The sequence below is a fragment of the Cebidichthys violaceus genome, unplaced genomic scaffold, assembly GCF_023349555.1.
Source record: "Cebidichthys violaceus isolate CVI_PGR_0920_01 unplaced genomic scaffold, fCebVio1.0.p SCAF_91, whole genome shotgun sequence".
NCBI classification, from domain to species: domain Eukaryota; kingdom Metazoa; phylum Chordata; class Actinopteri; order Perciformes; family Stichaeidae; genus Cebidichthys; species Cebidichthys violaceus.
Genome location: NW_027176977.1, coordinates 68,075 through 316,949, shown reverse-complemented (window position 1 = coordinate 316,949; position 248,875 = coordinate 68,075). Strand labels below are relative to the sequence as shown.

The 248,875-nt window shown below is 40.1% G+C and overlaps 10 protein-coding genes across 20 annotated transcripts; 7 read left to right on the top strand and 3 right to left on the bottom strand.

The window, feature by feature from the left end:
* The first annotated feature begins 1,449 nt into the window (after positions 1-1,449).
* On the top strand, positions 1,450-17,018 carry LOC137867930 (ankyrin repeat and MYND domain-containing protein 2-like). Its single transcript, XM_068704424.1, has 10 exons — positions 1,450-1,516; positions 2,200-2,264; positions 4,767-4,905; positions 5,068-5,166; positions 5,724-5,884; positions 9,633-9,847; positions 13,106-13,250; positions 13,425-13,553; positions 13,635-13,758; positions 16,864-17,018. The coding sequence occupies exons 1-10, from the start codon at positions 1,450-1,452 to the stop codon at positions 17,016-17,018; spliced, it is 1,299 nt and encodes a 432-aa protein (XP_068560525.1).
* A 13,681-nt stretch (positions 17,019-30,699) lies between these two features.
* LOC137867922 (sclerostin domain-containing protein 1-like) lies at positions 30,700-33,644 on the bottom strand. Its single transcript, XM_068704398.1, has 2 exons — positions 33,449-33,644; positions 30,700-32,961 (listed from the first exon to the last, which is right to left on the bottom strand). The coding sequence occupies exons 1-2, from the start codon at positions 33,642-33,644 to the stop codon at positions 32,534-32,536; spliced, it is 624 nt and encodes a 207-aa protein (XP_068560499.1). The 3' UTR covers positions 30,700-32,533.
* Positions 33,645-42,236: 8,592 nt separating this feature from the next.
* On the top strand, positions 42,237-48,254 carry ssr2 (signal sequence receptor, beta). Of its 2 annotated transcripts, none has more exons than XM_068704421.1 (6): positions 42,237-42,324; positions 42,923-43,083; positions 45,723-45,821; positions 46,552-46,660; positions 46,776-46,853; positions 47,397-48,254. In XM_068704421.1, exons 2-6 carry the CDS (start codon positions 42,923-42,925, stop codon positions 47,505-47,507), a joined length of 558 nt encoding a protein of 185 aa, XP_068560522.1. In that variant the 5' UTR covers positions 42,237-42,324; the 3' UTR covers positions 47,508-48,254. The 2 variants fall into 2 exon arrangements, with proteins under 2 accessions (XP_068560522.1, XP_068560523.1); XM_068704422.1 differs by having other exon boundaries at positions 42,264-42,324; positions 42,920-43,083.
* A 3,897-nt stretch (positions 48,255-52,151) lies between these two features.
* Positions 52,152-68,885, top strand: si:dkey-240h12.4 (death-associated protein kinase 2). Of its 2 annotated transcripts, XR_011102192.1 has the most exons (13): positions 52,152-52,444; positions 56,179-56,320; positions 59,905-60,126; positions 60,501-60,639; positions 60,742-60,871; positions 61,075-61,123; positions 61,345-61,371; positions 61,625-61,777; positions 62,021-62,066; positions 62,159-62,248; positions 63,429-63,512; positions 66,329-67,335; positions 68,275-68,885. XR_011102192.1 is itself a non-coding variant. In XM_068704399.1 (12 exons), the coding sequence occupies exons 2-12, from the start codon at positions 56,259-56,261 to the stop codon at positions 66,407-66,409; spliced, it is 1,083 nt and encodes a 360-aa protein (XP_068560500.1). In that variant the 5' UTR covers positions 52,152-52,444; positions 56,179-56,258; the 3' UTR covers positions 66,410-67,879. The 2 variants fall into 2 exon arrangements, 1 of the variants encoding a protein (XP_068560500.1); XM_068704399.1 differs by lacking the exon at positions 68,275-68,885 and having other exon boundaries at positions 66,329-67,879.
* Positions 68,886-76,062: 7,177 nt separating this feature from the next.
* Positions 76,063-87,328, bottom strand: LOC137867918 (tropomyosin alpha-3 chain-like). Its single transcript, XM_068704395.1, has 10 exons — positions 87,140-87,328; positions 84,050-84,175; positions 82,357-82,490; positions 81,262-81,379; positions 80,878-80,948; positions 80,142-80,217; positions 79,456-79,518; positions 79,215-79,284; positions 77,155-77,233; positions 76,063-76,343 (listed from the first exon to the last, which is right to left on the bottom strand). The coding sequence occupies exons 1-10, from the start codon at positions 87,251-87,253 to the stop codon at positions 76,340-76,342; spliced, it is 855 nt and encodes a 284-aa protein (XP_068560496.1). The 5' UTR covers positions 87,254-87,328; the 3' UTR covers positions 76,063-76,339.
* Positions 87,329-97,414: 10,086 nt separating this feature from the next.
* Positions 97,415-154,474, bottom strand: arhgef2a (Rho guanine nucleotide exchange factor (GEF) 2a). Of its 4 annotated transcripts, none has more exons than XM_068704390.1 (22): positions 154,276-154,474; positions 144,163-144,325; positions 140,576-140,643; positions 139,727-139,790; positions 139,435-139,567; positions 138,290-138,399; positions 133,081-133,224; positions 132,638-132,888; positions 131,682-131,807; positions 126,680-126,797; positions 122,839-122,915; positions 120,266-120,437; positions 119,714-119,790; positions 119,368-119,540; positions 109,435-109,502; positions 107,239-107,427; positions 104,745-104,831; positions 104,161-104,210; positions 102,952-103,002; positions 102,321-102,647; positions 100,829-101,018; positions 97,415-99,838 (listed from the first exon to the last, which is right to left on the bottom strand). In XM_068704390.1, the coding sequence occupies exons 1-22, from the start codon at positions 154,336-154,338 to the stop codon at positions 99,810-99,812; spliced, it is 2,730 nt and encodes a 909-aa protein (XP_068560491.1). In that variant the 5' UTR covers positions 154,339-154,474; the 3' UTR covers positions 97,415-99,809. The 4 variants fall into 4 exon arrangements, with proteins under 4 accessions (XP_068560491.1, XP_068560493.1, XP_068560495.1 ...); XM_068704392.1 differs by having other exon boundaries at positions 100,859-101,018; XM_068704394.1 differs by having other exon boundaries at positions 100,911-101,018.
* Positions 154,475-160,049: 5,575 nt separating this feature from the next.
* Positions 160,050-170,569, top strand: thap7 (THAP domain containing 7). The gene is made up of 5 exons (XM_068704430.1): positions 160,050-160,123; positions 161,411-161,490; positions 165,763-165,900; positions 166,020-166,130; positions 167,393-170,569. The coding sequence occupies exons 2-5, from the start codon at positions 161,411-161,413 to the stop codon at positions 168,765-168,767; spliced, it is 1,704 nt and encodes a 567-aa protein (XP_068560531.1). The 5' UTR covers positions 160,050-160,123; the 3' UTR covers positions 168,768-170,569.
* A 1,477-nt stretch (positions 170,570-172,046) lies between these two features.
* On the top strand, positions 172,047-179,539 carry s100v2 (S100 calcium binding protein V2). The gene is made up of 3 exons (XM_068704420.1): positions 172,047-172,156; positions 176,116-176,247; positions 178,595-179,539. Exons 1-3 carry the CDS (start codon positions 172,148-172,150, stop codon positions 178,760-178,762), a joined length of 309 nt encoding a protein of 102 aa, XP_068560521.1. The 5' UTR covers positions 172,047-172,147; the 3' UTR covers positions 178,763-179,539.
* Positions 179,540-191,134: 11,595 nt separating this feature from the next.
* sema4ab (sema domain, immunoglobulin domain (Ig), transmembrane domain (TM) and short cytoplasmic domain, (semaphorin) 4Ab) lies at positions 191,135-224,980 on the top strand. 4 transcript variants are annotated; one of them, XM_068704387.1, is made up of 16 exons: positions 191,135-191,269; positions 193,508-193,576; positions 194,305-194,557; positions 195,218-195,378; positions 196,892-196,951; positions 197,242-197,340; positions 197,555-197,648; positions 198,599-198,721; positions 200,157-200,284; positions 200,842-201,023; positions 203,164-203,308; positions 205,869-206,058; positions 212,123-212,238; positions 218,060-218,223; positions 220,708-220,802; positions 223,045-224,980. In XM_068704387.1, exons 3-16 carry the CDS (start codon positions 194,461-194,463, stop codon positions 223,845-223,847), a joined length of 2,457 nt encoding a protein of 818 aa, XP_068560488.1. In that variant the 5' UTR covers positions 191,135-191,269; positions 193,508-193,576; positions 194,305-194,460; the 3' UTR covers positions 223,848-224,980. The 4 variants fall into 4 exon arrangements, with proteins under 4 accessions (XP_068560488.1, XP_068560489.1, XP_068560487.1 ...); XM_068704388.1 differs by lacking the exon at positions 193,508-193,576 and having other exon boundaries at positions 223,048-224,980; XM_068704386.1 differs by lacking the exon at positions 193,508-193,576.
* A 3,901-nt stretch (positions 224,981-228,881) lies between these two features.
* Positions 228,882-239,749, top strand: si:dkey-81h8.1 (uncharacterized protein LOC100034657 homolog). 3 transcript variants are annotated; one of them, XM_068704428.1, is made up of 9 exons: positions 228,882-229,246; positions 231,278-231,374; positions 231,866-231,979; positions 232,073-232,129; positions 232,767-232,904; positions 234,024-234,071; positions 234,313-234,426; positions 238,318-238,407; positions 239,447-239,749. In XM_068704428.1, exons 2-9 carry the CDS (start codon positions 231,279-231,281, stop codon positions 239,552-239,554), a joined length of 765 nt encoding a protein of 254 aa, XP_068560529.1. In that variant the 5' UTR covers positions 228,882-229,246; position 231,278; the 3' UTR covers positions 239,555-239,749. The 3 variants fall into 3 exon arrangements, with proteins under 3 accessions (XP_068560529.1, XP_068560528.1, XP_068560530.1); XM_068704427.1 differs by having other exon boundaries at positions 231,275-231,374; XM_068704429.1 differs by lacking the exon at positions 234,024-234,071 and having other exon boundaries at positions 231,275-231,374.
* Positions 239,750-248,875: the final 9,126 nt, after the last annotated feature.

The window sequence follows — 248,875 nt, the reverse complement described above, 5'->3', positions numbered from 1 at the left end:
GAAGACAAAATGACATAGAATCCCAGTGTTACTGTGGTCACTTATTTTAACTTGACACCTGTTCAGCATGTGACTCAGTGGTATCGAGCTCCAGAGCATCCAGGCCGCTGATTGGCTACAGAGAAGTACTGTTATTTCCTCTGGAAATCTTCCCCAAAGTGTCTGGATCAGTAGGATTAGCATGGGAGGCTAATTGTCCTGCAGTCAGTCAGTGAGCATTCAGCGCTGTGAGGAGATGCCTTATTTGTTTGGTGATGCATGCGAATCCTGCTGTCTCATGTTACTCTCACAGTTCATTCATGATTCATCAACGACCCAGTTGGCTTAAAGAGAACACGGTCGTTTCTGCATTACACCAAGACTCTTCTCAGTGCACACACACACACACACACACACACACACACACACACACACACACACACACACACACACACACACACACACACACACACACACACTGTAGTAATGTTGTAGTGTAGGGCAAGAATGTGGGGAACTATTATCTATTTATTGTTACTTGTTCACTCTTAAGTACTGGAGCTCCACAGGGGACGGTGCTGTCTCCCTTCTTTTTCACCGTGTTCACCACAGACTTGCAGCACAGCTCTGAGTCATGTGGGTGTGTAAGTGATGAAGAGAGCACTGGTGGTTGATCTTGTGGAGTGGGGCTGGAAGAAACCACCTGCTTCTGAACATGGCCTAGACCAGGGAGGTGGTGATGGACTTCAGAAGGAAGAGGACATTCCCAAAATGGATCGTGAATTCATTCGCCAATGGGCTCGAACGCTGGAATTATCTCTATGTAATGATTCATTATTTAATTAGGGTTTTCAATACGACAGTCTCCTACAGGGTGCTCATGTGTAAGCTGCTCACAACAGAGGTCTGTGTTACAATACATTTTAAGAATAGTAATAAAATATAAAAATACTGCCACTTTTCAAATTGCTTAACTTTTAGGAAATTACAGAGATTCACACAGAATACATTTGTATTAGCTCAAGTAGACCAATGAGATGAGGCTATACCCCTAAACTGACATATTTCATTTTTTTTAATTGTATCAGCAGGATGCAGCAACAAATCAATTTCCTTGGCAGACGTACCACCACTGCCTCCCACACATGATCATAGAAATCACATAGATTCAGAATCTATGAGTCTGGACTGAATGACACATTTAACACATTCAGGAGTCAGTCAGAGCCCAACTTTATGTATAGATGAAATCAATACAATATGGATTCCTTTGAGCATGTTTATAGTGCAGACAACAGGTGTCTCTCCCTTAGTTTGGTATAGTGGTACGTTCCAGGGATGGATCCATTCTTTGTTGTGTCCGAGCAGTTTCTCAGTCTACCCGTAGATTGTAACTGTCAGCTGGACCAAACTGCAGAGCAGGACAGAAGAGATCAGATCATTCAGACAGAACAGAGCTGATCAGAGAGGATGGCTGCTTCTCAGAAAGGAGATCTATCAGCATCTGAGCAGAAGATCCTGCAAGTTATTAGTGCTGGTAAGTTATTATTTATCAGTTATACGATTACACTTCTAGCTTCATTCACTCACTGTTCTTCTCACTTATTATAAACTTTTGAAAACTTTGTTTATGACAAATTTTGTGTATTAATGTTATTCCTTAACAGTGAAATTGTAGGCACTCACTTAAGATCATTTTGTAGCACAGTAAATTGTCCAAACATTGAAATTGCACTGTATTCAAATCAATATTTACCATATCATTTTAATGATATTACTGCGTGTGTAAAATCATGGTACTGTTATTGTATTTTATGGGGATGTCCTTTCTGAAAAAAAAAAAGTGTCCTGGTCATGAATATGTAATTTGACACTAATCATAAGGAAAATAGACACTGATGATGAATAAATAATTAACTAATGTCAAATAAAATTTTCTTTCATGGAAAAATGTTGTTTTCCTACCAGATTATATAGTTCTGGTAAGGACACAATGAAAATTCAGAATTCAGAATTTGCACCAATATATATATATATATATATATATATATATATATATTGATATGATAACAATCGTAATGTTGTATGGTGTAATGGATTGTAATGTATTGATGTTTGTTTTTGACACTCCTCTATTGTTGCTGTTGTTTCTTGCTCTAATGTCCTCACCTCAACGTCTCCACCAGGTGTGTTTTTACACTGATACCTTTTGGTCTGCAGGTGATGTACAGGAAGCTTCCCAGCTGCTTGCTAGCAAAGATGTACGAGTCAACTGTTTGGATGAGGTATGAATATAGAAAGGGAAAATTGTTTTAATGTTAGCAGTTAAAGTCATTTATAAACAGTAATTTGTGTTTGAACAAAAACAACAACAATTCAAAAGCTTTTTCTGGAGCTTTCAAAGTAAAAAAAAAAAGCAGTTCAGTTGAAATTGAACTTTCAGCCTCCACTAATAGATGTATTTATGTAAATCAGACTTGGTCAGATTGATCTTCATATTGAAAGGACCAGTCTACCCAAAACATCAATAGAGCATATTTCTCCCTCTATCAATGTCGACTCAATTGTCACTCCTGGCAAGGGTTGTACTGTAAATTTGCATTTGTGTATAATTTGTTTAGCATAATCTCCTATATGGAATTATTGAAAAGTCATTTGTTAACAACACATACATGCATAGTGTAAGTATTACAAATCCTACTGGACCCTTATCAAGTGACCCTGTGTGGGGCACCAGATCCAAGGTTGAGAAACTCTGCCACAACTCTTTTAGAAAATATATTTCTTTTAATGTAATATGGTGATACAGTGGTGCTCAATGGCAACTGGTTTGTGGTGCTCACAATTTTACAACATTACAGGAGACTCATGTTTCAAGATGTGTTTTACAAAATGATGGCACCATAAATCACTACATCCCCCTCCTGACCACCCACAATGCAACAGTTATGTCACTGTAGCATATGTTATCCATTGTGATGGAGACATATGGAGTTGACTCTTGAGAGGCAGACACAGCCCTCAAAGGTATTTGATAATAGCATCACGCCACTACATGTAGCTCACAGACTCCTTCAGAGTGCCGTCTGTCAGAATCAGATGTGGTGACAGAGACATCACTGCCCACACAGTCACCTTTTGTTTCAAGTGTTCTCTGTGTGTGATGTAAGGCATACACAGGGAATTCATATATTTAGCCAGAGATTCTGGAGGACAGGGGTGACGTGATGTAAGAGTTCTTGATGTACTTACTAATGTATTTACTGTTGCTGGTAACCTGCTGCTGGAACACAACTATCTCCCTAATCACTTTAATATGGAAATATTGTGAAATATAAAAATGGGCAACGATTCAAATTTGTAATCACGATTAATCACATTCTTATGCTCAAAATTCAATAATGAATTCAAAAGTAGTGTATTGCACATTTTTATTTTAAAAGTACTGCTATATGAACAAAAGTGCAATAACAATTGGTTTACAAACACTTTAAACAAATCAGGTTATTTTGAACAGCAGTATTCCCTTTACACAGTAGCAGTTAAAATACAGTTAAAAGGATTCTGATAATAAATATTCAGCCGGTGTTCACAACTTTATTTTCATGTGTGTAATAGATGCAATTTGAAATATACACCTTGAAAACTGCAAAGCTATCTACGTCATGTTTTTTCTTTTTCTTTTTTACGTTTGTTAAATTTTCAGCAGGATAACTAAATGATATGCTTATTATACATATTCCAAACAAAAACACTTTAAAAACTCTAAAAGAAAAGCAGGAAGAGACGCCACACAAACAACTGTTCACCGCTCGCTGCCAGGTTCTTGTGTTAAAAATGTCTGCTTAATAATAATAAAAAAAGAACTGCCTTAATGCGCTATAAAATAATTGTCAGCGTTAATTAATTAATGCGTTAACGCGATAATAACACGTTAACTTGCCCAGCCCTAATTATAATATTATTTATTCTCAACATCTTGGGATTTTTTGGGAAATGTTTTGAATGTGCAGAAGGTTTTGACCATGAGCTGAAATCTGAAACACAAATGAGCTTTTAAATTCCAGGAATAAATGAATTTATAATGAATGAATGTTTCATTGAGGTGAATAGGTGCCACATGCACCTTTAATGAGGTTAAAGACAATAACCTCAACACTTAGCCCCTGTCATCAATGTGTGAATGGGTGAATGATGACAAGTAGTGTGAAAGTGCTTTGAGTGGTCGGAAGTACAGTCCATTTACCATTTACCATTACGGTTGTCAATGTGCATAGTGACTGCCAGCTGGTCAGAGATGTTGAAGTTGAGGCAGTGGAGTTGATGTATTGTAAGACCAGTGGAGCAGACCAAATCCAAGTTCATGTGTTGTGTTAGGTTGAGGCATTGTAGCAGTTGCACAAATTCTGTGGCAGGTTTGCTGTTAGTGTCATAAATGTGGATATTAAAATCCCCCAGGAGGAGAACGAAAAGTGAATGACACATAGCTGGGTCAGAATGTGTGATGAGGGCCTTTTGAGTTTTCATGTTAACCGAAGGGAGGGGTGTTCAGCTGGTTGCAATCTGTAACCCCACCACTAGATACCCCGTAATCCTACACACTAATTACCAGCTCTGTAATATAAATGTTAATAATGTGTTTTCAGCTTGTTGCCCTACAAGTGATCAAACAAATCAGCTGATGCTGCTTTAAGTAAATGCTTCTTGCGTGCTTCTTTTTCCAGGTTCATCAGCATAAAATGAGCTAACTCCTCGTGTAATGTTGTCTCTCTCATTTGTTTCTTAAGTATGGTATGACTCCACTGATGCATGCAGCGTATAAGGGTCAGGCCGATATGTGTCGTCTGCTGCTGCAGTATGGGGCCGATGTCAACTGCAACCAGCATGAATATGGATACACTGCTCTCATGTTTGCTGGCCTGTCAGGTATAACTGTCACTCAGTTTTCCAGCATTTGTTGTACGGTTCTCTTGAAGTTCTGAAAAATCAAATTCTAGTTATATTGACGAACATCCATTGTCATTTTAGTCGAGAAAAATAATTGGTGTTGTATTTCTAAAATGAAAATCACTGATCCACCTCCTCCAGGGAAGACAGACATCACCTCCATGTTGCTGGATGCAGGAGCAGAGAAAAACCTGGTGAATTCTGTGGGTCGCACTGCTGCTCAGATGGCAGCGTTTGTAGGTGAGACAGGCTTAGACTGTGGCTACATCCACACTACTACATTTTCACACCGCTCACTAATCGCTCCAATAACAGCTGCTTCCTCCGCAAAAATGCAGACTTTAACTGAACAACAGCTGCTAGTAAAGACAACAAGGTCAGCAACACCTGTAATCAGTTGTCCATGTTGAATTAACCTGGTAGTCAATCGATAATCAATGTTTGTGATCTTCTGGGTAAGGGTCACGTGATAGGGGCGTGACGAATCAGGGAAGGACATGTCATGACTGCTAAGAACCAATCAAGTAGCGAACACGGGTGTGGGCGTCATCCGTTTTCGACCATCCACACGAATACGCAACTCCGGAGTTTTCAAACTTATCCTTCCTCGGGAGCGTTTTCAAACTCCTCCGTTTTCGGTGCTCGAAAACTCCGGCGTAGTGTGGACGCTCAGTGTAAACGTAGCAACACATATGCGTTTTCAAATGGAAACGGAGTAGTGTGGACATGGCCTGTGTTGCCAGTTAACTAGTGACTGCGACGGTGGTTACATCTTAACCTGTACGTTCTCCTTCCAGGCCAGCACGACTGTGTAACAGTGATTAACAATTTCTTCTCGCGGGAGAGGCTGGAGTATTACACAAGACCACAGGGGCTGGAGAGTGAGCCCAGGCTACCCCCCAGGCTGGCAGGACCCTTGCACAAGATCATCATGACCACCAACCTAAACCCGGTCAAGGTGAGGACTGCTAATGAGCTAAAACCTGCCCACTTATTCACAGGTTCACTGGCATGCGATTGCATATGTGAAAAGTTTGACCTGCAGCTGGCACTAGATGAAGCGTTAAGAGATCTCTAATGTCATTAGGATTCAGCATGAGGGAACCTTAAACATCCATAACTAATATTTCATGTCAATTCAGCCAATAGTTGTCAAGACATGGCCACTATAGGATAGGTGCATTTACAGCCCTACGTAATGCACAAATTGTGGTGGATGTGTCCCCTGGAGGAGCCGTCACTGTGACGTTGTGTTTGCAGTGCACTGCTTTGCAGACTGGCATGACAAGAAGGGTCCTGCAGTAGTGGAGCATGCTGCAGAACGCTGAACACAAACATGTAAATATGTAAATCGTTTAGCTCTACAGTGGCCCTGTTTTCAGCCGCAGGAGAAAGCTGTTTTCATTGATTGATCAGTATTATTTTGTAAATAGTTTACATTGTGTTCAATGTTTGCAGTGTGTTTTAGTGCTTGCTTGGTAGTATTGACCAAAATATAAAAACAGCAAAATATCCAATCAGTGGCTGTAACTCACAGAGCAAAATAAGTATTCACGCCAAACTTCCCTAAATACAACTTTTCACATTAAAAAAACTAAACTCGCCGTGTTGACTATGGAGTTATTCAACAAATTAAGTTTTACACAAGTATCTTTTTACAAAGCAATTTTTTGTATGCTCTCACAAAGGTGGTGCGTGATGGTGACTTGTCACTGCACAAGAAAGAAAGGGTAGGATTCCTTGAATCATGTGATGGATAACACTTAATAATGACAGAAAGAATAAGCTCAGAACTTGTGAAAAATATAAAACTATGTCCAGGCATTTCTTTTTCTAGTTAAGCTTTCAAGATCTCCAAAGGAAACCCTGCATGCCCGTTTTGTCAGCCTAACAACGTTGAAACCGAGAGCTAAAGCTGCTACAGCAAGAGCAGCAAGACTGCAGACTGCCGAGTGAGAAGCCCTCTGTTATTAGTAACCGATTAGACAGTATTAACTATTTCTTTGCCTTCAGCTTTACATGCTTATTCTGAATAGTGTGAACCAGATATCTCAACAGACTTAAGTTCTTCATGAGCAGGGTCTACACATATCTATGCTGTTCTTTCTGCATTATGGTTGTTTTCAGGCGGTTGTCATCCATCATTCGTAGCGATACCTACAATCAATAATGGTCAGTAGTTTGTAGATATCCAATGAAATCGTTTTGTATGTTATCCCCGTAATTATGATTCAGGACGTATAAAGATCGTCAAAGCCCACGCAGAGTAGGTGGATGTGTCCAACAAACCCCGGTCTTTCAGCCAGGAGACCACTGTTTGTCCTCAATGTGAGTTATTTTAACCCAAACGATGATCTTTTCCTAAACCTAACTAAGTAGGTTTGTTACCAAACCGAACTAAGTATATCTTTGTCTTAAACTAGACAAGTAGTTTTGTTGCTTAAATCTAACTAAAGCGTAGTTTATGGTCGCCAAAGCGAAAATGACGTAATCATGGCCTGTGCATGGTGCGCCAAAGCTCCGAAGCGTTTGGTTGGCACCTCTGAATTTGAACACATGTGACATTGTACGCAATCAGAGCTTTTCAGACATGACTGTCACAAAGAGTTGACTGATAAAATAACTATTAACATGTCTGGAGATTATTCAAAGATGGCCAATTTGAAATGTTTTAGAAACACAAGGTCATAAATGTCTACATTTGAGTAAATATTTTGCAGCCAAATCAAATTGTTTATAGGATATTCAACCGTTGTTTCTTTATAATACATGCAATACTTGACATCGTTCTTTACAGGGCTTGTATAAAGGAACTATAGTAATCCATGAGTATGAGATGAGTTTTCAGATAATTACAATCACTCTTCTCTTCTGCATTGTTGAGGTTGGTTTTTTGCTGGTTACACTTGTTATCTTTGTGATTCTTCACAGTTCATTTTGTTTGTACGCCATCTATCGTTTCGGAGAATAATGCAACAAACTGGGCATGAGCATAAATGCCTCCGTGCGGCTCGGAGCACATGTGCCGTTACTTAGTAGTCTATATTATCAACCCCAGTATCCCTTTGCGGTTTTGATGGTCAGGGAAAAATTGTGCTGAGGGGGCAGTCGATTCTTGGCTTGAGGTCCTTTTTGTCATTGGTCATTTTTGTGTGTGCTCGGTCCCACTGACAGCCCAAATTGAGCCGATATGTATCTCTCAACAGTTAGCAAGACGGTAACATCTTTTCACCCTTTTGGTGGTTGAATTCAGAGTTTCTTTTTTCAAAGTTTCTTTCTTTCAAAGTTGACTAGAAGCCGAACTTGAACAGGTTCGGAGCAGCTTGGGGATTCAGCTGAGATCTGGTAGGAGGCACATCTGCTATAGGCAACGGATCAAACTGAAGAGCGAAGAGCAGGAACTACAGAGGAGAAGAAAGAAGAGCTTCCCCTTGTTTTATAGTCTTCTGTCCAGGGGTTCTAGTGTCACTGGAGCGAAACTTTACCACTTCCAAAAAAATCTAACTTTCTTGTATTAATGGTCTTCAGCATTAATGGTTGAAAGATGGGCCTCCTCAGTAGCTGAAAGATACTAAACACATGATATCACCCACTGAATAAAACCTTATTTAATTAAATGAATGAAACCAGCTCATAGTGGTCTGTGTCAAAGGAATGTGCAAACGAGGAGGGGTAAAGCAGCATAGGCACACAGTCAGCACTGATCTTTCAGCTTGCATTTTGTCATATAAGCTATGATCAAGTTACTGGTCATATATATTCACATTCTCCTAATTTTGTTATCTCTGCAAAGAGTTTAAACACACAGGCTGTACCTATTCCAAAGACTGGTGTTTGGGAGACTTCTCTTTGTTGGGGAGATATGTGAGTGCCTGCTGTGGAAGGAAAAGCTCCTTGCCGGAAGATCGGCTAAGGTACCCAGGGAGAAGCTGGAGATCCCGTACAAAATCAGGAGGAAGTACCGTGGATGCAAAGCGGGTTACGTATTTGACAGTTTCGACGCATAGGCCCCCTCCCACCAACCCACCTACCCACCAACCCACCTACCCACCTACCCACCTACCCACCAACCCACCTACCCACCTACCCACCAACCCACCTACCCACCTACCCACCAACCCACCAACACACCTACCCACCTACCCACCAACCCACCAACACACCTACCCACCTACCCACCAACCTACCTACCCACCTACCCACCAACCCACCTACCCCTGCACTTCTCAACTCTTCCTGCAACCGCCCTCCACTGACTACATCCTTGGACTGAATAAGGATTCTGATTTATGGTGTATTGCTAATAATAGAGATTACATTCAGAGTGGTGCTTAGATAGGCCAGTGCTCTTTGAATTCCATTAAGGTCCATGTGACCAATGGATGGCAATATCTCAACAACTATTGGGTGAATTCCTGTTCCTCAGAGGATAGAGCCACCTGGTCCCCCTGGGGATCCCCTGACTTTTCTTCTTGCACCACCATGCAGTTGATATTTCATTTTTTTCAAATAAAATTCCATCTAGCCTGATAGAATGATATCTATTAGAAGGATTGCCATATAACTTGGTACACATATCCTTGGTGCCCAGAGGATGAATTCTTATGACTTTGGTGATTTGCTGATGAACTCTCTTCTTTATGTCTCAATCAGTGACATTATTTCTGCCCAGAAATGTTTATCTAACTAACTCTCCAATCTGTCAGATAGTCATGCTGGTGAAGGAGAACCCTGTGCTGGTCGATGTGGCAGCTCTGGAGAAGTGTTACCAGGTGATGGATATGCTGTGTGAGCAGTGTGTGAAGCAGCAAGACATGAATGAGATCCTTGCCATAAAGATGCACTACATCAGCTGTGTGCTGCAGAAATGCCTGGCCTTCCTGCAGAAACAAGATGACAAGCTGGATGCACTTGTCAAGAAGTGAGTGCAATGAGTCTGTCCTCTGAATATATAACCAGCAGCACTCCCAGCACTCATTTTACAGGGGGTTAGAGTAGGGTCCAGACCTGCTCTATATGAAATGTGTCATGAGATGACTTCTGTTGTGATTTGGTGCTATAAAACAAAAAATGGACTTGACTTGACTGGTAGATCAACATCAAGTTGCTCTCGTAATTGTGGTTAAATCAATCTGTGTTTTGTTATTAAAGGCCCATCCTTTTCTTCTGAACCATTTAAAATACTGTATAATAACATTATAGTGATAGTATAGTGTTTTCTTCGATTGCAATGATCACTGAACCCGCTTGAGTACAACCCAAGACCTTACTGTTTCAGGCGGGAAAGTAGAACAGCAAATGTTCAGTGTCTTTGACCATTCCAAGGCTTATGGCACACTTTTTTTATCCATGGAACTCTTTTTTTTGTCTTAACAAAAGGATCTATATTTTTATTATCTAGGCTTATTTTCCAGCAGCAAAAATCCCTGGATTACCTTTAACAGCATCAGAAAATGAATAACTCTGATGTTGTGTAGTATTATTGCATGTATTAAAGGGCCTGTTTGAATGCAACAGCAAGTTCCAGTGTTGGTTTAAGGTTTCGAGGTTAGGCAACCCTTTTGTTTGGTCATGTACAAATTAATCTTTATTAACAAATCCACAAAGTAAACTGACTAAACTGTCAGCAATGCCTGGAGTGAGCAGGTATGGATGCTGGGAAGGTTTAGCAGGACTATAGCCATTAGACAATGGAGTAGTTCTTTAGGCGAACAGAGCAAGGTTTGAGTCTAGAGCTTTCTTTTGCAGCCGTTTCACAGTCTGGACATGGCGCTCTGCTTCTCCATTGCTTCCTAGGGCTACTTGTGATGCGTCTGAATCATAGATTGTATCGATGGACAACGTGTCCACACTTCCTCCCACTGTACAGTGAAGTCAAAATATCCCAGATATGGGACCTGCCATCTTGTGCTTTTGACATCATTTGAAACCAGAGTCTGCGCAGTAGTGATTGGGAAGTGGAGCCACGGTATTGAGGTCCCACCCATACATCCGCCGGAACCACCTCCTTATTCATACAACTTATTAATCCACTACTCAGAAAACTGTACACTTGAACATACATCAGGGTGATGAGAACTACCTAAATTGACAGAAACTATCTTTTGGAAAAATGTATTTTGTGTACTTTGATTTTTTTGTTTGGTACATGTCCAATCCACAAACATGGAGGGGGCTTATAAGCTACACTGCAGCAAGCTACAAGGGAGCATTACGATGTTTTGGCTTCACTTTTGGAGAGCTGCCAAGAGGTTGTCAGTTTTCTCCACAAATCTCGAGTATCAGGTGTTGAGGGTGAACAAATCTGTACCTACTTTTTGACATTGTCTCTTCGGAAGCTCACTGGGCCCATACCAAGTACCGATCTATACGCATGTTAAACTAGCTATTATTAGCTGTCTGCCTCACTGTGTGGAAGAAACTGGGATCATTCTGTTATGTGTAAGGCAACATGCGATGTGTCTTAAACATAGCTCTCCGAACTTTGTTAAACAAAATGTAACAAATAAATACAAAGATTTAAGTTTACTGAATTGTTATTTATTAAATAATGGTATCCGATACCAGATCGACCCATTGTCACCAATACCGGATCCAGCTATTTGAGTCAGTATTGGACCGATCTCAGTATCAGTATCATTAAATGTTTTTTCCCAGTTCATTCTGTTGGCTTCTCAGTCTGGGCCACCCTACTGTTTCCTTGGCTTGCTTTCTACTCCTTATCATCCCCTGATTTCCCTCATGTAATACAAAGTTGCGCATATTTGCGAGAATGTCTGGCGCCTTTGAGCAACAATTCCCCATACACAGTGAGTACAGCTCAGCCAGTCTGCTTGATCAGGCCATCCTCTCAGGTAAAATGAGATGGCCTTAAACACTGTCCCCTTGCAGCTGTTCTCCAAGTTTTGCTTGTTGTGTTGAACTGGCAGGCAGACTATTCATTATCTCATTTAAGTAGATTAGGATTCTTCCATTAAAAAGAACCAAAAACTCTGTCTGAGTTCTTTAATCTTGTGCCCTGACTTACAGGTGCCCACGAGAGAGTGTCTGCAGTAAGCAGGGTTTGATCTCGGTATAGAAAATGGAGTAGCTGTACTGCATGAGGCTGACAATTTTTCAGCTGGTCAAAATCCTTTTGTTGTGCACAGATCCAAACCTACTGATTTTTCTTGGATCATAATTTCTGATTCTCTGCATACGTTCAAGCTCCACCTTAACTTTACCGAGTAAAGGTAGTGGCCCGGTGTTGCCATTGGACTTGTGATTAGCTAAAGCTTGATGGAGAGTGCATTCTGCATTCTGTTGAATAATCTTTTGTTGAAGAAAACTTCAGTCAGGTTCAAACTTAGGGAAAGAAAAATGGTGAATGAGGAGCATTCATGCAGCATGGAAAGAGACAGACACACAGACGCAGTATCTGCACCTCTCCACTTAGCAAGGGCAGATGTATACTAATACTAATACAAATACATGTCTGTATATCTTAAATTGAATTCCAGACATTTCTGAAAATGTACACTTCAATGTTGCTTGAGTCATACAATGCCCATCTTAAGATAAGATAAAACTTTAATCATCTCAAAGAAATTGTTGTACAGCATTTACAGTATAATGCTGGTAAGAGTGCAAATATATATATATATATATATATATATATATATATATATATATATATATATATATATATATATATAAAGGTGTGTATATAAGGTGCAAATTCAAACCTCTGGAACAAGAGATTCTGAAACAAATTCAGTTCCTGTCTGGGTGGTCATATTTGAGTGAGTTATGATTCAGACGGAATCTGATTTTTGACACAAATTGCTGCAATCAGAAACAAAGGGTGTTCGAGCCCTGTGATATCGTCCATGAACTGTGTCACAGCTACAGCTGATGCTGCACCTGCCGACGGTGTTGCTCTGTAAGTTTCATATTAACCTGCACGTTAGATTGTGAGATCTTGAGAAATTTGGGAAGCTTAATAAAGCACATGTCTAGAAGCCACCACAATCAGGAAGGTTCACCTTTTGGGACCCAAAATATCTACAAAAAATATTTTAGGAATCCAGCCACTAGGTACAATATACTGTTTGAATGGTCAGGAAAACTGGAATCATAGTTATATATAATATTCATGTTTCTGTCGTCCTTGACCTGCTTTTATCCTGCTGGCTCCCAGCCTGCTGAGGGGGAGAGACAGTGATGGCTTCCCACAGTACCAGGAGAAGTTCATTCGGGATTGTATCAAGAAGTTTCCTTATTGTGAGGCAACACTCCTACAGCAGCAGGTGAGGATCATTACACCAATAGAGATTGGAATTGCAGTATATTTAATATAATTTGTAGCAAAAGGCCTTTGTTTTTAAAGGATAAATGAGGAAGGGTGTTGTTGGAACAGTGGTTAATAGAAGTTGTTGATAGCAGGTTACTGAGTAATCATTTTCTTTTTAATCCCTGTTGTTGATATCACTTTAATATACCATTACATCTAATTTCAGGGCACTGACCCAACAGCGTTCTCAGTGTTGAACCAGGCTATAACAGGTCAGATGACGTTTGTAGATGCTGATTACTGTGCTACATGTGGGGAGAAGGGAGCAGAAAAGAGATGCTCCCTTTGTAAAGCAGTAAGTCAAAGTCTGTTGAAAGCCACCTTCTGTAATATAATTCAATCATGTCATCTAAATTACTTTTTGTTTGTCTTTAAGGTGACTTACTGCAGCCTGATGTGCCAAAAGCTCCACTGGTTCACCCACAAAAAGATGTGCAGGTGTATGCAGGAGCAGGATGCCGACCCGGAGATGGATACTCCAACGTTGAAAGAACTGAGAGGTGATGTAGAAGAATACATTGCTTAAGGAAACTTCCTCCAATTTGAAGAAAATAATCTTTACTTAAGGTTCAGAAGAATACAGATGTTTATGATGAGCATTTCACTCCGCGGCAGAGCAGTCATGACATTTCTTCTCCAGATTGACATTTAGAGCCAACACCAATGACAATGCAGTATCTCTGTCTGCCTTTAACTCACATGTAAGATCAAGATTTTTTTTCAAAGCCTATCTTCCTGGATGAGTAATTTAAAGAGTTGACACACAGTGACCTGTATGGAGATGAAAATAGCCAATTGTCTCAAGACGATGAAGACAAGTGATTAAAAGGTTGCTTCCACAGTGCTCATCTTCTTTATGTGCATTACAGTTATGTGCCGCACATCTTGTTCTTGAGGCCTATTGTTTGGGGATGACTGTGTGTTTCCCACTTCCTCTCACCCTTTGTGCATTGTATCCCAGTGCCTGTCAGGTACGTGGCAGACTGCAAGAGCAGAGAATGAAGTCACACTTCAACCATGCCTTTTAGTGCATGTTTGTGCATGAGAGCATGTGTTATTAAGGGAAACGCGGACTAGCAGCAAAGGTTACACAGGCTAGGAAGCACTGTGTAGCCAATAGATATAACTGTGGATTGATAGAGGACCAAAGGTAGCGTCGTGCTCAGGCCAGAGCTTGTTTTATTCTGACACACAATTGCAGATCAAAACATTTCTCAATTTATATAAACATGGTGTGACCAGGTTTGAAATGATTTCAAATCTATTCCACATTAACACAGATTCCAAAGTAATATAACTCAAAACTGTACTGTTCATACTTACCGTAGCTCACATATTAACACATACAGTCCTGCTAACATTTATTCACGGTAGCATAATAGACACAAATAATAGACAAAATCTTTGACAACATTCTCACACAATTGCGTTAAACAGCAGAGCTTAACAGTATGGCGCAACCACGATGTTAGATGTGTGAGACGTGTTAAACTAGCTTGAATGTCGTATCTTTCTCCAAACCATTTACTTACTGATGGCTGGCTAATACTCTCATGTAAAACACATTGTCTTATGCTACAGAAGGCTTATGTTAGTTACTTACACTTGCAAAACTACAGTGTAACACTGACGTTTTACAGACAGAACTAGATAGGCCGCACTACGACGTTTGTCGGAACAATTAGCTACAAATGAAGCTAACTTTATCACACATCTCCAAATCCTGTTCAAACATTACAAAACATGTACTACTGCATTCACATTAGATCGTAAACCAAGCTAAAGACAGAAAAACGAGTTTTGCAGTACCTGTGGATTGATAGAGAGAGGACCAATGTTAGCATCATGCTCAGGCCAGAGCTTGTTTTATTCTGATTTTATACACTTTTAGCAGCGTTTGCAAGCCGTGTGGATGCACTTGAAACCCTCTTATTTTACTCATCAAAGTGTGTTTCCAGGTATTGGAGTACTACTGCATTTAAAAAAATGTATAACTTATAAAGCCTTTGGTGTCTGTGAGCTGTGTGAAGACTGATTAATATCCTCAAGAGATGTCACTTGAGTGAACTTGAGTCAACGTTGGTTAGTTGTGAAGGCCACATGTTCAAAAATCTGAAAAATATGTATGGAGTTAGAAAGAAGTGAGCTTACCCTCTGTAGCTCCTTATCGCTGCTGCAAGCGAGAAGCTCCAGGCTACATTAGCCACAACTAGCGTAATCAGAATCAGAACCGTTTATTTGCACAAGGAATTTGACATGACGGGTGGTGCATAACATTAAACATTAAACAATTAATAACAATCAACACAGTGCAAAAACTAATTCAAATGTACAATAAAATATAAAAAGTGCACAAACAAACAGATAGCAGTACTATAAACAAGTAAAATGAAAGTGTAATGTAAAGTGTCGGGTGTATTTAAATAAAGAAACAGGGAAGGGATGTGCAAGGGAGTGTACTGGAAGGAAGGAAATTGTCCTGGGATGACAGAGTCAGTGGGGGTCCCGGGCTTTGTTGATGAGCCCCACTGCAGATGGGAAGAAACATGTGGCGTGAGGTCTTGGTCCTGATGGACAGGTGATAGGGGCAGGTATGGCTGCATTCCTCCAGAAATCCACAACCATCTCCACTGTCTTTAGAGCATTAAGCTCTAGCTTGTCCTGCAGCAGAGACGGGATGATGGTGTTGAAGTGCAGAGCTGAAGTCCACAAACAGGATCCTGGTGTTGGTTCCTGAGGAGTCCAGATGCTGAAGGATGAAGTGAAGGGCCATGTTGACTGCGTCGTCTACAGACCTGTTGGCTCTGTAGATGAACTGCAGGGGGTCCAGGAGTGTGTCAGTGAGGGTTTTTAGGTGGGACAGGACAAGGCGCTCAAAAGACTTCATGACCACAGAGGTCAGGGCGACGGGCCTGTGGTCGTTAAGTCCTGTGATCCTTGGTTTTTTGGGGACGGGGATGATGGTGGAGGCCAGAGGCATGGGCCCCTGCTGAGCTGGAGGAGGGGGACCTGGTGGTCTAGGGCTGGTTGATGGAGCCATGGGGGATGGGGTCAAGACTGTTCCATTGTCTTTCAAAGCAACAGTAGAACTCGTTCAGCTTGTCTGCCAGGCATAGGTATAAATTCCGGTGTCATCCAAGAGAACATTCAGTTTTCATCTTTTCGCTTAGCAGGTTAACTACTGTGGTAGCATTAGTTTAGATTAAGTTACTTTAAGCTCTTTGCTTGTAGCCTTGTGATCCCACCAATCTGATTATTCTCACTCCAAAGGCTGCGACAAGCTGTCCCTCTCCAGGGACAGAATGGTGTGTTAGCTGGTTGACTCTTAGTCTAGAAGTGGTGGACGCGCCGATCCTCGGTCATCACCGGTGTGATAAGGACCATCTTTTTCAGTAGACATCCAGTAGACATGAAATTGATTAACATTGCTTCAACAATAGTTAGCTGGTATTGATAGTGTATACATTGTTTTCTGTACTGCAAATGTAATGTTTTTACAGTTCTCTCGCTCAAGCTAATTTAGTGAGCCTTAGTGATGCTTCAACGCATGTGTTGGCACTGATGTACACAACCGACATAATTACTCTGTGTATGCTCCTGGTTAGATGATGAAAGCGACCTGGTAACGGAGACAGCCAACTTCCTTCAGGAGCTGTGTCTGCGGGCAGAGAAACAGGTGGCTGCTGCAGGAGGCTGCCCTGCAGAGCTCCTGACCTGTTCCTCCACCTCTGCTGAGGCACCTTCTTGCACCCAAGACTGAGGTGGGATAACCAGCCAAGGGTCCTGAACGAGGATAAGTCATCTCTTTTTGTGAATTTTCACATCATGGAGATGTGTGGCTGAACAGGAACCATGTCAGCAGGGTAAATCCTATTTGTATATATTTCACACCAAGCCGTGAAGTTCAAGATATTCAGCGACACAAAAGCTGCTCCAGAAAAGTGTACACACTGGCAGCTGCAAAATGGTAAAGGTACTTTCTAAATAAACACCAGCAAACACCCTGATTAGTCTGATTAGCAAATAAGAGAGGCATAAAGGGAAGTCCAAGCCTTTTGTCAGTGGGACAGTTGCTCTGTACTTTTACAGAGACCATTAGGACGATTCTGAACTTGACTCCACAACTTAATCACAAAAATCTACAATATATCATCTCAAAAATTAAGGAAGTGACCTATGGTTCATTGTGTAATGTTGTGATATTATCAGGGTTTTAGCTGAATTCCTCAAAATGATATGGATGAATTTGCACGTAGACCTTGGGAAAAGTTGGCCATAGGCCAAAAAAAGGGAATATTATGTTTGCATATCAACAGACATAAGAAGAGAAAAGTCCTAAATTTTTTGCCCAGTGAGGGTTTTGGAGAGCTAGCGGTGTGGTGCTATAATAAAAATAAAATAAAAATCTAATCAAACTTGAAGTGCAATTGGAACTGGTCGGTTTGAGTTGGGCCAGGGATCTTTATTGCATTGTCGTTGTAGTGTGTTGTCATTCCCACTCTCTGTCCTCTCACTTTTTGTGAAGTCTTTACTGTCTCTACACAGAAGAACATTAATAACGGACAATTCTACAAAACCCCAGATTCATATTTTTTCCAGGTTTTTCAAATGCTCACTATCAAAAATATCTGTTCATGTCATATATGATATGATTTCCGTTGGGGAACAATTTGATATATGTATATATAAATAAACTTTGGTTAAGGTGTAGTTAAGGTTAGGCAACAAAAACAACGACTGGTTGGAAAAAGATTGTGGTCTCTGTTAATAAAAAGGGAAATGTTAGTTGCAGTTATGTTATTCGCTGCACGCCTATCCATCACCTTGACCTTCACCCCCTTTACTTTACGCCTTACTTAATAAAGGACACGCTACGTCCTGGATTGGCACTGAATGTTGGCACTGGATGTAATTTGTGAGGTGTAGAATCATCCATGACCATAAACTAAAGAGTTTCAAGTTAGTTATAGTTCATGGAAGTTACCAAATTCTTATGGAATTGACATTTCTTGACCATTAGATTGCCTTGATGATATAATTATCAAAAATTATGATTAATTAATGATTTTGCAATGTTAACAAATACATGGTAACAATTTATATGAATAATGTACTGCACACAAACCTGGGTGGCCCTACAGTCCAGCCAGGTGGGACAGCTGCACCAGGCCATTAAGGTCAGTCATGTTTTACTGTTTACAACTTGCAAGTGCTTCTAAACCTCCAAAAGGAGATGTCCAAGGTCACACTTTTTTGGTCACTACCCAAAGCCAGGTTTGCCTTCCAGCAAAGCTCCCTCTTTATCACAGTGGTCTGGTACAAAGCCAGCATTACTGCTGAGGCTGCACCGAAACCCCTCTCCATCTAGCATTCCATTTTTCCCTCACAAGTGAACACGACCCTCAGATTCTTGAACTTCTTCGCTTGGGGCAGTGACTCACTCCCAGCTCGGAGGGCACAATCCACCATTTTCCAGCAGAGAACCATGGTCTCAAACTTGGAGGTACTCTCTTGTCCTGACAGCTTCACACTCAGCTGTGCATGCCCCAGTGCATGCTGAAGGTCACAGTTTGATGGAGCCAACAGAGCCACATCATCTGCAAAGAGCAGAGATGTAACTGTGAGGTCCCCAAACCGGACACTGAAAGTCCTTCTCCATAGTCTCACTGAACTCCTCCCACGCCCCATATTTTTACTAACTACAGCAGCTGCAACCCTTTTGGCCAACCGGTACCCTTTTGAACATGGCCCACTTGGATTTCCATGTACCTGTACTTGGATCCCTCGCTTGGATCGATGAAAAAATCCTCTGGAGGTTGGAGTTGAAGACCTCACCAACATGGCCCTCAGCCAATTGTTTCCCAGATCACCTTCACTTCATGATGAGGTTTACCAGGTCTGCACCGCAGCCTCCCCGGCCATCTGATCCAACTCACCACCAATTGGTGAGCAGTGGACAGCTCTATTGCTCTCTTCAACCAAGACATACGGCCACAGATCTAATAATACTACCACAAGTCAATCCTCTTTTTTCTGGTGCCAAGTATACTTATTAATTGCCCTATGCTCGAACATGGGGTTTGTTTTAGCCAATCTATGACTAGCACAGAAGTCCAACAACAAAGCACCACTTGGGTTCAGATCAGGCAGGCCGTTCCTCCCAATTAACCTCTTCCAGGTTTCTCCTTTGCTGCCCTTGTGAGCATTGAGGTCCCAGAGTAGAACTATAGAGTCCCCAGTCTGCACCCTTTATCAGGGTGACACAAGAGACTCCAGAGATAAGTACAAACCAAAACACAGAGGCGACCTTCTAGTTCCCTCGGTAAACTGCAACACGGCTACGCTCAGCCGGGTGCTCGTAAGTATCACCTCACCCGCCCAGCAGCTATCGCACTGGGCAATTCCTGAAGATGCTATAGTTAGTGCACGTAGTATTTAGACATGTGGGTTATCCCTACACTGCATTTCTGCATATATCACGAAGAATGAAGAGACTTTGCTTCACTGTGGTCAGAATACCAAACTATATATTGACAAGAGACTGGTTCAGTCACATCACAGAAAACACATTTCAGTTATGTATCTAAGATCAAGTACACCTTTGTACAAATGCAGTCATGAACTCAAACTGAAAATGATAGTGTTCATGAAAAAGATGATTTCAAGCTCTTTCTAGACCTTAACTGTAAAATGCAGTTGTGTCATGGAGGCAGTATTGCTTTGTGTGGTCTTGGAAAGGCTGAAATGTATAAAGTGACGCGCATTAAATTTTTCTATTAGATGTATGTGTTTTGTTGTTGTGTTGTTAACGTATCCACATCTATCTAGTAAAATAGCAGAATCGAAGAAGATAACAATACTCATGTAGTGGTGACTGCATGCTGGACCCATCATCTGCCTTGTATTTTAACATGAATAAAGTTTGCCTCCATCAGAGGGACTGGGTGAAGTTATTTCTACAGCTATATTGACATGCATACAGATATTCAAATCACAGACAACAAGTTTAAAAACTGCCTTTCTTGTAATTAATAACCCTTGAAGCTGCAATTTTCTCAACACACCACATCATTACATTGTTGGACAGAACCTTTGTGGTATTATATTTCATGTGTAATTGTATATGTGTATATGAGAGAGAGAGAGAGAGAGCAATAGATAGATATTAGACTTAAGTTCTTCAGGTGGACACAAACATGACTTAAAATGAATGCTAATGTTGCTCCGTGTCTGCTGGATGTGAAAATAGGCAACAGTTTGCTACCACGTTTGTTGTACAATATATAGTGAACATATATCCTGAATCGTCTAGCATTACCCCAGTGACAACACTAGATGGCAGCGTGTTCCTTCTCTGACGTTGAATAAGGTTTACTGTACTTAATTAGCAGTATCAACCTTGATGCTAATTGGTAGACAAAGCTTAGTCTACCAAAAGCTATATTCATAGGAAGAAAAATATTATTTTATCTTCCATTCAAGTCTCATTAATTTAATTTTTTTATATTGTTTATCCTTACTGGGATTTAAATGGAGTTATGGCCCCTGATTACAGATTAGTTTTAAAATATTCATTCAAGAAAGTTTTACTCAACCTTTGCTACTTTAACTTTTGTGCATTGACTAAATTTAACTGACAATCTAGATATTAACTATATGCCAGCTTGACGACAGATCTTCAACGTGATGCCAAAAGGGTTTCCAGAATAAAAAGACTTCTCAGCCCTTTAATTCTCACACATTAACATCCTTCGGCAATGCATTAGATTTCTATAGAGCTCAGCCTTCCTGACTGCATTGTCCTTCCATTGTCCACAGCTCTGCTCCCAGGGGAGCACACTGACCCCTGTCACTATGTTCAGAGGCACAAGCAGCAAGCATGGCTACTGTCACGCTGATTATCAATCATCCCCGTCCGCCAATTTTCAGCCTATTATTTGTGTGTCACACTCACTTTGGACTGCAACCAAGCATAAAAGCTTGATCTCAAATTTCCGGTTTCTGAAATGTGCAAATGTGCAAATGCTCTGTCAGATCAAATGACGTCTTTGAAGGCCCCCAAGGTTCTTTTTTTCCTCAGCTGCTCCTCATCCATACCTCCGCCTCTATGATGTGATGTGACAAACAGCTTTTTGGAGTAATTGGAGATCATTTTGAGAGCAAAAGAAGAAAAAAACACTCCCTACCTCTATGTAACCAACAATAATGACATGAGCTGGACACTTTTGGAGTGGATTTATTTTCAGTATCATCAAAGAGGAGACACGGAGAGTTGGAGTAAAGTCATTGTCAGAGAGCCCTGGGAAAGGCTTGTAAGAGGAGACCTTGGGTCTTAGGGGCAATGTTTCGGCAAGATGAAGGTGGAGAGGAGGCTTTGTCTGTCTACTGTATGATTTGGATAATGGTCGTACACATACATCATGATGATGAGCTCATCCACTCAGCTTTGGCTAGATGAGGGTCAGTGAAGAACATTAGGTAACACTTTCTATGACATATCTATAATGCATTATAAACATAATTGCAACACATTGTAAATTGCTTATAACACTGTATAATTATAGTTAAGCACTCATAAATATGTATAATGCTTTATAACACAAACCATTACTACATTATAAAGCATTTTATGATGGCTGAATTCAAGTATCATAATACTTGCTGGTCACTCACTGACATCTTTTTGCAATTTTTTAAATAATGTATAACAATCACTGTTATAATGCATTATGCAATTTCGGTTTAAAATGTTATTTGTATAGCCCATATCACAAATCACAAATGTGCCGAACAGGACTTTACTATCTGTACAGCATAAGACATCCTTTGTCGTTGGACCCTCACATCAGAAAAAGACAACCTCCCCATGAAACTCTTTAAGAGGAACAAATAAGGAAGAAACCTCAGAGAGAGCAGAAGAGGAGGATCCCTCTCGGGATGGACAGAAGTGTGATAGATGTCATGTGCACACAATGAACAACACAACATAACACAGTCAATCTATATGATATAAATTAATAATATAATGAGAGTAGTAACTGCAGTAGAATCACTGTTAATAACAGAAATAATAGAAAAAGTATTAGTACTAATAACAACAGCAGCAGTGGATGTAATACAATGATAATAAAAGCAGTAATAGTTATAGAAATATGAAATTATAATATGATCATAAGTTAAGTGGCCATGAAATTCCTGAGGTATAGGCAGATATTATACTTTACAAGCAGGTGATGGTTTAAGTGAAGTGTGGAAAACATATTATTAAATCTCTGCAAGGACAAAACACTGTAAAAACAGATTTTTGATGATGAACATCATGGACATTAACATTACCCTAATGTAATCTTTTTTCCAAAGACTCAATTGACTCAAGATAATACCAGAAGCAATGTCTACTTTACCTGTCGCTGTGTATAACAGGTCATTATTCGTTATCTTTTGAGGAACATTACATTAGTGAAATGTTGTGTCAACTGGAGTACCTGTACGGGGTGACCGTGGATAAGTGGAGAGCAGGGCTGCCTTTCAATCAGAGGGTCGGTGGCTCCTGCTCTACTAGTCTCATGTAAATGTGTCCTTGAGCAAGACACTTAACCCCAAAAATTGCTCCCGTAGCTGCGTCTACGGTAGATAGATACTGAATTGTAAGTCGCTTTGGATAAAAGCGTCTGCTAAATGACCGTAATGTAATGTAATGTAATGTACCTTAGCAGTAGAGGACCCTAATATTATTCTACCCCTACCTACCTATTTTTCCACTCCTCTCTGTTCTAGCACACCTGAACCAGCTCATGCTCACGCACTATACAACTGTGAGGGCTGCAGTTGAGTCAGGTCTGTCAGGTGTGTGCAAAACATAACACGATTAGTATGCCATTACAGATCAAGGTTATCTTTATTATTCCTGAGGGGCAATGTGTTGCATAGCCAGCAGTAACCACATAGTATTATATCAGCCTACACTACAGGATGTATTCTTCAGTTAAAGCAAACAATGAACACTTTGAGTAACTTATGGTCACATTATAATACATAATGTAAAAAGGTAATACAAATTATAATGCACTTGATAAAGCTTTATAATGATTGTTGTTATGAAGCATTATGAATATTAGTAGTGCTTCTAACTAACTACTTCTAAGTATAGTGATATTGGCAAATTATAATGCATTACAAAAAAACAACCTTGAACCAGAGCAAGAAACTGTATAAACACACTCTGAACATCCCATCCCATCAGAGTCATGGTCTGGATTTGTGAAACCAGCCCATGCTGTTGTTCTGAATCATTGAACCAAAGACGTTTGACGTGTATACTGAAAGAAAGTCTTGCTGTGTTTGTGATTACAGCCTTATAGTGAGGCTTTACTGTCAGTTGTCTGTTAAATCAAATTCCTGTCCTTCCTTTTCCGATGTTGATGATTGTAGTACTTTCATAGGCAATACATGCTTCAGCAATAACATTGAAAGATAACATTCCCATTCACAAACCTGTCAGACATCATGCTATTATATTTTCACTGAGGAGAAAAAGCATTTCTATGATACAGTTGAAAAGCTCTGTGAAGGGATTATTGCCATTTCTGTTCTTGTTTTGTTCATCTGTTTTAGTTCCCCAACTGTAATCTGAATCTGAGTCATATCATATTGTAGATATCATAGGAAAAAAATCATTAATAGACTTTGGCAATGAATGTCACATTGTCAGATGTTGTCATTACAACTAAATTAACAATCTGCAGAGTCATACAACACCACTGCTGCGATTGTGTTCAAATTGTATGCACTACAAACAGTTGAAGACTTTTAATACCCTTGCCACAATTAAAATTTATTCCAAATCAAGGAAAGGAAAAATCTAAGTTGCTATGAAAAACAATATCTGTATGCAACTGTTTTGTTTTTGTGCAAAGTACAAATAGTACCTACAAAAATAGTGAACCAAAAAATGATACTATTTCTTCTGCTTTCTTTCTCCTTTTGTGTTTCTTATTTCTGCTGCTTTAACAGCATTATAATTGGATCTAATAGAGAGGGAAGACATGTGATCCCTGTGTGGCTGTGAACCACAGTCTCTTTGTCTGCCGAAGGTTTCCTGAGTGTTGTGGTATGAGGCCATCCTTCACTAACGTCCTGTCTGAATGACAAACAGGTGTGTCTGCAGCAGAGAGATTAAACTCTCTTTGATTGTGTGAGTCTATTGACGGAAGAACACACATGTAGACAGAAATTCAGCAGCAGGCACCTTTCACAGCTTCAGGCCCCAGGACATTCAACAAAATGGACTTTTGTTTGACTCTATTTCGGTCTTTTTACTTGGTATGTTTGCAGAAGATGAATTTCGGCGGCTTTTGATGTGTGGCTCCCACCCTCTCTTTGATTAATACAATACCAAAATGCGTTTAAACTATATAAGAAAGGAAGATTAATACTTAAGGTGGAGGGGCTTTATAAGATATAGTGAGGCTGTAACCTAGCAGTGGCACAACACAATCTATTAATTGCTGCTTGTTCTGGCCTAGAACTGACTACTGGCTTCAGGAAACCCACTTGTGACTTTACATCTGTCAGTATCACTGACTGGGCTGTACTCCTCTTTTCAGATATGCGTAAACTCTACAGGTGGAACTGTGGGTTTATTGTATTCAGAGAATGACAGTGCTTTATAAATGTAAGACACCAAGGTTTGGCAGGATGTGAAGTCAGTTCAGATAAAGTATTTTTAACCCTGTCATTAAGTCCATTCATTGACATGTAATTATAGCCTAAAGCGGATGTTTTATGGCCCTGAAATAAGATAAGAGATGTGCTGAATGTGCTGCAAATTGGCAGCCAATCTCATGTTGACTGAGTAAGTCACATATGGTACCTGCTGGAGGGATCGGGGTCACACAGTTCAGTACCTTGCTAAAGAGTGCTTTGACAAAGGTAGAATGCCATTCAACCTTTATTCTTACCCATATTGTCCCAGTAACTAATTCATGGATCTGAACTACTACCTCTGACCATCTTACCAACATCTGACAGAGAAAGCTTCATCACATTGCATACAGAACTACACTTCTCATTCAATGGCCCTGTCATGGGTATGGACAGTAGAGGCAAGTCTCTATCAATATATTTATTTAATCTCCACATTGTGTTACCGTTGAGGCCTCTACAAAACTACCTGATTTGTACGTTTCAAACCTGGATCTCCATTCTGAACAACACTGTGTCTGCTGTGGAAACATTCAGGTTTTTGCGATCCACCATCTCTCCATTGTGATGTCTGCCCTACTGCCAAAAGACCCCGGGGCAGCCTTTTGCTTAGTATCTGAAGGTTTGTGTTTGATTAACGTTGTAATAAGTAGTTAATGTTGAGAACTGCGGCGGCTAATGTTGAAAGATGTAGTTAATGTTGTGAAACAGTGGTTGTTACCTTGTTACATGGGGTTAATGTTGTGAAACTGTGAGAGTTAATGTTGTAACACGTGGTTAATGTTGAGAAATGTGTCTGTTAACTATGTAACACGTGGTTAATGATTAGAAATGTGTCCGTTAACGCTGTAACACGTGGTTAACGATTAGAAATGTGTCTGTTAACTATGTAACACGTGGTTAATGATTAGAAATGTGTCCGTTAACGTTGTAACACGTGGTTAATGATTAGAAATGTGTCCGTTAACGTTGTAACACGTGGTTAATGATTAGAAATGTGGCCGTTAACGTTGTAACAAGTGGTTAACGATTAGAAATGTGTCCGTTAACGTTGTAACACGTGGTTAACGATTAGAAATGTGTCCGTTAACGTTGTAACACGCGGTTAACGATTAGAAATGTGTCCGTTAACGTTGTAACACGCGGTTAACGATTAGAAATGTGTCCGTTAACGTTGTAACACGTGGTTAACGATTAGAAATGTGTCCGTTAACGTTGTAACATGTGGTTAATGATTAGAAATGTGTCCGTTAACGTTGTAACACGTGGTTAACGATTAGAAATGTGTCCGTTAACTATGTAACACGTGGTTAATGATTAGAAATGTGTCCGTTAACGTTGTAACACGTGGTTAATGATTAGAAATGTGGCCGTTAACGTTGTAACAAGTGGTTAATGATTAGAAATGTGTCCATTAACTATGTAATACTTGGTTAATGATTAGACATGTGGTCGTTAACATTGTAACACGTGGTTAATGATTAGAAAATGTGTCCAGTAACGTTGTAACACGTGGTTAATGTTGTGAAACGAACTAACTATCTAACTAAACTACAAAACAGAAAATAAACAAAATGAATGAGTGAATAAAGAATATGAGGAAGATCTGATTGATGTCTATCAATTACATTCGTCGATTCACGTTTAACGATGAATTTAGTTTAGTGAGAATTTTAGAAGCACCAGGGAAGATTGTGAGGCACCTTCATATTAGTTTTGATTGGAATTTAATTTAGATATTTAGGTTTAAGATATTTCTATCTAACATTATTTTATTACCTGACATACATTTATAATGCTTAAGAACATGAAACTCATACATTTGGAATAGTTATAGTTGGTATAGTTTCACCTGACGGTTCTGATGGGCAGATGGAGGTAAAGCTGTATGCAGTAGCGGCTGTTACTCTGTGGACATCTGCATCTTGTTGGATGATAATAGTTTCTTGAATCGCATTCTTCCATCTCTCACTCTGTGGTGGTTGATTCGGCTAACTCAGGTGTCCTCGTCTCCATCTCTTTCTCTTTCTCAGTGGAATGTGGAATCATCTTATCACCCCTCTTTGAAGCTGTGGGGTTGTTAAGGCATCTTTGCCAGTTTCAAATTGTCTTTCAGAGTCTCTTGCTCTCAATAGTTACTGGAATAAATCTTCGGCAGGTTGGCGCAATGCAGGTCAGAGCTGCTTGACACATTAGATGGCACAGGATGGCCGTAGTCAAGGGGTCAGGAACACAAGGACAGAGAAGAGGTGGTACCGGCAGAACTGCGCAAGAGAGTTGTGAGGAATTTAAGTTTAGAAGTATATTAGTATGATTAAAAGCACACCTAAAGAAAGTATAAAATATCACATGTTCACAAAATATTCACTTATGGAATGTAAAATAGGTTTACAGTATATTTACTTGTAAAGGATAGTATAAGTGTAGCATATATTACTTACAAAAGTGTTAAACCACACAATCTTAATCAATTGAATGTATTAGACTAGAAGTATAGTAATTGACTGTTTAAAGTAGAGAGGGCAAGGAGAGGAAAGGCGAGAGTTTCAGAGTTTTTCATGACCATATATGGAGATGAGATGAGTCGGCGTGGAATCGGCGCCGCGGGAGACAGGACGATGGTCAAGCGGGGGTTGGATGGACGGAGCTTTTACGAGGAGGTGGACCAACGGACATTACCAGGATCATCATATGGACCAATAGAGAGCATTGTCTGAGGCCAGGAGGAGACAATTGAATTTTAGCCAGTCACTGAAGTTGTTACTAGATTTTGAATGTAAACCACTGACTTTCGGGTATAAAAGCATTGTTCGGAGTGAAACTGTTTAGTTCATGGCGATCTTCTTTTACTGTAAACTGGCGTATGTCGGCCGGTTGGGGGGGAGAGTGTTTGAACTCGGTTTCACAATTCCTAACTGTCGACAGTGTAATTCAGTTTGTAACTGTCTTTTAGCATTTGTGAATTATTAAATACTTTTTCATTGTTAGCCGGATCCAGCTGATTTTTCTTGCCGTGACTTTGTTGCTCAAACAACAATGAAAGAGCAAGAGGTCCGCGGCCTCCTGCAAGCAGAGGTCTCACTGCACCACACGTGCAGGATTTAAAGTTAGCGATCATATTTGTGGTATTTTAGAAACTAGGTGAAGGAAGATGCTTCGGCTCTTGCTTCTCAGGTCGGCTGGATTCTCAGCCGGTGGAGATGTTTCTGCTCACAGTCGGCCTTCGAGCCTGCAGACGGTCAGAACTGCCCGCTTCCCAGAGGGGGTTCAGAGGTCACCCTTCAGCATCAAAGTCCAGAGTCAGAGTTCAGTGTAGGAGAAGAAGAGAAGTGTCATCTTATGTCTCCTTGCTTTATTTTTTATGAGAAAGGGGTGTTCAATTTATATTAAACCATATAGTTTAATATAAATCACTGAATTAAAAACCTGATCAATTAAAGACAGAATGAATTAAACAATTACACAACATAGACAGACATTGTTATCATGACACAGAGAGACCTATTTAGATAGATATGTGTACCTTTATGCATAATGAATTAATGGATAGGATTAAACTCAACATTTCATCACAAATCAGTTTCCTGGGTGAGAGACACAAAGGACAGGGAGAAACGTCCCTCCCCCCATTTGGTGGTCTGAGCTGTTGTGGAGATAACAGTTGCATGCTGAAGCCAGTTTATATGGCAGGAAACGAAAAGAATTGTAAACAGTGTTCGTTATTGTCCTCAGGATGTAAATGTCTGAGTCATTCCGAAATTTATTTTCTCAATATTATTTAAGCTGCACGAATCCATGTTTTTCTACTAACATTTTATCAAATGCCTGTGTAATGTGAAAGCTTTTTAGTATCTGTTAGCTTTCGGCTCTCATCAACCTAGTCTCCAGCAGCAGGCAGATGTTTTCAGCCAGAAAGCTTAATAATCCCACTATATCCATCCCCAAAGTGCAGACAGGCATACGTAGAGACTCATTTAGTAGCTTTTTTCCTCAGGAGTTGGTGGAGACACAGCCAGACTCTTCCATTCATCAGGTGGACACAAACACCACTCCAAATAAATGCTCATGCTGCTCTTTGTCTGCTGGTGTAGGTAAATGTGAAAAATAGGCAACTGTTTGCTACATTAGCAATAACAACTTCATAAGTGAGTCAGTGCTGTAGTACCAGCGTGTTCAGCGTATGTGTGATTCTGTACACTGTATTTAAATGCTACTGCAAGAACAAGCTTTTTAAACTGTTTAAACTGCAATATAGTTTTAGCCACCATGTTGTGGGGTTTATATCCAATAATTCAATTTGAAATTCAGCAGAATGCATTAATTCAAAAGTATTTAGGTTTAGAAAATATAACTCCTTGGTTAGTAATTTCGATGGAATAAGGTGTCAAGAGTTACGAGAAGTACTTTGGCATTGCCTTCTGAAAGGGTAAGGTCATTGTTTTAATAGAACATCAGCCTGTGTGGACCAAGATTGAAGGATATTTTCCTACATCCCTTACTACTTCACGTCAAAACATATTTGGTCATTCGCATCTAATCCCATTCTTAGTCACTCAATGAAGATTTGGGAGTATGTTCATACATCTATGAGACAACTAATTTGCCTCTTCCCCAAAGCATCCATCATGTTCAACAGCACTGTACCGCTGAGCCCATTCCTCTAGGGTGTGGTCGCAGATGGGTATAAAAAGATCTATACCAAGAGGACACACTGATGAGAGAAGGTTATCAATTTCCAGCCACACACTTCCTTAGATATGTACAGGTATACATTTCACATTCCAGGCAGGAAGGCTCCCTGGATAGACCCAAGTACCCTAAGTAGTATTGGAGTCTTTATTGCTTCAGGACAATCTGAACAAAAATATCACAAAAATATAATGTATTATTGGACTACTCTAAGGCTTACACAATAGCACTGAAAGAGAAGTGGAAGGGGATCTGGAGATTCAGATAACAGATCTTCCCTCCCAAAGCTGTTACGGCTGCCAAAAGATGCATTACATCCCCATGGAATTACGAGGAACCCCCAGTACTTCTAAGCGGATTAATGAGGTAATTCATGTGCTCCTTTGCCCTCGGTCTCTTCATAGGACTTTGGATTCAGGGCTTACTTACTAACTACTTTATTGTCTTAAGTATTATTATTTCATCTTTCTTTGTATTGGGTGAAATGTTGGAGGACCTGTCCCTGTATCTATATGGGAGGGTGAATGGTGTGTATCTCTGTGTGAAACACAGGTTACAATACTAATCAACATGCCTCCTTTACTTTGTTCTTTCCTACAGGATATTATTGGGAGAAGATATCTATTCTTTGTCCTCTGCAGGTAAGACAAAGTAAACATCCTGTTGTCATCCAGTGAAGATAATTCTATTCACAGCTTTCAGGGTGAAAAAAAGAAACGGATACATGACACAATAAAGAGTCTTAACATGTTGCAGCAGCTGGAACAAGCCCCACTAGCCTGAGGGGAAGGTATCCCCTTCACAATAAAACGTGGAGTCTGTTGAAAGAGAGCCTCGTCACTGACTAATGCCTCTGTTGTTAGGGAGTTCCTGTTTGCTGTGAGCCTGGCACGCCTGCAGCAATATGTCACAAATACAACCTTGTTAACAATTTTCATTTATTCTTCATTTATTATTATCACTTATTTCAAATAATAACCAAAAATACAAAAAAAGAACTTCAACTGTTCTTTTACAAAAATAAATTACATACTATTCACTCTGAAAAAACCCATAGAACTTTACCCACATATTGTACATTCCAATATACTATCTAAGCATCATTCTATTGTATACATCTAACTTCACATTTACATTTTTTATGATGGTATATCATATATATGATATATCATGCTAACATGTTTTACAGGTCTTGCATCATAAATCTGTTGAGCATTTGATTACATAAAAGGTTATTTTTTTAGAAGATGCTCTACAGCAAAACTACCTACACAAACCAAAGCTCCTGATAAAATTATTACTACATTATTACCTTTACTGTTACCAAAGGCTTCATTAACGTTACATAGTGGATTTGGGCGGGACTTTGTGTGGTGGGGGGTGTATAATACACCCCCTGGTGGCCATGTTGGAGCACCACACTAAGAGTGTGTCCAAGTGCTTTTCTGGCGGCACTTTCAGACCAAATGTGTAAGAGCCATTAGTTTGAGCAGCACGAACAAAGCAGTTTAGTGGAATACTCCAGACCTATCTCCAGTTGAGATTTGAACTAATTTGCAAGAGCACATGTTTCCAAGAAAATGTAAGGCCACCCTTACATTTTTTTCGATAAACATAATGGGGAAATATTGTTAATTAACGTAAAACTGTTGATATTGAACATATGAATACATAATTACCATACTATATTTGCTACCAGAGCGCCAGGCCTGGGTCACATGCTGCATTTTTTACTGCATGGTTGAGCACTGCAGTGCCTATGAAACAGGGTTTTAATAGACTGTTGAAGTTACATCTACTCTAATGCCAACTTTTAAGGATGCGGAGGCAGTTTGCACCTGGCGTTGCTAAGCGACCATAGCCAGCTAACTGTATCTTTGACATCTATCTGATCTTCTTTCAGGCGTTGTTTTTAAGTGTGTATCAACAGATTTTCTGTGGAAAGCAGGGTTTTCACCTAGGAAATTCTGTCTCTGGACCATGAGGGCAGAGGATACTAAAATGGTCGTGTGAACTTTTAGCAGCGGCACGCATAGAATGAATCTAGGAGAAACAGTGGACAGGTCGTAAAGCTCTGGGTAGTCCTGCACTAAAATATATTTACAGAAGAAGAGATATCTATATAAGTTGTTCCTCGCTACATGACATTACGTGACAAGAACAGATGTTTTACTTGGCAAATATCAGATAAACACCTCCTCAGTACTGAACCAGAGACCGTTCAAATTCACTTGACTCACCAATGGACCATGCCAGGTAAAAGTTGATTCATGTCTAAGGAATAAGTCAGGATGTAGTTAACCTAGCTCAGCAGCTAGCCTGGCTCAGGACAAAGTGGGAAAAAAGAGTTGTTAAAACTCACTAATGAACGCATTTTGTAATCTGTATACAAATGTGTCTGGTGTCCTGCACTATAGTGGGTGAGATGTATACAGGCGGAAGGTTAATGTGTTACTCATCAAGAAATATTTCATTAACTCAAAACAACATTTTTACATTTGTGTTTGTATACAGATTAAACCAACACCATACAACATGTAGCTTACTCTCAGAGGTGTATGTGTATTTTATGATCTTTGCACAAAGCCAGGCTAGCTGTTTCCCCCTGCTTCCAGTCTTTATGCTAAGCTAGGCTAACCAGATTCTGACTCCAGATCATACTTAACACAGAAATGTGACTTATATCCGTCTGAATATCTCACTCTTTTTAAGTGTGACCTATTCCTCTTATTAAACCATGTTTAATCTTAAAACCTTTCTCTGAGTCACAATATTACGTTTGGAGACAAATCTACATTGTTGGCTTTTACCTCTGTCTGGCCTGGCTATTAAACATTTGGTTATGATGTACACACTTCTATTTCATCCATAAACTTCCTGATGTTAGTTGTCAGACTGTCTCCCGGCTCTCTCCTCAGGCTGTCCAGTCGTCCTCTGATTTTTCCCTTGTTTTCCTCTGTGGACAGGTGTGTCCTTGTGTCCTGAGTCATTCTGCTGTCTGGAGTAGCGCTTGCACTTGCAGGAGGTCACCACAGTTATCTTGTAGGTCCTAGCGCTGCCATCCTGGCACTGCAGCCGGATCCGCTGAGTCCTGGTCCGGTCAATGACGCAACGCCACTCCTGGGCATCGCGGCGGCTCCAGTACCTCCCGGTGTAACCCCCACCCCCGATCCAGTTGGGCAGCAGGTGGGCCGGCAGACACTCCCCAGCACACACTAGCTCCTTGATGGGGTTGACGCTAGTGCACTGGCCATCAGAGATGTACTTTGTGGACCTCAGCTCCCTGCAGCCCACCTGGCTCTGGTCTGGGCCTGAGAAATGAGATCTGAGTTAGATATATGTCGGCTCCTCTATCTGTTTACATTGTTACTGTTCAGATCTACTTCTTGGAAACAGAGGTGGCTACTCTAAACTCTGAGTCAGTTGGACTCTTGTCTAAATTGTAATTGTCATATAAAACAGGGGCACTCCACTGAGTGCAATTTACAATGAGAACTACTCAGCCTGTCTCTCAGCTTCGGGTCTAATGATATATGCTATGCATTATTTTTGGGGGAGTTTGGGGGAGTTGACTGGTAGACGTCAGGATACCTCAGCGCTAATCATATTTTGCAACTAGTGCACGTTAGGAAACCATATTTCCAAATACTCCTGCCCCTCATATCACCACACTACGAGAGAACAATCTATTGACTCAATCTGAAACGTTTGTGTCAAGCTTTAATGAGAAAGACAAAACAAAAGTTGAAACGATGTAAATATACTGTAAGTGCCCCGTGCGTAACCGATTGGACTCACCGTTACGCACAGGATCAGCCTGCCGTCTCCCGCCGTTCCTCGCCTGGTTCGTGTCTTCATTAACCGGCTCGTCTTGAGTATCGTGGACCAGCGGAATACTATCTGACTCTGTGCCGTCGTTCTGGACAGCTGAGCTGCTCCTGCTCAGCAGCAGCAGAAGCGCGAGGAGCTGGAGTCCGCTGGCAGCACGGGGCATGACTGCACCTGACTGATCTGAGAACGACTAACCTGCTGCAGCAGCTGCTGTGCTTTATATATCCTCCGCTGTATGAACAAGGCACACCCCCCGAACAACAGCCTGCACTGGAATCAGCGACTTCGGGATCCGGCCATCAGTAGCATTCAGGACGTAGACGGCCAGCAACTTCTCTCCAATAAAATGTAAATGCTGTTGATTCAAATGATATCAAGGGCACTTATAATCATCTTCAACTATTATTTTGAAAATAAACAAGATACAGCCTGTTCCCAAACATAATCTCATCCGTTTCCCAAATGATAATGTTACTTTCTCAGAAAAGAGAAAAAACTGTGTTTGTCCGCTGACTCCGTTTTCTCTCACACATTTATAAAAGAAATAAACACAGGAGGACATATTTTTCTGTCCTATTAATTGAATTAAATTTATTTTTCAATTCAATTTATTTTTGTCTAGCCCAAAAATTACAAATTACAAATTTGCCTCAGAGGGCTTTACAATCTGTACACATGTGACATCCTCTGTCCCGGGACCCTCACATCAGAACAGGAAACACTCCCCAAAACCCTTTAACAGGAGAAAAAAGAAAGAAACCTTAGAGAGAGCAACAGAGGAGGATCCTCTATCAGGATGGACAGAAGTGTGATAGATGTCATGTGGACAGAATGAGCAACATTACAGAGTTACAACTCATTCAATGCATATGACAGAACCATGACTGAGGCAAGACCATGGTCCAGTTATAACCAGGATCCAGGATCTTTTGTGCTTTTTCTGTAAGGAGAGAAAGCACAAAAACTCCTGTGAAGAAGCAAAGTCAGTAATGTGCGTTAATGGTATCGGTAATAGAAATACTAATGTGAGTAATAATACAAATGATATTAGCAATGGGAGTCAGCAGGGCCATGGTGGGAAGTAGGACCAGGGTCCAGATAAAACCACGATCCACGGAAACCTGTGAGGAGAGAAATCACAAAGACTCCGGGGAAGAAGCAACGTTAGTAATGAGCAATAATGGGACATGAATTCATACAGAAGGAGAGAGAGAAGAGGAGAGAGGAGCTCAGTGTATCCTAGTCTAGGCCTATAGCAGCTTATCTAGGGGCTGGTCCAAGGCAAACCTGAGCCAGCCCTAACTATAAACCTGAGTCAGCCCTAACTATAAACCTGAGTCAGCCCTAACTATAAACCTGAGCCAGCCCTAACTATAAACCTGAGTCAGCCCTAACTATAAACCTGAGTCAGCCCTAACTATAAACCTGAGTCAGCCCTAACTATAAACCTGAGCCAGCCCTAACTATAAACCTGAACCAGCCCTAACTATAAGCGTTGTCAAAAAGGTAAGTCTTCAGACTGAAACTGGAAGCTGGTTCCACAGAAGAGCAGCTTGATAACTGAAGGCTCTGGCTCCCTTCCTACTTTTTAAGACTCTAGAACAGGGGTGTCAAACTAATTTTCACTCTGGGCCATATCAGCATCATGGTCGCCCTATAATATAAATCCTTTTAATTTAGGGTTAAGAAACCTACATTACTCTATCAAAGATCAAATTTTTAAAGAAAATAACAAAGACAAATATCATCAAACACAAGTTATTACATTCACTTTGTTCAAAGCTATTTTTGTCCTCTCTCTGCATCACTAATGTCCCCGTCGTCATCCCATTCATGCAGCTACATCCAAGAGCTCCTCACTGACGGTCAGGTCTGCCTTCAGCCTCTTATAAACACTGATAGATGTATGATGCATCCATGTTGTCTGTGCTTTCATCAACAGCTAATGAAAAAGACAAGTCCTGCTCGTCTCTTCAGCTAGCTGTGTTGTTAGATTTCCTGCTAGTTCCTGAACTCGGTCTGCGATGGTGTTTCTTCACAAACTGACATTTGTAAAAGTCTGTATCTGGTCGGAGCTCACCTGCTCACATACCTTTAATCATGCACTGGGCTGTAACTTTTGTAAATATATTCTGCTGCGATTGCAGTGTGCCTTTTAATTCTTGGACAATTTTATGTTTTTCTTGGAGGCTAAATTTAGCTCCGTGTTTGGTGTCAAAATGCCGACGTAAATTGTATTCCTTCATCACCGACACTGCCTCATAGCACAGAGGACAGACCGGTTTTTCCTCCTTGAAGCACAAACATGTATTCACTTTCCCATCTTTCATAAAATGTTCTTCCCTCTGCATCAATTGTTCTCTTCGTGAACATTCTGGGATTATTTGTTGATCATTTTCAACTCAATCACTTGTTGGAAACCGCTATACGGGCTGATGTCTCCCCTGTCTACCTGTTGTGATATGTCTGCACCTCTGAAGGTAACTTAAGTGAGTGTCTATGTGTTGCCTACAGCGAGGGCAGTCCATCTCACAGTGCTCTGTTTGAAACTCAAACTTAGACTTTTTTTAATAAATGCTCATATACATGCAGGTCTATACATGAACTGTGACCTCTGCATTTAACCATCCTCATCATCAGGAGCAGTGGACAGTGACCTTCTGGTTAAAGGGTGACGCCCTGTTTCAGAAATCTGGACAGCAGGCTTTGAGGTAATTTTTTCACATTACTGTTTAGGAATCTGTGTTTCAATATCCTAGAAGAGACATTTTTGGTAATTAGGAGATGAATCTGCAGGACTATTTATTTCATGAGTGAGAAGGCTGCTACTGCTGTCATGCTGCTGATTGAACGGGAGACAGAAGAGAGGCAACATTTTAACTTGTAGATATCACCATTAAACTTCCCCACTTGATTACTTAATTAAGACAATTATTATTTGTATTACAAGTTTTATGAAATGTGATGTTTAAATAGGCAAATTAGGAATTATCTTATAAATATGTGCTACTTTGCATGGAGATCTTTGTGTATAACTCCATGAATCAGAAAATACTGTCAACAGCCATAAAAAAAAAAAAAAATTCTCTGTGTTTTAGTATTACAAAAATATTATCAATCAGGCTATGATATGACACACACACACACACACACACACACACACACACACACACACACACACACACACACACACACACACACACACACACACACACACACCTAGCACACAATGTGATGGTCTTTCAAGTGTCCTCTCGGTTCCCACATTGAGTTGCGTGAATAGGAGTTTCAGTAGAGGTTTATGTGGTTTGGGACGCCTCAGGTTCTGAGGGAGCATGCCTGGTGGAGACAGGTCGCTGGATGTCGCAATGGCGACATCCAGAGTAGAGAATGAGAGAAGTTTGTGGCATTGCTGTTGATGAGTTTGTCGTTGTCTATAGAGTCATTTTTTCTTGCTGCCTGATCTTTGGCAAAGTTCCTGCTGGCAGCGATTTTGGACTTCTTGGGATTCTCACAAGACAGCGAGGAGCTGAAGATAAATACTGTTGCATGTATCATGAGCCACACTGAGGTATGCCTTATTTTTTGAAAAAAACCTGTATCTACATATTGCCATAAAAACACTGTGACTGTACGCCTGTGTCTCTTTACTATAGGCTGAAGTGGTGGACCCTCATACTGGGGAGATTGTCCCTGTGGGGCCCTCAGGAGAGCTGATGATCAGAGGCAGCTGTGTGAAGCACGGATACTGGAACGATCCGGAGAAAACTAGAGAGGCTATCTCTCAAGACCGCTGGTACAGGACTGGGTAAGTTACTACATGTATGCTGAATGTTTGTCTAAAAGAGAAAAAAATCACATGTTACATGTTGTGTGATCTTTCTTCTACAAAGTGACACAGCCAGTCTAACCAGTTTGGGATACTGCCGCATTGAAGGACGCATAAAAGACTTGATCATCCGAGGAGAGGAGAACATCTATCCCGCTGAGATAGAGCACTTTCTCTTTACACATCCCAAAGTACAGGAGGTGCAGGTAAGACTCAGCACCACTGGAGGGCAGCAGAAGTCAGATTCATTGTCTCCAAGCAGGCGGCAGCAAAGACGCACCTTGAAGACATACTAGTCTATGTGTAGACAATTGTAGACATTATTTTTATTGTGCATTTCATGAGAATATATTTCATATTATAATAATAATAATGAAGTGAGATGTTAAATCTACATTCTGGGTGTGTCTGTTGGTGGTCAGGTGGTTGGAGTGAAAGATGAGAGGTTGGGTGAGCAGAATCCCAGGATTCTCAGTTTAAGATAATACATAAGTTACAAACTACTCCATATTGCAGGAGCAAATATGACAACGACTGCTCCGGAGTATGTGTAAGGTGTAAGCAGCATGTAGGCAACCTATGTGCATTTAATGTGGCTCTGTCCGGAAATTCACACATTTTGGGTTGAAATTGGTAACCAAGTAGCTAGCCTCCATAATACAGTGTCCTATTGAGCTCAATCCTCTACTAGGCCTAGACGCTGCCTCACCTGTATTAAACAGATATTAAAAAAAACTGTCTTCTATGGTATTGTGCACAGTTAACAATCTTACAGCATTGACTAGATGGCGCAAAACCATCTGTTTCAAACTGGCTTTATAATGTTCTACAATGAATCCCACTGGAAAGGCTCTCACATGTTCTCCACGGAGACATGAAGGGTTTTCTGTTTGGAACCCTCTTATGGATTTTATTGCAGAGGACTATGCCGAGGGGACGCTCGGGGAGCTAGGTTCACAATGTTTATTGGTATCTAGTTGTTATTGCAGGGTTAATATGGAGGATGATGATCTATGTTTGTTTTGACTTTTTTTTTTTTTTTTTTTATAAAAAGATTGAAAAAAAGGGGAAAAAAAAGGTTTAAAACCATTGAATTTGATTGTGGAAGAGGTGTTAAGCAATAATAAAAGATTATTGTAAAATATTTTCCTATTTTTATCTTAAAATCAATCAAAAGATAATTCTGCAATGAATACAATTCCAAAATAAATGTGAAACATCAGAATTTTTTCAAAATGACCATTCAGACTCACTTTGTCTTTTTGGAATAAAGCCTTGATTATTAATAATTATGAATTATTCTTACACCCTGCTGAAAAGCACAAACCAGTCACAGCGGAATCAGATAAACTGACATTGTGAGTAAGCAGCCACGGGAACTGATAACCATGATATATTATATTATATACCCGTTATATTACGAAAACCATTCCTTTACTGTTATCGGAATTTGATATTTTCACAAACAAATCAGTAGTTGCACATACGACCATTTCAGTCAATAGTTGACCGACAACATTGATATTATTTTTCTGTCATTTTTGTAGAGAATGTCATTATTCCAAATGTAATAACGATGCGGTGAGAAGTAACGAAACAAATAAATACAATAAAACATATATAAAATAGGCCTCCAATTTTGGAAAATACATAATTTGGGATAACATTCCACAAAGATGATGGGTTGTCATTGTCTAAGCCAATTCATTTTTAATTGTTTAGATTTTGTAAGTCCAGATAATTAAAAACCCCACATTGATTTAAACAACGTGTTGTCAGGGTTTAGGCAAAAAGGGTAGCAGGGGATGGACCCAAACGCAGAGAGACACGGGAGCAGAAGGATATATGACTGCGATTTTAATAAACAAACAAAAATGTCCAAAACAAACCATTAAATATCTCAGCAGAGCAGGTAACACAACAGAATAACCGACACTGAGACAGGGGAACACAGGGTTTAAGTACACTGGGGAGGTGCAGGTGATTAGACACAGGAGGATTCAATCAGGGGTAGAACAGACAATCACACAGGCGGGAAGACATATGAAGGCAGGAAGTGAAGTGAACAAGGGACACAAGAGGCAGGGGAATTCAAAATAAAACAGGAAACCAAGACTGTGACAGAACTCCCCCCTCAAGGGACGGATTCCAATCGTCCCAACAGTTTAGGAAGTCAAAAAGGGAGGGCGGAGGGTCTCATGGCATACTTGTATTTGAGAAAGAAAAAGGAAACAAACAAGGAAACTAAAATAAAACAAAAAGAGTGAGATCGTTTTTTATCGAACGATCACATCCTGGACTCTTATTATTGTTGAGATCTCCAATTGCATTCACGTCCTCAGGAGAATTGCTGTGGTCACAAGCTCCCCTGTACCTTTACAATGGTTAATTGAGTCTAGAAACCTTTTACTCAGGTTCTTCTAACAATTTTATAATAGATCCAATGTTTGCACCTTTAGCTTTTGATTTATACAAGTCATCCAATTTATTTTGTAATTCAGTATATTCACATCTCCCCCATCAGACAGGACCTCCTTTCTTTCTTTCTTTTCCTTTCCTTGGCTAGATCACCACCCTATTTACTGAGGAACCTCAGGAAATCTGCTTTGTTCCAAAATGTTTCGATTGTATCATTGATTTGCTGTTTGACCTGCACATGAAGAAAGAACTATTTAGTTTCTAAAAGGAGGCTTTTGGGCCTGGAGTGTGAATAGGTTATTAGTTAATGGAGTTTTACAGATTTTTACTGAAATGTTCTCGTTAATCAGGCACCATATAGTAACCAGTGGTAAATTCTAGATTGTCTTCCTTATTGGACCAGGTATAATGCTGTTTCCTGCTCAGTTTAAACCCTCCTCCCAGGACTCACCAATACTATGAGCCTTGAGTCTGAACTCAAATGAAGTAGCTAAAGAGAGGCTAGTGCATCACCTACTGGTGACCAACGGTTATGTCACCCGATCAGTAATGACCGTTACTTCATTATTCAAAAACAAAGCAGGTGCCATAGTCAACAGGGAACCACGGGTAAAGTGAAACCGAAATGACCCAAAATGAAAATAAATATTCTGGTAGGAGCTTAGAAAAGGGAATGTTTACTATGGATTAAATGATATCAACTGATATGAATTTATGTAAATAAGAACACTAGGTGTAATGTGTGTAATGTAATGTGGGTAAACCAGTAACATTGTCAGTACTGCTCCTCTTGTAGTTTCAACCTTCATAAAGCAGTGCTGTGTAAGGATGACACAATATATATAATATATAAAACCTTCTCGCCAACATGTTATTCACTGTGACCTGTTTACCATCAATGTGTGCGAAGGGTCCTCTGAAGCCCCCTCTCTGCCCCTCCTTCCTGGCCTGTTCAACACTTTGTTCCTGGCTCCCTTGGTCTCCTGGGTCTCCTGTCAGATCCTTTCCTTCAGCATAGTTGATGTTCTGCCATCCTTCCACATTTTGTCCCTGAGGGTTTGTGACAGCAACTTCCTCTCCAGAGCGAGGACTCAATCTGTGGGCGTAATCAACACGTCTCTCACTCGTGTCGTTGTTGTCTGTTCTCACTCGTAGCTCTGCTGGTGACTGAAGTCTCTGTCCTACTGGAGAGCAATCAATGTTTTGTTCCTTTAGAATTTGTGTGGACTTCACAATAGTTAAGAAATAATAAGAATAAACAATAATAAGAAAAGGAAAGTCCTCTGTTTTGTGTCCATCGTCCTCCTCAAACAGTGTCTTCAGACGTCCGCTCCGTAGGTCTGATAACTCCGCTGGACACGCCGCACACTTATCGCTCCAATAACAGCTGCTTCCTCCGTAATAATGCAGACTTTAACTGAACAACAGCTGTTAGTAAAGACAAGGTCAGCAACACCTGTAATCGTGTTGAATTAACCTGGTAGTCGATCGATAATCACGGCTGTTGTTGTTTATGATAATTCTCCTCGGTTTTCGGTGCTTTGAAAACTCCGGCGTAGTGTGGACGCTCAGTGCAAACGTAGTAAAACATGCGTTTTCAAATGGAACCGTAGTAGTGTGGACATGGCCTGAGGCTTTGACAAAAAATAACATGGAAATAAATAACTGATATTTTTATTTTATTTTTTGCACAGTGGATAATCTTTCAAAGGGAACACCTCTTATCTTGGAGTTTGAGGTGATACTGTCACTGAAAATAGCATTAAAATGTCAAGAATTGTCTTTATTCTTGTTCTATAATTTCATAATTACAACAAACTATAGTTTTTGTATATATAATATAACTATATATACAACTTTATAAGCTGTGATATCAAATAGTTTTTGCGGCTCCAGACAAATTATATTTGGTGGAAAATAGGGCAAAATGGCTCTTTGGATAGTGAAGGTTGCCGACCCCTGATCTGGTCAAACAAACGCCTAAATGAGGATATGCAGCAGCATTGGACGTCAATTTATTGTGGTGGGTGGTAACTTCATATGGTGAGAACAGTGACACGGCTGCAAGGCTGGTTATCATACCAACATATTAACTACATAACATTTAGGACTACACTTTTTCAAAAATGTTAGCTGGAGACAGCCACCCTGAGTGGTAGCCATATGTTGTCTGGCCAACAAAAAGCAAAACAAAAAGTGATTTTGCACAGCTGTATTCAAACAGTCGAGTAGATGAATACGTAGACTGTTCAGTCCGAGTAACACACTCCTGCCCTCTGTTACAACCGACACACCTCAGGTTGTAAAACGGGTGCAAGCATACAGATTATTTGCCTAGTTAATAGTAGCGAGCCTTTACAATGTGACAATATATGGTAACAATACAGTACACGTCCGGTGTACATTGAATGATTTCCACTTCAGTCAGAGGAAACAATACCGCTCCTAGGCACCAGGGGCGCTGCGCGGTCCGCCGCCCTCCTTAGTTCCCTTTCGGTACACGTCATGCAAACAGCAGCTTTAAGCTTCTGAGCATGCGCATCTTCAACTCCTCCTTCAATAACTGCGACTCGAAAGAGAAGCACAGGACGTAAAGGTCTGTTCCTCTTCTTTCTTTTATCTATACTAACTGACGTTTTAGAATCACATCTAAAATATTATTTTAGTTTACATAACCTAATGTAAACGTAGATAAAGAGCGCTGTTCTGTAGTGTAACGCTAACTCTGTCCCTGGAAGCTAGCGTTAACGTCATTATGTCTCTTGTTGTCCACGTAGGCGTCTGGAACAGGAACGTTAAACGTCAGTGTTCAGCACTCTGATTTGAAGACGAGCTTCAATCTTTATATTTTGACTAAATCTATCCACTAATGCTCTCAACTTTTTGAACAGAAGCGCCGCGTTGTTTGTAAAACTAGCTTTGAAGAATGGGTCGGGCTTTAGCTAACTGTTAGCCAGAAACACGTTTAATGGCATTCCATTTGTCGTGTTGTATTCCATAAGCGCATGCTAGTTGGTTTTACTGCTGGCTACGTTAGTCCGTGTTCAAAGGCAGCCTTCGTCTCTAGATAGCAACATGTATGTGGACACGAGAACTCTGGAGTCCTCCTACTTAAACCCCTCCTACTTAAACCCCCGTCTCTCTGGCAGTGAGTCCTATTTGAATTGTTTAATCTCTGCCTGTTTTCTCAGCAGATGATGAAGATGCTGCACGTGTGTTTGGTCCTGGCTCTGATCGGCCTGGGCTCAGGAGAAGAGGGAGCTCGTCTGCTGGCCTCGAAGTCCCTGCTGAACCGCTACGCTGTGGAGGGCCGTGATCTCACCCTGCAGTACAACGTCTACAACGTGGGCTCCAGGTCAGCACTGAGCACTCTCCCACAAAGCTGTCATTCAGAACGGCCTGTGAGCCGTCAGCCTCCTCTGACGGATCCACAAAGAGTTCAACTTGATGGGATATATTCAAATACACTTTTCATAGAAATTCAACACTACAACATGAAATCAACAAACAAAAAACCTCAAACAGTGTGGTGTGATTCATGAAATGGTTTTAATTAGCCAGCTATAGACCATACACTTCAAACAGGCCATAATAGAAGCATGAATATACACTATACCAGGAGTATTCAATTAAAATACAGAGAAAGAGAATTTCCTTATGCAAAGGTTGCGCTATGATTTAGTCCCATATATCTTAAGGTAGCCAACGGTTGTATTAACAACGGTTGTATGTATGTATCAACAACTGACTGTCAAATCAAATAAAGAAAGTTCAATTGAATAATATCTCAATAATATTTGAACTGGATGAATTATAAATAATACATTCTCTATTAATAAATAAATGTGCTAGATTAAACAAACATGCATAACAAAAAGCTTTTATTTTATGTGACTCTTAAAATAAAGTACTTCATTTTAGAAAAATTAATTTCACTGAATTGTCCTGCAGCTTAAAATTCATGTGTGAATTGACGTCAATCAGAAAAGCCACGATATATTATCTTCTAAAAAAGAGAATCTGTGTGCATGGACTTTATCTGTGGTTATTAAACCACTTGTTTCAGCTCTATTCTGTTAACATCATTGTTGTAAGTGAATTCATGTGTTAGGGTTCTGATTAGGGCTGCAACAACGAATCGATAAAATTTATTAAAATCGATTATTAAAAGCATTGGCAACGAATTTCATTATCGATTCGTTGTGTCGTGCGATAATTATGCCACTCAATAAGTCGTGGTGATGTTTGAGTAGAAAAAAAAGTTGAGTTGAGCGCAGAGCAGAGCAAAAAAGACCCGTAACGTTGTTCTGAAACACACGGCAGAGGAAGAGAAATCAGTACGACCTAAGTCATCCAAAGTGTGGGAGCATTTCACACTAAATAAATCGAAAAAGTGTATAAATTGCAAGATATGCAAAAGCAACATGGCACGGGAGAACCACGGTGATGATTCAGCACCTAAAATGTAAACATGTTGGAGTCCTTGATGAGGAGGAAGGGAGTTCAACAGCAGGTTAAGTCACTACAGAATCCTACTGTTGATCCGTTTGGAGGTGAGGGCCGTAGCGTCCCTCCAGTAGCTCTCCTGGTGCTGTTGTTTACTCGTTATCCAGCTTGACAAGCATGACAAGTTAGCGTTAGCTCGTTAATAACAGTAGTAAAGCAGGGGTGGTATAGTCTGCAAGACTAAAGACACGTTTTTATTCACTCGCCTTTTCCCCACCGATTCATCATTAAAATAATCGTTAGTTGCCGCCCTAGTTCTGATCATATTGAGCTCTTAGATTGTTTATTATCTGTGACTTCATTTCAGATGTGAGTGGGTACGTTTGCTTTGTCTCGTAGCGGCGCTTCACATTACCGCTTTTAATAATCGCCGTCTCTGAACACATGAGACATACTGGTTTTAAACTGAACACTTGAGACATACTGGTTTTAAACTGAAGACGTGAGACATACTGGTTTTAAACTGTGTGTGTGAGTGTGAGTGTGAGTGTGAGAGAGAGAGAGAGAGAGAGAGAGAGTGTGTGTGTGTGTGTGTGTGTGTGTGTGTGTGTGTGTTGCACTCGAGTCGAGGACAATGCTTATCAGAATACACATATTTGATTGGCCGGCTGCTTTAATACACAAAATCAAAGCGCAGGTTAGACATTATTGTGATGTTCCGGACCTTTGCGTGAGGAAGTTCTCTCTAACTGGACCTCGTTGAATCTGTATTGACTACCCTGGTCTGCGTAGTCTAATCCTGCTGACTTTAGCCATGACCGCACCAGGAAGAACTCCGCACCATCTTGTGGACTGAAAAAGCAACCGTTACCGAAAGGTTTCATTTGCATTTACAGTTAGGGATGTGACCATGTGAAATTTTTATATCACAATCATTGTCAGAGGATTTATTGCGGTTTCATTATTTAATGATATTAACCAATATCATTTAACGCTATTTTTTTTTTTAATCTGTAGTCTCTGAGCGGAGGCCACAAGAGCTGCACAGGTTACATACATTAAAGATCAGTTGTATCAAAACCTTCCACTGCAAGAGCAAAAACAGTGAGGAAATAACAGAAGAGCAGCTCAGCAACACATCAGCACCAGACGCATTCAGTGACTGCAGACCCTGACCGGCACCTCAGTGGTGAAGAATTCCTGATCCAGAGGCCGTTTAGCCCAAATGTTGTACAACTTTAACATGAGTCCCCTGCAGTGGAAATGCAAACACACTAACATTGCTTTTTAACTTTAAATTCTTCACAGAAGCTCTTGTTAAGCAGCTCTATAGCACTATACAAGTGCAGTCCATTTACCATTTACATGCTGTTAGAAACTCTCTCTGAGGCTGTGCTGCTAGCTTGTGAGTGAGCTACAATGAACCAATATTGGCCATAAACGGAAAGATTATGCTCGTCACTATATAAGTTAGGTATTTCATTTACGGATACATTTTGTAATTGTATTGCACTTAACCGAGTGTCCTCTCTGTGTCTGTCTCTACAGTGCTGCGCTGGAGGTGGAGCTGTCCGATGATTCTTTTCCCCCTGAAGACTTTGGAATCGTTTCAGGAATGTTGAATGTCAAATGGGACAGGATTGCACCGTATCCTTGAACCTAAATGTCTGGTGATGTTGGTGCTGTGGGATGAAGTAACTGAGGGCTCCACACTGACACGGATTCAGTCTAATAAAGGGGATGAGATTCCATTTCGAGCTGGCTCATAAATACATAGAGAATCCTGCTTTAAATGGATTTTCACATAAACCTCTTCCCTGAGCTCCCACAGTAAATACTAAACACTTGAGTTCTCTTCAGACAAAGGTCAAATATCAACATGGCAGGAGTTTGTCCCCACAAAAAGACAACCAGAAGTTCTATTTAGTTCTAAACGCCTGCTAAAGAGCAGCTAACGTTAGCCCAATCAAGTTCTCTCCCCATTCCACTTTTCATTTAAAGCTAGTTATTCTGCCATGTTGGTAGAGGTTAGCAGATCACTGGTGTTCTGCCTTGACATGTCTTAAAAAGAGGCTACATAATATCAATATATTACCACCATATTTTCTGTAGGGCTCAGATATGGAGGATTCTAATCATCCTGATCGATATACTCTGTCTATTATGTTCACAGACATCTACTGCCCCAAATCTCAATCATCTGCAGAGGTTACTATGTGTGTTTTGTTGTTTGTATGTAAAAATGGACTCCTCATCCTTGGCGACTGTGGCTCAGTAGTAGAGCAGGGTCGTCCTTCAATCAGAAGGGGCTCCGCTAGTCCATGTCCATGTGTCCTATCTTTTTCAAGTTATCTGATTTAACTCCTGAACCCTTCAGAGCAAGCAACGTCTCTCACACAGTGGTGCTGCGCCCCCTGAAGGCTGGTTACTTTAACTTCACCTCTGCCTCAGTCAGCTACCTGGCCCAGGAGGGAGGACAAGTCGTGGTAAAAGCAGTCGCTAATCTTCCTGGATCAAAGCAGTTCAAGTGTGTAGTGCAGTGAAGGAAACTAAAGTGTGTGTGTGTGTGTGTGTGTGTGTGTGTGTGTGTCCGTCCTACAGATGGGCTACACCAGCGCCCCCGGCCAGGGAGGAATCCTGGCTCAGCGGGAGTTCGACCGCCGCTTCTCCCCACACTATGTAAGTGAATCAGGCTCCTAACTGAGGGGACGGGAGATGATGGGACTTTTGATTCATTAGTTGACATAACACAGGACCATTACAAACACATTGTCTTTTTATTTTAGCATGAAATTGAGTTAATTCTATTTATTGGATGCCTAGTAAATCCCGTAATTGTACTGTACACCAGTTCTGTGATGTGAGTTATGTCTAGTGGATTATTATTCCATCTGAGTGGAGCACTTCATTCTGTTAATAAACTAGTTTATCTACACTAATGCAGTCTGCATTCAGTCTGATATGAGTTGTAATGTAGGTGTTTCTGTTTTGTACTCTACACTCGTGGATATGAATAGGTTGGACATATTAAAAACAGCTGTCAGTATGGCGCAACATTATTGAACAACACCGCAAACGATAGCCTCCCAGATGACCTCACAGTTGAATCAACACCTCTCCAAAAACATTCAAGCATGAAAGTGTGATTTTCCTTCCACTGAGCAGAGAATTAATAGAAATGATCCGACTCCTCACCCGCCTTCCCACGTCTCCCTTTTCTAGCTGGACTGGGCTGCGTTCGGGGTGATGACTCTGCCCTCCATCGGCATCCCTCTGCTCCTCTGGTACTCCAGCAAGAGGAAGTACGACTCACCGAAGGCCAAGAAGAACTGAGAAGGCACCGTTTAAGGGGGGGGGGGTCTCTGAATAGCTTAATAACCCATATTGGGGTTGAAAGTCAAAAGAAAGTGCGGTGACCAAGGAACGTGATTGCGATCAAGAGAACTTTGGATCAGGAAGTAGGACAACAGCTAAAGCAAGGTGAACCATTCCAGTGTGCATGAACGTGACCTCTCTCTGTTCTCGTCTACAGCTGCTGGCCAGTTCTTCACATTTGACATGGGTTCATGAGACAGAACAATTACAATGACTGTTACTACTGTAACTGAATTTTGTAATTGTGTACATATGGAACTGAATGCTGATTTGAAGTTTCTAGCCAGTTGTTGAACTTGAAGATAAATTAAAGGGTTTTTCTAAATCTGTCTGGTTGATTTCAGAGTTTTTCAGTTTTGTAACATTTACATGGATCCAAACAAAAAGTGATTTTAAGGTTCTGTTTAAGCATGGAGTTTGTCATTTGAATCAAATCAATACCATCCAGCGTAGTGGAGAGAAATCTGCTGTTAACAAATAAGGCAGAATTGTGTATATGAGCCATTATTTCAGGGTTCTGTCATGTTCAGGCCTAATGTTAATCTTCACTGAATGCTCTGCACAGGCCTCTAGCGTACAGAGTGGACATCCGCTCCCTCACGCAGCCCCTGTCTTTAGAATGAGCAGACAGCTGTGGCATTACACACTAACAGTCACTGCCTTACATCGTGAGATATTGTTTTGAAATAAAATGACTGTATTGGATGTTTCTATGTTGTCCTGATTCCTGCATTGTTGCCCGGTGAGAACGAGTCTCGTGAGACACTTTTTTGTGTGGGGTAAGTTATTTAGCGTGAGTCACGTCACACGCGTGTGCTGTTTGTTTGAGTTGTGCCACTCACCTGAAGCATTGACAAGAGGAGCTGTAAACGTTTCAGAGGGAACCAACTCTCCAGCCTTATGTCTGCCATAAAGAGCCTTGAATCAGTAGTGAGAGAGCATTTTGGATAGAAAATGACCAGGGAGTCGTGTGAACCGCGGATTAACAGTTTAACCATCATAGAGTGAAAAAAGAGTTTTACTGCTCGTCGTTATCGGCCTTGAATAAGTAAAATTATGTGATCTGGAGATTGGCTTTCTAGTTGCTAGTCTTATAATGCCGTTACATTGTGAACAACAAATGTTTAAATCTGCAGGTGGAGAACTAGTAACGTTTGCAGCTAACAGATGTTGAAGAGCAGAGCTGTATGGCTCTGGTATGGAGGTTCCATTGAACTAGATTATGTTGCGTTCAAGCTCCACTCACTAAAAATGAGTTTTGGACTAAATTAAACTATAACGTTATTATGATGTGTTCAAATGTAATCTTGTAAAATGTAGTTTTGGTGAAAAACTTAAATAAATTCAGTTGTTTGAAGGAGATGTTCTCACAATGATATAAAATAGATATTAGAGATGAATTATGATCAGTTTAACTTCCTAACACTAGCTCTAAGCAGTTTATATACGTAAGCATCATTAAAACTATTAATTAATTAAAGAAGATCTTTTATTTCCTAATCATTTGAACTGTGTGTTTTTTGGCAAATAACCACTGTTGATGACTAATAAAGTAAAAGTAAATAGTTGAGGATGATTGTGGTGAAGTCTGACCGGAGTGGAAAGTGGTAGGAAGCAGAACCGAGAATGAGTTAGTTCACATCAGTGCAGGTGACACCGATTACTTCCTCAAATGATTAAGGGACAAAAGCTATCGACTCTCAAAAATGCACAACAGTTCACAACTAACCAAAATACATGGTCTGGTCTGACCCCATGACATCACTGCTGACGTCATCCAGTATAAATACAGGAAATGATTGGGTCCCTCCTTCTGTAGCCTCTGGACCACATGGTGGGCATGGTAAGTAACAAAGAAAGCTAATGATCAACTAATGAAATGCAGAACTGAATCAATAAAGATGAACTAATTTAACAATAGCTGTCTGTGTTTTACTTTAACCAATGTTTGTATGATATGAACCATAATTTAATAAAACACAAACAACCAAGGGATAGTGGACAAACGGTGTGTTCTCATCCACGTTGTCACAATGATAATACATACAGTATTTTAGTTTATTAGCTTTAGGCCTATTACAAATATTCTGGTTAATAATCCTGAAAACTGTAAAACAGTGATATTTTCTCTGACAATGATACTGATATCAAAATTTCATGAATTGACATCCCTAGATCAGACTGGTCGCCATTTAAAAAACGTTCTGCAGGAAAACGAGGTTGCAGTGGGAGGAATTCCAGTAGCCTTACGCTACATGGAGTGAGCTGAGCTGGGTGAAGCTAGTCTGGCACTAACATTAGCTAATCTAAATTTGCGTGTGAGTTAGCTTGCATCACACTAGTATATTCTGATGAATAACCTCTTCATTAAAGTACGTACTTTAAATGAAGCGTCAACACTCAGGTTCCAAATCTAAGCTCCAAGGAATGCAAAGATGTGTCTCACCTTTGACAAACTGAACACCGGGAACGTGCCATCTTTGTTAACACGGTGTCAGCCCAAGACCAGAAAGACGGTTCAACGCATCCATTAGTAACTGTCATCCAACAATAGCCAAACATTTGCATGTCAGCATGAACAAGATGATAAATGCAGTAGTATTCGTTCCCAATTATCATGTCTGTGTAGGATCCTGTTCGTGTCGGAGAGGAAGAGGAAAAAGTGGATGTTTCAGATCTGCATGAGGAAGTAAAGTAAGTTACCGGTTATGTACAGAGATTCAACTGGCACTTGGTTAACTGTGCATCTTATTTGTAAATTGTCAAATTGTAATGGTTTAAGCCCTGAGGTGAAATTGGAAAATTGGGAGAGACTCAGTATTTGAGAGACAGAGAGGGTTTAGCAAGGGTAGAGGATGTCTGCAAGGTATGGAGGCAGCTGGGGAAGGGCTTTATGAATAAAAACTGGGATTTTGTAGTTGGTCCAGTGGGAGACAGGGGGCAGTGGAGGTCTTTTGGGACTGGAGCGATGTGGTGTCACATTTGGTGTGGGTTAGAAGTCTGGCGGATACGTGTCAGTAGCAGGTTGTGTGGGAGAGGCCCGGATGTTAGATATATGGCGAAGGTATGGTGGTCGAAGGAAAGAATGGGATCAAAGATCACATCAAGGTTGCGTGCATGGGAGGAAAGGAAGACATTGGTATCAATGTTGGGGTTGTTGATTTTGCTGAGGGTGGACTTGCAGGCGATGAGGAAAGATTCTGTTTTGTGGCTGTTGAGTTTGACATTTTTTTTGTTGCATCCAGGCTTTTATTGCAGAAAGGCAGCAGTCAATGTTTGAGAGGGGTGGGGGATGGTTTTGCTTGTAGTGTGATCCATTGGTTAGGTGGGACTGGAGCCAGCTAAGTGCAGTGCCTTCAAGCCTGGAGAACAGGATGTTGTGGTTAACGATATCGAAAGCTGCATTCAGGTCAAGAAGAATGCAAATGTTAAGGGCTCCGGTGCCAGCAGAGATGAGGAGGTCATTAAAAACGTTCAGATGTGCAGTTTCTGTGTTGTGGAATGGGCAAAAAACAGACTGTATGGCTACAAATAGGGTATTGGAGTGCAGGTGGGTTTGGAGACAATGTTTTGTAAGAGGAAGGGAAGGCTGGAGATTAGCCAGTGGTGGTTGAGGCAGGATGGATCAAGACAAGGTTTTTTGAGGATTGGGGTGACAGAAGCATTTTTGAAGGCAGAAGGGACAATTCCATGGGACAGTGAGGAAATAAAGAGGTTGGTGAGGGGAGGCAAGTCTAAAAAATGGCACCCCTCCCCTTTCAAGTGTGTAAGAACCTACGGTGGCTGCAATAAAGACACACTCTCTCTCTAGAGACAGTTTGTGGTTTGTCCTTTCTGGGTTACTGTAGAAACATGGCAGTGCAACATGGCGGAGTCACTGGACCTTTAAATCCACACAAATGAACATCTATGGAAATGCATGAATTAATAGGTGTCTGATTCGGTCACAGAGGAGTGTCATAATCAATTTTCTCTCCAGGCTAGCTGTGGTAGTTCAAGTTAGCTGCAGTTGTTCAGTTGACACTCATTAGACAACAGTCATTCAACTTGGTTAGATAAAAGGTTGAACAATTCATGTATTTCTGTGTTTGTAATCAGTGGCAATTTACATAATCTGATATTCATAATTTGTTCAGGGTGACTGAGAACTGGGTCAAGATACAGTCAATGAAAACGTCCTATTTATGTTTTTAGGCAAACACAACCAAAATGTATCTTGGCTGATGGATGTGTGGTGATTCCGGTGTGGAACCAGACACCTGTTACACCTGTTAACTATCAGACCAGTTCCCTCACTTATTTCAAACATCTGGCATCCCAAGATGCTGTTCTTCTATAAATGATCTTAAAGTGTAAAACAATACGGAAAAGATGCCAGGTTGTCCTATTACATACTGCTGTAAGCTGTACTGTAAATACATATGCACACTGAATGTAGCTGAATCGTATCAATGGTATCAATAGCACCTTTATTTTTGGAGCTTTTCCTGTATAACTGTACCAATGCAACGTCAGGTTTTTGTTGACTGTGTTTCTAATTAAAACGTTCTCCGCTTTTATTTTGAAGGCTGTCTGCAGTGCTTTTATAACGTAGCAGCTCTGGGAGCAATGTATCCACAGACTGTACATAAGAACATCTCAGTTCGTCTCGTCTTTGTCAACATGAAGACTAAAATTAAAGGCAGGTGGTTGAACGTCTAACCGGTAGGAGGTGCCGCGGACGCCTCAGGTCGCTAAGCTCGTATTTGCAGGACATCCGCATTCCTCAACCGCGAGTGCGCTGCAGGGCCGAGAGCACAGCGCCGCACGGACATCGAGGACATCGACGCCTCTCGGGAGCAGAGCCTGGTCTGATCGATGGGATAGACGACCTAGAAGCCGAGCAGTCACACTGGGTACGTAACCTACGTTCTGATTCAAAGACTACTCCCATGTCTGTGTCGATGGCAGAGAGAAAACTGTGTTCCCGGTGCATGTTTCCGTACGTACACACTCTGAAATCCACGCAGCAGCTTTCAATTTGAACTGTCGCACTTGTGAGATTATAAAGTGGCTATTGCACTCAGTAAACACTGCAGGATTACATAAACTAGTCCCACAGGTAGAGATTACTAATGTAGGCGACTGGCCGGTGCAGACCAGATAATGAAGTCTAATGCACATTTTATTAGGAAAGCTATAAGGCCTATTTCACAGAGATATGTTGTATTAAATGGGTATTGTATGAGAAGTAAGTTAACAAAAAAAACACATCATTCCATAAACCGTATTTTATCTTGACCACTCTTATTCTCTTTCCTTATTCATCCCTCTCTTTTTGACCTATTTTTGTTATACAAAATAAAAACATAGCTTTATAAAGATCACAGAGGACCCTGATTAGCCATTCTCATGTCAACTGATGTGGACATTTGTGAATGCAAAGGCAATACTGGGAATCATCTGACTAAACGTGTCTACATTTGAACTGATCACAGACGTGTAATCATTTTCAACATGATCGTACAGGAGTAGATCCAGCAGGCACAGCTCTTCTAGTGGTAAGATGATGAGTCTACTTCTGTGCCCTGTGAAAAGATGTGCTATGTTAAATATACATTTATATATAATAATAATAAGACTCATGAGACTTTGTGCCAACTTTTGGAACTTTACTGGCATTCAGGCAGATTAACTGGACAATGTATCTCAGCAGCGTCTTCCTACTATCATCCTAGTCTCAGCTGGTCTTACTCAGAACCCGGAACCCTCTTGGACTACTCACTGCTACAACAGACATCAGCAAGAAATGTTCCACTAAACCTAAACGATGTTCTTTTACAGCAAACAATTCTTTGTTGCATATGTTTTCAGAACTGAAGTAGACTATAACACGATGAATTCAGGGCTGATTGTTGCTTTAACAATAATACATCTCAGTCTATTATCCTGATGATAATAATAATAATAATTCAAATAATACACTTTGTTTATACAGCACTTTTAAAATCAAAGATGCAAAGTGCGTTGTGGTTGAATCAGATGAATCTTTCTTCAACGTACATTTCTAAAATACATCAATGTCTTCTGCCTTATGACGAACAGCATCACCGGCAGAATTGCATCACATGTGAGGTTTTCAGTATGCAGGCTCTTCTTGTTTGATATCATCATTCTGTAGCATTTCCCTTCTTCTCTACAAGAGAAATATGTAAATGGTAAATGGACTTGTACTTGTATAGCGCTTTTCTAGTCTTCAGTACACAGGGAACCAGTGCCTTTACAAGGAGTTAAGTGACATATTCAATCAGATAAGACCTCGTCTTTCTGATGTTAAGTAAGCAACACTGCCGAGCGATAGATGCAACATGCTCAGTGGAAGTTAGTTGGTTCAATCACAATGCCCAGATTTCGAGCAGACACCCACACACACATCATATACATTTTAGTGTAGTTTTAGTTTACAGGGGTGTCACGATTTGGTTTTTGATTTAAACATTTTTGTGCAGCACTGACGGGTATGCCACTGTTAAATGATGGAGTCTCGATTCATTCAAATCAACAGATTGTTTTTTTTTTTGCCATGACTGTCATTTACATTTTCAAATTCTTTTTTTAAAAAGAGAAGCTACATGGTTTCAAGCGTAATATTTTTTGGAATATACCACACTCTATGGTCAAATATATATGTTATTAAATATGTAATAGCAATAACTTATTTCACCAGTCAATCGGGAACAAACTGTTTATGAACAAAGACGATCCACTAGATGGCAGGAGGGTACTTCACTGCACTAGCTTAAAGAGGTACACCTGCATCTCTAACTCTTCTGCAGCCTGACCCCAAAACGAAACGGTCAATGATGCATTTGTTGTTTACATAACTCATGGAGAAGGCAAAAATAATGCCACAGCAGAGACGTCAGGGAAGTAGGAGGATACTGAAAGCTCATTTTGATAGATTTTCCATTAGAATCAGTATTGTGACACGCCTAGTTTATACTGCCTTCGAGATGGTTTAAATAGTTTTTTGAGCCTTGGTGTCAAGTCCTTAGCAAGAAAATCAAACTTTAAAAAAATCGGAATCGGCCAAAGAACTTTAGTCGGTTATAATGCACAGCTTGACGCTGGGTTCTTTAATACTGTATCATAAAGGGAAGTCAGAAGAACTAAGGGAAGTTAGTTTCACAAAACTGATGGGTGTGAGTGGTGTGATAAAAGAACCAAGACACGTGTCATCAGAGAGTGAGGGGAATTGGGGAAAAGATACAAGGTCAAAACTCCTATTAGCATATACTAGGTGATGGCTAGAATTAGAATATAACATTTTTCGGGACAATTGTGAATTGTGAAGAATGTAAAAGTATACAATAGGAGATAAAGAGCTATGATAGGGCAGTGGGCAGGACAGAGTTGGAGGAAAGAGTCTCCGTCTTTTGTAAAGTAGGGGGTTGATTTATTGTCTTGTGGTATTGCAGCCAATGTTAAAAAGCCTCAGGTTCACAGCCCAAAAGGAGAAGCTTAAATTAGGAAGCACTACACCCACATGTGATGTGGGCTTTTGTAGAAGCTGATTATGTCATCCAGGGACCTTTCTATTCCACAGAAAGGCTTTTATGAAACTGATACCTTACGTAGTCTTGGTAAAGAGCGACCATGGTTACACTTTTCACTGCAATGTATGTGATACAATGCACCATTTGAACATAGCTGTGTCCACATTAGTGTGTGTTGGTATCTGGAAGGAGCGGATGTGGTTATTAGCAAGTATTAAAGAAATAATGATTGGTATTAATACAATTATAAGAATAATTAGAATGATTCACAATGTCAATAGTCAAAGTACTATTGTACATTCAGAGTGACCTGTGGCGGGATGAATTTGAGCACTGACTATAACAACAAGCTATTATCACAACACATATGCACAAAATAATCACAGAAACTGCTCCTTTAAATATAACATTTCATTTATCTTTAACAATACAATATTTTATATTGTTGATTAGCTATCAATAATATAAATCAACAAAGATCCATTATCTTAGATCCATAGATCCAACTATAAGCATACAAAACCTAAAGGCAACAAACAAACACTTGCCTACAGTATTAATGTTAGCTAGTCCTGATGTGCAGGTTGCAGCTTGCATGGTAGCCCTGTCATCAAGGTGTGAATGGATGAATGATGACATGTCGTATTAAAGCGCTTTGAGTGGTCGGGAGACTAGAAAGGCGCTATACAAGTACAGTCCATTTAGCGTACAGTCATTATGTCCTGACATGATCAGAGGACAAGTCATAAGAAAAATTCATGCAGTAAAAATCAATGATCACTGATCAAAGTTTACACAGCCAATAGAGTTGCACTTTATCAACTGTATTTTAATGGAACTTTGTTTTTTATATTTTGTGAAAAACCAGTATATTTCAAACTAAAGTCCTTTCAAACACGTTTAAAAAAAAGAAGAAAGAAAAGGACTTGGACACCCATTATTAGGAAAACAAAATGTGAACTAATCATTTAGGATTTAAAAGAATCTCTAAGGACATAAGTGTTTGTTTTTGTTGTTAAATTTTGATTTGTTTGGAGAAGACCACATAGTGTGTGTTAATTTGCACTTACTGGCATGTTACTGTTACTCATCAGGTCCAACTTTGGTGTATGTGAAGTTTGGAGGACCATGAACCACTTGAAGTTGGACTAACACAGGAGTGAAGCAAAGCAACATGGCGGTCTTCAAGCCTGAAAATGTCGAAGACTTCTATGAGATCGGGGAAGTTCTGGGAAGGTATGGATACATCAACTCGTTTACCTCAATGCAGCATTAGCTATTTGGACTTTTACAGATGTTGTTGAGTTTCTTCTGTTGGAAATGAAACATTGTCTATGAAGGTAAAGTGCTGATTTTCAGATTTAATTTAAGTGTGCCCATATCTCAAAGAAACCAAATATCTTAACTGTGTGCATGGTTAATAAACTTAAAAAGAAAATCGCCCAAAAAAGGAGAAAAGCCATCACTTTAACAGCTTTATGAAGCCAACACAGTTCCATGTTCCATGTCTTAAAACATTTTAGACTGACATAGAAGTTAGTGAAGAACACATTCTGTTGGATTGATAACCAAACTCAGCATCCAGCTTTTACTGAAGTCATTTTAAGTTTTGATCTTCACTGGCCTCACGGTTCGATTCAATTATGATTCACCTATCAACTAAAGAAATGCACAATGATTCTTGATGTGTCCCGGTGCATATCAGTGTTGCTTTTTAAATTTAAAATTTGACTGCCCATGGTTACTTTTTCAACAGTTAATACCTGTGGTGTTCGGGATTGTTGTCGATCCGTGAAGTCATGTGATATTCGTTTTCAACTGTGTTCGTATGGACGGAAATCATTTCGGAAACAGTACTGGAACGCCCACGTTGAAGTAGATTGTTTTTGTTTGAAAACTGTTTAAAAATCGAGTCCTAGTAAAGGTGGATACAGCCTTAGTTTGTAGTTTGTTTGTCTCTACTGACGTAGGCAATATTTTTTTTTTTATATGCAGATTTGGTATATATATATATATATATATATATATATATATATATATATATATATATATATATATATATATATATATATATATATATATTAGTGCTGGGCAACTTAACGCATTATTATTGCGTTAACACATTAATTAATTAACGCCAACAATTATTTTATTGAGCATTAACGCAGTTTAAAAAAAAAAAATGCAATACACACCGTTGATGCCAGCAAATCACCCAAACAAGCGGTGGAGGGAGGCTTCGGCAGACTACGTTGATGCAGCGTGTGGGAGAAGTATAGATAAACAAAAGCAAGACAAGCTAACAAATGCCACAGAGAAGAGGATAGATACAAACTGCAGGATGACTAGTATTGTGGAAGATGTCGGTCTGAGGAACGTTCTTAGGATCAACGAATGATGGAACGTATGAGCCTCTCAAGACGACCATCACAAGAAGAATACATGAGTTGTATGAAAAGGAGAGGACTACAAAAGCAACAGCGTTACAACATGCACCAGCTGTTGCTCTCACTGGAGGCTACTGTTGATCGCTGGGTAACCGTCATCACCTCGGAGTTCTGGTGCATTATATTGATGAACAGTGGGAGCTGCATTCACATGCTCTGACTGTCATGAAAACAGAAGACTGACATTTTGCTGAAACGTGCGCAGAACATTTTATTCATGTTGCACAACAGTGGAACGTTTCAAATAAAGTCAGCACACTGAGCACAGATAGTGAAGAAATATAACTGCTACTGTGTAATAGAATACTGCTGTTAAAAATAACCTGATTTGTTTAAAGTGTTTGCAAACCAAATATTATTGCACTTTTGTTCATATAGCAGGACTTTTAAAATAAAAGTGAGCAATACACCATTTTTGATTCATTATTGAACTTTGCGCATTACTGTGATTAATCGCGATTACAAATTGTAATAGTTGCCCAGCACTAATATATATATATATATATATATATATATATATATATATATATATATATATATATATATATATATATATATATATATATATATATATATATATATATATACATACCAATCAAAACGCTTTATGTCATTTACCCATTCACACCCCTTCATACACTGATGGCAGGGGTGACTATGCAAGAGACCACCTGGGGTAGCAATTTGGGGTTAAGTGTCTTGCCCAAGGACACATCGACATGAACAAGCGGAGCCGGGGATCAAACCGCCGATCCTCTGATTGAAGGACGCCCCGCTCAGTTGCCACAGTCGCAGCAAATCTGAATTCTGGAAATCTGTGTGTGTAGTTGCGATAGCTGTTAGGCTGTTAGGCTGTGGCGGCGATGCACTCAGCTGTGTGTGTGTAGTTCTGATGACGCATGGCTCATCAAACATGGAAAATTATGAAACATGGTTCTGGATATCTTATTGTTACCAGAGGAAAGCGTTAATCACCAGGGACCAACTTGTCATTGTCTTCTTGCACTGTCTAAACATTAAGACAAAGTTCAAATGTTTAAAAGATTCACTTGTCACCAATATCGTTGTGAACACACTTTAAAAAAAGATGCTAGAGTAAAGTGCCAAACAACAAATAATGCGGTGGTGGTGAAAAACCCAACAATCTTTTAACAAAACCCAAGTCACAGCTGCTCACGGCCAGAAACGCCAGTCAAATACACTCAGGGAAAATAACCAGGGGCTGACTTTACGTTAGGTAAGGTAGACAACCTGGGCCTGGGGCCCCAAAATAAAATGGCCGTTAACATTTATTATTATGTTTAGATATAAAGGTATTAAATTATGTTTCTATTCTGACTCATTGTACCCTGAAATAATTCACCAAAGGTCCCCAAAGTACTGTGAACTTCTACTTCAGAGGAAAACATTGTAATAATATATTTACCTGATAGAGAAATGTTTCTGATTCAAATTGACTCTATGCTATACAAATTATATTCAAATATGATGCATTATTATTCATGAAACTATCCAGCATCAGATTACAATTGAATGCTCCACGCTGAAAAGACGTGAACTAAATTTAAGTACGTTGTGCTGTACGTGAAGTAAACATTAGAATGCAGGACTCCGGCCTAATAATAGTTTTACTATTAATACTATTGAATAAGCTTTAAGCACATCTCTGATTCAGTCGGGATTTCCTCTGTATGGCTCTCAACATGGCCAGCGGCGAGGAGCTAACAGAGCTTACAGGACAAACAGCGCAAACAATGAAATCATAGCAGAACAGTTTTAACCTGGGGGGAACCAGAACAATTAACTAGCCAGTGGGACACACACAGTGGGAGCACAGGCGCCTGGCTCGGCTTAACAGAGTTCTAACTAACGTTATTAGTTGGCAAAAACAATCACAATTTGAGTTGCGATGACAGAGTTGCTGTTCCAGTTTAGGTTATCTGCTCATGCTTGTTTACTCCAGGGAAGTGACTGTTAATAAAGTGAAGCGTTATCAGGCTATATCCAGCAACCAAAGTGAACTGCGGTCTATGAGCTGCAGTCTATGAGCTGCTGTCTGATGCTGCAAACAACATGCTGGACCGCAGAGCCCTGAAGCTCCACCCCCGCTGCTACACAGAGCGTTGTTCATTTGGTTATTGTAATTTTTTTTTTTTTTACCATTTTGAACGTGTCCCCTGTCCAAATTGCACCAAATTTGACAAAGCACCCCATGGGGTCTCAAGCAATACACCCACCATATTGAGATATGTGAAAGACAGGCAGACAGATTATTTGCTTTGTAGTTAGATTGTCAGAACAACACAATGTTGCTGTATCTCAAGCTCAGTGTTTACTGTCTGTGAATTACTTAGTATGTTCTTGCCCCTACAGTGGGCACTTTGGTCAGGTTCGACAGGTTCGGGAGCGGGCTACTGGGACCTGTTGGGCAGGCAAGTTCCTGAAGATCCGGAAGAACACGTGCAGCCGCCTGGGCCTGGACAGGAGCTCTGTGGAGAAGGAGGTGGAGATCCTCCAGGCTGTACAACATTCAAACATTGTGACTCTCAAAGACGTTTTTGAGAGCCGAGCCGAGGTGGTGCTCGTTCTGGAGCTGTGAGTTGTCTCTGTGTGTGTGTGTGTGTGTGTGTGTGTGTGTGTGTGTTTGATTTAGTCCTGTTATTGAAGTATGTTCTCTAGAACCCATCTAGTGTGCATCTGCATGTTTGCATGTAAGTGTCATGTGTCATGGCAGCTTCAGTATGTCACAGCAGACATTTGGAAAAGTGTCGCTCACAACAAAAATGTTGTGCCAGTAAACCCTTTGCTTCCAATCTTAAAGGAACAGTGTGTACATTTTACTGGGATTTATTGGCAGAAATGGAATATAATACTTCTAACTACGTTTTCATTAGTGTATGGTGACCTCAAAAAATAAATAAGAGACAAAATAAGAGAAACACTTAAGACATGTCTGTTTGACATTTCAGTGTTAGTGGAGGGGAGTTGTTTGACTTCATTGCTGAGAAGGAGAACCTGCTGGAGAGTGAGGCCATTGAGTTCATGAAACAGATCCTGGAGGGACTGGGCTTCATGCACAGCAAGAACATCGGCCACTTTGACCTCAAGGTACCAGTAAACTGTTGCTTCTCTGCTTGCTCTGGATGTTTGGAAACAGATGTGAACTCAAATTGGACAGTCCACCGTAACGACATGTGTGTCTTTATTCAGCCAGAGAACATCATGCTGTCCGAAAAAGTGGCTGCGCAGCCCAACATCAAACTCATCGACTTTGGCCTGGCCCACCATTTTCATCAAGGGGAGGAGTACAAAAGCACAAGTGGCACCCCGCAGTACATTGGTGAGGATGAGTAGTCCTTCATTTGTGTCTTTGTTTGTTTTTGTTTTTATATATCAATCTGTGAGAATTTTTTTATTGCATATTAAATCATTCACGAACATGCACTAAGACCGGCAGGTATGAGGCAAGTCCAGGGCTCAAAATATAGTTTTCTGTGTACATGCAGGACTTCTTTCATATGTCTGTCTGTCCCTCTCTTTCAGCCCCTGAGGTGATCAACAGTGAACCTCTGAGCACAGCAGCAGATATGTGGTGAGTATTGTTCGATCTCCAACAGAAACTGTTCATATCCATGATTGAGCACACAAACATTTGGTATCCAAAGCTTGTCTCTTCACTGCTTTGTCTCTGTATAAATTTCTCTGATAGGGCCTGTTCTGAGCCTCTCTCACTGTGTCAACACAGTGACATGTTGAAAAAGTTGAAAGCACACCACATGACTGCCTGCGTCTTTTGCTTTTTTTCTCCTCCAGGAGCATCGCAGTTATTACCTACATACTGTAAGTTGAGTTTGGGCGTTGGTTGGCATGTGAGTGCTTGCAGACATTATGTACTGTATGTTGATGCACACATTTAATGATCAAAAGCATCTGCTGTCTCGCACTATTTGAAACGATGTGAATTCAACCACCTTTTTATGGTTTATAGATCTTATAATCATCGTGTGTATTATAGCCTTCAGCTTTTTTCCAGCTGGAAGCACAAAAACCTTGATCTGTATTGATGGCCTGAGATGTCTCACTCTGTCCTCAGATTGAGCGGTTTGTCGCCATTCCAAGGTGAGACTGATGAGGAGACTCTGAGGAACATCAGCGTCATGAACTACGCGTTCCCTGTACAGTATTTCAGCATGACCAGCTCCATGGCCAAAGACTTCATCCAGAAACTCCTGGTCAAAATCCCCAGGTATGTCGTCTAGCTAGACTCTTTGTCGTGGTGTTCACTGGGTCTGTGATAGGAAAAGGACGCATGATGTACTGCTGTTGTTTACAGTATATATTGAAACGTGTAGATTGATTGATTGACTGAGTCATTGGGTTATTTAGGTGTCCTGCGGCTACATGGGCTTCTAAGACATGAGACAACAAAAAGATTGTGACTTGTCAGTTCTTCCTGCTCTCGTTGTCACGACTTTTGTTTTGATTTCAGTGAAAGAATGACAGCTGAGGATTGTCTGCTTCATCCATGGATTAAGGTTACTACAAGTCTTCTAACCTTCTTCGGTTGTTTGCTGCTAAATGTTACTGCGTGTTACTTAGAACGACTGCAAATGTTCGTCTGTTTCAGCCCATCACACGCAAACAGGTGGCCAATAGGAACCGATCCTCAATCAATATGAAGAACTTTAAGAAGTTCAACGCCAGAAGAAAATGGAAGGTAAGTGTGGATATGTATGTCAAACCAACATGTAAGTATAGTATATTTGTATCAAAGGGAGATGAGGATCAACATGCATTAAGACTCAAACTAGGGGTGGTGTGTTTCGTGGTCGGCGTACCATTTTAGTTATTGAGCCTCGTGAGCAGTGACAGAGATTATTTCATACAGTCCTTGAGTGTTACATTGACTTTAGGTCATGGTCACATAATTTGGGGGATCGACACACTGACCCGCTCTACACCCTGAGACACAATAAGCTTTTACTTAAGAGAGCCCAGCAGTGTTTTCACCTGTAAACAGCACTGTGATGTAATTGTGTTGCCATTATTAGTAGAAGGCTAAGAAAAAAATATTGAAGGTCGATAAAAACATCTGTGTTAAAATCAGAGAAGCACATGAACAAAAGTGAGTGTAATATGTTCTCAGGTCAGTTACCCAAATCTTATTACAAATAGCTGCCTCACCCCAAATATCCACTGCATGTTTTCATTGATAATTATAGACACACTGTAGTGGTCCACTGGTGAAAAACTTGATGGCAACTGGGGGTCCTTCTTATTTTCATCTTTTATTCAGCAACAAAAGTCATTTACAGAATGGTAAGACACTTTTCATCTGTGCACCCGCAATGCTCGGCATCGGAACTGATCCGTTAACTGACCAATTAACCGTTAACTGACCCGTTATTTCTCAATCAATTCTGTAAAAAAGGCTAACCAAACATGCTCAGAGCTATTACTGTACAGGCAAAGCCTGAAGGGGTCTACAACAAGGAACTAAATACCTTAAAGAATGAATAGATGAAGTGTCAGATTGACCAGACAGAAGCACCCTCCATCGTTTCAGTCAATTCATATTTTCACTTGTGTTCCCTGCTGCTAACACCAACAGAAAGGCACAGACACACAATAGGATGGATACCTTCATTCATTGTTACATCCTCTGACACAACAATGGGATATAGCCGTTTTCTGACTGGTGAGCTGTTGACATTGAGGCTAGTCGTCCTGTGTGCTAGTTAGGGGTTCCACACTGGGTCTAGCTACCTGTTTTAATGACCGAAATAAATGAGAATAAAGTTCTGCCCCATCCTCGGACATAGTACTAACGTTCATGTATTCTGGTTGGCTGGCAAGCTTTCCTGAACACTGTAAGACATTGTCTCTTTACCCCCTAGATGTCCTATAACATGGTGTGGATGTGTAACCGGCTGGTCCGGTTGAAACTGCTGAAGGGCAGTTCAGATCCAGATCCTCTGCAGGTGAGACCACTTTATTTCAGTTAACTAAAGTCACATATTGATACGTATTTATTTTTCTATTATTGCAAGAGATTGCTCTGGTTGTTTATTTTAGAGACCAAAAAAACAATTTTACGTTACAAGGTAATAAGAAAATAATTACTTATTTTAAGGTAAAATAATAATATTATTAGTGCTGGGCAATGATTACAATTTGTAATCGCGGTTAATCGCATGATTTTCTTATGTGCAAAATTCAATAATGAATTCAAAAGTAGTGTATTGCCCACTTTCATTTTAAAAGTACTGCTAGATGAACAAATGTGCAATAACATTTGGTTTGCACACTTTAAACAAATCAGGTTCTATTTAACAGCAGTATTCCCTTTACACAGTAGCAGTTAAAATACAGTTATAATGATTCTGATAATATTCAGATATTCAGCCGGTGTTCACAACTTTATTTTCATGTGTGTAATAGATGCAATTTGAAATATACACCTTGAAAACTGCATGTTCGTCAAATTCTCAGTAGCGATAACTAAATGATATGCTTATTATACATATTCCAAACAAAACAACTTCTTCAGCAGGAAGAGACGCCACACAAACAGCTGTTCACTGCTCGCTGTGGTTCTTGTGTTAAAAATGTCCGCTTAATAATAAAATTGCATTAATGCGCAATAAAATAATTGTAGCCGTTAATTAATTAATGCGTTAACGCGATAATAATGCGTTGACTTGCCCAGCCCTAAATATTATAAATTATTATTATTATTTTATGTTATATAGCACTGTTTTAATGTAAGTACCAAGTACCTTCCAGATTTATTATTAACAAAATAAAGAAAATCAAATAAACCATAAAATATGAATATAAAGAGGTAATATGAAGTGATGGAATAAAATGTAGAGAGAACATTATGTGTAGGCCCAACTGTGGCCTGCTGCCCATTTTTAAATGGCATCCGATTCATTTTTTTTAAATAAACTGGAATATGGCTAAAGCATATTTGTAATACATGTTACTGTATAAACATTGCACATACTAGTTTAAACACTTCATGTTTAAACCAATATTTAGCAATATCTGCCTGTTTACACATTTACACATAACATCATATACTATTTTAAGTGGCCATATTAGAGTTGTGAAGTATTGAATTAATTTAAAGTACATTTAAGGACAGCACATATAGAAATACTTTTTAGTAATATGTGGGCTATAGACTGTTAAAGTGTTGAGTAGTCAGTGTAGTTTGATAGAAAATGAATCTTCTTTGGCACATTGGGGTTTTCTGATTTTCTTGCAGTGTAACTGGTTGAAAGCTACACATTCACTTTTGTTTGACTCCTAATATTGTTGTCCACGATCCAAAACGTTTGGCCATCCCTGCTGTTGACTACTATCTTACTACTATCTTATAAAAGTGAGTTTTAAGGAGGCATGTAAATGCTGCAGTAGAGTCAGCCGATTGCACACTGAAGGGAAGGCTGTTCCAAAGCTGAGGGCCAGGGCCAAGGTAGCGCTCAACAGATAACAAACACACACACACACACACACACACACAGAACTACCATCATGCAACTCAGTACATCTCTCGCTCCTACATTGCTAAATTTGAGACCCGAACACAAACTATGTTTTTGGTAAATATTTTCTCTGCATTTGACCCATCCCTGTATCAGGGAGCAGTGACAGACGGGCACCATGACAGGCGCTAGGGGATCAGTGTCTTGCTCAAGGACACTTTGACTCAGAACACGTCCCAGCCAAGGATCGAACCGTTAACCCTCCGGTTCCCAGACAACCCTCTTAGCCCAGTGAGCAGGAGTGATTTGTCTCAAAAAAGAACTAATCTAAAATAAGAACTAAATGATCACTAGCGTCGTTTGCAAAAGAACATGAAGGTCATTTGTTAAAGACAAATTATTAAAGAGGATTTAAGAATAGGATAATTTGGGGAAAAGTAAGTGAGCTACGTAGAGCTTTAGATATAGGTTTTAGCCAATCCCAATTTAGACCACCTGCCAAAATGTTGTGAAAGTAGCTGTTCAACCACTGACAGTGGTCTGTAGCACTCTACTACAGTAATAAAAACCCTTAATATACAGGCCAAGGAACTCCTATTGCTGACTGATTTAGAGAACACAGTATTCACAAGAAAGTTAATAAACATTCTACGCTGCATAGAGTTGACTTCATCCGAAGTAGAGTTGGTGTGTCAGGTTTTGGATAAAACAATAACATAGGTCATCAGTTGATTTGGCCCAGATACATAACAAATACATCAAAGTGCATTTTATATGTGTTAACTGCATGTCAAATTATTCAGAAAGCACAAGTTACCGTATGATCGGTTGCTGACGAGCAATGTAACATTTAAGAGGTTATTTTTTAAAGGGAGTCCGGCACAGTGCTCCCTCCACATAAACACATTGGGGCTACATTACATCACTTCTAGCAAACTTCCCAAAGAACAATGAGGGTTCTGTTCTATCTGAATGTCCTCTGGTCCAGCTCAGATAAAAACACAACAACACTGAGTCCGTCAGCACGTTAGCGAGCCTGTTTGTATCCGTTACCGACAACGTTATCTTCACTTCACTTGATTTAGCAGTTTAGAAAACACTTAACTGTTCTAGTGTCATACAGACATGTGAAGGATCCTCAGACACCTTCTTTGTTCTTGGACTCAGGGCAGTGCTCCGCTGCAGAATGAATGTAGGGGAATTACTAGAATCCATATTTCCAGTTCCAGAAGTACAGATGTATATGAGACTCAAAATGTTGAGGTGTTAGATGTAAATGCATCTGTACTGATCCTTTCCTCCAGAGACAATGTGAAAGCGACGCAGAGGACACAGAGAGCAAGCCTGCTTCTCTGCTGCGTCGAAGACTCAGCAGCAGTTCATAGAGCTGAGCAGAGAAGAACCAGGATGTTCAGCAGGAGGGGAGCATCGCTGAAGGGAAATGTTCGAGTGAAACAGACATCTACTGTCTCAGAAGTGCTCAGGATGGAGTGAGCACTGCCTCATCTGACGCACATTTCTTCATGGAAGACCTTCAGTGGACTGCTCTCAGCTCATTGTCACTGAGGATACATGCCTTTAATGTAGCTTGTTGGGAAGTGTACAATGTATTTGGGTGGTTGCTGATTTTGGGAAACTCTTTGATAACAGTGTGCATAGAAAATGCACATTGTGTTATCAAAGAGACTATGAAATTGTTTAAGATGTCCTGCGATAATACCATTGGTAAAGAACACAAGGAACAGTAAAAAACCTAGCAACAAGATATAATAGAGCCACTGTTGTCCATCATGTAGTCAATGTACACAAACTGTTACCAGATATTGTTCTCTACTACAAGTCCTGCCTCCTTTTTTTTTGCTATCGTGTGAGAAGCTGTAGCTTTGCCAAAGCTCCGTCAACTAGATGTGCATGAAGGCTCAGTGAGGAGTGATTCAGTAAGGGACAGATTTTTCAATATGGGACAATCCCATATTTTAAGCCAATAAGCTTCTATAGCCTGCCGTTATTTTGACCTTTTCTCTCTGTCCCCCTCGCTTATAGACACCTTTCTTCTGTTTGGGACTGTCCTTCTAGTCCAGGATGCCTCCCTCTGAAAAGCTGAGGGAAGCAGCTGTGAGCTGCACTTTATCGGAGGTGGTCGAGAGTTATTTTTGGTTATTCTTTTTTTTTTTTTCCAGTTTTCCACCTCCCATGAAAAGCAGTGTGCAGTTGCTTCTCGAAACTTTGTCTCATTCAGAGTCCCAAACAGGATTCTGTGTCCGTCAGATGACTGAAGAGGATTTTACCATTTCAGCTGACTATTGGACAGGTAGAATTTTGCTTTAAATAATATGACTTAATCTTATTACCTTATAACTTTATTTTTGTAATATGACTTATTTTCTCAAAATAATACTTCTCCAAGAACACAGATTTGTGGGAAATGTTTTCAATGTGCAGTAAGGTTTGAACGCGAGCTGAAACTGTTGCTCATTCCAAGCTCAAGTAACTGTGGAACTCAAATCCACTGATCATTTTTCACACTGGAGAAGATGCAATATTTGAATGAGTACTTACTACAATATGTCATGCTTGTTTGATGTCTTGTACTCTCATGTATTATATTACTTGTCTTGTGATGTATCATTTTAACATGGCACCATCATACACATGTTGTAAATAAGTTCACCACCTACACATATTATCTTTTTTATTCTCATCTGTCATCTCATCCAAGACTTAAACAATTATAACACATGTTCTAACTCGTGTGCATGAGTTTGTTGAAATCACCTGTAATCTCCTTTTCATCTCATTCAGTTGACAAAGCAAATTTCAGTAAATATATAACAATGAAACTGCAGTGACTTTAACCACTGTTATGAGCTATACTTGAGTCTAAATCTATATAGAATGTATTTACATATGTACACCATGATCCTGAAGTTGCCTACTTTCCATCAAATACAGTGAGCCAAGACAATTGAAGCCAATGCAGAAGTGCCTTTAAACGTGCATTCTTTCTGATGGCCATTAGGGGGCGACTCCTCTGGTTGCTTATAGAAGACCGATTGTGTAGAAGTCTATGAGAAAATGGCTCTACTTTTCACTTGATTTATTACCTCAGTAAACTTTGTAAACATGAGTCCTGATGAGAGTGAATATGAATTAAGCTGCTGGGCCTGATAACATCCCTGGTCGTGTACTAACATGTACCAACCAGCTAACTGATGTCATCACTGATATTTTCATCATATCTCTGTCACAGGAGAGAGTTCACACCTGCTTCTTTGTTCCTGTACCTAAAACGTCTGCAGTGTCCAGTCTAAATGACACTCAGCCCCATTCTGATGAAGTGCTTTGAGAAACCGGTTCCTCCGCATCAAAACCAGCCAGCCTGGACCCTCACCAGTTTACATACAGAGCCAACAGATCCACAGCGGATGCTGTCTCCACTGCTCTCCACTGCTCGCCACTCATCTTGAAAATAACAACACCTACATCAGAATGTTGTTTGTTGAGTTCAGCTCAGCCTTCAACATAATCTCCCCCATGAAACTGAGTGGTAAACTGAGCATCCTGGGCTTGAGTGAGTTCCCCACTCTGCAAACAGACACCAGGCAGTTCGGATTGGCAGCCACACCTCCTCCACTCCTGTGTTGAGTGAAACGTTTGACCATGCCAGGGGACGGCAGCCTTCACTATCCAAAGAGACATTTTGCCCTATAAAATTTGCCACCAAATAAAATTTGTCTGGAGCCGCAAAAGCTTTTTGATATCACAGCTTATAAAGTTTTATATATAGTTATATTATATATACAAAAACTATGGTTTGTTGTATTTATGAAATTATAGAACAAGAATAAAGACAATTCTTGACGTTTTATTGCTATTTTCAGTGACAGTATCACCTCAGGGTGTTTAAAACGCATGTGTTTTACTACGTTTACACTGAGCGTCCACACTACTTTTCAAAGCACCGAAAACGGATAAGTTTGAAAACTGGGGTTGCTTTGTCATGTGGACGGCGTAAAATTTGTCTGGAACTGCAAAAGCTTTTTGATATCACGCATACATTTGGAAACGATCACGCGTTCACTACTTGATTGGTTCTTAGCAGTCACGACGTGTCCTTCCCTGATTCGTCACGCCCCTATCACGTGACCCTTTCCCGGAAATTATAAATAACAGCCGTGATTACCGATCGACTACCAAGTTAAATCAACATGGACAACTGATTACAGGTGTTGCTGACTTTGTTGTCTTTACTAGCAGCTGTTGTTCAGTTACAATCTGCATTTTTGCAGAGGAAGCAGCTGTTATTGGAGCGATTAGTGAGCGGCGTGTCCAGCAGTGTTATCAGACCTACAGAGCGGACGTCTGAAGTCACGGTTCGCGGCTTTGAGAACGAGGTTTTGGACACAAAACGGAGGACTTTCCTGTCCTTATTAATGCTTCTTTTGTTCTGCACAACTATTGTGAAGTCCGCAGATAAAATGTAAAGGAAGAAAAGCAGTAATTGCTCTCCAGTAGGACAGATAGTTAAGCCGAGCTACGAGTAAGAACAGACAACAACGAGACTGAGGAATCGAGTGTGTTGACCACATTTATGGACCATAATCTAGTAAACCATTATGTGTAAGTGTTGATTTTAAAGTAAATTTGATGTGTGTGTGTGTGTGTGTGTGTGAGAGAGAGAGAGAGAGAGAGAGAGAGAGAGAGAGAGAGAGAGAGAGACCCGCAGCGTTGTAACTAAGTCTGAAAAATAAAACGTCGAAAACTTTCCACGAAATGTGTCTGTTTGAGTTTATAGAGGAAGATTTTAGAGGAAGATCTTAAGTATCAAGCACGACCTTTCATTATTAAAGAATACTTTATTACTTTTTGAACTAATCAACCAATCTACTTCCTGTTTACATCAACACCCACCCGCATGCCCAGTGTACATGAATAGTTACGTGATATTCGTTTTCAGGTGTTTTAGTCTGGACGGAGATCATTTCGATCATCCGACTGGTGGCGAAAGCAGTGCAGCGCATTCACAAACTTTTAGAAAATAATTGTTGCTTGCATATAAAGAAATAAGGATGCAACTGCAAATTGACCTGTTAGATTAACTAAATTAATTTATACAAAAATAACTGTGGGGCCCCCTATAAACAAGGCCAAACAGTGGGATATACTAAGAGTATCAATGAATATCTCATATTGGCAGCACAAACTAATTATTTCAATTTATATGATAAAATACTTATACTTAATAAAGACAACACTTTTAATACGATTTCTATTTTCAACTTGCCATAATTTGCAGCCTTTTTAAAATATTTTTTTGTCTGGTCTGACGACACACCACCTCAAGCTCAACCTGGAAAAAACCGAGCTACTGTTCCTCCCGGGGAAGGGTTGCCCGCACCGGGACATGTCCATCACCATTGATGATACTGTGGTGACGCCAACTCGGACTGCGAGGAACCTGGGTGTGACCCTGGATGACCAACTGTCATTCTCTGCAAACATTTCATCCGTTACACGCTCCTGCAGATTCCTGCTCTACAACATCAGGAGGATTCGTCCCTTCCTGACTGACGAGACGGCGCAGGTTCTCATCCAGGCTCTTGTCATCTCCCGCCTGGACTACTGCAACTCTCTACTCGCCGGAGCCCCGGTGTCGGCCATCAGACCTCTGGAGCTTGTCCAGAAAGCCGCAGCTCGCCTGGTGTTCAATCGCCCCAAGTTCTCCCACACAACTTCCTTTCTCCGTTCTCTACACTGGCTACCTGTAAGAGCTCACATCCAGTTTAAGACTCTGGTGCTAGCCTACAGGGCAGTGAAAGGAACAGGTCCTTCCTATCTCCAGGCCATGTTCAAGTCCTACACCCCCGCCCGACCACTTGGCTCTGCTGCCTCGGGGCGATTGATTGCCCCGTCGCTCAGAGGTCCTGGTGGCCGATCGACCCGGTCACGGCTGTTTTCTGTCCTGGCCCCACAGTGGTGGAATGAACTTCCCACTGACGTCAGGACAGCGGAGTCGCTGCCCATCTTTCATCAGGCTGAAAACCCACCTCTTCAGGAAGTGCTACCCTGAGCCTTCCACTTAGCACTTATTGTATTCATACTAGCTTGTTGCACTTATTGTATTCGTATTACTTATAGCACTAACTGTTTTTCTTGTTTCTGCACTGTACTTTGGCTCTGAGTTATGCTCTGCTTCATGCTCTTAGATGCTTGTTTGGAAAAGGAAATGTACTTATGACTTCTGGTGACTAGTAGTTCTTTTGATTACCAATGTTGAATGCACTTATTGTAAGTCGCTTTGGATAAAAGCGTCTGCTAAATGACTGTAATGTAATGTAATGTAATGGTTCTAGCGCATTGTAGCCCACCAATTATTTTTTTTAATATGGGTCGTTATTTACTGAATGTTACAAGTTTTAAATTGTATTATATAATTATTTATATATGGTTGCCTACCCTAACTTATAATAATATTGTTTTGTACCTTGTGTAACATTTTACTTACACCATAACATTTTCCTCATGAGAATGTAAACATTCTGACAGGCTAAATGTGCTCTGTACAAGTTTTACCAGCTCCAGTGAAGAGATCCGAGACTCAGGTGACTTCTATGTCATCTTTACTTAACAACATAGCAAACTTAACAAATAATCACAACAAACAAAAACAAGGCTCAACTCCTGATATTTAGCTTCACTGCTGCTCCTCAAAATAGGCAAGATGTTTCTTTTTGTTGTTGTCGACTGCCTTTACACAGGAAGGCTCATAATCAGTTTGTTACTGTAATGAAAACATGAATGGTTCTAAGACAATGGTTTCCTCCTCGTCCTGGCCAGCATCCAACTGTTTTTAAGGGCTGTTTTGCAGTCTTCTCTATCCACCGTAAGTAATTACCAACTACAAACCTAAACCTCCCCTCTCCAGGAACGATCTATGCCTGGCAGACAAGCTGAACGAGTTCTACTGTAGATTTGAAAGACAATGGGACAGTCCTGACCCCACCCCCAAAGGCTCCATCAACCAGCCCCAGCCCACCAGGCCCCCCTCCTCCAACTCAGCAGGGGCTCATGCCTCTGTGTCACCCATCTCCGGTGGGGATGAGTCCGCTTACTGGTGGGAGACTGACCATCTGGTGACCTGGTGCAGTCTGAACAACTTGGAGCTCAACACTCTAAAGACAGTGGAGATGGTTGTGGATTTCAGAAAGAACGTAGACTCCCCCTTCAACGCTGGGGGAGCGGCAGTGTCACTGCAATGTGTTGGTGATGCAGAGCGACACGGACATCTGAGGCTTTGTAGCTAAGCTGCAAAAGCAACATGCTCAGAAGATGTTGGTTCTCTTTGGATCTCCCTACATATGTGAACAAATATTCTCCGTGATGAAGTTTAACAAATCCAGATCCAGATCCTCTCTCACTGACCATCAGCTGTCAGCTGTCCTTCACATCTCACCTCACACATTCAACCTGACTTCAGTGCACTCGTTCACTGAACTGACAAACAGAAAATGAGGTCATTGGACTAAAAGCAATAGTAATAAAAGTTCTCATTTAGTTTTACTATTAAATATGGGTATTACATATGTATATTTGTTTGGATCATTATTCCTGCTGCAGATGTTTCAGGGGGAGCTCATGTTAACTCCTTTATACTCAGTTCAGTTTGTGTAGTTAGGAAGGGTTTGAATTATAAAGTGCAAAGTAACTAGTAACTAAAGCTGCCAGACAAATGTAGTGGAGTAAAAAGTACAATATTTACCTCTGAGATGTTGTGGAGTGGAAGTACAAAGTTGAATAAAATGGAAATACTCTAGTAAAGTACCTTGAATTTGTACTTAAGTACAGTACTTAAGCAAATATACTTAGTTACATTCCACCACTGATCATAATATTTACTCGTACCACTCACAGCTTATCAAAACCATACAATGTACTGCTTTTTATGACGAGGTGGAATAACATTGAGCAGGATTGAGTTCAGTCTGTTGGGCCGGCCCTCCACAACAGTCCCTGTTTCTCATGTGGCCCCTTGGAGAAAATAATTGCCCACCCCTGCTCTAGGGTGTCCCACATGAAACTTCTCCTTTCTTGAAGAAAAAAGGAAAAATATAGTAGTGGCTCATTGAGTGATCATGGGAAATTACACTCCAATTTCACAAAAGCACCAAAGGCATGCAAACAAAAGCCACAATTATTAAATGGGTTTAGCCATATATATATCAACTATGTTGATGGGGCAGCATGTCAATACACCATTTAGGTGGACTGCATAACAAGACAGACATCCTTTAATTATATACAAGAGGCCTAGTTCAATTAATATTTTTGGACAAAATGTTGAATAGAATCATAACTGTCTGCTGTCAAGCCACATTACTAAATATTCATATCACTATTCAATATTCGCTTTTGACCTGTGGCTGACTTGACTTCAAATTATTTGTGTTGCTCCATAAACAGCTCAAAATCATTTGAAGCAGGCTGTCTGGTGCAAGTCTAAGTCATACTGAGCTGCCAGCTGCATCAAGCTACATACTGATGTCATATGTGTAGTAGAAAACATATCCTCGTAGTCTATTCCTGCTACTTAACTGTAGCCCTTTGCAAAATAACTGGCCTTGTATGTTCTCATCTGTATTGTCTTAGACCGCATGGACCCATCCACCTCCAGTTCAGTTTGAGGCTCCTGTGTCTCTTTTAAACTTTGATTATCCATCTGGGCTTTTGACATGGGGGATTCAAACCTCTTCCCATGAAGATCATCATCACTAACGTCTGTCTGTGTTTGGTGTTTGACTACACTTTTTGTAATGAACTTGACTAACCTGTGTTTAAGCACTCTTGCTGTGTTTGAGTTTACTTTATATGATGGGCTATTTTTGTCGTACCCAACAAAAATCCCCTTTTTCACAAGAGTCCAACTTCGTCTTATCCTATCTGTATGCATATCAAACTGATCCAAATACCTTCTTCTTTGAAAGATTAGCCTTCTACTCTGTCAACATGTAGTGTGGAGTCTGTCCTACACGTCTGTTGTAGCACCTGAATTACTGCAAGCAGTCATTACAGCATATGGCCACGGCTTCATTGGTAGGTAGCATGCATCTTGCTATTTCAAACAGTGTTCTTCAATTTCTCTCAGCCGTCCCATTTTGATGGGGTGAGTAAGGTGCTGAGATCTCATGTCTTATGGCATTCTTACAGTGTGACTGGAAGTCTTTTGCTGTGAACTCTGTGCCATTAGCTTACCAGGGCCACATCAGCAATTCACTTTTCAGTGGCTTTGACAGTATCACACTGTCAAAGTATGTCTAAGTATACAAGAACTGTTCCTGAATAATCATCTATCAATGCTATTGTGTATCTAAACCTGTCACAATCTTGGTTTTGATGTAGTTTGTTTCCTGTTTTATTTTGAAATTCCCTGCCTCCTGTGCCCTGTGGTACTTTGACTTCCTGTCCTTGTGTTTTCCCTCCTTTTCTATGTGATCACCTGTGTTGTATTAGTCTCGTCAGCCTTGCTCTGGTCCCTTGTGTTTCTTCCACCAATCAGCTTTCAGGCTGCTCTCGTGTCTGCCCACCTGAGTCTTGTTGTCTGATTAGTTTCTTGTGTATTTGTAGTCTGTCTTGTGTCTGCTGGTTGTTGAGTCGTCTGCTATCGTCCCTTGTGCACATGTCTGATTTACCTGTTCCGTGTTGTTTTGCCTCTTGAATTTTTAGTTACTACTTTTGTACTCACCTTACAAATACATTTTTTGCTTTGGATATTTGTTTATTAAAATCACTGTGTATCATGCAATTTTGAAGTACTGAATATTTCCATTTATGCTAGTTTACACAGGGAAATATTGTACTTTTTACTGCACTATATCTATCTGACAGCTTTAGTTATTTTACAGATTCAGATTATTAAAACAAAATGTAATCTCATAAATGATCATTAATTAGTTAAAATGTGCTCCACCTTTACTTTAAAGTGATGAACACGTGACTGCATTCTGCATAATGAGAACCTTTATTTTTGGTTCTTTAAGTATATTTTGATAAAACTTTGACTTGTGTAATATTTTGAATGCAGGACTTTTACTTGTGACAGAGTCACAGTGACGTATTACTACTTTTACTTAAGTAGAGATCTGAGTACTTCTTCCACCACTTTGACTAGTTTATTGAAATATCAAAAAGGTTTTTTTTCATTCATGCACACATACTTTTCAGATACAGTTCATGTAGTGTAGTGCATGCACTATTCACTTGTCCATCATCTGGTACTGTCTGTCTGTGGCTTTCTGTCCGTCTTTCTCTCCACAGTGACTTTAAGAAGTGTTTTCGTTAATCGTAAAATGAGTAATTTAGTGTTTTATAGGAGCCACACCGTAACCAAAATGATGTTTTGCAACGTGAGCTTTGTAGAATAAAGTACAACTTCTTTGATGTATTTCATATTATAAATCATACTACATAAATTATCATCTTGCCTTTCCTTCTTTTTTTCCCACCTGAAACTGTAGCTGCCATGTCTCCTCTACTTTTCCTGTAATAACTCACTCAGTGCCGATGACCGTCAGACCCCCCCACTGTGTTTTTTGTTGAGCTTTAAATCATTTCAAATTATATTTGGGGCTATACTCAAAACATTTAGGGTTTAATCCCCAGCACAATGACCTAGTGAGGCCTACAGAAGAGCCACAGTGTTGAGTGTAGTGTCAGATGTTGCTCGATATTGCAGTGTACCTAACCATCGTGGCTTCACTCAATCCTCGGCTCCTCCCGTCTACATGTTCAAGTGTCCTTGAGCGAGACACTGAGTTGTACAGCAGCCCACTACTTCTAATGCTTAAGATGGGTTACATGCAGAGGTCAAATTGCATCTATTTGACTATCTTAAATGGTCACATACATATGTGACCATTAACAAATAAAGTTTAGTGAGGCGTTTGAGGTTTTTGTGTGCACGATTTTTGATATGGTGCATGTGTTACATACTGTATGCTTATGCAAACAGTATGTAACAAGAACAGCTATGGACACAGATTCCTTAACTCAAGCTTTCTTCCCTCACTTGTTTAACTGGTCGAGAACAGAGTTGATACAGAAGGAATACATGAAAAGTGAAATCCGATTAGACAGAGACAAGAGAACAATTGAAGAGGAGCAAGTTCAGCAGATACATTAAGAAAGTGCTAAAAACAAAGTACAACCTGCACGCACACAACTCAACAGTTGAGAAATGAGAAAAAAGATCAATGAGACGGAATTGGTGCGGGGGGGGTCTTGAAACCACAACTTGGCAGGATGGTGGAGCTTCTGGATTTTTAGCTGAAAACACAAGATGCAAGAGACGGTAACTAACCACATTTATCATAGCAGAGTATTTTTACATACTTTAAAATGTGTCTAAAGGGGAACTTATTAGAAGTAATAACAATGTTCCATTTATTTTTTTCTGACATACCACTGTCTATGATGTTGCATGTGAGCAGAACAACTGAAATCTCCCTAGACAATTCTCCTTGACAGAACAGAACCAAATAGGTGTGTGCTTAAATTAAAACTGAACAGCTCTGAGGACCACAGGATCCCAGACACGGAGAGAACTAAATACACTTGAAGTTAACAAATCTGAGGCAAGAAATTGCCAATCCAGTTGCTCATATTGGATCTATGAGGTCAAATTTAAAAGTTTGTTTCAACTTTCATCAAGCAGCGACTTGTTAAAGGAGCCATTAATAGCACTGAGGCTGGCAACAGAGAGAGACAACGGGGTAGAGACAGGTTCTCTGTGAATTAAGGTCTTATGTAGACCTCACCAGAGACTAGACTAAACAAGACAGGTTTGATGAGTTTTATGTTGTTTCAGGTACAACTACTGTGTCTTGCAATGGAGTCTTCTAGCTTTGAGGAGAGTTTATGTTTTACATTTCAATAATTGTTAAAAAAAGATAATTTTTTAATAAAAACTAGTAACTAGTAATAATCTACTAGTAATTGTACTGTAGTGGACTATTCATAGTAACGTAAAAAAAAACATTGCAGTCTGACAGATCAGTGTACAATCATTTTTTATCCAAATTAAAGGAATGTCACAACTCAATAAGCTGCTCACTAGGAAATGACACATATCACTTACATAGATGTCATGTCATTGAGGGCGTGGTCCAGTTCCTCGCTGATGGCTTTGTACTTGAGTTTCTGTGCATAAAGCTCATCTGTATGTCCACACACCAAGAAAGAGTGGGTTGTAAAGGAAATGGGAAAACACAAGAGAAGCTGAATTTAGTATTGTGATAAGATCTTTAAGGACCAGAAATATGGCAGAGCAATAGAAAGAAACTTAAACTGGTTAGAAACCGGGTTCAACCTCAGGACATTATTGGTCCACATCCATTGTGGAAATGGGGGAACAGAAAGTTAGGTAGACCCATAGAAATACAATAGGAGTGGAACGTACATCGACCTGTTGACCGTAGTCATTTGACTAGTACAAAACAAAATGGCAATTGTTGCTAGTTGTTATGGTGACAACACACTTTAGTGGGGCTGAAAAGTGTTGTTGCAGCTCAGCTGGAGGAGAGCAGACGCAGCTCCGAAGATGTATGCCTGGCTAGTTAGCTTTGTAGCTTGTCTGTCTACAGAGCGACGGGGAGTGAGACGGAGGGACCGTGAGACCAGCGCTGCCACCAGCCACCAGCCCGCTGTTTAGTTCATTTCATGTAGCAGGTAACGAATTAAAGCAGTATTTCTCAAACTGTGGGGCGCGGTGGTATTACAGGTGGGGAGCAAAAATATTTGTAGTGGAAAGCAGGCTCATTGCAGCCACTAATACTGATAAAACCTGATGGCTCACACATAGCTGCACTCATTTTGTTTCTAAACTAATCTGTTTTGCAGAGGTTGCACGTTATTGTTGGTTTGAAACTCTAAATATTAGTTATTTTTTGCACAGATAGAACTTCATCTGCATTGTTCTAACAAAGTGACTGCACATTTTATTTGTTTTTATATGATGGAGCAATCTGGTTTACTTGACAGTGATTGCAATTTTCTTTATTTTATTATTTGAAAAAGCACAGATGGAGGAGTCACAAAATGTTGTTATTTCAATAAAAATTCAACATGGACCATTTTGTTACAATCTTGTTGGGGCTGTGGGGCATGAACATTTTTCTTCCTTCAAAGTGGGGCGTGACAGAAAAAGTTTGAGAACCACTGAATTAATGCATGTAGAATTACCAAGCTAGCAAACAACCAGCTGTCTTATCTGCTTCATTTTGTGCGTACGTTTACACTCATACAGTACATCTATCTATAAGCTGTCAACAAAATAACAAAATAATACTGTATTATTATCACCATGTACCTGAATTGATCTGACAATAAAATGCAGTGGAAAGAGCTTATATTGATCACGGTTACAGTCATCTACCGCTCATATGGATCAAAACTACCCAGCCAATGTTAATTATTATTATTATTTATTTTTTTACTTTTCTCTGGATGAAAACGACTACTCATGGGCAAAGCACCTGTGGTTGAAGCCTTGTCAAGTAGATTGATAATTCCCCTTAAAAGTGAAAGTCTGCCGATCCTCAACTGGTGACACAGAGCCGGTTGAACCGAATTCCTGCTCAACTAATCCGCCAATAGACTTCCCTGCAGATTTTCAGATGACTTTTTCCTGACTGCTGACATTAGGGTTAACCAATGTAACGTTAACAATAGACTGGGGTGATTTCATTCTTTAGAGCTCCATGGGGCAAACAGTAACGTTTACCAAGCGCTGACGCTCAAAGCAAACCTGTTAACGCAAAGTTAAATTCTTAACAGTTAGCTATTGTTAGCTAGCCAGTAAATTACATCCCACACTTTAATCACACATGATGTGGGGCACAAGTCATGACATTCTAATGTGCAAATTAAAAGTTACCTACATTATTTGTACAAAACTGACTCACTCATGAACGTGCACTTAGAGCACAGACTCAGATATTACTGAGTTCGTGAAAGATGACTCCCATCACTGCGTCACAGATCAGAGCTCTCAACACGTCCCACTCGTATCCAAAAGGTTTGGCCGTTATATTACGCTGTATTGGCGTTTCCTTTTTTGAAACATTTTGGTTAGTGAATTTAAAGTCTATGTAAAGGGTGCCCTTTTAGGGTTGGTTGAAAGTGTATTCAATGTTGTACCTTCCAGATCGTCAATGGTCTTCTCCAGCTTGGCCACAGATCTCTCAGCAAACTCAGCCCGGGTCTCAGCCTGACATGACAAAGCACAAGTCAGATAACATCTGAGGTCAAAAAACTATAGTAAACTTAATATGGAAGGGTATGTCAACCTGTTGTGTCTTAACGCATCTCACTGAAGTCTCTTAGGGTGTAGGATGGTTTATATTCAGGAAAATATTGGTCATTATTGCTTCTAGCTCACCTCTTTCAGCTTGTCGGTCAAGATCTTGATCTCTTCCTCATACTTGTCCTCCTTTTGAGAGTACTGCAATGAGAAACAACATTATTTAGATGCGAAGTTCTTCTTGAAGAAAGAAGAAATGACAACATTTACATTTAGTGTGGGGCGATTCTGAAAATCCCTGGATTACCAAGATGGACAGGTGGCACCTTGCATGGTAGCCCCCTGTCATCAGGGTATGAATGGGTGAATGATGACATGTAGTGTTAAAGCGCTTTGAGTGGTTGGAAAACTAGAAAAGCTCTGTACAAGTTTACCATTTACCAAGTCCTGTGGACCTTTGTGGACTTTCTCATTTTTTCAAATTGTTTATACTATGTCGGTTGCATTACCTATCTGATCCTGACAAGGATGTTTTTTCATTCAACTTTATTGAAGCTAGTTTATCCCATACAGACGCTGAAGGATGCCTCGGGGAGTTGGTATCAGAAGGTGAGGGGGGCTGACCAGCGCTAGTATTTGAGGAGTTGGGAGTGAGACCGTGTTGGTCACAGCTAATCGTGTTGTCTTCTGCCATCTGTGCATCTTTTTATACTTTTTAGGGAGTATAATAGAAATAGCTCTGTTTGTGTATTTCCACTCATTTTTTTCCTTTTCATTTGTTACTGTCTGTATACGCAGAATAAATAAAGCAAGCCTGTCTCTACCTTCTCAGCCTGGGCCTCCAGAGACTTCAGGTTGTTGGTGACGTTCTTCAGTTCCTCCTCCAGCTCAGCACATTTACTTGATCATTTTGAATTTAAGGAAAGGAAGGAAGGAAGAAAGGAGGGAAAGAGGTGGTAGGAAGGACATCAGATTAGTTTGTAGAAACTGTGGTGAGAACTGCACATTGCAAAAAGAGTATTCAGGTCCTTCCCTTATTAAGTAAAAGCAGTATTACCACAGTGTAAAAATACTTTCTTTCCTCAGGCTCCTCAACTCATCCACAGAACTCGACCATTAAGAATTGTTTTGTTTTGTTTTATTTCTTCTTGTGTAGCATACAAGTCAATATTGAACCTTAAAAGTCATGCTTTCAATATATTAGCAGAAAAACAATACAGAAGCTAAATGCACTGTTGGTACTGCAAATTTACAGTGTGTAAGTGTTAAAAGTAGATTTGTCCCTATCAGTTATTGGATCATTATCATGATAGCATGGTCATGTTATGGGTGAGGTGGAGCTATTTTCTCTGTGGAATCTACATCAGCTAAGTCACCAGTGAGTTGCTGAGTCAAATCAAACCTCCCACATGAGCAGAAGTTAGAGAAGAGTAATTGGAGTTCTCCTTTGTAAGAGACTTTTGCTGAGGGGCTTAACTTTGTAACTCAGTTGGTAATGTCTCATTCTTCTTCCAGAGGCCCTGACCGACACATACAAAGTCATGTGGTCTGGATACTCACGCCTCAGCCAGCTCTGCCCTCTCCTCGGTTCGCTCCAGCTCTCCTTCTACAATCACCAGCTTACGAGCCACCTGGACAAACGCATTACAAATCCATATGTATTTATAGGGCCACTAATCCACTGTAATCCTGTAAATATCCCTGCTGCGAGACTAATATAGAATTATTTTGTCTTATCTTATTCATCAAAAGTCACCAGTAACAAGTGTGTATTTTGTGGACTGGTCAGTTAGAGTGCTGATCTCAGTGTCACTAAATTCTGTTATTGGTTTATTGTGAAGCGAACACACCATTGTCAATACTGCAGTGGTACATGAGGAAAAAGCTCCTTTGAGATGTTTGTGAATAAGCTGCATCATAAGAGCCTCGTAGTCACCAACTCACCTCCTCATACTTGCGGTCAGCCTCCTCTGCAATGTGTTTGGCCTCCTTCAGCTGAATCTCCTGAAGCTCCATCTTCTCTTCATCCTTCTGAGCCCTGTTCTCAATCACCTTCATACCTCTGCACACACAAACATGACTTATTTCTTACCTCACAAATATTGAAGTGTTTTCCATTTTTTTTTATATTATATTTGATAAAAAAAGTAAATTACAATCCAGAAACTACTGGTTAAGAGTCTGTTGTTTCATAAAAGTCAGCAAAAAAAACACATGCCGCATGTCTTTCTTATGTAAGGCAAATGCTTGCTATTTCGGATTGATCTACGAGAAGTTTGTATTTTCAGCTTTAATTTCCATAATGTGTTTGGATAGTGATCTCCAACAAAGCTTCCTAACTAGTAGAAGAAAATAAATAATTATCAGATCGGTATCAACTCTACATTATGTTAATTGTAATGAAGACATGTTATGAAACATTACCATCTTTTGATTTTTAACAAAAATAACAAAAACCAAAGATATTTCTGTTTCATTTTTGTCATTCATATTTCTAACCAGCTTTTTTGTGTTAGTGTCGTTCTCATCTATCACAAGGTGGAAACGGCATGTTTTACTTGTTCCCTCGCAGTGTCCATGTCCCTCTTTGGCGATTAGCTGGTCAGTGGGGCACACACACAGACTCACATGCACTAACGTGCATTAAAAGGCATGCGACCGCTCGGCGAGCGGAGAGAGACATTACTCCTCTAGATACAGTATATATGCATAGTTGTTGGATGAGATATTAATGATCATATTGCATAGAGATTGCATGTACACCCCGATAAATCTTATTTTGGTTGTTTTAATCTGTTACTCTGCTGCAGTGATGTGCAGGTGTACTCCAGGACCCTGTGACACCATTGTTGTTGTTGGTTACAAGTGTAACAGAGCATGTTTCTGTGGGGAAAACACTGCTCCTCTTCTAGTGCACTATCCCAGCATGGCTTTGAACTGGCCCTGGTCATAGTTGTGAACCATGATGGCAATGCGATCTACGTATCCGTCTTATCTAATAACACTGATCATAATGACTCATTCACAGCAGGAAATCACCTCTCGCTCTCATCAGCAGCCTTCTCTGCCTCCTCCAACTTCTGCAGAGCCGTTGCCAGTCTCTCCTGAGCTCGGTCCAACTCCTCCTCCACCAGCTGGATACGTCTGTTCAGGGAAGCCACTTCTGCTTCAGCCTGAGCACAAAAAGCAATGACCAGAGGGAAAAGTGTTTTCTTCCATGGTGTAGACACACTGTAGCTTATAGAAATCATGTTCCTTGCTAAGAACCAAGTATTACCCTTACATCATGGTTCATCAAAGTCTGTCTTAGCTGTATTGTCCTAGACATGTTAACTCTTGCTGTAATGCTGTATAACACAGATATTAACACAGATATTCTGCTACACTTACAAACTGTATATATTCATAAAAAAGTCTATACATAGTTGGAAAAAATAAATGTAACCCTAACAGGTAGATCGGCCCATTGTTTCTTTCTTTAAATGCACACTGAGCTGGTGACGATGGAGGAGGAGTGTGACATGCTTTATGTGAACGTGAGCGCTCAAACTGCCGAGTAGAGCAGAGAGTCGTCTTCAGGGTTTGACAAATTTTAGCATAATAGTTGATGAGAACACATTAAGAATTGCATTGATTGCTCAGACAGGGGACATCATCATTAGACGTGCTGCTTTGGAAAACGATGGTGGCAGCAACTTGACCATTGCTCTTAAGGTTTAAAGGTACAATATATAAGATTGGGGGCATTTGTATTGCCCCTCAATGGCTCTCAAAATGTCAACGGCCGGCTGACGAGGTTATCAACCGGTAGCCTCTACCTAGGGCAGCGTGAACATGGGTGGTGGTCTCGTCGGGGCCAAAATGCTGAAGTCAACCCCTGTCTGCGTTTGATTTTTTTGAAAAAGGGAAAGTCCAGTCATCATATGGGATGGTGTGAAAGGTGTAAGTGAGTGTTTTTAGTGCTTTCAGTTGATTAACTAGAATTTGGAGCTTGCTACTCCTGGAACCACACCCTTACCCTGGTATTTTGTTCCAGGCATTCTTAGAACAGCGGCCTTTGCTGACAGCTGTGTATTCTATATGTAGACTTTGAAATACATTTTTCTGCAATGACTCTGAAACTGAAAAAGAGGCAGAAGACTAAAGGCTGGAATGTTTTCTTTCCTTCCTTCTATGATCGTAGATCAAAATGGTTGCCAATCAACAGGAACCATACTCATACATATAAAAGTCCCCTTAAATCTTTTATTGTTATTTGCATATTCATTCTCTTCAAAAGGAAAGGGACTAAATAAATACTGTGACGGATGATGTACCCAAAATGGACTTGGACCATTGTTAAGCCTGCAGTCAAGGTTGAGCGACTGACATCATGGCCAAAATAGGGCTCTGAATCCCCCCCGACAGCTGTGAGGAGTCCACGCAGAGCATGATGAGAATGGAATGCAAGGGAGAAGTAGGGAATCAGCCAGGCCTGGTTTACACTGGCAGCATCACAGCTTGTATCAGACTCAGTTCCGGGCTCACATTGTATGTCAGTATGAGAAGCAGTGTACATAAAGCATTTCTGTACATTATGTACAACCTATTATTTACGACAGTTCCTCTTCCTGAGGTAGAAATGTGGTGCAGAAGAGTATGTTTCATTCTTTGAAATAAGGATAGACAATAATGACACAAACTGCAAATAAATCACAAGTGTGTATTGCACTTTTGGAATTGTATTACTCACATCAGCAGCCTTCTTGTCGGCCACCTCAAGCTTCTCTTGAGCATCCTTCAGGGCCTCCGAGTATTTATCAAGCTCATCCTCTGTCCCCTTCAGCTTCTTCTGCATTTGCAGAAGTTCGTCTTCATGCTGATGGCATTGGAGATCAAACACAGAGTTAGCAGTGTGTTCATCAGAAAATTTGTTGTCATGCTTAATACATTGATTGTAATTCCCTGGAATTTAATAGCTTCTATGCATTCCAGTTAAAGGTATGGCAACATGTCTTCAACATGCCAATATGAACATTGAAGCACTTCCTCCTTTCCTACTGGCCATCAAAAGATCCCTTCTTGGCATGCTTACAAAGAAAAATCCACATGTTCTGTGTGAATAAAGGACTAAAAGGCTTGCAACCTTGGAAGCTATCCAATCACTTTGGTTAACTCCAACTGCAAGAAGTTTTGCTTCTTGTGTGTTTGCCCTGTGAGGCAAATTTGTGATTTGTGATATTGGGCTGTATAAAAAAAACTGACTTCACTTGACTGAAGCCTAATATTAACTTTGGAATGCATTTTTACTCCGAATGTTATCGATCACATGAAGAAATATCTTAATGACCAGTTTAAACAGCAGGAACTGCAGAACCTGTTTCAATATGGGTATCCAACTATTGTTTAAATACAGACTTTAATACAGAATTAATGGAATTCTGAGCTTCCTTGCACTCAGATACAAACAAATATCTTGATGAAATCATTTTGCACATATTTTTACGATAACGCATAAGGCCAGAGTGTACTTCATAATGTACTTAAACTAATTGAGGCGGCAGTAGCTCAGTCCACATGGAGAGAGACTGGACCGGTAGTTGGAGCGGTTCACCTCCTGAGCACATCCGAGGTGCCCTTTGAGCAAGGCACCGAACCCCCAACCTGCTCCCCATGCGCTGTATATGGTAATATTATACCATTTACTATTGCTGTGTACACCAGAATAATATATAATATGATTATGTATTGATACTTGTCTGTATTAATGTAGAAGTATAACACAAACATAACATAATATAATGTAGTGTAACAACATGTTTAAATAAAATAGTATAATGCAAAGGAGAGAGCGAGAACCATACACTGCAAAGCTGGCTGCTCAAAGTGAACCATCTGTTTTCTGTTTTGCATCTTGGTGGCTGAATGAACTGTCCATCCGTTCGATGTTGTCCTTTATCAGTTCTTTACACCAACTGCATAGCTTCCAAAGTTGCAGTCTTTTTAGGGCTTCATTCACTCTTTGAACGAAGCATGTGGATTCTCCATTGGAAGCATGTCAGGAAGGCAGTATGAACACACCCAGGTAAACTAATGACTGGGCGGAGAGCTGCCAGTTTATGGCGATATCCAGCGTTTGCAGGTGCTGTACGACTTTTACTGCGTGGAATGCAGCTTTTTCGTGGCAGAGGCCATAAGAATTAGGTCATCTAAGTCCTACAAAATCCTGATATTATCCTACGAAATGGCTTCCATACACAAAAAAATAGCGTGCAGGCTGTGTTGCTGAAAACGCATGACAGCACTTTCACCTCCGTGTTTAAACCCCGAGTCCAACTCGCACTGATTGCTAATTCTTTAAGGTAAGTAATACACATTTTAAAAGAGGACTATAGCTCGTGAAAATGTGAGATAGTGACCGGGTGTTGCCTCTAACTGTGTTTGCAGCAGCTAGCTTCTGTTTTGTGTTGGAAGTGTGTACTGTGACCCTGAGAAATGCTCAGCAAATGCTCAGCCATGCTATAATTCTCATATCTTAGAAGCCGTCCTGAGGCTTAGGGGCCATGGCAGAGACAGCAGCGAGATGTTATTTGGTGCTGCTGGTGCGAGCGGCCAATGAGGCCCCCTTAAACATGGTCCCAAAGAGACGGCGATGTAGTTTTCCAGGGTCGGAACAAAGTCTCACCATTGAGACTTTGTTCCGATTGGCATCGGGGAGGACTCTCCACATCTTCCGTCACAGACTGAAAAGTAATCTGTTCAGACTGCACCTTGGCCCATAAAATAATAATACAAAGAAACTCGTATTGTTTCTAAATGTAGCGCTTGAAGTAGTTCAGCAGTTTTTTGTGATTTTTTTTGGGTTGAATGTTCTTATTGTAAGTCGCTTTAAATAAAAGCATGAGCTAAAGAGTTATCCAATTTGGAAAGTTTGGAAAGTTCATGATTTGACAGGTTTTTTTAAGTGTTAAAACCCAAACCTGGAAAAGTACATGCTTAGTGACAATTAGCTCATCATTTAAAAAAAAGAAATAGCTCACTTTCTTAGATTAATAATAAAAACGTGATGCTTTATTATGAGAACGTGCAAATTGAGTTAAATTTTCATGTTGACGAGTTACCTAAACCTACACATGATAAAATATACAACAAATTATGGTTTGGGATACTGTGAGCAAAAAAATTTAAATAAACTTGCATTAAACTAAAATATTCTGACTGTTATAAGCCAGAGTATGGAATATAGTTTGACAAGAAAATGGGAATTTGACATAAAAGTTTAATAAAAAAGAATAATTAACTGCAATTAGCTGACAATTGTTCATGGAATTAAAGCTGCTCATTAAGAAAGTTTAGACCGGTTTAATTTTCACAGGGGAGAAACCCACCAATCATGCACCAACATCACTTATGACCATATTCACTGGTCATATCCAAATGTTTAACAGTGAAGAAAGAAAACAGCATAAACGTGTGGAGCGCAATGTAGAACAAAATGGCACCAGTAAAAAATCAGGAACATAAAATGAGATTTGTGTCTATGAATAGATTGCCCCAGTTGCATGCTGGGAGGGTTCCCAACACATCTACCTCATGTAACTGCAATCACATGATCAGCAGTGAGTTAATCATATGAATGCTGCTCATGGTTTCAACTCTACTCATTTTAACGTTATTTCAAATAAGAGCACACAGTTATAACAGATGACTTCATCCGGGATTTAAAAAACAAAAAACATCCTCAAACTGTGTTTAGCCTGATAACCTGATTTAGGACATGGGTTGGGCCGATTCCCAATTTTCTTAGTCTGACTGGATCCCATTGTGTGTGTTCATTACCCACCTGCTTGCTTCTGTCTTCGGCTGCTTTCTTGTCTGCTTCAGCTTGTTCAGCCTGGTCCAGTGCATTCTCCTTGTCTAACTTTAGCATGAGCATCTTCTTTTTGATGGCCTCCATTTTGGCTGAGGTTTAGCTGATGGGCTTTTGCAACTGTGAAGAGATAGGAAGACAAACGGACAACCTGAGAGCCTGGTGGAGACACTAAACTCTGACAAAGATAGAGGGAGGGCATTTATATGACAGAGGAGGAGACACTCCCACTACTAAGCCCCTCAACTCACACACACGACCGCACCCTCCTCTATCTTCCACAATCACCCCTCAAATGAGAAGCAAACCTGCACACTAACAACATGTGTTTGCATGTATGTTTTCATGCTTGGAAACTGAAATAGATCAGCATTCCACAATAAGATGCACTGTAAGTCTGGCCTGTTCCTTGTGATGTGGCTTCTAAAGTGGAGAAAACATTGGAAAGAATAGAAAGATAACTTTCATTTCCCTGCATGGGATCAAAATAGTTTATCCATTATGAAATAGACTGAGCTACAAGACATGACAACGCAAAATGCTTTTGTCTTTTTCTGTCTGACACACACTGCTCAAATTACAGAGCAGTTATAGGTCGGATGTTAGTCATCGGAATAAAATGACCAGTCAGTTGTGGGTTTGAGGTCGACTTTAGTCTATGTGTTATCTTTCAAATGTTTCAGGGTCTTTTGATTCTTCTTCTTCTACTACTCTATTTCTTCAGAATACTTGTGACAAAAAGTATGTTGTAACAGGTTTGCATATTCAATTGTCAGTTCGATCCCCGGCTCCTCTAGTCCATGTGTCTATTTGTCCTTGTGCAAGACACTTAACCCCAAATTGCTCCTGTGCATGCGGTGTATAAATGGGTGTGAATGGGTGAATGATAGGGGTGCAACGTCTCACAAACCTCACGGTTCGGATCACGGTTTTTGAGTCATGGATCGGATCATTTTTTGGATCAGCAAAGAAAAGGGGGGGTGGACAAATATCAATTTGCTTTCCATTTATTAATTAAAGAACTTCAAGAACACTTAAAGCAAAGAACTTTGGGCTATAGTCTTACATGAAAACCACAATATTTAAGATATTTATTTTCAAAAACGAGAATATCTACATTGTGTGGGGAAAGGGTAGCTTGTGTCTGTGTGACTCTCACAGTGTCTGAATCTCCCACTCCGCCGTGATGATCCTTTGTTTTCCATGTTTTATACACCTTTAATGGAGTGGGCAATATGAATGACATCTATCACAACACATGTAATATTTTGGGAGACGAACAATTGATGTAGTTGAGCAAACAATCTTACTGCAAGGTTCATTTAGTAGTGGTCTGGGGTCATCTGTACATGGGGTTTGCCAAGACCTACAAGTGAAGAAAATGTTTGAGATTGCTGTGTGCTTTAATGATTCTCACAATTTCTGGAAGATTTTGAAATCATAGAAACTCAATGATCTCTATGTATTAGCTGTTATGAGTGCGACTGAATAGGGGCTTTAACACACATTAGCGTATAATATCCGAATACCATAAACGTCAATGTAAACTTTTTATTTCGCACTGGACATGAACACCAGTCTGCTGGCTGAGAGTCCTGTGTTTGTTTGACCTATCCACCACCCCTCCCACATGCCCTATGCAGACTCTCAAGCAGTTTATACTAAGTCACGTTCTGTTATTGTTTACTGATGAAGGTTCATTTTGTAGTTAGTGGAAAGCCCAGTCCATTGTATATAGCCGCTAAGGGGCCTCCATGTGTCAGTCTTTGCTGCTGAGGGGCACTAATTATGGCCCATAGAGTAACTCTACTCTAATTCTGTGTTCACACCAAATGCAATGCAAATTTTCTGCGCAACTAGATTACATACAAAGTCAATGCAAAGATGCAAATGGACGCAGGTAAACGTGAAATTTCGCCAGGTGGCGTGAATGACGCAAATAACGTAAATATGCAAAATTTGCCTCATTTGTGTGACGCTGTGCCTATCAGCATTGAGATTCTACTCCTGTCATCACTGACGTCCTGTCGTTGTTGAATTAGACGCTATGGACAAAGAAAATATTGTAACCGTAGGTGGACACCCAAAGCTCTACGATACCTGATATTAATAGACACAGGACGAAAGTATGTGTATAAATTAGGGCTGGGCAAGTTAACACGTTATTACCACGTTAACCGACAATTATTTTATCGCGCATTAATGCAGTTGTTTTTTTTTATGTCAGCAAATCACCCAAACAAGCGGTGGAGGGAGGCTTCGGCAGATTACGTTGGATGCAACGTGTGGGAGAAGTATAGATAAACAAAAGCAAGACAAGCTAACAAATGCCACAGAGAAGTGGATAGATACAAACTGCAGGCTGACTAGTATTGTGGAAGATGTCGGTCTGAGGAACGTTCTCAGGATCAACGAATGACGGCACGTATGAGCCTCTCAAGACGACCATCACAAGAAGAATACATGAGTTGTATGAAAAGGAGAGGACTACAAAAGAGACGGCGTTACAACATGCACCAGCTGTTGCTCTCACTGAAGACTAGTGTTGATCGCTGGGTAACCATCATCACCTCAGGGTTACAGTGCATTATATTGATGAACAGTGGGAGCTGTGTTCACATGCTCTGACTGTCATGAAAACAGAAGACTGACATTTTGATGAAACGTGCGCGGAACATTTTATTCATGTTGCACAGCAGTGGAACGTTTCAAATAAAGTCAGCACACTGAGCACAGATAGTGAAGAAATATAACTGCTACTGTGTAAAGGAATACTGCTGTTAAAAATAACCTGATTTGTTTAAAGTGTTTGCAAACCAAATATTATTGCACTTTTGTTCATATATCAGTACTTTTAAAATAAAAGTGAGCAATGCACTACTTTTGAATTCATTATTGAATTTTACGCATAACAATGCGATTAATCACAATTAATCTCAGAAAATCATGCAATGAATCGCGATAAAAATTTGTAGTCGTTGCCCTGCACTAATATAAATGTATGTGTATAAACTATAGGGTACAAACAATAATGACGCTGCCGTATTTACGCCTATATGATGTTATTTTGAAAGTTGATGGAGCTGCTCCAATGTTAGCAAACCCTAGCAACATCGATCCGAGCTCCATTGAGAAAAGAAGTATTTTAAAAGTTATTTGCTTGTTGTCTTTTGGAGAGAACAAAAAAAATATGAATTCAGACTTTTTGACTTCATTTTGGTATCATTATGAAGCTATTTCAGCATCCCTTTTATCCATTTATTGCAATTAAATCACAGCAAAAATGTTTATTTTGGGTTCATACAGCTGTAGTAAACCAGCAGAGGTGTGGTTTGCTAGACACAGTGAATACAGCTCAATGAAATTCAGCTGCCTCCGGATGATGCTCTGAACCCAGACAAGACGGCGTTTAGTTTCCCGGGATATGTGGGACTTCCACAACGTACGAAGCAGCAACAGTGGTTATTCCTTCCATGGTTGATGGCGGAAATAACTGGCTTCTTTGATAGAGATAAGCCTCTCTCTGGCGTGTCTAGCACGAATAACGCAAATAAACACAAATTATCTTGCGAGTAACGCAACATAAAAATTCACTTTGCGTTTTGGTGTGAACACAGCATTAGGATAGAGTTACTCTATGGGGGTTTTATTTAGAAAAAAAAGCCTTGTTTTGGGTTCCCAGGTACAGGTGTTTCTCAAAGTCAAGGAAGGATCCGTCAGCAGCTGTATTTCAGGATAGTACATCAAATTCTACAGAGTGAGTCCTTCATTCAGAGGTTTGTAAAGGATGCATGTGTGTAACCTCCGCCCTCCTAAAAACACCCACAGTCCTATGCGCAGCATGCCTTTCCAGACCTCGATTTGAAAACAGAGGAAATATGCTTTAAACTAAATAGATAACTAAATAAACTTTAAGTTATTTCACTATAGCAGTCCACCAAAATCTGTTTCTGAACAAATCTGAGGCAATCCAGTTGCTGAAACTTCACTCAAATTAGATCTATGAGGCCAAATTTAAAAGTTTGTTTCAACTTTCATCGTGCAGCGACTTGTTAAAGGAGCCATTAATAGCACTGAGGCTGGCAACAGAGAGAGACAACAGGGTAGAGACAGGTTCTCTGTGAATTAAGGTCTTATGTAGACCTCACCAGAGACTAGACTAAACAAGATGTTTGTTTTTATGGGCCTACATGTTTTGAATCTGTGTTTTGAGGAATGCAAAATCAATATACCTACTAGAAATTGTAATGTTTATCCGAAATATTTTTTTTTCATAAACTTGTGTTTACCCTATGGGCCTATATGCTCACATGTAGAGTATTTGTACACTTTTCGTGGAACTTATCATCAATAATACTCTCAGCTCAAAAACTGAAAGTCATCGGAAAAAATGGTTTTACCATGAGCTACTACTTTGAAAATATCATTATCATCAAGAAAAAATCTGTTTGTTTGTGAAAAAATCTGTTTGTTTGTGGTGTCAAAATTGTGAGGAACGGAGCAGGTCTCAGTTAACATTGAGTCCTGTGGGACAGTTGCTTTGCCAGGGTTGAGATCTTTTAATCCGCCCACTCCTCATTGTGGGCATTGTGACATAAAATGGCAATTTCTCCATTAAAAGCTCTTTACAAACATATTGTGAATCTTCAACTCTACATGTAATCTAAAAAATGTACACAAATCCTCCCAGAATAGAAGCCAGATCTCTTTGGGAGAATTATCCAGACATCTCTCAATCCTTCATTCAGTGGCCTTGCTTTCGCATTTGTGCTGCTGAATAATAGTTTTGAGTTTGATATGACACTCTTGATTACCAAATATATTTGTCAATATCACACTACATCATCGGCTAGTTCTGTTTTTTTAACTTTCTCTTTTAACTCACTCCAGCCCACTCTTGTAATGTCCTCCCAATTGCCATACACCTTTTGTCCTCTGGGGTAAAAAATGACCCCGTCTGGTTTGACTGATATTTAAAGCATAAAGTATAAATTGTCAATCAATTCTGTTTTACATCTTTAGTCTTACTTCAGTCCAACCCATTACCACACATTTTCCCCCTCGTTTTGGAATTTAGGGCCAATAGACCTTGTTTACATAAAAGTATACCCTGTTTTTGAGGGAAAATAAAATGAAATGAATTATTTTGACTATTTGACTTATCACAGAGAGGTATATATCAAAGTTTAGTGAGGATGCTGTTTTTGAATCATTTGAATTTTTCTAATAGCAGCACATAATCACACCTGTCCTCTGGGGTCAAAAATGACCCCGTCTGGTTTGACTGTTTACAAAGCATTAGGTATAAATTATCACCTGCCTCTGTGTTTCAACTCTTTAGTCAACTTTATTCCAAATCATTACTGACATATACAACATGTCCACATTCATTTCTGAAACATTTAACCCTCCGGTTACCTTCAAATTTACTAACACCTTTTATCCTGGGGTCAATTTGAACCTCCGGAGAATGATTAGAATTAAAATTGCTACCCAAGTTTATGTCAGGTACTTAGTTTTTTGTTGACTACCTAAACAGCCCTTTAAATAAAACAACCCCCCCACCACCCAACCCCTTATACATCCAGAATACCTGTTATATACGACTATGGAGAAATATGCAGGTCACCATAAAATCTCACTGATTGACCTAAAATTGGAAAGAGATATTTTTTTTGTGTTTTAATGGCTTTACATATCACTTTACATATCAACATGTTGAGTTATGTTTACCCAGTTGTCCCCATTAAATTAGGAAAAGTCATTAAAAAAGAAGTCAAAAAAATGATGTCTCCTTTATTTAGAGACGTTAAACATTGAATGGGGTCAAATTGACCCCAGGACATCACAAGGGTTGACACACCCACAACGTATGCTGTCATGGAAACACATCAGCTGTCGACGTAAATGACATTGGTCTCTACAGATTGGTTAGAACAATTCCCAATGGAAATGATTGGAGTGATGGCAACGTCAGACTGAAGACGAAAACAGAGTGTTAACAATTCTGTCCGCTCTCAGTCAAGCAGTTTCTTTGAGTCCCTGTTGCTTTCAGGCACCCCAAGCCAAATGTGTAAACCGGTTAGATTCCACAGTAACATGTTTGTGACCAGCACAACTTATCCTTTGACTTTAAATTCACCTCTTAGCTTTGGACCTTCCGTCATGCAAACCCATTATGACATCTGAAACAGTCTGAAAAATTCACAACACGTTAACAGCCATTCCATGAAAACCGTGCTAGCAATCCGAATGCCTATTTGGCCCAATAACGTCAGAAGTTTTGTGACAGTTTAAACTTTTAGTCATTTTCTTGCGTTAAAGTATGATGAACTGGTATGAGCCAAAACAGGAGTCATCACCGCTTTTTGCAATTTTCGTTTCTTAGAAAAGTCATAGCACACCGTTCCTGATCATTCCACATGTATTTCTTCTGCATGTGTTGGCAATGCTGTAAAACTAGTAGCAAAATCCATACAGAATATGAAGAAGCATAAGATTAAACCCGTCAAATTATAGTCTGTGTGGTTTTGCACAAGGCTTTCAGGTCAAAGCACTCATCTACAAAGAAGCAAAGGTCACATTAGGCGATTGGACTATTTCAGAGCATGGATATTAAAACCCCAAAACATGTTTTATTTTTCCTGAAAAAAACTTCATGAAAACTTTCACACTTCATAAAGTTAATCATGAGAACCTTGACACTGAACCAATCATTAGAAAAACAATAAAATGAAAGTGAAACTGCAGTCACACAGCAGACACATTCTTCATTCTTCGTCTTCACTCTTTAGGACTGACAAGTGCCTGGAATGGTTAACATTTCTGTTCACTAAACATTACTAGTGACTTCAAAGGCAAAAAGACTGAAAAATGAGCTTGAGTTCATAACTTCAACCAAACAATTTCACATGTGTATGAAATACAGGTCAGGATTGTCCTTTATGTTTAGATAGTTTTTCAAGCATTTCATTTCTATGCACTGTCTTGTGATGGGGTGAGAGGTTGTGAGAGAGAGCGAACACAATACAAAGTGACTCTGAGTAGGAATGGCCGTCCTGTAACCCTACTCCATCACCTGGCCTGTAATGCCTATAATTGGATTTCTCCTGGGGATGGACTGAGTACAGGGGCGACGGGGGGGACTATGTCAGATATTCCCCGCTCTCAGCCCCAGCAGGTTATTAATAAACATCTTTTGGCTGACATTGTCCAGTGGATTAGAATATGAGACTAGTGGCAAACACAAATAGGCAGAGATGATCGCAGAGAGAAAGGAGCAGAATTATTAGTGAAGTTTGTTACTGTGTTTGAAAGGAGTAGCTGAACTCTATCACTTTCTGGAAAATACAAACCAAAGGTGTGATGAGAAGGTTGATATCTGTTTCCCCTCTGTGTGTCTGTGGCTGGGTTTGTTGGACAGTGACCTTTTCTATTATGGGCTCTGCCCAGTGTGGCCCGATGGTGCTCATATACTGTATATGGTGACAGCATTAAGGGCCAGAGGCTATGTATAATTCTAGGAGTCATTTAGCATTCATTTTGGAATGTGTGAAACAGTTCTTCTTCACTGTCTGTTTCAAAAACTACTCAAGAGTGCATTTAAAGGAGCAATATACGAAATTCAGAGCATTCATATATCATCAAAGTGCATTCTGCATTGCTTTTCAGGCTGTAATGTTTCATGATTTTCCATTCATAACACATTTGATTTCAAGAGACATACATATATAGAAAGACAAAATGAAAATCAGGAGTGAAGAAAGAAATAATTAATACTGAAAATATTTGTATTTAATTAGTTCTGAAATATATTGTTATTTAAAAAAAAGTTATTGCACTAATCTCAGCTTCCCTTCATTGGCTCCCTATCGGCATTAGATCTTACTTTAAGGTGCTACTAATGACATATACATTTCTCATTTAGTGCTGTGGGCTCTCAGAATACAATAACATACAGAGTAAAAGAAGTCGGCTGGCTGCAGGGCCCCTTTCTCTGGAATAATCTCCCTGCTGAGTCTGTCGAGGCTTTTAACAGGGGTCCCAGTGATAGTGGTGAGTTACAGATTGCAACCATCTGAAATCTCTGCTCACCCTCACTTTCCCAGCATGGTGGAGAAGTACGGTGACCTACAGGTATGGGTAGATATCTTTAGGATTGTATAACAACTAGGAGCTACTCTTATCATTCTGTTCTAAATTCTGACTGTTCTGACTAAATAATCGCTTTTAAAAACATATACAGAATTTTAAAAACAAATTTTGAGAAGGTTTAGAATTTACATTTAAAACGTATCTAAATATTATTTCTACAGCAGCAACAGTTCTGTTTACAACAGCAAAGTCACTACATAAAGTCAATAATATCTCACTGGAAACAAATGTAAAATGTTAATAAAATAAATAACATTTCTGAGAGAAGTTTATAAAGAATAAAGAACACAGACAAATCAGTCAGTATTAGTCATTCTGCCTGTCCTCCTGTCCTCTGTCCTCCTGTCCTCTGTCCTCCTGTCCTCTGCCCTCCTGTCCTCTGCCCTCCTGTCCTCCTCTCCTTTGTTCTCCTGTCCTCTGTCCTCCTGGCTGCTCTGTCTCAGTCAGCAGAAAAGTTTACAAAAAAAAGCTTTGGGCTGATCGTGCATGCTGTGCTTGTGTAAACATAGCGGCGGTGGACGATTCAATAAGGTTTCACTTTCGTTTACAGGTTAACAGATGTATTGATAAAGTATTGGCTTTTTATTCACAATACTTTATTGGTACAATAACAAGTATTCAGTGTTCGTTCTGGGCTGCTGTAGAAGCATGGCGGTGCAAGATGGCGGACTCCATGGAAGACGACCCGCTCCCTGTGTAGACATAAATGGCTTTTTCTAAGCTAACAAAAACACTATGATTCTTAGTTTCAGCTGATTATACACTGATTAAAACATAGTTATGAATATTGCATTGCTGCCAATTAATCGCCCTAAATGTTACACACTGTTCCTTTAAGTGGATTTAAAATTTTCATTAAAAACACATTTGTGTGTTGTTACATTCATACACAAACTGGTGAACCTGCATTTACACACTGATTATACTGTATGAACTTCACTGCATTTGTGTTGTCTTTTTTAGACTCCCTTGTCGTCACTTGCAGGGAATTTTCTGTAGCCAATCAGATGTGAGCGTGCCCCCAGGAGGGTTTATTCTTACGTCAGGCACAGGGTCCGAACCGGGGAACGGGGTGGAAAAGAATCTCCTGGAAACGGCTCAGATTGCTGGCTTTGGCAAAATGGTCCAAAAGTCTGACTTGCGAAGTGTTGAAAGTATACACTGCATATAACAAGTGGAGGTAGTCGTCGTGATGTCACCCATTGGTTCGTGGACTGCCTCGAGTTCGAAGTTTTGGCCATCGCCATCTTGGATTACGGCCGTCACCATCTTGACTTTTTGCAACCAGTGAACAGAGGTGATCATATTGACACTGCGGGCGAGTGACGTAGAGACGCTGCATCTAGCTCTGGTAGCGGTAGCGACCTGTCAATCACAAGGTAGCCCCACCCTAAACAACCAAACATGGGCAGATAAGTCTGTAAAGATCCCCAACACAATCCAAACAAAGTGATACAGCAACTTGACTAAAGTTTAAACCCACAATGTTGAAGGAAAGACTGGAAAACAAACGTATAGCTAGCCAACGTTCGCGAACGCTGAAGAGACAGAGTGCTATTACAGACAGTGGCAGGTGACTGGTATGACAGTGGTAAGCCCCCCCTTCCAAACAGATTTACTCACAAGAGCCCAGTGTTTTCAACCCAGCACATTGCTGGAGGGCTCGTTCTATCTACCTATCTGGAATTCACTGGACATCTTCACGGATCCATGTTCCTAATTTATGTTCACAATATCTGTTGGCGTTATATTGTCATTCTGATTGCTGTAATTTTCCATCCATCCATTATGTATGCCCATGAATACTTTGCGGGCTCAGAGGCTGGCTGGCAGGGCAGTCACAGGCAGACAACTGTCACACCTTCAAGCGTCTACAGTCACCAGGTAACCCCCGCATGCAAGCACGCGGAAAGGTTCCAACCAAGAAGTAACAGTGCGAACCACTGCACTACTGCAATTTGATTATAGTATTGTGTATCAACAATATTGTAATTTTTGTCTGTGCACATCATTAGACATTAACAGAACTATGTAAATGGCATCGTCATCAGTCTTCTTTTACTCGTCTCTAGGAAATACATCCTTCAATACAGATTCATTGTGTATGACATGATTTTATTTTTTCATGTAGTAATACAATTTACATAAAAGACAAAAGGTTGTACAAAATTAAGTACAGCCCTTGTTTTCAGTTCAGCCTTACAGTGTTACTGACAAATAAAGCATCTGCTGACTTCATAATACTTTATCCATGTCATTACTATGTTGTCTTTGAACAGTATTTGCCATCTAATATTGTACTCATCCTGCCTTTTTAGGCAGAGAGATGTCACTCTAAAAGATCAACGCTTAAAATACATTTAGCAGAAAAGTAGACATGCAGTTGCAACATTCTTATATGAGGATAACTGTGGAGAATTCAGAATCATTTTGCAGCCACAGAAACATTTGCAAAACTAAACTTGGTGTTCAAACCACTTTTTACATTTAAAATCCACTAAAAAGCTATATTCTGAAGATAATATTACATCCATTTGGAGTTGAGTTTACCTGCTCCTTCTTTGTGTTACTAGACTGCAAAAAACTGTTAAGAATAAAGACACCGTAAAGCTAAAAGCTATTTTCTATTGCAGCAGTAAGAAAAGGTAGAGGTTAGATTGGAAAACATGCAAAACAACCAAGCCAAGCAGACTACTGACTATCTCTTTAAATCATTTAAATGTAAAGCCTCTATAGGTTCCCAGAAATGTGTTCCAGAAAGCTGCACTATTTCTCCCCGTCGAACTCTAGCTGTAACACTCATTTCAACTGAAGCTGATCCTGTGCTGTCTGTGAACAAAGACATAATCCATCCGTCCAGGTTTTAGGACTGACATCTATGCAGACATGAAAGTTTGTGAAATGCTGGACTCATGAATCACATTGTCAACATACATTTTGCATACTTTTTACCTACAAATGCATTTAAAAATACTCTGACAGAGCCAAATATTTAAGTGTGCTCTGATAAACCTAAATTCACAGCAGTCTTAATGTACATGTAGTTATTTAAGTGAATCATTTAGACATACAGCAGGTGTGAGTATTAGGATGAAAAACGTTACTGAGGAAGTTGGGTTAGATGATGGGACAACCACTGACTGTCTCCTTTCAACCAGAAGCTTAACGTTAGCGAAGCAGATCAGATAACAGACCTATGAATCATAACTGACCTAGAAGCTGCTTTTGATCATAAATTACATTTTGTTGTTTAGTTTGGAAGACTTCTTGTCAGGGATGGTATGGTGATCTGAGGACTTCCAGTTTGTCTGTCACATTCTTCCTGACCATGAAGTCATCTTTGTTGTCAACATTAAGTGCAAAATGAAAATTATGTAATTTAAAGCTAAGGTGGCAGAATTATCTCTGAATATTATTAAAAACTCCTTTTGTCACAGAATTTTATTTTGACGTATCACAAATAGTTTCTAGTCCACACAGGGATGAGGTCGGGGTGGAAGGACTAACAGACTGCTGTTTGTGTCCTGTGTGAAACCAAAAGTCAACGTTCAGTTATTTTAATTTACAAACCAAAACAAAAGCAGACATTTTAAGCCAAACTGTGATGTTTTACGGAACTAAACAAATGTTTTGTATTGCTTTTGTTTGAATTTACAGTGTTTAAAACTGCGGCTGTAATTCGGAAAAAAATAAATTTCGTTGGAATTGAGCCGCTGAGAAGAGCTGCAGATTCATCTGATAATCCCCAGCATTATCACACCTTTTTAAACTTATCAGTTGATACATAGTGATTATGAACATATTGATTATATATGCTTTAAGCCTTACATCTGAGGAGAGGGCATAAAAGCCTTTCTGGATCCACAGAGTGTCAATGACATTAGTTCATGTGTATCTATTTCTTTTACATTGTGATGCGATGAGCTGCATTACTGTGATAAGGCCATAGTGATACCAGACCTCAGCAACGGTAAAAGGTTTCATGAGTGAAGGACACAGACGTTATTTTTAGAAGTTACAACTTCTACTTTAAGATCTGACAAACACAAACCTTAATAAGATAAGCATTGTAAAAGCAGAAGTCATTGCAGGGCAAATGTATTGGATTGCTTTACATTTTTGGTGGTATGTATTTTTCAGATATTTTTAAGGGTCTTTCCGGCAGCATTGAATAGAAAAAAAATGTTCTCTATCATCTCGATAATGACCTCTATCTGTTTTACATTCATTTGATTTCAGCTTTGCGCACAACATAAAATGTGAAAACAGTAACAACCCAAGGGATGGTAATAATTCATCAATCATCCAAAGCATAACTGAAAAATGTAAAAATAAATCACTGTCACAAGCCATCTACTGAAAAGCAAAGCAGCTAAATAAACATTAAGACTTGCAGAAAAGATAAACATGCTCATTGTTGGAATCAATCTGTTTCTATCATAGTCAACTATATTTATAAGCTCATTAGCACTGTAAAACATGGTGAGAATCAGATCTCCTCTGGAATATCTTGAAGGTCTGAAAAAGAGAGAACACAACTAAATTCAGCCCTCGGTTCCTTTAAAACAGAGAAAGTGATATTTCATTGGTGTCTTTTTTCTAAAATCTGACACATTTCAAGTTACGAACCAATATTCTGCTATTATATGACATCATGTGGGAGAGACTATTGAAAAATGTTCAAAGCTCACACAGTTTTTTTGTTTTGTTGTTCTAATAACTGAATATTCATTTAATAAGTATCTAAAAACAAACTTCTGAGTAGTAACTAACTGTAAACTCTAAAAATTGGCAGGCCCTTATTTATATTGACTGGAGAGTGAACCAAACATTTATTCATTATTATTCATCATTCATTATTTGTATTTCATAAGCCTCCCTGTTTTGATCTATTCCTGGTTTGAGTTTGCTGCTTGTTGTTAATGTAAACACTTTGAATCAGCCGCTGTAGAGCTTTCCTGCACTGGGCCGTGAACAGCATGTCCGTTTGTAATGTTCGCAGTCAGGATGCTTTTAATTGCTCCTCTGTAAACGTTAACAAGAACTTGGCACAGAAACTTCTCCTTAACTTTCCTTGTTTGTGTGAAAACTGTGCAGTCTCTCTTCCTGCTTTAATGTGAGTTCATATCGGCTTTACATCTCTGTATCGGCTGCCTTGATGCTTTGTTCAAATTATTATTATTCTTTAAAGTGAAAGGTTATTTAATTAATGTATCCTAATAATGCTGGTTGTCCATAGATGTTTTTTTACTTCTTTCTCTTATCTGGTTAATTCTTCTTGGGCTACACTGAGGAAGGTAGTTGTATATCGATAATTGATAATCAGTTGCACAGGACGCAAATGTCTATAGAAAAGTGTAATGTTGGTTAATGTTCTTCAATTAATTCCTTTAAAAATGTAACAGAAACCTGTACTCATAGTTAATTTGAACTGACCTAAAATATTCTAGTACTCTTTCCATACCTGCCTAAAATACACGATGATACGAAAATGATACATGTATTTACAGTCATTATGTGTTATGTCTCGAATCTGACCCTTGGAGCTTTCAGATTCCGTCCCATCATCATCATCGGACGTCATGTCTACCTCCAAATCACTGCCGTCCTGGACATCTGATTGGTGGGCAGGTTCCTGGCTGGCCCACAGGGTGTCAGCTCCGGTTGAGACCTCCCTTCCTGGTTGCAGAGAAGCAGGCTACAATAGCAAGAGGAAAGAGTCCATAGAAAGTCCAGTGAACATGGGGCACATGTACTGTACTGTAAACCTGCTGATGACTGAGACTTTTATCATTCTTTTGAAAAGCGCTGATTTAAAAGGAGCATTATACACATCAAACTCAGTTCATTCCACATGGTTGTATATGGCCATGTGTGAGGAATTTGTCTGACAGAATAATATCCCTGATGACATCACTATGAGGTCATTGGGGTTCTCTCAGTTTGTGACTGAGATGAAAAATGTTTAACTGAAGCTTGTATTTGAACTGGGGGTGTGAAGTTTGACAGGCAGGATGTGTCTACAATAGATATGCTACTGAGCTGCATTTCGGGAAGTGTAGGTTCTAGTGTTTTTGGAACTTGACTGATACAAGGGACTAAAAGGTAGGATTCCCCACTTCAATGACTACTCTCTCCATCCTGAAGAGCAATGTAAACAGGCCGTTAAAGAAACAGAATCTCCACAAAGCAGTTGGACGAGACTCTCCTTCTACCTTGAACAGCTGAAACACCTCAACCACCTCCCAACCCCACTCAGACACTACACATTAAATTAACATAGAGCCTCCACTTCTGTCTCAATGTAAAACTCTATAAACAGATTCTGTGCAGACTCAGAGGCTTTCTGGTTTTCGTTTCCAGTCCGAGCGGTATTGACCAACCACATTGGAGCAGGCTTTGGTTGAATGCAGGTAATCAGTCAACCCGAGCAACACGTTGGCCAAAATGCAATCTTGGAACCCATCGGCTATTATCCGACGATGATTTAGCTTATTACTGGTTTAAAATCACTTGTAAACTGGCTACTTGTGGAACAATCTCACAACTCAAGTTGCTAATTAGACTGTTAACAATGAGCAGCTCACAGAAAAGGAAGTCTTGGCCCAGATATCTGATGGCTACACCGGAACCCTGCAAACATTGCCCCTTGAAGCCAGAGGCTAAACCGTCTGAGACCGATAGCCGATGGATTCAGAGATTGGACTTTTGGATTATCTCTGTAAATTATACTTCATACTGTGGAACATTTGCCCATTCCCTGATTAACACGTTACACATCTCTGCACAAACTGTACACCTGTTTCATTTTAAAATAGACATATTGTGCATATGTCATAAAGTTTTTTTTAAATATTTCATTTCCTATTATTATGTTTATTATTATGCGCTAAACACCATGCCCAATTTGATGTATAAGAAAATCAACTGAGGCAATAAACCTGATTCTGACTTTTGAGAGTCTCCTAACTTTGTGGAATTGCAATACAAATGTTCTCACTTGAGCAACCTGCTCCTCTAGCTGCTGGGAGGCAGATGCAGCCCCGCTGCAGACCTTCATGTGTCGGACGTGCCTCTCCAGCTTTGCCCGGGCTCTCTCGCTGTCCTTGAACCGGCTCTCGGCATCACGCAGCCTCAGCAGCTCCTCTTGCAGCAGGCTGTGCTGTCTCTGCAAAAGAGCCAGCTCCCCGATGCTTGAAACTGCATTGGCCTCCCGACTTCCAACATCTCGCCAGAGAGGGCGCCACGCTCCTCCTGCAGCTGGTGCCACGTTATCCTGAGGCTGCAGCAATAACTCTAAAATGGAGTCTTGTTTGATGACAGCACCCTGCAGGATATGATAGAGAATTCAGTTTTCAAGATCTTACATGCTAAAGATGGACAAACAAGCTGAAACCAAGACTGTTGCACTGTTCCTTCATTACCATGAACACACACACTGAAGTTTATTTTGACTCAATCCAACATAACAACAGTCACTAGAGCACCAAATGTGGATTCAAAATCAATTATTTGAGTAACAAACGTTTTTGTTAAAAAAAACATGGTATGTAGCATAACATGTGCTGTGCAATAAACTCTTAAGTAGGACTCGAGCATGTTAAAGAAGAAAGACACAAAAACCTACTAACCTGGAGTGCATGGAGGTAAACACTGAGATTCACCAGCCTTTGATAGATCTTCTGTCAAAAACAGGCAGCATACTTATTATTATCGCTCACACACACACACACACACACACACACACACACACACACACACACACACACACTTTGAGGAACCTTCACCCTTTACTGCAGGCGGTGGCTTGACTTGACTCCTCATGCAATCCTTTTAATATATCCCACAAACCGAGGAGATTATCATCACAATTACGTTACATTTCAACATAAAACAATAATAAGCTATTAATAGTATACATCAGTTGAACTGATATGATGCCATAGGGAATTGTTGGACATATGTTCATGCCCAATGTGAAAGTGCATAGATTTCAACCCTCCAACTACACACTGGATAAGTGGATTTAGAAATTCAATGGATGGATGGATGGATCTATTTGGAGTGCAGTTAGAAACTCGGTTAGACCGTAGAATCCAATAGCAGGGTGTGTTATAAGCTGGTTACAAGTGCTATTTGCTCCTTATATCCCAAATAAAACAGCACCTTGATGACTCGATCACAAACATTTTTGTAATGAAGTGGAGAGTCTGGAAGAAGACTAGTAAATGGGATCCCAGTGTTTCATGGGAATTATATGCTAAATGTACTCTCATTTCCTAAGAAAAATACCTGCATGTGTGTTCTTGAGTGTCTTGTGTGCGCTAGGGCTGCACCATATATTGTTTCAGCATCGACTTATTGAACCTCAATATTTAAGGTCCTGCGACTTGATTTTGACAAAGGTCCTTCTTCAAGTTAAACTAATAATGCAGGAACTACTTGATATTGTATTAGCGTTAGAAATTCTCACATCTATTTGTGATTAATTAAATGACCAAAAACTGGGTAATTTAGCCATGCTACTTATTGTAAAGGAAGAAAGCAAAGTGCAAACTATGTAAACAAAAGCCATACATATGGTTTTCAGCAAGGGGCCTAGTCAGACATGACTCAACCCCCCCCCCCCGAAATCCGGGAGAGCAGGAGAACAATTTAACGTTCAACAACAACAGTGTACCAGAACAACGGGCCACAATAGTTGCATTTGATATTGACTGCATGCAGTAATACACTCTGGTGAGTGCTGCAAAGATAGTCTGAAGCTCCAACAAAACCAGTCGGATGTAAGAGGAAGATTTAAGAATTTCGACTCATTACTTTCTTGGCCCCCAGCTCACCTTTGATGCTAAGAAATCATGGGCTCCATTGACCAACAGATCCTGATCACCTGAGCAGAGACAAGAACAGCAGTCACTCAGTATTACAGACAGTTATGATACTGAATGTCTGACTATTTAATAACAAACAAACAAAGATGGACGGGGATTTTTTAAAATAAATCTAAAATCTAAAATCGATCTTGATGATCACTGATCGAATACGTAGATACATCGATCTAGTATCTAAACTCTTTGAGTCAGCTATTTACAATTAGAATTTGATTCAATGTTGTAGTGAGACGAGTTGTATTGTCAGTTTTTAACCTGCTGCCTGTCGACCTATGCCTGCTCCTGCTGTGTCCTGCTCAGCCCCGCCCACACCCTGCTCTCATGTTACTGTCTTTAGTAAAGCAAACTAAAGGAGTCCTTTTGCCAATGATATTGTGATGAAGAAGAATAGTTCTGTATGTTTGACTCACTTGATTTGTGTCTGTTTTATATTTGTTGTATGTTCCTCTAAAATGTTATTGATTGTTATCATTTTGTGTTGCTGGACAGCAATGATGACTGATGATGAATGATCGGAGCCTTCAGTGACTCACTGGTTTCTACCACCTCCATGTGGTTGTGATGGCATGGAAGAGGGATGTCCACTCTGGACCCCAGAAGGAGTTCACTCAACCTGTCAACTGAGGAAACACACACACCTGTATAACTCACAAATATAATCTTTTATATTTAGTAAGACAAAATATAGTGAGAAATTATCCTTCTTTTAGCAAATTTTCACAATGCTTATATTGGGAGACACGATCCCACATCCCACCCCATGGTGATTACACACTTGTTTACATCTTGTAATGGCAGAATACTCACTGGACCTAACATGCTTCTGTGATGATGAAAATAATACCAACCATAGTTGCACACACTGTTCATGTACAATATTACAGATGTGATACGACAAAGCATAGACACTTCACAAAAAAGGACTTTGAAATAATACCAGTATTGGAAAAATGTGTCATCAAAGGTGATATTGTGCCCATTGTTAAACAACAGTTAAACAGTAATGGTCCAAAGTGCATGGCGCAAGTTTGTTTAACATGCAAAACAGTCCTAAGCAGCCACCATTGGAATCCCATTCTACAAATATTATAATACTTATACAAATAGTGTAGCCAGATCTATATCTGCAACTGTGCAGAAATACCAGCTTTGAAAACATGAATGATAAAAAAACAGCATTCAATTGTTGATTTAGAGTTCAAATTTCAAGTTATGAAGAAAGCCTCAAAGCTTCCAACGATACGCTACAGTCCTACAAATGTCTTCTATTGATGAGTTTATATTGTGTTTACTCATTATGAGGAAACACAATATAAACTCATTTAATATTCAAACCAGATTTTGTCACAATCCATCAAATAGATGTCGCAATATTTCTCTGGATAAGAAAAACTTTGACCTGTTAGTGGCACTAGAGGATCAGTCAGAGGATCAACTAAGTCATTAGGCTTTATCCTCTGGTGACCATTAATATCTGTACCAAAATGCAAGGCAATCTGTAACATATGTGATGATTTGACTAGAACCACTTGACTGGATGTCAGTTGGCTCAATGGTTAACCACAAGCTCTCTGACTCATATGTCATAGATTCAACCCACTTGTGCCAGATAGTAGTCAGGCCTTGCCTGTGAGGAGCATTTTTATCTAGAAAGAAATAGCGGTAATCTTATTTTAAGTTATCAATCAATAATATTGATTTTGAGCCCTTTTCGAGTTATTTTATGAATTTTGTGAATTAGTTTAAGATATGTTAATAAGTAGAAATACCTTACTCTTCTGGCATCCCAATTAGCTTGTTTCAAGCTAAATAATGCTCAATTATGAATTAATTTACTTAAATTTGATAGGGCATTTTTTATTGTTAAATGGGACATATGGGGGACCAAGCATGGAGGACAAATTAAGTTCTAATAAAAAAGTAAAAGTACAGGAATGATTTATCAATAAATGGACTGTTCCAACTGACATCATTTTCTTTCTAAAATTACATTTGAAGTGGTATTTCCATGGCAATTTTTCATCATCTATGACTGCTAGGAATTTAAGTTATTACAATGTTGTCTTTGTATATTTTGTTTTTTTCATCTGTAACCATTAAGAGATAGATGGTAGCTCTTCAATTGTTATCTCCAATAACTGTGCTTTTTGTGTGAAGCAATAAGACGTGCCATCAGCAAATAAAAGAGGCAGTACATTTTTGCAGTTCATGTAAATCAAAAAAAATAGAAGCCAAGGGAAGGAACCTTGAGGTACTTCACAAAGTAGCTGAGCTCTATTTAAATTGTACCTATTAATTAACACATATACTGTTCACTATCTTTTAAATAAACAAGCAGCCAATTTAGAGCAGCATCATGAAAAGTCATATTTTTGTTTTTAATAAGTACGTTTTAACGTTTTAAATTGATACAAAACTAAACACAACAAATACACTATAAAGATTGGTAAACTGTGGCAGAGGCTTGGCTTTTGAACAGCAGCAGAACCAGCTTGTATTGTTGAGAGTATTGTTGAAGCAGTTTTCTGCTTCTGTTTTGGAATATACGGATGTAATTTATCAGCCTGCTGCAGCCTTCTCTCCATTCCACTGTCAGGTGCATTAATAGTAATAGCTAAAGTACAAAAATCAACCATGTCTGCTTCAAAAAATGTTTTATATGCTACTTTGCTTTGCTATCTTTAACCAACTGTCTTCCTATCTCCACCAGAACAGCCTTTTGGACCCCCACCAGTCCGGGTTCAAAGTAGGTCACTCGACAGAGATGGCCCTCCTTGCGGTGACAGAGTCGCTTCACTCCATGAGAGCTCTCATGGAGTGAAGCGACTCTGTCACCGCACTACTAAAACAATTCAGTTTAAGGTTAGGGATAAAAAAAATGTTCATTTAAATTGTGAAAAAGTTGGCCTGTTCCGTCAAATCAGACAACACTGAAGTTATGCATGTTAACCTGTATTACCAGCTGGTCCTTCCAACTAACAAATTATTAACATTTCTTTTTAGTTGGCATGAAATCTGGTGTGTTACCCTCAGCTGTGGCATCCAGTAGGAGTTTCTCTGCACGGGGCGCTTGGGGTGTGTCTGCCCTGAACAAGTAGCGAGTGATGGGAGGTTGTAGGGCCTCCTGACCAGTTGTCACCTCTGCCAGCTCACAGAATAGAGTCACCCTCTCCTGCAGGAGCTCCAGCATTTCCCGGTCCTTCTGCTGGAGGTCAGCTGTGGAGGGTTTCTGAGGATTAATCAATCGTGCATCCAACACAAATCTAAAACAACACATGACCACAAATCCTGCCTATTTTAAACAAGTCTCACATCTAATGAACACCCAACACCTAGATCCTGCCACCTATCATAGATACACACTCCAAACACGCCTATGGTGCATGTAACACAGCCCTAATACACACCTGTCACACGCAATAATGATGTTTTTACTAATCATAACCAAAAAATGTTGTTTTGTTTTGATTCAAATTAAAAAAACGTAATTTGGGGTAGAATCCATTTCCCTCCAAATGTAATTTTGATTGCAGTTTAGTTGAATGGGAATTGTGTTGGAGCAAGAGTTGTAATGGTTGTACTCATGGTTCAATACACAGTCAAAAATAAGTACTTTCTGTGGCCATGGTACAAACAGTACCAAAGCACAAAAAGGAAAAGGAGGGACTGCCGATTAATTTTAATAATTTTAGATACAGCGTGATTGCTTTCTTAGTCAGCTGCAAGTGGGCACAATAATGAATACATGAATTTGCCAGCAGTGGAAATTCATACGATAGTTGATGGTTAACTACAGCTAACGCTTGTGTAGTTGGCTGTTTGCGGCGAATAGACACCAACTGCAAAAACTCTCCAGCCATCAACTTTGTGTGAATACATTTTTCACAGCAAACGCAGATTTTCATTGAAAATTTGCAAAAAAATGTATAACCCTGCATTACACCTTGATTTCAGCGGATTTCCGCCTATGGAAATATATGATCAATGAAATCGTCAGTGTTGTTGTACCTTCAGCTATAACTCCAGGTGGCTTGATGTCAAAATGGACATATGTCTTGTTATTGTTATTTTGCTTTCTCCATACCCAATATTGTACAAGAAACAGCATCGACAATCTCAACAACCAAATAAAGGAACATATGGCTTGAGATTGCTCAGCAGCTGAGATATGATGAAGATGGTAATTAAGTTGATATGCACTTGCCAAAGTTAAATGTTGGTTAATGGAAAAGGGCTAGTCGCATCAGATAGCATCTGCATGAGAATTTCCTGTATTTCTCCACGTCTTTAACTCAGAGAGAATACACACCTGTCATCCCAGTGAGTGGGAGTCTGTGTATGTTTTTGGTGATGTGTGTGGATTGGTTCATGAGGTTTCTATTAACCATACACTCACTAAGATTATACCCCCAACCTTTTCATTGTGTTTTCAATACTTTAACAGTGTTGGGTGGATATTGGGGTATTTGGGCACCCTCTACACTATAAAAAGTAGAATATGTGTGTATCTCTAAATCTAGATAAACTCCTAAAATACACTTTGCTTTCATTGAAGCCTGGTTCCAGCCCTTGAGGAGGAGAGAGAGCTGCAAAACAGAATCCATTCAAAACAGAAATGGGGACATAGGTTGTTGTACGTTACCTTACAGGTGTAACAAATATATTTAATTGACATATTTTTTTGATCTACATGTAACTAACATGAATAATACACTAATATGGGGTGACCGTGGCTAAGTGGAGAGCAGGGCCGCCTTTCAATCAGAGGGTTGTTAGTTCGATCCCCGGCTCCTGCTCTGCTAGTTTCATGTCAATGTGTCCTTGAGCAAGACACTAAACCCCAAAATTGCTCCCGTAGCTGTGCCTACGGTGTATAGATACTGAATTGTAAGTCGCTTTGGATGAAAGCGTCTGCTAAATGACTGTAATGTCAATGAATTATCATGCCACTTTAATTGCTTTTATTAAAGATTTTCTTTAAATCTCAGACTCATTGGGGGAATACTGCTGCAACCAGTTGTATAGATTTAAGCCTCATCAACTGGTCAAAAGGGGAGTATGAATCTTCAGCATCAACTTTCACAGAACAGAAAGAAGAATTCACAATGAGTCAAAAGTACTAGTTACAATACAGAGGAGTAGGACTATGTGCTCATTGAAGAGACATACAGTGAAATGCCATATATAAATACTGCTTTGATCATGTCATTTATGTTTCCTGACCTTTGAGTCTCCTAAGATGGGCCTTGTGTTCAGTCTCTATAAGGGGGAACTCCTCTCGTGATGGGCACCTGAGCACACAAAAGCACAGATCACACAGATCCTGTTATCAATGATGTGATCGACATAGTAAATATATCTTCAGAAATGTTACAGAAAAACAAACCAATTGTTACGGTATTAAGATGTACTGTTACATATTTGACACTGATACTAGAGGCATTGGTATAACAACAACGATATACAACCATAGATCATGTCATGCTGAAGTGTCATATACAACCTACTATACAATGTAACAGTTAACTCATATGGACATTGCTCAGACTAAACAACAACAATAATAAGGGTTTTGTGTTGTAACAATGGTGTGGTTTTAGAGTTGATGTGGACTATGGGTTGTGGGTAATGTATAGTTGTGGAAGGGTAACCAGTAGATGGTTGTTATTCCTGGCATTGTTAATTTTTCTTCGTTTGAGAAGCTTTGCTAAATATTAGTTAATATCAGTGCCTCCACACCAACCACAGGATATGTGTTGTCCCCATCTCTGAATAACATCCTAGAAGACATTATTCAACATCTGAAGTCATCCTCCTGCTGCTTGGATATTCTACCAACACACTTTTTAAACCACGACATTTTTAACACCATGACATACCACTAGAAAGACAAAAAATCTGGGTGGGACTCTTTGGCATAGCTCTTAACTGGTTTGAATCCTACTTGAAGGACCGAGACCCTCAGCTCCTTCAAATCAAGACTGAAGACTTTTCTGTTTGCTGCTGCCTTTAATTGAACCAGATTCAAGGATATTAATCAATTTCCTGCATTTCTGCATTTTACTACTGTATTTTACTTTCTTACACTGCTTTTTAGTGGTTCAATGAATGTTCTTAATTGTTTTTAAATCTCTTTTTCTTTTGCCTTATATTTTAATGCTTTTAATGGTTTTATGTGAAGCGCTTTGAATTACCTTGTTGTTGAAATGTGCTATACAAATAAACTGGCCTTGCCTTGCCTTGATATTAGGACTTTAAGATTTTGAACTTGGACCCTGCAGACTGTTAGAAAATACAAAATTAACACTTTGGCAATTCAACCCTTTATTATTTTATCTGTTTCATTTCTATTTTCATCATTGAACTATTCCTATTCTTATTTCATTATCATTTTTTATGTTTACCATTTTCTACTTGTTCACCATAATGTAAATTACAAAGTATTAACTCAAGTTGTAAGTTCTCATTTACTTGGTTTAATAAATAAGAACACTGATTTAAAACAAACCACTTCAATTGTTGCCATTTTTCCATTGTGGTTCATCTCAATGCTTTGAGGTTTGGGTAGCAAACAATGAATTTTAACAAAAGTATATCTTCTTTTTTTATCACGCTAACAACATTCCATATAACAAAAAGAGTCAGGATCCCTGTCTGACCCGTTGTGTGTTTCCCCTGATCTCCTCTCCTCATGTGTTCTGTCATTCCCCTGTTTGTTATTGTGTGCCATGTGTTCTGTGATTTTCCTCTGCCTCCAGACACCTCCCATGGCCACACCCCTGATTAGTGCACAGCTGCAGACACTCCAGCCGATTACCTCCTGCAGGCTGATGCACCAGATTCTTATCCCACTAATCACCCCCTGTCACTATATCAACCCTGGTCCCGCAGTCCTGTTCTTGTAAGGAGTCGTAGAAGTATAGAAAAGGTCTCCATACTTTACTAAAGCTTTGGGAGGACTCTGAGTATATATTTAATTTCAAGGAGTGTGGGTTAATATTGTTAATGATCTCGTAAGTCTGGGATATCAATTATCTACCGTTCGGGTTCAATTCTAGGAGGCTGTTAACATGGGATTTCATGGACTTATTTGGAAATGAGTCAAAAGTATTTTGTACGAAGCTCCGGACCTGCTAGTAACAGAAAAAAGTGTTCCTTGGCAAGTCATAGATTTGTGATAGTTGGGGGGGATGAAGCAAATGTGTCCTATGTTTAAATTATGGATTGATCTGATCCCTTTCTCAAACCATAGAGTAAATGCGTTACCTGTACAGGAGGGAATAAACGTATGATTCAATTCAATGGGTGAGAGGGTAGAGATTCCTTACAGCCCAAAATGTTTCCTAAACTGAACCCATATCCTTATTGTGTGATTTACTATTATGTTTGTACTCAAATGATTGCAAAGAAGGGGCAGGGCTGCACAGATCGCTGAGCCGAGGTGGTGCCGGCAGGAGAAGACCCAGTCTGCCTTTCCTACAATTGGCCTGTCTTCAAACCAATGAAAAATTCACCTTTTTTTGCAAATTTAGCTTATATCCTGACATTTTCCCAAACTGATTCAGGATATCTAGAACATAGGGAAGCAATAGAAATGGGTCGGAGACATGGCAGCAAATCAGCCGCGTTAAGAGAAACGAGTCAACAGAGGTATACCCTTCAAGTCCTTACAGAGTTGCAGTGCCACTGCTAGGGGCTCAATGGCTAGTGCGAACAAGAGAGAAGAAAGAGGACACCCCTGTCTTGTTCCCCGTCCAAGACGGACCGACGGTGGTCTGTTACACCAGTACTTTTAACTGTTAGTGGTAATATCTGTCAACAGTTGTATGCTAGCTAACGATAGCTTTAGAAGCTATTGTTGGTTGGAAACAATGTCTGCGGTAGTCCTGCTCAAAGTATGATGAGCTATCTACACTTTAACTCCTAAATATGAAATTTGGTTGAAACTAACTGGGCAGCCCCAGCGACTCTGGGAGCAGTTTGTGATGATGAAGACTGGATTTGTAAACCCCTCTCATGGGCCGGACATGGTATTGACCAAAGTACGTACTATTATAGTTTTATTTTAATTATAGAGTTGTTAAAAAAAAAAAAAAAAATGTATGTGAATGTGTACGTATTAGTTGATAACAATGCTGAAAATGGAGAGGTTGTTTTTAAAAATCCGATAGCCTTATAGTAATATAAAAATCTGCGATGGACGACTCGGTAGCGCAAAGGATGTTGTGTGGCGTGATAGGCACATGGCATCAAAGCAAAAGCCGCCCTGCCGGCGTCTGAATGCCAGGTACAGGTGCTGCAGAGCAGCAGACCTGCAGCTCATTTACTGCCACACAGCCAAAGTTGTAAGTATGCAGGAGTTTGTACTGATGTTGTAATGAATGACTTTAATAGCTATGTTTTATCTACTTGTAGTATTGTTTAGAATTATCTTGCATTGGTATGTATTTTTTCCACATTGTGACAAATTAAGTGTTTGAATTGAAGGTTAATATAAGATAGCTAATCCTAAACGTGCACTAGCGGTCATCCTTCTAATCTGTTGGAAAGCTACATCTACACACGTTTGTTGAAGAATTGGTATCCAGTGCCTGTAATCTGTGTTGATAAAGTATAATCATTAATGTTGTTTTGTTGTGTATTCTCTGTTTGTTAGAAAATTTAAAGTCCTAGCAAGTGGGCCACAATGAACCACCCAGAGGTGGAGGCTGTGGGGCAGGCCATTCAGCTCCTAACTAGGTTTTAGAGGTGGTGGTGTTTGTTAGTATTCATCTGATTGTTCTGCAGTTGAGCAGCCCTTCAATAATTGTAATGCAATGTAAATGTTTGAATTCATATCCACATGTATGACAATGCTACTATTGTGTTCATATTAAGTTATGTAGCTACAGACTTAACAGCTACTGTTTGTTTCCCTCATTGTTTTTCTGTGCTGTTGGAGAAGGCAAGAAACCAAAGTAATTAGATACTATCACTGGTCCGTTAACGTTACTCAGCACTCAGACAGCTAGTTAGCTGTTAGCAGCAGGTGTGTAGCTGGAGTAACGTAATGCGCGTTTCTGTGCAAAAGCATGACGTTTGTTTTACATTGGAAATGTTTATGATTATTTTTTAAATAATGCTTCAAGTGTGAAAGCATGAAAACAATGGTATTGAATTTTTTTTCACTAAATTCAAAATGGCAGAAAATTTTAGTAGGTGGAGTTTAAGGGTCTGAGAGGCTTTTTTTTTTGTAGATCTAGCGGAGGTGGACAATGTGTGTTGAATTTCAAGTAAATCTGAAATACTGGCCAAGGGGCGTCGCTGGTCCAATTTGCAGGGGGCTCTAGGGAGCCATTTTTTAAAATTCTCTTTTGTCAGCTTCCATTTCTCTTCTCATCTTGTGTATTTTACGATGCAACTTGGCCTTCTCTCTTCACCATTTCCTTTTAGTGCTTCCTACTGTGTGGTGTTGATGATGCTCTGGGTTGCTGTCCATCTAAACTGACAATATTCTCTTTGTGAATGTTGGGAGGGTTGGGTTGGAGTTCAATGGGAGTTGTATCCAAACTACTCGGACATATCTACTAGGACACTAGCATTAGCTTTTGTTCTTGCTAACAACTTCATACATCTCATCTTCAACCGCTTATCCGTGATCGGATCGCAGCTCCAGCAGGGGACCCCAAACTTCCCTTTCCCGAGCCACATCAGCCAGCTCTGACTGGGGGATCCCGAGGCGCTCCCAGGCCAGTTTGGAGATATAGTCCCTCCACCTGGTCCTGGGCCTCCCTCGGGGCTCCTCCCAGCTGGTCGTGCCTGGAACACCTCCCTAGGGAGGCGCCCAGGTGGCATCCTTACCAGATGCCCGAACCACCTCAACTGGCTCCTTTCCACGCAAAGGAGCAGCGGCTCTACTCCGAGTCCCTCACGGATGACTGAACTTCTCACCCTATCTCTATGGGAGATGCCAGCCATCCTCCTGAGGAAACCCATTTCGGCCGCTTGTACCCGCGATCTAATTCTTTCGGTCATGACCCAGTCCACATGACCATAGGTGAGGGTAGGAACGAAGATTGCCCGGTAGATGGAGAGCTTTGCCTTGCGGCTCAGCTCTCTTTTCGTCACAACGGTGCGGTAGAGCGACTGCAATATCGCCCCAGCTGCTCCGATTCTCCGGCCAATCTCACGTTCCATTGTTCCCTCACTCGCGAACAAGACCCCGAGGTACTTGAACTCCTTCACTTGGGGTAAGGACTCATTCCCTACCCGGAGTGGGCAATCCACCGGTTTCCTGCTGAGAACCATGGCCTCAGATTTAGAGGTGCTGATCCTCATCCCAACCGCTTCACACTCGGCTGCGAAACGATCCAGTGAGTGCTGGAGGTCACAGCCCGATTAAGACATCAGGACCACATCATCTGCAAACAGCAATGCAACCCTCAGCCCACCAAACTGTTAACACTCCTCCCCACGACGACGCCTCGATATCCTGTCCATGAATACCACAAACAGGATTGGTGACAAAGCGCAGCCATGGCGGAGGCCAACCCTCACCGGGAACGAGTCCGACTTACTGCTGAGAACCCGGACACAGCTCTCGCTTTGGGCATACAGGAGGGATTAGTGAGTGGACCCCTGAAGTGGCCCCCTCACCCCATACTCCCGCAGCACCTCCCACAGTATCTCCCGGGGGACCCGGTCATACGCCTTCTCCAGGTCCACAAAACGCATGTAGACCGGATGGGCGTATTCCCAAGCCCCCTCCAGGATCCTTGCGAGAGTGAAGAGCTGGTCCGTTGTTCCACGGCCAGGATGGAATCCGCATTGTTCCTCTTCAATCCGAGGTTCGACTATCGGCCAAACCCTCCTTTCCAGCACCTTGGAGTAGACTTTACCAGGGAGGCTGAGTAATGTGATACCGCGGTAATTGGCACACACCCTCTGTTCCCCCTTTTTGAACAGGGGAACCACAACTCCGGTCTGCCACTCCCTAGGCACCGTCCCAGACCTCCACACAATGTTGAAGAGACGTGTCATCCAAGACAGCCCCTCCACACCCAGTGCCTTCAGCATTTCTGGACGGATCTCATCAATCCCTGGGGCTTTGCCACTGTGGAGTTGTTTGACTACCTCAGTGACTTCCACCAGGGAAATTGATGATGCTCCCCCATCAGCCTCCAGCTCTGCCTCTACCATAGAGGGCGTATTCGTTGGATTCAGGAGTTCCTCAAAGTGCTCCTTCCACCGCCCGATTACCCCCTCAGTTGAAGTCAACAGAGTCCCATCCTTACGGTATACAGCTTAGATGTTTCCCCCTCCTGAGGTTCTGGATGGTTTTCCAGAAACACCTTGGTGCCGACCGAAAGTCCTTCTCCATGGCTACTCCGAACTCCTACCACACCCGCTGCTTTGCCTCCTTCACGGCAGCGGCTGTAGCCCTTCGGGTCTGTTGGTACCTTCCAACTGCCTCAGGAGTCCTCCAGGATAACATCCCGAAAGGCCTCTTTTTTTCAGTCGGACGGCTTCCCTGACCACCGGTGTCCACCACGGTGTTCGAGGGTCACCGCCCCTTGAGGCACCTAAGACCTTGAGACCACAGCTCACCGTCGTAGCTTTGGCAATAGAAGCTTTGAACATCGTCCATTCCTGTTCGATGCCCCCAACCTCCACAGGGATGCTAGAAAAGCTCCGCCGGAGGTGTGAGTTGAAGATCTCCCGGACAGGGGCCTCCTCCAGACGTTCCCAGTTTGCCCGCACTACCTGTTTGGGCTTACCAGGTCTGTCCAGAGTTTTCCCCCACCCTCTGACCCAACTCACAACCAGATGGTGATCAGTTGACAGCTCCGCCCCTCTCTTCACCCGAGTGTCCAAAACATACGGCCTCAGATCCGATGATACGATGACAAAATCGATCATCGACCTTCGGCCTAGGGTGCTCTGGTACCACGTACACTTATGAACATCCTTATGCTCGAACATGGTGTTCGTTATGGACAATCCATGACTAGCACAGAAGTCCAACAACAAACGACCGCTCGGATTTAGATACATTTTAAATAGAATAAAGATATTTGTGATAAAGTATTTTTTTTTCTTGTTTTACATTGGTTGTACCACCTTGACATGCAAAGTGTACCACCCTACCTATAAGTTTAAAGTAGCTATTTTTGTCAATATTTAAAAGAGATATAAAAATATGTTCACTCTGCTATAAAGGTCAGTTGAGGTCCTCTTGATCATGCAATATCCTGTTTACTGTTCTGCACTTTAATTTTATATTGTTTTCTTAGTCTGTTCATTTGCTAGGACGGGTGCACCGCCTGACATTTTCAGGGTTTGAGGTGCCAAAACATAAAATAATATATATTATTTGATTGTGCTGAAAATCTATCAAAACTAGATGGGTTTTATTGAATGAAATGATATGTCATGAATTGATACAATTATTTTAAAAGGAAATAATGGACTCAGACGAAATATGCATGTCATTGACCCTAATGATTACCGTAATGGTTAGGACAATTTAACATTTGGATAGTAAAGTTGGGGGAAGTGTATGTGGATGTCCAGTGCTATATGAACACGATCAACTTAGCAATATATTATTCATAAGGTTTACTCTTTATACAATGCTTAGCCAGCAAAAACATTCACTCACCGGTTAGCCCAACAAACCTAAGCTAAGAAAAGGTAGTATCTCCAGAGTAATTTCTTCATTGTTAAATTTATGGTTGCCAAGGGGTCTCATACTGCCGATTGTCTGTTCTCCAGGAAGGTAGCTTTACTCGGAGTGTTGAACTCATGCCTGGTTCCATCAACGATCACTCGGAGCTTAGCTGGAAAGAGCAGGCTGAATTAGTGCCCTGCTTTCCTCAGTGCGGTCTGGACAGGGGAAAAAGTAGCTCTCTTTCTGGCCACTTCAGCGCTCTAGTCAGCATAAATGTGAATTTAAGGTCGTCGACCTTAAAATTCAGTAGTTCATTCTCCTTCATAAAGTTGCCGACTGTGGACTCCAGTGTAGTTATTCTCCCCTGAAAGTCGTTCATTGACGTCTCAATGGCTTGAATTGTCTGGTCGTGTCTGGTAATGGTGGCGTGGTTGGCTGAAATTTGTGCTGTCAGATTTGTGATTATTCGCTCCTCCATACCGGCAAGTAGTTTCTGTATATCAGCGAGGGATACCGCTGGGTTATTACCATCGCCATGTGTGGTATCGCTGCTGGCTAAGTCCAATGCTAGGCCGCCATTTTGTCTTTCTTCGCTCTCACTTTTGGTTGTTTTCCTCTGGCTGTGTTAAATTTTCCCATGTTGTACACCCGAGCAGGAATAGGATTTAGAAGCAGGTTCTCCAAGTCTCAGATGGGTAAATAGTACAGCAAATGCCGAATAAATGTCAAATAGCGACAGAGCCCTTCTGACGAGCTGCCGACTCCGCCATCCGCTGAACCGGAAGTGTTCAGTGCAGCTTGTTTTAAGTAGAGCTTTAATCCAATCAGAATTCGTGAGAAATCTGTCTAAAAGCATTCCTAGTGTGTTTAAAAGCACACCTCGTGGTGGATATTATGTCACAATAGGTTTACTTGTCGAAGTTTTAAACCAAAGGTATAGTCACTGAATGTATTGAACACTGAAGAAGATTTGATGATGGTAAGAGAGGGATTACAGGTCACAGCCATATAAGGCAATAGGAGAGGCCCATGAGGGATACCGACTTCAGGAAGGAAGGAGGAGCTGGATGAGGAAGAGGCCGACCAAAGTCCGAGGGATTTCAGCCAATCACTGAGCTGACAAGACTTTTCAGAGACTTTGAAAGAATATAGGAGTGAAGAACTCCAAAAAGTTTCAGATCTGATGTGGATTGCTGGACAGCTAACTGGAAACGCCTGTTGGGTGGAACGCATCGGACCTCTATTTCAGTTTAACTGTTTTTGCTTCTGGTTAGTTATTAAATATCTTTTGATTTTAACTTGTACCAGCTGTTTTGGCCCTGCTTTGCTGACAGACGACGGAGCAGAAGGGGAGGAGCGGCTTTTCCATTGTTTGAGAAGTGTTGAACCTAACAATTTCGCCCCTATGTCTCTAGGTAAGAAGAGAGGCCCGAGGCCCTCTAGGTAGACTTTTACAGTTTAAGTAAATGGGGACGATATTGTTGATTGTCATAGTCTTCAACCAATCAGATTTTTAGTTTGACATTTTGGCCGTATTCTTTGACATGTCTAGGTAGCCTACAAGTATGCCAGCATTAAAGTGCAGCTCAGCATTAACATGCGGTGTGATTGGTCAGTGGGCTAGCGTCACTGTTGAGATGCAAGAATGCATGTTTTAGCACCGCAGAGTTGCTGGATTGATTTGTCATGCTTTGTTGTCATTTAAATATATGTGACTGGTTCTTGTGAGTTTGTTTTTATATTTTGACTATATGCATTGTCTGTTAATGACAAAGCATCCTGTCATGCGCGTATTCAAGTATCTGTTTTCTTTTACAAAGCAAGAATTATGGCCTGGAGAAATGGGGATTGTGTGGCGATTGCTTTAGCCTTGTTTGAATCAGTAGAGAACAGCTAAACACTGCGGGGAGAGTTTTCAGCGTGTGCGCTACTGTTGTTTTCCTGCTAAGCTAATTTAGCATAGTGTGCCTCCCAGAACACACATGCATCACCAGAGTACAATGTTTTTCTTCTGTGGTGGGCGTGTCAGATAGCACGTTGGGTGGGTTGCCAGTTTGAGCGCAGTGGCTCCACCAAAAGAACATTATATTTCCCACAATTTAAGCTTCAGCATTTTCCAAATGCACTAGTATTATTCAAACATATTGTTCGGTTCGTAAGCCTCATACCGAACGGTTTAATACGTATACGTGTATTGTTACACCCCTAGTAACAAATAATAATCGTAGCTGTGGCGTCATAATGAGGTTATTGGGAGGTGGTTCAACTGTAGCAGGACAGCACAGAAGGCCCAGGTATAAAATGCACGGCCCGCCACTATAATCCATTAAGATGTATTTTTTGTTTAACAGATAGTGATTAAATACTGACTATAATACAATATTTTTTTAAGCTCATAAAAGTTATGTTTAGCAAGTAAGAATTCAGTTTATTCAATTCAACATTCAATTTTTTTTTTCAGTGCTGAGAGAAAAGTATTATGTCTTTGTGTTGGTGCATTTACCCACTTGCTGACGGTGCGCTGGATGTGGCGTATCCAGACATTCTTGTCCTCCTTGGAGGCAGCATGGAACTCGTACATCTCAGGAGGAGAGGAGTCACTGATGAGGAACATGCCTCTCTCCTGATTGGCTATATCCCTCACTATCAGGTTCTGAAGGGAAAGTACTGGAGATTTATCCTGAATCACACAGGATAGTTTTGTTTGAAGAAAAGTAATAAAGACACAAAGAAAAGTTGGGAGACCGTCAGTATGAACACTTGACTTTCCAGTCATCACACTCAAACAACTGATCCATTGGTATTTAAAATGTTAGTGTGTCTTTGTATTTGTAAGTGAATACATTTTCTTACCAGACAGGGAAAGATGTATTTCTGGTCTTTCTCCTGCAGAAACACCAGGATGTCTGTCATCAATAAGACCTGTGTATCTACGCAACACAAAGACACACAACATACGAGCACATGCAGAAACACATTCAGGTTCTTGTTTTTTTTCCATCAAGTACAAAAATTTTAACAAATGTAAACCTGAAGCAGAATGGCTTACCCAAACCTATCCCCAAGTCTGTGCTAAAACTGTTCTCAGTAAATCATTTCCCACCTTATTCAAGAGCATTGAGTTGCCTCCTAGGTCAGGTACTGTTCTCCAGCGCTCTGTGGAGTGCTTGTGTATTTGTGTAGTCTGTCCTCTTTCAGTACTAACCTTAGTAAAATTCAATTCAATTAAATGTATTTGTTTCGCCCAAAATAACAGATTTGCTTCAGAGGGCTATACAATCTGTACACATACGACCTACAAGACATCCTTCTGTGCAGTGCTACATACTAAATACTTATACTTTACTACCTTACTACATACTTCTTACTTTACACACAGACTAAGGTTTTCACAGCGTTGCGTACCTTTGAGTCGGGATCCTGGGGTTTTCCAGAAAAGGGTCCCATCATGGACAAGTCTCCGGCGAAACAACTCTCCAGTTTTGAAAATTCCACCATCTCTTACTTTGGTCTCAGCCCGTGGGTCCAGCTTGGCCTGGATCTCTTGTAGACGCTGTGTTTTCTCCAGGTCCTCCATCTGCGAACCGGGATAAAAGTCATCTTCCATTTGGAGAACAGAGTATTAATGAACGTCAATTACATTTCAATTGAATATAGTAGGAAACCATGCAAAAAAAAAACAGTGCTGTGTTAGTCATGTTAAACATAAACCTGAATGGAAATCCAGTAACTTTTCATGATTCCAGTAATCTTGCAAGAAGTTAAATATATGACTACTTTTTTTACATTCGTGCAATGATCCAACTTGCTGAATCAGTAAAGGGATCAGGTGTGGATCTGTCACTGATGGCATTTATTTATGATATTTGATTATAGTTTCTTTTCTTTTAAAGATTTTAGGAGGAGGCGTTTTCACTTTGACCAGGCCAGTCTGACTGTATGTTATAGAGGGGCAAACAAGAAACATGGGAAGAGATGGGAATGATGCATAGGTTCCCGGCTGGAATTCAAGTGGGGATTGTTATTGTGTTTTGAAAATGGTGCAGTATTGAGGGAGTAGACTGCAGGCAGCAGTCGCTAAAAAAGACTGTAATGCTGTGTAATTATATCCAGGCAACCTCTCACCGTGGGCTCCTGACAGAAGGTCCACAGGAGTTTTGGTGCCTTTTGAAAGTGTTGGCCACTTTGACTTTTTGGAGGACGAAAACCAACTTTGAGACTTTTCTACTTTTACTCGTACTCGAGAGGTAATTTATAACTATAATTGAGGATATAACTAACTATATTAGAACTTTTACATGAAGCCATGAAAGATGCAGCCCAAAAATAGTTTAAAGGCATAGTTTGACACTGTGGTAAATGCACCTATTAGCTTTCTTGTCAGGGTTAGATATAAAAACCAATGCCACTCTCATATTTGTAGACTAAAAACCAAACCAGCAGGCTGTTGAAGTAAAACAAAACAAACAAGCATGATAGTTCTGGTGTCCTAGGTGTTGTATAACTGTGGACAGAGCCAGGTTAGCTGTTTCACCATTATTCCACTCTCCATGTTTAGCTAAACTCAGGCTGTTGTGTATAGAGAAGGGTATTGACCTTCTTATGTAACTCTCGTTACATTTTAAATGATGAATACTCTGCCATAATACATTGTGTACAGAGTTATGATGTTTAATTATGTAGATTTAGATACAGTAATTGTTTTCAAAGCAAGCCTTTTCTTAATCCAAACCCTGAAAGTAACAATGTATATCGTCATCAAGTGTTATAATTGTTGAGATTATTAGTGTTGGTTGTTTATGGTATGTGTTGACAGTTACAACATTTCATATAGCCTTTGAACATCTGGCCGGGGACAGCAGATGAAAACTAGCCGGGGACAGCAGATGAAAACTAGCCTCTCTGGCTAACTCTGGCTCACCTACAGTTTCACTGTCGATTGGTGTGCATTGTCCCTGCAAAATAAATAAACAAATAAATATACTTGTATCACACTGAACATAATATAATTAATTAATTCCCTTTCATAATATATTAACCAGGTTATGGGGTAATTGCCACCGAAACCATTGAGCAGGGAGAATTCTTGTGTTGGAATACACATCACTGGTTTGGAAGGAGAGGCCCTTTTCAAAGAGTACTCTGCTACAGATGCAGCATTTTTGTATTTCTTATTAAGTATTTAAGTACTTAAGTATTATATTCTTAATTTAACCCTGGTTGTTTTTTTATTTTCTTCCATTCTTTTGGATTCTAAAATACATATTGCTCTCCTGCCTTCTTTTATTTAAATTAATACAGTGCCAAAACTAAAACTTAAGATATCCACTAAAGTTGATTATTTTGTTTAATACTTTGCTACATAAACATTAAAAAAAAATGTTTCAAGAGACTGGTTTCTTCACCTGTTAATAGCCCCCCTACTGTCTGAAAGACAGGCTTGGGGCTGCAAGCCATTCACACATTCACATAATGGAGGAGTGTTTAAAACAAAGTGTATGAGTGAGTCGTTCCAGCCTGCAGGATCAGTGCCGAGCATGGACTTAAACACTCACACACGTTCAAGTTCCCACCTGGCTAACATTTTAAAAAAGAAAGCAGAGGGTTTTAGACATGATTTTAGCTTGATTTAAAACATGACCATCAGGGGACCTCAAAAATGTCCCGTTTGCGATGCCGTCACCTGTTGGTGACTGAGTAACGACACCTAAGTCCACTGTTAGAAGGTAGGTAAGTGCACACACACACGCACACACACACGCATACATCAACATCAAATGAACACAACCCCTGACTCTTTGTTCTTTGACTAAACGGTTGTAATTGTCATTTATTCATTGTTTTTTTTCATATTTTTGTTATCATTTGTCTCGCAATAAAGGAAATCACTGGTGCCATAAAATGTCTTGATGAGGAGCACAAAAATGCTAGTAGCCATAAAATTGTCTGATATTCTGGCCAAGAAAATACTTTGGTACCTGTTGGTCTATTGAACTAAGAAGTTCTCTGACCATGGAGAGAGCCTGGGCCAGAGAGGAGGCTTCTTCTTCATCATCTGGAAGAGAAATAAACAAGCAACATTACTGTGGAGGTACAACAACCTAAGGCAACAGACCTCAAACCATAAACTACTTTCTACTGTGTGTGTGTGTGTGTGTATATATTAAAGATTAATATTAATAACCTTTTAAAAACGAGGCCTATTTGCAGGCCTCAGCTCGAATAAAGATAAGAAATACCTAATTAATTGTATAAAAAAAAATAAAAAATAAAAAAAATAAAAAAAAACAAAAACTTTTTTTATATATTTTTGAGATGAGAAAAATCATGGAACTATCAGAATACATGTTACTGGTTCACATAAGATAAGGATGGAACACAGCAGAACTTGGAAAACTCAAAAGCTCGATCTTGAAAAACAGCACTTTTAGGGTATTGTTTTTTGGAAAGTATGGGTATCCAAGACTTTTAATATGCTGGGCTCTTAGAACAACTGATATAGGCTCTATATACACAGCTATACATAGATACAGTGAAACATTTATGAAATATAGAGCATTTCAAATTAGAAAACTGATCAAATACTCCAAGATTTGAATAAAAAAGTATTTTTAAAATTCAAAAACACTCTATATCACTTCTATGTATCACTCATGATGTTCATTGAATCAATAGACCGAAGATTGGACCTTTTTTGAGTGTTTTAAGCTCTTTCTATGCCCTTTTTAGTTATTTAGTTTAAGGTCAAATCCTGCTTCGACTCTCTGTTCAGGGCTGTATCTCAGCCCCCCCTTCTCCGATTTTCACCATTGAGACATCCTTCGAACCGTAGGAGCCAATAGAATTGCCTGGAATTGAAAGCTAGATGATTGACAGCACTATTAGCCAATAAAGCTCAAAAAGGTCCAGCTCTGAAATCTGATTTGCTGAGCTTCCAACCCTCCCAAGAATCCGAGGAGTGTCGGAGAGACACGAATCGAACGGATTCACACGGAGCACCAGCAGCTGGACAAACATGCGTTGGAAGTACGGAGATATTCCATTTTTTCGCTGAGATTCGACCAAAAGTAAGTACAATATTCGATGAAAGCTGTGTGACTTTTTGTGTTCGAAGCTGAATATCTCTGCGATGGTTTACCGGGGAGAGAAATGGAAACTATGTCCGTAATCTCCGCCAGGCGCTCGTGCTTTTTCATGCTGCATGTTCGTAGGTAGCACGTTGCTAACGGAGTGTAGCAGCCTTTTTCTCCGGTCTGTCCCAGTCATATCGAGTATGATTTATGATATTTTGTTATTTGTTTGCTTGGCTGATGGGAGATGTGTTTGTCTCGTGTAGAAGTGACCTAGTTCATGTTGTTCCCAGGACGCTGAGGTTTCTGCAGAACTATAACATCACTATATTCGTTCTTCGTGGGTTCTCTGCCAGTTACTTTTAACACAAAACTCTCTAAGTTTTGATGTACTCTGCGTCCAAATGGGGGACCCTCGGGTGTATCTGGTTTTAAGCCATTCATCAATGTCAATCCTTAACTCATCATAGACAGACAAAAAGTTCTCCTCAATGAATCTACTATTGCTTTTAGAATAATTTTGGTTGGTAACATGTTGGTTACTTGGTGCAGCAGCACTATATATACATATATGGCCTAGTGAAACAACATTATCCTCATAAGAGGATACAAGTTCACAGTGTTGTACCCAAATTGCTTCTCAGTGGTCCGTGCATTCATTTGACATTGTTCACGTTGTATAATGAAAAATGTCAGTTAATGAGTATTACCTAATGTCATTGGTTTACTTGTGTTCATGTAAATGTGTTCTGCTACGTGTGATTTCATTGTTTGATAGCCGATGCTGCCTAAACGCGGTTTATGCTTTGTCTGTATTATTGTCGCATTGAAAGAACACGTGCAATGAAATTCAGCTTGTTCCATTATCCAACTTTAATAATGAAAATTGAGTAAAGGAAGTTGAGAGTTGGAAACAGAGACAGCTCGCCTTCAAAGTAAAAGTTTGCTTCAGCGATCGATTTGAGAAGAGCTAAATTAAAATTAATTATTTCTGCTCACAACACAGGTCTATTACAATTTACAATTTTTATTACAACAAACTTATTAACAATAGTAATAACGTACAAAACATACTTTTACTCTTCAAAATGTTTAACTTTGAACAAATTACAGAGGTTTTCTACCTATGTCTGCTGCCCGTTGGCATCAACATGGATTTCAGGCCAGCCGATTAGCTCCTTCCCATTTAAAAACTCTATTTCAGACTCTTTTGTCATCTATTATAAAGTAGTACTTATTTATTAGTGCAGCTTCCTTGTTAAATCACATTTGATTGATCTGATTGATTGTGTAGGCTACACAAAGACACTTCACACATGAAAAGCAAAATGTAGTTGTGCAATAACTACTTTTTCTTCAATTATCTGAATAAAAGTTGTTCGTAAAACCCAGAACCTGTTTATTAATTACAGTGTATTGACCATTGTAAATGACTATATAGCATGAAACTCGTGCTTTGACAAGCTTTGACACATGCATTTGAATTCAAATACTGAGGTCATAGAACCAGCAGACTTAATATTTCTCTCATAAAGATATTGCACAATTTTGCTTTTCATGTGTGCAGTGTAGCCTAAACTGAATCAACCAAATGTAATTTAACAAGGAAGCTGCAATAATAATGATTTGTACTACTTTATAATAGACGACAACTGAGAAGATGGGAAGGAGCTGATTGGCTGGCCTGAAATCCATGTTACCATGTTACCAACGGTTAGCAGACACAGGTAGAAAACGTCTGTAATTTGTTAAAAGTAAAGCAATTTAAAGAGTGAAAGTATGTTTTATAGATTACTATTTTTAATAAGTATTGTAATACAAGCCAGTTTTGTGAGCAGAAACATGTTGGAGACTGCCATAGTGAAAACGCTAACTAAGTATGTGTTGGCACTGATGTATTAGGTGTGCTTGAAAGTAACTTTTATGTGGCGGAAAGTCATGTTGAAGCACTCTGTACACAGCCCAGAGGATAATCCTGCAAAAATGATTTTTAATTATTAATTTTTTTTATTTCATGTAGAATAGTTAAAAGTGCAAACAGTAAATAAACTTGAAGGATTTAACATGGGATAGCTTAGTGGCTTCATTGTCATGATAACAGAGTCAGAAATAAAGTCAAAGTTCAGGGTAAATCAACCCTCAAGACTACAGCTTTTATTATTAACCCCAATAGTTTAAGAAACCTTTATTTAAATAAATAGATAATACAATGAATCATTATATACAAATAATTCAGTGTTTGCGCCCATTGGCAGTTTATTCACGATCAGTTGTGGGAACGTGGCCGAAATATGACTTTATAACAGTCATTCATTTATTTAATTTAGCTCTCCTTAATTTGATTGCTGAAGCAAACCTGTTGAAAAGGCACAACCTTTACTTTGAAGGGGAGCTGTCTCTGTTTCCGACTCAACTTTCTTTTCCTTATTACATTTTGATAATGGAAGAAGCTGACATTTTACTGAATTGCATTGCACGTGTTTATTCAATGCAACAATAACACAGGCCAAGCATTAATCGCGTTGTGGCAGCATCGGGCTATCGAACAACAAACTCACATGTAGCAGAATACATTTACATGAACACAAGTAGACCAATGAGATTAGGTAATATTCCTAAACTGACATTGTTCATTATACAATGTGAACAATGGCAAATTAATTGTGCTTTGTGCACGGACCACATGCCTGCTGTTGCCTGATTTGACTTTACCATTGATTATAAACCTATTATGATTGGGATTATTTACCGGTGGTATTGTCCAGAATGCGCTGAACAAGGACAGGATACTTGGAGATCCGCTGAGTCACCAACAAGATGCACTCCTGAACACCATGGCAACGTAGCAGGGATCCACGACTCACCCGCTGCCCAGTGAGAGAGAGACACACACACTGACAAAACTACCATGGCAACATACATAAAATAAGGCAAATGTACTGGAAATACCTGAATCAATATCTTTTATACATATTTCCCTACTTATGGCGAGAATGTCAGATTAGGCTACCGCTGTTACTGCAGTTTACTGCCTAATCTTCAGTTTATCTCTTCTGTGCTCAACCCAATCAACATCCAATTATGTGTGGACTAACAAAGGCCCCTGTTCTATTCCAATCTCTCGTGAGCATTAGTGACAATATCTTTGTTTTGGTTTACTTTGATGGCATTTAACCATAGCCTGTATGTAAGAAGTAGACAGAGTCACGTGATGTCACCCATTGATTTGTGAACTCGGGTTTTGAAGCCTTGAGTTTTGCATTTTGGCCAATGTCATCTTGGTTTTTGTCCATCACGATCTTGTTTTTTGCAAGCAAAAACCCTCCACAAGAGGGTGGAGCTGAATACAACACTGAATAAGACACATTTAGGTGACAAAAATGTTTCAGTTGACTTTTATGAACTGAAAAGACAAATACAACCTTTCAATCACAAGGAAGCCGCACCCTAAAGCATACCTTGCTTTATAACTTATAATACTTTAAATAGGACGATAATTTACTAAATGAACACTGAAGTGTTGAAGAGACTTTAAACTAACAATTAAGGATATAAACTCATGCAATACAATGTTTACTGAGGTAATAAATAAAGTAAGAAGAAGGGACATTTTCTGATAGACTTCTATACTTATATGCTCTATACTAAACTCAATCTATACTTGCAACCAGAGTTAGAGAGAATGCAACTTTTCAGAAACGGAGATGGTCGCCTGCATTTATGAATTAAGAATTGAGAATACTGTAAGTTGTTCATCAAGGCAGAAAAATGTGAGTTTCATGTGTCTATTGTATTGTTCCTGGAGTTCATTGTGTAGTGGTTTGCCCAAATTTAACAACAAAGAAAACATGTTTGTTTATAATTCAGTCCAGTTCCTCTGCATCAGTTCAGTTTATAAAGGAAATACAAAATTCCTTTTCGGGATTACCAGGTTGCCAGTACAACTCACTTCAGGTAATTTACAAAAAATACTCCACTTTGGGATTTACAGGTGGCCAGCTCACAAATCGTAAGAATCAACAAACTGTGCAAGCCCCTTTCCGCCACTGTGATGAAACAAATGAAGATCCTGTAAGTTAGAATAGTGAGAAACTTTCTCAAAAAATGACTGAGTATCTCATAATTATGACTTACTATCTCATAATTATGACTTAGTATCTCATAATTATGACTTACTATCTCATAATTATGACTTACTATCTAATAATTATGACTTACTATCTAATAATTATGACTTAGCATCTCATAGTTATGACTTACTATCTCATAATTATGACTTAGCATCTCATAATTATGACTTACTATCTAATAATTAAGACTTTGGAAGGTACCTTCTCTCTCTCCGGCTCTGCATTAGCACCGAGATCAAAAATTGTCTGATGGTATGCCACTATTCAGCGGCATATGCCGATCACTGGAGTGGTTTGCCGCTGTGTACCGTGTCCTTTTGCCTAATGGTATATTATGTATTAATAACGGCAGGTTATTGAAAGTGGAAGGCCACAAGCTGACATGATTTTTGTTAGCCTGGCCGTAGTCAGTCTGACTATCAATAACAGAACTTTTGAGCCAACCAACCGTATATTATAGTTATTGGTATGTTTAATGGTCGAACACGACCACACTATCTCAATGACGCAGAATATTAAAGAGGCATACATGGGATATTATGTATTATTCATCATAAATACTTTAAATGAGTAAAGTATTATGGTGTGTTTCTCTATTTAAGGCAGATCATTCAGGTCAAGCCGCACAAACAGCATACCACTATGATTCAACGACAATTGATGTTTTACTGGCAGCATACCACTCCAGTCTAGTGGCATTTACCATTAAGTCCCACTATTGGCTTATAAGCCGTTTTCTACCGACATAGATGTGATTGGCATATACGTTTTTCTCTCCATGATCTATTGGATTGTCTAAAATGACAATTTATGTGTAGATTACATGGAAAATAGTTTCACTGTATGGCATGGCTCGAGTCTGCAGTGGCAGGTTCCTAAACATGCCAGAAGGGGGCACTGTAGAATTACAGACCAGAGGTGACAACATTTGTGTTTATAGTTCTATAGTGCCCCCTTCTGATAGGTATAGGAACATACCACTGCAGACTCGAGCCATGCTGAAATATACAGTGAAACTATCTGTCTCGGTAGAAAACTGCTTATAAATGATAAATGGTAAATGGACTGTCCTTGTACAGAGCTTTTCTAGTATTCCGACCACTCAAGTGCTTCAACACTACATGTCATCATTCACCCATTCACACCCATTCATATACTGATGACAGGGGCTAACATGCAAGGAGCCACCTGCCCATCAGGACTATCTAACATTCACAGACCGAAGGCACATCTACGGGAGCAATTTGGGGGTGTCTTGCCCAAGGACACATCGACATGGACTAGCATACAGGGAGCCGATCCTCTGACAACCCTGCTCTAATACTGAGCCACAGTATAAGCCAATCGTAGGGCATCACTTAACTTACTAAATAGAACAAGAACAGGAACTTATCAAGTGATGGCAGAAACCAGTTAAACCGGAACTTACACAATAGAAAGAGAACTGGAATTTACTGATAACACAACAACTGTTGACATAATCCAGTTGACCTGAATTTACTGGTACTTTACTATAGAGAGAGAATTAGAACTTACTAATAAAACAGACCCATTATTACAGGTACACAAACTATGTAGAAATGCACCAGGAGGAGAAACCTCTGCTTCCTGCCTGTTCCTTAAATTGTATCCAGTCATGGCTGCCTTGCCATGGATGGTCCCCTCCACCACATCTACTTCCACTAAGTGTAATGGTAATTTTTTACGTAGTATATATATATATATATATATATATATATATATATATTTCTACTCAGTATATTGTATTCATGCATAAGTAATTTTGCTCTGAACTTTGTTGAACTTCACCGTGTCTCTGTTGTGCAGAAGAAGGATTCTCCCTTGCCTGTTCACATAGATAACTAACTATGTTGTATGAGAATGTTCCTGCCAAGGCCTTTGGGCTGCTTGTTTTGTACTGTACGCATTCTGTTGTGATGATTGAACCTTCTCTGCGCAGAGAATAAATACTTAAAAGACAACCTGGTTTTTGGTATTATGTATTTCAGCATTAGAAGACTCACGCAAAGCGGGTATAGGAATATTTTCCACCACATAAGTCCCCTTTTATAAGGAGATGTTGTGGAGTCACAGATGTTTTATGTAACTGCATAATGTTAATTAAGGTTAAACTTAAATTAATTTTAGTGCTTGATATGTTAATGCTAGTTAATATGCATATATTATGTTAACATATGATATGTTAATATTGTAATGCTTTATAAAGCTTTTCATTCATTGTTTTTCATTTATTGTTTTTACGTAAAAAAAGAAGATTGTACCACTTTGCTGCTTGTTTTCCCTGTCTGCTGCTCAGCAGTTTATGCTCTTGAGGTAGATACTGCTTCATTGGGTCATCATTGGGATTGACCTGACTACCACACATCTGGCCTTGGCTTGATGCCGGTTCCACCAGGAAAAGAAATGTGGAACGACTTTAATTTGTAGTTGGCATGTTGAAGAATGGATTGTTAAAAATACCTTCTGAGACAAACAGCTTGTCTTGTTAGAAACGTATTTATGATTATGGAATATCTTTGAAATCGAATGCCTCCGACACCACAGGATAGGAAGTGGTACCGGCCAGCCAGGTGTAGGGACAGGATGTTAAAAGTTATTGATCTATAGTGGGCGGTTTTGACTAAAGCCATCATCTTCAGTAGCTGATTTTGATTTTCCATTAAAGGTATGAGTTTGCCAGTGTTAGCGAAAATGACCCATCGGCCGTTGGAAAAAAATATGAACAGTCTAAATTCATCTCTACCAAAAATTGGGCAAGAGACCGCCAAAAAACAGCTGGAACAAACCACGAAAAAAGCAGGTGGCAACCTCCGGTTCTAAAAAGTGAACCCAAAGCTGAAGTATCTTAAACCTGCATTCTCTCGTATAGCACTCAGTTAATATGGAAGTCTATGAGAAAATGACTCTACTTCTCTCTTGATTTATTACCTCAGTAAACATTATAAACATGAGTTTATGGTCTCAATCTCTAGTTTCAAGACTTCTTCAATACAGCATGATGTTCATTTAGTAAATTATGGTCCATGGTCAATCTGGTCAATCTCAAATCAATGCATCAAATAACCATGCTTGGTCAGTGGCTTCAAGCTGTAAACTATGACACTCTATGTAAAGACTGTGGTTGATGTTAACTAACTACTCTCGCAAGTCACTTGACTAACAACTGACGTGACAAAATATCAACTTTACTTTTAGTTTCACACAGAAACAGGATCAGCGGCCTCCTAGATGATGAATGTGTTTGTTTGACTTATCCACTTCCCCTCCTGTCCACCCTGTGTGGACTATCTCACTCTTTATACTACGTCAGTTGGTCTGAGACTAATGGCGTCAAAGCTTCATATAGACACACTAAATGAGCGCCAGTGTCAGACGCTGGATGAGAGACTGCGGAAAGAGCAGATTGAATTAGGATTCACTTTCGTTTACATTTTCGTGCTTGTTGAACAGATGTCTTTCTGAAAAAAACTACTTAGGTGCTGAAATGAACCAATACAATTCACATCCTGCGTATAAACTCTTAATTCACTCAGTATGATGTCACTTTTTTTTCTCATTTATAATGCTGTCTATTTTGATGTGTTTTTTATGTTGTCTCACCCGTATGAAGCACTGTAACTTCTTGTCTCTGGCCAGCAGTTCCTTGTACAATTTGACAGCCTTCAAGTGGCGGCTACAGAACTCAGCGTAGGTCTTCCGCATCTCATCTGCACACTGGCCTGAGAACTGGCAGACAACATGCACAAGTTAATTTGTCTGTGAACATGAGTGTAAAGTCACTGTTCAGACCTAGGGCCTGTGCTACGAAGCAGGATTTGGGCTTTGCGAGGTAACTTCAGGGTCAAGGGATCAACTGTATAAAAGCATTACCTACTGACCAATCAAAGCTTGGTACGTGGAAGGTTAGATTGGATTGTATCTACTGTACATGTAAAGATAGTCAGATCTATCATGCTCTATATGAAGCAGTTATATTCTAAATCTGTTATATTATTAATTAATGAAGTTATATTATTACTTTACACATTCACATAGTCGGCGATTTCTTGCCAGCTGTCCTTCCTGCATTAGTCAGTTTTAACAGTGTTACTTTCAGCCTGAATTATGTGTTTATGTCTTCTTCATATTTCCCCCTACTATCGTTTTCTCTTGGTTTGTAAAATGCGGCGCTGATGATAAAAAAAAACTAAAAAGCTAAAACAAATACAATATAATATAAAATATGATTATAAATATATCATCTTTGTGGTTATATGAGCAATTAATTGCAAATAAATACTTCAATATAACGAATAAAATAACATGAAGACAGTTCCTGTCATTAAATATCTATTACTAAGAAAAGAATGATTATACAGATGTTGTCTTAGTGAACATGCGTTCAACTCATGTTGGACTCTTTCATTACTGTTATGACACTATTCTCGATTGTAGTTATACACTTCTGTCAAACTATAGAATTACACAAAACTACTTCATGTAATAACCAAATACAGTTACATTTTGGTTTCAGTTCTGTGTCACTCTGAATGGTTGTGAAAATGCATGGCAGCCACCTGCTCTAGTAGTATGTCCCCCAGCTGGTGAATGGTGAAGTTGCGGCTGGATCCAGAGTGCAGGCTGCTGTTGCGCCGCAGGAGAAGCTGTGCCAGGAAATGGGAATGTATCCTGATCAGCTGGTCCAGGCAGGGGAACATGGCATACACGGTGCACAGGTCCAGCTGAAGCTCCTCCAGCATGCCTTGCCGGAACACCCTCTCCATGATATGCAGCGTTCGCATGTGGTGCAGCTCTGTCTGAATCAGCTCTGAGGGACACACACACAAACACACACACACTTCAAGGTCCTGTATCATGTAGCAGTCATGCAGTACAGGCAATGAAAGAACATTATTTAGCTACAGTAAATACCATCTATGTACATGTAGTACTTTCATCTAGCAATACATCAAATGTCTGGGTTAAAAAAAATGAAAGAAAAATCAACTGCAACTGTCACCATAGATGACATCCTGCCTCTTGATGACATTTTTGCGGTGTGTCTGCAAGTAGCTGCTATCCACAGCCATGCTCCATGAGTCAGCCTTAAAGTCCTGGCCCTCAAGTTCCAGATCCTCCAATACTGCAGTATAGTAGATGTCTCCTAAATAAGAGAAACCCATCAACATCAAAGATCACAGGCTGAAAAAATGATTTTAGAGCTCAAAACTTTCAAGGAGTGAAAAGACTTATTGACCCATCATGTTTGTAAGAAGAACAAAGGTCAGCAGACCATGCTGCAAGTCCAACTGAAATTACAATCTAGTATCCCCTTTTGGAATGTGACTAAATACATGAACTCAAGTATCTTTTAAGCCCAGTATTACTTGAGTATTTTCATTTAATAATACTTCATACTTCTATCCCACTACATGTCTGAGGGAAATATTGAGCTTTTTTACTCCACTACATTCATTTGACACTTATAGCTACTACTGGTTCATTTTCAGATTAAGATTATTTGATGCTGAAATATGTTGATCTTTTAAAATATGATGCAGTGCTATGACTACTACCCAGTAGTTTTACAGTAAAGTACAAACTAGAATGTTGCTTATATGTATTCATAGGATATACCTAAAAAATAACATGCCACTGAAGGAGACAGTACTTTTGATACTTCTGCTTTCAAAGAATTCAGGACTTTTATATTTAGATTACTGTATATATAAAGCCATTTACTTTGACCTTAGTCACTTCTCACAAATCGGTCATATAACCATCTACTGACCTAAATCATTCATCTCATGCAGCCGTGTACATAAAAATTATGTTCCCATACAGTGAATTGTCAATTACATTTCTAGAGAAATATATTTTTTTACATACAACAAATATGTTTATAATCATAGTGCACGCAAGTCAGCATAGAGAGGAAATAGAGGCGGACAGAAACACAGGACTTTCACCCAGGAGAGCACTGTGTGTGTCCTGTGTGTAACCAAAGGTTAATGTTAACTTATTTTAATTTACGTTCATAACCGAAATATTGTAACAAATGTACTTATTTTAATCTTAACCATGAAGTTTTTACTAAACCTAACCACTTTTTTTTTTTCATTTCACTAATTAAGCTTTGGTCAAGCAAACAGGAGCGATCTTGGCCCCATCCACTTCTATGGTAAGTAGCTAGCATAATAGCGAACTAGCTGGCTGTGTTCAAACTTTTAAAAAGGAATTAATTGAAATTACATAATACATTTACTCGTTAACACACCACCCGTTCACTGCATTTGAATCAATAATTTTACTGCAATGAAGCTAACTGAGGCATTTGACATATGTTGGATATTTTGATAAAAATAATGTAGTTACAATGTTTAAGTGAAACTTAACGTTGTAAATGTGTTGCATGTATTTCTTAAACTTGTACAGCAGTTTTCAGGAAGGACTGTGGCCTAGCTGTCACTGTCTTGGTTCTGGTTTAGTTTGTTTCCTGTTTTATTTTGAATTCCCCTGCCTCTTGTGTCCCTTCTTCACTTCACTTCCTGCCTTTGTATGTTTTCTCGCCTGTGTGATTGTCTGCCCCGCCCCTGATTGAATCCTCTTGTGTCACCTGCACCTCCCCAGTGTATTTAAACCCTGTGTTCCCCTGTCTCAGTGCTGGAGTATGACAGCAGCTGTGTTCTGGAAAGACGGAAAAAGTTTGATAATTTGGCTTTGAAAGAGACTATTTGGACTTTTGATTTGGCAGTTGGCATAAACTGGTTCGTGACTGAATTAGGGTGGCAAATCAGGAAATGGATGAGGATGATGATGTGGATTGTGATGGCTGGAACACAGTCTCTGGTGGGAGAGGAGGACGAAAGAAGGGAGAGAACAGGCGGGGTGAGGGAAGTTTGAATGGTACTCAAAATAATAAGAGAAGCTTGGAGGGAAACAGCTCTGATGAAGGAAATAGAGTTGTTCGAAGGAAGTTTGTGAGGGAGGAATTTAAAATGATCCTTAAATTCAGAAAGGAGCATGTCGGTCTTAGCCCGATAGCTCTGTCTAGGGAATTGAGAATGATCGGAGAAGTGGAAATGGCTAAAGTCTTGAGGGACGGAAGCTTATTGATAATATGTAAAATGGAAGAACAGAAAAACAAAGCTATGGATATAGAAAGTATCTGTAAGAAAATGATAAGTAAAAAAAGATCTGTGGGTGAGAATCGAGAGACACAAGGAGTGATAACAGATATTCCTGTAGATGAGGACCATGAAAAACTCAGAGTATTTATGGAGGAGAAGTGAGCAGAATGAAGAGGTTGCTAAGAACAGTTAATGGAGAAAGGGTTGATAGCCTATCTGTTCTTATTGAGTTTCAGAACTCCGTACTTCCTGAAAGAGTCAAAATCAGATGTATGAGTTTCTTGGTGAGGCCCTATGTCCCTCCCCCGCTTCACTGCTCATTCAGAATTCATTCAAAAACCTTAAAAAGAAACCAGAAATCATATGTGTTCAGGAAACATGGCTTAAACCAGCATTATACTTTGTTATTAAAGGATATGATAGTATTTGCAGAGATAGAGACAATGGAGGAGGGTGTATAATATTTGTAAAACAAGGAATATAGTTTAAAGTTTTGGAGAAAAGAACAGAGCTGGAATATGTGATAATTTTGTATTAGTGAAGATGTAGATTAGAACATTTAAATGATTCTGTTTGTCAAGCTATTCCAGAGGCTGCAAAGCAGTCCATGCAGAAGAAGGGAGGAAAGCATAACAAGAAGATTGTACCTTGGTGGACTAAGGAATGTGATGAAGCAATTAAATCTCAAAATAAAGCTTTTAAAGTATTAAAAAATAATCATAGTTTTCAGAATCTTATTGAATATAACAAGTTGCAAGCAAAAGTAAGGAGGATCATAAAAAATACAAAGAAGGACTTTTGGAGGAAATCTTGTAACTCAATAAGATGGGAGACAAAAATTGATACGGTATGTAAAATGATAAAAAGTATGAACGGGATTAAAAGAGAGTTTGGGTATCCAGTCCTAAATGATGGGGAAACAACAGCAGTGAGAGATGAAGAGAAAGCAGAGATATTGGCAAAAACCTTTGTTAAAATACATAGTTAATTAGTAAGATAATTAGTGAAGAAGGTAAAAGGGGAAGGGAAACTACAATAGTGGAGAATTCATATGTATTACAGCAAGAGGAAGATACCAATGATCTGCTAAACAAGCCTTTTACAAAAACAGAACTTAGCCAATGTCGCAAGAAAACCAAAATGTCGGCACCAGGAAAGGATCAGATTTGTTATATCATGTTAAGCAATCTAAGCGAATCTTCTAAGGATATATTACTCAAATTCTATAATTAAGTTTGAGAGGGTATTGGCTCAAAGCAATGGAGGCCATTGTAGTCCCGATACGCAAACCCGGTAAAGACGGCACAAATCCAGGGAACTATACCAATAGCTTTAACATCAAATATCTGCAAAATAATGGAGAACATTTTAAATGAAAGATTAACTTATTATGTAGAAATTAAAGGATATATATCCAAATACCAGAGTGGTTTCAGGAAAGGGAGAAGTACAATAGATCCAGCTTTAAGTTTGGAACTCGAATTTAGGAAAGCACAGATAAACAAAGAAAGTGTTGTGGCTGTCTTCTTTGACATAGAGAAAGCATATGATGTGGAGAGAAGGGTGACTAATTAGACTTTGCAAGTTGGGTATTAAGGGTCGAATGTATAGATAGATAAAGGATTTTTGTTATTACGATTTATAGAAGTCAGAGTAGGAAAGAGCTATTCGGGAAAGTTTGGTATTGAAAATGGAACACCTCAAGGTAGTATTGTCAGTTCATTACTATTCTCCATAATGATGATGATGTGTTCAGTGAAATAGAAAATGGGATGGGACTGTCACTATTTGTAGATGATGGGTCAATTTGGAAGAGGGGAAGAAATGTGGAATTCATAATAAAGAAACTGCAGGGAGCCATTTTGTCATCGTATACAGTAAATTGGGTTTGACATTTTCAGTAGATAAGACAAAGACTGGTCTTTACAAGGAAACAAATTGGTAGTGAAGTAAAGCTAAAATCAGTCCGATCGGCTGGAGCATCCAATCACATAACTAATGAACAATGAGGGAGCGTGTCAGCCGCTAAAACACTTCCTGGAAGGCTGTTCTTGTGCATCCTTGTTCATGGCTCCTCAGAGATCCGTCCTCGCTCCTCAGAGCAGAAATAAGAGCTTTGGGATGGCCGTCAAGATGGAGGCGCAGAATAACTTCCGGTTCAAGCGAGAAAATGACAAATAAGAGACTTGTGTTGGTTCGTCTGTTCTGCTCTGCAATGCTTCCTGGTAAGTTCCCTGCTGTGTCCACTGCTGCCCTGTATGTATCCCTCACTCATCCTGTTTTGTGTTTTGCCCGTTCCAGTTTTTCTTGGATTTTTAGTTACTCACTTTTGGACTCGCCTTTTGAAAAAAATTGTTTTGGACTATCCTTTATTAAAATCACTGTTAATAATATTTTAAAGTGCTTGACAGTCATCCAATTACTTTTTTCTGTTAGAACGAAAACATATTTTCATTCAACCGTTTTTAATTAAGTTTTAATGTAATGAACATCTTGGACAGTAATATTTGGGAAAAGAGAAGCCGAGGTAATTTGTCAATCTACATCAAATCCACTTCTGAGATGGGATCCAAATGATCATGAAATTATTTGTTTGATTTCTGCTTTAAGTTTTGAAAAAGCTAAATGCAGCATTTTGTCCAGATTATAGAAGGGTTAGATTACCAAATCTGAATCAAGAACTTCAGGCTCAGGGGTCTTTGGAGCTGCTTTGAGATACTCGGCAAATTTTCAGATCAGAACTTTGTGAAATCCAATTAATTTAATCCTGTGGGATCAATATGAAATTCCTGCCCCTGGCGATCAAGACTTAAAACAATGAAATGAAGGAACAACTCTACGTTATTAAAAAGTTAAAGCAGCATGTGTTTACATTAAGTTAGGGGTTACATTAGATTTTGTTATAGGGGTGGGGGGGTCCGTAACGCGTTACTTGTGGCACTTAACACTTTTTTTCAAACATTTACAAAATAATTTAAGTGAAGGTGTACAGATAATTAAAACGTCTATTCTGCTGCTGCACTATACACCTCACACCCCACATCTCCCCCCAATTTCCCAGCCATTTCACTATAATGAATAGGTTGAATGTAGTGATACCGTCATCATTGAGAGACTCCACTGACATAGCTCTGGTCCTGAAGCTGAGGGAGTCTGTAGACTGGGAAAGGATCCTGCGCAGCCCGAGGGGAGAGTCGTCATTCAAGGTCCTACAACACACACACACAGACACACACACGTTTGATTGACTGGTGGTATATTTTGATACTGAAGTTTGCAGAAAGTATTTGAGACATGTGACAAGAAGTTCTCTTTGATCCTGAAAGAGTGGAAAAGGTGCCAAGGGGTGGCAAATGTTTAGTACATAGCAAGGGTCTGACAATATACTGCAATCAGGCGGTAACCTCTGGTTCTGAGAAGTGAAGCCATTGTTCAAGTGCCTTAAACTTGCATTCTCTCGACTGGCTATCAAGGGGCAACTCCTCTGGTAAAACAAATTCATGTATGGAAGTCTATGAGAAAATAACTCTACTTCTCTCTTGATTCATTACCTCCGTAAACATTGTTGACATGAGTTCATTGTCTTCTTCACTACAGCATGATGTTCACTGGTTGCAAAAAATAAGATGGCAATGGCCAAAATCCAAGATGGCGACAGCCAACCGAACTTAAGGCTTCAAAACCACAGTCCACAAACCAATGAGTGACTTCACGACATCCACATCTTATTTACAGTCTATGGCTGAAACAAAGTCTAGCATCACTAATTGGGTTTAAGAATTATCTTGTAATCAATTTCTCTACATTTAAAAGTCTGTCACCTGTACAACACAAACATGTAGTTGTTAAACAAAGTGCACTGCTCAAATGCTGAGAGGGGTCTACAGACTGCCTTTATATTGGAACATTTCTATGGGGGCTGACCACAAGAATGTGTAGGAATCATGAATACACAGATATGAATATCCAGCTTACTTGTTTCATGCAAATATAATATAATCCAAACCAGGATAAGACAGGTATAATATACTGATAAAGGATGATCTACTGTAAATCCTACAATGAAAATGAAACTAAAGATGTACCAAGGCACTTCACAGGATCAAGATCCAATATTATTGTGCATGTGCACACGTGCTACAGTGGGGCGAGGCGGGACCATATCATTGGGTAGCTGTCTGTGCCTTAGTTCAAGTGTGCCTTACATTATGTTGTAGCTGTTGGCCAATGAAAGTGAGGCTCACCCTGCAATGTTGTTGGTGGAGACACTCTTGGACAGGGATAGGCTGGAGCGTCCACGGCGGGATCCCAACAGGGACTGTCGGAAGCTGTCTGAAGGGTAGATGGCTGAACTTGGACGCTCGCGCATTCCTGGAGCTGTGGAGTAAAAACAGTTGGGGGGGGGACAACACAAGGGAGAGTGACGAGCAAACGGGAGTAGGGCAGAAGGAGGAGAAAAATAGGAATGGCTGAATGAGAACTGTTTCAGGTAGGTAACGGAGACTGAATATATGTGTGTGTAAGAAAAGCTCTCACTTTTTGTGCGCAGCGTGACATTCTGTACAGCTGAGTTATTCCGCACTAGGGCCATCTTCTGCTGCTGTATTAATAAAGGACACAAATCAGTATGTTACATGTATAATAACATTCCATATAAAGTATGTATAAATATGTTTGTGTCTCACTAGAAGAAGTCTCGTTCTGAAATCCTACGTTGCATCAACATTGTCAGCTAAATATTTATCCATTGTATTGAAAATAATTTAGACACTAAGCTACAGTTTCTGTTTTCAAATACAAGAAACTACAACACCAGCACGACTCTCTCCAACTCTCAATCACATTTCCATCATTTCCAAAAAACTGTCATCAATTTGTTTAGGATCCACAATAATTAAGAGGAGGAAATGTTATGAACAGACCTGCTGGCCTGTCCCCCTTCAGTGGTCTTACAAACAATCTATCAGCTTTATCTCCTAATTCAAACTGTACCTGATTTAATGTACGCCTGAGAATGTGATAGCACTCATACTTCAACATTTAAGCCTGGCGGTCTTTGCTGCTGACTGGTGTAAAACAATGTGTGCTAGCATTTCAACCTTGAATGGTTCCCATAACATTGAGTCCAAAAATGCACCACGTCATAAGTGAAAAGACGGTCGGCATATGTATTCTTTTTTTGCTTCACCTTTTGGTTTGAGTTGTCTCATAGTGCATTGTTTTTGATTGATGGACAAAGATTTTGCCTTGTTTCTCTCACAATTGATCAGACAGCCCAAAATAGTAAAGGGGCTTTGGAAGAAAAATGTCATGACTCAAATATAAATGTGTGTAAATAATAGAAGAGAAAAGAAACCCTAATCAATAAATAGAGTTCTATCTTACCCTCTGTTTCATTTTGGCGCAGTTTGGCAAAGTGTCTCGACAGCGGTTGTGGATAGTAACATTGCATGCTGGAAAAAATAGAGACATTAAGAGGACAAACATCTTATAACTCCTCTCTCGTAAACAGTTTCTTCCGCGGTCTGAATGATGTCACCATTAAAAACCGGTACCCCCTCCCACTCATCTCTTCTGCATTTGAACTGTTACAAGGGTCTTCTGTGTTTACCAAGCTTGATCTCAGGAATGCCTATCACCTTGTTCGCATCCGGGAGGGGGATGAGTGGAAGACGGCGTTCAACACCCCTAGAGGCCACTATGAGTACCTGGTTATGCCTTTCGGACTCACTAATGCTCCTGCAATATTCCAAGCCTTAGTGAACGATGTGCTCCGGGATTTTCTCAATGTGTTTGTGTTTGTATATCTTGACGATATCCTCATCTTTTCAAAGACTGAACGGGAACATGTGCAGCATGTCCGCAGTGTTCTCCAGAGACTCCTAGAGAACCAGCTGTTTGTGAAAGTGGAGAAGTCTGAGTTCCATGCCACTGAGGTGTCGTTCCTGGGATACATCATTTCAGTTGGACGTATTCATATGGATCCCACCAAGGTTAAAGCAGTGGCGGATTGGCCGGTTCCCACCACTCGGAAGAAGCTTCAACAGTTCCTTGGGTTTGCCAATTTCTATCGTAGGTTTATCCGCAACTATAGTTCTGTGGCAGCTCCCCTGACAGCCCTCACCTCCCAGAAGATAGCCTTCCAATGGTCCCCTGCTGCAGAAAGGAGGTTCAAGGAGTTAAAATCACGGTTCTCTCCTGCTCCCATTCTCATCTTTCCAGATCCTGAACACCAGTTTGTTGTGGAAGTGGATGCGTCAGACTCCGGGGTGGGGGCAGTCCTGTCTCAGCGGTCAGCTGAGGACCAAAAGTTACACCCATGTGCTTTTTTCTCCCGCAAGTTGTCCCCAGCAGAAAGGAATTATGACGTCGGAAACCGGGAGTTACTGGCTGTCAAACTGGCTCTCGAGGAGTGGAGGCACTGGTTGGAGGGGGCAAAGCATCCGTTTGTGGTGTGGACAGACCACAAAAACCTGGAGTACATCCGGTCAGCCAAACGGTTGAACTCCCGTCAGGCCAGATGGGCATTATTCTTTAATCGTTTTGATTTTACCCTGTCTTATCGCCCAGGTACAAGGAACGTCAAACCAGATGCCCTGTCCCGTCAGTTCCAGTCAGACAACTGTCCCACACAGCCTGAGAGTATCCTCCCCACTAAGGTGGTCATCGGCGCAGTTACCTGGGACATTGTGGACAAGGTAAAACGGTCCCAGGCCGACCACCCGGCTCCCAGTGCCTGCCCTGATGATCGTCTGTATGTGCCCGTGAGTCTCCGCTCTCAGGTCCTCCAGTGGGGACATTCTTCTCGCCTTGTCTGTCACCCAGGGGTTAGGCGCACCCTAGCTCTGCTAAAGCAACGTTTCTGGTGGGCTTCCATTGAAGAGGACACCAAGGAGTTTATCGCCGCTTGCCAGATTTGTGCTCAGCACAAGACTGCTCGCCATGCCCCTTCTGGTCTTCTTCAGCCACTGCCTATTCCTCATCGTCCATGGTCCCATGTCTCACTTGACTTTGTCACCGGACTGCCTCCCTCAGAGGGTAACACCACCATTCTGACTATTGTGGACAGATTTTCTAAGTCTGCTCAGTTTGTTCCATTGCCTAAATTGCCATCTGCCAAAGAAACAGCTGAACTTATGTTACATCATGTTTTCCGTCTGCACGGCCTCCCCTGTGATATTGTCTCAGACCGGGGGCCACAGTTCACTTCTCGTTTCTGGACAGAGTTTTGCCAGCTGTTGGGGGCCACGGTCAGCCTATCCTCTGGGTTCCATCCTCAATCCAACGGACAGACGGAACGGATGAACCAGGAAATGGAGACTGCCTTGCGTTGCATTGCATCCCAGACACCGACCTCCTGGTCCAAACAGCTTCTGTGGGTGGAGTATGCTCACAATACGCTTCCAAGCTCAGCAACAGGGCTTTCTCCTTTCCAGTGCTCTCGGGGATATCAACCTCCACTGTTCCCGGAGCAGGAGCGAGAGGCCAGGGTCCCATCTGTCCAGGCGTTCATCCAGCGCTGTCGGCGCACCTGGTGGCGGGCCCGTTCTGCTCTCCTGCGTTCGTCCAACCGGTACCAGAGAAATGCCAACCGCCGTCGGATCCCTGCACCCTGCTACACTCCTGGTCAGAAGGTTTGGCTGTCCACACATGACCTCCCACTCCGGGTAGAGTCTAGGAAGTTGGCCCCAAGGTTTGTGGGCCCGTTCTCCATCACTAAGGTCATCAACCCTGCTGCAGTCCGTCTCCGCCTTCCTCGCTCCATGAGAATTCATCCCACCTTTCATGTCTCCAAGATCAAACCCGTAAAGGAGAGCCAGCTCCAGCCCTCCTCCAGACCCCCGCCACCCCCCCGGCTCATTGACGGGGGTCCTGCTTACTCTGTCCATCGTCTCATCAAGTCACGACCGCGGGGAAGGGGTTTTCAATACCTGGTCGATTGGGAGGGTTATGGCCCTGAGGAGCGCTCATGGGTTCCAGCTCGTAACATCTTGGACCCTGACCTCATCTCAGCTTTCCATAGGGACCATCCTGACCAGCCCGGTGGGACGTCAGGAGCCGTCCCTAGAAGGGGGGGTTCTGTCACAACTTCAGCCAGGCTTTAGTTTTTCATTTGTCTGTCTCCTGTTTTGCCACACTAACTCTCATGTCATTTCAGAATCTGCCACTCCCCCCGGCTCTGCACTAATTGCTGATTTCATTTCACCTGGCCTGCCCCACCTCCATACTCACCTGCTCCTCATCAGCAATCAGCCCCTCAGTGTATATGTACCGGCCCATTTCCCTCAGTTCTCTGCCAGATTGTCTAGTGTGTTTCCCTTGCTATCCAGCAACCTGTCATTCCGATTCTGATCCTGATCATTCGTGTATTGACCTGCCTTTTTGGACTTTGGACCTTCCCTTTTGCCTGCTCCCACTGGATTTGTTTGCCACGGGGATTACTACCTGGTTTGACATCTGCTGGTTATTAAACCTGGTTTCTACACCTGAACTGTTTTCTGTGTCGTGCTATTGGGTTCTTGTCTGTCGTTTTGTGATACCTGACATCCAGATTACGGGGTCGCAGTTTGATAAAGTTTGAAACACATGGTTAACGTTGTAAATTAAACTAAACTAAACAACGCTACAAAACTACCTGGTTAGGTTCAGTAAAAGACCTCAGGGTTTGGCTTAAAATGACTGCAAAATAGAAACAAAACCAATTAAAAATGCTTAGTTATGTTCACGCAACCAAACTACTTGGTTCAAACAGGACACAGCCAGCATCTCTTGGGTAATAGTCCTTTGTTTTTTTTACCCATCTACCAGCCCAACCTCCTCCCTACGCAGATTCCCTCAGACTAATGCAGTTTTGTTATTTAGGAATGTAAGTCATAGATACTTTCACAGTCTTACTAAGGTAAGAAGTGACTGAACTTTTATTTTAGGTTCACCCACCTCTCACTATATATGTGCAATAACTATATACTTACTAGGGCAGCTGAGCGCCTCCTTGGCAGTAATACTCTTGTTGCATGCTGAACAGAGTGTGGTTCCTGACACTGTCAATGACACGAAGAGGTGACCATTGCTGTAACGTGCCTCCCTCTCCCTTGCCGCCTTCTCTCGCTCCCTCATGCGCTCTCTCTCTTTATTCTGAAAAAGAAACAAAGACTCAATGTGAAAAAGACTTCCTGTATATTTGTTAAGAGACCTCTAACCTCTGTCATCATCAAGTTTTTACTTGTCTAGACTGATGGACGGAGAAAAGAGGAGGTTGTTATAAAAACAGCATTACTGCTACACTGTGGCTCTGTCACACTACCCTGGGGTCAGGGCAAATTACAGCCACAGTTGTAACATCATGAGCAACTGAACTTGTTGACATTCACTGGAGGGCTGTTAAGCATAGTTACAGGTCCAGAGATATTAAGTCACAGGTGAGCATGTCAAGCACACAGACAGGAGCTGAACAGTCAGAAACAGAAGCTGTCTACACACTCAAAATTCACCACTGTCAGCCTTGCTGCCCACCTTAAAGCTATCCTTAAATATGATATAAGGAAAATTGTAGTTATGCTTTTTGTTCCTGTTGATTGGCGAGTTTAGTAAACTGCTGGTCAATGACCAACCTCTCTGATTTGCAATTAGGTACACTTTGTGCTGTTCTTCAGAGCAGTGGCTCCCAACCTGGAGTCCGGAACCTGCTCAGGGGGTTCACAAAGTTTTTAATAAGATCTGATCTGTATGAACCCCAGGGCTCCCTACAATGAAGTCAGGGGTTCCACATACACATTTTTGCATAGTACCTGAAAAGAAGCCCCCCATGTCTAAGAGATGTAACCGTATGAGGTGTTGACCATGATGCTGTCGTACAAATATCCTCGACACTCAACCCACCAAACAAATCCTCTGTCACTGCCAAGCTACGTGTAGAGTGTGTCAGACCATAGCGGGAGGGTCTTACCCCTCCTCTCTATAGTCTTGAGGTCTTGGATAGGGCGTTATCTGGCCAAACCATCCCCGAGGATGGTTTCAATATAACATGCCAACACAAAAGCCTCACTGAATGGAAGACAAATAGCATATAGTTGTATAACCCTGGAATTGAAAGAAGTCCTTGAGAACGGAAGAGGGATTTGATTTGGAGGTTAGGCCCACTACAGTCACCACAGAGCAACAAGCAACCGTCCTGTCAGTGCAACAAGGGTTGCACTGACAGGACGGTTATTTCACATACTCTCTAAGCTGAGGTCAGTGCAAGCAGCAAAATTGTCTTCAAAGATAACGACTTCAAAGAGGACTGCTCCAGAAGCTCAAAGGGACCCTTCAACAAGGACCAATGGCAGTCACTGCGGGTAGAAGGCAGGCATCACAGGGCATTGACGCCTTGGATGGCCAAAGACTGGTCTGTCACCAAAATCTTCACGGCAGGGAGAAATGGCTGCCGCATACACTTTAACAGTAGCATGAGTCAGCCCTCTTTTCATCAAACACTGAGGAGAGGAGAGAACAGACCTAACTGCACCAGACAGGATATCTAGCCTCCTTTCCTTGCAATAGTGCTGGAACCCTGGCGAACAGATCAACTTCCGCTTTCCTTATCAGGGTAAAAATCTACTTCACCATCTCGGGGTGAAGTAGATCAGCACCCCCTGTTCTCCAGTCATGGAATGTGGTGGGCCTTCAGAGACAACAGGTGCTGTGAGGCCCACAACCACCGTCTTCAACAAGGTTGGACAACAAGGTCGCTGCTTGTTGTCCTCACCATCGAGTGCCTTCCTCTCACCATCCCCAACTTGGTAAAGTGTAAGATCAATCGGCCGTGTGAAATGTAGCCCATTCACTGGACTTGGCCATGACGATGAGGTCATCGAGATAAAAGAAGACCCTGATACCAGTGGCTGCAGTGCCAGGTGTACACATCTTCTGAAGGTGTGGGGGGGCATTGAATTGATAAAAGGCAGTCTGTTTTACTCATAGGCTATCCCCTAAAAGGCAAAACACAAGAATTTTCTGTGTTATGGAGACACCTCAACATGAACATATGCGTCCTTTAAGTCGATGGTGGTGAACTAATTGCCCGGCTGATCAAGATCCAGCAACTGCCTGATGGTTAGCATACAGAACGTCTTGCAGGAAATGCACTGGTTTAGGATGCAGAGATACAAAATGGGTCTGAAGTCCCCCGTCTTCTCTAGAACCAGGAAGTATGCAGAGTAAAACCCTCTGTCTGTCTTGAATGGGGATGGTAGTGTTATAATGTGGTGTGTACACGGACCCAAATGCAGACACAGGACAGCAGAGTTGTTTCTCAAAACAGGATGTTTAATTATCTCAAGCAGGTCAAAAAACAGGAAACTAAATGAAAGAGAAAGTTCTGAGGCGGCCAGGCGCATATAGCGGCGAATTGTCCCTCCTCTTTCTCACCTCTGAATCCCAGAGTGAGAGAGTGCCGCACCCGCTGTGGGGGACAGAAAATATGGCAGGATACAGTCACGTGAAAACGGAGGCGCGTCCGTTTGTGTGACAATATTTAGCCTTATTATTTCACCTGTAACCCCGGCGGTGTGAAATGGACTTGACAGTAAGGAAAAAAAATCTGTATATTATCTCATCATATATTCATATCATATGTTCATCATGTGTGTCAGCTTCTTGAGCCATGTGTTGTAGTGTGACATGTCAGAGTCATGTCTTATAGTCACAGACTGGCTGCAGCATTACTTTGATCTGGTTACTTTTTTATGCTGTAGTGATTATCAGTTATTGAAGGAAACCTTCTTACTGCTTAAAAAGTATGTTAATTATAATGTTTTTAAAACACTGTGCCACGGACCCGGGCCAAATGGGCCACTTCATAAACGGGTCCATATTGGATCTGGGTGGAAAAGCTGCGTCATGAGCGATACAGGCCGGATCTGGTCTGGATCTTTGATGCGTATCCATTCCAGATCCGTCCGCTGTGCAAGTGGACTCCGATCCGGACCCATTTTGCGGATCCGTTCCGGAGCCTATGATACCTCCAGGGCGGATCCGGATCAGAGTCAATTTGCTATCTGGGTTGTCATAGTCTTAAACCAATCACATTTTTAGTTTGACATGTTGCCTGTGTGTCACTGGTTGCTACGGTGATTGGAGCACCTGGGTGTTAGAGGCAGACTACTTCAGAAAGGTTAGAGTAGACAGGGATTGTGAACAAAATTACCTGTCAAACTGCCCCTTATAGCAAAACCATGAGTCCAATCAACAACATATTGATATCAACAGAGAGATAAGACTGCCGAACGTGGTTATGTAGTTTTTGGGGTCAAAGAAGGTTAAAAAATGGGTACCGTCTGCTTTCTTTGAGAAATTTGTCATCAGAGTTAACATTGACTCTAATGGAGCAGTTAGTTTGAGTCCATCTCGCTTTCAGGCTCCTTGAGCCAAATGTGTAAATCCGTTGGATTACATAGACCAGGGGTCGGCAACCTTTACTATCCAAAGAGCCATTTTGCCCTATTTTCCACCAAATATAATTTGTCTGGAGCCGCAAAAGCTATTTGATATCTCAGTTTATAAAGTTGTATATATAGTTATATATACAAAATGGCGGCCATGCATTTTATACCTTGGCCTTCTGTGCTGTCCTACTACAGTTGAACCACCTCCTAATAACCTCATTATGACGCCACAGCTACGAGTTATTATTTGTTTCTAGGGGTGTAACAATACACATATTCATATTAAACCGTTCAGTATGAGGCTTACGAACCGAAAAATACTAGGGCATTTGGAAAATGCATAAGCTTAAATTGTGGCAAATATAATGTTTTCGGTGGAGCCACTGCGCTCACATAGGAGACAATGGGCTGTCTGACCTCTGAACCCGGAACAAAAAACCCCAAAACAAAACACAGCTGAGGCACCGCACGTGTGTTCTGGGAGGCTACGCTAAACTAGCTTAGCAGGAAAACAACAGCAGCACACAAGCTACAAACTCTCCCTGCAGCGTTTAGCTGTTCCGTACTGATTCAAACAGGGCTAAAGCAATCACCACACAATCACCATTTCTCCAGACCATAATTCTTGCTTTGTAAAAGAAAACACATGAACATGGACAAAGCATATAGTCAAAATCAATATAATTAACACAATGACAACAACAAACTCACAAGAACCAGTCACATATATTCATATGATGACAAACCAATCCAGCAGACCTGCAGCGGAACACGCATTCTGCTACACACTCAAGGGCACGGGCCATTCAGATATTAGATGTAAAAAAACAAAGTCAGTTCACTTACCAAATGCTGTTCACTTAAAGATAAACTCCATCCTCCTTTCTTTGTTGACAAAGAGTTTAATCCCAGTCCTTCTCCAGAAAGGCATTGCTAGTAACACAAATCCGTTTCTCCTCCTCCTCATTGAGTGTTAAAAAAACAAAGCTACACCAAGCAAAATGCTAAAAATGTCATAATTTCTTCCATATATTTCAATTTGAACTCTTACTACTCCAACTAAGTTCTGCTGGCTACCTTAAGTTTCACAACAGTCACGTGCTCGCTCACTGACCAATCACAGCGCACGCTGCACCTTAATACTGAGCTGCACGTTAATGCTGACCTCTTGTAGGCCAGCTAGCAGGCTCTGGCATGTCAAAGAACACGCCCAACATGTCAAAATAAAGATCTGATTGGTTGAAGACTATGACAATCAACAATATCGTCCCCATTTACTTAAACTGCAAAGGGATTCACTTGTTAGTCTGAAGGCCTCAGGCCTCTCTTCTTACCTAGAGACATAGGGGTGAAATCTGATTGGATAAAAGCTCTACTTAAACAAGCTGCACTGGAAGCAGAGCAACAGAGGAGGACAGTAGCTGTGTAATGAGATAATAAGATAATGGGAAAAATATTTTTATAAATTATAATACATGTGGTGTATTTATGAAAAATGATTAAATTATAAAACAACTATAACTTTGTGATTCTGTTTAGGCCAGCAGAGAAGGCTTTGCTGGCCCTGACGGCCCACCACTGCAAAAACTATAGTTTGTTGTATTTATGAAATTATAGAACAAGAATAAAGACAATTCTTGACATTTTATTGCTATTTTCAGTGACAGTATTACCTCAGACTCCAAGATAAGAGGTGTTCCCTTTGAAAGATTGTCCACTGTGCAAAAAATGTAATTAAAATAACCGTTATTTATTTCCATGTTATTTTTTGTCAAAGCCTCAGGCCATGTCCACACTACTACGGTTCCATTTGAAAACGCATGTTTTACTACGTTTGCACTGAGCGTCCACACTACAGGGTTGCTTTGTCATGTGGACGGCGTAAACGCATACATTTGGAAACGATCACGTGTTCACTACTTGATTGGTTCTTAGCAGTCGCAACATGTCCTTCCCTGGTTCGTCACACCCCTATCACATGACCCGTTCCCTGAAGATCACAAACAACAACAGCCATGATTATCGATCGACTACCAGGTTAATTCAACATGGACAACTGATTACAGGTGTTGCTGACCGTGTTGTCTTTAGCATGTCCAGCGGCGTGACCAGCGGCGTTATCAGCTCTACGGAGCAGTATATTAGTATGATATTAGTCTAACCTACAATATAACAGTTCAAATTAACTGCGACAACATTAATGTATAGGCTAAAACGTGGTTACAGCACAGCCTGATTATTGCAATATTCGTCGCTTAACCAGCCTCATAAGACTGCTGCGTATCGTTAACGGGCTAGGGCACGTATATTGATTTAAACTGCAGTAACGGTAGTCAAAGTTAAGCATCGTGAACTAACCTTGCCATATAACATTAGCTTGGCGGTCATGTCAATACAAGGTGTATTACAACAAACTCACCTCAAAAGGCAGTGGAGTTCCAGCGACAGCGGTCCTGTTGTTGTCGGCACATGGAGAGCAATGAATGGCACTGCATCGCTTTCCAGCATGTGCAGTTTAGTAAAACCCATATTCACCTCTATGACACTGGAGAAGCTATAGATTGCAAAGTCTAGCTCTAAGAGGTAGATCGCAGTCTGCCGGTGCCTAATTTCTAGTTCAGATGGAAGCTGTGCAGTCAGGAGGTGTTTTTGCAGCTGGGAATGAAACAGTGCCGACCTTTTCTGGCCCCTAACTAATGTTAACAATACTAACTTTAACTATGGTAAATCAAACAACTATCTGAAAAACACACAAAGTTAAACAACAAGCCAAAGCTAACGTATCTTACCTTACAAATACAAAAATTCCAAACCCAATAATTGTCCAAAATCACTAAGTCACCTGCTAAATATGATAAACACGCAACTAACTATGACATTTTCACCAAAAATCTCTGCTAACAATACAATCTAATTACTCAATCACTACACTCACTCCACCAATTCGTTAAGTCCACTCTTTGCTAATTCTCTACTAGCAGGGGTGAAAGTAAATTTAGATAGCCTCCTTGTGACTACCCAAACTTTCATCTCATAAAAATTGCTCGACTCACACCCCCAGCTTCATACATTCCTGAACACACACATTTCATTTTTTTTTTTTTACATCTATATGGTGCTTTTGTTTTCTAGTTGTTTTTTTTAAATACCATAATATGTATTAGAGCCCTGTAGTCCCCAGTCAAATCCACCCATTTGCAGCCTATGCAATTTAAATAGATAGAATAGAACAGGCTCAGATACGGACCCACTGTTTCCATTTTACACAATATGAAGTTTAACAAAATTTTCTAAAATAATGATAATCTGTTTTGTTTTTTTCTTCAGATGACATTTATTACATAAGCGAAAGCTAGCTCTTCTACGTCTCCTGGCTCCAAATCAGCCAATAGCAAAATTCAATTACAATAGCCTGGTTTCAACCAGTAGAGGGCAGTCGCTATGTACATTTACAACTCAATATGTAGAGTTAAAATACTTTGCACTAAAATGTTGAAATTTAGACCAGACTCTAATTAATACCCATATACTTTGGTTTTCAATGTTAAAACAATTCTAGTTGTACTTTTTTCTTTGTATTGTGTGTTTGACTGATTATATATAATCAAATGTATTACTGTTGTTATTGCACACAGGTGTGTGCTATATGGGTGCATTCACCATTAGGTGTTCCACTTTGAGGAACTCTGTAGCAGTGAGAATGGAGTAACCCAGATTGATTCCTAAAGGGCAGCATAGCACCCTGGGTAATTTAAGTTTAGCCTTCCTGACCGACATACTACTGACAATGCCATACACAAAGAACTGACACTACAGCAATAAATAGACACACATACACATTGTGTTTGAAATGAATGATTAATGGGATGAAAGAATAATGATTATGATGAATTAAAATTGGCCATACTTTTGTGGTCATGAGAATTTTGAAAAATGAAGTCTTGTATACTGCTAATATATAATAATACCTTCAAAACAGGATTTAGATACTTCTATTGAAGTATTTTCATGGATACAGCATAGAAAAATAAATAACTGTACAATTAACCTAAATAGCGTCCTTAACTGTCTGCAGCCAGTTGATGTAAACCTTCCAATTTTGTTGACATTTTGAGCTGATTATATAATTTTTCGAGGTTATATAATTTCAGGTGTGATTTTGGTAATAGCCAAACATAAGTCATTGTTAGGAAATCTCTGATAAGAGTGACATTGTAGTGAATGGCAAGATGAATCTGGTACATAGACTGCATATATGATGTGGATGTAGTCACTGTGATGTCATCCATTGGTTTGTGGACTAGTTTTGAAGCCTTTGATTTCAACATTTTGGCCATTGCCATCTTGGCTTTTTGCAACCAAAGTGACACGAGAGGTTAGAGCTAAGTGCAACCTAACGCTGAATAAAACATTTAGACGACCAAAAATGTTGCAATTATACACAAGCCAAACCTGCATGTATCCAAATTCTGCATATAATCTTTTTTAGAGAGAACTTGATTTGATATCCATGAGTCATCCTCAGCTTGGAGGTACTCCCCTTCCTCCTTCACCTGTTTATTCTTTCTGTACTCCCAAGTCAACCACAGGATGTATGTCTTCTCCTGGTGTGACGTGTTAATGATAAACTCATCTGTCATTTCAGTAGTTTATGAATATGAAGGGTTGAGAACTCCCTTATCTGATTGGGAAGTTCAAGGAAACACACTGTGACAGCCAGCGTACCTTGTATCTGTCTGGGGGGCCTAGTGTGCCTTGGCCTCGAGCAGCTACCCAAAGATTTATTTGTTGACTGGGCGAGCTTTTCTATTGCCACAGTCTGTAAGGTTTCATTCAGTTTATGAGAGAGTTGCTTGTATCGTGCAGTGAAACACTGCAGTGGGGCACCTTCTACTTCAAATGGCTATTGAAGCCCTAATTTTATCCTATCAATAAGGCATCCATCTGTGCAGCATGCAACTACATTGGTATTGGAGGATTATACTTGGCAAAGAATGTATCAACTACTTAGAAAATACCATATCCTTGTGTGGTGATTATGAGATTGGCAGACATAAGAATATCTTGTTTGAGCTCAATGTACTACTGTACATATTGTAGGAGTATTGCCTCCCCTGCCGCAGTGGTAGTTTCATCCAACTGGATGGTTTTGTCTCTCTGTGTTTCAGGTACACGCTTACATTTGTCTTTGGCTTTCTGGCTTGCATAATAAGGAAAGAGCACTGAAATGATGCAATAGTTGCCCACTTCTGGTTACTTCCAGTCCTTGCAAAATGGTTTCTTATGATCTGGGACCTGATTGCCATCACAGTTTCCTGTTTTTGTGGGAAACCTAGCAGCTCAGGGTGTTTAGTAGTTTGGTGTTTCATAAAGCCAAGATTGATATAGCTGTCCTTTAAATCCGCTTGTTCTTTTTGACACCTTCTCCCTAACGATGGGCCTTTGCTGCTTTGGCTCTTTCGTAGTTTTAACCACATACTTTTGTAATGCAGGACTAAGCTATGTGGCTAGCTTGCTACACTAAACAGAATGAAAGCTCAGTGAATATGGCTATAATATCTACAACGTACCCCTTTTCTCGCAAGAAATTCATATCTATATTTTTTTTTTCTAAATAGACAAAGGTATAAACTTACAAAAAATAACATTTGTCCTTTTCTTTGCTAAATTTCTTTTTTTCTTTTGCCCCTTCTATTCAAGAGGTCCTTGCAGCTTTTATAGTGATAGTTTGTTGATATTATCTACTATGTATATCCAGCAGAAGCTCAATACAGTCTTGGACTTACAGGCAGGGCTCATTAGGAATAGTTAAGCAGTGGATTTTGTCTTTTTATTTATTTATTAAGCTCAGACAACAAATTATATCATCGTCCAACATTATTTGCAGCTACAGTTCAGTTGTTTATTTTTGTTTATATTACAAGTATTAGTAGAGAGAGAAGGACCGGGTGCAGCAGGTGGAGGGTGGAGATGGTGTGCAGCTGGTGGCTCTAAATTGGGGGACCTTGGTAAATCAACCACATCACATGATCAGTTTTTTTAGTTTTTTCGTGTGTCTGACCTCAATGCACAGCTTTCAAATGTGAATGCACATCTGTGCTTTTAAAACTAGTGCCACAGTAAATCCAGCACTGACTACTTTTTTATATATTTATTTATAGACATTTTTGAGGCCTGCAACATTCTCAAAGAAAGCAGTAATATTACAACACACACCCACGGCCATTTCTATGGCAACAGTTGCTATAGTCAAATATCCAGTGAGAAAGCACACTGTGTACAAGCAAACATACATACACACCACCACCTACATTCACAAATACATAGACACTTATCCTGTATATTTAGAGAAGAAATGCAGTGATATCAGGGCCCGTGGCCTGAGAGGCCTGTGCTCCTGTCGTAGAGAGCAGGCCCTGTTTCAAATTGCGGAAATGTATTATGACTGTGAGTGCAAAAACAGGCAATGACACTGGTATAGACAGAAGGGGGAAGTGACAAAAACAAAGACAGGAAAATAAAAAATCTACAAAGTACCATTTAGTAGTAATCTCTAATTATCTGTCCTATTCAAACACTGTGTGGTTGGCGGGACCTAAAGTGAATCTGATGGTAATGTCTTTAATGTTACACTGAAGGACGAACATAATGCCAACTCACCCGCAGGTTGATCTCCCTCATCCTCTCTTGTCGCAGCTTTGACAGATTGGCAACTCTGGACATTGTGACAATCTGAAAATTAAATATCCAATATAAGCGTTCGTATACTTCTCTGGATCCCTCAGATCTCTACCAAAGAGGGAAAAAAAGCTCAAAAAATCTTCCCTCACTGGCCAACTGCAATGTGCTTCTGCTTCTAGTGAAGTGACTGTTCCTGTGAGAAATCTGACTTCTGAATCATCACCGCCCCCTCACACACATGCACACAGTATTCAGCTGTGTGAATGCCTGGTATAGACGATTATCTGCTCTTTACTACATTCCAATATGAAACCATTTACAAAATGCTAATATTTTACAGCAGCATTTCATACTGAGAAAAGAAAAGTTTAAGTTAAATAGTACACATTTTTTATGTCTGAAAGCAAGATGAGTTATTGTGCTATAAGAAGACAAAAGCTCAAACTGCAACACATTCATCCAAAAGTATTCAGCTCCTTTATTTGGTAGGTGAGAAGGTTATTTACAAACATGTGGGACCTGACAGGTGAGTGGTCTGTTGTTCAGTCAATACCATTGAGGGGATTGATCAGAGTTGTTAAGAACTGGTAACAGGCACACATCTAAATTATGAGAGACTTAATTGCTTCTCCTGTCTTTGTTCACATACCCGACAAGTTGTGCTTTTAGTGCATGTTAGTGCATTAGCTCTGCACTGCATTGTTAGCGCTGTTAGCACCGTTAGCTATGAACCACAGGCTCAACATTGACATGTGGGGAGCCACTGAGAAGCATTGATGATTAGGACCAGAAATTATATTGAATGATTCAAAGATTCAAGGTCAATTTATTGTCATTATGCAACACAGGGTTGCACAACACAATGCAGTTGTAGCCCATTTGCGACACAACAAAAACAGTAGTGCATTCCTGTGCATTTTAAAAATGTACGTAAACAGCAACAGTAAAACTACTCTCTGGGCAATATGGACCGAAAATCAACATTCAAAATTCAGCATCAGAGAAAAACTGTCCATAAACTTTGACTTTGTTTGGACACCAAGCATCATTGATGTAAAGAGAGTCCACCTCCTCTCATCCAACCAGAGTCCTGAGCTCTGTCCTGTGCTCTGCCCGTCAAGTGCAACTTGATCCAGGATGCGACGATGGAGCCATGTCTTTGTAAAGACGTGGGACCTCCCGTTGCTGGGTCAGCCTACATTTTCCTGTGACCTGATATCATCCAGGACCCTGTGTTGGAATAGCCTTAGGTCCTAGCTGAGCTGGCTTACATTGTGGCTCTCCTCCCCTCGCCTCTGCTTTCAATAGCATTTGGTCTGGCAGGTTTTGCTGGGGGGGTCGGCCATGAGGGGTGATCATCTCATGACTCGTTCCCCTCGAATGAATCCAATCCTCAGATTCCTTCAGAATCCCTTTCTGAAGTTCGACAAGCATCTTATGCCATAAGTGCTACAGTAATACACATGAAAAGACACCAAATTAAGACAAAAATGCAGCAAAATTAAGGGAACTAATCTATCCACCTTAGCATGTACATTCGCCGCCATTACCAATTTTTTGTATTTATTTTAGACCCCCAGACAGATACCAAAGTATGCTGGCTGTCACAGTGTGTTTCCTTGAAAAAATTAGTGCTGGGCAACGATTACAAATTTGAATCGCAATTAATCGTATGATTTTCTGCGATTAATGGCATTGTTATGCGCAAAGTTCAATAATGAATTCAAAAGTAGTGTATTGCGCACTTTTATTTTAAAAGTACTGCTATATGAACAAAAGTGCAATAACATTTGGTTTGCAAACAGTTCAAACAAATCAGGTGCTTTTTACCAGCAGTATTCTTTACACAGTAAAAAGGGTGATTTGCTGGCATCAACGGTGTGTATTGCATTTAAAAAAAACTGCGTTAATAAAATAATTGTCAGACAGCAGATGAAACCTAGCCTCTCTGGCTCACTTACAGTTTGACTGTTGATTGGTGTGCATTGTCCCTGCAAAGTAAATAAACAAATAAATGAATGAATGCGTTAATGCGATAATAACACGTTAACTTGCCCAGCACTAATTAATTTAAATAAATAAGTTTAGAAGTGGCAAGGAACTAACAAGCTCTGCTATGAATATGAACTAATGAATACGGTCAGGTATGACTAAATTGATGTATACGGTCTGCTATGACTATGAACCAATGAATAAGCTCAACTATGATTATGAACTAATAAATAAGGTCAGCTATGATTATGAAGCAATAAATAAGGTCTGCTATGACTATAAATTGATGAAAAAGGTCAGCTATGACTATGAACAAATGAATAAGGTCAGCTATGATTATGAAGTAATAAATAAGGTCTGCTATGAGTATGAACTAATAAATAAGGTCAGCTATGACTATAAATTGATGAATAAGGTCAGCTATGAGTATAAACTGATGAATAAGATCTGCTTTGAGTATGAAGAAATTATTAAGGACTGCTATGACTGTGAACTAATAAATATTATTACTTTAACTGCCGCCTACAAAGTTGGACACTGTCACACCGACAGAAACTTTGGTGCAGCATGTAGATAAATAAATATTTCTCAATCTGATGAAAACTTGTTTGAATATATACAACATAAACATAATATAAACAGCTATCAACAAGTTGTTTACATGCTCTTGTTCCATGTTAAAAAGTAAAGTTCATGACCACACTAAACTTGGAAGAACAACTTCCCAACTTCCCATCTGAGGGGTACCTGAATGCAGCATAACTGCTGACTACATCAAGGCCATTTAGCTACCAAAATCAGAAGTCATCGCAGACCACACCTGCAGAGAGGAGACAAGATGGCAGGTGTGAGAAATTATGGAACTGTTTGTAATTCTGCCCATTTTACACAGTACTTTAAAAGGGTGTAGAGTTAGTTCTCACAGTACACTGTTTTACATCTTAAAACCCAATACACATACATACATTTTCCAAACTATATGTTACACTGATTTCTAGCCATGTGTTTATCTTCTCTGAGCTGCAGTGCTCCAGTAAAGGCTGGATCAAAACATCCAGGTCTCCTTTCGGGGCTTTTTCACTGTCATTATATGCCTGTCATTATGTATGTGTGTATATATATATATATATATATATATATATATATATATATATATATATATATATATATATATATATATATATATATATAGCTACAGTATATACTGTAGATACGCCACAGGGACGTTTCGGGCGTATATATTCTGGCAATTTTACAATCAATCAACAGATGGAGTTAATTATACAGCAGGTGACCACAACCAGCACAAGTAGCATTACATCCCAACAGGGAGCTACAACCTTCCCCGGCACAGAGTCTCATGGGCTAGGGTATTAAAACATGAACAAACAAGAAAACTAATTATTTAATTTATCATTTAACAAGATTGTCTTATGGTTTAACATAGCGATACTTTAATACGCTTGGTTGAAAATACAAAGCACACAATAAGCTAAGACAGAAACAGACCACAACGGATTCTCAGGTCTGCAGAGAGAATCATTGGCTCCAGCCCGCCCTCCATCCTGGACTTGTACACCTCCAGAGTCAGGAAACGGGCTGGAAAGATCACTGCAGACCTGTCACACCCTGGACACAAGCTGTTCCAACTCCTCCCCTCTGGGAGGCGCTACAGAGCTCTGTACACCAAAACCACCAGACACAGGAACAGCTTCTTTCCACTGGCCATCACTGATGAACAATTAATTACTGCACTACCTCCATTCTGCACCTTAATTCCATGGACACTGTTGTTGTATAGGGTCATGTTCATATACACTTTTTGTATATTTACATTTATATTGTACATAGTTGTTAAATGTGTATGCTTACATCTGTTCTACCTGTATAGGGTCATGTTCATATACACTTTTTGTATATACAGTGCTGTGAAAAAGTATTTGCCCCCTTCCTGGTTTCTTATTTTTTTGCATATTTGTCACACTTAAATGTTTCAGATCATCAAACAAATTTTAATATTAGACAAAGATAACCCGAGTAAAGACAAAATGCAGTTTTTAAATGATGATTTAATTTATTAAGGGAGAAAAGCTATCCAAACCTACTTGGCGGTATGTGAAAAAGTAATTGCCCCCTAAACCTGATAACTGGTTTTGTCACCCTTGGCAGCAACAATTGCAATCAAGCGTTTGCGATAACTGCCAATGAGTCTTTCACATCGCTGTGGAAGAATTTTGGCCCACTCTTCTTTGCAGAATTGTTTTAATTCAGCCACATTGGATGGTTTTTGAGCATAAACAGTTTGTTTAAGCTCTCGCCACAGCATCTCAATCAGATTTAAGTCCAGACTTTGACTAGGCCACTCCAAAACCTTCATTTTGCTTTTTTTGAGCCATTCAGAGGTGGACTTGCTGGTGTGTTTCGGATCATTGTCCTGCTGCATAACCAAAGCGCGCTTGAGTTTGAGGTCATGAACTGATGGCTCGACATTCTCTTTCAGGATCTTCTGGTAGAGAGCAGAATTCATGGTTCCGTAAATTATGGCAAATCGTCCAGGTCCTGAAGCTGCAAAGCAGCCTCAGACCATCACACTACCACCACCATGTGTGACTGTTGGTATGATGTTGTTTTTATGAAATGCTGTGTCAGTTTTACGCCAGATGTAACGGGACGCACACCTTCCAAAAAGTTCAACTTTTGTCTCGTCAGTCCACAGAATATTTGCCCAAAAGTCTTGGGGATCATCAAGATGTTTTTTGGCAAATGTGAGACGAGCCTTTGTGTTCTTTTTGCTCAACAGTGGCTTTCGCCTTGGAACTGTCCCATGGGTGCTATTTGTGCCCAGTCTCTTTCTTATTGTTGAATCATGAACACTGACCTTAACTGAGGCGAGTGAGGCCTGCAGTTCTTTAGATGTTGTTCTGGGGTCTTTCCAGACTGATTCATGTCAGTTACTTTGTTTCTCATCTGTTCTTGAATTTCTTTAGATGGAGGCATGATGTGTTGCTTTTTGAGATCTTTTAGCCGACTTCACTTTGTCAGACAGGTTTTATTTAAGTGATTTCTTGATTCAACAGGTCGGGCAGTAATCAGGCCTGGGTGTGGATAGTGAAATTGAACTCAGTTTCCCAAAAAATCACAGTTCATTCATGATTTATCAAGAGGGGGCAATTACTTTTTCACATAGGGCCAAGTAGGTTTGGATAGCTTTTCTCCCTTAATAAATTAAATCATCATTTAAAAACAGCATTTTGTATTTACTCGGGTTATCTTTGTCTAATATTAAAATTTGTTTGATGATTTGAAACATTTAAGTGTGACAAATATGCAAAAAAATAAGAAACCAGGAAGGGGGCAAATACTTTTTCACAGCACTGTATATTTACATTTATATTGTACATAGTTGTTAAATGTGTATGCTTACATCTGTTCTACCTGTATAGGGTCATGTTCATATACACTTTTTGGATATATATTTATATTTATATTGTAAATAGTCGTTAAATGTGTATGCTTACATCTGTTCTACTTTTCTTTTTTTTGTCCCTGTTTTTTTTATTTTTTTATATATATATATATATATATATTGTTTTTTTTCCCTGTTTATTGTAAATGTATATGTAACTGTGTATGTACGTGGAGAGCAATGTAAAACCGGAGTCAAATTCCTTGTATGCGTACGCGTACATGCCCAATAAAGCTGATTCTGATGTGTGAGGCGCATGTTTTAAATAAAGTTTTATTTACAAAAAAGGGGAGGACAAGGAAAAGAAGTAAGAGGGTGGAAGAAGAGAAGATCGGCCATCTTCGTGAGGTCGAAATCTGCTGTGCAGGGGTAATATATTTAGTATTTATGAATCATAATTTACTCCAGCGTCTACTGAACTCAAGTAACGTTAGTAGCCAAAAACTGAAACTTGCCTCATGTCCATGACGTTTGCAACGGGTTAGCTTTTTACTAGCTCCTCGCTAGCTTGCTACATTGTTACATGGCCAAAATGAGTGTGTGTGGCTAACGAGGTGACGTTAACGTGAATCACGACTTCTTACCGAATACAAACGTCTCAAAAGCGATAGCGCCTGAATGAATAACGTAGCGTTAAGTTGTTAAAGAATTCCGTCAGGCTGGGAGCACAGCGCTCCGTAAATCTACCGTTTCATCTATTCCACGGTGACGTTACTAACTGTATACGTCTGTTTGCGATACTGTTTGATTTAAGGACACAGTGAAGTGTCGACCTTTATTCTTCCTCTTTAGCGATAACTTTATTGCACAAATCATATTGTACAAACAAGCCAACGTGCCATGCAATGATAAACATACATAAGAAAAGCAATGAAAGTTTAAAAAAGAAAATGCATTTAAACATAATGGGGGACTTGAGAGGAAAAGTCTAGATACATATGTGATAGATATTAGTTAAATATTACAATGATTAATGTTTTTTTTACATTTACATGTGAAATGGTTTTATAATAATAATTCAATTCATAATTTACATGATAATAATCAACATGTGTTGTGGGTCTGCAACTATAATTCATTTCTCTTTTTGTAACACTTCATTAATCCCCTTGATGAAATTCATGTTTTTTTTTTTTTTTTTACACTCACTTAAGGCCAAATACAGCCATAAGCACACACAGGAGCTAGAGACATGCATTGTTGTCCGATGTCAGAGTAATGAGGTTCACTTATCAGCTTCCAGTCCACACTCCGACTGGTCTATGTTGGACTTACACTGGCCACCTTCGGACTGAGCTACTGGACTATAGTCTTTAAAATTGATCTGCTGATTATTTTAGACAGAAAAGAAAAACATTGATGGAAAAGGGGAAAGGTTAATCATTATAATATGAGTGTAATAATGTAAATTTATTGTTAATAAAAAAACATGGGCACCAGCTGAAGTTTAATACAAAAAAAATACAGTTGATAGTATTAACATGGTGATATTACACTTTCATTTCGTTGAATCCTTTTGGAACCTAACTTTCTCAGGATGTTTCTGTTTGAGATTCTCTGTTCAGATTAAGTTATTCTCATGTTTGACTTTTACAAAATAATACTTTTCAAAATGCACTCAAAAGTACTTTTTTCTCTTCACTGTATCACTTTCAGATGCCAAGACATTGCTCAGCAGGCGGCTGCAAATCTCGAGACAACCGTGCGACTCGTAATGCTGGTATTACCTTCCACAAGTGAGCATTTTGTAGAACGTCAGGGTTGCATGCCTCTAGGATGGAAAGACGTGTTGATTTCTGTTGTATTCACTAGTTACAGGGCCCTTACCACAATGTGTCTTATGTAATATGTAGATGGTAAGTTAATGTAGCTTTCCTCTAGTGTTTAAACAATGAAGCATTAGTCTGTTGATAGAAAAATGATCTTGTGGGAAGCCGTGATAAGCTGCTTGCCAAGTTATGACAAAAAATGAACTAATGCTCCATAGCTGTGTCAGATATTTAATTCATTGAATGAACATATTAAAAAACACATGGAAGCAAGATGTTGTAAACAGTTAGCTCAGGCTTAGAGCAGCAACATAAACATTAAATGAGCTGAATTCAAAATTCAGAGCACATCTATGATTAAGGAATTGCCTTCACATGGTGACGACTGAGCACTTTTAACACGCTTTAACACTACATGTCATCATTCACCCATTCATACACTGATGACAGGGCTACCATGCAAGGACTGTTTAACCATTCATAATCATGAATACCCATTCATACACCACCAGAACAGCCTACAGGAGCATACTAATTGCCGATCATTGATGATCCATATTATTGTTTGATTATAGCAGCTGGTCTACAGGGCTCCAGACAATTTTTTTTGCCACCATCCCAAAAATCATTTCAACCACTCTGAAGGTTTACAGACTTCAGAGTGGAAAACTTCTATATGTTCTCCTTTTGCTTTGTTAAAGTAATTTATAGTGTTTTTTTCTACGTAAAAACACACAATTCAATTGATTAGTAAATAAAAGATTGTATTTTTTATAGTGCTGGGTAAGTTAATGCGTTATCGCGTTAACGCATTCATTAATGCCAACAATTATTTTATCGAGCATTAACGCAGTTTTAAAAAAAATGCAATACACACCGTTGATGCCAGCAAATCACCCAAACAAGCGGTGGAGGGAGGCTTCGGCAGACTACGTTGATGCAGCATGTGGGAGAAGTATAGATACACAAAAGCAAGACTAAGAAATGCTAAGAAATGCCACAGAGAAGAGGATAGCTACAAACTGCAGGCCGACTAGTATTGTGGATGATGTTGGTCTGAGGAACGTTCTTAGGATCAACGAATGACGGCACATATGAGCCTCTCAAGACGACCATCACAAGAAGAATACATGAGTTGTATGAAAAGGAGAGGACTACAAAAGCGACGGCGTTACAACATGCACCAGCTGTTACTCTCATTGGAGACTACTGTTGATCGCTGGGTAACCATCATCACCTCGAAGTTACAGTGCATTATATTGATGAACAGTGGGAGCTGCATTCACATGCTCTGACTGTCATGAAAACAGAAGACAGACATTTTGCTGAAACGTGCGCAGAACATTTTATTCATGTTGCACAACAGTGGAACGTTTCAAATAAAGTCAGCACACTGAGCACAGATAGTGAAGAAATATAACTGCTACTGTGTAAAGGAATACTGCTGTTAAAAAGCACCTGATTTGTTTGAAGTGTTTGCAAACCAAATATTATTGCACTTTTGTTCATATAGCAGTACTTTTAAAATAAAAGTGCGCAATACACTACTTTTGAATTCATTATTGAACTTTGCGCATAACAATGCGATTAATTGCAGAAAGTCATGCGATTAATCACAATTAAAATTTGTAATCGTTGCCCAGGACACATTTTTAATTATCAGTAGTTTTAATGATGTATTATAATCTGTTTAGAGCTAGTGTAAACAGGTTATAGTTCTCTATATTGCTGTAAAAACATTTCCTATAAACTACTGGATATATTCAAGTTTCTCACCAAAACTACATTCTACGAGATCACATGTGAACACATCATGATAATGTTATAATTTACCTTCACCCAATACTCATTTTCACTCAACAGAGCATTATGAACGCATCATAATGGAACCTCCTGTCAACTTAAACACAGATTGGTTGTTTACAATGTAACATTATCAGATCAGCGACTAGAAAAGCCATAGTGATGTCCTGATAGCATATTTGACTGAATATTGGGGGATTAAGATCGTCAGTAAATCTTGATTTTTCACTGTTATGGTGAAGGTAAACTGTAATTAATCCGCAGTTCACATGCGTGCCTAACCGTGAGGGAGATCCATACGGTGGTCCGTTACACCACTAGCAGTGAAGAGCTAGCCAGTGGGGCTCACGCACTGGGACGCTCACCCATTAAAATGTGAACAAAGCACAGAGAACGCTCCGATAACAACACACAGAGAGAGAGAGAGAGAGAGACACTTCATTCTCTGCTCAGGTAGACAATACTCAAACATCTGCATCCAGATTATAAAACATACATACCATGTGTCCCATAGCCATATTTTTAGACTTGTTCACTGTATTGACCGTGGTTAAGTGGAGAGCAGGGCCTTCAATCAGAGGATCGGTGGTTCGAACCCCGGCTCCTGCTCCGCTAGTCTCATGTCAATGAGATGTGCCTACGGTGTAGAGGCAGATACTGAATTGTAAGTCGCTTTGGATAAAAGCGTCTGCTAAATGACCTTAATGTATTTGAATAAAAGAGTATCTTTGGAAGTAGTCTCTCCACAGTGCTATGTCAAAAAGTCCGGCCGCACACATTAACAGTATGGTATAGGGGCAAAAATTCTCTGACTTTTGTATTTCTTTAAACCAATCACAATTGTCTTGGGTGGTGAGTCCGAAAATATTTTTTTTGTATCGTAGAGAACTGAGACTATACAGTGCTTCCCATGCATAACCTAGACTCTGGCAGCCCACCATAATCTTTTTTTCTCCACCATAGTTTCATAATGAACCGAAAATATCATAAAGTGAAAGTAAAGCTATGTTGCATCTCCGGCCGGTCAACTTTACAGCACCCGTTGCCCAAACTGTGGCATTTTCCGGAGCCTTGAGCTTGCTGTACCTTCTCTTCCTCTTCCCGGTGTGATTGTTCACCGTCGTGGACTCAGTGTGTGGTTGGTGGCGATGTCGGCAACCCACCAGACCCCTCTTAAAACACAGACCCCGTCTCGTTTTCCAGGCTTTGTGAGTGATGTTTTTGCCGTGTCGTCACCATTCATATTTATACAACCAAAGTGTTAATGATTGAATTGTTTACTAGAGCTCAGTGTAAAAATAATTGTTACAAGTAAAAGCCCTGCATTCAAAATGGTACTTAAGTAAATGTACAAAAGTATTTGCTTTAAAATATACCTAAAGTATCAAAAGTACAAGTATACTCATTATGCAGAACGGCCCATTTCAAATAGTATGTTTACAGTAGGCTTATATCATTGATGCATTAATATGTTAATCACTTTAATATTGCAACTGGTAAAGGTGGGGCTCATTTGACCTACTTTACATACTTAATAATTAGGCTATGCACTATTTATTAATACATCATAGTTGATTGATATTTTGTATTAACAATCTGAATCTGCAAAGTAGCCTAACTAATAACTAATATTGTCAAATAAATGTAGTGAAGTTAAAAGTGCAATCGTTCCTTCTGAGATTTATTGGACTAGAGGGATAAAGTTACATACAATGGAAAACTCAAATAAAGTACAAGTTCCTCAAAATTGTACTTAAGTACATTATTGAGTAAATATATTTAGTTTTAATACTTTAAATAAGAGCACAAATTGTTGTGTGTGCACCAGATCGATGCATTTAACTAACTGTCTGCCGGAGCAGCATTTCCCCGGACCCCCTGGGGGCGACTGTGGCTGTGCCTGTGGTGTATGAATGGTTAGTTAGTCCTGACGGGCAGGTGGTACCTTGCATGGTAGCCCCTGTCATCAGTGTATGAATGTGTGTGAATGGGTGAATGATGACATGTAGTGTTAAAGAGCTGTGAGTGGTCAGAAGACTAGAAAAGAGAAATAAAAGTACATTTCATTTACCATTTCCCCTATAGGGTCGGAGGTCCACCCCCCATAGTCTTTAATGAGGGAAAAACTGGTATAAAGAAGGATCTGGCAACCTGGAACCAAGAAACATGCAGTACACATGCTCCCATCTTTAAAAAGTGCCTGCAGTACAGTTTAGACTCTGAACCACTATAACATGCTCACTGGGGGTCACATCATTAAATACATATTATGTCGTTCATGTTGTGTTTCATAACTGTCATGGATGTTCTATGTAGTTTTTATGATGTTCTTAAATATCTCCCTTGAATTTGTGTATTGAAGTGAGAAACGTGACAACAACAACAAGGAGAGAAAATGTTATTTAATGAATAATAATTTGTCATTGTGATTGACAGATTACCAAAAGGAGCAACTCGGAGAAACCTTTGGATCACTAACTCCCACCGTGTGGACTCCTGGGATCCTCAGACAGACTTTGTCTACTTCTGCTCCAAACACTTCACCCCAGACAGCTTCGAACTGACTGGATGCAGGTCTGTAGACTCAATCAGTAGCAATAGTTTCTGTTATTGACCACTTGTGCTGAATATGAGTCTACTGCTGACGGCGTTTGGATAACAGCCCCTAATGTGTTTGACCTTCTCACTCGCAGTGGGATCAGGAGACTAAAGGAAGATGCATTTCCTACAGTATTTGATTCCTCTTCAACAACCAAATGCAAAAGACCAGGAACACTGCAGACACAAGGAGACATTCCTGTCAGGTACAGAACTGATACAGAGTCCCATTTTGTCATTGGCGATCCGCCAACCTCTTGTGTCCTGTCATAAAAGATTCTGAGCTTGTAAAATGATTGTGAGACATGATTTCATATGACTTGCTATCAAAAGTTATAGACAGCAAATCTCAGGATTTGTGAGTTTGTGCAAGACTTTAAAATGTTTTAAAAATGACTGTTAATTGTTCTCTTCCCGGTTCTGGCTTTAGTGACTATATTACTATGATTAGTGAGTCAAAGTAAATAAATATACATTCAATTTAAAATGTTATCATTTTTTTCACTTTTTTTGTAAATTCACGTGAGCTAATAATATAATATAAACTTTATTTTTACAGCACTTTTCTTAACAGTGTTACAAAGTGCTTTACTACAGCCATGCTCGCAGCGAGGTTATACTGAGGCTGATTTGTGTTTTGAGCGAAATGCTCACATTGCATTCTAACATGCTCACAATGACAACTTTAACATGCTTTAACAGGTATAATGTTTACCATGTGCACCATTTTCATTTAGCTTGTTACATACTAACAGTTGCTAATTACCAACAACAATATATAATAATATATGCTGAGGCTTGTGAGTAACTTTAGTGTGCATTAGATGACTACATCAGACCTGGGCATTGTACGGCCCCTTTGGCTGTCGCCGACCGACCCATGGGACGTCAATGGAAATTTAGAAATAAAACGTAAATAAGCGCACGTGATGCACGGAATACAGTTGCATTGCTTTTACTTTGAAGGCAACTGTTGCTGTTTTTTTTTTTCTCAATTTATGTATGTTAGTACGCTCGTGAATGTGTGCGAGCAGCAGTGTCACTGGACTGCAGCTTGTTGCAGAGAGGTTGAAGACGTTGAACACGGTGAACACCTCTGCAAGCCGGCACAGGTCTTCAGTGTGCGACCCGACACCTTGTCTCACCTGCTGGTGCTGGAGGAAGTTCCTCCAGCACCAGCAGGTGAGGTCTGCTCTGAGGAGGATTGACATCACCAAGGTGCTCCTCCTTGGGCTGGGTCTTCTCACAATCTGGCACAAAATAAGAACAGACAAAGACATACTCAATAAAAACAACTTCCAAACATTCTCCACACGTGATGGACACACAGTGCTGATTATATACAATTGCAATTGCAACATAAACTGTAGTGCTAATAAGCGTGCTGAAAATTGAATGGATGTCCTGCCATATGAAGGAAAAACTAATGGAACAAACAGCCTTTGTCACTTTATGTTCTTTTCTGTAGGAAGAATCCCCGCTCAGGCGACCAGGACAACGCTCAGCAGGGAACAGACAGGTATCGAACTTCAGAAGAACCCACAATTCAGAAATCAGATGCAGCAGTTGAAGAGAGTAATTTAAACATACCTGCATCTTCTCAAAAGCCGTCAGAGATGGAGCATCTCTCGCAGCAAGACTGTAGTCCAACCCCAGCACCAGGGTCTTGTCCCCTCTCCCCATCACGTTACATGAGGCGTTTGCCCCCTCCTCCAGCCTTTTACCTGCCGAAGGAGCACAGCTATGCTCAGCTCTGCCCCTTGCTGTGGAGGAGACGTTACGACCAAGCTATTGACTGCTTGGAGAAGGCTTTACGGCAATTGCATGCCACTAGGCGGAGGGAGAACCGCCTGCGCAGCACTGTGCTGAGGCTCCATGATAAACGGCTGAAGCACACTTTACTTGTGTCACAAGATGGTTGTAAAAACAGAGGGAGCTGGACACAATTTGGGGAGAGGAGACGAGGCAAAGGTGGCTCTAACCAGGAGGAGAGTGAGATTGATGCTAAATCTGAAGATATAGGGTTGTGTGAGGACAGATATGTGGATCAGACAGAGTTGGGGAATCATTTTCTTCTAGCAACTAACAGCTGGTCTGAGGAGGAGGAGAAGGGTTACTGCTTTTACTGTGGAAGAGGGCAGGCGCAGGTTGGTGGTCAGGTAGCAGGCAGAGTTTCAAAGACTGGGAAAGATGTCCAGCCCACAGTGCACAAGGACTTTCTGCAGATTCAGAGATGTGTTGAATCCAGTACTTGTGGGACAGTTGAAAATGCCAAGGACATACAAATAGTCAGGCTGGAAAGGCCACCTGGGAAAAGTGTAGAAACCAGTGACTCAAATTCCCAAATCCTGCTCCAAACTCAAGGTCATCCACATGTGGTCCCTGTGCCTGATGCTCATGAGCAAAGTTTGCAGTGTTTAGACTCTCAGCAGAAGCTGCTCTCTGACAGCTGTGAGGGGCAACATGAAGCTTTGGTTCAGGAGCATCACCTGGATCTGCAGCTGCAGCAGCTGTTGTGGATACAGGACAGTTTGGAGGGACAGGTCATTCTGGTGCCTGTCCCTGCTGAAGATGGACTACAAAGGCTTTTGAAGATGGAGGGAGTTGCTGATGAAGCACAAACCATACTTGTGTCAGAACTGGATCTTAAAGGAGACTTGGGACACATGACGGAGAACAGCGGAGGTCTGTCCAGAGTTCAAACAGCCTGTGATGATGAACACAGTGACCAGCATTCTATTATCAACACTACAATGGTGGAAATGGGAGAAGATGTGAGGGAGAAACTTAAAGAACACCTGGAGGGATTTCACCTTCAGCTGAGCACCGAGTTTATAAACTAAGATTCTGGGGTGAATATGCTTTGTATTGTGCAGACTTAAACCTGTGTTCCAGAGGATGCTTGGCCTCTGGAATATATGACACCAGACATGGTGTTGTTGTAGAGCAACAGACATTGAAGTTTGGCAGTTAAGTTACAATCTCGATGATCTCTGTTTCAATCTCTTTGGTAATTGCAGGTGTGTTTTTAGATCTCACTTCCCAGAGAGCACTGCTTGTGATTTTGTCCAAAGTTGCCACAGACGCCCAGTTCATCTTACTGCAAATGCAAGGGCTTTTATCAGTAGGCCACAGAGACTTAAGACACATTTATTAAATGAAAATCTTTGAGATTATTACTTTCAGACATATTCAGTGCTTAGTCACTTCAGAGAAGTGCAAATCAATGGATAAATAGTGCTTTTATGTGCTGAGCCAAACCAGCAGTGAATATCTATGAACAAGTGTGTATGTCAAAGCCTGATTCATCTATGTATCATGGAGCTCCGTTGTTGTCCAAAAACTATTAAAAACACATCAATGAGCCTCACTGTTGCATTGGGTGACAAAATGAAACTATGTATTTGTAAATAGGCATTTATTCAGTAGGAGCCAATGGGGTAGGAGTTGAAACAGACTGGGTGGGGAAGTCAGAAAGTAAACTTTCAATCACATTCAATTCAATTCATTGAAGAGGAAGGTCAATTCCTCTGACCTTTGACCCTCACATCAGAACAGGAAACACTCCCCAAAAACCCTTTAACGGGGAGAAAGGAAGCAACCTGAGGGAGAGCAACAGAGGAGGATCCTCATCAGGATGGACAGAAGTGTGATAGATGTCATGTGTACACAATGAACAACATTACAGAGTTACAACACATTCAATGCATATGACATAAATTATTTAATAATAATATAAATATAACGACTACTAATAATAACAGCAGCAGGGGATATAATAGAATAAAAATGACAATTAAAAGTAAAACATTGTTGGTTTTGGACTTCTCATAGGATTTGTTGACAATTAGAAAAATGATTATTTAAGTGTAAATCAAACATATTTTAAAAACAATGATTCAATTGGGAAAAATATAACTGATTAATTCTTAAGTGAAACATGAAGGTAAATCTGATGTTGAAATAAAGGGATAATTGCAATTTTGACTTGTGCGTTTTTTCAGTTTCCCTCGTATTTTTATAATTTCCACTGTTAGGAAGTATAACCTTATGTTCTCAGAATTGTGCAGGAGCAATGTATTGTATAGTTCATATAGAGCAGTGAAAACTTTGTAGATGTTTCTATCATGTCAGGGAATAGAAAGTGTTAGATCGAATAAATGTTATCATCCACCTAAGAAAAACTAAGTGGATGTAATGTTGGACAACTTGTACTTTTCTAGATGCTAAATCACGTTCAAAGCACTGAAAGAAAACATTTGCTCATGCAAAATAGTTGATGGTCAAATAGACGACCAGAATTCAGCTGCTGAGTGACAGCTGGCACTGAAATGTAATGCAAGTATTTCTCTGTGAAGTCATTTATGCAACTACATTTTTTGCATTCATTGCATTCACTATCCCTTATGAAATTTGACAGATTAATAACTAATAAATGTGTTTGTGTACTCTGTCTAAATTGCCGTGCTTATGAAGCGATGGCATCTAGTGGCCAACCCACGACAGCTAAAGGTCACGGTGAATTCAAGAAAAAGTACTGTTTGAAATGAGGATACAGCATGAGGACAGGACCTAAAGAAATGCATCACAACCTTGATATCATTTTTAATGAAATAAATAATACATTATATTATCATTTCCATGACCTGTCTGAAAAGTATTTGTCTTGTTGGAAGGATCTTACCAGAAATTAGAAAACCTTTTGTAGATATCTAATACCTCAAAAGAAATGAATTATTAAGATACACACCTGCTGCTTTAAACAATATGCATACAATAGATTATATTGATATACTAAGGGAAATTCCCAACAGAACCAAAAGCCTAAAAATTGCTGGGGGGAAATAACTACAATGTTTCCCCCCAGCAATTACATACAACACGTATGGGCTCACCACATGAGCAAATAAAAGATATTAAGTCCTGCTGACTTTTGTACTGATGCTTTTCTTGTTCAATCACTTGTAACGCTCTGCTTCTACCATTCAGGTCAACCTGTGTAATTCTTATTCCACAGCTGCTTGGCCTGTAATTACCACTTACAGAACCTTACAGCATAAATGTCACATCAAGATGTGTCGTCACAGATAGTCTGTATGGCCTCTGTGGAGGAGCTGATGATGTCGTCAGAGTTATCTCAGCTTGAATGAATAAAAGAAATGCCTGCAAATGTGGAGTTTCACAGATGTGGGTGAGAGGGAGGGTCCAACTATGAGATGTATTATGGGAACTGATTCAGTGTTTCTGGAATTTGTGACAAATACTGTATAAAAGTTAATAGTAAATTACATTTGTTGTGAATCTTTTGCATTTCAGAGAAATAAAAGGCCAACCTAGCAAGTTTGTTCCCCAAAAGTTATTCTGGGAATTGTGTGTTTGGGACTTGCAGAAAGCACTTTATAATATCATGGGATCTGAATGTCCATTGTGTGGTTGTGCATGCATGCTTGTGTGCGTGTTCAACAGCTCAACACAGTAACACAGTGGCAAAATGATTGGCTGATGGCCTCACACTGAAACAATGCTTCTTTGACTGGGTGTGGCTTTTCCCTTTCCAGTCAGACACTCAAGGACCTGGATGAGAAGTTGGGGTGGGCAAAATAATCATCATAGTTTCTGATTTTATACAAAACGTTCCCAACAACATAACAGCCTAACGTTTGCATACAAACAAGTAGTCAAGTATCGAAGGAAGCTGGTGTCGCATTGACGGTTGGCAGTGAAGAGGTTAACACTGTGACAGTCTGGAGGAAAAGTAGAATACCAGCCTCAACTTGCAGGCAGTTATTGCGCAAAACAACAGCGTCCAACTTTTACTAAAGGCTTCCAGATGTGGAATGAGTTTTCTGTTGAATGTGAGCTGCGCCTCACTGGAATATCCCAACACATCCTTTACAGGATTATACTTCAACAAGTCGTTTGTCCAAACCACTAAACACACACACACACACACACACACACACACACACACACACACAGGTTAGGGAATAGGTTCTAGCATAGTTGTATCATGTATGAGTGAAGATGGCTGGAAGGTGGCGCCTCGGCTGCTGCTCCTTCTTCCTGGCTGTTCTCATGCAGAGGGAGGATCCAGGAACGCTGCCAGGGGCTGACTGTCTGTCTGTTGGAAACACTTCACCGACACAAGCAGCAACGCAGCAACGCAGCAACGCAGCGAGGCACACAGCAAGAAGAAAAGTGAGCAGAGAAACTCGCAGTCGACATGTCTCAGGTAAGAAACAACACAAGAGCTCTAAAACTAACAACTTAAACCTGAGTTAAGCTCGACACAGTTTAGTAATGTTGACTTTTGAAACTTTACATTTTGTTCGTTCGGTAGATAGTGGAAAAAACGGAACGGTTTCCTGCTGAAGACTCAAAATTTCACGCCAGGCAGGAAAAAAAGTGACTGCGGAGGAACTTTCCCCAGATAGGTCGAGTTTAACGGCTGGTGTTTGACGGAACTCGTGCACTTCTTCTTTAGAGCCGTGTGCTGCTAGCTGCCCCTCCCTGAGAAGAAGCGCCACTCAAGCAGTTAGTCCCGTGATTCATTAAGAAACAATGCACACATACTAGAAGCATCGTTCATCTGTGAGGGTATTACAGTTGATTATGAACAACATATATTACGGAGAGTGTGTGTAGCTTTGACTATTTTATAATATTTCTTCATCAAGGGCGGGTCTCTGTGCTAATGTAGGGCCCAGGTGGAGTTCATCCACCTGTCCGTGTGGGTTGTATGTAAAACACCATTGTACAATGCAGCATGGCTTCCTCTTTATTATGGGACCTGTCTCATTCTGTTACATATTCGTCCTTGATTAATAGACTAATGATAAGTTAATAATAACCTATTATGTATTTCTATTTCTGTGTAAGTACATTGAGAGCAACAAGCAAATCTGAGAGAAATTCCTAGTGGGTGTAGCCTACTCAAACCTGGCCAATAAAGCTGATTCTGAATCCGGATGTTCACATAAATTCCATGGATGTTCAGTAGGGAGGGGCCACCGTGTCCCAATAATACACTTCAGTGACATTGTGTCACTTATCATCAATGAGAGCAAACTATGGTGCACTGGAGCCTGTGGTCAGCAGAATGCTTTAGAACTTGCTTACATTTTATTTTATAGCCCCAAAACAACCTCAACTCTCACTTCACTATTGATGTGTACAGCTAACAATGAACAGTGAGCTGGAAAGAAATGCAGGGATTTGGGTATGGAAATGAGCACTTACAAAAAACAGTTTGTCTTCAATTGTTCTCATTGTAACTAAATCACGAAATGCTTCTCCACTGCTCAACTTTACAATATAAGTCCAAAAGTATAAAAAAAGTATTTTCTGCCATTAAATATACTAAGCCTCCTGCTTATATTTCAGAGACAACTGTGGTATATTTTGGGTAGTATAACCTTTAGGTACACGTTGCCTTGTCCTCACTCAGGATATTGGTGTGCTCAGACACTGTGGGATAGTTTCTGTTGAGGTGAAGTGGGCTTGCAGCAGCTTGTGTACATCAGTCAGAAAGGGTGTGGTTTCGACAAAGCAGTTGGCCCACATGCACTGAATAACAATAGCGAGACAACCATCTGTAATGCTGCTCTAAGCCACATTGAAATTAACACTGAATCATATGACTATTTGTAATGTGACAGATGTTGCAGAGAATTCTCAGCTATTTGTCTTTTAGCTGATAGTTCTAGTTTTAGAGTGCATTGTACACTACCTGCTCAGCAGCAGACAGACACAGTTAGAGACTAGCTGGTTAACTAAGTGAACCATTTAGCAGCTGAAGAGACAGGACTCCCAGCGGCCAAAAACAGAGCTAAAGAGAGTTTATCATATTTAACTTATGGACTTACTTAATATAGGTTGATATTATGCAGTGTTTAGGTTGGTATGATTCCTCCAAGTGGCCAAATAAATAAATGAATACTTCTTTAAACAGTCGTAATACTTTGTAAATTCCTTACAAATTGCAATACTGATTGATGGAAATGGAGTAAAAGAACTACAAAGAGGCAATTAAAGGTCCATTTTGTTGAAGAAGTTTGTGTGATAGGATTGAAAGCTCCATATCAGTTACTAAATGGACCTTGTGGTGGATTGTTTTTTGCTTATAAAACTTAAGAAACTTATAAACAACAGTTTGGAAGTGCAGAGGGAAGTGTATTTTGAAAAGACGCTATGCATGTAACAAGCTTGTATTGCTGTTGTTGCTACTGAAGTCCAAATCCATTTTGCCATTTTATTGCAATTCATTCCCAGACATGCTGCTCAGAGCAATGGTGCGTTCAAGCTGTAGTCAGTAAAAATGACTATCGGCCAAAGGCAAATTAAAAGCTGTCATGGTGTGTTCAAATGCAATCTTGTAAAACAGTTTTTGGTGATAAACTTTAATAAATACGTTTTTTGAAAGAAAGTCAATTAATTAAATTAAATTGTATCACCAATTTCCCTCAGAGGGCTTTACAATCTGTACAGCAAAAGACATCCTCTGTCCTTTGACCCTCGCATCGAATAAGGAAAACTCCCCAAAAAACCCTTCAACAGAAAAAAAATGAAGAAACCTGCCATGTCTTATGTTGATGAATGAACAACATAATCAAATCACAGCATAGTCAATACATATGATATAAATAATAAATACAATGACAGTCCTTCTAGCAGTAGTAGCACTAATAATAACAGTATTAATAGAAAGATGATTACTACTAATAATAATAGTGGCAGTGGGTGTCAGGCAGGAGAGCACAACCAAGGTCCAGGTATAACCACAATCCATGGAAACCAGAGAGGCGAGAAAGCACACAGTCAACTTAGTAATGAGCATTAATGGGACATAAATGTATACAGATGGAAAGGGAGAGAGGAGCTCAGTGTATCCTAGGAAGTCCCCCGGCAGTCTTAGCCTATAGCAGCATATCTAGGGGCTAATCCAAGGCAAACCTGAGCCAGCCTTAACTATAAACCTGAGTCAGCCCTAACTATAGACCTGAGCCAGCCTTAACTATAAACCTGAGCCAGCCCTAACTATAGACCTGAGCCAGCTCTAACTATAGACCTGAGCCAGCCTTAACTATAAACCTGAGCCAGCCTTAACTATAAACCTGAGCCAGCCCTAACTATAAACCTGAGCCAGCCCTAACTATAAACCTGAGTCAGCCCTAACTATAAACCTGAGTCAGCCCTAACTATAAACCTGAGCCAGCCCTAACTATAAATCTGAGCCAGCCCTAACTATAGACCTGAGCCAGCCTTAACTATAAACCTGAGCCAGTCCTAACTATAAACCTGAGCCAGCCCTAACTATAAACCTGAGCCAGCCCTAACTATGAACCTGAGCCAGCCCTAACTATGAACCTGAGCCAGCCCTAACTATAAACCTGAACCAGTCCTAACTATAAACCTGAGCCAGCCCTAACTATAAACCTGAACCAGTCTTAACTATAAACCTGAGCCAGCCTTAACTATAAACCTTAGCCAGTTCTAACTATAAACCTGAACCAGCCCTAACTATAAGCGTTATCAAAGAGTAAAGTCTTCAGCCTACTCTTAAATGTGGTGAGTGTGACTGAAACTGGAAGCTGGTTCCACAGAAGAGGATCTTGATAACTGAAGGCTCTGGCTCCCATCCTACTTTTTGAGACTCTAGAACCACAAGTAACCCTGAATTTAGGGAGCACAGCTCTCTAGTAGGATAATCCGGTACTATAAGCTCATTAAGATATGATGGTGCCTGACCAATTAAGGCTTTAGAAGGATTTTAAATTTGATTCTCGATTTTACAGGAAGCCAGTGCAGAGAAGCTAATACAGGAGTAATATGATCTCTTTTTTTAGTTTTTGTCAGGACACGTGCTGCTGAAGAGAGGGGCTAGGATTTTTGTTGTTGTTGGATACTTTCAAATTCTAGTTTACTCTTGCTGGTTTTTCCCAAATTGCCTACCCCAGCTTTATCCATAGCAACGTAGCAGATCGGAATGCTCAATAGGCGGTTTTTGAAGACAATGCTGAATTATGTATTTGTCTCATTCATTTGTGATCATGTGTGCAGAGGCAGAGATTTGGGCAAAGCCTGTCAGAGGGCAATGCCCCTAATCAAAATTACCAGATCTAGGTATGTTGAATTATGTTAAATTATGTTAAATTCTATTTAATTTGTCTTCCTACCGTTTCTTCTCCCCAGCATTCAGACCTGGAGAAGGCCATCAACACGCTGGTCACCCAGTTCCACTCTGCTTCAGCTGACAATGGTCCAACTCTGAAAACCGATGAATTCAAAGGTCTTTTGTCCTCCCAGATGCCTAATCTGGTCAAGGTAAAACTGCTAGCAGTGTCCATGTGCTTCACTCTCAGCTGGGCCTGCTATTGACTACAGTAGTTGGGTCTGGCATTACACTTCACATTACTCACCTCACACAAAGACATCTTCACCAGCATAGTCCCACAGGCCTCATACACACATACAACCTATAGATTATATAGGCTCAGTTAACATCATCTAAATTTTGATTTCATTCACCATCAAGGTTTGTTAAAGTAGTATACTTCTGAAAATGTGTTATTTGAATGTCAACATCCCTTTAGGGTTGAAAAATGGCCCCAATATTTGTGGTTTGCATAAATGCCTTTTGTTTGGGAAATGTATGTTGGTCGCAAGTAAAATAGCTACTGTATATAGGTGGATAGAGAAGTGGATTATGTTGTATATGGATGTTAAGTTTTGAAACTGGGTCATGATTGGAATCAATTTTAACTATAGTGAATTCAAGACGACTACTAGCTTCCTTTGCAAACTGCAAGATACTAACTTTTTAGAGCCACACTTCGAGCCTACAGGTGAGTGAGGGAGTCCAATACAACCCTGGAAAAATCCTGATTAAGCCTGACATTTTTGAGGCAATCAAAATGCAATCATCGAGATCACTAGAAACGCGACGCCAGCAAAACCATTGTTTTAAATGGTACGGCACGCTCCTCTTACGCCACATGTAAAGTTGTTCTCGTGGTTTTTAGACACGCATGAAACTTAAAATATTCTCAACTTTTCAGCGCCAGGCGCAGAGTCGCAGCTCTCATCAATGTCACACTTGGCCCAGGCAGCCAATCAAATCGAGCAAGAAGCGGGCTTTACTACTTTACCACTGCGTTTTTGTTTTGATGCTGGTAGATGTGGTAGAAACGGACAAAGGCAGATGAAAGGTTGATGTTAGCGGTTTTTAATTACAATGAACCATATCATTTTCCCCTCCTCCTTCAACAACAGAGCAAGAGCCACAGCTCGATGTCTGCATTGAATCATTTTTTCCGTTATTTACATTTGATCGTCTCGGCTGCTTTTGAAGCGCCTGTTGCGATGCATCTCAGTGTGAGTTTACACTCTTTTTTTTCTTAAAAAATGCCTCTAGAAAGTCAAAAAAGTATCAACATGTGTGAGTTGGGACTACGACACACCCGTGTCGTGTTTATCTCCGACTCAGTTGCTCTAACCACAGTAGCATTACAGCCCAGCACAAGCTACTTTTCTTTTTTCTGTGGACTTAAAAATAAAGCCATCAGCACATGACAAAATCTGATGAATGAGTGTTAATGACTGATTATCTTAGTTTAGCTTGTTATTCCACCATGCTACAGTTACAGAAAATAAAAACCACCACATGAACTACTGGGCGTGGTCTGTTACCTTAACATGTAGCCTGACTTTACTGTTTTAACTTCCCGTTCATGATGGCCGTTACGCTTCTACTAGTTTATGCTAATTGCTAGTGCTAATATTTAGCACTAATTGCTAAGGTTAATCACTAGCATGCTGATTAGTATGGTTAGGGTGAGGCAAGTGCTGTAAAGGGTCTGTTATAGTGGTAAAACACAATACAAACTCTCATAAAGATTTGTAAATTTGAGTTCACAAGTAAGGTCGGGATGATAGTTTGTATAAGAAGTGGACATAGTCATCATGACGTCACTTACTGGTTTGTGGACTGCCGTTTTGAAGCATCAAGTTTGCCAATATGGCCGTCACCATCTTGGCCTTTTTGCAATCGATGAACGGATGTCAAGAGCATCCTATGCAGGACTTGTGCTCTTGAATGATGACCATGATTTGACTTTCATATATATATACATACAATTGTCCATTGTAAACCCATTACAGTTTACTTTTCCTGTGCAATGAGGGAATATTGTTATTATTATTATATCCTGCCTGTACAGTAATCAAACATGCAAACTACCAGTCACAAGCTTGCTTCTCTAACCTTTAGTTCACTGTGGGGTTTTAACAATCTGTGGTGAATTTCTACATACCATAACTACTGTTGAAAGAAATGTACTTCGTGTTTTTCCACCATACATTTCTGGAAATGTGGGAAAGGCTTTCAAACTGCCTTTAGATCATCGAATATGGAGATAATATCTTGTGTTTTTGGTGTCTGAAGTCTGGGTGGGGTTAGTCTGGGAAAACTCCTGTTTCTTGCCTCATCCAACTTCTCTTTAGCAATGTCACCATGTTCCCAAATGTCAGCTTTGAAACTTTGGTGAGTACAATGTGAGAAGTGGAGTGATCCTTTATTGTAGGAGTAAAGATTTGGTCAGTGCCTTCACTTTCACAGTGAACACACAAATCATTTCTACCTGTTTTTACTTTGCCCATGATGACAAAACAGATCGGCACAGACCAGGGGTTCGGTGAGATCCTGCGGAAGATGGGTGTAGGTGACGGTGAGGGCATCAGTTTCAAGCATTTCTGGAACTTAATCCAGTCAGTAGCCACCTCACAGCACGGCCTCCTCAAAGGCCAGACGGGCTCCTCATGCGGCTGCATCCTCCTGTGAAGAGTTTCCACCCTGGAGTTTAACTAAAAAAAGCAACAATATGCACATCACTCTCCTAATCAGGTGTCGGACAGATTACAAAGTATAGTACAAAAAAGTATTTGTGACTCAAACATTACAGTTTTCTTTTTATTAAATAATGTGATCTCTTATCTGACAGGTTTCCACATCACACTTCTGCCAGTATACTGCCCAGCATCTTTTGCACCAATTAAAGTGCAAATTCAGTCTAGTATTGGTATTTACATTCTGCATGTTGCTTTATTTTTTGACTACAATTTGAACTATCATACAATAATATAATATAATCATCTTCATACGAAGTACCCGATAACATCAATTTCTAGCCATTTGGTGATCATGAATGAAGTACTTTCAGTGTGTTTTTTATTCTACACACTGCACATGTTATTATAGGCAATCAAAGTGTCCACATCAACATAACGCTCTGAAAGTATACCTGGTTGTACGCCTTGTCATCCATATAGACGTGTTTTTAAGCTTCAACAGAAGTGCTTGTTGAATTACAGTGACATCTGAATTTGACCTTGTGTGTGTTAGTAACAAAACACAAAAGTGTACTTTGGATAGATCCTAAATTTCTTCGCAATCATGTGGTGAAACACCTCAAATTGTGTACAAGTAATGATTTACACTGTGCGATCCTGCATCCACTCTGCATTTTCTATGTATTTATATTTTGTAATTCTCTGTATTCTGACCTGTGTGACACCTTAAGAAAAATGATGTAATAAACATACAAACAAATCACCAGTATTTCAATTTGATATTGTTTGATTTATAACAAAGAAATTCCTCACAGCTTAAGTAGTCTTTATGAAAAAGTGTGGTATCTGCTGTAACAGTTGTTTTATTGCTTTAATTAAGTACATTATCAGGATAATTCCCACTCGCTTAGCTCTTTAAACAGTCAAATATGAAGCATTGCCAGAAAGCTGAAGCAGTAGAAGTAGACTATGCAGCACTATATTGCAGTATCATATCAGTGTCAGGCAGAATACACCATCTGTGTCAAACCTTTCTGCATAGAAGAATATGAATGCCAACTATGCAACAAAAAAAAGATGAACTACTGTAATCCAACATTACTCCAGCATTATGGATTGAAATTATCATGGACAGAGGTAGTACATCCTCTCTTGAGTTTCTTTCCTTCTGGTGTACCTCGAAAGTATTCAAGATAAGATGAGAACACATACTTATTCATGACTTTAACCCTCCCAAAGATTTCCAGCTCTGTTTGCTCATCATGGTCGACAGCATTCATCAGCTGTTTCGATATGATGTACAGGGCATTTTCCTTTGCAACAACCTGATCTAACCAAATTTGTCTGTTCTGCGGTGCTATTTCATAGTTGTCAACGGTAACGCCGTAGAATCCTCGTCGCAGGTGCTCAGGCCAGGGTTGCTCAGTCACCATGGGGTGGTCAACTCCAACAAACGCTGTGCATAGGGGGCTGTCAGTCCCTCGTGAGCGGCCTACTTCACAACCTATGACACTCATAAGGAAAAGCGAGAAGGTTCTGAAGTTACACACAGATGATGAAAACACTGCAGCCATGAAGTAATGACCCCATCTCTCACAGTTGTAGCTACACTGCTGGAACTGGAAAGTCTGGCGACAGAAGTCATTGAATTTGGATGCTTTGAGACCCTGTCTCAGCTGCAGAAGGGAATACTCACCCAGCTTCTCACTGAAATTCTGACGGAAATATTCAATTTCAGCTTGATTGTCAGGGTTTATGAACTTGCCTGCCAGACTTACATTTAAATTTTTCCTGTGTACTTTGTAAATGCATTCATTGAGAACATAGTAAAGGTCTGATGTAACTTCCTCTTTGGCATTGTATCGTATCTCCACAAGTAGATCCTTAATGTTAATGATATGCTTCAAGACAATGTTGTTTTCTTCTGGTCCTGGCTCTGTAAGCCAAATTGCTTTCTGGAGTCTTTCGTCTGTGACGTAATCAGGAGCACGCCTTCTTTCATTCTCCTCAAAGAACAAGCTCCAAGTAAGCCCCTCCAGGCAATCTATAGAAGGGTACTTTTTGCGCAGTTCCATTGGAACAAACATTTGAGGGTGACTTGGCCACTCCAGTGTCTGAAGATACAAAACATTTCCTTCATAATTAGAAAACACTGGCCCTGCACAGCCAAGTTCCACTTTTATAAGCAGCTCACCTCTTTGGTCTAGTTCAGCAATAACACTTTTGCTGTGGTCATGGGACCTCCAGACTCCGTCACTCCTAGTCATTATGTCTCCATCAGAACTAACAGACAGGATGGAGTTGTGTAGGTGTAGCTGAGTTTCCACACTGAGAGACCGAAGAACTTGTAGCAGCTGAAACATGAAGTGCAGGTCATTTCCAAGGTTGCAGCTGATGAGGTGGATTGTGCCAAGATGACCAAAAATGCTGTCCGTTGTTAAGGTTGACACAAACTTGGCAAGTTCTTCTGGGCCATAAGCAGCTAGCTGGACTGTTCCATTGGCACCATTGCTGCTATGGCCAACCAGTACGACGACATGGTTTTTAGTAGAAAAGGAATGGCTTCCACTCAGCATATGTAGCGCCCCCTTGTGGTACCTCAGCAAAGTTGATACAGTGAGATGCCTCTTGAAGAGGTAAGTGGCTGCCTCAATCACTACAGGGTCCTCTTCCATAATGACTATAGTCTGGTGGCTGTTTTTAGTGAAATCTCCTTCCCCAAAGGTCGTATGTTGTGGGTTAGACATCATTTCTGTCTCAAATGTGTCATGACCAAAAGTTAAACTGTCTGCCTGAGTCGAATAAACTGGGAAAGCCTCCTTAATGAGACAAGCACTTCCAACACAAGCAGGTACTGTCTGATTAATGGAACACAGTACATGAAAAACTGGATTCCAGCAGTCAGTGATAATTTGACACAATTGAGACAAAATCAGAGATTCTCTAAACCACAAATCTACTCTTGTGTTATTTACACCCATTAGTTTTGACTTGGTATTTCTGTCAGTATAAGTTGGCCACTTTCCAGGGTCTCCGGGATCAGGGTGTAGTGGGTCAAACCTTGGTGGAATTCTCCAAAGACATGCCCTGGAAATAGATAAATAATATAGGTGTATTACAAGCCAGTGGATCAAATCAATGCATTCACTTAAATTAGTAGGAATTGTAATAAGTCCTTTGATAAGCACATTAGTGCAGTTTGATAGTGGTGACTTTTCTGAGACAATGATTTGGAGTTTATAGTGTTAATGAGTTTGTTGGCATTAGGTCTGCAAAAAAGAGCTTCTTTCAGGTCCCATCACAGCCTCTCCTTCCCCCCTAATGCAATGTTCACACTATGAGCGTCAAAGCAACAGGCTACACCAACAAGGAGTGTTCAATGGAAGCCATGGACATGTAGCTACAAACTGACACTTGTCGCTGCTTGATAGCTAGAAATCAATGTTGAGCTGGCCTCAACCTTTTTCAGCATCATGTTTTCGTTTCACCATTCGTCGTCACCTTCTCTCTCCCCACAATTCCTGTTCTGTTACCTTTAAAAATAGAAGAAAAGGTATTCTTGTAGTTAGCTAGTGCCAGTGCTATTGAACAAAATAACTACAATAAAGAGTGCTTCGGCAATACTTTGATGGAAACTTGGTGACAATTTTGCCTCTTTGCCTTTGCTTTGTCGCTCGTAGTGTGCAAATAACTTTAAACTCTATAGTCATGCTAGAAGCTGAGGATGTACTTTGACACAGCTGCTAGCTTCAGCATGCTAATATGTTCACAATGACAATGCTAACATTCTAAATGTTTAGCAGTTAATGTCTTCCATTAACTGCTGAGTCCTGCTGAGAGAGATGAAAATGAGGAAGAACGGTTTTAGCCGAACCTCAACGAAGAAGACGACCAGGTTCTGAAGGCCGAATCCAGCAAGAAATGGAGAGTTAAATTCAACAAACTACAATCATCCAACCAGATGCAGATTTCAAAAGAGGAAACGCCGTCACTGCATGCAGCTCAACCTCCAATCTGCTCATCAGAGCCGTCAAGTGAAACAATACCTTTCCAAGATGTAAATGATGTTCCTAGGCCAAATACATTTATGTCACATAATAAAACAATCTTGGATAGAAATATCTTAGGCCTAGTGATCTAAATAAAATGTATATTTAAACTAACATAAAGGTGTTTCACAATCTTCCCTGGTGCTTCTCAAACTCTCAGCTGCTGAACGGTGCATAAATGTTTGGAGCCAGATTTAAGGTATAAACGTCGAACGGATTTAATTGATAGACATCAATCAATGATATGAGTCACTGATTGTACCTGTTCACATGTAATCCTATTAATTTAGCTGTAGTTCATCCTTATTCATTGTACTGTTCATCATATTCATTAATTCACTCATTTTGTTTATTTTATCGTTTATTCATTTATTTTCTGTTTTAGTTATGTAGTTAGTCAAATAAATATTTAATTTATAAAGAACTTGATCATTTGATTTGTGTGTATATGAAATAATAGGTCCCTGTACACCTTGAGAAGAACTCCGTAGTAACCTTGAGATTAAGATTGAATTAGTTAATATCAAATCTTGAAGTTTTCCCTATTTTTCCAAGGGAAAATAAATAAATAAACACATTATGGTGTCCAAAATGGAATCTTCCGTTAAATTCTGTTAGTTACACTAATGGTGGATTATGGCGTAAACTGAGTGCCATCATTCTTTTGTACTACTTTATGGCTCATAATTGAATTAGTTATAATTGTTTCATATCTTGATATTAATTCAATTATTATTTATTAAAGCTGCTACCAGCAACAACACTACATTCACTATCTTGCCATTCTGTTTTCAAAAGTTTTATTGGACAAATAGTATCATAGTATCATAGTAAGTCATAGTATCACCAAAGCTGTGGCGGACATGAATCTACCAAATTTCATGGTTGGTGAGATATTTATATCAGCATATTACTCTGGAACAGTTAAATAATATACAAAGGACAGAGCCCTGATATGTGCCTGATATGATTTTATAAAGGTATATCGTCCGTCCCTTTAACTCTGATGCTGACTGATAGAATAGTTTTAGTACAGATATGTACTATTAGTACAAATAGTACTGTAGAGTAGAGCAAAGACATTAACTCAGTGTTATATTATGCAGCTGTTTCCCCTCAGAGATAATGTGAATAGTCATGTCAGGTCTATCACAAAAAAAGCAGCAGTCTGTTGCACCATGTGATGTCTCACCTGTCTCCTAGATTAGAGCCGAATGGAGTCCTCTGAACACTCCAATCTGTAATGACAAAAAAGCCAATAGATAAAAGCTATTGTCTGATTCTTGTTCCACTGGTTTTCAGGCAATTAGTGTAAAATGCTGCCTGGTGATGATAAGAGTAATCAATAGTTCTGCCTGAATATGCTCATGCGTTGTAGGTCAAAACAGCCCAATGGAAAACTTGGTATGTCGATAGCTCACTAAATATGGACATAATACCATTATAAATGTGACTCATTTGGTTTTCCTGAGAGACTTCACCAAAATGCCACATACAAGGACAGGAATTAAAACAGCAACGCTTCATCTACTTTCAAACTAAAGCTTATGAAAAAGTGTAATAATCTTACCAACATTCATTCCTGCTGCCAAAGAAAGGTGAACGATAATAACACTAAATCCACAGAGTTTCAGCATGGTTTCTCTGCAGAGCAGCTGAAGTGAAGATCACTGAATGCACCAGGCAGAGGAGCTTCAGGTCACATCTCAATCCACATTTGGCTAGATAAAAATGGAAATGAGAAGATAATGTTTTCAACTGTACACTTCATCAGTTAAACATTACAAAACTGCATGATGTGAACATGTTCTGACTGCTCCACTTTACTTCACTGTGTAAAACATGTACATTAGCATGGTTTATTTCTATTTTGATTGTGTATTATTATTGTTAACAGTTTGACTGAATATGTAGCTTAAAGAAAATTGTGCAGATGTGTCACTGAATACTAAAATGACAGATCCAACTAACTGCTCCAACTTGCAGAACGGTTAACTAAGTGCATTCTTACAGGCTAATACAATTTAATATACAGTACGTGATCTGATACTGACCTCAGACATCCACAGAATTGAATCAAGACTGGTCTGACAGAATCAACAAAAAGTTAACATTATGAGCTTCATAAGAGTAGAATATATTTCATGAGGTTTTGATATGGGGTCAGATCAGTCTCAATATTAATGAATGCACACAGAGACAAAATGTATATTGTGATTTATATATAAATAACTCTCCACAAAAAAAATAAATGTCAATGCTCACAAAAATAGTTATTGTTATATATAAATGTAAACAAAATCCACAAATAAAAAACAAGATATTCACAAATATGTATTGTTTTAAATAAATGTAACAGAAATCCACAAATATATGCATTTAAAAGGTTTAACATTTTTCCAACATTTTTACGTTTTTTCCAACAGGGAATTTTCTATAACCAATCAGATTTCTCCACCATTTTCTGCCAATCACATGAGCTCGCCTTGCGAGGTTCTAGTCATACTCAGGTATGGAAGGGGGGGGGAATTAAAGAACGAAACATCGTTGCTGTATCACTTTGTTTGGATTGTGTTGGGGATCTTTACAGACTTATCTGCCCATGTTTGGTTGTTTAGGGTGGGGCTACCTTGTGATTGACAGGTCGTTACCGCTACCAGAGCTAAATGCGGCGTCTCTACGTCACTCGCCCGCAGTCTCAATATGATCACTTCTGTTCACTGGTTGCAAAAAGTCAAGATGGTGACGGCCGTAATCCAAGATGGCGATGGCCAAAACTTCGAACTCGAGGCAGTCCACAAACCAATGGGTGACATCACGACGACTACCTCCACTTCAACACTTGTCTGGAGTTCACAAGTCAGCCGTTTCCAGGAGAAAGCAGACATCTGATTGGCTACAGAAAATTCCCTGCAAGTGACAACGAGGGAGTCTAAAAAAACAACAGAAATGCAGTTTTTGATAAAAAAAAATTAAAATCCATTCATATACATAGATTGGATTTCTATTATATTTATTTAAAACAAGAAATATTTGTGAATCTAATGTTTTACATGTGGATTTTTTTACATTTATGTATAACTATTTTTGTCATTTACATATAGATCGCAAAATACATCTGTGAATTTATCTGTGTGCATTCATTAATATTAAGACTGGTCTGACCCCATATTTTGATTAGATTGCACATGTTTAATTATTTACAAACCCAATAAGATTATTGAAACAACACACTAAAACAGACCTGGGCATTGTATGCCCCCGGGCCATACCCGGCCCTTTGGCTGTCGCCGTCCAGCCTGCGGGACGTCAATGGGAAATTAGGAATAAAACGTAAATAAGTGTACATCATGCACGGAATTAGCTTTTCTGCTATTTTGAAGGCAACTGTAGCTGTTTTTTTCTTCTCAATTTACGTACGTTAGTATGTTCGTGAATGTGTGTGAGCAGCACTGCAATGTGTTGGTGAACTGAGCTTACGGGAGATGTGAGTTAGCTGTTAACCCCGTAGAAAATGTCAGCCTATGTTAAAAAAAAGAAAGATTGATACACAGTGTAGAGTTTTTAGCAAAACATCTCTCCATTACAAGCATTTGTGGACTGTTTCAAGAAAATAAGAGACACACACTAAGGGTTGAATGTTTTATTATACTGTTGATTGGTTTCTGGTGGATGTTATGTTCTCAGGTTATTGAAGGTCAGGCCTGTAGATACAAACAAATTATTAGTTTGGTTATCTTTGCCAAAATGATTGAGTATAAACTGTTGTTTATTAGTGCTGTCAAATAACATGTATATTCAAAGCACTTACTCTGCTGTGTCTCCTCTCCAGGGTGTTCGGCCTGAAAGAGTCCCCAGTGTACCTTCAGTTTATTGTTCCGGGAGGTACCATTTATTAATTAGTAGAGGGGTAGTCAAATTGAATTACCTGTTCGGGCTTTATATGATCTCTATTGTGATGTGTAACCACAATATAGATCATACAGATAATTGACATTAGGATGTTAGAATCCATTTTAATGTAGTTGTTATAGTTTAGGTAATTTTGTTGTCAGGTAAGGGGCATAGTTACCTATATTGTAGTGTAGTCAAGGTCCTCGTCAGTGGCAGGCTATATAAAGCTGCCATAATCAATTTAGTGCTGTCGCTGCCAGGACCACATGCTGCCCGTGGTCCATGAATTAAGTTGAGTCACATATTTCGTGATTATTGTTGGTGAAATAAACACCTAGTGTATTTGCACCTAATCTTTGTGTCAGTCCTCCTGCTTCCAAAGTCCAGGCGCTGTGTGGCCAGCCTAACACATGGACTTCTAAGTATTTATTTACTGAAGTCAAAGGTAAAGCCGTGTGCTTAGTTTGTGGAGAACAGATCACAGTGTTTAATTTGAATCGCCATTACGAGACAAAACACACGAAGAAATAGAAAAAAACTGCAAAAGCAACATGCTCAGAAGATGTTGGTTCTCTTTGGATCTCCCTACATATGTGAACAAACATTCTCCGTGATGAAGTTTTACAAATCCAGATCCAGATCCTCTCTCACTGACCATCAGCTGTCAGCTGTCCTTCACATCTCACCTCACACATTCAACCTGACTTCAGTGCACTCGTTCACTGAACTGACAAACAGAAAATGAGGTCATTGGACTAAAAACAATAGTAATAAAAGTTCTCATTTAGTTTTACTATTAAATATGGGTATTACATATGTATATTTGTTTGGATCATTATTCCTGCTGCAGATGTTTCAGGGGGAGCTCATGTTAACTCCTTTATACTCAGTTCAGTTTGTGTAGTTAGGAAGGGTTTGAATTATAATGTGCAAAGTAACTAGTAACTAAAGCTGCCAGACAAATGTAGTGGAGTAAAAAGTACAATATTTACCTCTGAGATGTTGTGGAGTGGAAGTACAAAGTTGAATAAAATGGAAATACTCAAGTAAAGTACCTTGAATTTGCACATAAGTACAATACTTAAGCAAATATACTTAGTTACATTCCACCACTATATTTACTCTTACCACTCACAGCTTATCAAAACCATACAATGTACTGCTTTTTATGACGAGGTGGAATAATATTGAGCAGGATTGAGTTCAGTCTGTTGGGCCAGCCCTCCACAACAGTCCCTGTTTCTCATGTGGCCCCTTGGGGAAAATAATTGCCCACCCCTGCTCTAAAACATGGGGGAGGGGGGGCTACTGACCATTAGGTACAGTGCATACTGCACACTACAGACTGTAAAACAGGAACTGTGGGAACAGCATATACGCTTACCCATATATATACGCATTGAGGCATCGTTTCGGGGATGAAGCTTGGAAATGGTGCAGCGCCCACAGAGTCATACTTTGCTTTGAGTGTACACTGGAGGTCTATCAGCTCCATTTGGATGTGCACAGGTGCTCTTTCCAAGTCAACTGCAAATGGATTGCTGAGCAGTTAAAATCTAAATTTCTGAGCTGCATAATCAGCAAATCGCCAAGTGAACTCTGTACCAAGTGCACCCAGTTTATCAGCAAAATGCGCAGTCAGGAACACAGCGGCGGCGACACGGTTTGGCAACATGGAAAGTGACCCAAGTTTCCTTGCTGCAGCTGAGTCTCCCACAGGCGCAGCATGGCTTGGAAAGCTCTCATTACATCATGCATGTCTGTGATCTCACGTCCCCATCCCTGAAGCTGAAGTTTTAGCGCAGTGAGATGCTTCGTTATGTCGCACAGCTCACATCGTCACTTTTCATCCCGGAGCTCTGTGGTGTGGCGGGCCAGTTATGATAGACATATGATACCTTCTCGCAGGCCGGATATAATTGTACCAAGGGCCGGATTTGGCCCGCGGGCCTTGAGTTTGACATGTCTGGTTTAGAGCATGGTCCCAAGAGACTTTTTTTTAAACTCTACACGTGATACATGTGCCTACCAAATTTCGTGGTATTCGTGGTTCAATTTAGTGAAACATAGCACTGGGGCTGCTTTTTTGAATATTTGTATGGGGCGCTATCGACGCAATTTTTTACGGCAAAGGCCAAAACCTATATCAAACATTTCTTTTCATCACCTTCCATGAGGTCCATGAGTTTTTGAGCATCCCAAGCCACAGAAAAAGCAGCTTCCTTTTTCATGGCGAATACTCCATTGCCACGGCAGTGGTGTTAACTGAAAACTCACAATATTCATGAGGAAGTATCGTAAATGTCTTCAGGCTTCCCTTACAAAATTTGAGGTTGATTTGGTCATCTGGTTAGCAGGAGTACAACAAAGTACAAAACGTGTTATTTCCTTATGCTAGTAGTTGGCGCTTTGACTATGTGAAATTTTTGGCATGGAAATGTGCTCAGGCCTGGACCAACATCATGCATAAGAATTTTTGCACAGATTGCATAAAATACCTTGGAGTTACAACAACTTCCTGTTTCATGACGAATGGCGCAAAATGGGCGCCACGCCACCTAAAGCTCCTTCCATGAAAACGCACCATTTTTATAACTTTTCATCATATCGGTCTTTTGATCATCCTGACCAAATTTGAAGTTGATCGCATACATTCTGTAGGAGGAGTTCGTTAAAGTTTATAATACACAATTCCGACACCCGTATCAGACTTCAATGGTCTCGTACAGCCACCATTAAGCAGATGACAGACAGCTATTTGTCATGACGTACTCCTTGCCCAGCAGCTTCATGTTTGACGCTGGGAGGTGTACAGACTGTTACCACATGGTTGTTTCCAGGTCACTGCTAATCCTCTCCAATCTTCTTTTCTCCTCATTAGCCATCTTAACCACTCCTTTCGCTGCTGCGCTCACAATGAAGCCTATCTTTGACCAATTCTGTAGAAGTCTAATTTTACACGGCGTAGTTTGAACCTAAATTTGGTACAATAATTACTGCTGAATTCTAATATGTAGTGGTGTGACAGATCAAACAGACATTTTGATCAACATAGGAACTCGAAGCTGAAGTTGGATGCAGAATAAATAGAAGTGGCTTTGAGAGCAGCCAAGAATGGACCGTTTCAACGAGCAAAATCCTCAGTGTGCAAGTTACTGTGCGTGGCAATATGGTTTCCCAATTCTGCAGCAATAGCGTTTTTCTATGTGACGGAGACTGAGCAGGAGAGATAACCTGGTTGGAGACAGACTGTGGAGCCAAACATCAGAAGATTCTTCAGCAAAATATCAAGACGGAAATCAAGTAAACAACAACATATCTGACAGGTACATACACAGATTACTCACTGAAGACTTGCAACTACCCTTTTCTATTTAAAAGCATTTTCCTTTCTGCATGATAGTATTACATATACAAAATATACCTCATTGTAGCTATTTTTAGAGTGAGTGAAAAATTCAATCCAAATTTTTTAGATGTTTTGTTCAGCTGACATGAAATCTTGTGAAGTTGGGTTTGTGCTCACTCAAAATGTATTTGTAATAACATGGGGTTGAAGAGATAGAGAATAGAGAGAACAAAACTACAGGTTTTTTAGTAGATCATACAGGTATTATTATGCATTACTGATGTATGCACAACCACAGCTGGACTTACTGTTACTATACTTCAAAAGTACTCGTAATTTAGTATTTTACCTTCGTAGTGTACATAGTAGACATGCAAAAGATGTTTTACATATATACTGTACTACAGAATGGTCAAAATCAGGGCAGTGATTTAACAAAGGTGTGTATGGCCTGAGTGGAAGGTGCAGGAGTCATGAAGCAGACTGAGAGTCCAAAGATCAGGCAGAGGTTCAAAACTGGCAGGTACCAAATAACAGATATCAGCTGTTAGGCAGCACATAACTGAATACAGAAGCTAGAAAGCCAAGGCAAAAAGCACATTTCAACTTGTATGACCTGGCAGGAAATTATTGGAACTGGCTCAGTATATGAACTGGAGTGGGGACAGGTAGATGGGTGGAGCAGTCAGGTGATGGGAGAAATCTGAGGGATCTGGTGGAAAATGGCTGAAGGGTTGTGTGGAATAGGGAATGTGGCTGAAGAGGAAGGAGGGAGAGAGAGACACTTTCATTAGACCCTTCATGCGCACCAAACTCCATTCCGCCAGAATGTAATGCAGGCTTTCTGTTGTGAAAAAATAACACTATGACATAATCAGAACTTCAGGAGTTTGAAGAGGCTAAACAGATGTGCTTGGGGCCAGAAAGGCTGGATACACGCCTTGCTGTTTAGATGGCTGTAATGTGTGTGGCTGCCCTGTAGGTGGAGACTGGAGCCTGCTGGACCTTCAGATGGGAGGAGGCTCTGAGGCTTTGTTGTTATAGTAAAGGCTCAACCGCGGTCAGCGTATTCCCTGACCGGGTCACACTTCTTCGGTTCAGCTTTCAGCGGTGCAAAGACAGTTAGTTGGGCAGAAAATTGCGGATTTTCTTTTTGGAGTTTCAAGAAAAGAACGGAGAGGAGGCGACGGAAACCAACCACAGAGATGTAAGATCACTTATGATAAGTCTGTCACATTGTCCACATCGTTAGATGAGTGCTGTTTGACTCGATTTAGTTTTACGGCGTCCTGTTGCACAAAGGAAAAATGACTCCTGAGTACAAGCTCCATCAAGGTGAAGCAACGGCAGCGACCATTTACAGCACGAAACATCACCCCAATACCGGAGGGGATTTGTGTTGTGATAGTGTTCGCAGCCTGACTTGACTGAGCTGAACTTTGGCCGGGGACTTTACCACGTGTTTGGTTTACAGGTCATTGTTAACTGCCTCTGTGTTTAGCCGAAATTAAACTATCTTAGCTACTGTCTGCTACGCACGTATGTAGACTGGCTCCATTGTAGCCGGCTAACAGTATACATGGCATGCAGCTAAGTCAACAAAGCCGAAGCTAAGATGGATAACATGAACATACAACACATACCCACACGCCTGTCTGTTGCTGATGTGGTAGTGGAGCTGGTTTACTGTAATTGAAAGGTGTTTCAAATATCTGCCTCCCTCGTGTATGGAAGTAAAGTTAGTGTGGACAACACATGGGGCTAGTGGCAGATGCCCCTTTTTAAATTGTACCTGTGTCTGTCAACATGCGTGACATATTGCTTAAAGGGTGCATGTGAAGTTGATATGTGGCATACAGATTTCTAGCAGCAGAAGAGCTGCATACCAAAAGTTTGTGTCAAGAAGCATACTCAATTTAGTTTAATTATGTTTAGAATGTAGTGCACGGGAAGAACTGATTGATAAGGCAAATGAAAAGTCTGAGTGCGTTCCAGTACCCATACTACCATAGTTTTTATTTTGGTCACATTTTGCAGAATGAAAACCAACATGCTTTTCTGGCCATTCTGACCCACAATCCTCTGTGTAGCGGAATATATCACAAGAGAGAGCACAAACACATGACAGCTCATTGACAGCTCACTGATGGACTGCAACAGATATGTGAGCAAGAGGGTCAAAGTTCAGGGTACAATGTTATGGCAAATTAGTATACCAAATTGTATGTATTCTGCACAAAATAGTAGGTACTTTGTAAGGGCAGCTTCAGTATGTACTTAAAGTAAAAAGAGAAAGTATGCGATTTGGAACACAAAAAAAGAAAATTGTATCCATTTGGGGCGTCCTGGTTGCTGAAGGGTGAAAGCACACCCAGCCTGGGACCTTAAAGCTTTTGCGTTTCCCAGTTTGTACATTATTGAATCCTTTCCTCACATCTTAGTCCCGTCCACGAGAGACCAGAGCTGAAGAGGCGAGGAAGAGATGCAAGGAGACGAGGCAACAAGCAATTAACAAATTCTTGTAATAAATGAGACATTGTTGCCTCGGAGCTGTCCTTTTTAAAGCAATCTCAATTTAATATGACGTGTGTTACAGCTGCATCAGCTGTCCATTGTTTTGTCACATCGCAGTATTTTATGATCTCTGTCAGATGAGCATAAAAGTGTTCATGACAAGTTATACATTTACAATTAATTCATGTCATAAAGTGGCATGATGTGACAAGAATGTACGGATGTCACACATCTGTAGCAAACAGCGATCTTTCAGCCAGGAGACCGCTGTTCGTTCCCCATGTGAAAAGAGAAGTCAATGTTGATGTTTTTGTCATATAACTTCAGTAACGACACTTCCGAGGTTATTTTAACCCAAACGACAATATTTCCCTAAACCTAACCAAGTCACTTTGTTGCCTAAACCTGGGCTGTTCTAACCTTGTTATCCCTTATGTTTTTATTGTATACATTCAATTCAGCTATTATAATCGAGCCATGTATCATACAACGGTATGAATTCATGTCCCATTATTGCTCATTACTAACGATGCTTCTTCCCCGAAGTCTTTGTGCTCTCTCTCCTCACAGGTTTCCGTGGATCGTGGTTTTATCTGGACCCTGGTTCTGTCTGACACCCACTGCTACTATCATTATTATTATGAGTCACATTGCTATTACTATTGCTGATACCATTACTGCTTTTGCTATCATTGTTATTCTACTATATCCACTTCTGCTGTTTTTATTAGTAGTCGTAATTTTGCCATCATTATTCTGCTTACTACTCTCACTATATGAATAATTTATGTCATATGCATTGAATGAGTTGTAACTCTGTAATGTTGTTCATTCTGTCCACATGACATCTATCACACTTCTGTCCATCCTGATAGAGGATCCTCCTCTGTTGCTCTCTCTAAGGTTTCTTCCTCTTTTCTCCCCGTTAAAGGGTTTTGGGGAGTGTTTCCTGTTCTGATGTGAGGGTCCCGGGACAGAGGATGTCGCATGTGTACAGATTGTAAATCCCTCTGAGGCAAATTTGTAATTTGTGATTTAGGGCTATACAAAATATATTGAATTGAATTAAATTAGTCTACAAGATGCGCCTGGAGCAATGCACAGCAGTAGGATCAGGAATAAGAATTCACAAAAGAAGCACATGAAATATACAGAATCTATGCTGTATATAATGAATTCTAAGTTCCACTATTTATTTATTTATTTATGCAGACTGTGAGAAATGAAACAGTGTGTCTGTTAAACACCTATTTGCTCTGAAATCATTGGCTTTAATGCTTCATTTTATCAACATCAATGACATCATCCGTGATTTAGGTTCTGAATAGTAAGGTAAGTATCTGTGTGTACAAATGTCGCTCAGTGGAGAGCAGGGTCTTTCAATCAAAGGATCGGCGGATCCCCGGCATGTCGATGTGTCCTTGGGCAAGACTCTTAACCCCAAAAATTGCTGACTAGGTGTGTGTGTGTGAATGTTAGTTAGTCCTGATGGCCAGGTGGCCTAGATAAGCGCTATACAAGTACAGTTTAATCACCACTGAGAGTTGATGCAGTTATGATGGTAATGTACCATTGGGAACGCTGTAACATGTGACAATATTCTTGCATACATAACTCACCTGAGGGTCTCTCTCTCTCTCTCTCTCTCTCTCTCTCTCTCTCTCTCTCTCTCTCTCTCTCTCTCTCTCTCTCTCTCTCTCTCTCTCTCTCTCTGTGTGCCTATCTTAGATCCAGTGATGATCAGCTTTAGAAAGCAAAGTTTGTGGCTTCAGCTACAATCTACACCCCTCCTAACAAGTCTTTGACACTGGATGAACATTAGACCCCCGTGCTCGCTCTCTGACCTTGGATGTAACTAAGACTCAGATCCTCATTCCTGCTGTAATGGAGAATCCCAGCCTGCTGTCCCTCACTGTGGCCTTGCTGGGTTTTCTGAGCCCATGTCTGACAAAACTGACACCCAGAGTCTCCTTTCCTATGGGTGAGTAAAGTTTATCCTGTTGACAAACTTAAACATACTTAAAAGTAGTATTGTTAACAGTGCGGGTTTAGAAAATTGAACAGGGCAGTGCAAATGTTTTATTAAGTAGTACATTGTGTTTTGTCATTTTTAGACTGATGATAGCACCATGTTGGTGTGGCCATGGTAGTTAGGGTACAGGTGAGAAGATGAAAAACAAATCAGCAAGTCCAGTTGGAAGGCTTATGAGACACTGATACACTGCACAGCAGTTTTTACACCTATAAAGAAAGATTTCTTAACTCTGGAATTGGTGCTAGCAATAATCTAAATAACACATAACATAACACTTGACAGTTAAAGAGCAGAGTCAGTAAGCTGTCATGATGTGCATTGAGGTGTATTACACCTAGTAAATGCACTTGCATATATTTTATTTAAAAAAGATAATATTGTGTGTCATTATGTTATTGATCATTGACTGATAATGATTCACCAGAGTATATGAACAAATATTACTTAAAGGAGATATTCTGGGATGTTTGACATGTGGAGAGTGGATTTTCTGTGCAAATAAGCAGATTGCTTACAGCCTGCTAACATGTGGATTATTCTAATTGTCTGGGGTTTTGAATTGAATGAAATAACCTAATTCCAGTGTTAACTGCTGTGAAACAATAGGTATGCCTGGGAGACATCTCACCCGCTTCAGTAGCCATGATGTCAGCAACACCACCACACTGCTGCTCAGTGAGGATGGAGACATGCTGTATGTAGGAGCCCGGGATGCTGTGTTAGCACTGGATGTTAGCTACAAGAACACCATCATACTGAGGAGTAAGGTGGGGAGCGACCACTGAAATTGAAAAAGTCATCAGTACTTACGTTACTAATCACTTTTCCAAAATTTTTAATTTATGGAGCTTAAACCCAATGCTATATTTTCAGCTGAACTGTCACCTGAAGAGTAAAAGCTGAAAGCAGCTGAACTGTTAGCTGAAGAGTAAGAGCTGAAAGCAGCTGAACTGTTAGCTGAAGAGTAAGAGCTGAAAGCAGCTGAACTGTCACCTGAAGAGTAAGAGCTGAAAGCAGCTGAACTGTCACCTGAAGAGTAAGCTGAAAGCAGCTGAACTGTTAGCTGAAGAGGAAGAGCTGAAAGCAGCTGAACTGTTAGCTGAAGTGTAAGAGCTGAAAGCAGCTGAACTGTTAGCTGAAGTGTAAGAGCTGAAAGCAGCTGAACTGTCACCTGAAGTGTAAGAGCTGAAAGCAGCTGAACTGTCACCTGAAGAGTAAGCTGAAAGCAATTGAACTGTTAGCTAAATGTAAATTGAACTTTCGGTCCTAATTCCATTTCCCCATCATAATAAATCCACAGACAGAAGGGAAAGAACAGGGAAGCGAAGGGACAGTCAATGGGAGAAAGAGACGCAAGCCTCAAACGGCTGTTATAGCGCCTCAAAATTCTGTTTCTACGTGCCTCCCCAAGCTGATTTTAGCTAATTGTTCATACATTTAAAATACATCTCTGATAGTGTTATGCCTTTATGTGAGTGCTCTGATTAATAACGGTAGGTTTGGTTTTTGATTTTGAAATAGCCATGTTGTTATTTATGAATGATGATTGCTCCTTTGTTTCATTACCCTATTTTCTTTTCACTTCGACAATTCAACTGTAAGATTGGCAGTCAAATCAGGCTTCTTAGATCGAATCCTCGAATATTCTACATTTCGTGGTCACCTATAGTAGTTTGACTTGACTTGAAAAAGTTCACGTGTCGGTTTATATGTAATGGGTGAAAGCAGTTAAAGTGTAAGTTAATAAGGCTGTTGAATAGCTCTCCTGTTACTGAGGAAACATTTGTATTCCAAAGCACTAATTGTGTATGAAGTTTGAAAATTCTGGATAAAAAAGTGTTTGCTCATTCTACACACACTAATGTTAAAAACTGAAAAAGAGCACTCTAACTGCAAACTATATGCCCAAGTGTAGTTGGACAATTCTACCAGTCGTATTAGTTAGGATTACGCATCACTTTTGTTTGAGTCACTACTGTTTTAAAAGAAACACTTTGAATTTTCTCAAATATGTTTGCTTGTTGCCAAAATCAGAATCAGATAAGAAGATAGATATCAAATTCTGTAAATGATAAGAAAAAGTGTGTAGCATCCTTTTCGATATTCACAGCTATTTTAAAAATAGACGGACAAAATCCAGACCTGCCACATGTATGTTCTACTAAATCAATCCCCCCCCCACCCCTGAACAATAACTATAGCTTTGTAATGGAAAATGTAATGTCATGTGTCATTGTTGGTTTAGATGGATGTAAATCTCAGCTGCTTTTTGTTTTTCAGCTGGATTGGAGCCCTTCAGAGAAAGACATTGAGCAATGTTCCATGAAAGGCAAGAAAATGGCAAGTAGTTGCTTTGTAGTGATCCTATGCACTAATTACAGTCCAAGGATCAAAATATCTCCTGTTAACTTAGGGTACCAACCAAACAAGTCAAGGCTGTCAGTAACACACAGCTACTTTCCTTTAATGAGCAGAGTAAGCACAAGGAAGTTGCAGTTTATGTTTGATGAGCAACATGTCTCATCATTTTTTTGTTAGTACGAAGCATACTTTAACAAGAGATTTACTCAATCCAATCATTGCTGTACTTTCTGAAACATCTAAATTGATGTCCTTGTGTTTTTTTCTAGATCGACTGCCCCAATTTCATTCGTGTGCTGCAGTTCTTGAACACCACCCACATCTATGCCTGTGGAACATTTGCCTTCAGTCCGCGCTGCACCTACATTGTAAGTTTGTTTCCACAGACATTTAAACCGGTTGATGTGTTTAACAGTGACAGTATGATAATGCTCTCAGTTTTAGGATTTCAACAATTTACATAGCAAAATACCCCATTTTCTGTAAAAGCAGTAGGTTGCATTTGATGTGATGTGATTTGATTTGTCAGTACATCTTTATTAAGTATGATATCAGCTTGACTTCTTCCTCTTTTCTGTCCAGAACTCAGAGACGTTAACAATGAGCCTCAAGACTGATGAAGGAAGAGGTCGCTGCCCCTATGACCCCTACCAACGCAACACTGCTATCATCGTCGGTAGGTAATGCAGTGATGCCACATCTGCTTGCATAAAATGTTAACTTTGGCAAGTTGGAAGGAAAATGTAGCAGTGTTAGCACGTATATGCAGGGTTTCTAAACATGGGAAAACACACTAAAATAGGCAATAGACTCCTTTCGCATATCCAGCAGACTAGTATGCCTTTGTGGGGTTTTTTTTCTGGTGTGTCAGGTTCAATGCCAAAAACGCACAGTAATATAAGTACCCGGGTACTTCTTTTTTATAAACTATACAAAGTACAAAGTATGTTACTTTTTTAGTCTCTCTTTTTCAAACTCTCAATCCAGAGTTGATGATTTTTGGAACAGTGGAAAGACTAACAAAGGTGGTTTTGATGAGTTTTATTTAGTTTCTGTGGAGTTTACAATGATCAGCGAGGTTTCTGTCAGTGGAGGCTGTGGGATTTGAGGAGTGCATATAACGACAAATAATTTGGATATGATTTTCTTTTCGTAGCTTTGTAGATAGTGTATTAGTTGTTTGTTTTGTACTCAGTTGAGGTACGTTTTCAAATTCCTGTTGATTTTATTCTTATATAAAACTAATGGTTATAATTCACTGTAAGATCAAATAAGAATTAACAGATAAAATAATTAAGAAAAAAACAAACTGTAAAAGTGAGTCTGAGAGATGATTTAAAAGACAGCATTGAGTTTTCTAGCCTTAGTCCTCAAGTAGGCTATTCCAAGGGGTTGTGGCACTTCAAATCCCCTTTCACCCTTGGTCTTCAGCCTTGACCGGGGAATAGGTAACGGTGCCTTGTCAAAGGACCTCAGTCAACAGGTTGTTGAGTAATAATTCAGAAGGTCAGCCAGGTAGCTCGATGCCATACCATGCAGGGCCTTCCTGCAGGAAACCAATAATTGTTCATGTTAAAGGGCAGTGTTTCTCTTCAGTATTGTGCTAAGTGGTCTTCTGTTTCTCAGATGGAGAGCTTTATACGGGGACGGTGGCAGACTACAGGGGGAACCGGCCAGTCATCTCCCGGCACCTCAGTGAGGGCCGGCGTGTGGACCTGAAGTTGGATGATACATTAGGATGGCTGGAGGGTGAGTGTGTTGTCGGCCAAAATGAAATGTATGGTAGTCATAGCAGTTGGGAAGAGAATTGTATTGATGTATTAATGAACATGTTTGGACTGCAGTTGTTTTGACAGTTGCTGAGCACTTGATAATTGCTTAGTTCTTGATTTGAGGTAGCTTGTGAGGGATATGAACTTTCAAAACTGAGAATAAAAAGATAATAGAAACTAAAACAACAAAAGAGAACAAGACTTGTGTGGGCCATGGTTAGAGACCTGAATATACCCAGTTGGCCAAGTCAACACCGCAGCACTTGTCAATCCTGTCAATGGACCCTCTGTTTTGAAATGGCTTAAACATTCACCACAGTTGTTTATGAAAGTAGTATCATGATTTAAATTATGAACGATTCAATTATTGTGCCTTTGTTTCCAATCAGAGTCATTTAATATTGAATATCTGCTAATACCAAGTCCCAATCAGATACTTCAAGTCCATTTAAGCTATTGAAATCAATCTAATTGCAGTATGTAAAAAGTTACCTGTATCCAAGCTGGTCCCAAATGTTTTTATTAATAAATAATTTATACAAAATCAAAAGTATGATAAAACAAACCCTCTTTGTAATCGTTTTGGCCTTGTCGCTGTCCCGAAGGAATTCTCTCTCCCTTTAAAAGTGTTTCTCTGAACTCAGACAAATACAGTTCATTCAAGTAACTACTTGAATAAACTGTATTCTGTTGAGTGGTGATTTTCGTTGTCTGCAGATCTTTTGCACATATTACAGTAATGAATTACTCTTTTTGGCTTTTTGCTCGCAGTGCTTTTGTTGGACTAATAGTGGTGAGTGTGGTGGTCATCGGCTCTCCACCGATCTGTGTCTGTGCTGTCTGCGGTGAAACACCATGCACCATAGATTACAGTCACTCCAGACTCTATCTGAAATCAAGTGCACATAAATTAGGTAACTAACATCAATAAATGGTCTCATACTGCATTTTGCAGTTGTTTATGGTGTGTAGTGTTTCGTCGCTGGTCAGGGCTCAGCCCCCACTCTGAGACATGGAGTGCAGCGCAGTGGAGGAGAGATGGACAAGGGAGAGTTGACGATTTGACGACGGCTGCACTTGTTGCGTTGCTGTGCATAAAGGCTTCACAAGTAAAAACAACTGTGTGACAGCTGACGTAAAAAGGAGGATCGTATCAGGCTCCATAGAGCAGATTCCGATCATTAAAAAATGCCTTGAATACATTACCTATTTACTGTAGGTGTTATGGCAACTTTGAAATGTCCTTTACATCATTAAAAAGACTGTTGGCCAACAGGGGGGTTTATGCATGGACTCAATGTGTCCCAGACACAAACTTAGGGATAAGCTGTAACATATTGTTTTATATGAATGATTTGACATATTTCCACAAACTTACATCTTGGGAATACTTTGCCATCTATTTGCTGTAGATCCAACCTTCATCAGCTCCAGTTTCATTCCTGATGAGGAGAAAATCTACTTCTTCTTCAGTGAAGTGGGCAGAGAATATGACTTCATCGACAAATTTATTGTTTCTCGTGTCTCTCAGATCTGCATGGTAAGGGTAAAACAATGGGCCTCATGCAAGAACCACTCGTACACGCACATTTGTTTTTAGGTGGCACATGCAAGTGACATTTTTCTTGTAATTAAAATTTTGTCTTGGGTACTAATGAAATTCAGGAGTGGTCCAGACCTGTCTTATGACTCACAGGTAGTCTGTGAGCCGAAGTACATGAATACGTTCTATTCTCATGTACCTGTGTTTTCATTCTTATGTGTATTCACTCTTACACGTGTACTCATTTTCATGCTCATACACTTAACTCACACAATCATACATTTTCTTTTTCAAATGCATTCATGCATATAATGTATTCATTTAATATTATAAAGTATATACACTCTGTCAGGGTTCAACACTAATGTTGTTGTTTTTTTACACTTGCCCAATCGGGCAAAAAAATTGAAAAAAGGCTAGTCTGTCAGAGGTATCAGGTGGGGGGAGACCAAACTCCGACATACTGCTGAGTCTGAAATACTGTGCAAGTTACAACAACAGCAGGTTACAGTGCTGTGTTCTACTTGATGCCTTCTTCTCTTCTCGTGTGTCAGAGTGATGTTGGAGGTCAGCGGACCCTGCAGCGTCGCTGGACCACATTTGCCAAAGCTCAGCTGTTGTGCCAGGCTGACAATGAGCTGCCCTATAATGTGATCCAGGACATAGACACCCTCCCACCAGCAGAGGGGGCCCCTGCAGATGACACACTCTTTTATGGCATCTTCACTTCCCAGTGGTCAGTAAAGTAAAGGACAATAACCCATACGGCAACTAATGTACAATCCCTGAAGCTATGGTGGCCGGTATCAGCTGTGACTTGTGAAAGTCCTGGGGTCTCATTTATAACGCACAAAACGCGGCCTTAAAGGGGTGTACGCCACTTCCCAAGCAAAAGTTGTGATCTACAAAAAAAAAAAAAACTTGACAGGAGAATGTGCCCACCTCTACGCAAACTCTGACCCATGTGTACGAACATTTTGGAGACACTGGGAAATTGGCGATGCAGATGGTGAGATGGTGAATTGAAGCCAATTTCACTTCATAGCACACATTACTTTGCACTTATTGATCCTCTTTATCATGAACAGTCAAACCAGCAGTGTTATTTTTGCTTGTACTAGTGAGCCATAACTGTAAGCACATTTCAATTTAAAAATATATGAACCAACTCAAACCTCACATTCAATATCGCTTAATGTTTCATCGGCGCTGTCCTGAGCGCAGAAAAGAGGGCCGGACTACCGACACTCATGTGGAGCAGTTGATGAAATTATCATCATCTATGCCAGTAGTGCAAGTAGTTTTCAATAATCTTCTAATACTGTGCATATATCACCAAGTACGATTTAGTTTTTTTAATAAAGTGTTTGTGATTAAAATAGCTGCAGTGAACACAACTTTTTATTTATTCATTTATGGTTTATTCCATAGGGACAGATACAGCATACTGTACACAGCTTTCCGATGCAAGTATCAGAGCTCACTGGAGTCACCATAGTGACTGTCACACACCCTGCATTCTTCAGTCATGTCTACTGGCAAATCTTCACCACCTGCACATAAGGATTGTGTAAAATTTGCAGTGTGTAAATAAAGCCAGAGACGGCTCCCGTCTCTGCTACGATCACTCCATATGACATCATCAGTCCTAATCATAATGCCATAAGTAAATAAATAAATTGTGTTTACCTGTCAAACTTTTAATAATGATATCCAGGTTGGTGGATACCACCGATTGTCGCGATCATTTTGGAAGCAATCAGTCTGATTCTTGTAAAATATATGAATACTGCGGTGACACTTGTGATGTGTTATGCTGCACGATAGATACTCTGGCACTGTTAGGACTAAATGGAAGAATTGGAAGGAAACGAGTGTTCAGGGATCCCTTCATCCACAAGCACTTTGATTTCTGTGGCAAAAAAAATGCTTTTCTTGGTCTTCCTTGGTGATTCACCATAAAGAACCATTGATCAGCAGCTCATTTCTATGCATCAACATTGATAAGGTGCTTTGCATCGACCATTTATGGTTGAATGTGGGCATGTAGAGGGCGAGATATGAGGCTGAACCAGCTGTGCACATTTACAGGTTGATTTTGGGATTTATAAAAAAAATGTTGGCGTACGTGCATATACTCTTTTCAACATACGCAAACATTAAGTGTGTATCCCACGCACTGATTTATAAATGAGACCCCTGTTCATGCTGAGTGCTGCTTAAAGCAATGGTTCCCAAAGTGGCAAAACTTTAGATAATTTGTCATCACATAAAAAAGACATGGCCAGTTTTACATTAACTAAATTTTTACAAAACTTTATTAAACATATTATAAGTGAAGAATACACTATGGAATTATCATTTGGAAAATCCTTGTTAAATATGCTGTTATGCCACAGGTTAAGACTTTTCATAGTAAAACAACACGGCACCCAAGATTTTTTAGGAGCACAGCTGTAAGAAAGATTTGTCACTGTTTATAGAGATGGTGAAACAAGGTAGGAAAAACAATGGTGCCAAATAAGGGTAGGAGACATATTGGATGGTGGAGGGATGGTGGGGTGCGTGGAGCAAAAAAGAACCTTGAAATGATGCGGTCTGAATAGAATGGTTCAACATGTTAAATATGCTCTCACATACAGGGTCTTGTGTGTGGTAGAAACTCTGGGAGAACACACTATAGGAATATACAGGGGGGTTCTTGCACTACTACATCTAACAGAACATTCTATTGAGGAGCAGGTAGTGCATCAACAGGAGGCTCCGCCACTGTATCTTCTGACTGAGCTGTCATTCTTATTTATCAACACATATATTACTCTGTTGTGTGCACCATTAGCTCTCATTCATATCGTCTTTTTTTCCCCATTAACTAGGTCTGTCAATTCTGGACGGTCAGCAGTGTGTTCATTTCGCCTGACTGACATCAAGTCAGTTTTCTCTGGTAACTACAAAGTCCTGAACCGGGACACATTACAATGGAGCACACGGGTTCAAGAAAAGGTTGCAAATCCAGGAGAGGTAAATGGTCCCCTCAAATTGATATAAGAATGGAACTTTAAGATGAGATTGGACTTTATCCTGAGTAAAATTGACGTGCAACAGTTATAGCGATATAAAGCTAAAAAGTGTTGAACAAATGCAAAAGCCATAATACAAATGCAAAAGCCGGAAGTGAGCAACAATGGATGTTGATAATGAAACGCTCATTTGATATGAGCCAGGCCTGAATCGATCGCAGAATTGATCACCGGCAATAGGTACATAATGCATGCCGGTCAGATGTGTGACCGACTTGATCTCAACTTACTCTGACGTCATGCACACTATGGGCAATGATAACCTCATGAGGTCGCTGCAGTTCTTAGCACCAGGCACTGCTGCTTTCCACCAACTGGACAGTGAGTGTACTGATAGTTCCGTTGGCTATTAGTCAAATGAGCATCGTGAACAGAGTGAGAGATTAGTGGACAGAAACAATGGTGCTCACTCTCTCATTCGCACACAACTAAACACATAACCTCTCCCTGGGTTTATGCCTGTAATCGGTTAACTGCGACAAGACTGCTCCTTTTTATGAAGTTAAACGTGCAGTTTTTAGGATTGTATTACTACAAAGAGCTACTCTTATACATTTTTTGCTTTTCTACATTACTAAATAATTGCTCTTAAAAAACATATATAGAATTTTAAAAACAAATTCTGAACAGGATTAGAATTTATATTTCACATATATCTAAATATTGTTTATAGAACAGCGACAGTAATATTTACAACAACAAAGTCACTACATAAAGTCAATATTATCTCACTGGAAACAAATGTAAAATTTTAACAAAATAAATTTGACTTTTCTGAGTGAAATTTATAAAGAATGAAGAACACAGACATCAGTCACTAGCAGTCATTCCTCCTCTCCTCTGTCCTTCTCTCCTCTGCCCTCTGCCCTCCTGTCCTCTTGTCCTTTGTCCTCCTGCCCTCCTCTCCTCTGTCCTCTGCCCTCCTGTCCTTTGTCCTTCTCTCCTCTGCCCTCCTGTCCTCTGTCTTCCTGTTCTCTGTCCTCCTCTCCTCTTGTCCTTTGTCCTCTGCCCTCCTGTCCTTTGTCCTCCTTTTCTCTGCCCTCCTGTCCTCTGTCCTCCTTTTCTCTGCTCTCCTCGTGTCCTTTACATGTTCACAGATGTATTGATAAAGTATTGGTATTTTACTCAAATACTGTATTGCAGGTACAGTAACAAGTGTAGTTGTCGTCAACTTGAGTATCCTTCACTTCACCTGGTTCCTTTCACCACAGCGGCCTGTGTGTGTGTGTGTGTGTGTGTGTGTGTGTGTGTGTGTGTGTCTGTGTGTGTGTGTGTGTGTGTGTGTGTGTGTGTGTGTGTGTGTGTGTGTGTGTGTGTGTGTGTGTGGTTTGAGGAGCTCAGCCCAGACAGAGAGAGCAGAGCAAATGCACACTGCAGTGTGAAAATAAACAACACCAAAACATAAAAAATACAAATAAAAACACCAGTGACGTCGGGGCTTATGAATACTACGGTCTTTAATTATTTAGCACCGGTGACCGAAAGCGACCATACCTTCAGATAATGTAAAACAGGAAAGGCTAGAGCCAGTGTCCGTCTGAGCTGCTAGATTGGAAGACGACCAGCTCCCTATGTAGATATGTGGCTTTTTCTAAGTTAAAGAAAACATAATGATTCTTAGTGTCAGGTGATTATACAGTGATTAAAACATATTCATGAATATTGTATTCCATTGCTGCCAATTAATCCCCCTAATTGTTACACACTGTTCCTTTAAGACCGTAAATCAATGAGACACACAGGCAGATATTACTGGCTTTATGTCCAACAAGCTCAGTTCACATTCCCAAGAATTTGAGGAAGTTTTGATTTGAGATAGTTAATCAGCCCAAGACCTGAGCTTATTACAACAATACAGTAACTCTGTGAATAGCTTAGATCTTGGAAAATGGTGATGTCACTGAAAGAATTCAGATGCGTCAAGAGGGAAGCAAACCAGTTCAGATAACCTATTTAGAAAAATACGGTGGAATGTAAAATGATTATCCAAACTGTCTGTTGGAAACATTCATCACAGTTGAACAACTTCCTGCCTGCTTTTTGGACCTCCTGTATAATTATTGAACAATCGATGGCTAATTGCTGATTTGCTTGCAGATTTTCTGACGTTTAATTTATTGTGGAATACGTCAAAATATTTATTTAAAACTACTACTAGTCAATCTGCTCTGGTAAATACTTAAAGAACGGCTTAATAAACACATATTTATATTTAGAACTAGCTGTTACTCAGCTCTGTTAGCTTGATGTTTGTGAAGGGAATGAAATATGAAAATTCACTTTTTGATCTATTTTAGTTGAATGAATGAATGTAGGTGCCTTGTATCATACAAGGCACCTACATTCATATAAGTCATATGTAATATTAGTCTGATCCAAGATCTAAGTTGTATTGAATGATGTAATCAAATTGGTTCAGTTAACCTTAAGGTATCATTTTGATCCAATATAATTGTGTTCAAATTACTGTGTTACTGTCAAACTGCTTTTTTGTGTGGTAGTGTGGACTGCACAACGCATCTGACAACGCCCTGCGCTTTGTCAAAGAAAACTTCCTAGCAGACGACAGTGTGCGACCAGTTGGAAGAAGTCTGACTATGTTATCTGCTGAGCACAACTACAGCCATCTGACTGTCCAGAGAGTGCAGGCTGCCAACAACAGAGACTACACTGTCCTGTTTCTGCTTACAGGTAGGCCACGTGGGAAGCATTTCAAAATGTTTATAAGTATAATCTTGTAAAATGCTTTTGCTGGGAGGCTCCATAAAAGGTAGAAAATAAATAAATATATAAAGATATATAATATAATACAATACATTTAATAACAATATAGAAGCAATAATAATATCCAGCTTAGAAAACAACAATAAAAAGGCTGCATGTTGCACAGAGTTTTGATTGCACTCTGTGTGTATGTAAGTTTGTGTGTGTGTGTGTGTGTGTGTGTGTGTGTGTGTGTGTGTGTGTGTGTGTGTGTGTTATTTACTTAGTTGTCTTATGGCCTGTGGAAAAGCTGTTCCTCAGTACGATACAATACGATATACCTAATTGTATCCATCGGGAAATTAGTCTTGGACTCAACTTTGCATTTGAGTCCAAGACTTAATTTCCCGATGGATACAATTTGGTATATCGTATTGTATCGTACTGATTTGACACGTGAAGTAAATAAAGAAACAGAAAAATAAAGCAATATGTACATTATGACACGTTACACGCATTGCACATATTACAAAACCAGTGATAAGAACAAGCAATGTATTGCATGACCCCTCGTCATACCACCAAGCTATTACACAACCCCTGCAGCCTCAAGCAACATTGTTTTAAATTCTTATTGAGGTAGGCATAAATTAGTTTTTAAAACGGTTAAGTTTACATCGGGGTACTCTAGACCTCCTATCGGAGTGTAAGAGCTTGCACTCGATGTGGAAAATAAGGGATCAGACAAGTGCTTGCCTGAGAACAGACTGCACATACATTGACTGGAGAGACTGTTGTTCATTCTTCACCATAACCTTCATGGCAGTTTGTGCCAGACAAGCAAACTTTGATTTTAACTGCACAGAGATTTACATACCATTATGACATGCCATATCGACTATTATAAAGGTGGTTAACCTCTCCTCGCAGGAGGCCGCGGACCTCTCGCTCTGATGTTGTTTGAGCGACGAAGCCACGCCAAAAAGTCAGCTGGATCCGGTTTACAATGAAAAAGTATTTAATAATTCACAGAAGCTAAAAAACACGTTACAAACTGAATTACACTATCGATAGTAAGGATTCGTAAAACCGAGTTCAAACAATCCCCTCCCCAACAGGCCGACAAACGCCAGTTTACTGTAAAAGAGGATCGCCATGAAGAACTGAATAACGTCTCTCCGAACAATGTTTTTATACCGGAATGTCAGTAGTTTACTTTCAAAAGTCCATTATCAGCTTTGTGATTGGCTGAAATTCGATTGTCTCCTCCTGTCTTCAGACAATGCTCTCTATTGGTCTAAGTGATCCGGATAATGTCTGAATAGTGTCCGCTGGTCCGACCTGTCCTCCCCATAAAACTGCGTGCACCCGACCCCCACGCTTCCTTAGTTCTGTTCACACCTCACATTCCTGAAGCCGGCTCTCCAAACTCATCTCATTACCATACAGTTGTTTTCGGATCTGAAAAGCCTGTCTCAAAGGTTTCCCTCAAAACATTCAGTAACTATATTTTATAGTTTAATACATAGAATGATTATACTTTTATGATTTAACACTTCTTCAAATAAACATGTTATAACATTATATGCACCACTAGGTGTGCTTATTAAACTTACTAACATTGCTTTTTAACTTTAAATACAGCCTGGTAGAATAAGAACATAATCCTCTGATACACCCCTTACACCCAGAGTCTGCGTAAAATATATAGTCTCTGCTGTAAAGAAGAACACAAGCTTTCAACATGCTCCTACTAGCTAACTGTGTTGTCCAAGTGAATGCCAAAATAGGAGCAGACCTGATTGATTGGTTCGTCATGTATGACCACTGGACTATGATCCAACCCTGACCTAGGGTCCAGTACCATCTCCTCATTTAAAATTAAATAGACTGAAGGACTTGTCTCTTTGTGCAGTAGGCTGAGAATAGTAGTGTCGTATGAAAATTTGAGTATATAGTTCAGGTAGCTCAGATGGGGCTGAGGTGTATTAAAAGCAGAGCTAAAATCAACAAATAGTAGGCGTCATAGGCCTTGGGATCTTCCAAGCGCTTAGTAGTCAAATAGGAGATACTATCCATCCATCATTCGTAACCGCTTGTCCATTACAGGGTCGTAGGGGGCTGGAGATTATCCCAGCTGATATTTGGCGAAGGCAGGATACACCCAGACTATCGCAGGGCTGAGGCCATGTCCACATTACTCCGTTTCCATTTGAAAACGCATATGTGTTGCTACGTTTACACTGAGCGTCCACACTACGCCGGAGTTTTTGAGCACCGAAAACGGAGGAGTTTGAAAACGCTTCCAAGGAAGGATAAGTTTGAAAACTCCAGAGTTGCGTATTCGTGTGGACGGTCGAAAACGGATACGTTTGGAAACGATGACGCCCACACCCACGTTCGCTACTTGATTGGTTCTTAGCAGTCATGGCGTGTCCTTCCCTGATTCGTCACGCCCCTATCACGTGACCATTTCCCTGAAATTCATAAACAACAACAGCCTTGATTATCGATCGACTACCAGGTTAATTCAACATGGACAACTGATTACAGGTGTTGCTGACCTTGTTGTCTTTACTAGCAGCTGTTGTTCATTTAAAGTCTGCATTTTTACGGAGGAAGCAGCTGTTATTGAAGCGATAAGTGAGCGGCGTGTCCAGCGGTGTTATCAGACTTACAGAGCGGACGTCTGAAGTCACGGTTTGAGGAGGACGACGGACACAAAACAGAGGACTTTCCTTCTCTTATTAATGCTTATTTTGTTCTGCACAACTATTGTGAAGTCCAGACATAAACTATAAAGGAACAAAACATGAATTGCTCTCAAGTAGACAGAGACAGACAACAACGAAACCGAGGAAACGAGTAAGAGACGTGTGTTGACCACATTTATGGACCATAATCTAGCAAACTTGTATGTGTAAGTATTAATTTTAAAGTAAATTTGATGTGAGAGAGAGCAACACCCGCAGCGTTGTAACTAAATCGGAATAATAAACTTCTCAAACTTTCCACGAAATGTATAAAGTAATAGAGGAAGATTTTAGAGGAAGATCTTAAGTATCAAACACAGACCTTTCATTATTAAAGACTACTTTATTACTCTGTCGTATTTCTTTTAACTAATCAACCAATCTACTTCCTGTTTACACCGGCACCCACCCGCACGCCCAGTGTACGTGAATAGTCACATGATATTCATTTTCAGGCGCTTTAGTCCGGACGCAGATCATTTGAAAAAACGTATAGTATAGTATAATTTTGGATATTATATATAGTTATACTAACTTACAAGTGTCATGTGTACCCCGCCCTTACCTGTAAGTCAATTGGAAAAGATCCAGACCAGAACTGACGTCTGCTTTGTGTACAGACATCATGTAATTTTCAAAGCATTTCATCACAATCAAAGTCTGAGCCACAGGTCTACAATCATTAGTCTCAATTGGACAATTTTTTTGGGAACTGGAATAATGATGGATTTTTTTCCAAAGGATAGGGACAGTGTAAGAGCCTACAGGCCGCTGGAAAACAGAGAACCATGCTCTGGTGAGCTCTACTGCGCAGGTCTTTCAGAGAAGAGCAGAAATGCCATCTGGGCCTGTGGATTTATTGTTGCATGAATCTTGTGTGGGTCAACCAACAGCCTGAAGCTTGAATCAGTAGTGAAAATAGTCTCCAGCACATTATTACAATCCAAAGAAAAGTCCTGCGTTTCAACCCTCAAATATAATACTTCAATTGATTGGCTTATCATGGAGTCCCATACTTCAAGCTGCTCCTCATTTCTGAAAGCTTTTTTCTGGTTGAAGCAGTCCTTTACCTTCTCAGTTGTATAAGGCTTCTTGTTGGGGTACACTATAATGTCTTTTTTGATAACAACACCATCCACACAACATTTTATGTAGTCCATTATTATTTCGGTGGTATTGAAGTCTGTAAGAATTTGGAGTCTCTGCCATAAATTACTTCTTGGTCGGACAGTTCAGGGATTAAAGTTTAAGAGTTAGGACTCCTTGGTGAACACATTATGTGGAATGTGTGTGTGTAGTGCCAAAAACGTGAGCATAGGTGCAGGTTAGAAAACTAAACTACTGTTTGCTGTCCTCCAGAAATGTTTGCTCACATGAGTGCCTATGGGGCAGTTGCTTGAAGTTCCGGTAAATTAGTAAAGTAGGGCATTGATTGATGAGAGTGAATAACCTCTTTTTATGTACAACTCACTCATTGATTAGTGTCCATTGCAGTAAAAATAAAGTATTGTCCTGAAAGCTTTGGGGTCTAAGACATATACCTGTGACTGCAAGGTTACTGGAGTTAATCATATAGTCTATAATTTGAATCCAGATCAGGAACCCTAGTGTGTGTGTGCAACCTCATCTTTCTACTCCCTGTTGTGAACTCTGTTCTCACACATGATGACTTATATTTCAAAAGTAGCTTAATGCATATATGTCAAACAATGTGCTTTGGCCCCTGCTTATTTCAGTTTGCAGCTACATTTGTTGTTACATTGATATTGTGTTGGTATTGTTGTTTGGCTCAAGTTTTTTGTTATGGTTAAGGTTTTTCTCAATTCAGAGCTGTGGTAGAACTCAGAATGTATTTCTATTTACTTATACCACAAGTGTGGAAGGGGTTGTCTTGGTTGTTTACTTATCAGACTGTTTCTCAGTGGTAGAGCTCAATCAAAGGATCGGTGGTTCGATCCCCGGCTCCGCTAGTCCATGTCGATGTGTCCTTGGATGATTGAATGATTTAAAAAGTCCTGATGAGCAGGTGGTACCTTGCATGATAGCCCCTGTCATCAGTGTATGAATGATTGTGAATGAGTGAATGACATGTAGTGTTAAAGCGCTTCGGAAGACTAGAAAAAGCGCTGTACAAGTACAAGCAACATGTGAGTACTTGTAAATTTACAATCTAGACTTTCCTAGAGAATCTAGACTCTAGAGTTTCCTGGTTTTTCTTCCCTTACTTCCTTGGTTAAATTGATTTATTTATTATTTTAAATCCCAGAGTCCAGTTTGAATTTGTCACTAATCTGTTGGAATGAGCCGAGCTGTAAGTTTGGGGATTTGGGCTGAATGATTGGAATGGACTGAAAAACCACCTACAGATACTGAACCGCCATCTGTTCACACACCTAATCATAGCTAATGTTTGAGAAGCTGTTTTGCTTTGATGTTTTAAAGGATCTCGATGGAGTCTTCTTGTAAACAACCATTGAGTGCTTGTCACCAAAACACATTTGCCCCAAAAGAAGAAGAATGAAATGATCAAATTTCCATTTAGTCAATGTCCCTACAGTGTTACATGGCAGTGGAGAATACTGTTGAACTTGGATGTTGAATTTGTTTTCTAGTCCAGAAAAGCATCAGTGACCCTTGATCTGTATTAGATCTTTGCACTCACTGCAGTGTACTCTACACTGAGAATTGTTCAGCTGCTACTACAAGTTTGCAAACTCTAGACTAATCTTCTATTTCTATTGTGAAGTTTGAAGAATAGCTTTGCAACACATTGCATGATAATTCCTGCTGTTATCGTCTGCATTATTGTGAAACACTTGACACACAGGAAGCTGTTCCTAATTAAATCTGCACACACTTTGATGTTACACTTCAATTGTCTTTGACCATTGACTGGTGATTTCTTCTATTCTTATTTAACGGTCCTTGAGAGGTATCTTTGTCTCTCTCTGTCCTTTCATTTGTCATTCTGGTTGAACCAATATACAGCATTTTGTTCTCCATGTACAAAACAAAGCTTTCATACAAAATAAAGAGGAATAGTATGAAAGACATACATAGTAGTACACATAGATGTTAGACATAGATGTCTATAGAAACATTTGACTTGACCCAATCAAGCTGTTGTGGCAGAGATCCTTAACTTCAACTGTAGTCTACGTGACCTTGATGTTTTATCTGAGAACTTACTCACGTTACCATCAAAACGAGACAACTGTCAATTCCATGAGTGCTGTTCATCAAGGAAGTCTGTCTGTTGTAAAAATGTGACCTGTGTTTTCTCACTAACTTTGTTTCAGAGTCTGGTTACCTACACAAAGCTGTCCTGCTACAGAGTGGGGCCCACATCATAGAGGAGGTCCAGGTTTTTGAGCAGCCTCAACCTGTCAAGAGCCTGAAGCTCTCCATACCAAAGGTACACATTACATATGACATTTTGGACTAGATATCTTCAAGATACCAATCCAAAGCATGATGTTGTTAAGGCAGAAGCCACCACTGAGGCAAGGACTCAAAAGCACGACTCAATATCAGGACAGTTCCAAAAAACTGTCCTGGTTTCTCATTCCTGAGATCTAATTTTGTGAAAATCTTAGCACCGTTTAGCTGTTTGAAAGCAGATAAAATGAGAGAGAGGGGGTACCTGCATCTGTTCGATGCCAGGGCGGAGGAACTAGTCTTTCTTGTCAGCGAAGAAGAAGAAACCTGCTCCAGTGAGAGAGGAAGAGGGTCTGAAGATGCCCGCAGCAAGGAATGAGTCTATGTATTTCTGCATTGCCTCCCTCTCTGGAGCTGACAGAGAAGTAGAGTCTTCCCTTCGGAGGGAAAGTGCCATGAAGAAGGTCAATGCAGCAGTCGTATGGTTGGTGCAGACGGATAGAAGTGGCTCTGGCTTTATTGAAAACGTCTTTTAAGTCCATGTAGCAGGAAGGGACTCCAGACAGGGTCGGAGAACTCGGCCTGGACACCAGTCAAGGGAAAAGGAGGAGCCAGAGCAGTAGCAGAGGACAGTCAGTCAGGTAACTCGGAGGGCGAAACAGACAACAAAGAGGTCGTCTCTGGGCTCTTCACAGGCATCTTGTCAACAATATCACTGATGCTCAGTAGATGGGTACCAATGATGTTCTGGGCGGTTTTAATCACCCACTGTAGAGCCCTACTGTTCTGGGCCCTGCACATCTCATGCCAGTTTATGTTTCCAGTCAGGATGCTTTCTATTGCTGCTCTGTAAAAGTTAAAAAGATCTTGGCACAGGAATTTTGTCTTCTTAGGTTTACTTAAGAAATACAAGTGCTTTCTTCACCAGGATGGAGAGGTATATGGTAAATTGACTTGTGCTTGTATAGTACCTTTCTGTGCTTTTACACTACATGTCATTCACTCATTCACACCCATATAATTTAATTCAATTTATTTTGTGTAGCCCAAAATCACAAATTTGCACATGAGACATCCTCTGTCCCAGGACCCTCACATCAGAACAGGAAAAACGTCCCCCAAAAACCCTTAAACGGCGAGAAAAAAGGAAGAAACCTTAGGGAGAGCAACAGAGGAGGGATCCCTCTATCAGGATGGACAGAAGTGTGTACAGAATGAACAACATAACAGTATGATTAACTGTTATGTAATAAGAATTCACACACCAATGGCACAGCCCCATGTCAGGTCCTCTGGAGGCGGTGCAGACTTGACAGCTGACTCTTTGTTGAGGAGATCAAAGCGAATATAAAAGGTGTTCAGCTCATCTGGCAGCGTGGCCTCACACATGATGGGGATGCTCCTGTTTTTGTAGCCTGTAACATTCTGGATCACCTGCCTCATAAGTGTTGTTGAGGTCTCTCACCAGTCTCTCCTGATGCCTCTGCTTTGCTTCCTTGATGCCAGCTTTCAGTCTTCCCCTCACTGACACATATTGTGCGTGTGACCATGACGTTACTGTCTGTACACGTGTAAATGTGACCGGCAAAAAATTGGAATGATGAAACTGATCGCCCGGTCACTGTTCATGGCTGATCAGCTGAAAACCTGCCTGTTCAATGGCAGCAGATCTCTAGGCTCTGCCGGTCAGCACAGTACAGTTAAAATTCATTCCGTAGGGCAAATATCCACCTCTACGATAGGGCATGCTGCAGGGTGTTAGTCAGCCTGAGAATCATCCAACAGATGACTTTGTTGGATGTGATTCAAGGTGCAGTCCTGTTAGCACATTTAAAATGCAATGTTTCCACACTGCCATCGGTGTGTGAATGGGTGAATGATGACAAGACGTGTAAAGCGTTTGGAGTGGTCGTAAGACTATAAAGGAGTGAAACAAATGCAAGTCCATTGACCATTCATCCTCATTTTGTTATTTAACCTAGTTACATCATAGTGTTTTTAATAGTTGATCTGTGGATTCCCCAAACACAGAATGACAACATATGTTGATGCTAGGATTGCTTGCTGCCTGAAATGACAAAAACAAACATTCCAGTTCATGGTGTAAAAAAAAAAATCACCAACTGACCTAAAACTTGTCAAAGCTGCACTTTTCTACAGTAGGTGGCTTATATTAGTTTGTTATTACTCAAAGTGTTGACATATTCCGTTAAGCAGCAAGCACACAGAGCTGAGTCGCAGCTGGTGCATGAGCCAGATGTTCGAAGTTGCTGCTATAGATAAGAGTATACAGTACACTTGAGGGTGCAGAGTTCTAAATGTAAAACGCATACGTAGCGTTATGGGTCTCAACTCTCTCGCAGACAAAGGGTGGCCGCATGTCTCCCACTGCTGCGTCTTTCGTCAGCAAAGCAGTGCTAAAAAAAATCAGCCGGTTCCGGCTTACAATCAAGAGTATTTAATAACAAACAGAAGCTATACAATTACAAACTGAAGTACACTATCGATAGAATGTTCCGCGGATCAGAGTTAACGCACCCCCACCCAACAGCCCACCTCTCTGGATGTAAGGTGGCCAGCAACGAGAACTGAAGAGAAATCCTTGGCAACAATGTCTTATACTTCAAAGTCCCCGCCTGAAACTTTAAAAGTCCATTATCAGCTTTGTGATTGGCTGAAATCCAACTGTCCCCTCCTGGATTCGGACAGTGTCCACTCTCGGCTGACCTCCTTGGCCTGGTCCGCCCCTCATCTGGAGTGAACCCCCCTTTGTTCCATAGGGCTGTATTCACCAACATCTCTGCTTGTCCTTCCCCCGCTGTTCACACCTTCTCATCTTCTTGAAGCCCGTCTCTCCAAACTCATCACCATATGGTCGCTTACGAATCTGACAAGTTTATCTCAAAAGATCCCTGGTCTCTCCCTCGTGGCTCAACACTATACCTTTACGTTAATATATTCAATGGTTATACTTTGACACTTCTACAATTAAACATGTTATGACATTTTATATAATAATACCTTTGGCTTAAAACTTATAAATAAACATTGGCATAAGATATCCACCACTAGGGGTGCTATTAAACATACTAGGAATGCTTTCTAAACTTAAATTCTTCACAGTAGCACAGTATTTGTGGAGGACTTCAGCAGAACTTTTCAATAATCATTCAGTGTTAAAAATAAATAAATAAATAAAAGAACGTATGTGCTTAGAATGGTTGCTAATCACATTACCATTGCAGGTTGAGGGTTTTGGTGTCCAATCAGCAACATGGAACAGAATCAGTAATGTCCAAGCACTACTCTTATTGGTCTCAAACCTGTGTCTTTGGTAGCCAGTGAACATGTATATTCAGTGGCCACTTTAAATACGTGCACCTGTACAATCTAATCAATTAAATCCAATTGTTGTGCCATGCTGTCTAGTTTAATGTTGACTATAAAAAATTTTGACACCATCTTAGAAGTGTTTATGAAATATATGTTTCAGCACTGAAGCATTACTGTTGAATATATTCTACTAGACTACCCTATATTCTAAGGCATTTTGAATATTGTGACCCCACATGTACGGAAATATGGAGTACTAAGAATTAGAAACACCCTTCAGTACAATACAGTTCACTACACTTTTAACTGTGACCTCAATAATAAACATGTAATTACAGGTACATATTTCTGACTGTCGAACACAGAACATATGAACTTGAATAATTTTGTATCTAATAAAGTGGCCACTCGGTACACAAGCAATTTTTTTCATACTCTTTTGAGAAGTGAATCACAAGTTAAATTACATCCTGTAGATTTAAGTAACAAGCAAATAATATTCCAGCAGTTTGATCATAAAATCTCCAAAATAAAATATAAGCAAACATACTTATTGAAGGACACCTCGAGTAGGATAGCCTGCAACCTCAGCCCCATGGTCCCGCCCTTGGAGCAGAGGAGCTTCAGAAGCCCAGCTTGGACATGAACTTTGATTCAAGTTGTACCGTTGTGGTTCTGTGAAACTCATCCTGGATCTGAAAGACGAATAACCAAACTAGCTTTAAAGCAAGTGTTCATCTTTTTCTTTTCTTTTTTATCATTTTAAGACCTCCATTCACAAACCCAGCTCAGTGTTTTCTGTCAGCATGAACTTGCAACCACAGTTTGAAAGCATACTCTGACAGAGAGAGGCTGGAATAGGGCGGTAATTCCATCTGCAGCTGAGGCCTCATGTATCGTGAACTGATACATGAACCTGTGTGGCTACTAACGGAGTGTTACGGTTCTCAGGTACAGCAAGACACAGGAGACGAGGTGAGGTAGAATGCAAGGTTCTTTACTGGGCACCAAGCAGTCATAAACTGGAACTCAAAACAACTCCAACAGGGAGCAGGCAAAAAAAATCAAAACTGAAAAAAGGCAAAGTCACAAACCAGAGGACCAAAACGCCGGACCACAAAGCACACATGGGGAAGAACAAAGACGATTTGACAACTAGAACAGGGAAAGCAGGGGAGTTGGGGGTGATGAGTTGATTGCAGGCAGGTGAGTTGAGTGAGTACAGTGTGGGGTTGGCAGAGGGAAAAGCCAGGGGCAGGTGATTTGGAACAGGTGAAGTGAATGAGAACAATCAGGAGAAACACGCACACACACACACACACACACACACACACACACACACACACACACACACACACACACACACACACACACACAAACAAGAGGCAAAGCCTAACCGCGACACAGAGAGCCAGAGTGAATGTGGGATGAGTACGCCTGTTGAACACCAAGTACAACAGACTTTGGATTTAATTAACAGCAAATTTAAAAAAGAAAGAAATGTCCCTTTTTTACAAACCTACAGATTTTTCTCCCTGAATTTATAAAAGCTGAAAAGTATGTTAATTTGGTAAAAATGTACATGAGAAAACGAAATGCAGTAAATGTAACTCGTAACTGAGAGCAAGAATGTTTGTTCCTACATTTGTGCATTGTAATAATACAGCCTCTCAGGTCGGGCTGAGGCCAAAATACTTGGTAAAAGTTGATTAGCTGGTATCTTAAAAGGGTATAACATATGGTAAGTCACATTAAATTGTGACATTGAACCTACCACTTTTTCAGTCCTTGCCATGTTTTTAGGTGAATCAAAGACAAAGCAGACAGACTTCGATTCACTAGCTCAACTTTGATTTACAGTGCAGTGAAGTTGGCATGTTTGGTAACTTGCAGAAAGCAAAATGATGTTCAACTGCAGCAGCAACTTAATACATTGTAACTAACTTCTCTTTGAAAAAACTACAGTCCCTGTCCCTGATATGTGTGGCAGATAATGAGATTGATGTCCATGTGGTGCGGAATACGGTGGGCAGAGGTGTAAAGTGATTAAAACCCTCATAATAAAGACCTCACAATGAGTAAAATTGATAAATTTTCTGCCTCTTTGACTTTCCTGATTAAATAAGTAAATTCTTCTTAGTGACTCACAGCTGATTATATCCAAAGAAAATTAAGTAAAATGCAATTAATAAAGCATTCAAAATTGTTGAATCCAGCTCAATTTGATTCCAAACTGCACATTTTATATATTATTTTCTATGTAGAAGTTACTATTATTATATTTTTATTGTGTGATAAGCCGCTTAGAGCTAGTGTTAGGGGTTAAATGGGTCATCATTCCCTCTCTAATATCTTTTTGATGTTGCTGTGAAAAAAATCCTGTATTTATTCAAATTTATTGCCAAAAAAATGATTAACAAAGCCTTGATGCAAAGAATTTGCAGTGGTGTTCAGGAGGCGGTTCGTGTAAAAATCATCTTCAGATACTCTTCTAATTGTTTTGATCTCATTTTGTCCCAATGCAGGGTATGATATATGTTGGCACGTCAGAGGGTGTGGTGAGTGTTCCAACAGCCAACTGCTCTTTCTACTGGACCTGTCCTCAGTGTGTTCTTGCCCGAGATCCCTTCTGTGGTTGGGACCCTGCCAGCAGGGCCTGTGTGGAGGCCTCCAACACCCATGCCAGTCTGTGAGTACCACAAGATCATGTTAAAAATGACTCATATTATAGTTAGGGGGTTATGATGATATATGATACTACTGTTAAAATAAAAATCATCATTAGGCTACAAAATAAAACACATTAAAGGTCAATGTACACGCTAGTGAAACAACACTACACCACAGAGCCGTTATGTTCAAACCAATCATTAAATCCCTTTCTAATGACTGCACTTGGCAGCCTGTGCATACTATTAATTAGGACTCGAGCAGTATTTTAATTCTAATGATTATTATTATGAGGGCCCGAGCACCAACCAGCAGTTGGGCCAGCAAAGGCCTTGCCCTCCAAGCAAGAAATAACAACTGGCATCCCTCCACTACCCCTGACGTCTCCATTCTTGGGCATACTTCTCAGATCACCCTCAACTTTGGTCATTAAAATAGTAAGACCTCCACAATGCCTAAAACCAAAGCTTTTGTGGTTTTGTCCAAACAAATGAAAATGTGGTATATCATATGTTTTTTGTGCTTGGCTATGGAAAGGGTGCACAAGTTTTCAACAAGGCAGCTCTCCCTGTACATTTCACCGAGATGACCGACATTTGGTAGGCATATATATCGCATGTGGACTTTAAAAAAGTATCTTGGGGCCATTATCTAAATGCAACAGTAAGTAGGCCATTTTGAATTCTGTGTGAATTTTTAATTTGAAACTGCATTGCCGTGGTGTGGTGGATAATTTATGCGATTCTCAAAAAAAATGCTGTTGTTACTCAAGTGTACTTGATCAATTATTCCCAAAACTTGACATGCTTCATAAGAGCTGTGGCCTGAGGACATACACATGTCAATATTAAGTCAAAGTAATTGTGCCGGCAGTTGGCAAGTGGAAGTAGGCTTTGTAACACATGATATTCAATTTACAAGTTATGTTGCGTGGTCCACACTTACATACAGCAACACAATGCATGTTTAGTGCATGTTCTCCAGCGCCTGTTGTGGTCATAGAAAGTCAGACAAAAGTTGCAATACATAATTTCAAGCGCCACGCACTTCATCCAGAAAATAATGTCTAATTGTGCAGGCAGTGTTCGATACCCAGTACCCTGATGTGCACGAAAGTGCAAGGGCCTTTAATCATCAATTATAATACTAGAACAAACCGTAAAAGAGAAAGAAGTCAGTCAAGCAAACTAAATTGAGAGGTTGGATGGCAGAAAGCACACCAGCCAGAAGTGAGTTTCCATAGTGGCACAAGAGCCTGGACCAGAACCTGCGCTGCCTCCTGGAAGGAAGAGCAGCTCAGTCTTGTTGAGCTTCAGGTGGCATGCGGACATAGCCTGTAATGACCAGACCAAATCGCAAATACATCTTTGTCTGGAACCTCTCAGTTCATTTTTCAATTTCCAACGGTCGTTATTAACAGGCAATAAACCAAAATGCCTCTTTTTGCATTTTGATAGACTTACAACTATTAGAGTAACAAAACATAGCACCGAGCAAGGGAAAAATATAAATGGATTACGGTGTAGAGATGAGCTGTGATGTTGGAGCAGCAATATAGCTGTGGACGAGTGATACCGTGTTACCGTAAGTTGTTTTTTACTTTGCCAGGGAACTAGACAAATATGTGGGCTTGGTTGTTGTGGAAAGGAAAAATTGACAAACTTGGGACATCAGGTGGTCTGTGCTCCCTAGAGAAGCCAAAGCTGTCGCCATTACAGCACCAACTAATTTGACCTCTTCACCAACAGGTGAAGAGTATGTTTTCCGAAGTAGAGGGCGACCGATTAAAAGCAGATTAAGTCGCATGAAAGGATGTTTTACAAAGTTAACACTATTGGCAGACATGATCAAAAGATCCTATTAAAGACCCCATGAAATGGCAATTGTGCTTCGAGGGCGTGCAAGGTGGGGGAACCACAAATGCACTCCACAAATGCATGATTTATTATTTTGATAATTTGAGATATTTTTTCAGAACATAAATCTCCACTCCATGAAAAAACGCACTATTATCAATTTAATGCGGTTAGAAAATGTGACAGATGATTTTACAGCAAGTTGACAAATGGTATTTGTGTCATATCTGACCCATTATCAGTTTATTTCTCCCACAAAAGTTCTCCCTCAACACTATCACCTCTTGATATGTCAATCAGACGATTAATCGCCTTTTTCTAGATCTAACAGCAAATCATTTACCAGTACTACCTCTGCCGGGATGTGATATTGTCATTACACCACATGTTAATGTAGGCCATTAGGCTTATACTCTCGATAATGTGATTAATGTGTAGGGTGGCATGATATTGGAAAAAAAACATTGCATTATTTTTTATATTGCGATAAAAACTACAGGAATATTCACCCTAAAATGTGTACATTTTAAAGTTAAACTATTGGGTTGCCAACATGAAAACAGGAAATGGAGGTAGCTTCTGATGGCTGCCATTCAATTAGACAGTTGTACCAGCCTTTTCTGCTGACTGTCGTTCTCCCTCCTCAGATGCCAGGACATAGACAGAGGAAATGTTGAAGAGGCATGCAACACTGTTTCATTTACACACAGAGCCAGATTTGGTCCAAACAAACTGCCTGCAGGTAAGTGTCACTTATCTCAGTTGCTGGTTACATACTTACATACATACATAAAAGACATATTGACATTTACAGATTTAAAGCTTTTCTTCAAAGCAACATTTTTTTCCCCAATATGTCACTAAGGCCCATGATTAACTTCTTTTTTAAACAATCACAACAGCTGGCCTGAATACTTTGTGTATACTTTTTTTGATTATTTGTCTATAAGACTTTGACTAAGTGGAACATTTTAAAGTGTAAAATTAACTTGTCAGTGGACAAACTGACTGAGTTTGGAAAGGACTTCAAATCGAACATTGACATTTCTGTTCTGACATGGTGATTTATCAGCGAAAATTTGCGCTTATACGATGTATGCGATAAGCCTATATTGACCGATTTATCAGTTGGGCTCTAGTTACTGTATTATTAAACTCACAGCAGAAAAATCAACTGCAGCTGCAAGTTTCTCCAAGATGGAGGGATGGACAGAGCGGCAGCAAATTTTTATGTGTATTGTTATATTGCAACCGTTGCAGCAGCTAACTTCCATGTAAACCAAGTTGTGGCAAATCGCGGACTCATTCATGCCATAACGTGAGCGTCTGCGTCTAGTGTGTATTCCCATCGACCTGGCTGTCCTTTTTACATATATGTAAGAAAGTTTGATTGGCCACAACATATATCGATGCTGCTTTTGGACAGGAGCTTACTCACTACTCACTTAACGGCCCAGTGACGTGCATTGACACCATAACAACTAAAAGTCTTTGGTGTTGAACAGCTGAGAACAGTCTCACACATTTTCACAAACAAATGTGTAAAACACACAAATCGGATAAGATTCACAAACACATTTCCATTTTATAATGCTAAGTTGACAATTGTGAATGTTATGAAGCCATGCAAATGGGGATGTTTTAGTAAAAAATATGACTATGTATTTGACCAACTCTTTGTGTTCATTTACAAATGATATTTGAGTTGTAAAGTAGAAGCACGGATTGAAATTTACAGATACAAGTCACTCTACATTTATTTGTGCATTGGGTTTGACGAGACACAGGTCATGTGACATTTTACGAGTCACATTGCGAAGTGGGTGAGAGCGGAACATTTGTTCCCATATTTCACTGCCATACTTCTTACAAGTTTAACCAGGCTTGTTAATTGTTTGTTTAGCCATAGTTCCATCATGATCTGTACCTGAAGACACTTACCATACCGGGTTTGGTGTGTTTTGCACATCTATCCCAGAGTCTGAAGGAGGTGCCTAACCATTTCCTCTATTTATACACTGGATGACGTCAGCAGTGATGTCATTGGGTTAGACCAAGTATGGTGGGGGAGGTTGATTAGGTAAAGAAGCTTATTTATGTTGATTGTGGTCTGTTCTGCATGGTTGTAAATATATATATATGGTTTAATGACAAATAAGGCTTCTAAAAATGTTTTTAAATTGTAAAAAAGTATTTTCAAATTGGATGTAATCCATATTTTTGAACAATGTGTTTAAACAAGTCTCATTTGTTAAATTACTTTTTAAAGTGGTTATATGTATTTTTAACAGTATTTTTTACCTTCACCGGCTAAAAAATGTCAGGTGGCACAACCACATATTTGTATATATATATATATATATATATTTTCCTACTGTTGGGAACGAAAAGGAGCGTATTTGGTTATCAGCAAATATGAAACTAAACTATCAACATCAGTGGAGTTATTAACATCAATAAGTTAATTAACAATTACTAATAATAACGGGGCATCACCCTGCGAACAGGGACCGATAACCAAGCTCATATATACACAGTATATCTAAGTGTTTTCTACCTTAAGATTGGTAGTAAGGAATAACTTGTTACTTACCTGTCTCAGAAGATGATTTGAGTTACCTGCAGTCATGGTACGGACTAGACATGGTGCACCCTGTTACACATTAGCCTTCCCCTGCCAGCATTAGTGGGTTATAATCCAACATTGGTGTATGCTTTGTTATGCAAGCTCAGAATTAGCACATCCCACATACCTGTGTTAGAGTAGGTACACTTGGGCGTGGAGTATGTGGAGATAATAAGGTTGCTTGCAGTTTTTTGCTTTAATAATGTCAGACATGCTCATGTAGCATTTATGCATTTATTTCCTGGTCAGCACATTCTTTGGCAGGTTTCGATTGCTGTCTGCAGCTTTCTTGATATTTGATGATGCTGGGTAGAGGGGTATGGAGGGTTTTGGTGAGTAATTTCAGTCTCATGTCCAGCAGGAGAACTGGTGTCAGTGTCTCTGAATGAAGTGGTGCGGCTGCAATGTCCCGCAGCGTCGCAGCTCTCCCAGCAGCTGTGGGAGCGTCCAAACAGCCGGCTGTCTTCAGACTTGTACCTACACCTGGAGGATGGGAGTTTGAGCTTTGTGGCATCCCCCGCCACACTGGGTCACTACCTCTGCCTGTCCACTGAGAATGGCTACCAACAAACTATGGCCATCTTTCATGTCAAACAGAAGAGCAGCCCCATGACTCAAATTCCAACCAGCTACACCTGGCCTGAGGCACACCACATACCCACAACAAAGAGTGTGGCCAGGCCTGGGCCTGGACTGCATACCTCTGTGGGGACTTGGCCTAAAACAACAGAGACAAGACAAGGAGAGACTGAGGCAACACTGTCCAGCAGGGACACTCAAGTCACCACCAGACACCGGAGCAGAAACGTGACCCTGTGGACAGAGGAATCTGGGCAGAAAGAGGCAGACTTCCGGGATGGGGAGCCCCTGCTGTCAGCCCGAGGCCCTTGCTACCTTAAGGAGCTGGTGGTTGTGTCAGTTCTGCTGGTGCTCTGCCTCAGTCTGCTAATCACCATGCTTCTGTACGTCATCAGACAGCGCTGTCGCAGCCGAACGGCCCCGCAGGCAGTAACTCCAACTAGAGAATCTGACAGAAGGACCCCTGTGGAGCAGGAGGCTCTCAAGGGGAAACGGAGTAAACGCAATGGACAGGCTAGTGGGCTAGTTTGTAATGGGGCACTCACAGGCTCTAATGGGCATTTGCCTAACACCCCCATCTGAACAGTCTCTGATGAGATCAGAGGGAAGGAAAGGCCATTCCAGGTACCAGAATTACCATGGTGACAGTCAGTCAGCTCAGTGGGAGGTTCTGTTTGCACAGCCAATGAGACAGTACAAACATTGTGGACTCTGATCCTGATGGGTAAGATTTGGATCTAATAGGATGAAAGACAATCTTTCTGTCGTACTTAAATGCAGACACATGGCTGTTGGGATGAGACTTTTTGTTGTTGCCAGACACTGAAACACATGTCCACTGTTATGTCCTAAATGATTTGTGTTTTCACTTACTAGACAGTAACACTTGAGACCAAAAGGTACAAGCTGATCCAATACAGTTGGTTCTTTAAACATTTTTATAGACTAGCGAGTGTTTGATGCAAAGCCAGTGACCGCCACAGATATGCATCTTTTTGTATTGGACCATTGTATTTTCAAGAGTTCATTCAAAACATACATGAACAGAATGTTGGATTTGAAGGGATTGTTCAGATGTTTTCAACTGTGATTGTATTAGTTACCTCTCCATAGTCAGTATATGGAGTTTGGAGAAACAGACGGCAGTACCAGCAAGGGAGCAAAGCAATGCACTGCTGCAAGGGGGCAGCAGCAAAACATATTTTAGACACCTAAAAAAAAGAAGAATATTTTGAATATCTTGTGACTGAAAGAGAAAAGTGGGGCACAAAAGACTATCTTGGTCTTGTGGCTTTGAAGAAAGTATAGATAACTTCAACTTTCTCTTTTTTTGGTGTCTAAAATACGTTTCACTGTTGCCCCTTGTCCACAAAAGTACATTGCTTTGTACTCCTGTCTGTTTCTCCAAACTCTATCTACACTGACTATGGAGAAGAAGCTCATACAACATCCCTTCAAAACATCACAACTATCGCTTTAAATTGTCACAGAGCTCAGACCAGTAGGCTTGTTTATCTTTTGTTTGTGCGATGGTATTACACACATACTGGGAACATGCTTTGGCTATAGTTGACATGATGCTTATCACTTATTTCCTGTGCATCATACACAATGGGCCATTTGGACACAACATCAGTAGCCATAACCTGTTTTGTGATGACACAGTGCTGTCACTCAGTGTTTTTACATGCACTTCAATAAAGAGGTTACTGTCAGCTTTCTGCCGTCAAGGGATTTCTTACATGTATTTCGAAACCGGGGGTGTTTCTCATCTGCCTTATTTCATGTCTCTTCACTCCTCGGGTGACCTAGAAATTGGTCTGGTTTGCCATCCTGAAGTACATCTCAAATCACTGTTCACTCTGATCAGCTGCAGCTCTGATACCACAGCCTTATACTGGTGCATATAAAATTCCACCACCAAATTCTGATTTTATTTGTGTTCTGAAGCCTAAAACAACTTTATTTTCCCATTTAAACCTGTATGACGGATGCTATTATAGTCAGGGAAAAGGATGTTATATTTCAAAAGTAAACACAACTGCATTAAATATTGGTTCATATGAGGCTGAACATCCCTGTGTGTTGGGTAGAATATATATTTGATGTGAGATATATTTACATAATGTTCACTCACATGCACTTCTAAATTATTTCTTCAAATTGCAAGACATTCTCATTGTAACCATTGTAACCTGCATTTTTTGATATTCATTAAATGTTGCTGGCTGGCTAATGTGCTTTTGGTGTCTGAGCAGTAACAGATCTGTTCACGATATAAATACAGATTGCAGGATCTTCATCAATGTGCAGATGCTTGTCAAACTGTTTGTTTAAAGGGAAACATGCAGAGACATTTCATTAGGAAACGTGAGACACCTAGAGTTTCTGTATGTTTCTTTTTTTTTTTTACCTGTGGGCATATTGGGTCGGCCTTCAATAAGAGGATCGGCGGTTCAATCCCCGGCTACTCCAGTCCATGTTGTTGTGTCCTTGGGCAAGAAACTTAACCCCAAATTGCTCCGGAAGTCTTTGCCTAGGGTGTGTGAATGTTGGTGTGAATGAGTTAGTTAGTTCTAATGGGCAGGTGGCACCTTGCATTGTAGCCCCTGTCATCAGTGTTGGGTGTGTGAATGGGTGAATGATGACATGTAGTGTTAAAGCGCTATGAGTGGCCGGAAGACTAGAAAGGCGCTATACAATACAAGTGCATTTACCATTACCACGTGCAGAACTACATGTAGAGATGTATCCTCATCTTCATGAAAGTCTGTTCATCAGAGTGACTGCCTGCTGGAAGGAACTATTCGTGTGTCCGGTTGTTTTGGCGTACAGTGTTCTGTAGCTCCTATGAGTCAGAACAGGATGTGTGATAGGTGATGTGACAACCCCCAAGATTTTGGACTGATGTTTTTCTTTTGCTGAAATATTTCTGTGTATCTTTAACAATTTACTATCCATGTAAAGATTTCCATGTCACCTGGGCAGCTCTATTCTTTCAATGAGAAATGGATGCAAGAGTACTGTAAAAGAGGTTCAAGGATATGAAGTGATGATATCTCCAAGATGGGGTTGTTGGAACAAAGGGAGTTGGGCCTAGTTGGGCCTACATGGTTCAACAGCCTGATTTGGGTTAAAATCACACCGAGCCCCACGAGACGTTAAATCTCACCTACGTGTGATTTTTGGTCCAAACTCAACACTAAGGTCTCATTGGACGAGGGCCATAGGCACCACAGGGTGTTATGGCCCATCTCCCAACAGGGTGGAGAATGCCACATCTATCTAGTGTTGGCCTTATTGGAATGTGATATTATTAAACGTGGACAGACTCCCACCAGCTGCATCTTCAAAGTTGTGAACTGTGGAGAAAAAAAAGCATTTCCTTGTTCTACAACATGACACTGAACACAGCTGTCACAACAAGACAAAAGACCCGGCTGCTGGGTGAGTAAGAGAGGTTCACGTCAATGTTTCCAAACACTTTTTGTGGCACATCGACACGTACATGTAAGGAATTAGGAATACCCTTAACAATGAAATGTTTACAATATTCTGTTAAAATGTTAGTTTGCACTAGAAGCTCCCCACGTAGTTTAATGTTAGAGAGAGTAGTAGTAGCCTCATCTGCAAGATAGTTCTTTCCACAGAACCTTTCTCTTGCATGATCTTGTAACATTGTGAGAATACAGCTGTCATAAGGTATTATTTGTGTATGTAGGTCAGGCGGAATGCTCCGGGTCTGAGTGAAGTGAAGCCAATGCGGAAGTTCTTTAAACTCTTGTTACAGGATACAACGTTCAGTACCTGCAGACAGCTAAAATGTTATAAAGTATTTAAGGTATTCCATTGTATGTCTTCTTTTAGCGTTCTGAATTGTGAAGCTACTGGTCCTGGACTCCACACTACTACTAGACCCATGCTGTGGCTTCACACACTGAATAAAGACGAGCAGGTTTTCTATAGTTATGTAATCATAGCCATATGATTACAAAAGGACAAGCACCTGCTTGTCTTTTGGCGCCACCTCATGGCTTAAATCTATTTCATCTTGAATCCGAAACTTAAGTTAAGGTTTAATAACCCTTAACTGTCATGGGGTGCCATGAAAAATAGCTTCCATACAGATCTTACCTTTTTGAGTATTCCGATTGTTGTGGCAATGTTACGGTGTTATTTGTGAGGTCAGTGTGTGATGTTGTAATGTACAACTTTCTGTCTGCAGGTATAACTCATGAAGACTCAGAAGAGTATCATACATTTTCCAGATGCATATCTTGTAAAAACTCACATTCTATATTTCTGAGTTTTCCAGTAATTAGGATGGATAAATACTGAAACGTGAAACTGAAGTTGTGTGACTTTATTAACCCTCTATCCCTCAGCATCTGTAAGCACTTCAGCATAGAGAGGAGGCAAGCACTGACAAAAGTAAAGGTAGAAACGTCAATGGTAATGCTGAGTACTTTTAGTCAGAAAATATTGAGGTCCAGTGAGTGATGTCAATGGGGGACAACCATGGTGAGGATGGAGGAGCCAAAGTGTCCAAATGAGAAATCCTTGGTTCGATAGCGTCAGTCTTAAGAGAAGTCAGTTGCTTCTAACTATGTGCTACATGTGAAGATGCATCATTCATACATCTAACTACTACCATGTATGATATACCCACCCATTTTTAATGTTATCTGTCGAATAAATGGGTGTTATCAGTGGTTATCCTACCATTACACTACCATTCTAATGATTCAAACAGGCAGAGCTGCAAGTGAAACTTAACAATGTGAATTGAAATAAAACAACTTTAAGTTTAGCCAACAAAAGTACTTGGTTGGGTTTAGGAAAAGTATTTTTGGGTTAAAATAAGTATGTTTGTTATGTAACTTATGTAGACTACATGGTTACAAAAAAGGTAAAATAAGTCAGTAATATTGATTTTTGGTTCGACACAGGACACAAATAAGAGTCTCCTATGTGAAAATCCTGTGTTTGTTTGACACGTCTTTCCACCACCACCCCATGCAGACTTTGTCAATCTACCAAGTCACCCAACTTTACTCCTGGCATAGTTACTTCTGCCACTAGAAGTTGAATGCGTCTTCTTGTATTCATATCTGTGATCTAACCCATTTCTATGAGGCTGATAACCGCTGATAATTCCCACTCAGTCAGCTGATAACAATATTAGTTATAGTGAGTTTTTGGTTCCATCTAGCTAATTGATTTAATCGTTTTTGTACTGTGGGAGTACGCTGGAGTATTTGGAGGAAACTCACGCTGACACAGGGATGACATCACATTTTTGTTCCCCCACTCGCCGACGAAGGCAACACTCGACCGGTCTTAACACCAACACTACCATGCTCTGTGGGTGTGACTTTGTGTGTCATCTATACAACCAATCTGTTCAGAATTAAATTGTTCACTAGATCATAACGTTCTTAATAGATCTAGCATCTTAATTTCGCAGTGAAAGTGCAGCAGATTGATGAATTTAACTTTAAAACGTCCAAAATGTCATTCCAGGGAGCATGACCTCAGACCCTCCACCCACCACAGTCCTTTTTGTAACACACACAATTCAAAAGTCATTATGGCACCGCTGCAGTGGGGTGTGTGTCGTCAATGGATTAGGGTCCTTAAATTCGCCCCGCAATTTGCTGCTGTGACCTTTCACTGTCAGCCAAGTTTATTTCTAGAAAGAAACTTGTATTGATGGAGCATCATCTCAACATTAGTAAGTGTTAGCGTGTTATACTTTTTAGGAAGGTTTGCGTAATAGGAGCACAGCCTGCTGGCTCCCCTGTCTGCAGTCGTGCATCTGGACTGCAGCAAGTCTGCAGAAGTCGCAGCATCATCGTTACTGCAGTGAAATCCAGCTCCTGAACACACCCTGCTGCAGCCTGCAGCAGTCAACAACACGGACAGCACCACGTTTACCGAGCAGATACGAAGAGACGGCGAGCTGCTGGAACACAGCTGAGGTAAGATCGTCTGCTCACTGCATTTTGTCCCGCATGAGAAACTAGGACAAGTAACGTTTAACGTGGGACAGGAATAAGTGTCATTGACAACAGTGCCGAGGAAGCGAATGTCAGCGTTCAGTGTTATCACAGTTTGCATAGACAGTTCTGAGGAAATCACGGCGTTAGTCTTCTAAGGAGGTCCTGTACAGAACGGCTCGACCTGTGTTAGGGCTGCTCCTGGAGCTGTGCCAAATCCCACTGCGGTCCCGCCAGCGCCCAGTACTGCGGACTACCGGGATGTTCTCTATGTTCGCGTTCTTGTTCGGCCACATGAAGCACTGAATGTCATTCTCTGTTTGTATGCACAGAGTTCGTTGAAATGGCTGTTCAAAAATATAGTGTTTTAGGCTGCAGCTGTCAAAAATAATGAAACGGTCCCTAATATTGTCCAATAGCTTAAGATCACGAGTATTTTGGCCATCATAATTGTGATTCACGATATAATCCTGATAATTCTCAAAATATGGTTAAAAGTCTTAAAATGGCAAAGATATACCGACATAACTTCACCATACATTTATTTTAAGAAACATATTGTTATTTAGAGACATCTTTTTTTTTGTGCATAATTTATTTTTTGTAATAAACAAACAACCAAGAAATTTTAAGTAAGGTAATCAAGTCATAACTACAATAAACTACTCAGCCGATAATAATGATGGAGGTCAATCAGATATAGAACAAGTCCTTTGTTTTGCTGACTGAAAGCCGTTAAAGGGGAACACAGACCAAATTAAGAATTTCAATGTTATTTTGCTTTGCTGAGGAAAGTTCAAGCCACTCAAAGCCAAAACCAGAGAAGTAAATCTTAAACTTGTGATGTCATCAAGCTCCATAGACAATGAATGGGAGACTGATTTTGTGGACCCACAGTAGGTTTATTATTATTTTATATACCCAAATCAGCTTTATTCTATTGTAGTGTTCTCTCAATGATATCTCGAACATATATCCCAATTGAATGTTCACAGTAATTTATTGACATTCTGCCACACAGGGTTGCACAACAACAAACAAGTCTTTGGTCCACTGCATGTTATCTAATCCTCACGCTTCCCTCTTTGAAGTTGATGAGTGTATTCTGTCATAGGCCATATGTGCTCCAGTAATAATGACAAAAAGGCAACAAATTTAAAGAATAATTCAGCAAACTTTCCTGGGAGCTACCAGCCGTCACATCTACATGTGCCATTGCCATTGCCATGGAGATGAGATTAATTGTCTATGGAGCAGTTTCAGGCTTTATATTTGACATCACAGATAAGAGTTTGGGATTTGGGAGAGAGTCATGTTTATAAATATATTTTGGACCGTCTATTCCCCTTTAGTGTTCAACCTTTGGTCTGGGCATCCCATTTGTTCAGTGGACTGTATCAGCACATTAATGTCTACCTGGGCATCTGGTCTCAATGTTTGTCACAGTCTGACAACATGTCAAAGTCACTCACAGTGAAGATGCTGGATGACATTTTGCCTCACTTCAGCATCACTTAGTGTCATAAAATTTTAAAAGAATGCATTAACATACTTGCCAAACATAATACGTCTAAATCAAATAAAGAAATTCTTATATCAGAAAAGTTAATTAATGAAATTACATTCTTCAAACTATAGGGTGACTTTATCACAGTGGCCCTGTGGAGTCCCTGTCCACTAGTGCCGCTGTACAGTATTGTTTTAAAGAGCAAGGACACAAGTACGCCGTGAGCTCATCACATATTCTAATGATGCTAGGGAATGCACCAGGAACAGGAACATTTTGGAGCCTGCATTGTTTAGAAGTTTTCATCTTCTCTGCCTTTTGGTGGCGTATGCTGTGTTACAGCCACTAAAAGTTCGGATAGATAGAATAAGATAGAATGAAGACTTGAGGTAAATCGTGTCTAGTATATTAACTTCATTTCTTTTAACAATCCTTTCCATTCTTTAGCTGTAGTCCTTTTCTTTGACTGAATCATTTTGTAAATACTGTTTTTTTTCCACCAGCAGGATGGCTCTTAATGACAAAGATCCAATGCCTGCAGTGGGGACCCTCTCCCCGGGCCAACTGCAGTCGCACCTCAAGATGGAGCCAAAGACTCTAGGGGTGAGCTCACATGACAAACGACTGACGTTTACTTTTAGTTTCGCACTGGACACGGAACAGCGGTAATCTGGACAAAAGTCTGGTGTTTGTTTGACCCAACCACCACCACTCCCATCTGCTCCATCTCAAACTTTGTACTACATTAGTTGATCTGAGCGTATAATGAGGACTAGATATCAATTTTAAAGACCGATATAATAATGATAGTGATGTGAATGGACATTCTTTGACTCTTTTACAGACTGTACTAACTGGATCACTGTTGAAATGAACATCAATCTTAAAGTAAAAATACCCAAATAAATAAATCAAACTGAAACTAATAAATACCTAAATAATCTAATCTGGAACAGCTTGTTGGGACACTCAAAAAGCGGGACAATCCCAGACAAACCGTCTGGTCACTGTACAATAGAGAGCTCGGAAATTATGACAAAAAGTTCCATATTTTGCTGGTCACCTAACTGCTTTTTACCCCCCCCCCCCCTCAGGCAATCCAGATCGTTATTGGGGCTTTGATTCTCTGTCTGAGTGCCTCTGTGCTCCAGATCCATGAGGTCCACTTTACAGGAGATGTGGCCCTCTTCCTGATTGTTGTCATACAGGTTAGTTTTGTTAAACACGTCATGTTGTCAGACTTTCATGTTTCCCACAGCAGAAAATACTGTGTCTAAGTAAGTTGTATTGTAACCCACCAGGTGACCTTGTCTGGTTCAGTGTTGGTCCACAGTGGGAGGAAACCTACTCTGTTTTGGGTGAGTATAATGATACAGGTCACTTTTGTACACACACAATCAGCTAGATTCATTCAGTAAAAGCCATTCACCCTACAAAACATGAGTACACTTAGGCCTCTAGTTTCAAACTGCTAAACTATTATACTGATGCCAGACAATTAAATGATCTTCAACTATCTGTTAAATGGCTACAACTAAAATACACCATAATTTATTGTAAGAATCTTTGAAAATTTTATAGTGTTCAGTGGTGCCATTTGGGAACACTAAGAGCTCAAACTCGACCTTCATTTTGATCTCAACTACACAATTACACGCTTGTGAAGCTGCCGTGGTGAAAAAACCTGTCCACAGACAAACATACATAAAAACACTTGGCAGAGTATTAGAAATCCTGTTCTGTGGTATTTCCTGCAGTAGGTGACTCAAGGACCAAATTGTACCATTATGACACAGACACAGACTCACAAGGTGAAAACAATACCAGCGTCACAGATGTGACGGGTAACAAAAGGCTAAGGAAAGCCTTTTCACAGGCAAATGTGAAGGATGCTGCAGAGTAGTGCATACATTGTAAAACACTGCTTTTCTATGCTGGGGTTAGGTTTTGAGTAATTACCTTATTGTAAATGAGCACTTCTGTTATCATTTGCAGGTGAAATGTGTCCTGGTGCTGCACCTCATCAGTGCTGCATTTGCCACTGCTGCTTTGGGTCTGATGTCCAAACACCTGCCCTACCGTCAGGACTCTTACCACTGTGAACACTGCCGCAGACTGGAGCTACATGCCGTGGTATTGTCTTGAAGACCTGCACACAGAGGCCAGAGCACTATATGAAATTCAATAGATTTAAGGTTTTAATGATCATAAAACAATCTGTGGCAAAAAAGAATAGCAACTACTGAAGCAAAGCTGTGAACATGTAGTCAAGTCTTGTTATAGTCTGATTAAGACTAACATCCACAGCACACGACTGAATGATGAATATTGTTATTAAAATTAAGTAGCCTGTGATCTGTTTAGGGCTGCGCTCTGCGTTGTTTATCGTTGGAAGACGTGAGTTTTGCCTGGTGCAAGACTGAAACAATGTTTGCAGGACAGACATATATTCCTGAACAAAAGTACCCCTCTCAGGTTATACTGTCATACTTTGTTTCAATCAATCTAAAAACATATTCCACAGTTACAACAGTCACTTTGTAAAAATAGAAAATACATTTACAGTCCAGAAGTAGCTACGGTTGAGCTGCTGTCACATTATCACAGATATTTCCTGGCCTAGTACTAGTTTCTACATTTTCTAATAGCCTTTTTCTTAAGTGATACAGTATGTTTTGACTACACTTTAATGTTTTACCTGACTTGTTCTTATTGTCCATTATCACCTGTAATTTTCCAAATGTCCTCCTGTGAGCTTTAAAGACATTTTGGTATATTGGACACTAACCCTAAAAAGGGACAATACCATTTTAAAAGCTGGAATTGTGGTGTTACCAACTATGAAATCATTGAAGGTATTCACAACAGGTCTTAGGTAAACATATTAAAGGTAGCTCCTAAATGGCAACATTAGCATAAACTCCTGAAACTATTCGGTGTGTCAGTCCTTACTTATATTATAGATAAGCTTCAAAATTCACAAGTGGGATTATTTACCAACATATTTTATATTGCAGAACCAAACGTTAAAATGACGTAAACTTGCGTTAACTTGTTAATTCAGGCAAAAAACATTCACAAAACCGATTTACCTTGAGACGGAGTAACCAGAGGCAATCTACATATGTAGCATCCACAGAGCGATCACTGATCCCTTCCTAGAATCACATGAATTCATAGTTGACACTATGTTGTCATACATGTTGTGAAAAAGAAGACTCCATGTTTCTTTGTCTTTACTGTCCACTGCAGCAACATTGTTTCAGGAAATGCACCGGGCTGATCGAGCAAAAGTGTAAAGTAAGTGATTGACTACTGTTACAACTAATACTTAGGTCAGATAGGCTATGCTATCTTGTCTTGTAGAGTGCATGGAGTTGACACATACTGTATGTCTTTAAGTGATAGACAAGATATTCTGAGTGTTTTACACTTCTATTTGTTTATGTTATCATCAGTGTCACAGTAAGAAACAATTTGTTTCATTATACATACTCTTCCTGTTGTCTCACCTTATATGCTATTGGATTTCTCTGGCTAGCTGTTGATTGACGGGATCCTGGGGACGCTGGTGATTTTCCTGGTGCTGGAACTGTTGATTTGCATCACAGCCATGCTGTTTGGACTCACTGTCCTAGCTGCTGGTGGAACCCAGGTGAACTCTCATAAAAAGTATCCAAATAATGCAGGGCGAAAGAGATGACGTAAGATAGTGGTAAATGGGGTAGTTCAGCAGATATTTAGTTGTAAATTCAATAAGGGGTTTGGGTACATGGTAAACTAGATTAAACAGTTTGCAATAAGTAAAATGTGGTTGAATGGAAGGGACTGTATAATTCTACTGGTTCATAAAACTTGTGGCCACCAGGGGGCATTGATTAGAATGCACTCCAGACAACATGTTCCATTGAGAGGTTTATTGACGGTAGAAAAATGAGTGTGTGTGGTTCTGGAACAGATATAAATGAAAATAATTAGTCAAATCTATATACAAATATTGTAACAGGTTATTTTACTTTACAGGTCTAAAGTGCAACAAGATACTTTACATGTCAACATAGTGTTATTGTAGATAACTAAGCTACAGAATGGCATGAACTAACTAGCAAACACCAGATTCTGTACTCTATGCATCCATAAATATTGGCAATCTTTCACAGATTTAAACATTGCCTACATTTTGCAGAGAACAAGGAACTAATAATTGCCTCATTTAGGCACTTACGGCTTGAAGACAAAACCGCCATACAGCGGTAGTTTTATGTTAAAACATACAGGGACAGAATAGCGGTAGTAATAAACGTTTTTGGGGACTACTACACTCACCATAAAACAACAATGAACGAGTGACAATATCTTGGACTAAATTGCCGTGCAGACTAATAACAATTTGATTTGATGAAATACAACAAACAAGAGATATCAGGCTTACTTACTGCATGTTTGCATGCACACAGTCTTGAAAAGGAAAGCCCAGAACAGGGCACATATAACAATATTAATATATTTACAGACACAGTAATCCTTTTGCGCGGGTACTCTCTTCAAAACCTTACCAACCTCAATGACAAAACCACCATTAATATACAGCAGTCCTATTCTGTACGTGGATGTCTACTGTCCTCCTCCATGAGCAAGGGAGCATTGTGCGGTTCCTGCTCGGCTGCTTCTCACAAAAGTTGAACCTCAGAACCAGGAGGAGCAATGCTGATTCTGTCCTGGCAATAGTGGACCAGCTCTTTACCCATGCAGGTCTGTTGGAGGGGTCATGGGAGTTTGTCCATCCAGTCAACATGTGTTTTTTGGACTTGGAGAAAGCCTACTACCATGTCCTTTGGACATCAGAGGAAATACGATGCAACAAGCCATTTGGTTTGTATGACCAAAGGGAGAGCCTTGTCTGTATACATTAAGTTTAACACATTTCTAGTTCATGTTGGCCTCTGCCAGGGTTGTCCCTTGTCACCATTCCTGTTTGTGATTTTCATGGATAGGATTTCAAGGCGCAGCCAGGGGGAGGAGAGCGTCCGATAGGAGGACTTCAGAATAGCATCTCTGCTCTTTGCAGATGATGTGGTCCGGTTCACTCCTTCAGCACGCACTGGGTGGTTTCCAGCCAAGTGTGAAGTGGTTGGGATGAAAGTCAGTCCGAGGCCATGGTTCTTTGCCAGAAAACGGTTGATTGCACCCTCCGGGTTGGGAGTGAGTCACTGCCCCAAGCGAAGGAGTTCAAGTATCTCGGGGTCTTGTTCACTGTGAGGGTAAAATGGTGCGTGACATGGACAAGCGGTTCAGTGTGGTCTCTGCAGTGCTGCGGCCGTTGTACAGGTCCGTTGTGGTGAAGAGGGAGCTGAGCCAAAGGCAAAGCTCTCGATTTACCAGTCCATCTACGTTTCGACCGTCACCTTTTCTCATGAGCTTTGGGTAGTGACCGAAATAATGAAATACGAAGTGAGCTTCCTTCTTAGGGTGGCTGGGCTCAGTTCTGGAGGGAGCTTGGAGTACAGCGGCTGTTCCCAGGGGGCCCAGCTGAAGTGGTTCGGGTATCTGATTGAACCAGGATTAGATAGTCCTGATGGGCAGGTGGCACCTTGCATAGTAGCCCCTGTCATCAGTGTATGAAGGGTGTGAATAGGTAAATGAAATACGAAGTGTAATGTAAAAAGCGCTTTTTACATTACATGGAAGACTAGAAAAGCACTATACAAGTCCATTTACCATGAGGATGCGTCCTGGAAGGCTCTCTTTAGAGATTTTCTTGGCCCGTTAAACTAGTTAGAGGTAGATCCACAACACGCTTGAGAGATTATATATCTTGTCTGGCCTGGGAATGCCTCAGGGTTCCCCAGGAAGAGCTGGAAAGAGTTGCTGGGGAGAGTAAAAGTATGGAATACCCTCCTATGGGGCCAATCACACTTGAGTTATTTAAGACACACATAAAAATTATAATGTTTTCAACTTTTCTAGTCAAGTCGCAAAGCTCGTCAATATCATACTTGACCGAGGCAGCCAATCAAATCGAGCAAAAGGCGGGCTTTACTACTTTACCACTGACTTCCTGGATATCCACGATGGATATCCATATATATATATATACATATATAATACTTGACCATAGAAGTTATTATAAAATGCTTTATAATGTGTCATGATTATTTGTATAAAGCATTATGAATAATTATTAGTGCTTGTAACTATAATACACTGCTCAAAGAAATTAAACGAACAATCTTTTATCAGGGTATGGCATGAATTAAATTGCACTTCTCTGATAATGAGAGCTGGACAGGGCCGTAGAAGGTCCTCAACCCATCAGCAGGACCGCTATCTGCTGCTTTGTGCAAGGAGGAACAGGTTGAGCACTGCCCGAGCCCTACAGAATGACCTCCAGCAGGCCACTGTGAATGTCTCTGCTCAAACAATCAGAAACAGACTTCATGAGGGTGGCCTCAGGGCGTGACGTCCTTTAGTGTGCCCTGTGTTCACTGCCCAGCACTGTGGAGCTCGATTGGCATTTGCTATAGAACACCAGAATTGGCATGTCCGCCACTGGCGCCCTGTGCTTTTCACAGATGAGAGCAGGTTCACCCTGAGCACCTGTGATAGACGTGAAAGGGTCTGGAGAAGCCAAGGAGAATGCTATGCTTCCTGCAATATTGTTCAGCATGACCGGTTTGGTGGTGGGTCAGTGATGGTCTGGGGAGGCATATCCATGGAGGGACGCACAGACCTCTACAGGCTAGAGAACGGCAGTCTGACTGCCGTTAGGTATCGGGATTAAATCTTTGAACCCATGGTCAGACCCTATGCTGGTGCAGTAGGTCCTGGGTTCCTCCTGATGCACGGCAATGCCCGGCCTCATGTGGCAAGAGTATGCAGGCAGTACCTGGAGGATGAAGGAATTGATACAATTGAATGGCCCTCACGATCACCTGACCTAAACCCGATAGAACACCTCTGGGACATTATGTGTCGGTCCATCAGACACCGCCAGGTTGCTCCTCAGACTTTACAGGAGCTCACTGATGCCCTTAGACAGATCTGGGAGGACAACCCACAAGACACCATCAGTCATCTCATTAGGAGCATGCCGTGACATTGTCAAGCATGCATACAAGCACGTGGGGGCCACACAAGATATTGAGAAGCATTTTGAGTTGCAGAAATTGAATTTTGGCAAAATGGACTAGCCTGCCTGCCACATCATTTTTTCAATTTGATTTTCGGGGTGTCTATACAATGAAGCCCTCTGTAGGCTGAAACCTTTATTTCCATCAAAAGATGTGGCATCCTTTCATTCCTAAGACATTAAACTGTCCATATCAGTATAGATATCCAACATAATTTTTTTTCACATTGAGATCTGATGTTTTTTCAAAGTGTTCCTTTAATTTTTTTGAGCAGTGTAATACAGTTCTATCAGCAGATTAGAATTCATTATAAGTATGTTTATAACGCATTACAGACATAGGCATCATGGAAAGTGTTATGAAACTATAGTACTTTGAAGAGCTGTAAATTATGTGTGTTTGCGTGTGTCCTGCAGGCTCCCAGCCAGAGACCTGTCTATCCACAGACGCGCCCCCCACCTGTTCCAGCTACGCAGGCTGCTCCAGCTGCAGCCGAGTCGTCTCAGGTATCACAAACACTTTGTTCAGATCCTATTTTTGATGGTCATTTTGTTTAATTAAATTAAAATATTTAATATTAAATTACACCTACTCTGTAATATGTTTATAAAGTGTCCTCCACGCCACACTGCACATATCCAAGGCTGCTGTCAATGGCTTGCTAGAAAAGTATGGTGCACCTTTGCAAAAGTAGTTCTAAAGCCAGCCATAGATTGTATATTTTAACAAGCCTGCGTTTGACATAGGAAGCGGTGCAAAATCTGAATTGCTTGTTAAATCACATGTTTTCTGATCTAGGCAGCACACAAAAAACTGACTGGGTTGTCTTATTTCACAGTTTGTGGATTGGTAGGCACCAGTGGCTGGTGACTGGACTAATTGGGGAGGACAGGAGAAACCCACAGTGTCATGTTATTTTACACTATTTGGTTATTTGTCTCTACTACATTTTACCAACATCATTATCAAATCTATAATTAAAAAAAAAAAAGATATTTGATCATTTATTTCAACAAATTACCGTTTTATATTTTGTATTTGCCTCTCAAAAATAGAGGTGGAGTAACCTGCTCTATTTTTTATTCTGATAGGCACTCCAGATACCCAAATATATGTGCATATATACACAGAAAAAGTGAGCATGGAATCAGGGGTATCTGGTTCAGAGTTCATCAGTTTGGTGAATTTTGCGTTTGGTTGTCCTGCTGTTAGTTATATGTTTTGATTGTCTTTTTTATATATGATGTAGAGGTGAAATGCTCCCCGGCATCTTTTTGAAGCTTGTGGCTGGACATTACACATTGTACCTTTAAGAGTGGTTGGGCCATTTTATGTTGAACCACAGCAGAGTTTGCATGGAATCTGAGGTATCCACAGTAGGATTTGACCAGCAGTGTTTTCACACAGCAAACACAATACCACACCAATATATATACACACACATATATACATATATATATACATATATACATATATATATACATATATATATATATATAATCTGCAAGTCATGTTTACATTTTACTGCTATCTGTGTGTCAACAGGTGGCTGTAGTTGTGACTGAACCAGATTCAGAGCAGATGGAGGACATCTCCACCCCACCTACTGAACCCCAGGTGGAGCCGATAGAAACTGTGACAACACAGCCGTGAACTCAGCACACAATGCTCCTTGTGGTGTTATGTCAGTCATGTCAGAGTGTAAATATGGATGTCACCTGAGAAAAACTATTCCTGTCAGACTCATGCAGGTCATTAACATTTGGACCATGACAACAAATCTGCAAGAAGGCAAGAATATAATAACAATTGTGGAAACAATAAATGTGAGTGTCAACAAGTTGTCAATGGTAGTCATCCTGTCCTTTTACTTCTGGCAAGACATGAACACAGAATTAGTATTAGCACTTCTGCACCTACAGTACAGTATGTTGTGTATATGATATGGATCAGTGTCCACAATGTTGATGTATTCTTCAAATACTAAATATCAATAAAATAAGTATAGCGAAATATAAGTGTAGAGAAATAAAAATAACACAGGCAGACAGCCAGACTTTCAGCTTGGAAAGCAGGGGGAAGGCTAAGATCTTGGTCAGCAAGAGTATGTAGTAGGATATATTCACGAATCTAAGAGTCTATGCACATTTTGTGTTAGTTTGAGTGAAGGCAGATTTACTATTTAACTTTGAACTATTTAGCCTTTCTTGCTTCAAACATATTTGACTGTTGAAATATGATTGTGTTGTTATGTGGTTATAAAACTAACCTTGTATTGTGTTTATGCTATTAAAACTGGTCTTAATGCCATTCCAGAATGAATGGATGTATTACAGTAGCCAATGTACTGTATAATGTCAATTTAATGTTGGTTCTAATATTTTAGAGCTATTCTGATTGAAACTTAAAGGAGTATTCCGTTGATTTAGTACTTTCAACAAGTGGGGGACTCAAAAGAGGCAGTAAGGGATGAAATATTAGGAGTTTTAGTTTTAGTTCCTATAAAATTTTTCCTCCAAAAACACATTTCCCATATTGCTAATAAACCTTCCCAGCCCTGTAATTAACCACTTTTTTTTAACTTCAGTCACCCTCTTTGTGGCATAATGCACTCTTTGTGGAAACACTAAAATGCACCTCTCTATCTGTCATATGTTTCTAGTCTTCAAGCCCAAACCACAATAACCCTGATGACATCACAATCTATTCCAGTGCTCACATATGTTTATGAGGGTTTGGTAACAACAGAGAATAAAAAGAGAGTGGAAAAGTTCTCCTTCACATTGAAGAGATGTGGGTTAGGGTGAAATCATATTCCCATAGATCTCCGTGTGTCGTAGGGTTATTGTTAATTGAATGCCACGAGGGGACACATGCACACAGGGACCATATCTCTAAAATAGTCTGAAACTGCAGCTATAGATGTTTCTGTGGAGTGTTTAGTGATGCTTCAGAGCTGTAGTGCTTTAAAAATACAAAAGTAAACTCATCACAGACACAGGAGGTCAGGATAAAGAGCAGCAGGATCCTGCAGATCATCTTCTTCCTGTGAGAGGAGACAAAGGTGAAGAGTTCAAAACTCAGAAGACATCAAACATTGATTTTGAAACAAAAACTCACTTTATGTCACAAGATGGTAATTTACTGTTACAGTAAATTACTGGTAACAGTTTCGCCTGGAAGATACTGTAAAATTTACAGTACTGTGTCAGAGAAATACAGTAATTTATTGTAATCAAAATGTACAGTAAATTGGTGCAATTCTACAAAGTACAGCACTTTCACTGGTAAGATACTGTACAATTTACAGCATTACTACTGTATTGGGGAAATACAGTAACTTGTAATCAAAATGTAAAGTAATTTGCTGAATTAATTCCAAAATTTACAATATTTTAGTGTCAGCTCTTTACCCCAAAACATTTAGGAAACTGTAGTGGAAGCAGCTGTAAAATGAACAAGCATGAAAAATAATAATAAAAAGAGAGAGAAGTACAAGACAAAACAGAGGAAAATGCCAACAACAGCTACTACCTCAGGATGCAGATATGGAGAGTGAGGATGAAGGTGAGCCTGGTGTGGAGGTTTTCACACCGAGGCAACCCTGACAGCGGCGTTAAAACTCCTGACGCTGAGACCTGTGAACAACAGGTGTGGGAACTTTAAACAAGAGACTGAACTAGATCTACAGGATGTGGAAGGGGAGGAAGAACTGGAGCTGCGGACAACACAGGATCATCACTACCCACAAGAGCAACAGAATGAGCAAACGTCTGATGAAGAAGAACAACACAAACAAGGAGACAGAGACTCTGACACAGAACTGGGGTCATCATCTCTGGCACTGAATAATCACCCTCAGAGAGAGCGGCGACGGCCAACAAGGCTGATGTATGATGCACTGGGACAACCTACTGTCAGACAAGTTGGTATGGACAATATCGAGGTGTGCAACTTTGCATTCAGGGACTGTGGAGACCTTGCGCATCCACAGAGGTACAGACAATCTGCTAAAGACTATAACAAACAGAGAGGTTAAGGACAATTAAGATTCTAAAGGTGAAAAAAGGAAAAACAATTTTTAGTTACTGAACAGTTACTTAAAGAATATACTTTAGCATCACAAATTGAAATTAGAGTGTGACAAACACATGCTATGGTGTCTTAATGTGTAAACTAGGGAAGAGTGGTAACAGACTAAAGTGTTGGCTGATTATTGAGTCTAGTTACAGTAGATAATTCATCCTAGTGGGGTGAACAGGTTTATGGATCTTGAAGGTAAAATAACTTGGAGTTACTCTCCACAAGACTTGGAGTGTATCAATTGAGCAGTACTAACTTATATTATGGGTTTAAACGTACGTAACCTAACATACGTTAGGTTGCATTGAACATTTACTTGTCCAATGCTTTTATTGCCATAAGTAAATGCCATTAGTGTTTGTAACCATGCCGATTATTCAAGTACAGACACCATCAGTACAGTATTACGTGTTTATTGTTGTGGAAAAAAAAGTAACAGAATTTTTTTTCTTTTTTTATTAAGTAGGGGAGGGTGTCGCACCCTGGAAATTTTAATGGCTACAATTATTTGCAGAATTGTTATTGTATTAGTTTGTGTTATTACCTTGCCCCCTGCCACCATTATTTTCTGGTTATTATAATTTAAAACGCTTTGTGTGACTTTTACTTACCTGCTTTCACTAAAGCAGGTAAGTAAAAAGGGCGATATTAATTTTCGCCAATAGGGGGCAGTAGCGGTTTTTGCTATGACTGGCACTGTAATTCTTGTCTAAGATAAGCAAGTTAGACCAGCCTGAGAAAGGACAGTCGAGATCGCAGATACGAATCAGATATTCATCTGAGACTGTCTTGTTGTATTCATAGGTGAGAGAATTACACAAGCGCCACTGCTTCTAACAGCAGTCGTGGCTGATTGCTTGATGCAGAGCACCTGGTCCTGGAGCATAAAGCCCTGCTCCAGTGTTGCTCTGCCCCGCAGGTTTTCTCCGCGGTGATCCCTGCCAGTCGCTGCCGGTTATGTTTGGTTTTGGTTTTCTTTGGTTTCGCTGACAACACACACACTTTATCACTACTGATGTTACTGACTGACACACTTTCATATAGTTTACTATTGAACAAAGCATTTGATAGGGTAGATCATGGGTACCTATATGGAGTATTAGAAAAAGTAGGGTTTGGGCATAGGTTGGTAGGATGGATCAAAAGATTGTATGATAAGGCGGTTAGTTGTGTCAAAATGAATGTGTTAGTCACAAGTAAGTTTAGATTAGAGAGGTTGGTCAGACAAGGGTGTCCACTGTCTGCTATGCTGTACTCACTGTCAGCAGAGCCATTAGCTGCACTGCTGAAGCAAAATAAAAAGGTCAGAGGCATAGGCTTACCAGGAGGGCAAAACGAGTCTATTATACCAGTATGCGGATGACACAACAGTAACAGTACAAGACAGTGAAAGTGTCCATGAGGTTATAAAAAGTGTGGACGTTTATGGTAGAGCATCAGGAGCAAAGGTAAACATAGAAAAGTCAGAAGTTATGTATGTTGGAGTCAATAGAGAAGGGGTGACATGTGGGTAACCGTGGCTAAGTGGAGAGCAGGGCCGCCTTTCAATCAGAGGGTCGGCGGTTCGATCCCCGGTTCCAGCTAGTCTCATGTCAATGTGTCCTTGAGCAAGACACTTAACCCCCAAATTGCTCCCGTAGCTGCGTCTACAATAGATAGTGAATTGTAAGTCGCTTTGGATAAAACTGTCTGCTAAATGACTGTAATGTAAGGGAGAAATGATATAGGATTGAAAGAGAGGAAGAATTATTTTAAGGTGTTAGGGGTAGAAGGCAGATAAGGGAGAGACATGCAGTATGAAGGGATAATGAATAGCATAAGGAAGACATTAGGGTTTTGGAGACTTAGAAAGTTGAAATTGAAAGGGAAGGTGGTGGGTGAATGCCCTGATAATGAGCAAACTGGTGTATGCAATGACTGTGTTGGATGTGCCTGAACGAGTGCTAAAGGAGACAGAGAAAATGGTGAGTGAGTTTCTCTGGGGTGGGAGAGGTGTTAGAATAGCCAGAGAAGTGATGGAAAATGAATACAAGGATGGTGGATTGAAGTTGATAAATTTAGAAAGAAAAAGAATGCGCTTCAGTTGAAAATGATGACAAGATATATAAAGGACAAGAAAGATCATGTATGGAAGCTGTTCTTGAAAGATGCAATTAATAAATGTGGGGGTTGTGGAGAAAGTGGAACTGAAGAAAGGTATGTTGAGTGGGGTGTCTGAGTTCTATAAAGAGATGTTCAGAGCATGGGGAGAGTTTGTAAAATATGTGCAGTTTGAATGCAAGAATGTAAAACAGGTGTGGGAGCAACCGTTTTTTCTAAATCCCAAAATCACATTTGAGGGGAGCACAATTTATAACAGGGCGATGTGGAGAGCAGGCTTTAGGAAGGTGAGGGATTTAGTGTATGAATATGTACCAGGGTTCATTATGAAAACATCATGAAACTGTGAAATTAACTATCCTGAGCAGATTTACTTTAGAAAATCTCTGAACCTATGTTTACTTTCAAAAAATTCATTTTTGGCCTCTTCCCAGCCTGAAACTTCTTTTAAGAGCATAAAAAGTGAACATGCATCTCTAGGCAGTAAAGTGCTGAAAACAGCATCTCTAGGCAGTAAAGTGCTGGAAACAACAGATATTTATGAAAACATCATGAAATTGTTAAATTAACAGTCCTGACTCACTTTTCTGAAGAAAATCTGTGAAACTCTGTTTCCTTTTAAAAAATCCACTTTTGGCCTCTTCCCAGCCTGAAACTTCTATTAAGAGCATAAAAAGTGAACATGCATCTCTAGGCAGTAATGTGCTGAAAACAGCATCTCTAGGCAGTAAAGTGCTGGAAACAACAGATATTTATGAAAACATCATGAAACTGTGAAATTAACTATCCTGAGCAGATTTGCTGAAGAAAATCTCTGAAACTATGTTTACTTTCAAAGAATCCATTTTTGACCTCTTCTCAGCCTGAAACTTCTGTTAAGAGCATAAAAAGTGAACATGCATCTCTAGGCAGTAATGTGCTGAAAACAGCATATCTATGCAGTAAAGTGCTAGAAACAACAGAAATTTATTGAAAACATCATGAAACTTTAACTGTCCTGACCCACTTTTCTGAAGAAAATCTTTGTACCTATGTTTACTTTCAAAAAATCCACTTTTGGCCTCTTCCCAGCCTGAAACTTCTTTTAAGAGCATAAAAAGTGAACATGCATCTCTAGGCAGTAAGGTGCTGAAAACAGCATATCTAGGCAGTAAAGTGCTGGAAACAACAGATATTTATTGAAAACATCATAAAACTTTAACTGTCCTGAGCAGATTTGCTGAAGAAAATCTCTGAAACTATGTTTACTTTCAAAGAATCCATTTTTGACCTCTTCCCAGCCTGAAACTTCTGTTAAGAGCATAAAAAGTGAACATGCATCTCTAGGCAGTAATGTGCTGAAAACAGCATCTCTAGGCAGTAAAGTGCTGGAAACAACAGATATTTATGAGAACATCATGAAACTGTTAAATTAACTATCCTGAGCAGATTTGCTGAAGAAATTCTCTGAACCTATGTTTACTTTAAAAAATCCACTTTGGCCTCTTCCCAGCCTGAAACTTCTTTTAAGAGCATAAAAACTGAAAATGCATCTCGAGGCAGTAAAGTGCTGAAAACAGCATCTCTAGGCAGTAAAGTGCTGGAAACAACAGATATTTATGAAAACATCATGAAATTGTTAAATTAACAGTCCTGACTCACTTTTCTGAAGAAAATCTCTGAAACTATGTTTACTTTCAAAAATCCATTTTTCACCTCTTCCCAGCCTGAAACTTCTTTTAAGAGCATAAAAAGTGAACATGCATCTCTAGGCAGTAAGGTGCTGAAAACAGCATATCTAGGCAGTAAAGTGCTAGAAACAACAGATATTTATTGAAAACATCATGAAACTTTAACTGTCCTGACCCACTTTTCCGAAGAAAATCTTTGAACCTATGTTTACTTTCAAAAAATCCACTTTTGGCCTCTTCCCAGCATGAAACTTCTTTTAAGAGCATAAAAAGTGAACATGCATCTCGAGACAGTAAAGTGCTGAAAACAGCATCTCTAGGCAGTAAAGTGCTGGAAACAACAGATATTTATGAAAACATCATGAAACTGTTAAATTAACTATCCTGAGCAGATTTGCTGAAGAAAATCTCTGAAACTATGTTTACTTTCAAAGAATCCATTTTTGACCTCTTCCAAGCCTGAAACTTCTGTTAAGAGCATAAAAGTGAACATGCATCTCTAGGCAGTAATGTGCTGAAAACAGCATCTCTAGGCAGTAAAGTGCTGGAAACAACAGATATTTATGAAAACATCATGAAACTGTTAAATTAACTATCCTGAGCAGATTTGCTGAAGAAATTCTCTGAACCTATGTTTACTTTAAAAAAATCCACTTTTGGCCTCTTCCCAGCCTGAAACTTCTTTTAAGAGCATAAAAACTGAAAATGCATCTCTAGGCAGTAAAGTGCTGAAAACAGCATCTCTAGGCAGTAAAGTGCTGGAAACAACAGATATTTATGAAAACATCATGAAATTGTTAAATTAACAGTCCTGACTCACTTTTCTGAAGAAAATCTCTGAAACTATGTTTACTTTCAAAAATCCATTTTTCACCTCTTCCAGCATGAAACTTCTGTTAAGAGCATAAAAAGTGAACATGCATCTCGAGGCAGTAAAGTCCTGAAAACAGCAGATATTCATGAAAACATCTTCAAACTGTTAAATTAACAGTCCTGAGCCACTTTTCTGAAGAAAGTCTCTGAAACTATGTTTACTTTCAAAGAATCCACTTTTGGCCTCTTCCCAGCCTGAAACTTCCTTTAAGAGCATAAAAAGTGAACATGCATCTCTAGGCAGTAAAGTGCTGAAAACAGCAGATATTTGTGAAAACATCATGAAACTGTTAAATTAACTATCCTGAGCAGATTTGCTGAAGAAATTCTCTGAACCTATGTTTACTTTAAAAAAATCCACTTTTGGCCTCTTCCCAGCCTGAAACTTCTTTTAAGAGCATAAAAACTGAAAATGCATCTCTAGGCAGTAAAGTCCTGAAAACAGCAGATATTCATGAAAACATCTTCAAACTGTTAAATTAACAGTCCTGAGCCACTTTTCTGAAGAAAGTCTCTGAAACTATGTTTACTTTCAAAGAATCCACTTTTGCCTCTTCCCAGCCTGAAACTTCCTTTAAGAGCATAAAAAGTGAACATGCATCTCTAGGCAGTAAAGTGCTGAAAACAGCAGATATTTGTGAAAACATCATGAAACTGTTAAATTAACTATCCTGAGCAGATTTGCTGAAGAAATTCTCTGAACCTATGTTTACTTTAAAAAAATCCACTTTTGGCCTCTTCCCAGCCTGAAACTTCTTTTAAGAGCATAAAACTGAAAATGCATCTCTAGGCAGTAAAGTGCTGAAAACAGCATCTCTAGGCAGTAAAGTGCTGGAAACAACAGATATTTATGAAAACATCATGAAACTGTTAAATTAACTGTCCTGAGCCACTTTTCTGAAGAAAATCTCTGAAACTATGTTTACTTTCAAAAATCCATTTTTCACCTCTTCCCAGCCTGAAACTTCTTTTAAGAGCATAAAAAGTGAACATGCATCTCTAGGCAGTAAGGTGCTGAAAACAGCATATCTAGGCAGTAAAGTGCTAGAAACAACAGATATTTATTGAAAACATCATGAAACTTTAACTGTCCTGACCCACTTTTCTGAAGAAAATCTTTGAACCTATGTTTACTTTCAAAAATCCACTTTTGGCCTCTTCCCAGCATGAAACTTCTTTTAAGAGCATAAAAAGTGAACATGCATCTCGAGGCAGTAAAGTCCTGAAAACAGCAGATATTCATGAAAACATCTTCAAACTGTTAAATTAACAGTCCAGACTCACTTTTCTGAAGAAAATCTCTGAAACTATGTTTACTTTCAAAAATCCATTTTTCACCTCTTCCCAGCCTGAAACTTCTTTTAAGAGCATAAAAAGTGAACATGCATCTCTAGGCAGTAAGGTGCTGAAAACAGCATATCTAGGCAGTAAAGTGCTAGAAACAACAGATATTTATTGAAAACATCATGAAACTTTAACTGTCCTGACCCACTTTTCTGAAGAAAATCTTTGAACCTATGTTTACTTTCAAAAAATCCACTTTGGCCTCTTCCCAGCATGAAACTTCTTTTAAGAGCATAAAAAGTGAACATGCATCTCGAGACAGTAAAGTGCTGAAAACAGCATCTCTAGGCAGTAAAGTGCTGGAAACAACAGATATTTATGAAAACATCATGAAACTGTTAAATTAACTATCCTGAGCCACTTTTCTGAAGAAAGTCTCTGAACCTCTTTTTACTTTCAAAAAATCCACCTTTGGCCTCTTCCCAGCCTGAAACTTCTTTAAGAGCATAAAAACTGAAAATGCATCTCTAGGCAGTAAAGTGCTGAAAACAGCAGATATTTGTGAAAATATCATGAAACTGTTAAATTAACTATCCTGAGCAGATTTGCTGAAGAAAATCTCTGAAACTATGTTTACTTTCAAAGAATCCATTTTTGACCTCTTCTCAGCATGAAACTTCTGTTAAGAGCATAAAAAGTGAACATGCATCTCTAGGCAGTAATGTGCTGAAAACAGCATCTCTAGGCAGTAAAGTGCTGGAAACAACAAATATTTATGAAAACATCATGAAACTGTGAAATTAACTATCCTGAGCAGATTTACTTTAGAAAATCTCTGAAACTATGTTTACTTTCAAAGAATCCATTTTTGACCTCTTCTCAGCCTGAAACTTCTGTTAAGAGCATAAAAGTGAACATGCATCTCTAGGCAGTAATGTGCTGAAAACAGCATATCTATGCAGTA

Excerpts from the sequence above, each read along its gene's own strand:
- sema4ab (XM_068704386.1), top strand. The coding sequence starts at position 194,461 with ATGGAGAATCCCAGCCTGCTGTCCCTCACTGTGGCCTTGCTGGGTTTT. Across the intron at positions 194,558-195,217 it reads CAGAGTCTCCTTTCCTATGG|GTATGCCTGGGAGACATCTC; the intron begins GTGAGTAAAGTT and ends GTGAAACAATAG. Across the intron at positions 203,309-205,868 it reads AGGTTGCAAATCCAGGAGAG|TGTGGACTGCACAACGCATC; the intron begins GTAAATGGTCCC and ends TTTGTGTGGTAG.
- arhgef2a (XM_068704390.1), bottom strand. The coding sequence starts at position 154,338 with ATGTCCAGAGTTGCCAATCTGTCAAAGCTGCGACAAGAGAGGATGAGG. Across the intron at positions 139,791-140,575 it reads GCGCCAAAATGAAACAGAGG|CAGCAGAAGATGGCCCTAGT; the intron begins GTAAGATAGAAC and ends TTATTAATACAG. Across the intron at positions 104,832-107,238 it reads ACTGGATGCCACAGCTGAGG|TTGACAGGTTGAGTGAACTC; the intron begins GTAACACACCAG and ends GTGTTTCCTCAG.
- LOC137867922 (XM_068704398.1), bottom strand. The coding sequence starts at position 33,644 with ATGCCCCGTGCTGCCAGCGGACTCCAGCTCCTCGCGCTTCTGCTGCTG. Across the intron at positions 32,962-33,448 it reads GGCTGATCCTGTGCGTAACG|GCCCAGACCAGAGCCAGGTG; the intron begins GTGAGTCCAATC and ends CTCATTTCTCAG.
- si:dkey-240h12.4 (XM_068704399.1), top strand. The coding sequence starts at position 56,259 with ATGGCGGTCTTCAAGCCTGAAAATGTCGAAGACTTCTATGAGATCGGG. Across the intron at positions 60,640-60,741 it reads TCGGCCACTTTGACCTCAAG|CCAGAGAACATCATGCTGTC; the intron begins GTACCAGTAAAC and ends GTCTTTATTCAG. Across the intron at positions 63,513-66,328 it reads CAGATCCAGATCCTCTGCAG|AGACAATGTGAAAGCGACGC; the intron begins GTGAGACCACTT and ends CCTTTCCTCCAG.
- ssr2 (XM_068704421.1), top strand. The coding sequence starts at position 42,923 with ATGATGAAGATGCTGCACGTGTGTTTGGTCCTGGCTCTGATCGGCCTG. Across the intron at positions 43,084-45,722 it reads GTCTACAACGTGGGCTCCAG|TGCTGCGCTGGAGGTGGAGC; the intron begins GTCAGCACTGAG and ends CTGTCTCTACAG. Across the intron at positions 45,822-46,551 it reads AAATGGGACAGGATTGCACC|AGCAAGCAACGTCTCTCACA; the intron begins GTATCCTTGAAC and ends TGAACCCTTCAG.
- si:dkey-81h8.1 (XM_068704428.1), top strand. The coding sequence starts at position 231,279 with ATGGCTCTTAATGACAAAGATCCAATGCCTGCAGTGGGGACCCTCTCC. Across the intron at positions 232,130-232,766 it reads GGAAACCTACTCTGTTTTGG|GTGAAATGTGTCCTGGTGCT; the intron begins GTGAGTATAATG and ends TATCATTTGCAG. Across the intron at positions 238,408-239,446 it reads CTGCAGCCGAGTCGTCTCAG|GTGGCTGTAGTTGTGACTGA; the intron begins GTATCACAAACA and ends GTGTGTCAACAG.
- s100v2 (XM_068704420.1), top strand. Across the intron at positions 176,248-178,594 it reads AGATGCCTAATCTGGTCAAG|ATCGGCACAGACCAGGGGTT; the intron begins GTAAAACTGCTA and ends ATGACAAAACAG.
- thap7 (XM_068704430.1), top strand. The coding sequence starts at position 161,411 with ATGCCAAGACATTGCTCAGCAGGCGGCTGCAAATCTCGAGACAACCGT. Across the intron at positions 165,901-166,019 it reads TTCGAACTGACTGGATGCAG|TGGGATCAGGAGACTAAAGG; the intron begins GTCTGTAGACTC and ends TCTCACTCGCAG. Across the intron at positions 166,131-167,392 it reads CAAGGAGACATTCCTGTCAG|GAAGAATCCCCGCTCAGGCG; the intron begins GTACAGAACTGA and ends TCTTTTCTGTAG.
- LOC137867930 (XM_068704424.1), top strand. The coding sequence starts at position 1,450 with ATGGCTGCTTCTCAGAAAGGAGATCTATCAGCATCTGAGCAGAAGATC. Across the intron at positions 13,251-13,424 it reads CAATAGAGATTGGAATTGCA|GGCACTGACCCAACAGCGTT; the intron begins GTATATTTAATA and ends ATCTAATTTCAG. Across the intron at positions 13,554-13,634 it reads GATGCTCCCTTTGTAAAGCA|GTGACTTACTGCAGCCTGAT; the intron begins GTAAGTCAAAGT and ends TTTGTCTTTAAG.
- LOC137867918 (XM_068704395.1), bottom strand. The coding sequence starts at position 87,253 with ATGGAGGCCATCAAAAAGAAGATGCTCATGCTAAAGTTAGACAAGGAG. Across the intron at positions 84,176-87,139 it reads CCGAAGACAGAAGCAAGCAG|CATGAAGACGAACTTCTGCA; the intron begins GTGGGTAATGAA and ends CAATGCCATCAG. Across the intron at positions 79,285-79,455 it reads TGACCGACAAGCTGAAAGAG|GCTGAGACCCGGGCTGAGTT; the intron begins GTGAGCTAGAAG and ends TTGTCATGTCAG.